The sequence below is a fragment of the Leuresthes tenuis genome, unplaced genomic scaffold, assembly GCF_036924035.1.
Source record: "Leuresthes tenuis unplaced genomic scaffold, fLeuTen1.0.hap1 SCAF_17, whole genome shotgun sequence".
Lineage (NCBI taxonomy): Eukaryota > Metazoa > Chordata > Actinopteri > Atheriniformes > Atherinopsidae > Leuresthes > Leuresthes tenuis.
In genome coordinates this window covers 10,298,175-10,575,816 of record NW_027325371.1, presented here as the reverse complement: position 1 = coordinate 10,575,816, position 277,642 = coordinate 10,298,175, and the positions used below count along the sequence as shown (strand labels likewise).

The 277,642-nt window shown below is 39.3% G+C and overlaps 22 protein-coding genes, 1 long non-coding RNA gene and 2 pseudogenes across 32 annotated transcripts; 14 read left to right on the top strand and 11 right to left on the bottom strand.

Moving 5' to 3' along the window:
- Nucleotides 1-55,597: 55,597 nt before the first annotated feature.
- Nucleotides 55,598-63,731, top strand: LOC140273824 (adhesion G protein-coupled receptor E5). Its single transcript, XM_072369492.1, has 19 exons — nucleotides 55,598-55,948; nucleotides 57,131-57,211; nucleotides 57,861-58,016; nucleotides 58,118-58,270; nucleotides 58,394-58,540; nucleotides 58,722-58,844; nucleotides 58,993-59,036; nucleotides 59,122-59,226; nucleotides 59,472-59,625; nucleotides 59,881-60,003; nucleotides 60,096-60,286; nucleotides 60,391-60,555; nucleotides 60,672-60,866; nucleotides 62,112-62,329; nucleotides 62,463-62,523; nucleotides 62,612-62,703; nucleotides 62,931-63,099; nucleotides 63,179-63,274; nucleotides 63,652-63,731. The coding sequence occupies exons 1-19, from the start codon at nucleotides 55,918-55,920 to the stop codon at nucleotides 63,691-63,693; spliced, it is 2,346 nt and encodes a 781-aa protein (XP_072225593.1). The 5' UTR covers nucleotides 55,598-55,917; the 3' UTR covers nucleotides 63,694-63,731.
- A 3,318-nt stretch (nucleotides 63,732-67,049) lies between these two features.
- ptger1c (prostaglandin E receptor 1c (subtype EP1)) lies at nucleotides 67,050-68,472 on the top strand. Its single transcript, XM_072369511.1, has 2 exons — nucleotides 67,050-67,933; nucleotides 68,085-68,472. The coding sequence occupies exons 1-2, from the start codon at nucleotides 67,058-67,060 to the stop codon at nucleotides 68,313-68,315; spliced, it is 1,107 nt and encodes a 368-aa protein (XP_072225612.1). The 5' UTR covers nucleotides 67,050-67,057; the 3' UTR covers nucleotides 68,316-68,472.
- A 152-nt stretch (nucleotides 68,473-68,624) lies between these two features.
- slc27a1a (solute carrier family 27 member 1a) lies at nucleotides 68,625-74,526 on the top strand. The gene is made up of 13 exons (XM_072369493.1): nucleotides 68,625-69,164; nucleotides 69,453-69,620; nucleotides 69,717-70,111; nucleotides 70,327-70,494; nucleotides 71,526-71,595; nucleotides 71,687-71,778; nucleotides 71,871-71,980; nucleotides 72,096-72,305; nucleotides 72,385-72,511; nucleotides 72,634-72,771; nucleotides 73,004-73,168; nucleotides 73,268-73,414; nucleotides 73,521-74,526. Exons 2-13 carry the CDS (start codon nucleotides 69,454-69,456, stop codon nucleotides 73,676-73,678), a joined length of 1,947 nt encoding a protein of 648 aa, XP_072225594.1. The 5' UTR covers nucleotides 68,625-69,164; nucleotide 69,453; the 3' UTR covers nucleotides 73,679-74,526.
- A 125-nt stretch (nucleotides 74,527-74,651) lies between these two features.
- trim35-13 (tripartite motif containing 35-13) lies at nucleotides 74,652-77,345 on the bottom strand. Its single transcript, XM_072369500.1, has 6 exons — nucleotides 76,947-77,345; nucleotides 75,995-76,090; nucleotides 75,667-75,897; nucleotides 75,548-75,570; nucleotides 75,331-75,449; nucleotides 74,652-75,241 (listed from the first exon to the last, which is right to left on the bottom strand). The coding sequence occupies exons 1-6, from the start codon at nucleotides 77,343-77,345 to the stop codon at nucleotides 74,703-74,705; spliced, it is 1,407 nt and encodes a 468-aa protein (XP_072225601.1). The 3' UTR covers nucleotides 74,652-74,702.
- A 2,872-nt stretch (nucleotides 77,346-80,217) lies between these two features.
- On the bottom strand, nucleotides 80,218-83,259 carry vac14 (vac14 homolog (S. cerevisiae)). The gene has a single exon (XM_072369491.1). The coding sequence runs from the start codon at nucleotides 83,114-83,116 to the stop codon at nucleotides 80,744-80,746; it is 2,373 nt and encodes a 790-aa protein (XP_072225592.1). The 5' UTR covers nucleotides 83,117-83,259; the 3' UTR covers nucleotides 80,218-80,743.
- Nucleotides 83,260-83,300: 41 nt separating this feature from the next.
- LOC140273831 (uncharacterized) lies at nucleotides 83,301-85,213 on the top strand. The gene is made up of 3 exons (XM_072369501.1): nucleotides 83,301-83,741; nucleotides 83,854-84,036; nucleotides 84,125-85,213. The coding sequence occupies exons 1-3, from the start codon at nucleotides 83,462-83,464 to the stop codon at nucleotides 85,006-85,008; spliced, it is 1,347 nt and encodes a 448-aa protein (XP_072225602.1). The 5' UTR covers nucleotides 83,301-83,461; the 3' UTR covers nucleotides 85,009-85,213.
- A 20-nt stretch (nucleotides 85,214-85,233) lies between these two features.
- LOC140273833 (uncharacterized) lies at nucleotides 85,234-87,918 on the bottom strand. The gene is made up of 4 exons (XM_072369503.1): nucleotides 87,568-87,918; nucleotides 87,216-87,352; nucleotides 86,997-87,099; nucleotides 85,234-86,916 (listed from the first exon to the last, which is right to left on the bottom strand). The coding sequence occupies exons 1-4, from the start codon at nucleotides 87,818-87,820 to the stop codon at nucleotides 86,219-86,221; spliced, it is 1,191 nt and encodes a 396-aa protein (XP_072225604.1). The 5' UTR covers nucleotides 87,821-87,918; the 3' UTR covers nucleotides 85,234-86,218.
- Nucleotides 87,919-89,367: 1,449 nt separating this feature from the next.
- Nucleotides 89,368-91,266, bottom strand: LOC140273835 (uncharacterized). 2 transcript variants are annotated; one of them, XM_072369505.1, is made up of 4 exons: nucleotides 90,783-91,266; nucleotides 90,589-90,682; nucleotides 90,392-90,485; nucleotides 89,368-90,096 (listed from the first exon to the last, which is right to left on the bottom strand). In XM_072369505.1, exons 1-4 carry the CDS (start codon nucleotides 91,079-91,081, stop codon nucleotides 89,408-89,410), a joined length of 1,176 nt encoding a protein of 391 aa, XP_072225606.1. In that variant the 5' UTR covers nucleotides 91,082-91,266; the 3' UTR covers nucleotides 89,368-89,407. The 2 variants fall into 2 exon arrangements, with proteins under 2 accessions (XP_072225606.1, XP_072225605.1); XM_072369504.1 differs by having other exon boundaries at nucleotides 89,369-90,096; nucleotides 90,383-90,485; nucleotides 90,783-91,263.
- A 215-nt stretch (nucleotides 91,267-91,481) lies between these two features.
- Nucleotides 91,482-93,821, top strand: pgls (6-phosphogluconolactonase). Its single transcript, XM_072369516.1, has 6 exons — nucleotides 91,482-91,571; nucleotides 91,890-92,175; nucleotides 92,277-92,384; nucleotides 92,464-92,565; nucleotides 92,908-93,048; nucleotides 93,584-93,821. The coding sequence occupies exons 2-6, from the start codon at nucleotides 91,912-91,914 to the stop codon at nucleotides 93,728-93,730; spliced, it is 762 nt and encodes a 253-aa protein (XP_072225617.1). The 5' UTR covers nucleotides 91,482-91,571; nucleotides 91,890-91,911; the 3' UTR covers nucleotides 93,731-93,821.
- A 535-nt stretch (nucleotides 93,822-94,356) lies between these two features.
- colgalt1a (collagen beta(1-O)galactosyltransferase 1a) lies at nucleotides 94,357-100,319 on the top strand. Its single transcript, XM_072369494.1, has 12 exons — nucleotides 94,357-94,736; nucleotides 97,065-97,175; nucleotides 97,271-97,388; nucleotides 97,920-98,054; nucleotides 98,157-98,361; nucleotides 98,458-98,577; nucleotides 98,755-98,831; nucleotides 98,955-99,061; nucleotides 99,168-99,300; nucleotides 99,374-99,501; nucleotides 99,592-99,798; nucleotides 99,894-100,319. Exons 1-12 carry the CDS (start codon nucleotides 94,513-94,515, stop codon nucleotides 100,159-100,161), a joined length of 1,833 nt encoding a protein of 610 aa, XP_072225595.1. The 5' UTR covers nucleotides 94,357-94,512; the 3' UTR covers nucleotides 100,162-100,319.
- Nucleotides 100,320-101,821: 1,502 nt separating this feature from the next.
- gmip (GEM interacting protein) lies at nucleotides 101,822-114,762 on the top strand. Its single transcript, XM_072369488.1, has 21 exons — nucleotides 101,822-102,106; nucleotides 103,412-103,502; nucleotides 104,023-104,119; nucleotides 104,345-104,384; nucleotides 106,372-106,497; nucleotides 107,690-107,754; nucleotides 107,905-108,012; nucleotides 108,113-108,193; nucleotides 108,539-108,700; nucleotides 108,983-109,120; nucleotides 109,566-109,756; nucleotides 110,024-110,115; nucleotides 110,208-110,270; nucleotides 110,381-110,464; nucleotides 110,577-110,719; nucleotides 110,830-111,006; nucleotides 111,090-111,227; nucleotides 111,440-111,639; nucleotides 111,773-112,097; nucleotides 112,563-112,665; nucleotides 113,500-114,762. The coding sequence occupies exons 1-21, from the start codon at nucleotides 102,064-102,066 to the stop codon at nucleotides 114,135-114,137; spliced, it is 3,105 nt and encodes a 1,034-aa protein (XP_072225589.1). The 5' UTR covers nucleotides 101,822-102,063; the 3' UTR covers nucleotides 114,138-114,762.
- A 98-nt stretch (nucleotides 114,763-114,860) lies between these two features.
- Nucleotides 114,861-130,770, top strand: lmx1al (LIM homeobox transcription factor 1, alpha-like). Its single transcript, XM_072369502.1, has 9 exons — nucleotides 114,861-115,449; nucleotides 117,139-117,227; nucleotides 118,076-118,265; nucleotides 127,323-127,555; nucleotides 128,059-128,222; nucleotides 128,379-128,456; nucleotides 128,542-128,659; nucleotides 128,928-129,083; nucleotides 129,194-130,770. Exons 1-9 carry the CDS (start codon nucleotides 115,406-115,408, stop codon nucleotides 129,349-129,351), a joined length of 1,230 nt encoding a protein of 409 aa, XP_072225603.1. The 5' UTR covers nucleotides 114,861-115,405; the 3' UTR covers nucleotides 129,352-130,770.
- Nucleotides 130,771-131,428: 658 nt separating this feature from the next.
- Nucleotides 131,429-132,894, bottom strand: LOC140273845 (coiled-coil-helix-coiled-coil-helix domain-containing protein 5). Its single transcript, XM_072369518.1, has 4 exons — nucleotides 132,534-132,894; nucleotides 132,145-132,285; nucleotides 131,893-132,044; nucleotides 131,429-131,617 (listed from the first exon to the last, which is right to left on the bottom strand). Coding segments are annotated over exons 1-4 (324 nt in total). The 5' UTR covers nucleotides 132,536-132,894; the 3' UTR covers nucleotides 131,429-131,588.
- Nucleotides 132,895-132,964: 70 nt separating this feature from the next.
- atp13a1 (ATPase 13A1) lies at nucleotides 132,965-142,599 on the top strand. The gene is made up of 25 exons (XM_072369487.1): nucleotides 132,965-133,507; nucleotides 133,956-134,045; nucleotides 134,377-134,640; nucleotides 134,726-134,881; nucleotides 135,405-135,474; nucleotides 135,566-135,672; nucleotides 135,771-135,900; nucleotides 136,010-136,065; nucleotides 136,201-136,327; nucleotides 136,471-136,608; nucleotides 136,733-136,853; nucleotides 137,007-137,164; nucleotides 137,411-137,586; nucleotides 137,667-137,777; nucleotides 137,880-138,005; nucleotides 138,094-138,202; nucleotides 138,315-138,508; nucleotides 139,046-139,142; nucleotides 139,229-139,413; nucleotides 139,572-139,686; nucleotides 139,789-139,985; nucleotides 140,107-140,249; nucleotides 140,961-141,072; nucleotides 141,158-141,301; nucleotides 141,393-142,599. Exons 1-25 carry the CDS (start codon nucleotides 133,154-133,156, stop codon nucleotides 141,501-141,503), a joined length of 3,591 nt encoding a protein of 1,196 aa, XP_072225588.1. The 5' UTR covers nucleotides 132,965-133,153; the 3' UTR covers nucleotides 141,504-142,599.
- A 2,076-nt stretch (nucleotides 142,600-144,675) lies between these two features.
- Nucleotides 144,676-148,561, top strand: LOC140273842 (kinetochore-associated protein DSN1 homolog). The gene is made up of 10 exons (XM_072369515.1): nucleotides 144,676-144,751; nucleotides 144,851-145,109; nucleotides 145,221-145,294; nucleotides 145,566-145,638; nucleotides 145,801-145,882; nucleotides 145,996-146,052; nucleotides 146,199-146,270; nucleotides 146,361-146,511; nucleotides 147,882-147,969; nucleotides 148,071-148,561. The coding sequence occupies exons 2-10, from the start codon at nucleotides 144,998-145,000 to the stop codon at nucleotides 148,151-148,153; spliced, it is 792 nt and encodes a 263-aa protein (XP_072225616.1). The 5' UTR covers nucleotides 144,676-144,751; nucleotides 144,851-144,997; the 3' UTR covers nucleotides 148,154-148,561.
- A 2,228-nt stretch (nucleotides 148,562-150,789) lies between these two features.
- pbx4 (pre-B-cell leukemia transcription factor 4) lies at nucleotides 150,790-177,853 on the top strand. Of its 5 annotated transcripts, none has more exons than XM_072369510.1 (10): nucleotides 150,790-150,885; nucleotides 151,380-151,565; nucleotides 155,112-155,185; nucleotides 167,839-168,083; nucleotides 168,712-168,902; nucleotides 169,057-169,192; nucleotides 169,392-169,548; nucleotides 170,927-171,030; nucleotides 172,635-172,721; nucleotides 174,784-177,853. In XM_072369510.1, exons 1-10 carry the CDS (start codon nucleotides 150,863-150,865, stop codon nucleotides 174,871-174,873), a joined length of 1,293 nt encoding a protein of 430 aa, XP_072225611.1. In that variant the 5' UTR covers nucleotides 150,790-150,862; the 3' UTR covers nucleotides 174,874-177,853. The 5 variants fall into 5 exon arrangements, with proteins under 5 accessions (XP_072225611.1, XP_072225607.1, XP_072225608.1 ...); XM_072369506.1 differs by lacking the exon at nucleotides 170,927-171,030 and adding an exon at nucleotides 153,548-153,661 and having other exon boundaries at nucleotides 174,784-174,875; XM_072369507.1 differs by lacking the exon at nucleotides 170,927-171,030 and adding an exon at nucleotides 153,548-153,661 and having other exon boundaries at nucleotides 150,791-150,885; nucleotides 151,329-151,565; nucleotides 174,784-174,875.
- A 203-nt stretch (nucleotides 177,854-178,056) lies between these two features.
- Nucleotides 178,057-181,906, bottom strand: lpar2a (lysophosphatidic acid receptor 2a). The gene is made up of 4 exons (XM_072369512.1): nucleotides 181,695-181,906; nucleotides 179,598-180,344; nucleotides 178,918-179,180; nucleotides 178,057-178,237 (listed from the first exon to the last, which is right to left on the bottom strand). The coding sequence occupies exons 1-4, from the start codon at nucleotides 181,699-181,701 to the stop codon at nucleotides 178,187-178,189; spliced, it is 1,068 nt and encodes a 355-aa protein (XP_072225613.1). The 5' UTR covers nucleotides 181,702-181,906; the 3' UTR covers nucleotides 178,057-178,186.
- Nucleotides 181,907-183,858: 1,952 nt separating this feature from the next.
- Nucleotides 183,859-210,856, bottom strand: brd4 (bromodomain containing 4). 4 transcript variants are annotated; one of them, XM_072369482.1, is made up of 19 exons: nucleotides 210,788-210,856; nucleotides 193,485-193,869; nucleotides 192,769-192,906; nucleotides 192,541-192,676; nucleotides 192,113-192,444; nucleotides 191,574-191,957; nucleotides 191,354-191,482; nucleotides 190,790-191,020; nucleotides 190,476-190,696; nucleotides 189,856-190,187; nucleotides 189,624-189,719; nucleotides 189,161-189,541; nucleotides 187,928-188,767; nucleotides 187,725-187,831; nucleotides 187,481-187,628; nucleotides 187,255-187,385; nucleotides 186,959-187,164; nucleotides 186,559-186,805; nucleotides 183,859-186,416 (listed from the first exon to the last, which is right to left on the bottom strand). In XM_072369482.1, exons 2-19 carry the CDS (start codon nucleotides 193,707-193,709, stop codon nucleotides 186,348-186,350), a joined length of 4,353 nt encoding a protein of 1,450 aa, XP_072225583.1. In that variant the 5' UTR covers nucleotides 193,710-193,869; nucleotides 210,788-210,856; the 3' UTR covers nucleotides 183,859-186,347. The 4 variants fall into 4 exon arrangements, with proteins under 4 accessions (XP_072225583.1, XP_072225580.1, XP_072225582.1 ...); XM_072369479.1 differs by lacking the exon at nucleotides 210,788-210,856 and adding an exon at nucleotides 203,908-204,535; XM_072369481.1 differs by lacking the exon at nucleotides 210,788-210,856 and adding an exon at nucleotides 203,908-204,535 and having other exon boundaries at nucleotides 187,261-187,385.
- A 967-nt stretch (nucleotides 210,857-211,823) lies between these two features.
- pet100 (PET100 cytochrome c oxidase chaperone) lies at nucleotides 211,824-214,141 on the top strand. The gene is made up of 4 exons (XM_072369519.1): nucleotides 211,824-211,933; nucleotides 212,116-212,202; nucleotides 212,311-212,343; nucleotides 212,892-214,141. Exons 1-4 carry the CDS (start codon nucleotides 211,907-211,909, stop codon nucleotides 212,979-212,981), a joined length of 237 nt encoding a protein of 78 aa, XP_072225620.1. The 5' UTR covers nucleotides 211,824-211,906; the 3' UTR covers nucleotides 212,982-214,141.
- Nucleotides 214,142-215,235: 1,094 nt separating this feature from the next.
- stxbp2 (syntaxin binding protein 2) lies at nucleotides 215,236-225,533 on the top strand. Of its 2 annotated transcripts, none has more exons than XM_072369496.1 (19): nucleotides 215,236-215,335; nucleotides 217,968-218,017; nucleotides 218,115-218,196; nucleotides 218,534-218,610; nucleotides 218,723-218,798; nucleotides 218,912-219,015; nucleotides 219,459-219,607; nucleotides 219,690-219,774; nucleotides 220,340-220,470; nucleotides 220,574-220,681; nucleotides 221,008-221,065; nucleotides 221,157-221,222; nucleotides 221,608-221,688; nucleotides 223,081-223,222; nucleotides 223,358-223,464; nucleotides 223,552-223,650; nucleotides 223,746-223,831; nucleotides 224,532-224,689; nucleotides 224,785-225,533. In XM_072369496.1, the coding sequence occupies exons 1-19, from the start codon at nucleotides 215,299-215,301 to the stop codon at nucleotides 224,862-224,864; spliced, it is 1,776 nt and encodes a 591-aa protein (XP_072225597.1). In that variant the 5' UTR covers nucleotides 215,236-215,298; the 3' UTR covers nucleotides 224,865-225,533. The 2 variants fall into 2 exon arrangements, with proteins under 2 accessions (XP_072225597.1, XP_072225596.1); XM_072369495.1 differs by having other exon boundaries at nucleotides 215,237-215,335; nucleotides 224,529-224,689.
- A 3,473-nt stretch (nucleotides 225,534-229,006) lies between these two features.
- LOC140273849 (uncharacterized) lies at nucleotides 229,007-230,653 on the top strand. Its single transcript, XR_011908065.1, has 4 exons — nucleotides 229,007-229,228; nucleotides 229,445-229,621; nucleotides 229,850-229,888; nucleotides 229,990-230,653. It is a non-coding gene; the product is annotated as an uncharacterized lncRNA (long non-coding RNA).
- A 368-nt stretch (nucleotides 230,654-231,021) lies between these two features.
- Nucleotides 231,022-242,111, bottom strand: LOC140273814 (myosin heavy chain, fast skeletal muscle-like). The gene is made up of 40 exons (XM_072369478.1): nucleotides 242,054-242,111; nucleotides 241,708-241,928; nucleotides 241,423-241,566; nucleotides 241,183-241,339; nucleotides 241,062-241,089; nucleotides 240,827-240,941; nucleotides 240,657-240,749; nucleotides 240,507-240,570; nucleotides 240,193-240,291; nucleotides 240,012-240,115; nucleotides 239,788-239,926; nucleotides 239,245-239,363; nucleotides 239,004-239,153; nucleotides 238,753-238,923; nucleotides 238,331-238,637; nucleotides 238,075-238,151; nucleotides 237,895-237,982; nucleotides 237,654-237,771; nucleotides 237,415-237,538; nucleotides 237,186-237,322; nucleotides 236,840-237,095; nucleotides 236,472-236,714; nucleotides 236,166-236,342; nucleotides 235,931-236,076; nucleotides 235,752-235,842; nucleotides 235,269-235,658; nucleotides 235,023-235,149; nucleotides 234,566-234,684; nucleotides 233,943-234,139; nucleotides 233,676-233,859; nucleotides 233,427-233,592; nucleotides 233,213-233,337; nucleotides 232,781-233,089; nucleotides 232,494-232,697; nucleotides 232,277-232,402; nucleotides 232,009-232,179; nucleotides 231,805-231,909; nucleotides 231,618-231,713; nucleotides 231,394-231,525; nucleotides 231,022-231,133 (listed from the first exon to the last, which is right to left on the bottom strand). Exons 2-40 carry the CDS (start codon nucleotides 241,909-241,911, stop codon nucleotides 231,113-231,115), a joined length of 5,823 nt encoding a protein of 1,940 aa, XP_072225579.1. The 5' UTR covers nucleotides 241,912-241,928; nucleotides 242,054-242,111; the 3' UTR covers nucleotides 231,022-231,112.
- A 4,888-nt stretch (nucleotides 242,112-246,999) lies between these two features.
- On the bottom strand, nucleotides 247,000-262,559 carry LOC140273900 (myosin heavy chain, fast skeletal muscle-like; annotated as a pseudogene).
- LOC140273097 (myosin heavy chain, fast skeletal muscle-like) lies at nucleotides 250,090-250,783 on the bottom strand (annotated as a pseudogene).
- A 2,710-nt stretch (nucleotides 262,560-265,269) lies between the features above and the next one.
- Nucleotides 265,270-275,365, bottom strand: LOC140273848 (myosin heavy chain, fast skeletal muscle-like). The gene is made up of 38 exons (XM_072369520.1): nucleotides 275,118-275,365; nucleotides 274,842-274,985; nucleotides 274,530-274,686; nucleotides 274,405-274,432; nucleotides 274,206-274,317; nucleotides 274,028-274,120; nucleotides 273,883-273,946; nucleotides 273,634-273,732; nucleotides 273,444-273,547; nucleotides 273,222-273,360; nucleotides 272,964-273,082; nucleotides 272,713-272,862; nucleotides 272,462-272,632; nucleotides 272,036-272,342; nucleotides 271,621-271,694; nucleotides 271,454-271,541; nucleotides 271,251-271,368; nucleotides 271,036-271,159; nucleotides 270,806-270,942; nucleotides 270,434-270,689; nucleotides 269,899-270,141; nucleotides 269,612-269,788; nucleotides 269,377-269,522; nucleotides 269,200-269,290; nucleotides 268,692-269,081; nucleotides 268,462-268,588; nucleotides 268,270-268,388; nucleotides 267,926-268,122; nucleotides 267,659-267,842; nucleotides 267,420-267,585; nucleotides 267,180-267,304; nucleotides 266,728-267,036; nucleotides 266,441-266,644; nucleotides 266,235-266,360; nucleotides 265,956-266,126; nucleotides 265,736-265,840; nucleotides 265,559-265,654; nucleotides 265,270-265,464 (listed from the first exon to the last, which is right to left on the bottom strand). The coding sequence occupies exons 1-38, from the start codon at nucleotides 275,319-275,321 to the stop codon at nucleotides 265,285-265,287; spliced, it is 5,844 nt and encodes a 1,947-aa protein (XP_072225621.1). The 5' UTR covers nucleotides 275,322-275,365; the 3' UTR covers nucleotides 265,270-265,284.
- Nucleotides 275,366-277,642: the final 2,277 nt, after the last annotated feature.

Sequence of the window (277,642 nt, the reverse complement as noted above, 5' to 3'; positions counted from 1 at the left end):
GTTGTTCTTTGCACCCCAGTTTCTTAGCAACAACAGTAGTGACTACAAATGTGCTGATTGGCCTACTAAACATGAGCATGCAACCCTTACCAATAGTGTACCCTTCTCTACTTCATCTCTTTATTCATAAATACATTGAAAGTCAAATTATTTGAAATATAAACAAACAAAAATTACTTAAAAATGAATAGTTTATAAGAATACAACTACATGTGCAGACAAACAGTATACAGTTACTTTTAGGCATAACAAACATACTCATTAAGATGTTTACAAATGCATGTTTTGCCCATGTGTTTTCAGAATGAATAAAATATTTTCCAAAGTAAAGCTCACTGTGCTCAGAAATCATTATCATCTGCCTTCCATCTTTTTGAGTATGGTTGCAAAAGCTGAAATTCTTTTAAATTACACAGTGGAAAAGACCAGCTATATCAAAAAACAGACCTTAATTTCTAGACATCACTTCATAATTACTTTCATTCTTTTACCCAAATAAAAAAAATCCAGATAAGCGGTGATAAAAGTGGGGGAGAACAGAAAATAATTAAAGTAAACTGTGTGGAGAAGTTTTCACACTGAATAGATTTATTAATACTGGAAAAAATGAAAATCTGAAAACCTCAGTTTCTGTTAATAATAATTGTATTTACTTATTTCTCTTCCATGTCTCATTTATATTCTCAATGCAGCGATGTTTTGCACGATAAGGCAAACTTCATCAACAAATCATCAGTGGTCTTGTTTATCTGAATATTTCTTTGCTTTTTTTTCTGAAAAGGAAAGTTGATTCATACAGCTGGCATATTTTAATTTGTTCAAGCTCATGTTTGATTAATGCCTTTTTTTCCTTGTCAGAGCCCATGTTTATGCAGAACCATGATTTACACCTTACACCTCACCTTAATCTATTTGTAAATAGTCCCAATTTTCAGTTATACAGCTTCTTGCTTTGCACTGATTGGTAAATTACCTCCTTTGCCATAAAACACAACACAAATATTCTTTATGCAAGACTTCTTCACATCTCACAATGTGCTGCAAACAATAATTAACAGAATGATATTAGTCTTTATAAGGCCTATGTCAAAACCTACAATGCATTATTTCAGAATATATGTGTTTCACACCAATCATTGAACTGTGTGTTTTAACACCTTACTTTCTGTCCTGCATTCACAGTGAGAGGTGTGTAGGCGTAAATATTAAACACTATTGCAGGAAAGTGAACCATGTGGCATTGAAAGGGTAGGAAACCAATGAAAGGGGTTAATGGTCCAGCAAAACCACAAAGATATCCACGTTTGGGCCTAGCAAAGCGTTGGTGTAACCCTTGTGTTTTTTTACAAGAACCTGTGACCACCATAGTGCTCTCCCCATCGCTCTCTTTCCATTGGGATGTTCGGAGTAAATGCAGCATTTCAACATTTTCAGAGGCCGCATCCATAAAGGAACCCCCTCCCAGGCTCTCTCTCTCTCGCTTCGCTTTCTCATTCTGACTCTCAATCTTGCTCTCTTTTTCTCTTTTTCAATCACTCCGTCTCCGTGTCTCTCTTTTCCTTTTGCAATATGACATAGTCCATTATCTGCTCTTAGTACTAATTGGTGTATTAACGGCATGCTGTGGGTGACACAGTGAGACATAGGAAGAGAGAGCACGCTAGAAAAACTGAACAAGAGAGGGAGAGGCAGACGCAGTATGAATATGGATGAGGCCAAAGCAGGGAGGGAGTGAGGCTCCGGGGGAGGCAGACACAGTGTAAGAGAGAATAGGAGGCCAAGGTAAATCTTTTCAGCTGCACAAGTGGTTAAGAGCAGCATAGCAAAATGACGAGTGAAGGGGAAAAAAGAATCCATCCTGTAATGGCTTGTTTTTTTTTTTTTGTTTTTTTTAGGCCTTCTCAGTATCCCTTTCTATCCGACTCTCACAGTCACCACTTTCAACCCAATTATCCACTCTGCCTGGCGCCACTGGCAGCATATGGAAATGTAAATTACAAGTGAGATGCTTTTTTCTTTCTTTCTTTCTTTTTTTTTTTGAAAGATCTGGAAGGTAAGCAGCTCTTGAGGATGGGTTGAGTAGGAGGACGAAACAGAAGAGACAAAACAAGTGAAACTAAGGACCCACCTTTACTCCCAGTAGCTTGTCTGTATTGGTACTCTATTAGGTACACAAATTCCACCCACCAGGAAAGTTTTGTCTTGGGTAGATTTATGTTTCTATCGATGAAAAAGTAAGAAGTTTCCACTGAAAATTTCATGCAGTTAGTTTTAAAGTTTAAAATTGTATTAATCATTAATAACATGATTTATGCTATGCTTTGAAAGGCTCAGAGTAAACACTGTCCATCATCAGCTAGAGTTAGCAACAAACTCCAAGATACAGTAGTGCAAGTTCAGCGTGTGACGTTGGCTTTATTCTGAGTCGTTGAAAATATGGAGGAAGAATATTTTCTGTTTTCTACAACTTTATAGTAACTATAGGTAAGTCTTTTATATGTTTGTAACTACTATGCACACAATAACACAATAAAGAACCCATTTTAATTTAGAATCAAGCATATTTTTTTACCAAGGCCTGGCAACCCAGTCTGTTGAACGGTTTTAACCTGTATAAATTAGCAGGTTTCATGAGGATATACTGTGTTTTATCTCCAGTACACCATAATGAAAACTTAAAAGTTGATAGCAACTTGGTGGAACTTCTCATACTGATTCTTCAGTGATGAACACTTCATCTCCTCACTGAACACAGTGCCTGGTCAATTGCAGCTGCGGCTTTGGTAAGATTGTGAATCCAAGTTGCACAATAAAACAAACTAACTGAGTTAGTGGTAGACCTGCAATTCCCATGTTCTGGGAGGAGAAATTAGAAGCTACTATGCCTTAATACTATCTAAATAGTAGTAGAGCAGCATGTTCAGTGACACTAATAAGGTATGAGATATGGTAAGATAAAACATTTACATATTTTACATATTGCTGAAATTCCAACAAAAAACTTGAAGGATCACATCTTCATATAATCCACCTCAAAAGACACTCAATTATCCCTTTAGAAATACAAATATTTGTAGCTGTTGTTTTAATTGTTCATTAAACGATGGCTATTGTAGATCCCTTAAACATTTTACCATATTTATGTACAGGCAATCTGTCAGTGGTATATTGCAACATAATAGCAGATTGTCACTTCTTCCAAATGCTCCTTATGTCTCAATAAAAGTTTGCTAACAGGAGAAACTATCCCATACATGACTTGAACACATGACATGAATTTAACGCATATCATTCATCTTAAGACTTTATATGACGCAATATATATATTAGAAACTCAATATATTTTAGAAACAATACATATTATAAACTATATATTATAAACTCTGTGTCTGTGTGAATGTGAGTATTCTGAAAATTGGCTCATAAACGTGATTCAAAAATGAATGCTTGGCTGAGAAGCTGGGGATACAAAAGATCAAACTGAAAAAAGATCTTGGACAAATAAATCTGTGAAAAATATTTTGGACAGACTTCACTGGGCAAGTGTTTGTTTCGTGCAACGCAGAACTTTATGAAAGGATTTCAGGGTTTTTACACATTTTAATTACACTTTTGTAATTGTAATGATACCCATGATAAATTTGGTCACTATGATCTCTTTTATTTCTAGCATTTCATACACAAAAATGCTCCATATATGGACAGAGTGTTTTTCATTCTCAGTGCTAAATCTCATATTAACTTCAAATTTAACTACTGTATATGTGTACACCCCAGCAACACAGTATGCAACACAGGAAATCTTTGTGCCTGAGGGGGTTTTCAGACTTGGGCTATGATGTATGTCCTCCAGCTGGTGAATAGGTGTTGAAGCTGAGGATACAGAGATCAAAGGTGTTCCTCTCCTCGTATCCTCATGGATGCAACACTGAGACATGCACGGGCTGATTATTCAGATAAGCAGATCCTTTGGGGTGGAGGAAAAATGGAGATGAGTGTTTGTTCATTATCATTAAGATCCAGATTTTCCTCTGTTCACCTCTCCTCTCTCTACACACTCATATTCTGCCCCCGCAGTGCTGATGAAGCCAACTTCTCAAATCTGCAATTTGCTCAATTATTTTCAATTATCCCACCATTGCCACTTCTATCATTCCCCTTAGTTCAATTTTGAACAAAAATCACATGTTGATTGACAGCAAAGGCCAATTAGAGGTGCAAGGGAAAACTCTGACCTTGACGGTGATTACTGCTGATTGGTGTCATGCAGAAATTTCACAGGTCCTCCCCACATAAGTGAAACCTTTGTATTGATGCATGTCCTTTTCTCACCCTGAAGCCATTTGTCATACCACACAAAACACTGCACCTTTAAAACGGAGTCCAGCTCAGGTTGTTTAAGTTTGCAGATATTATATAACATACTTTAAGATTTCTAAACATGCCCAAGGAAAGTAATGTTCTATGATTGCTTTCAAAGAGAGTTGAGATGAATTCTATTCTGCCAACTGCCTGTAGCACATTAACTTCAATGTAGCTATGTTTCAAGGCTTTAGAAAAACTCTTCAGCTGCAAGCATGGGAATCAATGATAAACTGCTATTGAGAATGACAAAAAGACAGACAAATTCAATATGTTGATAAATATTTTGATTTTAATAGTATACAAACTTTTAAAATTATATAATTTTAGGGATATATAGTGATTTTATGCAAGTTTAAAAAACCAAAGTTTATCAAAATGTTAATCTGGGGTTTTACATTTACAATTTTCACCAAATGTTGCTTTTATATTTTTATATATATGTTTTAATAACATATATACATGTATATATGTTTTAATAACATATATACATGTATATATGTTTTAATAACATATATACATATATATATATATTTGTATATATGTATTTGTATATATTTGTATACATATGCCACATCTTTTGCAAATGTTATATAGGAATGAACAAATGTTTAACTTTAGTTCTGCTCCTAAATGCAAGGCTAAAAGTTTGCTTTTCTCTTGTTGAACTTCCAGAAACAAAATTGGAAAAAATCCTGATTGTTCACACCTGAATCTCCTTCACTTTGTGTTGTCCCATAATGAACCATTCATGTGGTACAGAGCTATTGACTTGCACTGTTGTTTGTGACAAGTGGGCTGCCTATGCAAGCGGTGGTTACTCAAGACTCCCCTAATGATATTTTGGGCCTAATGAGTTTTAATTGGGAGAAGATCTTAACTTGCAGACCTAATTGCATCTGATTAAAGACAATATTAGTTTTACTCCCAGCAAATTGATTGGGGAGGGTGGGTGAAGGGGCTTTGGAGTGAGCAGTGGTGTCCTTGTGGAAATATTGTTACTGTCCTTAAAAAGGTGGTGAAGAGAGGGAGAGAAAGGGTAATAATATAAGGTACACAACATTTTTGTTTCCATAAAACAAATAAAGAACAAATGTAAATCTAACTGATTGTTAATGAGTAGGAAACTACTGATTTGTTACGAGAGTTTAACATTTCAGGAATGATAGGAAAATAACAAATGGTTTACCCATACTTAATGATTAACATGCAACCCAGGTCTATTCAGAAATTAATGATCAGTTACCAAAACAACATATGAACAACAATAGAGGAAATAACTAATAGCACACCATTAATAATGTTTTACTCCAACCCCAGGTGAATTAGCAAACTACCGTGGCCAATATATCATCAGTGGAGGGGACAAAAGACAGAAATTAATGTTAAAGTAATTAGTCATGAGTGAGTTATTGCTGATTTTGTGCTGTTCACCTGCTGGTTCATCTAGTCAATCCAGAACTCTCACAAAGAGTATGAGTTAGAATAAATTCATTAACTAATCAATACCTAATGATTCATTAATAAAAAATCTACTTGTCAGTTCTCTAGGAACTCTTTGATATCAACCACATAGCCTTCCTTTAGGAATTATCAGTGAAGTACTTAGTAATTATCAATAAGCTATCCTGTTGTTCCTGATTAGATACTCATTTGATTTTTGGTTATCTGACATTATTCAATCATTGGTTTCCTAATATAGCTGGATTATGAGTTAATCAAGAATTATCGTTATCTGTCAGTTATTTTGTCATTCATTCCTCATTAGTTCCCTGAAAACCAAGCTAAATTTTGTGTACCTTACTGTAAAGTGTTACAAGAGACAGAATAGGAGTAGACAAGACCAGTTGAAGAAATGTATAACAATCACTGATAGAGTGATAAGTAGATGCTGTAGAATGGAAATGAGGAAAAGTGATTAGATGGACAGGGTTATGACTCGTCAAGACCAATTCTTTGTCCCCAAAATATATTGAGTACACATTCTCAGCCTATATGAAAGGCTTGCCTTTTGATTGAGGAAACAGAAAAGATCATGGATGACTGAATTACACTATCTTGCCTTATCATTATTACTATTACATCATCTGTGTCTTCATAGCTCTAACTTTTCTTATCCGAACTGTTCCCTAGCCTCATACATCTATAATTATTTTTGTGTGTTACCTGGTCAACAGTTTATTCAGTAATGGAACACTTTGGAGCAGTCAGAATATGCCCTTGAGCAGAATTTGCAGTGAAATGCATGTAATCTTCAGTAGATAAGTAAATGTATGAATAACTGAACTGCTAGCTCTCAAACCTAAGAACAAGTGTTCCCATCTGTTTAGTCATCTATCTTCACTGATTTTAGATTCAATGCTTAAATTAGCCTTATTTCCTTTAAAGCGAACTGGCCTGATTCTAAAAATATGGTCATATCTCCACTGACTTCCATTAACCAGGGTATCTCTCTCAACTAAGTTGGCCTCTTCTGTTCTTAGACTATGCAGGACTTGGAAAAATGCTTTTTCATAGAATCAGGTAGAAAACGTTCAATACTAGAACATTTACATGAAAAATTTGTTCAGGAAGGGTATACTAGCTGCTTCAGTGGGAGAGCAAACTTACCATTTATGGAACTTGGAGAGACATTATCAAAAGTATGCATAATTTATATCCAAATACTTAATAAAAACTTGCAGTATAACTACACCAATATGATATATTAGGCAAAATTGCACTTATTTGCTTTTATATTCTACAGAAATGTATACTCATGCTCTCATGCTTATATGTTTGCAAGCACCTGGATATATTAAAGCAAATAAATACAGTGACTATTCCCTTACCAATATGCCCTGGATTGGGAGGTGATTTAAAGCCTGACACAAGAGAGAATAGAAGATTATGTGTGTATGAGGCTTCATTTCCTGCTCTTCTTAAGCACTTGCTTAATTACCATTCTCACCTGAGCAATTGTATAATTTCCTTTATTTTTTCCTCCTCTGCCCAGAATATGAGTCTATAATGAGCTGTGGGTGTCCCCCAAAGCTAAGCCTGGCACCTTGAAATAGGTTTCACTAATTTACCAATTAGTCATAAGATACAATTAGTGTGCAAGTTCCCTACGTCCACGAGTGCCCCCACCAATCGGCCCTCCCTATTTTGATTGTTCTATCTCTGCACATCATCACTCTATTACTTGGCTCATGCTCTCGTCCTGCTTTATTCAGCTTCGCAAGAAAAGCGAGGTCCCACCTGCACTTTGGATATTACTCTAACCCCATGTCCCTCAGAGGGAATCGGTGAGGGAGTAGGAGTATGTGAATGTGTCTACGTCCGCAGCTCTGGGTTTCTGTTTAAGTGCAGCTGGGACCAGTTTCACTGACCAAGAGGATGAGAGTTAAAGAGGGGAGGGGAAAGGGAGGGGAGGGAGGTGTCTGGAGACTAGAAAACTTATGAGAAGTAAGAGAAGTTACCAAGTAGCAAAGTGAAAGTTTGCTGGAGGTGCAAATCTAATTTATGGTTGGAGAATACCATGTTGTGTTTCTCTCCTTGGTTCGCTCAGCCATTAAAACTAAACCTGAGGACAAATAAGAAATATAAAACAACAATAACAAATATCTACGCCACTGTGCTTGCTGGCTGTTATTATGCTGTACGTAAGGCTCTGGGCGTACAGCAATCAATGTGCGAGAGGTCATTTGTCAGTGCCTTTTTCTATCTGAGGATATTTAATATTTTTTTCTTTCTTTTTTTTTGTTAGTGGCAAAAAGCCATCCTGTGTGTTTTTTCTAATAATTGCAGTAAATTCCCTGCTGTTTTCGTCATATCAATACAGTGAGTAGGCGGGTGCAAGGTAAAATAAAATTACTAACTAATTGCTCAGGGGAGTTAGGGTCACATAGACTGTAATGTAACAACTAAGATCTGCTGATTTATAATTATTATGTAATTATATCAGAAAAGTCTACAGCCTAAAGAAAATTTCAACTCAAACTTGATACAAAACTGCCAATTTATTAGATGTATCAAATAAAATTCTGTGTATATTTGTCTTTTTATTTCTACAAAAGTATAATTACTGAGATGAATAAAAGCATAAAATAGCAAAACAAATAGATCTGCGATTACAATATGATCCATTTGGTTTCCAGGGATTTGTACATGTTCGTAATGCTCAAGAACAAAAAACTGCACATAATACTGTGGCTGTGATTTAAATTCAACACCTTCCCAGTTATCAAAGAACGAGGCAAGAGTTTTTGTGTTGATTACTATTGGCATGTAGGGACACTTACAGTGTGATCATACTAAAGATGTTTGGAGTGCTTCATTGCAACTGTGGAGTACTTACTGAGAGCAAAAATAATATAATTCCATCTCCAAATATTTCAAATCTGTTCTGAGACAAAAAGGAAAGCTAACTACCACATAAAAAAGACGATAAACTCTGCCCTCACAGTTCTCTCAATGTGTGAACAGACGTCAGCAGATTCCTTTTGCATCTTAAACAATCAGTAATTGATTCTACAATTTAAACTGTAGCTTCAGTTAACAAACAGAAAAGAGACTAAGAGAAAAGGGAAATTAGGAAATGTGAATTCATCAAAGGAGTATTTGACTGTTTCATGGGTAGTTTAAAAGTAGAAGCCATTACATTAACACTATAGCAATGAATATTATCAGACACCATGCCCATGAAATAGATGAAAAAAAAGCTGTCACAACACCTCTGCTGAGGACTCAATCCTGAGATAACTTGAGATTGCTTATCAATTTAATTTTTCCTGCTTCCCTTGTCTCTGTGAGGGGAAGCAGACAAATCTATATCAGTGTGAAGTTCTGAAGTGAAGTTGTGCCAGAAATCTTCAATTTGCATCTGTTTAATCTGATTTAAACACACAGATGATGCCAAACTGAAAGAAAAGCCTAAATTCTTGACTCAAACAGTGAGATAATGCAGTGGCACATTTACTTGACACTATGAAAAAAGTAATTACTGTGTTAGGTTGGCCAAAACTGAACAATTAAAATGCATGTGAACATGTTAGTCCAACTAAAATCGTACACAACTGAAGCTCTCAAAGCAGGAAAGCAAACACATCCAGAAAATGTGCTTTGGGGTCAAATTGCTCTCACTCAACCAAAGAGATGTCCAGACATACTGTCAAATTCCCAATTAAGCTGCTTACATTTTTTTTTTTTGTTTCTTCAGTCAAGAAAGAAAATTGTTAACGAACAGTAGCAATGTTTCAAGTTATGGTTAAAGCCTTTCCAGACTGTCACTTAGCTTAACTGAAAGTAGAGATTTTATAAGCACAACATCTGACAAAATCACCATTCAAATAACTTTAAGAAATAGACTGTAGGGGGAATGCAGAAATATTTACATGTATGATCTTACAAAGGGAAAATGAGATGTCTTGAATATTTTCCCACACAGTCAACATGTCTGACAAACTTCAACAAATAACTCGATTGTCCCTTGCTTGTAAATTGGGAAAATCCCAGTGGTCCAGTTAAATAGCAAAGTCAAGTTGTAACCGTAATTTGAGTCAGGTGTGCACGTAACCACGGCGACTGATTCGCAGCCAGTATGGTTACATGCAGTTAAGCATCGTGGAGCATTTTGCTGACATAATTTGGGTCCACTTGTTTCTTTAGAGTGAAGGATCGTTACAAATCAAATGATGAAATGGTTATGCAACATATCTGTCCTGGTGGGAACGGTCTCTCTCAGGATGTCAACATATCTGTCCAAAGGGCAGGGAAAGGGAATAACTTTTGAAAGAATGGTGTGATATCCCTCCAATAGAGTTCCAAAGACTTGTTGAATCTGTTCTTGCTGGATGTGATTGTGTTGACGTGCAATTTCAATTTTTGATTTCACCTATTTTTTTTTACAAGAGGTTATGCCAAGACAGCCTCTCTATGATGACTTAAATCCATCTTGAAAAAGGATGGCATGGTTAACTAGACTTACGGACTCCTTTCCTGCCTATTCCACTCTTGATCAACACATTTAATCTAATTCTATCTGAAGCCCTCAACCATTGGAAGTCCCACAGCTATCTTCTTGAACTCAAACTTAAATATCCACAATTCCCACCTCATTTTGATGCAGGAAGACAGATCGGTGTTGCCAACTTTTACATGTAAAAGTCTGTGTTCCTCTACATCAATATTACTGTCTACCTGCATTTTTTGGAACACGTCCCTTAACAGGAAAGGCCTATGAGAAAGACCAAGAAGGTTTTCAGGGCTATTTCCAGTTCTAAAAATGTTTCATTATTAGTAAAAAAACATTAAATCTCTATGAAATCACATGTAATTATATTATACTTTTTTTTTTTTGTCATTTGCTGAATATCTTTCACAATACTTTATTTCAGCTTTTCTGTCTCCAACATTGTACCTTCCTCTCTCACTTCCTCTCAGAGGTTCATTCCCCTCATGCTAATGGACCCCCCTTCCCATGTCTATCTAATCAAAAATCAATTAAAAACACCTCGCCGCCAAGTCTCCAGAGCTGAGCTTTGGTCGAGGGTGGAATAGAAACGATTCCCGCACCTCTTTCTCTCCCTTTCACAATCTCTCGTCTCTCTTACTCACTTCCGCTCCCTTCCCTCCTCCACCTATGGTCTCTCAAGCTCTCTCCTAAGCTCCGCCCTCCTGTCTACTGGAAGTTGGCAACATGATTTACGAGAACGGAGAACTTAATTTATATATTTTTTTCCTCTTGCATCCTCTCATTTATTTATTAGATTTTTCTCCCAGCCGCCTCTTCCTGTCTCTGGCGTGGAGGGGAGGAGGAGGATAGAGGGAGAGAGAGGATAGGATTAGATGGAGAGTGGTCTCGAGGCAGACCAGTAGACTGGCAGGCCTGCAGACATGGAACAGATCTGTCCCACACTTAATGGCATTAGTGCCGTCCCTGAAAGGGGGAGGGGAGGCCAGCAGGGAGACAGGCTAACATATTAAAACTGCCTCTATACCAGACGCTTGTCTACTCTACTCAAACTTCAACTTCCACTCAAACTCTATTTCTTTCATTTGTGCATATATGTCAGCTTCTGTGTAAAAGCTCTTAGCTGAAACGTATTCTCTTTTCAAACAGATAAACTTCAGTTTTGTTTTTTTTTACAAATATTCTTACACTATATATACACCTCACATTTATAACACAACATCAGCATCCAGTTTCTGTACATTTGGTTTGAGACAAAAAAAATTCCCTTTGTGTTAGCTGCAAATAGGCTTCAGCTCAAAAGCTAACATGGCCCACAGTGAAAGTACCATCTATATTCTCTCTGCATGGACAAAACTGCAATCAGTCCTTTCCTCTGTCTGCAGTATCCCTTTAACTGATTTACATTTACCCTCTTCCCACCAGGATGTTACACATCTTACCAATCTGTGAGACTCAGTGTGATCAGTGAAGGATCATCATCACACCTTCAACCCAGAATCCAAGTCCTGTGGCACCCTCAGAGCTTGAAATTACCCTCTCTAACCTTCTTGGGTACCGCTCTTGTATTACACAAAACTTTTGTTGTATGACCATTGGGGAAATGCATACAGGCATTGGAAAAGACTGTAAAGGGACAAAAAACTCCAAAAAGATTGGAGTCATCAACAAAACAACAGAGACAGACTCAAGAGTTCTCCCTGTGTGAGAGACCATGGAGAGGCTAGGGAGAGGAAGTTGTGAAAGAGTGTGAGAGGACACTGACAGACAGGTGGAGCCAACATGCTGTGTCTTTTGATGGATGGAGCACGGAGTTAGTAAATATACATGGACCCCACCCTCCAGCTCTTTTAAGCTGTCTCAGCAGGGCCTGGCATGGATGAATGGGGGGACTTTTCCTTGCCTTGAAGAAAAGGTTAAGTCACAACAATATTGTTTTGGATCATGAAAATATAAAGAATACTTTCCCACCTGTCAAGCAAGTTGGATTTTTCCATCTTCCTTTGAGCCAGAGGAAGAGAAGGAGGAAAAGCAGTGACATGAGGAGATTGGCAGACATGAACAGCCTGGGGAGTGTTTTCTCTTTATCTTCGTGTCACAAAGGCCACCCATGGTACTGCAGATATGTCTGGGAAAGAGCTATTGATCCTAAGGAGTACTCCAACTGTATATAGCTGAGCTTTGCCCACATCCTTGCACCCTGAGGAAAACTACAGGAGCAGGCCGTGCTAAAGGTCACCTTCTAATCAAGATAAGGAGCTGCAAATGGCCATGCATACCTATTTAGTATCTTAACAAGCTTCCAGCATTATTATTTTTTCTGCTGATGATTGTAACACATCAGTTCTATCAAATATGTATTGTAGATTTTTGTTATCAATAGTTTTTCTCCTGTCCCTCAATGTCTCGTAAACAGAAGGAGTATTTCCTCTTATGTGTTATACAGTGTGAGCTATTCTATTCATGTCCCATGAAAAAAGATTTAATGGCATCTATGGTAATTCTGTAAGATTACTTTAAACTCAGTTTAGCATGTAAACACAAAACTTCATGAAAGCTTTATTTAGAAAAAAAAAACCTTGCAGAGTGTACAGATTTTATTTCACATTGATGACTAATGAAAATGTTTTTTTCATTGCTCCATAAAAATGCTTTAAAATTGACTGTAAAAATTGTAAGTAATTCTGTTTATCTGCATGTTTCTAAGCCATTACTTTTAACACTGGATGCTGAAATGCTTTATTGGATGCAGTGTTATGAGCAGCTGTATGTGTTTAGCCTGCAGTTAATTCTGGATGGGAGTGAATGTCCATTAAATGTAATCTTGTTTTTCAGTGCAGCGCTCAAACCGCAACTTCAGAGAATTGGCCACCGATGAAGACATCATCCATCATCCCACGGACGCGTTGCCAGAACCCTTGGAGATAAATATGTAGGCTTTTCAAGTTGTACCTGTCTTTTGAAACCACACAATCATAAACCCACATAGAGTAAGCCTATACAGTCTTGTAATGCCCATCTATTTCTGCAAATCAAAAGTGTAAAAAAAAAAGTTTTTTTGTCTTTTTATCAAGCTATGCTCACCTTGTCAGCAGTAGCTTTCATCCAGCATCATTATTTCACATACTGGCAGCAGTTGTGCGTATCTTTTTGCGTCACTGTATGCAAGTGCCTCTACCTTATGTCACCTCTTTGAAATATCTAATGTAACCCTAAATGATCCCATAAGAAATTTGAGTTCCTGGTTTAATAAAATAGTGCTTTTAGAGTTGGTCTGAGGAGTCCAATAGAACATTTATCTCAGCATCAACAGTGCTGCAGAAAAAGAGCTGCCTTAATTGGATTGCTGGACCTCTAAAAGGTTTTGTGCACATGGGTTCCTCTGCAGGCTGCTGGGCTCCAGAGCCAGACTGGGTACTGAGGCTTGACTGCCAGGCGGACTGGCTGATAAAGTCCAGAGACTCATTGGTGTCTTTGTTAGCCGCCACAAGTCTACGGGTAAGATGATACTGAGAGGCTTTGAATATGTGATTGAATCAGTAAATACAACAAGCAGAAAGATACAGAAACTCACAGATACACAACACCCACACCTCTTCCATACTAAAAAGATATAATATGCAGATATTGTGGTATCTGTGCACACACACACACACACTTTTAGACTCTGATTTGCTTTTGTTCTTCTTTTCTCAGTGTACACCTACACATAGGTCCAAGGACTCACACAAAGGATTCATCTATCAGTGGTTCAGTGTGCCCTGAAGCAAGTGAGAGCTGCAGCAGACATTGATCAAACTGACTTCTAACATGAAGAAGTTTAAAATCACACTTCAAATCCCTTTACTGCTAGCAAACTTCCACTACTGAAAAGAAAATTAGGCACACATGCACTCACATGCATATCATCACATCCAGCTAGTAAGTAAACATGCACACAAATATGCAAAGATCCCCTTGCACACATATTACTTATCTTATCTTAGTTTCCTTTTACATCCCTTAGTTCGGTCACTGAAAAAATATTCCGGTAATTGAAGAAACAAAAGAAAATTAGTATTTAATGATCGTATTCGTATATGTACAGTGTATATATATATATATATATATATATATATATGAATTTGGCCTTTGAAAAAATTAATGTTAGCAAGTGAAGCCTAAGTAGTTTAAAATTCACCCATATATGTGTGCCAGCTGGACTGAAACCTTTACTGTATGGGTCAGAAAAACTCTCAAACACTCATAAATGACAGAAACCTATGTTTCACTTCCAAACAAAGACTGTTTGGCTATTAAAAAATTCAAGGAAATGTAGCATCTTTTTGCACAGCAGCTCCAGAGATATTAGCCTTTGTTCCAACTGTTTTGCATATTCAGCCTCCCTTCCAGCCCACATAGATGTTAATGCACTCCCACACAAACAGATCGGTGTGAACAGGGCAAACATATTTTACATCTTTTTCTCTCACACATACAGTCTAAACAGTCTTTCACCACTGTTTTTTTCTAAAACTCACATCACACACTGCAAGGCACACATATGTCCACACATACAAAAAAAGTGCACAATGTCAGTTTTTTTGTGTGTTTCTGGCAACCACCTCTCAGTGTGCTGGATCAGCTGAAATAGGATCCATCCCTCAGATCCCACTGTACCTCTCGCACATACTGATGTAGTCTGATCTCCTGTCAGTGAGACGGCCTGCAGGGAGCGAGTCAGGGGCTTATTGCTCAGCCCCCAGAGACCATCTCAGCCAGATGCTCAAAGAGTTGGAGAGCAAGAAAACAACAGCCGCTGCCAAAAGCCAGGGATATTACAGGACCAGAGATGCTACACTGTATACCCGCAATGCTTTAGGCGGCTTTAAATGACATCACCACACAACTCATGTCTGGTGAGTCACTGGTGTTTTGACGTGAGACAAATGTAGTGTAGTGATATGCCTTGGGACAAGGGTAAACACTCACTAACATAAATGGACACTCATGTACTCAGTTCCCTGTGGCAAAGGTGTCACAACAGCTCAAAAAAGTTAGCTTTTATAATGAGGTTTTGACACCAGTACTACTCATAAAAAAAATTTTTACAGCAACTTTATTGATAAAATTAGGAGAGAAAGTTTCGGGAATTATGAACAGTCTAAACTTTTGACATATGCTGTGTTTGTTTGTGGATTTATATATGTAGTCTGATCATTGACATACACATAACTACAAAAAGTATGTCAATTTAAATGCAGTAATGTTAATTAGGAAAATGCTATCATCAGTACAATTTCTGGTCAGTAGAGTGAACAGACATCTTTATTGTTCAAGTGTAGTTCTAACTTTCTAACCTACATGAACTATGACATCATTTGATTTAAGCGTATTAAATTCTCTGATTTGTTTTCTTTTTTGCACATAGATACATGTCAGATCAGCACAGACTCTCCTTGTTGTGACAACGTTAAATCATTTTCCTCCTACATCACTTTTTTTTGCCCCCCCCCTCCAGGAGAGCGATATGCCTTTTTCATTGCGATTCATTCCTCTTCTTTTTCTTTCTTTTTTACTACTTACATGAAAATGTGTAAATATGGAATTATTGTGAAATTGATTGCTGCTCTTCTCTGTCCAATGTGGCCTTCCTCCCATTAATCTCTGATGCTTGCAAAAGAAGCTTAAAAATCCATCTGGGGCCATCGGTGCAGACAATTGTCTGAAAGACCCATGCCATCCAAATTGAATTAGGATCAATGTCGAGCATACACAAGCAAGAGCATCATTAGATCAAGAGATGTAAGCAAAGAGAGGGACATTGAAGGAGCAGGAGGCAAAGTGCAGCCGTTGGCTCTCCTCGTTTTCAGACCACGCGATCAAGCCTTCAAAGACGTCAGCATGACTATTTTGGTTTTTACCTACTTAAGTGTTCATCTCCACATATACATGTTTGCCTTCTTTCAGTTTTTACACATTAGCAGTTTTCCATGTGACTGTTGAGTCCCATTTTAAGCCTTCACAGCACTGATGTTTGCCCCACTTTCTCTTTGCAGAGAAGAACATTGGGGAGCAAAGTTAGAAAAGGAAGGAGGAGGAAGTGACTGAGTCGTGTGCAAAAGCACAGCTGGTGTGACTGGGCTGCCTGACTGAGAGCAAGATGGGTGACAGAGACTGAGGTGAAGATGAAAGGAAGAGGGAGGGTACAGTGGAAGAAGGAAAGGTGCTTTATAGTGAAGCTGAAAGCAGGTCAGTGACAAATGAAAGTACGAGGTGAATGCTATGCCTGTCAAACTAGTAAAAGGTAGATATATGTAGAAGAAAATAGAGTATAAAGCCTAATGAGGAGTCAGCAGAAGATAAGTTAGTTAGGGAAATTTGGTGGACAGGAGATGGAGTGAAGGAAGAAAGTTAGAAAGCTTGTTAGAAAGCTTGAATAAGAAATAAAACAACCAGGATAAGGTAGGCGGGCGGTTTAAGTAATTTTGAAACTGATACAGTTTGTGGGCAGGAGAGAGTTGTGTGAAGGAGTTGAGACAGGGAGACAGGAGATATGGTGTGAAAAAGAGATACAGAGAGTAAAATATAGGAGAGGGTGAGATAGAGATAGATAGGACAGCCTGGAGAGAGACAGAGTTATCGGCCATGATCGATCAGGCCGGTTGATGCCAAATGGGGGGTGTAATGATGGGTAATGATATGAGCCTGAAGAGGGAGCATGGTGTGTGCCTCATGTGTACGTCCTGGATCCGTGACCACACAGTGCCTCACACTTTCATTAATAGATCCAATTCATCGCACCTCGCAGAGATGGTTTAATACAAGCCCCCACAACAGTCTATAAATACTGCACATACATGTCACAACTACACTCTCAAATAATTCAAGCTTTCTCTCTATTCCTCTCCTCTCCTCTCTTAGCCAGACCATATCCTCACACCCTCTCTAGCTCTGTGTTTCTTGCCACTCTTAGAGTGCCGTCACACCCCCCCATCATCATCTGTCACTTTCTTCTCTCCCCATCATTACTTTTTCATTTCTTCCTCACCCACCATGAATCTCTGCAATTCTGCTCATCTGTTTTTCAAATCAACCCGTCAAACATGTATTGCTGCCGAATAGTGTGGCATTTCAATTGATCAAATATATAGTGTGACAAGCCACATACACACATATACAAAATGGCATGTTTATCTGTGCACCCTTGGCAGACCTACTGATTCTAAAACAGTTTCCACAGCAACGTGAAGTGGCTAAGAATAATGTATTCTGTTATGGCTGGTAATGATTAGCATTATCCTGTTCTGTTCTAACATCAATATAACACTCCTCATCTCACATTGGTTTTAAAGAACACCAGAAGTGACTGTAACCTACTCAGCAATATAATAACAGAAGTCAATGGGGTAACTACATGACTAAAATGAGCAACATATTTGCTAAAAAAAAAGGCATGCACTAATCAGCAGAATCGTCATACAAATGCATGACTATTGGCACTTTTCATTGGATGGACAAGTCTGTTGCCATTGCTATAGAAACCAAATCCAATCCAATTCCGAAATTTAGGTTAAGACCACATCTTTCAGAGCTGACCATTTTTCAGGAAGAGCATGTAACTGTACTGTCAGTCCCTCACAATCAGGCTAAATCAGTGAAACACAGAATACGAAATAGCTATTCAATTCACCAGAAAACCAACATTTGCATCCACATTCAGCACACGATTAACTTAATTTTACTCATTTGTAAAGTTAGTATATCAAAGTCACGCTTTTTTGTCATATTTATAGTAAATTTTTAAATCATTCACTTAGTTGATGGTGGAAGTGTTTTCTGCTCTCTCTTGCAAAACCTTGTTTCAGACAAAATTTGATGTTCCTTTAATCATTAGCCTACATTAAAAAATGAATTTATTGAACAATGGAAATCTACAGTATATATCTATAATATTTTAGGAATGTGAAGACTGATTTGGATCAAACACTAAAGGTGAGCCATATGAAATCTTGATTGCTCACAGATTACTTACTTACTTACTCACTGGTCGGCTAAATAAGTGAATCAGTAACTGCCAAACGCCTCAGAAATTGGGGTTACAAAATTAGCCCAATAAGGCAACTTGTCAATATGTGGTCCCTTCTAGTTTTTCCAAATATTGCTGTGTCGGACATATTTCAGTCAATAACTCGCTTCCTTTCCCATGCAACTATACTGGGACAAGGCCAGTGGTACAGTTAAAAGGCCAATGTGAGCTGTAATCATAGTTCAGCTACACTGCACATGTTAATGTGCTGAGGGATCTATTCATTTGCTCCTTAAAGAGCCAATCTTATCTTCTCTGTCCACAAAATCTTCAAATATTCTGTCAAGTATAGAGGGTACATGTCTTCATCATTGCTCCATCTAGACAACATAGACAAACACAGAGTGGTCCACATACAACATGTGAATATCATTTTCAAATAAAGGTTTCTGGTCTTGACGAGAATGTTTGTGACCTTCCAAATGTCCTTCTAATGTCAGACACCAGGAAAATTTATGAAGCAAAGCCTGAAAGACAAAAGTTTGGATGTCAGGTCATACTTCGCAGCAGGATTTGCCAGTAAATTTAAGGTAAAGAAAACCCTAATCAAAAGCAGAAATTTTTTTCATGATTTTTTTGTTGCTTTTTCCCCTAGATTTTTTTGTTGCTTTTCCCCCAAGGTTTAGCTTGTAAACTTGGTGTATATTGCACTGACATGGACTATAAATTGTATACAGGCTAAATCAGGTCTATGGTTTGTCATAATACTGTTAAATAAAGATTTCAACTCATAAATCTAACATACTGGACACAAAGTATTCACGGCAAATACACATTTTCTAGGCTTGATTCCAGTCATCTCTGAGAATGGCAAAAATCCATTTGGCTCTCTTCTTGTTACTTTTTAGAATTTGTAGAAGGAAAACCCAACTTCTTTCTTAATATGTCGGTACATTCAATTATACAACAGGTTTTTGCCATTTTAGATGTGTTTTCCATGATTTCCAGCCAAACAGTATAAAGCTTTTGAGCCAGGTGTCTTTCTGCTATCCAGTGGCTAAAGACAGCCACTGAATAAAGACAGCCAGAGAGCAAAAGTGGAAATAACCAGAGCACATTCACAAGTCTTAACATTTCAACTCGTGAATCCTGCATAGTTTTAGTTTTGTTTCAACCTTCTTTACTATGGCCATGTTTCCAAGAATTTGTCACCTTGTAGATCTGGACAATTCTGGCAAGTTGAAGCATATAAGCACCAAATCACGACAAATGTTATCTCAAGGCACTTCAAAGATAAGCCAATTATACTCCAATTCACTCATCCAATTAAAAAAAAAGCCTTGCTAAGGAAACCAATAGATTGCATCGAAATTCAAATCTTTGATTCAATCCCGCGTACTGCGCATGCACAAGGCGGCAGTGGAAGGAAAAATTCCCTTTTAACGGGAAGAAACCTCTGGCAGAGCTAGACTCAGGAAGGGTGGCTATCTGCCTCAACCATCTGGGCGATGAGAGGACAGAAAAGAGGGGACAACAAGCACCATCACACCAGGCTAGGAACCTGCTGAGAAAGAGAAACACAAGTAATGACAACAATAATGTAACATGTACATGGAGAGTAAAAGAGTGCAGAGTGAGAAATGGTGCATCATGGAAGGTTCCCCAGCAGTCTAGGCCTATAGCAGCATAGTAACATGGGATGTGTAAAGGTCACCTGAGCCATCACTTTATCATAAAGGAGGGTTTTAAGCCTAATCTTAAAGGTAGAGGGAGTGTCTGTTTCCTGAACTAAAATTGGCAGCTGGTTCCACAAGAGACGAGCCTAATATCGGAAGACTCTGCCTCCCATTCTACTTTTAGAAACTCTGGAAACCACAAGTAAACCTGCAGTCTGAGAGAAAAGTGCTCTGTTGGAAAAAAAATCAACCTATGAGATCTTTGAGGTACTATGGAGCTTGCTCTAAGAGCTTCATAAGTGAGGAGAATAATTTTAAATTCTATTCTGAATTTACCCAGGAGCCAATGAAGAGAAGCTACAACTGGATCAGCGGGAGGCTTTTCAGACAATTTTTGGGACGCATGCACAATTTTTCATAATCACTCTGAAGTGAAAGTAGGCAGTCCTAAAAATGAGAAACCCGATGAAGAAGTCGGTTTCATCCGGTTTCATAGATAAATATAACTGATTATCATCAGCCTAGCGTTGGAAATGTATGCCATGCTGTCTACGTAATAACTTTATCTAATGGAAACGTATATAATTTGACAGGAATCGGTCCAAGCACAGAACCCGGCAGAACTTCACAACTTCTTCTGGTGTGCGAGGAAGATTCTTACAAGATTTACAAGGGACAAACTGGAATCTATCAGACAAATATGACTTAAACCAGTCTAATGCAGTTCCTGTGGATCAGGAGAAAAATACCAACATCTGGATTCTGGTGCCCTCAAAAGTCTGTAAATAAACAGTAAGTACCCGTTTCTACGTCTTTTTAGGAAAATAAGACTAATATGCTTAAGATGCAAAAATATTTTGTCTGAGTGAAAGGTGGCATTGACACAGACATAATTTAAACAATTCAAGTGGAATCGGTTAGATGTCATATGACAATAACTTCAAGCTAAAAAAAGCAATATACAGTGAATCAAGAAATGGAGTAACTTGACAGTGATTTGAACAAATGTTAATAAATGTATTTTACGCTCATTCATACAATATCTCTCCAGTGATTCCTTTTAAAAGCAATAGAACTGAGTCAAACAATATATTTATAACAATATATACAACGTATTTTTCAGTGTTTTTATTGGAGTTCTTCTTGTCATGAAACCCAGACAACTTTCTCAAATCACTTGTCAAGCACTATCATTTGTTTATGGCAAAGATTTTTTTTAAACTAAACTATCTGTCAGTTTGAACAACAAAAATTTATGTTTCATTATTATTCTATTACATGATTTAATACTTTACAATTGATAATTCAAATGATGAAGACTTTCTGATGAAAGTCTGCTGAGGACTGAACACAGAGATCAGAAACCAAGCTTCGGTCCATTATCTTTTCTCTAACTCCTCATCATAACTTCACAAGCTGTTCCTTAAAAAAATCCTCATGTGGACAAACTGGCGGCAAGTGAGGACGAGGAAAATAAATGAGAGGGAAAGTATGGTTAATGAGAAATGCTATTTTTACTGCTTTGATGTCCCCATCCACATAAGCACACAGCTTAGACCAAAAACAAATTAGAGATGTTGACTGCATCCCAAAGACATTAAAAACATATTAGTACAACAACCATTTGAGACTGTCAATACACATGCACATGTGCACACGTGTAGGTGTGTGTGTGTGTTACGTTTCTATTCAGAAGTGTTCTCTGAGAACTTGTCCACACTAGTTGGCATTATGCATATCAGTGTGAGCAGTTGTTCCTTATGGCGAATAGTAGACAAAATATCAGCATAATGACACCATAGTTTTATGCACAGCAAGTTGACTCACAGGCATAGTGCCATGATTCATTTCCCCTCTGAGAACTGTATGGAATACAAATCAACTACATCTACATGGTGATTAACACAACCAGAAGGATCTTTGGCAAACTTTTGAAAGTGATTGTTTTGTTCTACCTCTTCCTCAGGTAACACCCATTCTTTATGATGCAAACGATTATGGGAGGGAAAGAGATGGGGTACCAGTAACCTGTGAGAAGACTGAAAGAACGAAACAACAAAAAGATCCATGCTCACAGAAAGTAAAAGGCTTAGAGAGTTGTCCAATTACAACTGTTTTACTTGATTCACATTTCCATAAAAATCCGACAGAGCAGCACCACCTTTGACCTTTTCTCTTGCTTTTTGCTGTATGTGTGCCGAAAGAATATTTTGTAAACTTTGCTTGTTAGAAAGTGTTGAGTAAATGAGCATCCCACCACGCTGCCTTGAAATTTGCATGACTTTGTGGCAAAATGTTTCAGTTCTGTTTTTGGTGGCAGGGGTCACACAAAAAAGGAACCCCAGAAACTTAATGTTCTCCTCCTCAGATTTTCTTCCACATCTGGTTAAGATAAAAACTTAATCTCTGTGTAAGCACCTCCAGACTAAGTTTGCCCTGTCTTAGATAAGATTATTTCTTATTCAAATTCAACTTTTACTAGTTCCACTGACATAAGGCCCTGTTATTCCACCATGCCTTGCACTAGTTTTTATAATCCCATTTAAGACAGCAGTATTTGTTCTGTAAAGTGTCCTCTAAAAGCAATTTTTGCTCTGTGAGCATAATAATATGAATACATTTTGTCATCTTAATATCATCAAGTAAAATAAGACAGTTTTGTTATACGAGTGATATGAAATCTCTTTATTAATTTCTTTATGATCTTTTAGAGGGCCCGTTAAATACATAATGTGGATCAGACACATCTGGCCAATATTAGGTCTGTTAAAAATGTTAATTTTTTCATTTCAATACCCGCTATCCTGGCTGTCAAAGAGTGAGATTTGGGATGGTAAAAACTTCTCCTTTCGGGATTAAAATATGCTATTTGTCATTGTTTTCCAAACTGACACAAGTGCTTTCTTATCTGACAAAATTGTTCATCAGTTTCATCCAAAACTCAAGACAGCAAGAACATTTTACATGATTTTTTGTGTTCTGCCACAACAGTTAGTAACTGGTTAGCGCTGGGAACAAAGTCTAGTTTATTAAAACTGGGATGGATCATGGTAACAGGACAAGGCTCTTGACATCTGGGACTAAAAAAGTACCAAAATCACTTCTATAAAGGTAAACATTTTTGTTGATTCAAATAAGCTTCTAAAACTAAACTCTTTGATGGGAACTTTACATAATACCAAATGGTCAGTTAAAAAAAAAAACTGTTTTGCGTTTTTCTGAGTAAGACAAATTCATCTGATCATTTGCAACAATATGTGTTTGATGCTAGTAACAGGTGAATCTGTACAAGACACATTTATTTGTAAGATCCTAATGAACACTGTCAAAAACACAAAGAAGTACACAGAGTGAAAAGTAGTGAAACAATAAAGAGGAAATGAAGGCATGTAGAGGATATGATATTACGAAAATGGTGAAGCAAAAAACTTGAACTGTAGTTGATGGAATAAAGGAAGAGACAGAAGAAATTGGGGAAGATTGTTTAAAATGAGGAAAACAGAATTGGCTCCAATAACTGACCCGTGACTCTAGACCACAGTCAATATATCTAAATGGATTTTTGCAGTTCCATGAAAGAAGAAAGGCTCCTACATCCCCACAATATACTCACACACACATCCCCACAAACACCCGCACACACATACACAAACCAGCACACCCACACCAAAACAAACAAACTCAGAATTGGTTTAATTCCACCGGCTGGGTTTGAATGTGAGAATAGAAAGTGACATTATACTCACACAGTGCTACAGTTTCACACCTGCCTGCAGCTTCATTGGGTAGGAGGGGGCAGCAAGGTTGCAGGCTGCAATATTAAACCATCAATCACTCCCTAAATTAGGCATTTTACATCACACAAGCACTTACAGCTCTACCTTTCTCTCTCCCACAGGTGGGGCCCAATCCAACAGAAAAGAGATTACATCACAAAAACAGTGATGGTGTAGCAAGACCCATGAATACATTACACCATCAAATATAAGCACTGCATGAGTATAAAGTACCAGCAAAAATAATACATCATAATGAATAATATCAAATCAAATATTTACTACTTAACTCTAAGGTACATGAAGTACGCAGATAGGCAGGAACTTTTTGCACAGTTCATTCTTGATGGAGGACAATTTAAAAAAAAAAAACAATAGAAAATAGGAGTCAGTGATTTGATTTACCAATTGTTCACAGTGTCTCAAATCTCATTGCACATACCCTTTTTTCTGTATCGACATTACACACATGCGGGAAACTGCTCATTTCAATCAACCATGGTGGACAAGACGGAGTCATGTCCACTCTGCTGTTAATGTTTTGATCATTAAAAAACATATGGGGTTTCAATGAGGCGGGAAGCTATTAACAAGCAAAGGGAATATGCAAAGACAGCAACAGAAGACAGAGCGAAGAGGAAAGACAAGGTTAAAGCAGAAGTGAAGGAGGAGAAAGAATATGGGAGGGGAAAAGGCAAACAGAAACAGAGGGTGAGGGTAAATGAAGCATGGAGTTGCATTTATCCCAATTAACTACTGCTGGGGTCTTGGGCGTGAAGGGAAAAAGTGTCCACCTCCATTAACAGTGTTTACTGACATGCCTGCTGATTACAGGCTGGGGAGAGAAAGTGATTGCAGAGCTGTGCTCTCTTTGCAAACATGGAAAAGATAAACACAGAGACATTCATGTGTAGCACTTCAGAAAAACAGGATTGTTTCAAACTAAGCTCCCTCCACATCCCATTTCCTTTTACCACTCTTCCTTTCTCTTGGGCTCTTTAAGTCTCTATTTCAGTATACCAGCATCTACAAGTTGAATGCAGATTTTGCATGACCCAATCCAACAGTTTCAATTAGTTTCCTTTGTTTTGCTTGTGTTGAGTGGCAGTGGTCATGGAAGCAATTACACTGGCTCCATGTCTGTTCCACAGCAAAGCAGGCTGTGGCAACATGAAGTCCGCTGCTGCTTGACCACAATCGCCAATGTCACAATAAGAAGGTGTTTGTCTGCATTTTTGAATAGACAGGGAAAAAAAAGAAAAGAAAAAAACAAATATGCAAATAATAGCTGATTGAAAGCCTCTGGATATTTTGCGCTGTAGTTTGCACTCCACGTTCATTCTGCAAGTATTTCACAAAGATCAAATATGTTATGCGGTTTCAGTGGGATTTGCTAGAATCTGGTTTTATGGCATTGCTGAGATAAGCTGCCCGTGGGCGAACATACTGTTGCACTTCTGACCCTCCAATACAAAATGATATAACCTCTGCAGCTCAGGATTGGAGTTGATACAAGGGAATAGAAGAGCAGACAATAAAGAGCATGGAGAAAATATGTTAGTTCCTTTCGAAGATGCAGAGTGACAAAGGAATAAAAACCAGAGAACAAAACACTTAAGAAGGTTAAAAAGCTGAGAAATAAATACAAAGTACAATTGAAATACATGTAAAAAAACCCTTTTTTTATTTGCTTCAGGATTTTTATTATCTGCAGAAATGTGTAGGCAACTGTTGAACATTCTGTATTTTACATCATAAATGAGTTGAGACAAATAGGTGAGAACAGAGCACCTAAATGGTTGTTCTGAGAAACAACTTATACACTTAAACAGCCAGGCACTAAGCCTTTATGGCTCCACAGGCGGCATAAGAAACAGTCTGTGTTTTTTGTCTGTGTACAAAAAAAATGGCATGAAGAGAAGCAGAAGACCTGGTAGAGCTGCCCTCGCTTCATTCATCTCTCCTTCTTCTCCTTCCTCATCTCTGGGTCTGACCTCTCTCAGCCCCTCTGTATCTCTGTCAGCTCCAAGCCAACATTTTAAACCATTTGAAGAGAGACACCTAGTGGTGCAGAAGAAACCCCAAACTACCTCTGGACATGCACTTTCAATTGTATCTAACTTTACTTCATATAATCACCATTATGCTTTCTCCTCTCCCAGGACCTCCAACAAGCCCACATTAATCAAATCAAACCACCAACTACAGCAATTATTGGTGTGATTTGCACATCACTTGCTATCAGCCACAGACGTATTTCCTAAAGGATGAGGATTTTTTTTTTCCTATTTTCCCCCTGTGAGGGATCCTTAAATTGTGCGTTGGTGTGATTGGGGGGGGTTGGTATTGAAAACAATTATAGATGAGGTGCCAGCTTTTATGATCACTTTGGTATGTGTGGTATATAGGAAAATCATATTACTGACCAACGATGATTAAATGCCCGCCTTTAGGCAGGCAGGGTAATTATAAATCAATTAAGGACAGAAGGGAAAAATTGCTTTTGGTGAAGTTTAATAATGGCAGTACTCAAAATCATACTTTATCTTTTGCTTCAAGTATACTATGTTTTTAAAAAAACATGAATTACGTCAGATTTTTCCAGGTATATAACAATTCCAGCTTCTTTATTGTGGTTTTAGACTTCCAAAGTACTTCACAGTGGAAATTGATCTATTACTCTTCTAAAACTAGCAAAGGATCTCTTGAATGGTTAATAGCACTGCTAAAATTAATGTGACGGGCTGCATACAAGATGCCATTATTCTCTCAAAGAGGTTGTAGGCATGTCAGGCATGTCAGTTTACTGTACCTTTCTCGCTTTATAGGTGTGACACTAAATCAGCAGACATGATCATCAAGACAATCCTTCCCATACTTCCCAAATCTATTGAATCACCAAACTTTTGAAAAGATGATCTGCCGTGCCAGTTCAGTGGACTTCTCTGATAAAGCCAGACAAGGTGGTATTACACCAGCAAAACCCAATCGTAATGGCTGCAGTCAATCTATCATGGTGTTATCTGCGGGGAAGGGGTATATTACCTGGGGCCAAGACAGCCCTGAGCATGCGTGGATGTACAGGGCCGATAGAAGAGTTGGCTGTCATCCCTCTGGGCTGATTAATGAGGAGCTCGGCCCAGTGTTTAATGTGTTTAATATGGGCCGCTGACGAGGCCGTCACACTGACGGAACCCACTCATCTCTCTGACTGATGAAGTAACACGCAGTTCTCCTTCGGCTTTCTTTCACAGATACAGTAAAACAGCAGCACACACACATTAATTCATGCCATGTTTGCTATCCTATGTTTATCAACTTACATGTCATATTTTATGAGCATTGGACTGTCACTGAGTTGTGTGTCCTTATTCAGTTTAATTTACAATGCTTTACAAAGGGTTGCATTCAAAGCTTTTTTTTTTTCTTCAAAATACACCGATGTAAACGTGTTAAATTCACAGCAAGTGAACCCACACAGACTGGTAAGATTACTCACCGCTGTGCAGTGACCCTGCTTTCATACTGAATGGGAGGGAAAATTGGGGCCAAACAGAGAGTTCAATTCTTGGGGTATTTTGGGAATCTGCAACACTCTAATTGAAGATACTTAAACCTTTCTGGGTGGAAAGATTGAAGCTCTCTTGCTCTGTGTAATGAAACAGCTAACATTATTTTGCCTTCTTTTCCTGTCCTCTCCTGTCTCCTGCTCCATGATTTGTCTATTACTTTCAATCTGCCTTACTGTATTTCTTTATTTCAGCCCCCAACTCCCACCTGCTAATTTTCACTTATTTTCTGCCTTTCTCTCACTATCTTTTGCCTTCCCACTCCTTCCCAGCACATCTCTATCTCTTTTTTCATCTATCACCTCCTCTGCAATGTTCTCATTTAATCATCCCCTCAAGAAATATATTCAGTTGCGAACCACGGAGCTCCTATTAGATCACATAGTCTGTTGTTACAGCTGTTATCATGGCCTATCCAATGCTCTCGGGGTGGCCAGGGGCTGCCATGTACAGTCCCCCCTAACAGTCCCCTTCAGGAAATGCACACAAAGAGAATCAAAGATGAATTTCACAGGAAGGCTATCCATGGAAACAAGAGGGCAGCTTAGCATAGGGCACCCAAAGCAGAACTGGATGTGTTTATATCTTCATGATAACAACATCCTGTCTATTTGCCTATGCACTATGTGCTATTTCCATGCCTTGTTCTCAGCTCACATTTATCTTCTTTCTCTTGTGAATTCAGGCCTGATAGCAATAAAAGCTGGCCAGCATCAGATTGATTTTTATCATTTTCTAAATTTACCTACAAAACGCTAACATTTAATCTTACATGTTCATAGGTGTAACATCTGCAGGATTAAAGTGCTTGTTGAATCACCTGGATTGGACTGGAAATGTAATTTACCAGTCACGTTCAAATGGGCTTAGCTCCCAATCTGTCTTCTGACATTCTATATGAAGCAGGTACAGATGAAGTTAAAGAGCTAAGAAGGTGGGGTGGGATGAAGGTGGAGGGGAGGGGTGGGAGCACACTCATTCCCTTAAGATGGCAGTAATGAAATATCAGCTTTCTTGAGAGGATTGTCCTACCTTGAGGGTGGTGAGCTAGCTCACTTTAGCTATACAACATGGACAGAATCCTAATGATCCCCAACTCAGTTCTCCTGTGTGAGTCACAGTATTTTAAATATATATGGATCTTCTTTTTTTAATTACCTTCATGTCATTGTTACACTTTCTTTGCACCGTCTGCGAAAAGAAAGACAGGCGAAGTGTGGCTGTTACTCCCACTGCAGCCTTCCCTGCTCTAGCCACCAGAATCCCATCTGTGTACTTCTTCACACATGCCCAAATTACACACAAAGCACACATAAGCAGCAGAATAAGCAACAAATGCACACTTTCATGAGAACACGCAACTCTACACAACTGCATATGCAAAGAGAACCAATATTTAATGTTGTTTATGCATGGACAAAAACCTGATGAGGGTGTGACACATCAGTCAAGTGCTGGGAATATGAATGACAGCAAATTCAAAATAGAGAAAGGGAAGAGAGTAGCAAGATTAAAATATGGTAGCAAATATTGTCATTGTGATAATTCCACTATATGTGACCAAAGTGTAATAGTTTATAGTGGTGCAAAGAATGTTTTCAGCTCTCAGTTCCCAAGTGATGTATCATAACAATAATCACTGTCAGGCCCAGAATAAAGGTGTTTCTTTCAGAGGAGGATGAAGGCAGAACTCTGGTAATTATGCAGCTGTAATGGAGTCAGTGCCTAGTGAGAGCCTAATGAGCTTACTGAAGTCTACCACTGAGAATTGATTCTTGGGAAGAGGAAAAAAGTGAAGAAAAAAAACAGCTTACTCGCAACAGAAGGCCAGTGGAGGTGAGCTTGTCTTCGTTGTTATGCCCTTAATTGACAGGGAACCAACATGTACGCAAAGTCTTCAAGAGCAATTAATAATAATGAAAGGCACATAAATCTTTATATGTAGAATATAATGGTCTAAACCTTTCATTGTACTGTCACCTGCCAAAAAGAAGGTGTCTGATCATATTTTTAATGTGTGTCTGTGTGTGTCTTGTGTGTGTGTGTGTCAGTGTAGCCCACTCTCTATGCTCTGACTTAATGTACAAAATAAGATAAAACTGCTCATATCTGCAGAGGGAGCCTAGCTTGACACAGCAGCTGTCACAGCTGCTGCAGAAGAGGATGAAAAGCACTTAACCCTGAGAGCAATGAAAATTAGTCTGACCTCTTTTGCTGCCCAAAGAACTGGTAAGTAGACACATGTGTGCACATACTGTGTGTGGGTGTGCTGCTCTTACAAACTTATGTATGGGTTCATGTCAGTGTGTTGGCAGCAAGGACAATAATATCATATGTGACAGAACATACTGTAAAAAGACACTCTTCTCGCAACTGTATATCTTTGCATATATATATATATATATATATATATATATGCATATAATTTTTTCACTTTCCCAAAAAATCTGACTACTCTATCATTATAGTGAACAAGCCTCCCTTTCAACTTCACTGCCAGCCACAAAGCTTTCAGACTCAATTTTTACACATACTTCACTCACTAAGTGCTCTCGCAGCTTTTTAGTTTTCCTTTTTCCTCTCACTTGTCCTGTCTCATCTTCATCACACTACTAATGTTTATCCAATTTACTTACAATTAGAGCACAAGAAATGAAAATATTTATTTTAATTAAAAAAACTAAGCAATGAAGGGATTGATTCTGGGTGGCAGTGACCATATGGACTCTAATAATGCTATTCTGCCAAGTACGCTGATAACAGATGCCAAAGACCAGTTTATTTCCCCTGGAAGACAAGATTTTGAAGAAAACTTGTTCTATTCTTGTAAGGAATTTGCTTAATTTTGAGAGACAATATTCTATCAGAAAAAAATATTACACTTTTGTAAGCAAAACTTGTATCATTGGGTTTTCTCATACTATTTTCATGAGGGATGACACATTTTCATCACTTTATCCATAATATATCCACAATGATGTTTATAAATGGTTTCTGATCAATACAAATGACTCAAAGATTATCCCCCTTGGTGCTTTGATCTCTGGCTTGTGAGCATTACTCAGCCCATGACCAGCACACATCCTCTCTTGAAACATAAGCACCTGTTTTTCTCTCATCTACTCACATCCTCAACTCTAAAATGATGGAGAATGCTACTACAGGCAAGCAACCAGAATTTTAGCATTTCCTTTAACATTTCAGCTACAAAGGCTGAGAGGCCCTATACTCAAGCCAAAAAAGTAAATGACACAGCACTATTATTATTGCATAGTTTTGTATTTTGCTTGGTGATTCATTACCTTTGTACAAGTTACTTCTGTTAGATCTCTCGACCAATTATCCACCTTATTCATCATACTAGTGGATATGCTGTATGGTTTCATTGTTTGTTTCATTTACAGACTGTGGATCGAAGGACTTGGAACAGTTGGGGGAGGGAAGCATGTTGGCTGTGTAGGAGAAGATGTGTTCTAATAATGTTGTGGTTGCCAATAAGGTTCATAGTTTACTTATCAGACCTTTAAATCAGCTCTCTGTTGCCTGAGGGGAAATCAATTACCATATTACTGTAGAGTTATTTTGTTTACTTGTTTTTAGTGAGTTTTTTCAAAATAGTTCCTACTGTAAATGCACACAAAGAAAGAAGTTAATGGACATAAGAAAAAACATTTTAAAATTAACTCTTGTATAAACACAGAGTCAGAATAAAGTGACAATGCTGCAGCAGCAAGCACAATGGAATGGAGTGTTATTTCTGATAAGAAGTGTGGGAACACTTGAGGATGGTGGCCATCAGAAAGCATGGAGAGCCGAGTTCGCACATTGAAGCGTGGCGCCACAGAGGCGTGTTGCTATAGAAGCAAGGGCAGGTTTTAAAAAGGGACATTACACACCTACACACTAAAGAACTGTTCACTTAATGTGGTCCCGAGGGACTGGTTCACTGCTGCACACTCTATTCACCCCTTCCCTCTCTGCCTTTCAATCATCACCTCCCTCTTTCTTTCTTTTTCTTTTTTCTTTTTTTCAGGCAGCTCATGTCTAATTCTGTGTAATAAAGCTGCCTGTAGTCTTAACTGTTGAATATTTTACAGCTTTTGATTTTTTGTGTGCACTTCAAGAAATTTTTACAACGTCCTTCTCTTTTTTAATCCTGATCTGCCTTTATTTATCCCTATTCAACAGCTGTGCACTCTTACAGTGAGATTTTGAGCAAAAATATACAAACTGTACTTACATTGAATATTGTGGTCAAACAACAACACAGCTTTCCTCAACCTTCAAAATGAATTCCTTAAGTTGCTGAACTAGGGACTGATAGCATAAACCGCAACATACTTAAATCACATTTTTTTTATTTAGATTGAGGTCATTTAACAGTTTGTTTTCAGATGACAGGCTGTTGAGGTTTTTTACGTGTCGATGTGCCAGGGCAAAACATTCATAATAGCCAGATTGATTTAAAGAGAAGAGACAGTGGTGAATACTAATTAGAAGAGACACAGGATGGAACAGCATTTTACAATCTACACCCATGCTGCTTCAAGAAAACGAAAATATACCAGTCAAATGAAAGGCCTTTTTGAAAAAGCAATTAAACAGGGGCCAAAACTTAATTAGGCTGCCTCTAGATACCAATGGATTTCATTAAGCATTTCAATGAATCTCTCCTACATTGTCAGTTTGACCATGACCACGTGAAAACAGGACGTTTAACCCATATGCTTTGTCCGTAAGTTAAAATGCTATCCATGAGCCATTTCACCTCTCCATTTATAGAAAAGCTTTGCCTCCTCAGGTATATTACAGTCGAGCTCTTGGCTTCAATACCATTCTCCTACTTCCATTAAGCAATGCAGGGGGAGGAGGGAAGGGACAGCAAGGAAAGGAAAGAAGGATGAGGTCTGGGCAGTTCATACCCCTGTTGAGTCACACTGGCCCAAACATATCCAGGCATGCATCATCGCATCCTACGGGACCACTGTGATTAAAATCTGAACAAGACGGAGGGGTCATGGGTTGCAGTCAATCTTTTACAGGTCTCTAGGTCATTCATTGCTCATTGATTGGCCTGCTGGAACTGTAGCACCATTCTGCAAAGTGCAGTGTATAATTACACTACAAAAAGTAATACTTCCAACAAACACAAAATCATAAATATGCTCATACACCCACAGGCAACATCTGGACCCTGGAGATTTTCTGAGTAAGCGTAGAGACAAAAAACAGTTACGTTTTCAAATTCTGAGCAGAAATGGTGTAGTCATCTGTCATACCAATGTAATGCTTTTTGTGGGGAGGTTGTGTGTGTTGGGGTTGTTCTGATAGTGGTTATACCTTCTAAGAACCAACAAGAAGATTATCACTTAGAGTGATAATCCAGTGTAGTTGTTTTGTGTTTGAGGGAAACACTAATTAATTTCTCATTAGAAGATAATCAGGATAAACCAGGCATTTAGCCTAAATCGAGCTCTGATGGAGATACATCCAACACTTTAAGCATAAAATTACCATAATTAATACAGTCAATACTAGCCTTTGGTGTGACTTTGCTTTATTTTATTTGAAATGGTGCAAAGTCATACCATATTGACATAAGAGAAAATATAACAAGAAAGTCATGCTTTGGTGGGTTTAATAATTGACATGTTATTTCATTTTAATGTGCTTAAATCAACAGTGAATGTTTCTCACTTTGCAGTTTATTAGGTTTTTAAAAGGTGACGCATATCCATCATTTATGATTAGCCTCAACAGCTACAATACATCACATGTGTCCTTAACTTGGTTAATTGTGCACACATGGTCGGCAGGAAAAATGAAATCACTGTGCTTGCATTGCTTCATACTAATTACCTCAGTAAGCCAGGTGCTAATTAGTCTGATTACCACCCATGTGATTAGTTTTAATTCATTACACAACTGGCAAATTTATGGTGATCAAATTCAACATGATGAGAAGATACATTTTAAGAGCAACAACTGTTTTTGGCAACCGAAAGTGGATACAGACAAGCACATTTAGAAGACCAAAAACAACACTTCTGATTCATTACAATTAAATTAGACCTTGGTCAAAACAACAGTTTTCCTGTGTAGCACCATGAGGTGAAAGAAATTAGACAGACCTAGACAGCAATCTTTAAGAGCACATAACCCGCGGAGATAGAGTTCAGCCATGTTAACTGGATCCTTGGAGAGAAGAACTGATCTATACCCCACAGGCAAGCTGCAAGACCACCAGCTGTGACAGCAGTCGAGAAGTACAGCAGACACCACAGGAACAGACAACAGATGTCATAGCCTACATGTTTAGCACTAGTGGGGCGGCTTGCCTCAGCTGGTATAGTGGTTATCTTCCAACTGTAAGGTTGGTGGTTCAATTCCCAGCATGTACATGTGTCAAAGCATCCTTAGGCAAGACACTAAACATCACATTACTCCAAATATGTTCACTGTTGTGCAATTGACAAAAGCACTTTATACAGTTTGTAGAGTGCACTTTTTATTAAGAAGCGCTGTATGAGAGTATATGTGAATGGATGAAGGAAAAGCACAAGTGAAGCACTTTATAGAATCTAGTCTAGGTTAACAGGCTACTATAGGTGTGGAACAACCGTTTTTTATGCACTCTGGTACTTCCTGAGCGGTGAATGGTGAAGGGTGGTCAACAGCAACATTCGTCCAAATGGCGCTTTTTTGAACACTCAAAGACGCTTTACAAATAACGTTCCAAAAAAATAAAATACTAAAGGAAAACCAGTTTATACAGGTGGGTTTTGAGGAGTGATTTGAAATTCTGTAATGAGACCAAGTTTCTGATGAGTTGTGGAAGTAAGTTTCCGGGGGGGGGGGGGGGGGGGGGCAGCAACTGCAAAAAGCTTAATCATATTGGGTCAGTAAATTAAGAAGAGACATAATGTTGTTTCTACTTCAGCAACGAGTACAACGATCAAATCCACGATTTTTTAACTACATACACCTGAAGCTTGAACATCAATATGTTTCAATATGTTATTTTTCAAATCTTAGCATAGATACTGTGGTGTAATTACGCTCTTGTCAGGCACAGTTGCTCTTCCTATGTGTGTCGTAATCCCTGCTAATATTTTCTTAGTTGTGGCAGCTGGTCCGGTCGTGCTTGTTCCTGACAGTACTGGCATTACTAATTGAGCAAACTTCCAGATTTTCATCCATTGAATAAATTCTGTTTGCCAACTACAAAGTAACCTATAAGGAAACGATTGAAACCAGACTTTTCTGTTGACTTTAAAACAACAATTTTTTATATAACTGTCTGGATTAGAAAAATTATAGATGTGCGCATTTACAGACATGTGAGGAGCTACACAGCAACACCCCCAAAGCAGATTGCACAATGGAAAATGGGAAAAAGTGGCATACCAAAACAAAAGAAGACTTTAGAAGACAGCTATATAGGGGTTAAGCACTACCAGATAAATCTAATAGATGTAATAGATGACTTTGCATAGCAGAGGAGAGCATCTGTAAAGTTGAACTTTTGTTTTGACATCAACACAAACTACTGCATGCTAACCTCACCTGTGTCATGTGTTGTCACTAAGCCTGATTCTCAGATGGGGCTTCCACACCAGATTTGGTTACACTACTGCTGGTCTGTTTTCTGTAAGTTTTTTGTAAGCCCACAACATGTTGTTTGATGTTTTGAAAGTTACCTTATGTTAGTGTAGTTGTATATAGCACAAACGGTGTGCTCAGATTATTAGAAACGTAATTTCTGTACTCCATCCTATGCTCACAGAGCAACCCGTTTACTATAACTATGGGGCATTAACCAAATACAGCAGCAGTAAACAACATGAGATGTTTCTATAAAAGGTGTTTTCTTTCTAACAATTATTTTATCTATACACCACAAGTATGATGTTAACTATTAGATGGTAGTGTTTTTAAAAATGTGAGACATGAGTATGATCTAGATCATTTTGTGATTGGGAATTTAGTTGAGAATTTCAAATTGTGAACTATAAACATGAACTAGTTCAGCTAAATCTGAATGAACTGAATTCTGAACTTGTTCTTATGAATTATGAACTGTACGATATTGTGTGTATTACACTTAGATGAATAAATTATGAAACAAATAATGTAATCTTCAACCTATGTAATATACTGTGTAATAACACGTCATTTTCTTAACAACAGAGGGGACTATAGAAACAGGATTCTACATAACACACATACACTGGTAGGATGTCAAAATATAAGGACTTCTTGTATTCTGTTTCTGACCTTGTGACTGATCTGTGTCCTTTATGGTTGTGAAATAAAAACAAGTTTTAAAAAGAAAGAAAGACAAACTTCGATGGTCTACACAACAGAATCCTAAGCACAACTCAAAAGCTACAATGGACCACCTCAAGAGGGACCTTATACACAAAGAAGAAAAAAAAGCTCTTCGGTCTTTGGTGAATTTAATCATAATATAATGATATTACGAAACTTTGATTTACAATATTGAGCATGAAAAAAATGTACTTCAGCCAGTTCTAAAAATCCCATCTGTAACGGATGTATCTGGGGCTTATAAAATCTGAAATCAATTTAAACTGGCCCCTGCTTAGGGATTAAATGCAATAAATTAAAACAAAAAAACTGGATTTTTGGCAGACAAAAATAATGACAATGGAAGATTGAAGCCAGGCAATATTTATTATTCTGTGGACTTAATAGTGGGTTAAAATAAACAAAGCCAAATTGCTAGTGAAAGCTGACAGTTGTGCAAGAAGTTTGCCTTGTATGAGTCAAAAAGAAAAAGAAAGAAAACGGTAGATAAGGCATGTACATTGTATGCATGTGTGAAGAAAAAAAAAGTCATTTCTATAGCTTAAGTGTGGTCTCCAGTAATGTAAAATGGAAAAATAGAAACATATTTTCCTGTCGACGGAGCTGAATACCTGTCACAATGTTCATAATGCAAAGTTCACAACAGGCCTGGATGAATAAGCATTCCAAATTACAATACACCCACAAACCAGCAAAAAAAATCACTTTAGTAAATGGACTGTACTTGTATAGCGCTTTTCTAGTCAATCTGACCACTCAAAGTGCTTGTCACATTCCCCCATTCACTCACACACTCATACAACACGCTACACAGTGCTGTGGTAATACAAAATATAATACAAAAGATAAATCTTGACAATTAAACTGCTTTAAAATCAGGCCACATCGCATGCAAGATGGCCCATACTTTTGCTTCAGGCCCTTTTATAGTTTTATTTTAAAATCTGAAAGTGATTTTTGATAACATATATATATCTTAAATATATATATAATATATATTAAATATCAATGAAAAACCGTTGCTAAATTTTTCCCTTTGGGAAATCAGGTCATTATTTACTCCACTCTTGAGAGAGGTGGTGAAATGTTTGCAGGGGGGTAAGTACCCGCTGCGTCGATACAATATGTTTTGTAACTATTGGGACTCCATTTCACAGTGAAGAGGCTGATTGGGGTAACTCAGATTTCAATCAGACATTATATAACTTATTATGGGTGTCCAATATTTTCTGAGCCAATTCATACCTCAAGGGAGTATTTAATCATATACTTTTAATACTTTGGATATGTTGGGCTCGATGGAAGCAGTTATTTAAACTATACAACATGGTGCACAACCCTAACATTAATCATTAGTTTGTAAGTACTAGATTCACTCAACTATGTTCTGACACCGGCTTAACAATCAGAAATCCTTGCTATTTGAGGAAATTCACCAATTTGGGTTTGCTAGGATTGCTTTTGACAAAAAAATAAATAATTGTAATATTCTTTTTGAGAAGTAGGTATTCCAGCTCCAAACCAGTTACTGTATTTTTAGTACAAATATTCAAGGTCATTCAGATTAGAAACCTGGCATTCATAATGAAAACTGAATGTTACAGTAACATTTAGCAGTTAAGACTGATGTCATGGATATAAATAAGATAATTTAACTAGGTCACTAGTATGTTAACAGTTATTTTGTATTGCATTGATTTATTCTTTAATGATCTGTTCCACAACCCATCCTCGACAAAAGAAGGCATAAAAAGTACATTTTTGTGTAATTATTTAGGTGTTACGAATGAAATTCGATCCCCTAATTTAATATGAAAAACCAAAATGATGACATAAGCTCAGTTAAAATTGTAATGCCTGTGAGTAAAATGAAATAAAGCTCCTCCATGCAAATCCAACTTTACTCATGAGGGAGGACAAGGAAAAGTAAAACAGAATGAAAGTTTGACCATCCTGGACTTTGGGACTAAAGCATAGCCCCTGCAAAAATCAGGCCAAATTAGGCTTTAGATGGTGGAATCAAGATGGCTCTGAGGGGCCCTGCTCTTCTGCTTTGGTTCATTTCCCTGTCTGAGCCTCAGCTCTGAAGAACAGGACTCTAATTAACGCAATGCAGATTCCTCCACAATCCACCCAGAGAGCAGGGCAGGACATCAGGGATACATAAGTAAGGAGCCCCAGTAATTACTGGGTTTCAGTATGTAGTCACGAGGACGAGATAATGTGAAAGACATTGATCATGTGTGCTATCCAATGTTAGACAAGAATAGACATTGATTCCTGTCTTCATTCATTTAAACTGTACTTGTCATTCTTGAATCATTTCTGTTTCTAATCTTTTTTTCTGCAACAAATATACATATGTGACAGGTACCTATACCAAAACTATTCTGAAATTGTATCACTCTGTGAAACTCAGACAACATAAGATATGCCTAATGGTAAGCATTCAGGGTCCTGCTGTGTCACAGTGGCAGTGTATTCATTTTTTTTTTCTTATGAAGTCATAGGAGTGTAAAAGTAGCTGCTTTTCCAGGGTTTAAGGTGCCTGTTAATCCCCTGCCTGTGTGGTTACGGAAGTAAAACACATTTCCGTGCTCAAGGTCTGTAGCAGACTGCAATGGTGTGTAGCTTAAGCTCTGAGCAACAGGGAAGGGAAGATTCAGCCATTTTTTCTTTGAGAGTAATTTTTTTCTTTTCCAGTGTCGTGCTGTTGGATGCGTGTATTTTAGGGATTAGTGACTTAATCGACCCTGTAATGGGGAGATCAGAGTGGCATGCAGGCATGGAGAGAAGTGCACACACACATGCTGATACACGCATCTATTGGATTCTCTCATGTAGTGTCATATTCAGGCAAACATACTTAAGCGCAAAAATCTGTGCACCCTTACTTTATTAAAAGCACACATCCATCATGACACGCTGTCCTTTATTTCATAGGCCACTGCACCAATGAAAACCAAATTCAACATTTTCCTCTCATAGTGAAATATGCACCACACACACACACACATACAAACCCACTAATAACCTCATGCTTCTTCCCAATATCTACAAAATGTACACTTACTCCATATAGTATACGATAGCACAGTGGATGCCTTATCACTGTTTCCACCCACTGCTCCCTCTGTTAATATGCTGTGGCTGTGCGGGTACATTGTACAGCAGACTGAGGGCTCTCCGGGGGGTCAGTGTATTGTCTCAGTGAACAATGAGCACTCTGGCTAACGCTTCTGTGGACTCCAGAGGTCAGCCCTGTGAGTCACTCTCTCCGTCTATGAATTTCGTACAGTGCATGTCCACCTCTCTCTCTTCCTCTATTCCCCAGAGGATTTGTTTGCCCTCTTTCTCGCTGGTATGGTGGTTGAAGTTTGGGGCCGGAGGACCAGAGGTATGGGAGTAATCTGTGTTATCTCATATCAGCGGCAGACATGGAATCCAGTGCAGCACAGCTGATAAGATGAACAAACAGTTGGGATCATTAGAGCGAAGACATTGTGTAATCACCACTTTAATCTCACTCTAATCTCAACATCTCCAACCAGCCAGGAGCCCCAAAGCACACAGGCCCATACAACAGTCCAAAAGCCAGGACTACACACACAAATACTCACTGCACTGCACAAACCCATACATACACAAGTGATGCCACTGAGGCAACATGAACTCTCACATGGAGGAAATGCAAGCAAATAGTGTAGATGGCCAACTAGCACACACACACACACAAGCACACCATTCCATTTTTTGTTTCTAAACTAATAACAGGCTGTGCGCACATGGCCAACCCAGAGGAAAAAATCAATACTCTCTCAGACAAAATCAAGATTTCTTTTATCCTACTATTTTTTTCCTTTTGCTCTCTCCCATCACTCTGTTTCCTCTCTCCCTCCAACTCTCCCAAATCAACATCAACAGCTTCTTGATCTCTGTGGAAGTCCTTGGAGCGCCAGGCAGTAGATACTCCACAGGCAGATCTTAGTTACTCACCCTCTGAGGTTGATCGATTAAAATAATACGATATTTTCCCAGGATGCTCATCTCGTCTCTGTGACCCACACCTCTGCCCTGGCCCAGTCATTTCCTAGTTCATCTGTGTGTAACAAAGCTGATCCTCACAACAGCAGGTCAAGCCTCTCCTCTATGTGTGTTTCATAAGAGCTCCTGGATCATCTTCAGCTATCTGTGTCACCCAAGGACAAAGAATACCACAACAAATGATGAACTGGGACTGATGCCCGCAGAAGGTGGGAAAATATCCAGACCTGCTACCGTGCACAACATACACGTGTACATGCATCCACTGGACAAACAGAGAAAATAGGAGGAGGGTCAGTGGGAGAAAAACGGACAAAGAGGGTGTGGGGTAGATACCAAAACCCCAATCTATCCATGTTGGAATATATTCATCTCCAATGAGTCGGACAAATAGGATCTTTCCGTTTCAGGGCTCTTACAGATGGACAATAATATATCCAAGCGATCTTCTGTTTCTTCTGGCTGTGGAAGATGGGCAAGAAGGAAGGAATGTTTTCTCCTGGCTGCAGTGATAGCACCCTGGCATGGAAAGAGTGAGGATACACTAAGGCTGGGAAGCAAAGAAAACAAGCTGATATAATCCAGCATGTTATTTTTTCGTTTCGTCTCAAGCTTTGGCACCATCACAATGCCTCAGTGATGCCAAAAGCCTGTTTGAAATTAAGTGAATTGACAGAGGTAGTCAGTGAGACCAACATAGGAAAGAGTGTCAGAAAGGTGTCAGAACAGGGAAAAGGGAAACTCATTACAACAGTTTTTTGTATCATATATAGATCCCTAAATTTGCTTCTGCTGTTTGTTTTATTTATTTGAAGTTAGAGAATTAATGAGATCCCAGTGGTACTCCAATAGCTAAACATGAGGAAGAAACCACAAGGTGGGAGGGAGGGACGGAGGGAGGGAGGGATGCAGGCAAGCAAATAAAATGGGTAGAAGAAGAGCAATTGATAAGAACATTAGAGGTGGTGGGATACTGACAAAAGACAGGAATATTTTTACAATAATGCACAGCTCACTGTAAAGTGCATTACTGGATCATCGGTTTTTCTTTGATCTGTGCTCCTTCTGTTAGATATACATCAAGAATTTGAAAAGGACAAACGTATGCTCAGCCAGGCAGGTGAAAGCTCAAAATAAGGCCCAATGCTGATTGCATACCTCAACCCTGGCTGAGAGAGATTGGCCACAAAGGCAAGGCACCCAGCCAACTCTTTGTGCCGAGCAGAGGAATGGAAAACAGTTGCAACATAAAATGCCCTGGCATGAGGGCTGTGTATTGATGTATTTGCTGTATTCTCTCTCTCTCTAAACAATGCTGTATTACTTAGTTAAATATGCTGTATGGCTGTGTGAGCACACACTTTGGTTAAAGAGAATGAGCGTGTGTGCTCTTGCTTTGATGTGTATCTAAGCTTCTTTGTCAACATGCAACAGCTCCACCCCAAAATTGTGCAGAATTGTTGACAACAAGTTTTAAGTGTGTGTGATCAAACTGCACACACATTGTTTTTAAAGATTTGAAAGCAGATATTTCCCATTGCAATCTTTAAAAGGGATAATGCTTCTCTTTTACTTGGCAACTACTTATTATCTGGAGTGCAAGAAAAGGGAGAGGTGCCCATGAGAGAAACAAGATCAACATTCTACAGAGCTCTAAGTGAGACCTGGCGTGATTCATAGGCACTATCTGTCTGCATATTTTAGTACACTTTTAGCTCTAATCCACAACCATTTTCCAATCAAGTTCAATTGTAGAACTATGTGACATTTCATCCTTTTCAAGAGAATCTGTGGCACTTTGCAGTGGGGTTTTTTTTCAGTCAGTAACTGCCTTACACTTGGCTCTTAGATGATGTCCTCTTTCTTATCGCCTGCCTCCAGTCACATACTCTCCTCTATCCACTCGACATACATTCATTCCCTTCACCATCACCATGGTTCATAGCTGTCGCATAAATGTCAAGTTCTTTTCTATAGGGTACTGCTTGATTCCCCCTACTTCATGCTGTTCACAAGTCTCTGTGAGTGAAGGAAGTTGTAGAGATATTTTTTTCTGTTTTTTGGCAGGGGAGCGAGGGGGCAGAAGGGGTAATGAAAAGGTATGTGTGACGAATTGAGGCTAAGGGCGAGGAGGCAAACTGTGTGTCGATGAAGAGAAGAGAGAAGATGAGGGCACAGCAGAGGGGGAAAACTCTGTGGAAAAAAATGCAGAGTTGAAGGGTTTGGAAGAGCGGAGTCAGCACTTATGCAAACACTGAGGAGTTTGCCACACAAACTGGCATACACACACACTCACACACCTGTACACAGCCATCCAACGGGTTTCGCTGTAGCACAGTTATGAATACCTTCCATATCAGGATGTCATACTGGGCAGAGTTGGCTCTTGGAACAGCGACTCCCTGTTGCGCTGTGAGGCTATTACATGGTCTACCGGAGCTCGACTAATAACATGGACCGGATCAGCCACTTCCCACTTCCTCCTCAGATCATCACGTATCACAGAAGCTGGGGCATTTTACCACCCGCTCATGCCAGAGACCTTTCTCAACCCTAATCCTGCACACATGCACAAGAGTACAAGTCTGTTCCATGTACAAACACCCCAACTTTCTATAAAATATATTTCCATATTATTTCATATTTTTTTAAGTAAAATCAACTGTTGCCATCAGTCAGTTGGCTACCATCCACTGTCAGCGTTTCATAGTGCTTTGTTTGGCTGTTTATTTCTGTTAATCTATTTGAATAGATGTGGGGTTCTTTCCAAAAGTGCTTACTGCTGAATTTACTGTCTTGGTGGCTGAGCACACATCTGTCTTTTCGTCAAACAGAGTTCACACCCAAATTCACAGTCCAAAATCATTTGGGCATTAAACACCTTTCTACTCCAATCCCTAAGTCTTTGTTTAGTGATTGTGTGGGCATGCATGTTTGTGTGAAGCTGGGTCTGAGCTGTTTGCTGTCACCGACAATTGTGTTTGCTGTTGAAGGGGTGATTTCCTTTTTTCAGTTGTGTTTTGTGATGTGCTACAGTGAATCAATTCTATTGATTGACCTGGGCGATAAAGAGAGATGACACGTGAAAATGATTGCATGAAGCAGTAAGAGCTTATTGAGTCTCATAATGTTGCAATCGTATCTCATTGAAATGTCTCTTTCATTAGATTTTGGATCACACATACAGTTACTATCGCTTTTTAACGGGTTCTTTAAGGTTTGCTTAAGTGCTTTCAGCAGCAAAAATGAACATGTGTCAACAGAGCTGTGAATGAAGAGGGGATTTTTTTTTACAAACAGATCTCTGTCCTTCTTCAAAAATCAGATAAAGGTGGTCCTTTTCCAGTTGTCTGCCAGTTAAATATAAAAATCCCTATCAGAGTTGAATAAGTATGCTACATTTTTTTAAGTGAAAACATTAGTGCCAGACAAAACACTTGGCTTCAGGGACAGTAGAAACTGACTACAGACTGCATTTATATACTGAAAGAGTACCTTTGGGACAATGTAATGGCATACCATTAGAGGTGTCACAAGCACCAAGCTGTATGGCTTTATTGCAAACGGTGGCACACTTACTGCCAAGTGCATTTTCACTGGAATGGAGCATTTAACTGGAGACACACCCGTAGGCATGATGTCTGTCGCTCTGCCTGTGTGCCTGTCTCTCTCCCTATCTCGCATACCAAGACATCCGTGCACGCACATGCCCCTGTCAAGCCCCTCCCTTGCCTCAGTCCTCCTTTTTTTTTCCCTCCATCAATTCAGTGACACCCAGCAGTGGGCCATGACATTACAGAAAAACCAAGCTAGGGAAGGAGACAGACTTGGGAAAGATGGAGGATGAATTGAAGGAAATAAAAGGAGGGAACACTGCAAAAAGAGAATGAAAAGGCAAGAGGGAAAAATTCAAAGTCTGGGTTAAGAGGGCAGGGGTTTGAAAAAAGATTGAGTGGAACAAGTGGTGGAGTGAGAGAGAAGTATGTGAGGGACATGTGAGTGATTTCCTCAATGTCATGAGGCAACATGAGGGCTGCTGCCGCCTCGGGTGAAGGAGCGGTGAAGCAAACTTGATGGCCTACACATCTGATGAGGGGAACTGGTCCCCTCGAAAGAAAGAACTCAATAATTCAAAGGAAGGTGAAAAAAAAAGATGGAGTGCAGGGAAAGTAGGTGACAGAAACGGAGCAGCTGGTAGAAGGGTATTTAGAATGTATTGTATAAAGAGCATGTGTGGGTGGGGGTTGAATGTTGATTGCCCACAGGTTTGAAATTATCAATCATCACCAGCACCACTTGTGTGCATATGGTTTTCAGACTTGCCAGAAAACACTATGCAGGTGTGCCAGTGCTTGTGGTCCAGAGGCAGAATATCTGGCCCAATTACAGTGCAATGAAATCTGTCGGGCTTTGTTCCCTGTCGGGCTTTGCTTTTTGCAGGACATCACTTTGGAACAATTCATTCACACTGGCAGCCACGCAGTATAGTCACAATCAAAGCTGCCACCAGCCTGCGGTGAAAACTCAAACTGAAGAATTATACTCTCACAAAAACTATATGGGGGTGGGGGGGGGCATTCAGAGTCGACCTTTCAAAGCACATCTCCACTCTGGGCAGAAAACATTGGGTATTTTTTCACAGCCAGCACAGTTTAGAATAAAGGTAAAGAACTTCCATTTGGCTTGTAAGAGGTTAAGATACACAGAGCTTACACAGCATGTAATGAGGGTGACATAGTACGAAAAGGGAATGAGGGAACATTAATTCCTTCATTTTGCTCTTAGCTAAATTAATGTTGAGCAGGATGAGAATTATAAAGAGGTCACTGTAGCTGGGGCTGTGACAAGAGGACAGAGATAAGAAATTTTCATAGTTCAGTGGTTTTAAATTTATTTCTGGGGGCCAAATTGTATTCTTACAATCTTGAAAAGTTTTAGAAATCATGAATTGTTCCTAAGTTGGATGATAATAGCAGGGCTAATGAGAAGATGGCTTCAATTAAGTATTAAGCAACAAGATAATCTCAGCTATTTCTTCAACCTCTAATTTGAGTGCAGATATTAATTTATAGAAAAAATGGTATTAATTTTCCCACATACATAACTATTCATCTCGTACTCACTGAAATGGTGCGTTACAGCTGAAAGTTTTCCTGACACAAAGCTGGTGCATGATTGGGTTGTAGTGCATCCTGCTGGTTGAGCATAAACACAACAAGCCTCATGCTTTCTCCTGACACACGAGGCCAGTTGACCAACTTGTTTTTATTTGCACCCAGAACTCTCTTTAAATTGAGCCATGATTGAAGCTAAACTGAAATGTACCACCTGAATTTGAGCAGCATCTCAAAAACTCTGAAGCTATTTAAAAACTTTCCAACTCAGTGACTGAATTTGGTCTATGACTTGATTCAAAACATGTTAGTTGCTATCGCACGACCAAAGTGCCACTGCACTTTTATCAAATAAAAAACAGTGAGGCTCAGCTATTGTTGTTCTTGAAAAAAGTCCAAATGACATCCGTTGACAAGACTTGATGTTGAATGAATAATTCTCTATTAATTGTCAGCAGACAAATACAGTTGGGGCACGCTGAGACAAATGTACAAAGCATAAGAGCATAAACAAATCTTCATGTCTCAGATGAGACATCAAAGGAATTTTAAAACGCTTACACTAACAGCTTGCAAATGCGACTTCAAAACAGAGATCTGGGGTTCAGGACTGCAAGTAGTGTCTGCTTGCACTAATTAGTAGTCCTTTACTGTGCATACTAAGTAGAAAGCAAGTTTTTAGAACAAAACAATATTTTAAAGAGAAATAGACACACATTTGCACTGACTGAAATAAGAAATGTAATAATGAGGTCATACATTTTTGGCAGTTAGTTTTGTGTCGTTACATATTTTCACACTATTGTTATTTAAACTTCTGACTTGGCTACATTTGCAGCTTACTTACATTTTTACATTATATGCAGAAAAATCAAGCCGAAGAGCTCTTGTGGGTTTTACACGTTTGCATTCATGACTCCTTAAATTACTTAAGAGTGCAACTCTGTGATATTCTCTTTACACATGAATACTTTGGCCTTGATGGTATGAAGTTCTGAACAGAAGTGAAGATAATGCTACACAGTTAGCTCAGGTTATTACATTAATACCTAGAATATCACATTATCTCTGGAGCCACCCTGCAGCTTTTTGTTTTCATTCTCTTTGAGAAGAGAAATCCGTTTACATTTGTGGTGTAAACATTTGCAATCAAGCGATCAAATCAGCTTCAAATGTGCTTCATGCAATATGAAGCACATCCATCTATGATTATTAACTTAGTTTAGATGGGCTCTATTTAAGACAAATGGGCAGTACTTGGCTTGGTACTGGCAGCCGTAAATACTTAATTTCACATTAGCTACACACATCAGTCCTCTGTAGTGTGCAAATGCTAAGCTGCTGGTGGTTTGTGGCTTCAGACAGAATACTTATTGGGATAAACCCCAGTAATATGACCATAAAATTATATTATTCACATTAGGATAATTTGTGATAATTTATTTCATACTCTACCCAGAATGTTGCAACTCCAAACAATTATTTCTTCAAAGGCTACACCATCTACTGAAAACCACCACTTTACAAATATGGATTAGTAACAGTATTCAGTAGGCTTATTAAGACCAAAAATATTCTGATTATCAACCATTAAAAAGCCATAAACTACAATCCTTCAGCAACTCTGGATCAAATGGGCCTGATAAAGCACACATTTCCCCAAGTTAATCTGGTTAATAGCCTTTCCAACTTTGGAAAATAACACTGCATGAATTATATTCAGAATTATAATGTAATACAAGAAGCTACTCATATACACATTTTTACCAGCTTGTACCTGTGTCCCTCTGTTCATAGTCGTAGGGAGGTTGGAGCTTATCCCAGCTGCCATTGGGTGAGAGGTAGGACACTCCCTCGGCAGATAGCCCATCTGTCACAGCGCAAACAGCCATACATATTCATACATGATCCTTTTGTCAATTTAGAATTTACAATTGACACTTGGGAAAAACCACATGCAAACTCCACATAGAGAGATCCCAAACAGGATTTGTACCAGGAACCTTCTTGGTGTGAGGCAATTAGGCTAACCATCAACAGCAAATGCATACCTGTCTGTAATACAAGATTCTCATTGAAAGGCTTCAAGCCACCAGTTTGTAACGAATCAAGAAAATTGACAGGACCACTACTTATTTTGAATTATAAAATGCTTTATCCCTAACATTACTAAGCATTGCTCCAGATAAGCATTTTTAAATATTCTCCTCCTATCAGTACAAATTTGTTCAGTAATTCTTGCCATAATGCTGTCTTGTGTACTTATTGCTATTCATTGGACATCCTTTAGGATAGATGTGTTGTTGTAAGGCTCCTGTTCTATCTCCTGTAAAGAACACCCTCAATCATAGTTGCTGGCAAGAACTCATAAGCAAGTAATAGAAGGACACTTTTTCTAAGCCACATTTTCTATTGAAGACCTTAGCACCTCAAGCACAGAGTGTGACCTCTGAAACCTGTGAAGGCTTCTTGTAATGAACTGTACAGTACATTAGTTCAGTACATGAGGTATGTACAACCAGGTGAATTTTGCAGACAGGCTTGTCACTATGAACACATTTAAATGGGAGACTTGGCTGTTTTTAGTTTAAATATGGATACAAATTCTAATATTTGCTTTTCAAGTGCTGAATTTACATATGTTCCAGAATATATGACTCTATTGAGGGAGAAAACACTATTTTTACTCTATTATCATCCCCAACACGACACAGGACAAAATTATGTGTCACATCTCAAATTGGTAGAAAAAACCACACTGTATCATAGGATCAGATCAGATTAAATCTAACCAGATCTGTTTTGCAAAAGTCCAAGGCTTAAGATCCATTTTCTTAGACATTGCCACACTGCTGAAATTGCAAAAATGAAAACTAAACAATGATAAATAACCTAAAATCCTTTATATATAAATGGGCTCAACTAAAGTGAAAATAGTTTATATGCACTTAGTTAAATATTAGTGCATTTTTATATGATTACATTAAATGTTAATGTACATGCCTAGATAAATTATTCAGGTCGTCTTTGTAAAATTAATCAGAAAAAAGGTTAAACTTGCTAAACTCAAAAATGCGAACCTGCAATAGGTGAAAAAATGTAAGCATGTGCTTTTGTTCTCACCTGTACGAATGGTCCTCTGTGATGTGCTCCACAGCCCACCTCATGTTTAACTTCAACTGGTTCTTTTTTGTTGCATATTGTAGGTATAACCAATCCATGAAACCTCCTGCTGCTTCACCTTGCTCCTCAAATTGAAAGAGTTCATCTGAATGAGCTTGGTTTGGTTGCCTCAGAAGCAAGCCAGCAAAGGGACCGTGCAAAAAAGAAAAATCTAAGAAATAAAATGGTGAACTCTGTGAATTCTGTACTGGATTTGTTCATGAACTCAGCATGCATCTGCCTGTCGTAACAGTGTGTTTATTGTGAAACATATTTCCACCAGAGCCCCACATATGATGCAAATGGTTTTGCAAAGTAACTTATGGCCTAATTCGTTAGTTTCACAAATGTATTCAGTTTTTACCAATGTGTGTTGCCATGGCGACATACCCCTTTATAAAACCAACTATCAGCTACCAGCTATAGTAATGCATATTTGTTACATACCTAGCAAACACTTCTCTTTATTGAATCATAAATTGAATCAACAATAGCAGGAACCCCTTCTGACACTTTCTGTAACATAGGTAAGCATCTTCTTGAGAGTTATCTGTTATTTTAGATTAATTTGAAAACAGAGTTCCCTTTTTTATGTTTGTTTTTGAGAAGGAGGATTCTGCTGTGGCAAGATGACACGTAGCCCTGGAAAGAGCAAGGCATCACACTGGCTTGAATGATCAGGGAAACAGGATGCATTTTATTTTCAAATATCCAAGAAAATCAGCAGCCTCCAAAAATGGCAAAATAGTGTGGAGAAAGATATTCTGTACATTAATCCTTCCAACATAGAGCTGTGCTTCCTCCAAGCAGACCAACCCTATTGTTTGGCAGTACACACATATACATATATATATATATATATATATATATATATATATATATATATAGTTCAAACTGAGTTCAAACTGGCCATTCAAGATTAAACCAAATGAACTGTCAAAATTGTTGGCAAATACATTACATTGATAGATTTTCAATTCCATTTCCTTAGCTCATAAATCCATACACTCATTATCCAATCAAAGCTGAGAATACACTAACTTCCTATAAAAAAGCTGCTGCTGAGACATGCTTCCTTTTAAAACAGAAGCACAAGATGGCCTCCTCAAGGAACACTCTGAAAGGTGAAGTATTACAAAAAATGCTTTTAACTGATCAAGCAACTTTTCCTTTCAGAAAGAATCCACACTGAATTAAAGTTAAATTTAAAAAAAAAGGGGGGGGACTGAATGTGTGAGTGTTTTTGATATCTAACTTTCTACGCAAAGCTTGAGATCATGTCGAAAACATTATCTCTGAAACTGCAGCATGCAGAAACACTGATGGCTGATGATCTATGTATTTATTTTTCTTATTGAAATAACTACTGAGGGCTGCGTGGTGGTGTAGTGGTTAGCACCTTCGCCAGCGAGAGGGTTCCAGGTTCAACTCACTGTTGGGGTCTTTCTGTGTGGAGTTTGCATGTTCTCCCGGGTGCGTGGGTTCTCTCCGGATACTCTGGCCTCCTCCAACCGCCCAAAAACATGCATGTTAGGTTAATTGTTTGTCTCGTTTGTGTCTGTGTGGCCTTGTGATGGACAGGAGACCTGTCCAGGGTGTTCCCCGCCCCTCGTCCGATGACTGCTGGAATAGGCTCCAGCGCCCCGCCCCTGACGGATTAAGCGGGTATAGAAAATGGATGGATGGGTGAAATAATCATTGAAGATGTGTGTAGTTTTCTTATATATTACCGTAATCGCCAACTTTTTAAACAATTTTAACAAGTTTAAACAAGTTTTTTGTGTACATGCATTTCTTCAAACAGCCAACTGATAGAAAATTTGGAAAATTATTAAAATCACTACGGAATTAGAATTTTTTTTTTAACCTTTTCTTGCCTGGATAGCACAGAATATGCACTTCGACATACCGACAAGTTTGATTTGATGACGTGCTTGTTCTTTATCTGGATTAACAGATCGTTTAGAACACCCAGAGTTGCATCTCAAAAGAGTAATGAGATGTGTTACTTTAAAGATACTTAATAATAGCCTGTTAGGAAGCAGGAGTTAATATTATCAACACGCTGCCTGACATCTAAATATCTCCACCAGTGTGATGAAACATAACACAATCTGAAATATTTTATTTCAAACTTGGGAGGAGATGTTGCAGTGCAAGTATTTTTCTGTTAACGTAAAACATGTTTGATCATTTGCCCAACAGCAGCCCTCTGGCTTTGGTGCTGTTCATGTACACCAGCATCATGTTCAAACAGCCGAAATCAGCATCTTCAAGAGTTTCTCTCAAACTTGCTGAATTTGCTGACATGGTGGTTCCACCTTAATTTCCAAGAGGTAATTTGTTTTTCCACATTGCAACTAATAGGACTAATCCTCAGCACTGGAAAATACCTTACATGAAATATGATGTGCATACACAAACTGGCTGCCCTAATCTGCATCAATAGTAAGAAGTTTTGTATTTTCATTAGACAAACATAAGCAGCTCTCTGCGTCACAGATGTGTCATTGCAAGTACATCAATAGGTTGTGTGTGTCCAATGGTACAGAAAAGATATACACCTATAATTTAAATGCAACAGCAAAAAAAGAAAAAAAATTGTGACATCAATTGAACATCAAGCATCTTTAACATTATCCGTTTAAGCTAAAAGAAAACTTCACTGTGTTATGTGTAATACCCTCCTTTATCCACTAGGCTATGCAATTTTACCACTGATTTTTACACTGGGCAAAATTCCTCATAGAGGAACTGTATTGCCGAAACACAGACTTCGAGCCTTCTTTGGAAATTCACGTGGTTTTTGCTTTGTAAGAGAAGAATGTAGCGAAATTTAAACATGCTGTTTAAAGACAGTAAATGTTTCACATGTGGACGAGGCTGTTCCTCAGTGTCAGTCAGTAAGCTTGTTGGTGGTTGGTGTGTTATACTTGCAGATCAAACACGTTTTTCCACCTGATATTGAAGACAAGGGGATAACTTTGGATAACCTTTGGATAACTTGCATCCACATTTTTTTCAGACTGAACACTCATTGACCTTTTCACCCTTTGTTGGTAGTTTAACAAAGATTTTTTATTTCATAACATATTTATATATATCACACCAAAAGACAAAGGTCATAAAACATAAGAAACACACAGACACACACAATAACATGTGGCACCACTCCTTTAAAAAAGTTGAAGGTGTTAGGCAGCGTAGACCAATGACGACAGTTTCCCTTTCTGCTCAAGTGCTATTTTTCACAGCTATATAAAGGAAATGTCATTTTGCACATCATGTACCAATGCTCAACACAGTCACACAGGATGTTGAACACCATCCTCATAAGCTCATAAGCCAAATTACATTCAACATTCTTTCACGTCATTCAAAATGTTTTAAGATTAACTGGAAAAATTTCAGACTAAAGATAAGAACTTGCTTTATATGTGAATACACTTCTGCAAGTGTAAAAAAACACTCAAAAATGCACAAGCTTCCTTTATCAAATGTCATAAGTTTGTATCCGCTTCAATAACAGCGACCAAACAACCCTAAAATCAACTGAAGTAGTAATTGTTGAGACCCTGATTATTTAATGTCCTCTTTTGCCTTTGTCTTCTACTGTGAGAAGACTAGCCATGTTTGTCTGAAATGTTAGTTTTAGGCTGATGGGAGGTAGTTCCTTCTGGTCTGGACTACTTGTAAAAGTAATAAGTCTGAGAGAAAAAGATGAAGTGGAAATTTAACATTAAAACCATTTTAGTTCTTATGTACACTGATATTTTACAGGTGAAAAGTCACCAATTTAGTGTATCTTAATCTTTCTCATTAAATTTAAACAAGACCTGCATTGCGGGTTGGTGGAATCTTACTGCTCTGTCTGCAGTCACCCCAACCCCCTAATAAACTAAAAGAGAAGCAGTTTGGTTAACCACAAGCCTGCACCTGAACAGCAAATGTTTCACATCTGGTGTGGTAGAACATCACAGCATGTGTCACCCAGCCATTTCCAAAACCAGCTCAAACAAGTTTCAAGTGCTGAGAAGGCCATAAATACTGGTGTAAATGTATAAATTGGTTTAAATATAAGATAAGGTAGTCATTATTACATATGTTTACCAGCCATGTAAAGCTTTTTGTCTATACAACAGCAGATAAAAAGGTAACATCTTTAAATGCAGCCCTGAAAATATACAGTGATTCATCTCAGACAGCAGAAAATAAAAATTACGGTCATCCTCAGACACGGCAGTTAGACCAGACTCTGTTCTGACCTTTTCATTCAGGGTTTGACAGGAAGTTGTTGAGACATCTGGACTACACAGAGTTCGCTCCTCATTGTTTGAGAATTCTGTAAGAAACTAAAAAGAAAACAAATCTTGGTCCTGTCAGGAAGAAAGTCATGACATAACAGGATAGGCTCTGGATACTTGCCATGATGACACTGGAAGTCACACAAATATCGAATCAGTTTATATCTCATAGGAGATAAAAATGATACAACAATAGAAAAGAGAATCCAACCGACCTACAGTAAAACAATGAGGAGGTTGTATCATCCCGTGGGCCTGCTTTGCTGCCTCTGGTACAGGAGACACTTAAAGCACAAAACAAAAATGAAGTCCAAAGATTATCAAGAAGTTATGTTTTACCTACTATCAGACATACTTGATTAGAAAAAATACATCAAGTAAGACACAAATGGCTTGAATAAAAGGATTAAGCGTTTTAGACAGACACACGTAAAACACTTGGTTTTTCAGTCTTTTCTTCTCTGTTTTGGGATTTTCTCTCGGCTCGAACTGTTCTAGAGAAGAGAACATTTAAAATCACTGTTAAATTTGCATAATAAACATGGGACAGTAAGTTTATATGTTTTAGTAAAGGTGGGTCAGCCACAGTTTCTCAATTTTTTGTGTAATTCAAAAACACAAACTGTTTTTATAATAGTGGTTCTTGCTGTTCTATAATGATAAAGTTACAGCGTCATTTGTGTTGTTATTTAAAGCCACCCTTTAAAACAGCTCAGGTTTCCTGTCATCTTCTTATGACAGAATATGTTTAGTTCTGATTTCATTATATAAGGTCATGTGTAGCATGACTGCATACATGGCAACCAAATGTTGTCTTATAAATACATCATGACAGATTGAAAAGCTTTTTGAAATCACTGCAGTTTGACTTTAAACTGTTTAATTATCCCAGTAACATCTCATCCTGCACTTTGTTAGTCCATGTCCATTGTGTGCTTAATATAGATGAAGTGTGATGTTGAAATCTGCTGTTAACTTGTGCTGGACAAACAAATTAATGATTTATTATAGCAAGAGATTCAGCTCAAACAAATGTAGAGACAGAGTTTTTTTTATATATATAAACTGTATATAGGTCAAGCTCATGTCATTATATTTTCAGTCCTCTCTGAAAGTATGCTGTTTGTTTCACCACCAGTCCCTACAGCCCTGCTATCTGTCATCTTCATTTTCCCAGACTCACAAAGCTCGAAACCCACATCATTGTTTATAAACTGAGACATTGCGCTATATTCAATCTGTCAATCAATGATCCTTTGGGCGATGCATTCCGGTCCTGAAATTGACCTAGCAACTGTGTGTTGGAAAAAAGGAAATGTGCTGAAAGTTTAACAATATGTTCTTATTCATTAGGTTTGTTCTCAGAAATGCCTATAGCACGTCACCATTTCCTTTGTGCTTCTGCTAAATCACACAGATTCACATAAAACCAGCCAGCTTCAGCATTTTGAGATACAGATGTAGATTACATCAAAGACGTGTGAAGAAGAAAATAAAATTTCACATGTTGTATTTATTTGAAAATCCCTTTTTTAAAGTCTTGCTAAACACCATGATTTATAGCAATTGGTACATTTTTGGCTGGGCGAAGCCACGCAATCCAGGAATGTGTCAATGATGTCTCTTACTGACTAGGTCTTTAATTTGTGTTGAAATTTCCCAACTGGTTTCCCTTTCAAAATGTTTTAGTGCTCTTTCCTGAAAGCTTGCATTTCAATTCAAAGTATGGTAGTAGTTTTTGTCATCTGAACTATTTTCAGGAAGCCAGGTTTGTCTGTATTTTTGCAGCAGTGTAAGGACCCAATATTGCTTTGACAAAACATTCTGCTAATGCATGAAAAAATAATGTTTCTCCTATCTGTCACGGCTGAGCGATAGTAGATAAACATAGAAAATTGCACTGTATGAGTAACTATAGCTACAGTGTATATCCTAAGTGATAACAATTCCCTTCAGTGCTCTTACTGGGTTTTAGCTTAATCCAATTCAGGGCTAGAACCTATCTCAGCTGCCACGAGAGAGAGGGTGACAGGCAGGGTAGTACCTAGATGGGTCGCCAGTCCATCACAGGGCCACAAAGAGACAAAAAAAAACATACACACTCATTCACTCCTAGGGTCAATTTAGAATAACCAATAACCTAACACATGTTTTTGGATGGTGGGAGGAAGCCAGGATACCTAGAGAGAACCTATGCATGAACACGGAGAGTAAGCAAACTCCATGCAGAAAGGCAAAAATAGATTCAAACCAGAATCCCTCTTGCTGTGAGGTGGCAGTACTAACCACTGCACCAACGTGCAGGCCTCAGTTGAATGTATTGTACTACATTTGATTTGTTACGTCTTATGAATAAAATTTGTGATACTCTGACCGTTGGACTGAATCTGAATTTTCAGATTAATTGAAGAACATTCCCAACTGAAAATCGTTCAATTACATTTCAGTTTATAAAAGAAGATAATAAGAGCTGAGAAATAAAGCAAGTTGATTTCTGACCTTGATTTTCTCAGTTTTTCTCAGATAAAAGTCCCTTTACTATACCAGACTGATAAATAATATTGGCAAGAGTAGTTATACTGATTTCTGTATATCACAAGGATCCCTCAGCGCTAAGCCAAATAAAGCATTATCACATTATAAATACTGACTATCATTTAAAATTGGCGTTACTATAACATAACTGACAGGCATATATTCGCTCTTCATCCAGACTTGTTTGTTTTCTTTAGTGAACATTGGCCTGTGGTTAATTTGCTTTGTCTGGCTCGTTGCTGATATAAATACAGCTTTTGGTACTGTTGAGGAAACAATGCATCATTTCTTTGTAAAGTTCTTTCTAAATGAAGCTCAACATTGTTGCTCTTGTTGCATTGTCTCAAACACTGGCAGTCAGAGGCAAAAGGCATATATATGTCATCGTCATTGTCAGCAGGCTGTGTGCATTTGGGAGGGTCCACCAGACTGTAAGTATCTGTACAACAATGTGAAAGTCTAAAGTACTCACAGCCATGTCTGTCCCCAAATCAAAGTCCACAAGAGGAGAAAGATGGGAGATGGACAAACACAAAGAGATAACCATTACCATAACCATTTTTCATAGAATCAAATTAGTTTTGTCATCTGACTGTCACCCCACCCTAACAAGAACATTAGTTCCTTAAAAGTTAGAGCTAGTAGTGTGAACTTCAGTGTCAGAGGAGTGATCTAGAGAGAGAGAGAGAGAGGGAGAGAGAGAGAAAGGCCCCTCCCTAAAAGTTCTTGTCATCCTAGTATGTCAACTCAGCAATGAGAGCAGATTAACATTCAAAGGCAAAAGGGAGACACAGCCAGGGGGAGAGGGAAAAAGAACAGATCATTCTATTTGATGGGAGATGCGCAACATCTCAGAAATGTCTTTAATTTGCGGGATTGGTATAAGATGTTTCTAATTTTTCCATATTCATTGCCTTGCCTTGCGTGCTAAGACTTATTTTTTCCTACTCCAATTTGAGTCACCAAGGGAGACTTTGAAAAAGCTGAACAGCCGAGAAGAGATTTGCACCATTTGAATGTTCATCATTTTTAGATTGTTTTAACTTTACTTTCAAAGATCTGGACATTATTTACACGATCACTATGGCAGGCAACTGGATCCTCCTGATTCTGGGTGAGTCACATCCATTATCTATTTGCATTGTAGCTGGAATGGAAAATCAGCTGTTTTGAGAAAGTAAAAAAAATGTTCTGTGGTGTTAGACAGGAAACCAAATAGTTACGGCAGCCTAGAAACCTTCAAAAATAGGTATTCACTGTTTATGTTTCCAGGATATGTTCAGTTTTAGGATGATATAATCTTAGTCAACTAGAAGTGAACAGAGGTCTGGTAATCGTCAAATGGCTTTGAATTTATTCTAAATTCCCTGCTTTATTACTTTGCTTAGTGTCAGCAATTTCAGCAACAGTATTACTGGTACATATGATGTTACAATTCACAATTCTGTTACAGTTCTGAATTTAAGCCCACTGCAGTGTCCACGGTCTGTAGCTTGTGTGTGGGGAAAAGAGCTCAAATGAAATAGAAAGGAAGAAGAAAGAAAGGAAGGGTGAACACTAGAGCTTTTCTTGTCTGCTATCCGGGTGCTAATGAACAAAAGCTCTCAGTTTATTTGCTTTTAAAAGTGATATTCATACACCATGAGCTCATCCCACAGCACCCTCATAACTTTCTGCCTTAAAGTGCCAACATTTACCACTCAGCTTCCCTCAGAGGAAGAACTCTGTGTTTCCATGCCATTAAGTAACAACACTCAAAGATTCCAACTTCTGAAAGCAACTAAAAAAGCAAATGACTACGGACTGTAACTAAAAAATAGACTGAACATGAATGAAAGACCTTTGTTCCTTTTTTTATTTGTTGCGCATCACACCCATCTGGTGACACTCAGGAAACAAGAACTGACTCTGCACTCTCACAGCCTTCACATATGTCTTGTTATATTGTGTTGTATCTTGCCATCTGATGTTTCTACACACATAGGAAGTAAGTTCTCCAGACACCCATGAGCAGATCATTTTGATTTACAGTGCACATGGTGTTGAAACAATCTGAGGAAGTGAAGACAAAAAATATGGGAATTGGCCTTTTCTGCATGGCCTATTTAAAACTCCTAACATTTCTGTCATCAATAATGCAGCGAAATGAATACTTTACTAATATAGTGAAATGAATAGATTAATTATCTGCAACACAAGCATATCTCCTTATGGTTAAAGAATGCTTAGATTAGATTACATGGTCGAGAAGAAACTGACTGTACTAAAATGTGACACTTCCCTGCTTGCTTTTCAGCTTTGATCCTTTCACTTGTCATGGTCAAAATGCAACAACCCTGTCCCCTGGGATTTGAGCGTACAGAAGAAGGTTGTAACGGTATGGAGAAAAAACATTAACAGTCATTGGAAAACCAACCCAATTTCACTCTAGAGCATAAAAAGTAGCAGTTTCACAATGAAGGTTAAACAAGTCTAAGATTACTGAACTCTCTAGGCTCCAAACTTGCCAATGTCTGCCTTTTAAAATTGCAACATGCCTAAATTTTGCAATTAAGAGACTAAAAAAGTTAGATGTAGCACCCCCACAACATGTTCAAAAACTGTCACAGATTCCTGTGAGACTGGACCAGGGCTCTCAAGTTACAGTCGCGCTTTTCTGTCTATTGTAATGCACTCCCGCCACATGTCATATTTCTCACATTGAAAAAAATTATAATATAAATTTTTCTGGCACGCCGCCATCGCTATGGAAACCGCAGGAAACAAGCATGTCTTCCATGAGTCTGAGCAGAGCAGTTATTGATAACAACAACACTAATAACACTGTTATTAATGAAAGACCCCCATTCCCAACGGGGGAGAGGGGAGAATGCCTGCATTCAAAACTTGAGGGCCCTGGACTGGACTGTGTTTGCCAAACTTTACAAGACTTTATTTTTCTCTACAGATCAATACGAGACACATATTTATTTAAATACCTATTTGTGTTTTGTTGTTCTTTTCACATTCCTCTTTAATCAATTAAGATCTTGACGAGTGTAAAGATGTGGCCGAACCAACATGTGGACCAAATACGAAATGTTTTAACACGAATGGGAGCTTCTACTGCCAGTGTATAACTGGTTTTCAATCATCAACACGGAAAGTGAATTTTACAGTTGAATCATTTGCAGAATGTAAAGGTAAGTGACCTTGAATCAGTGATGGCAGAGATCTGTGATGCCATCCTGCTGCCATTATTTAATGATTTAATGATTGTTTTGTCCTTTTCTCTTGCTTTAAGATATCAATGAATGTTTTGAAATCAGAGGCATCTGTGGACCTAATACCGAATGTTCCAACACAATTTCACATTATAACTGCAGATGTAAACATGGATTCAAGTCTTCCACTGGTGTGGAAGTATTTCATCGTAATGACAATGTTACATGTGGAGGTAACAGTGACAATCGTTTTCTGTGCAGTAGTTTTTGTGTGATTGCTTTCACATTCAAGGTGATGAATTAGTGTTGGTTTCCATCCCAAATGTTTTTGGGATATAATCTTTCTGCTCATGTAGACATTGACGAATGTCAAGAAGGAAATGCGTGTGGTCTGACTGCATCATGTATCAACACACAAGGCAGTTATTACTGTGTCTGCAATGCTGGCTTTACACTGAAATCTGGAAAATCGAACTTCACTGGGGGTTTGGAGCATTGCGAAGGTGAGGGTTATGACAGCCCAAATCCCTTTAAATGTACAAAAATTAAAAAAATATAATTAAACCAATTTCAGAATTTTGAATATGACATTCCTGTCCACCAGAATATTTATCATTAGGATGGCATTAATAGAAACACACAAAGTCTGATTGTTTTCCTGTCCCTGATTTGTTTCCATTTTAGACATATGTATGATTGATAAGACAATATGTGGAAATGGAACATGCCACCATGGAGCCAGTGGCTATTACTGTGCATGTCATGCAGGGTTCACTAACTATGGCAATGAGAAGTTAAGCTGTACTGGTGAGAACACAACTGCACTCACGTCTTGTCAGCAGCCAATACAAACCTAGCATTTGTTCAATAACAAATAGAGAATTTTAGATTTGTGTATTCAACAGCAAGCCCAATTAATGAGTCAAACCTTCTTTTTTCTTTTTTTCTTTCTCAGAACTGAACTGTGGTGTTTTTAAAGATGTAAATAATTTGAAAGAGGTAAATTCACAACAGATGTACAGATTTTTTTGTAATATGTATTGTTGATAACATTTATTTCATCTTCCTTGGATCCCCCTTTCAGAAACTACCCATTGTGCAGGCTCACATAATGCAGCTGAATAAAAGCTGTCTGGAGCTCACAAAGAGCGGGTATCCAAAAAAGCTGGATGGAGAGGACTTACTGGAGGTACTGATGACTTATAGCAATAACGTCTTACCATGCAAATAAAAGTTTCCTCAAGCTAGAACAAAAACAAGTTCTACCTCCTCAAGCTCTGTCAGATGGTGTTCTGATGTCTGTGCAACACAGCCTTGTAGGCTGTTTATGCAGCCGTGTGCAGCCTGAAAGTCTGGTCTCAGGCTGACTGCATTTCTTGTTTTCCTTACACACACTTATGTGGCTCCTTTTCCCTTCCTCTCTTATGGCTGCAGCGGCTTTTGTCTATGATCGACAAACTCTTGTCCAGTGGACTCCTTGATGAGAACAGGAAAGTCTCCACCTTTCTGGATTTGGTGGAGTTCACTCTGGGGTTCATATGCCCTTTCATTACGACCACAGAGACAAAAAGATCTTCCCCTCAAACAGGTACAATGGAAATTAGCATACATTTAATAATATCTTTATCTACACACAAACATTTGCATGACTCAGACTTAGCTTTTTGCTAATCATTAGAAGATTTGGCATCTTCTTAGTCAAATAGTATCTATATTTTTTCCTGTAGCTGGTAGATTTTTCTTTTACTCACTAATCTGTGGATTTAGTACAAGTGATCTTAATATTTGGTCCTTTTCCCCTTTGAATCCTATATCTCCTTATCTTTATGTCTGGTGGATACAGAGGTGGAGTGGCTGGTATATAAAGGGTTGGTCTTACCAAAAGGAACAAGGACTTTGTCATCTAAGTATGCTCAACTAAACATTGATTTGGAGGTTGCTGCAGGAGATCCCTCATTATACCCTGGTAATGATCAAGCATCTATACAAACACAATTCTAAATGCCTGAATTTAATAATTATTATAGCATTCTCTGTTATCTGCTGTCAATACAATAGGCTTTACAGCAGTGTCCTTGCTCAGTTATTCAAACCTGGAAGAATATGCAGATGGCTTCTTTAGTGGGATGAAACCAGATGAGGGCCAGCGCTTTACGATAAACTCCAAAGTGGTGACTGTTACTGTCAGTAACAGAAACACAAGCCACCTCAAAGAGCCAATCACATTAACATTGTACCACATTAAACAGGTAAAGAAGAAAGATTATTTATTTCATGGTTTAGATTAGCCACCTCTTTAAGACAAATATAAAAATCATGGCTTTTATTTCTGATCTATTCATCTGTTTTGCAGACAAATGAAACTCCTCACACCTGTGTATTCTGGGATTCTTCAGAGGAAGGGGGGGCTTGGTCACCTCACGGCTGCAGTGTGGTACACTCTAACCTGGAATACACCGTTTGTTCTTGTAACCACCTGAGCAGCTTTGCAGTGCTCATGGCCCTCTATGAGATTGAGGTTAAAACTATTACATATCTGATGATTTGAAACCATATACGTATAGAGTAAAGTGCAAAAATTAAACTTCAGTCCATCTCTGTATTTTTTAACATAATTATACTTTCTCCCAAAAGGACAAGTTTGAGTTGCAGCTGATTACCTGGGTGGGCCTATCCCTTTCACTGGTTTGTCTGTTTATCTGCATCCTGACATTCTCAATGATTCGCTCCATCCAAACTCCAAGAACCACCATCCATTTGCATCTTTGCATCAGCCTCTTCATTGCCGTCCTTATATTTCTTACAGGCATCTCTCGGACAGAGAACAGGGTAAATACTTTGACAGCTTCTTGTCCACAAGAGCATTAAAAGTGTCTGCCACCAACAAAAACAACTGGGGAATAGATATCAAGAGATATATTATGTCCTTTCTCATCCCTTGACACAATTTATTGAGGTCCTAATTAACTGTGACATGCTTTGGTCAAAATAACATAAAACTACACTAAAGCAGCTCATTTTTCACTCATCAATTTATACTTTTGTTACTGTTACTGTTAGTAACAGAAATATTATTAATGTGACCCATTCAACCCTACTCCACCCCTTTCATCCTTGGGGTCTACCTCTTTTGAGATCCATAGAACTTCATAGCCCTTGAAGCACACTATTATGGTATGAGAGAGCATATTGAAGAAAGCCTGCATGCTCAGACCACACACCCAAACTGAAATCTAACAGAAATAGATGACAGCCGATTTTATTACCGAATACTTATATTTCCCTCATTTGCATTTGGTCCATTGGCAGCTGGTAGGTTGCTGATCCCACTTTTAGACACAGTCTTGTCTGGAATCATGTGTTGAACTTTCCCAAGTTGTTAAAACACGCACCAGAGAATGTAATTGCTGCTGGCTGGTTCCTTTATGTTTTGTTTAGGTTTATAGTTACTGACATCAAGAAATGTTGCTTATATAGCCCACATTTCACCAATATTTCACCAGCTGTTACATCCGCTGTACTGATGGTGCATTCATAGACAAATGGAAAAAAAAATTCAAACTTCCAAAATGGGAGTTTTAAGGCTCATTTCCCTGTCAGGATATAAACCACTGAACAAAGTACTGGTAGAGAATAATCAGTCGATAGAAGTAAGTGAACTATATCATTAATGATGAGATTTGATGTTTTTAGCAAAGCAAAAAGTTAAACGGAGACAATGAGAATAGTGGCTAGATAACTTTGTAAAGTGACATAAAATACCCCAGCAAATCTAAATCAATGAATGAGACATTTTCAGACATATGGGGTTGAGACACAATGCCACGGTTGTGGTTTTCTGGGATTTTGAGTTGGTTGTAACTTTAGGCACCTACATGTATACTATCAAGCTCATAAAATGTGCTACTTTCCTAATATATCAACTTTAGGTCAAAGTACTGTGACAGAGTAATTAATGGAATTGGCAGAGATTAACTCATAAAGTTGATCTCTCTTTCTTCTATCTTTCTTTTCATCATGTCTGGTCTCTTTTTCATTGCTGCCAAGCTAATATTCATTTCTCTCCCCCATTAGGTTGGCTGTGCAGTGGTAGCAGGGATGCTCCACTTCTTCTACCTGGCAGCATTTTGCTGGATGTGTCTAGAGGGCATACAGCTCTTCAGGATGGTAGTGTTGGTCTTTAACACCCAATTCAAAACCCTCTACATGATGGCAGGTGGCTATGGAGTCCCGGCTGTTATTGTCGCTATCTCTGCATTTATTAACTCCAAAGGATATGGCAGTGAAAAGCAGTAAGTTTTCCACATTGATTAATTTCATATACATCCATATTCATTTGTTTTTGGTTTTTTTTGCCATTTATATTTGAATCTCAGATTATGCCATTATATAGTCTGCTCAGTAAATTTTCAATATGCATTTCAGTTGCTGGTTAAACTTGGATTTTATTTGGGCTTTCTTTGGTCCGGCCTGTGTCATCATCATAGTAAGACTGGAAGAAAATGATTATCTATCAAAAAATATCCCTGAATGGACTTGAATTACTTTTAAACCTTTTTGCTCTTGTCTTTCAGGTGAACATTTTTTTCTTTCTGATCACCGTGTGGAAGTTGGCACAGAAGTTTTCGAGTTTAAACCCAGACCTGGACAACTTGCAGAAAATAAAGTAAGTTACCTCTCACTCACAAGCTGTCTGCAACAACCTGGAACATACCAAACACTGCCATATTTAAAAAGTGAGTCATAGTTTCCATGCCGAAAATCAACTCATTTACTGTGTCACATAAAGGAAGAAAAAAAATGCAAACAACACCCCCTCTGAAACGTAGGTTAAGTAAAGATTAGTGTTAAAGTTAAGGTGTGACATGTGTATATCTTTGCTGCCTCCCGCAGGGCATTCATCATCACTGCAGTGGCTCAGCTGTGTATTCTCGGCACCATGTGGATCTTTGGATGCTTCCAGTTTGAGAAGGGAACTATTGCCATGACTTATCTCTTCACAATTTTTGCCAGCTTTCAGGGGGTTATGCTCTTTGTCATGCACTGTCTCTTTTCCAAACAGGTTGGTCAACCTCACTAGAATAGAAAAATACAGAGAAAAAGAAAAAAGGAGCAAAACTAAGTTTGTAATCCGCTTTTAGGTGAGGGACGAGTACAAAAACATCCTGTCTCGATTCTGTGTAACTCGGAAGAAGAGATACACCGAGTTCAATTACTCCAACTCCAGCAAAGCAAATGTAAGTCGTTATTTCACTTTCAAAGGAATGTTTTTTTGCGGAATAAGTAATATGTGCATTGTGAACCAGTAAAACACAGTACATTTAAATAAAAAAGTATGTTTAAATCAAACTAGTATAAGTACACAGACAACAGAGTTTAACATTTCACCTGTAACGGGAGTTCTAGAAATAAAATGGAAGTAATTCCCTGTTGAAAACACAGGGAGCATTTCTCTTAAGGGTTTGGTGATGATAAGAAATTATAGGCGGTGTTAAAAGAGAAATGCGTTGTGTCTTTAGTGACAGATTAAAGTAAATGTCCTGATTATGGAAGCACTCTTCCATTTGAGTTTTTCATCACTGGCTAAACTGTCTCTCCCTTTTGCCATCCTCAGGCATCCAAAAGTACCCAGGACACAGGAGAGTCTCATATTTGATGAGGTCAACCATAACTTTAACCAAACCATAAGGTTTGACTGGCTAAAGGCAATATTTCAGACAAGCAGTTGACTACAGCCTTTTTTTGTAGCCAATGCACCATTTTTCTGCACAGCAACATTTTGTTGTGAGTGAGTCTATGTATTTGAAGGTATTGGCTTTTCTATTGGAATTCAGTCATTTTACAAATACATGAGCTTATTCAAAAATCATTTGGATGTCATTTTCTGTATTCATTGTGCAAATTGTAGTTTTAAAAAAGCAAATATTGCTATTTAAGCAAATAAGTTAAGATGACACGTGGTGAATGTGTTTTAATTTCATGTCAACACTTTTTATTGACGTTTGTAAAATGATAATTTATTTCAGAAAATAGATATGCGGAAAATGATTTTAGACCAAAATTCTGATTATATCTTGGAACCTGTTTTATCAGGTACATTTAATAATGCTTGTTGTGTCCAGGTACTTCATTCTACCAACAAAAGCAATCCAAGAGATATTTGGGATGCAAGCACTTTCTATTCACCACAGTCATAAAGTTGTTGATTGTTAAAAATTACCCAAAATATGAAAACTTATATTTTGAATGTATGTTTATGTATATATTGCTTTTATCACACATGCAAATTGAACTATAATCCTATTTCATATACAATCTCTAACTATTTTTCTAAAAGAAGAGTTTATTTACCAGGTTCAGAGGTTATTTTTGTCATCTGGAATATTTGTACTGCTGTTAGAAAATGGTTTTCCGCACATCGGGACTTTCAGATGAATATTGCTGATTTAACAATTCACGTCTTTACTTGTTTGAACTGCAATTTTTTTTATCATTATTGTTACTTATGCAAATAAATCTCAGAATGTGCCTCGTAAGATCTCTGTGTAATGGTTTCAAAGGTATTTTCTTACTCTTGTATTTAGTGCAAAAAGGAAACAATTAGACTTAGAGGGGAAATGAGAGATTATTTTATAATCCTTCCTGTTTATATGAAATGAAAGGCACTGTGGTCTCAAGAACAACTTAAAAGTCTCAGAACTGGCTCCTCCATTTTAAAGAGCAAAGGAACCATTTTTAATCATGAATGTTGTTATATCGAGAATCATGTCAATTTTGATGTTCAGCATATGCCAGTGTAGCCTTAAGGTAGCTATTCAACTCTTGATTTTGTTTTTGTGACTTGGATACTAATCGTCTAAGGTGAGTAATCCAGGAATCCATTTTTGGTTTGAGAAAATGTAAACCATTATTGTTAAAATGAGAAGGAAAACATAGATGATGGCTCACTTTGACTGACCATTTAGCTTGCACTGGATCAATACTACAAACCTGAAATATGATGGTGGATATCCACTTTACTCCAAAGGGTAAGCAGAAGCAATCGATAAATGGAAGGAAAACATCCAGCAGGGAGGGTGGGTGGAAAATGCAGATCCAGAAGGTAGATAAAATAGCCCTCCCCAGAGTGAAGTGGAAGAAGGACTACACAGAAAGGGAAAATGTTAGAGAGGCAGGAAAAAAATGAAGGGAGGGGAAGAGCAGCAAATGAATGCTGGAAATAGTTACAACTAAATTAGGGAGACAGGACAGCTCTGCTGATAAGACGCACATTTGTTTTTTCGCGTGTATTCCACCCTATCCCAAACATCCAGCTAAGGTAAGTTTTACTCCTAATTCATAATGTTTTACTGGTTATTGACTTTATGAATGACATACTTAGTACAGTCTTCTCTGCTTATATAAGAGTTAAACTGAAATATACATATAAAGCGCAATCTTGTGCATGTCAAAACAGGCCGATCTGTCGGAAAACAACTATTTCCTGTGGTATACAAGAACCTGAAGAGCGCTTCAGATTTCCTGATTTCCTGATTATGTAACAATATCACATATGAATGTTCAAAGCCTTCACTTTTGGGAGAGATGTATGGTATTCAGAATCTGTTTAAATGATTTCTAAGGTAAACTGAATCTTTATCAACAATATCCTCATATCCTCCCAGTCTTGAAACCCTGGATTCAGCTTATCTGTGATTCAGAAGAAACTGCTTCTCTGTATAGGAATACCAGCAGCTGAGAAAGGGAGTTTATTGTGAAGACACAATTTTAATAACTTTAATGAATTCCTTGGTCTTCTATTCTTCTTTTATTCCTTGATCTACTTTTTTTTTCTTTTTTTAATAACTTTTAATGGTCTAAATAAAAAAAACATGTTTCAGAGACTCAAAACATTTTGTTAGTCTATTTTGTGATAAAATCTAAATGGACTAGTTCAAATCGCAGTTCGCAACCCAATTATCCCCTTAAAAGCATTTCAGTCCTCGGAATCTTTGCTATTGAAAGGCTCTTTTTCTACCACTTGTTCAAACACCTTATACTGTCTTTCAATCATTGCTTTGAAGCACCTCTTTTAAAAGGTGGAGATTAAAAGCATTATGAAGTGGAAGTGCATCAACATGTAATAAATATCAAGCGTAGTGTTTCTGTATGGATAATGATTTGCTGATATGATATGCATGACATCAATGATATAACTTTGCTTGTAGAAATTGTCCCAATGCTTGTTTAATTTTAATAACATCAAACGTCAAGAGGCAAAATAAAGAAATTCTACTATAATATTATGATTGAGTATAGTTTCACATTGTTTAAAGTCACACAAAGTCAGGCCTCACGAGTTCAGCAAAACCAACATTCTCATGAAAATAAAAATAAAATTTTAAAAAAGCATTAGAAACGTTGACATTAGAAGCTGTTGAGCAGATAAGATTGTGGGCAGTAAAAAATATGGCATTTTTTTAAATAGATATACTCCATTTCTGGTCTTAGAACCTGTTGTGAAAACAGCTAAAAATAAAAGAAGCAAAATGTCACAAGTTCCTGTATTTCCAAACAGGAATTATGTTGCCACAGTTTGGTAATACTGTCCTGAGTGTATCAGGTTGAGCATTGCACTGACCTTTCAAGTAATCTTCTAGAACATCTTTATTTGTTAGGATACACATTCATGCATGCCAATCAAACGTCTATGCCGGCTTTAAATTTTTAAATGTCCTCCACTGAAGTCTCATCAACTCCTCTTGATCACTGCCTGCTGTAGAGGCTCAATCAATTCCAGTTTAAATCACAAGTGTCACTGGAAGACCACTTGTTATTAGCCTTTGAGCTGCTCACATATATCATGGAATTCATAAGGACACAGTTTTGCTAAGACTTGTCTCACTCTGTGATTTAGTTAAAAAAAAACTATTACTGGGCAGAACAAGCTGACATAAAAACATTAGTGAAAATTGATCACTCAATATATTTGTACTAATGCACATATTCAAACTTGTACTTTTCTGTAGATCACTCTGAAGATGAAGACAGCTTCTTTTTCAACAGCTTCATTTCCTACTCCTTCAACACCATCCATCCTCCATCAGATCCTGAACATCAACACCTCCGGTCAGCGCTCGTTGAACATGAGCAGATCATATCCCATCCATGCTTTAGGGATCTCCTGCTTCACGATGATACTTGGCATTATCTCCAACCTCACTGCTCTGGGCATCCTGTTTAATTCTCGTGCCAGATTCCGCCGACAATCCAAAGCAACATTTTTACAACTAACAGTGACTTTACTTTTGGTTGACTTGGGAGGTCATCTGATTCTTGGTACCTTTGCATTGTATCAGACATATGGAAACCCCCCCGACCAATTCTGTAATATCTTTGGAGCAAATATGGTGTTTTTTGGCTTGTGTCCTTTGCTGTTGGGCTTTACTATGGCAGTAGAGCGCTATGTGGCAATCACCAGACCCTTTCTCCATCTTTCCATGATTACAGTGGCTTATGTGAAGGGAGCAGCGTTACTTTTGTCCACCCTTGCACTTTTGCTCGCTGTTTTACCTTTATTTACTGTGGGGACTTATAAAAAGCAATTTCCAGGCACATGGTGTTTTTTGCCAATTCATGATCCACAATCTAAAGCTGACACAAATTTAGTTGTGACCTTCTCATGTCTGGGCCTCACCGCTCTTACTCTTTCCTGGCTCTGCAACATCCTGAGTGGTCTGGCATTGCTGCAGGCCAGAATTAAGTCCAGCAACAGTGATATAAAACCTACAGCTCACTTTGCTCGCCGTGTATCATCTGCATCCTCTGGCTCCATGTTTCACTCTTTGGATGTGGAGATGATGGTGCAACTAGCAGCAATCACCGTGGTGTCCTGTGTCTGCTGGGGCCCTTTTCTCGTGTGTATTACTCTTTTAATTTGACAGATTTGTTTCCACAGCTATATAAGTGATCAGATGTGTTTGTAGAATTAGAGATTGTATATGATTAGTCAATAATTAAGTTGGTAAACCCTGAGAGTGATATCTGTATCTTTGTCCAACATTTTAGATCCACATTCTCGTGGTGCAGCTCAATCAAAGTCCCAAAGCCCTAGGTCAATTCACTCTTCTGGGATTACGCATGGCCTCCTGGAATCAGATCTTGGACCCCTGGGTTTACATCTTACTCAGAAGAACGGTGCTTTCAAAAGTTTGCTGTTGTCTTGATCCTAAGACACCCACAGTGACAGCAAAAAGCCCCTTTGCAGATACTCGCCGAGAGGCCTTTTATCTGCAATAGCAAAGTTTCCTTGAAGATTTATTGTTTGGACAGTTGTAATTTATTTTTTCATTCATTTATTTTTCTTACCTTTTTCTCTACTTTTTTTTTTTTTTCAAAATATATCGTGAGAAATTTGAGAATAGAAATTTCAACATTTCAGTTTATCATTTGGAGTTGGAGAAGTCTATATTTGGCATGATATGAGCCATTACGGCATCATGGGAATAAGTGATGGAGTGTACTTAAACTACACGTCACAAAATTTAGTTAGTAGTCTGTGCCGGTGTTCTTACGGTTTGTTCCACATTCAGTAGCAGCCGTTTACAAATTGGGTGGTTGGGCTATTGGTATGGGTCAATTTCGTCCAATCGGAGCTTAGAAAAGCTTGACAAGCTCCGCATTTGACAAATAGCTGAACTGGTACAGAAGGTTTCCACCCATGGTAGGCGGTGCTTTAATGGCAGTCGCTCTCTTCAATATGGAGTACAGAAAATAGCCTGATTCACTCCGCATCTCACTGTTCTCATGCGAGTTGTTATTCATTTTTTCCTCTCAGGTTCTAGTTATCCCCGTAGGTGCCAGCAGAAAGGAGGTCGCTAACTAACATTTTCCAAAGAAAATTTGACGGTAGTAAACTGCTAACTACTAAACAGTTAACAGTGCTGATAGCGGTCAAACTGCTATAACACTAAAAGAACAACTCGGTTTCGCAACATTGTGGATACTTTCGGCGCTTTCCTCAGCGGGAGGACGGTTTGAAAGCTTCATAGTCTCCGCGAAGTAAAAAAAAAAAAAAAGTAGTAAGTTTTGTCGAACAACGGGGTTATCGGGTGAAAGGTGACATCACGTCAGTCTGTTGGCTCATAGGTAAGTTGTATCCTGATTTTACATTGTTGTGATAGTTTGTGCGATCAGGCGTGACATCTGTTTATGTTCACAGTTTAATTACGAGCTGGATTCTTTGTTACACTATATCTTGCTTTTTATATCGTGCTTTTTTTTTCTGAGCTACCAAAAAAACAACTTTTCTGTGTGTGCTTGTGTGTACCAGCCTGCACTACAGCATTTCAGCCCCATGAATGCAACCCATGTAGGCTTTAGCTTAAGCCCGTTATTGTGTAAAAGCCCATCTTTCTTCTTTTACTCCGTGACAAGAATGCACAATGCAGCGTGTGTATCAGCCTCTCTGGGGTCCTTGGGACTGTTGCGTCTCGTTGGGGTGTCCTGGTCCTGGAGTTTAGCAGCAGGCCTTGGGGTGTATCTGGGCACAAGAAGCTGGAAATACTTCTACATTGCAGCACGAACTGCCAAGAGAGACCTAAAGTAAGTTAAATGTGTCTAACTACAGTTCTGATGCTTGTGCGTCTGCATCTTTGTACACTGAGGGCTGTTCTTCCATTCTCTTCTCATGTTTATCAGTGGCCTGTATGTGCTGTTGAGAGTGAAGCTGGCCTTATGGCGTTACATGCACAGTGGAAGCAATATTCCTTCCATTTTCGCCCAGACAGTAAAACGCCACCCGAATAAACCAGCACTTATCTATGAGGCCACAGGAGAAACATGGACCTTCTCCCAGCTAGACGAAATCTCTAATGCGGTTGCCCATTGGGCAAGAGGTCAAGGATGGGTCTCTGGGGATGTGGTGGCCCTCTTCTTGGAAAGCAGGCCATTACAGGTGGCACTTTGGCTGGGCTTGGCCAAAGTTGGGGTGGAAGCTGCGCTCATTAACTTCAGCCTCCGCTGCGATCCTCTTCTGCACTGCATTGGGGTATCAGGCTCACGGGCAATAGTGTTTGGAGCTGAGCTTGCTGATGGTAAGAATGTGTTAAACAATGTACAGACAACTGCACCATTTTTCTGCACAGCAACTTTTTATTATAATTCTGTTCTTGTTGCACCAATAATTGGATTTTAACAAAGTATTACATTTAGATTTACAGTACTTCTGATACAGTCTAGAGAGCTTGAACTGATCTGACTGGCGTTCTCTCTTTCCATTCAACTCTTGTTCCTCTTCCTGAATGGTCAGCCATGTTGGAGATCAATTCTGCCGACAGCCAGCCCATGGTACGGTTTTGTACAGGAGACCTCAGTGCAGATCAACTGGCTTCCCTGGGTGCTCAGCCCCTGGACCCACTTTTAGCCACTGCATCTAGACATCCCCCTTCACCATGTGTTCCCCCCAAAGGCATGAATGGTGAGTAGGGGTCGACCGGGTTATAATTTCTCAGGGCTTATACAAACACAGCTTCTTTGTAAACAAAGGTAACAATACGCGATTTGTCAACCACAGCTTATTCCAGCATTTTCACCATCACTGGGAAACTGCTAGTCATTGTTGAAATGTATGATAAGTTTGTGGTGTTCATTGAACCTTGGTCAATATCTGCTATCATACCATCAAAGAGCTGCTCCAGAGTATGAATTTGCTCCTCAGTGGCTCTTAAACTCATGATGTGTTGTGAGCAAGTAACTATTTGTGAGATCACAGACCGGTGGTCACAGGCAGAGAGGAGCAGATGGATCAGAGTAAAGATAGAACATTTTTAATGTTTAAAAAAAAACTTAATAAGGAATAAAATGCATATACTGGTAATGGGACAGTGCTGCATATCAGATGCCATTATCTCTCAGGTCTGTAACTGGTCGACCCCTAATGGTGAGTACCCAACCCCCCCCCCCACCCCCTGAACGCGTTCTATTTTAAATACCCCGTAGTTCTGCTTGTAAATTAGTTTTCTGGGAAGTTCTGAAATCGAACACATTTTGAACAGTATTTCATTTTCTTCAATCCACTGTCTATTTTCTGAGCTAAAATTGCCTTCCAGTAATGATGTAACTCCAGCCTTAAAGGGTAGATGTGAATGGCATAATGAGATTTGTGCTGTAAAAATGTTTTTAAAAAAAAACTCAATAAGGAATAAAATGCATATACTGGTAATGGTATAAATGGGATAAATTACATCCCAGATCAGAGGTCAAACTGTCTTAGATGAATAGACAGAACTCAGCATTTAAAATCTGAGCTTGATGTTTATAACAAGCTAGATCTTTGGTCTGAGCAGAAAAGCATGAAATGGATTGAAGACAGGGATTAGATTTTCTTTCTAGCATTTTGCCCTGGCATTCTGTTAGAGGTTCATTTTAGCATTTAATTAAATATTAAGATGACACGCATCTTCAAATTACAGTATGCAATTATAATCTCTACTGTATTGCCTTCTGCAGACCGCCTGTTTTATATTTATACCTCCGGGACCACAGGACTGCCCAAGGCTGCCATCGTGGTACACAGTCGGTATGTTTTCATGAACGACCACAAACAAAAAGGAATCGTTACAGTTGCTGTGCAGCTAATGACAAAATCTCTCACCGTTTTCTCGTGACAGCTACTACAGAATTGCTGCTTTTGGGTATTTTGCCTTTCGCATGCGTCCTGATGACATTATGTATGACTGCCTGCCTCTCTATCACTCAGCAGGTATGTGATGCTCATCTCCATCTTCTGATGAGTACAATTTCACCTCCTGGGGTTGAGTTGATTAACCCACACAAACTTTCTCTTCTCACCAGGTAATATTATTGGAGTTGGTCAGTGTCTGATCCATGGCCTAACTGTGGTAGTGAAGAGGAAATTTTCTGCCAGCCGCTTCTGGGATGACTGCATTAAGTACAACTGCACTGTAAGAATTAAGCTCGAGACATATTCAGAAATGCCATATTTGAAGAAATCAGTGACTCCAACAGTACATGTGAAGCAAATACTGACGGAATAAAACGTTTTCTTTCTACTTACAGGTGGTGCAGTATATTGGGGAGATATGCCGCTACCTCTTATCTCAGCCGGTCCGACCATCTGAGAAGTGTCACAAAGTTCGTCTGGCAGTGGGGAATGGATTGCGCCCCAGCGTGTGGGAAGCCTTCACAGAGCGTTTTGGCGTGGCGCAGATCGGCGAGTTCTATGGAGCAACTGAGTGCAACTGCAGCATTGCCAACATGGATGGCAAGGTTAGAAATCACTATGCTGCTTTTCTCTTCACTTATAACTGTACAGTTGATCTGAATTTATCTGGCTTTGTTCTGCCAGGTTGGAGCTTGTGGATTCAACAGTCGCATTCTCCCAAACGTGTACCCGATCCGTTTAGTGAGTGTTAATGAGGACACCATGGAACTCGTTCGAGACAGCCGGGGCCTGTGTATCCCTTGCCGCCCTGGTAGTGAACATCTCTATTACGATTATGAGTTAATTTGATGTAAAATGTTACTCTTTATGCTATATCTTATATCAGTCTTTCAAAAGCACACAGTGATACTCACACACAGCTTTGCTTTTCAGGAGAGCCGGGCCTTTTGGTAGGTCGCATCAACCAAAAAGACCCTTTAAGGCGTTTTGATGGATATGCCAACCAGGATGCAACCAAGAAGAAGATCGCTCGTGATGTGTTCAAGAAAAATGATTCTGCATATTTATCAGGTTGCCAATGCCTTTTCCCCAAATCCACATTTACGTTTCCTCAGTAAAGTTTGCAGCTCTCATTTGAAGATTTTGGTGTTCTAGATCATTCATTTTTCCTAAAAAATTAAAGAGAAAGGCTGTGTTGGATTGCAAACATTTTCCTTTCTCAGAGTTTGGTGGTCATACTCAGACCTGACATGGAGGTTTTTGGCCTAAAGCTGGCAGCTAATTAGACTTTTGTTTACTCAAGGTGACGTGCTGGTAATGGATGAACTGGGCTACATGTACTTCCGTGATCGCAGTGGGGACACTTTCCGCTGGCGAGGGGAAAATGTCTCTACAACTGAGGTGGAAGGCATACTCAGCAACCTTCTGGATCAAACTGATGTTGCTGTGTACGGTGTGGCAGTGCCAGGTGATGGTTCTCATTTAGACTCTCGTGCCTTTAACGTCATGCTGGAGGCATTTCTGCCATGGATTTTCCTTAAATACTTATCACCGTATTTTGTTCCAGGTGTGGAAGGTAAAGCAGGCATGGCTGCCATTGCAGATGCTACAGGAGGCTTTGACTGCAACAGTTTCTTGCAGAATATCCAGCGAGTGCTTCCCTCCTACGCTCGGCCCATATTCCTCCGAATCTCCCCACAAGTTGACACGACAGGTAAACTGGCCCAGCATCCCACCCAAATTAAGAAATATCTATCATCACTATGATTTCATTTTAACAAATTATAATGTACTTTTATCTATCTCTACATCCTGTGTAGGTACATTTAAAATCCAGAAAACCAGGCTGCAGAGGGAGGGATTTGACCCGCGTGTCACAACTGACCACATCTACTTTCTGAACAGTAGAGCCGAAAGATACGAGGCCATAGATGAGGAGCTCTACAATGCTATAGTGGAGGGAAGAATGTCTCTATGACATGGCCATGGCTGGGCAGTCAGTGCCTCGGTTAAACAGGCTGCGCAGGTGCTGCTGAGAAAGAAAAAGGCATTCATACAGCAACATCTGTCAGTCTTGGCAGGAGTTTTACCGTTCAGGGAACAGAGTTGAGAGGACTACTAACACTGATGAAGTACTGTTACAGTTGATGTTTTAACACTGTATGAATAACTCACCAGGACATGATGTGAGGGCATTTTTTTTTTTTTTTTTAATGAACACCTCATAAAGCCTTGGAGCATCACCGCACATAGAGTGGACATCTTCCACAACCAGTTTGATATAGGATACATGTTACATTAATGTTTTTAGAACAGTAAGGATTGTATCATGTAAAACTTTATTACAGGGTATATTCCCATTTTTAAAAAAATGCTGTATGCTGCAAGGTTATTCCTGTTTTGGTTTAAATATTATATTGTGTTCCTGCTGTGTCTTTGAATGAGGCTGAGACTGGACTTCAGTCTGGGTATGAGTGGCTACTACTTCAAATACTAACCATAGAATCTTTACGGTTTTTAATGACATGGAAAACTAATCTCATGTGCCAGGTTTCAACCTCTGAACAACATTGGCATGGGTTTGCAAATACATACATTATTACTGTATGTGCCTGTTAGGAACCTCCTTATCTGTTTAATATAATAATGCTTCCGTGGAACGAGCTGAGATGAATGTGGATACCACAGAGGTGATTTTGTGTCATAATAAGCTGAGTCGCACAGTATGACTTATTTTATGTAACAAATCTTAGCAGTGTAGTAATGTATAGGTGTTAAGAATATTGATTTACAATCTCAGATCACCTCGAGTACATTTGTTGTAACTCAGATTAAATATTTAAAAAAGCATTTCTGTCACGTCATTTATTAAAACCTCTTTGTAAGTTGCGTGGAAATTGGGGTTGTAATTTGACCGTGATTTCCCATAATAATCTGCTGCAAAGAAAAAAAAAATCCTCAATTCTTCACTGGGCAGCTCTGTCTAACTGTGTCTGGGTGAATTAATGCTCCTTTGACAAGTTTATCCATGTTGGTAGGATTTTCAGTGGATGCTCTTTACAAGCTGTGCAAAAGTAGGGGAAGACTGTTAATGTGATGATGTTTGTGAATGTGTACAGAGGCGTTCTCTCTCCAGGATCATAAAACGTCACTGTACCACGGTCCATGTCCAAAACCACCCTGATCACTTCTGGCTTCTTAGTCATGTTGAGCGGCTCCCATGGCGCTGTACAGGCTTTATGCTCTCCATTACGATATCTTATTGTCCAGAATCCCTCCGCTGGTGTCAGCACATGTTTACCTTTCCTGTTGATGGAATCGCTGGCTACCCCTATCACCCAGTAAGTATTGTTGCTGACCTCCACATCCCAGCTATGGAGTCCAGAGGAATAACCCTTAGCAGCAAACATCTCAGCACTAACATCAAAGCGCTCCGGGTTGTCTGGCAGCTTGAAGATCTGAGTAGAGTTTTGCACAACTGTGAGATCCTCAGAGAGGATGAAGCAGCTGGCTGCTGTATTGGGATCCAGAATCACTGGAGCTTGAAGGAAAAAGAAGGTAGAGGTTACCAAAGTGAGAGGAAGAGCGTGGACCAGTAAAACACGACTAATTATCTCATGAGAAACTTACTATATTTAACTATTTTCTTCATCTTCTCCCATATTTGATATTTTAGCGAGCCCAGGTGCTTGGCCACATCAATCAGAGCACCGGGCATCATTTGTGGAACAAGGGGACTTTGCCAGGTTCTGAAAAGATACTGCAGAGGTTAATTTTTGGAGAATTCTGACTTTAAAGCTGTATCATATTATAAACAAAGATTGGATACTAGCTGTAAAACATTTACCTTCTTATTGTTTCCTTGTAATTCTGAAAACAGTTCGAAAGGACAACTCATGTAAATATGCACATATAAATGCACAGCAAATTCCACATGCAATCAGGTTACGCTATTATCTTATCTACCTTAAGAAATGGTATGTCTTGACTACTCATTTCCTGTTCAACCACTCTGATGGTGTTAGAAAGAGCTGCCATTTCATGGCTCATCTGCTCAATTCGCTGGTTAATCATCAGATTCTTTTGATCCTCCTCGGCCTTTAAAGCAGAAAGCCTGGCAGTCTCCTGCTCTTTCAGGAAGTGGTGAAGGGTTTCAAATTCCTCTTTGATTTGTGTTTCAGTGTGTTCAGCTTGGTTCTGGAAAGAAATATGACAGACAGGTAATCACTGCCCCTACACCTTGGCTCCTACATTTGTTCAAGATAATATTTGGCAATGATTGGACTGAGAGTACCTTGATATGTTCTGCCATTTCCTCACAAGCCCCTTTTGCGTTTTTGTACAGCTGTAATTTCTCTTTCAAGGGCAGAAGGGCACTCTTTAGTTCCTCCTGAAATGTCAGTGACAGGGGATCAACTCTTCAAAACATGGCCAATCTGTCAGCAAGGTGTGGGGCTTTCAGCTGCCACATACTTTTCCTTGGCAGCGTTCAATGTACATCTAAAGTCACGCAATACAGTAGAATCAAAGGAAAAATTCTATGGAAAAATAACAATTTCCCCAGTTACATTAGCAAAAGTGAGCTAATGCTTAAGAGTGCAGTCAGGGACACAATATGGCAGCCAACAGCTTTATTTCATAGTAATGTTGAATGCTTCCTGGTCTCTTGAGGAGGCTGAGGAGAGCAGAAACCTTGTGGGAGTCAAGTTTCAGCTCTTTCGAGTCCCCAAGAGCAACAGGATACCAAATATATAAATCTATTATTAGAATGTAAATCAACACTGTGAAAAAGCCTTCACACATCACCAGCATATCAGACTCAATGGTGGTATATCAGTGGTACCAAAGAGGTTGGAAAATGTGAACAAAAAACAATATAAAACAACAAATACTTTCAAAATTATGGCAAGCTCCAAACAATAAATCAACAATAATGGTCAGCTACAAGATGACTGTTTATGAAATTATGAATAGTATCTAAATTCCAAAGATTTTCTACCATTGGGTCCTTATGTCTATCAAAATATAACACGTGTCCTTAGAGGTAACTCATTCAAAGACTGTACCAGATGTTTTAACAAACATTTTGTCATCATGCCTTCCAGCTGCTGTCACTGTCAGAAAAACAGTGGAAAACATTTTGGGTAACGCAATATATTTTAAGCAACTCGTGTAGTTAAAACCGTGGCACTGTCTTCTCATGAGAAACAGTAATGTGCCCACTCTTGTAACATGAATGTGCTTACCTTACAGTCATGAGCACCTTCCCAAATGGGATAGAGTCTGTGCCCCCTGTGTGGAGCAGCTTTGCCACACATATCACAGATTGGCTGTAGGTCTTCCAAACAAAAGACTGTGAGCTTTTTTCCATGCTCTTTACAAGCCTCGGGGTCATTCTTGCTGTCTTCTTTGAAAGATTCGCAGGCCTTCTCCAGAAAAGTGTTCACTACTATCTGATCCATGGAGGAGCGGCGCCAACATAGAGGACAAAAGTGGGAATTCTCACTGCCTTGTGTGTCCCAACTGTCTTCTAGGCAGGATTTACAGAATCTGTGTCTGCAAGTGAGGACCACTGGCTGACTGAGAATATTTCCACAAATTGGGCAGGAAAGGTCATCTTCAGAATGAGTGCGTCTGGTAGCCATTCTTTGTCACAGTGGCTCTAAGTCTGGCTCTAAAGTCCCTCCCACATCTCTGGTAGGCTACCGCTTAACCTCAGAAATAAGTGTTAATACTTCGGCTCTCGAAGGCATATCCCATGCTATGTTATGTTGTGTCAGGCGTTCACATTGCGCATTCTCAAATAAACACCACTCAGAATAAAACTAATCTCAGCTTACATTTGAGAGATTGGATCTCTGCAGATCCGTGCAAATATTATAAGCTCCAAAATAACAGAAAAGCAATGCTGGAATGTTAGCTCACAAGATGGTCTTTGGGTTATAGCTAAATTAGGATGACCTCTGGTTATTTGAGTTGTTTTTAAAACAACCAGTCACAGAGTAATGAAAGAAGGGAAACATTCCAAAATAAGACTGAGGCTGAGTGTATAAATAGAACGACATGGTGCCCACTGGAACATTTCTTCACTGATGGTTGAGCTTTGAGTTTTTTTTTTTGCTTGTTTTGTTTTCTTACTCTATCTACAGTACCATCTATTTTAAGATAAGAAACATTTCATCTAAAAGTTAATGTTAGACTGAAGCAAGGTGCACACGCGGTAGCTTGTCAGTGTTAAAGAGATTTGTTTGTGAATGTAATTATCTAACAGTTAGCTGACCTCGTTTGTATTGTGATCCAGTGTTCTGTTGAACAAGTTAGTTTATCTGAATGAATGTAGCACAAAAATAAATATACTTTTTAACACTGTGCTTCCTCAACTCTTGTATGTTTATGTGCGATTACCATGGAGTCTGTCAAATACTATGTTAAAGTAATGTGTGAATAAGTGAAAAAGGTTATTTTCCATTAATGTTTCCTTTCAAACTTACTGTCTGCCTTATGCCAAGTGGGACAGCCGAAAGATTATTAATGACTTGATTATTGAATTACCCTGTATTCAGTAGGTGCATTAAAACATGGAGTAATATTCCACATTTCTCAAAAAGACTCCTACTACATTACAACGAACAGTGACTACGTCAGCTGGACAAAACTGACAGATGAAGTATCATATATGGCAAGTTATAACCTCTAAGCACTTGCTACAAGGAATCCCTGTCCAAATAAGTCAAAGCAGACATGATCTCTTGTTGACATGCCAAAGAGAAAATTGAATTAGTGTGTATGCCAGTTACAGGGCAGCAGTTCAAAAATAATTGATAGTATCAGCCAGCTGACATGAGTATATGGACCTTCATCAGGGTCATTACCCTGATCAAAGCCACAAGCCGAAACATGCTGCCATATAATAAAGTTGAGTGTACTACTACTTCAGTGTACTTGCTTGATTTCAGACCCCTTTTAATTTCCAATATTTAGTTTATAATGCTTACAACAGCAGAATATGAGGAAAACCATAGCAAAAAGATCCTCTAAAATACACCCTCCATTAAGCAGGCCTTCTCTAACTGCATGGACTTAACTTGTAACTAAAAAGTAATCAAAAGTTTTTTAAAGTAACGCTAAAGATAAGATACATAAAAACACAGGATTAACCCATTTGCAGCAGAGCTTACTATGATTACTATTTTTACTCTGCTTACCTTACATTCTGTAAATGCCTCCTTTATGGGGTACACTCTGTGCTTCACATGTAGGCCTGAGCTCCTGCAAATGGCACAGACAGGCTCCAAGTCTGCCACGCAGAGGAGGTACATTCTCTCACCGTGTGCTTCACATGATCTGTATGGAAGTCCAAGACTCTCGTTGAAGCAGAGAGGACACTCTTTAGCACCAAACTGTGTCCAAAACTGCTCCAAACAACAATTGCAGAAGCTCTGAGAGCAGCCTATGCAGGATAGAACCACAGGAGCCAGGAAGGTTTCTTGACACACAGCGCAACATGACTCGCCAACAACCTGGCATGAGTCGTCATCCTCCATCTGCGAGATTCAGTGCTGGACTGGTGAGCCGTTTTCTCCAAGCATGTAACCTGGGTGTCCAGTTATGGATAGCCTTGCAGCAGAGGAGAGAGAATGACCAAGCTACTCTGGTTTCACCATAAATCATGTACATATAAGGAAGGTTTTCAGTGACAAGAACAAACAGAAAAGAGCATTCATTCATTCAGTGAAAAGTTTCACTTCAAATTAAATAGATGGAATGAGATATACTGGCTTTTTGTTCAGCCCTAAATGTTTCTTTCATATGAAGGCATGAAATCTCATGCTGGAACCTAATACTTAAATGTTTTAAATGAGTCCACACAGGAGGTTTATTGCTTTAAATCAGATATCTTTGTTTTCTGATTAGACAAAAAACATAAAGTCAACAGTGAAAATTTTTTTGCACTTATTTGCTTTATAAACTAATAGGCATTTAAACGCATACCCAAGACACTTTAACACAGCCATCTAAAATAAACTAATTTAAAAAAAAAAACATACCTTGAAAGCTTTGTTATACTTCCTTCTGTATATAGCTACATTCCAAGCTCATAATCACTGTGTGAAGCTTAAAAGGATAAAAGGAATTCATTCACACAATTTGAAGTGAAATTTTAACCATTTTAAGTCTGATGTATAATGAGCTTAATTGTTACAAAATAATAGGTTAATACAAGAAAAATATTCAAAACTATGCAGGGTGTAACACCAAAAGAAAGTGACAAATTGTGTCAAATGCATTGTAATGACCTGGGTGTTGTTTAAGGTATAACCATGGGGGGGGGGAAGCTTTTTAATCACATGGTCTACTTTATTCATTTTCAGGCAGGAATGACAGAAGTGAAAAATAAACAAGCATAATAAAGAATGCAAGAGCTGTACAAACATATATATATATATATATATATATATATATATGGAGAGAGAGAGAGAGAGAGAACAAGAAATTAGAGAAACATAACTGAAAGCTGATGTTGTCTAAAGTAAAACTCAGAATTTACATGATCCACATCTTAAAATTTCAATTGAGCTCAGTCAACACGCAACATGTGAGATTTCTTTTCTATCAGACATAAGATTAAGGCAAACCTGAACACATGCTTACAAGCACTGCTGCTTAAGAGGATACACCCTGAAAACGGCTGGCATGGAAAGGAAAGGAAAAGGGAAGTATTTCTTTACATATACATTTTCCATATCAGATTTACATGATGAGGGGAAGATATTAACCTGCCTCCTAACAGTGAAGATTAATAAATGTTGTTTTTTTTCCTTAACAAGTTCAATGTTACACATCACAAGTGAGGCATTGACAATATACAACCCAGTATTCTTCTGACACAAGTAATCATATGTACGTAATACTTTTTGGCATCAATAACATTTAATTATTCTATCAGTACAAGTATATTAATATTCCCATCCTTCACTTGTCTCTTAACTCACCTCGCACTGTCTTTAATTAACAGACGTCACTGTGGAACAATACATCAACGTCACAATAGCTTTCTGTCAGGGTGATCAGAAGCACGTCCAGAGCGCTGGTGTCGCACCTCCAGATGTTTGCTCTGCACACGGTCAAAATGCTGGAGCAGCTCGTTGTAATCCATGTGAGTGTGAGAAGCCCGCTTGGAGGCCACTTGCTGTTTAGAGTCCATGTACTTCGATTCATCCACAGTCCTCATAAGCTCTGGGTTGGGGACACACCTCAAGCGATGGGAGAGCAGCTGGAAGGCCTGGCTCTGTGGCAGCAGCATCAGCAGACCATACAGAGCCTTAATCAGGTACGGGTTGTTCTCTACATCTAGGAGCTGCAGACGCAGGTAGGTGAAAATAGGGCTTTCAATGAGCTGCACAAGCTTGTCGACCTCCATCAGAAAGTCGACTGTGACCTCCAGATTCCCAAACTTCTGGATGAGATCATAGGCGTGCTTGTAGTTCTGTGTGAGGAAACAGAGGGACACAGTCGCCACAGGGTTGTGGCACCAGGAACGATACAGGCAGCAAAACAAAGCACAGCTTTCCTGAGTATGCAGGTCTTTTAGCTGGTTGCGCAACTGGAAAAGCTCAGCGGAAGTAAGTAAGATGGTGTTTAGGGTCTGAACCATAGTGGAGGCAAATTTAAGGTCCTCTTCCTTCAGCAAGATGTCAGCCATAGAGTGAAATATGTTCTCTGCATGAAGCAACAGACACAGCTGTCTGATGATGAAAGCTCCTCTGTTCTCCAGGAGTTTCCTCTCCAGGCTGAAACGCTTCAGCAAATTAATCATGAACTTGTAGAAGTACGAGTTCATACTGGGAGTGGAGGGGGAGGCGTCCACAGCTTTGGAGCCCGTGCTGGGTTGCTGACCTGGCTTGGGAGCCTCTGGCACCCTGAGCACCAATTTGTTGTCAGCGTTGTCGCAAGAAGATGCTTGGTCCGTTTGGCCGGCAGGAGATGATGCTATCTCAGCTAACACCTCTAGGTCTTTCAGAATCACCTCATCAGACTCATCAGAGAGTGTTTTAAGCAGAATGGGGAAAAGGCGGTCTGTGTGGCGGAACATTTTGCGTGGCGTCTTGATATAGAGGTGATAAAGCCATTTGAGCACAGCTATGCGGGTCATCATTCCAGTGGAGGAATCATGGAGGTGCCGGTCAAGCACTTGAACAATACCGTCCAGATCTAGATTCACCTGAGGCCTATCAGCACTCGCTGGAGTGAAGAAACTGATATTGCTGAAGCCAACAGATTCTTGCGATGCATTCAGCATATCATTTCCGTCTCCCTCTGTTTTGGGCTGGCCCTCTCCTGCGGACGGTGACCCTGTGCTTCCACTTCTTTCCTCCTCATTTTCTTCATCATCCTCAGGAGTCACCAGTTTCATCAGACTGTGATTACAGGCACTTGCAGCTTCTTTTGTGTTCTTCTTTCTGTCGTCGTAAGAAAGGCAAGGCAGCACTGCAGTCAGGATGCCAGAGGAATAGGGGAGCACCACTCTGCCTGCAAGCTGGATGAACTCCCTCATCCACGTCATAGCTGTCAGTTGGATCAGATCATTTGTGAGTTTGGTTTCATCTGCAACTTGGCAGTGGATGACCAGGATGTTGGCCATCTCAGCAAATTTCACACTGGAGGGTATCTTCTTAATCTCCTTCAGAAACTCTCCCAGCACCACCTCACACGTCCTACGGATCTCCTTGCTGTTGTCACCCAGAATCTGGAAGAGCCCATCCAGAAACTCTGGGAGATAGTCTAACAAGTTAATGTCTGGTACAGACTCCAGAACATGAATCCAAGAAATTATAAACTGCCTGGCATACTGATTATTTGAGTAGATTCTCTCCCTCAGCAGAGGAACAAATGCCACCAAGTCAAACTTGTTGCTTTCTGTAACTATGTCTTTCAGCAGTCTGTCCAGTAGTTCAGATCCACTTTTCACATTAGGGTCTGGATCTGCTGCAAGCTTACTGAGACCATCAAAAAGCAGGTTGAAGTGGGGCAGCACAGCTCCCCGGGCCACTTTCACGATGTTATAGAGGGCCTCACAAGCATAATAGCGCAAACGGCTGTCTGAGTCATTGAAGCACGTGAGTACGGGCTCAATAAGTTCCTTCAGATACAGACCCGAGTCCTTTCCGAGGGCGATGGAGCAAGCTGCCAGTCCAATGAGACCCCCCTTCCGACTGTGGGGGTGTTGGGAGAGTGCAAACTCCGAGGCCAAGATCTGGATCACATGTCGGATTTGAGTAGAGTTGTTCTGAGCAACAAACTCCCGCACCAGCTTCTCTATTTCCAGAGCTGCGACTTTTCTCTTCTCATACAGTTTATCATTCAGAGCCCTGACAATGTTGGGCGTCAGAGGCGAAAAGTCTTTCTCGGTGTTCATATTCGCGGTTGTCCCGGTTCAGGTCTTCTGAAATCTGATGTGATGCGCGAGAAAGCGGTTTGCATTTATATCGATGTACTGGAGAAAAGACGCCAATTTCTGCTCTCATTTGCTAACTAGGAAGCTCTCTGATACAACTCAGCTGACCAACTACATCCGCCGGAAATACGTCATCCTTGCAACTTTTATTTGGGTCCCACTTTACGAGCACCGCTACCTCAAATTAGCTCCATTAGCTGTCTGTTCCGCAACTGAATGTTTTCAATTTACAGTAGCTAACAATTTCTCTTTTGAATTTTTGTTTCTCAGGGTTGGTGAGAAGCCTTGCTGTTGTCATTGTCAGCGATGGCGACCCGTGTTTCTTTTCACTCGCAGCTCTCGTCTATCATGGAGACGATGGCCAAGTCTGCCCTGTCTCAGGTCTGCAAACTGGTGGATGAGGACTCTGCTGAGCTGCGACTGGAGCTCTCCCGGCTTCTGTTTGTGAACTCAGCCCTGGCAGAAAAAGTAAATAGCCTCGAGTGTGAGCTGACGATCACAAGAAACGACGCCCCCAATTTGTGTAAATGTTATCGCAGCGTAGGTGTACAAACTGTCTGCTACAGAGACGAGGACGCTCTCGATGGTACCTCAGTTTCACAGTAACAGCAGCTTGGATGTTGTGAACAGATATGAGCAGACTTGCCTCTGCATTTACTGTATTTGTCTTAAATGTTTTTTTTATATATTTGTGTCAGTGGCTAGGCCTCCCATCATTGACGGGATTTTTGGAAAAGACTGGTGTATGAATCTGTGGAAAGACAGGGATCCATACAGTCTGCAGAGATGCCCAGACTTAGCGCAGTCACCAGATAAGGTGATTGCAAGTTACACACGGGATGCTGCCACTTGCAGCCAACAGGAAGCACTCAGCACTGAAGGTAAGGGATGGGAGAAGAACTGGCATGGTGCAGGTTTACCATCCTTAGCTGTTTTCTGAGTATTTGACCCCCTGTCTTTGTACACCAGAACACGAGGAAGGTGCTGCTGAGGAACAGGAGCAGCTATCAGCGGATTACTCCATTGATGACAGCACTTGCAGCCTGTCATTTAATCAGACTGAAGAGCAGGTTGTGTCTGCAGACAGCATTGAAGATCCAGCTGTGCAGCTGATGTCTGTCGGTGTTGCAGAAGAGGCCTTCAGCACTCATATAATTCCAATTGAAGAGGATGAGGAGGATGATGATGATGTCCAGTTTGTTCAAGCAAGCCAGCAGGAGCCTGCTATGAATGTTGCAGTTGGGCTCAGTCTTGACAAGCAGCTGAATGTACCCATAGACAGCACCTTAAACTCCAGTACTGATAAAGATTCACATGATGACTTAAATATGCTTAATATAGAAACTTCCAGAGTTCCAAACACGGGCAAGTTTACTTGTCAAATATGTAACAGGACATTCTTTCACAAGGGTACTCTGACACATCACATGAAATCACACAAGTCAAACTTCTGCAACATTTGTAAGCAACATTTCCCTCACAGGAAGAAGCTAAACTCTCACACTTGTGTGCCTCCAGTTCTCACTCGGAGAATCAGCAAGTCATGCGAGTTATGCGGGAAGACCTTTGCTAACCCGTCAGCTCTAAGGATTCACTATGTTGTCCACACAGGAGAGAAACCGTACAGGTGCACCTTATGTGGAAAGGGGTTTACCCAGAAAGGCAATCTGAAATGTCACTTGCGCATTCATACTGGCCACAGACCTTTCCACTGTGTTAAATGTGGGAAAACTTTTACGCAAAAGGTGAACCTCAACCATCATTTAATGGCACACTTAAACCGCGAGGTTGTTGGAGAAAAAACGTTAAGTCGGAAACAGCTTAAAAACTTGACAGCAAAGACTGGTCAGTGATCAGTTGTAGTGGATGATCAGGAGCTTCCTTTTATTCAGGGTGTATCATTTTCCACTTCTAACTTTATTGTGAAGGTAGTTCATGTTATGTTTTTAATTATTTCAAGTCAGTAGTATTGTGCTCAAAAAGTCTGAAGTGTGAAACAAGAATGTTTTTGTCTCGTTTTTATTTTGGCACTTGAATGTTTTTCAGTGTTCCGTCTTTGCAATAAACAGTCGTGAATGTTCATGTTGGGATTTGAATTTTATTTGATATTTCTCCTTTTATTGTATGGACACTCCTTATGTCTAATGAAATTCAAGGTGCAAGAATCCTACCCACAGTCTTTAGGTATTCATCTTGAACCGTTTGAACAAAGCACATCTGACAGCAGAGAAGCATCCACAGCAAAGATCTCTGCCCTAAACAGGAATAATTCACTCAGCTGCTCTGTTCAGGATAATCATCACAGGCTAATTTTTAACTAATTCATACATATTAAACAGTACATGGCAAGAAAAAAAATTGATTTTAAAAGATAAATTAGACGTACCGCATGTTGAAAACACAAACTTTCTATATACAACAATGATGCAGCCATAAAATATATTTATTCAAAAGGTAGCATCAGACAACAACGGTTTCTGGACACGTCAACATAACAGTTATATTCTTCAAGGCCTCCACACTCAGTTTAATGCCATTTAAAGAAATGAGGCATGGCATATGAGGAATGGAAAGCAGTGGTGATACCTGGGCAATAAAGCAAACAGAGTTGTTTTCACTTTGTTGCAAAGAGGTAGTTTCAAAGATGTATGATACAAACGTGCAAACCATGGAGCAGCTGCCCAGAGTAATTATTTTGGCATTTTTCTGGGACAGTCTTCTATGGCTTGAGACATGACGTATATACACATGCACGAATGACACGGAGGTTAAGTTTTCATGTTTTCCCCACAGTTATACATTAGTATTTATATCTATTGTAAGCTGAGGGCATGGTCAAATTTGCATGAAAAGCCTAATCAAGTCAACTGAATCCTACTTGATCAAATAAACTATTTAAAAAAAAAAAACATATTCACTAATGTCTTTTGGCTGCTGCGACATGTCTCTGCGATGAAGCCAAAAACATATACAGCAACACAATCAACCACATGGACGACACAATTTGCTTGTTTTTGCCAATAGTTGAGCACTTTAAATCAATTTTTTTCATCCGGTAAAGGCTTACATAGACATACTGGCGCATGTCGGGCCACTCTGAACAGTACTGACTGCAGCACTATCAAACACTTCTGGTTTGACCAGCCAGTTGAAACACTGATGGTGATTTAAACCATACTTATATGCATAACATTTACCACAATCCACACAGCTGTAAGGTTTTTCACCAGTGTGTGTTCGAAGATGTATGTTCAGAGAGCTTTTCTGGGAAAAGCTTTTGCCACAGTCTTGACAGCTGTATGGCTTTTCCCCTGAGTGCACCCGCTGGTGTAATTTCAGATATGTCTTTTGTGCAAAACGCTTCCCACACACAGAACAGCTGAACGGCTTTTCACCAGAGTGTCGCCTTATGTGGACTTTTAAACTGCTCAAATAGTTGAATGTTTTCCCACAGAATAAACACTCGAACCTCTTTGTTGGCTTCATGGTTTTTGGTTGCTGGATGCTGAGTTCTTTGGTTGCATTAGTGTGAATGCTGTTGGTGTAGTCCAAGTGCTCCACGGAGGCTGACGGAGGGTTTGTGTTTTCAGCCAGAGTGCTCATTGTTGCGTCATCTATAAACCTGTCCATAATTGTTGGCTGTGTGCGTTGTTGTATTTGACTTTCAGACGTCATGGGGAAGTTATTTAGGTCCCCTGAGTGAAGCTGCAGATCATCGACAGATCTATGAAGCATACTGTCCTCCTCAAACATCCCAACAACTGTACAATGAGAAGAATGCAGTTCAATCACAGAGCATTGGGATTACAAAGATCTGGGTTTGTTTTTATTCCTGACTTACTTTTTCTATCATCAGTGTGCCTCATGTGTTGACCAATAGGATCATCATATGTCTCCTCCTTGACAAAGATGAGATCAGGGTCCCTTCCAATCATGTCTATTGCCTATAAACAAAACAAGATAATGTAATGTAAAAATGTAAAAAAAAACCTGTGAAGTGATTATTCAGTCAGCCCTTTTTATAGTGGAACTGGAATAGCAACATCTCCATACAGCTGACCTGGACACCTATATTGTTCATGACTGGAGTCTCAGCCAATTCTCCACTTTGAGGGGGCAGCTTGTCTTCTCTCCACAGATCCATGCACCAGTCCTTTCCAAATACTCCGTCAATGGCTGGTGCAGAATGGTGCTCATCTGAAAGAGAAAGATGATGCATACCTGGGCCCTTTTACATATTCTTAGCAGTAAACATATCTGAAGCATAATTTAAACCTGCCATTAAGACAAGAAATAACTGAGTTGAGGTGGTTGTAGACTCTTCAACCAGCCTTCAAATGAACCCGTTACATTATGCTGTAAAAACGCCTTTGGGGGTGGTATCTTGAGGACCCCCAGTCCAGCTTTCTGACCTGCGGGTTGCCTGCGGCTGACATGTGCAGGGTAGCTCTGTGCCTCCCTCGCTGCTCTCAGTTGGACCTCCAAAGAGTAACACCTCTTCTTTAACGCTTCATTCTCCGTTTTGTGCAGCGATATCTCGGTGTGAAGGACGGAGGAGCATTCATCAGCAAGGTTTCCGATTTCAACCAAAGCCACCTTTGTTAGTTTCTCCAGGATCGCGGCCAACTGTGTCCGAAAACTCCGGTTTGCGGTGTCGCACATCATATTGTCAGAGAAGCTCAATATTTCGTAATTTTGGCACGATTTCCACCGTAGCAACGTTGCTCCTTAAATAAAATGTGTGATACAGCTGTGCCGCAAGGGGTTATGGGAAAACTGTATGCTCGCGCACCACCGTTTATGACGAGCACATAAGGGCCACAGAATGTATGATTAGATCATGACTTCTCAACCAGTGAACACTTGAAAATTTCTCCTTCCTTATAGAATGATATATGGGGACAAAATGCAAAGTTTAATATTATATTTACATCAATAAAACGTTTCAAGTAACTTCGTGTATTATATTCAGCTAGCCTCTACCTAATTAGTTGGGAACAAATAAAGAAGGCACAATATTAAGAAAATACATAAATCTGTTTTTACAATTTTGTCTCAGTTAAAAAGCATGTAATTTGGTGAAATAAACAGAACTGTTAGACTAGTTTGTTCCTCACACGCTATTGGCAGGTTATTTTTTCTTAATAATCAGTAGGAAGAAATAAGTCATAGTATGACGATTGCAAAAATAACGATAATGATCGTAAAAAGATATTAAAAAAAATTCATATCACAAAGTAGATGGCATGTAGAATTACTGATATCTAGTGGTAATCCCGGGGGACTACAGTTAATTTCGAGAAGCGGTATGTATACAAAATCTTTGTATACTTGTGTATATTTACATGTATACAGTTGGGTTTTTTTTATATTGCCAGATAATATATTTAGGTTATGAATATATATTGGTATGGGGGCCAAATCATTTTTCTGTAAACCCCAAATATAATGCGTTAAAACACAAGTAACCCAAGTCAAGAATGGCTTGTCCACAGACAGCAGACTCCCAAACCCTGTATATATAGCCCATAATTTCAGTTTAGATTACAATATTTAATTTGTATAGATAAGCAAAGCCATTAAAAAGAAAGAAAAATTTGCATGGAAAAAAAACCTTTTGAAATAAATCTCACCTTACAATAAAAGCAAAACTGAAAAAAAAAAACAGGTGGGAATTACACAGTATACGGTTTTGCATTGGATGGAAGTGCATGACGATCCAAATTCTGAGAACATTAAGCATTATTTGTTCCATAACAAATTTGTGAGCTGCATATGCCATATGCACTGTTGTGCCCCCATACCGAAATGGATGCTGGATTTTGAACAGGGAGCTGATGACAACCCAAACGGCCTTTCTGTATTTTGGCTTGTTCTTTTCTTTAGCATTGCATAACTTCCTCGTCTCCTTCCCATCCAATTTTTTTTTTTTTAAAAGAGGATGTTATAATGATTAGCTGCTATTTAGTCCTCACAGTAAGGTAAAAAGAAGCACTATTTTGCAACTCTATGAAAGAAGCGTATATTTGTGAATATAGTATGTCAGTTTGTTGGGAAATGGCTGAAACTTTGACATAATAAAGATGTGCAGTGAGGAACAGATGCACTATCAGATATTTTCTTTGTATTTTGGGCATCTAAACAGTAAAAGCAGGTGACACACACTCAGATCTGGAGCAAAGATATCTTTATTTTCCACAAAACATTTGAACCAAACAGTGGGAAAAGTAAAATTTGGTAATCGTTGGTGTTTTAGGAGGTGCCATTTATGAATGTTCCACTAAATGCTGGTGCAGTGGGTTCACCACCGTAAATGTTCAAACTAGGATCTAGATGTACTGCGAGGTGCTTTTTCAGATTACAGTTCTTTGTAAAACCTTTTCCACAGTTAATACAAACAAAAGGTTTTTCTCCTGTGTGTGTGCGCTGATGCATATCGAGGGTGCATTTCTGAATAAAGCCCTTGCCACAAATAGGACAACGATATGGCTTTTCCCCAGTGTGTGTGCGCTGGTGTGTGTACAGATGCCCTTTTTGGGCATATCGCTTTCCACAAAGCGTGCATCTGAACGGCTTCTCTCCTGTGTGACTTCTCTGGTGTATTTCAAGCTGACTAAAGCATCTGAAACTCTTGCCGCACTGCAAACAGCCAAACCTCTTTGCAGCTGAGTTCCTAAAATTGTGAAGCTTCATATTCCTGAGTACGTGTAAGCTTTGGGAGGCAACATTTTGAGCTACACTTTTCCCATCTTCTAGATTTGTGTGTGCAGGTGCTACTTGTGGATTCCAGAGTGCTTCCCCCCTCCCCGGTTCAGCAAGAGACTGCTGGGTGCTCAGAGTCACAAAGTTATCAGCGAAGAGGGGTTGCTGGTGTTCTGCAATTGGTTTGGGATGCTGCATCAAATCTGGACTCTTCTGGGTGTCTGTGATTGCTTCCCGCCCTGTTAACAGCAGATAAGCTTGTTAAAATTAGGGAAAATATTTGGTCCCAATTATCCTGATCAAGGCCACAAGGGACATTTATAAGTAACTGGAGTTTTGATACTTACAGAAGCATTATTTAAAAAGTACAATTCTGATAAATATGGAGGTAATGTAGCATAAAATAAAGAAAAATACACTTCTGGACACACAAGAATTTGATGATACTGAAACAGTATTGTGACTCTTAAAGCTTTGTAAATAAGTTTAGCTAAGCCAAACTTAATCACAAACTACAACACTCACTGTTTTCACCTGTCCTGTCTTGTCCAGTGTCTTCATTGATCATCTCTGATGGCTCCTCCTTCACCACAACCAGTTCGGATTGATTTTCACGTGGATTTAGGAGCTGGTGAGGTGGGGGGGACATATCAGCTGCACTTGTTACAAATGTATGACACAGTATATAATAATGTCATTATTACAAAACTATTTGATGACTAGAGATTTACGTCAGTTGCAGAGTGGTTTTCCGCTTGAGGTAAACTGCTTATCTCAGTAGAAGAACTAATGCTTTCCCAGAGGGTTTCACAAGGATGCTGAGCACTTAGGGAGGGTGAAGACAACAAAAGTCATGATGGAGACAAGAAAATTATGCCAGTACATAACAGAAATCACATCTACGCACAAGAGTCATCATGCCTACCTTTTTATGACAGGTCTTGTCCTGTCAGGCGCCAAAAACACTTCGTTTTCTGCAGAGTCCCTCCTTACAGAGCATACTGCTGCTGCGTTCTGCCTACCCCCTTGTGCCATATACAGCAACTTCTCCATCAGCTTCAGTTTCTCTGTGAGGGAAACTATTTCATTTCGTCCCCTAGTTATCTCTATTTTCAGCATCTTCGATTCAATTTCGACCAGTTTACTTATTTCCATCACAGCTGTTTTGGATAACGCGTCCATTATGGAGACGAGCTGAGTCTGGAAACAAAAGCCTGTCGTCATATTTCTTTGGCCTATGACACACGAGATGCACACAGACAAGCTGTCACAGCCAGGGGGGCTTTCTAATAGTAACTGTGAAATATAGTTACCCTGAAATGTACGAGACGGGATGTGTGTGCATACCTACGAAATACGCGTGAACGTCTCTACTAAACTCACTTGGTTGAAGTAGGAACAGTATCGCCATCTACCGGCGGGGCGGAAACATAGCAATAGCACAAAAGTTAAAACCATAAACAGGGAACTGTATTTTTCACGTATATTCTTCTCTCGACATCAGCAGAAATCGATGTTGCGTGGCAGTCGCCTAACCTCTGTAATTGTCGCTACTGTATTCAGGGACTGCATTTACCACAATGCAGCGAGGCAGTGCACACATTGTGATTGGTTGGTGAAACGCCGTCTCAGGAAGTGGTGCGTCGAATTAAATGTGCCCATTTTCCGACTGAAAGTCTGCATGATTATCTGCTGTTGAGATTCACTCTACAAGGTAAAGGGACTTCGTTATTTTCCCAAATTAAGTATAAAGTCCAACATAGCAGTTCAAAATATTAAGAGACACCTTTCCTCCCCCTGAGATGCTGTTGCGGTTAGCACTCTCCAGTCCCCTTGTTTTTATTTCAAAGAACCTGTCTGATAACACGAGGAGTCTGTAAAGTTGAATCAAAATTGTGAAATAACAGATTTAAATGGTTTGGTTTATTAGAAGACTTAACGAGGAGCGGTTGCAAGCACATCATGACTTGCAATACTGTTCTGTGACCAACTTCCTTACATTTTGAAATTCTCTTGTCTTCTTCCTCGTCAGTCCCTGTCATAACACTGCTCTCATGGCTGGAAGAAGAGTCGTGGTTTTTCCCTCTTCGGCAGAGCTGGGTCCGGTGTTGGCCCAGTTAGTAACCTCACGAGCTCAGAAGGCCATCTCCTCTCACGGCAGGTTCACACTGGGCCTCTCTGGAGGAAGTCTTGTTTCTATGCTCAGCAAAGAGCTGCTGGTCCTGCCAGAACTGGACTGCAGCAAGTGGGTGGTTGGCTTCTGCGACGAGAGACTGGTTTCCTTTGATGATCCAGAGAGCACCTATGGACTCTATAAGGTACCACATGCACTGGTGTTTATCTGTTTGCATTGTGCATACATACATGCAGATATTCTGTTATATTTGGATGAAATGCAACAGTCTTCCCTCTTTTCCAGAATCAGTTGTTTTCCAAGATAAACGTTCCTGAAAATGGGATCTTAACTATTGACTCCTCTTTGCCAGTGGACGAGTGTGCTGAGGATTATAGCCACAAACTGAAAGAGGTGCGTCTCAATTGCAAGCTTTTAGATTTATCTATGTGCAGGTTCATATTGTATTAAATTGCTACTTTTAAAATCACAGGCATTCCCTGGTGACGAATTCCCCATATTTGACCTGTTACTGCTGGGTATGGGACCTGATGGACACACCTGTTCCCTTTTTCCAGACCACCCTCTCCTGGAAGTGAGGATTACCCCTTAGTACATTTGTCTGTTCCACAATTGTATGTCCTCATGTTGGTCTATTGAATACTTCTGAAAAGCAATGAGTGCTAACACAGCGTTAGAGCTTTGATGAGAACAGATGTTTCACATTTTTACACAAAGTATCAAAGCATGCTTAGTAATTTATAAATGTCTCTTAATTCGCCACTGGAAGTTAACTTGGAGGGTTTGGAAGTGAAGCATTCTGCAACTCTGCTCATCTGTCTTGTGTTGTAGAATATAATTGAGAGTTTTTGGTAATGGTTCTCATATTGACACTTTTTTTGCAATGCGATAAAAGATTTGTTTTCCACAAATACAGGAAACTCAGAAGATCGTGGCACCTATCAGGGATTCCCCCAAACCGCCACCACAGCGTGTAACGATGACTTTTCCAGTGGTAAACTCAGCACGCTGTGTGACTTTTGTATCAACAGGAGGAAGCAAAGCCCCTGTTTTGAAGGTAATACTAGAAAGTTGTTATCAAGCATGCACATTTCAAAGCCATATTTTTCAAACTGAACATTGTGTTTTTCCCTAAGACCAGATGAAACATTTATTAGGACCATAAACTCATTAGAAACATGTTGAGAAGGTCCTTTCCTTATGGACTTCAATGCAGACTTCTTTTTGCAGCAAGAGTCGCCTCCTGCTGGAAATCAAATAATAATGCAAGTTTAAGGCACTTGTGCAATGTCCTCATTTTGCACTGGGAGACAACATCTAATTTTTATATGCATGCATTACAAAATACATTCTATTTCCCCAAGACTATAGTCAGTTAAGACATAATAAAGGAACAAAGGAAATATTCCAACAATTTGAGGAAAACCTAATAAATTTTGTGCATAATTCTTGTTTTAGTTAGAGGACTGAGAACTATGTGAAGACATATGAACCATGATTTTTTTGGCCAGTAGCATATCGGAAATGCAGCTCACACTACCGAGTTGTGTAGTAATGCTGCTGTATTGTAACATAGTGCCACTGTTTTGCAGGAAGTGCTGGAGGGTAGAGAAGGTACAGGGTTTCCTGCAGCTCGTGTAGCACCAACCAAGGGTGAACTGTTCTGGCTCATAGATGACCCCGCAGCAGCTTCTTTGACTATCCAGGTGGAGAGGCCAGGGCCAGGGGCCAAACTGTAGGGCTATGACTGTAATAAAGGCAGAAAGTCAACACTGTACGGTGCAGAACATTCCTACATGGGGGATATCATGAATTGGGACACGTAGAAGAGCTAAACATCATACTTTTGTATTGTAGCACTTCCTGGATGTCTGAGTGAGTATGCTGTGCGTGGGGAATGGGCTGTGAGTTCAAAGGTAATATTTAATGATGTGATCTGTTAATTTTTCTCTACTTAACTGTGCAGATAAATAAAACATTAGAAGGTAATCATTATTCAATTGTGCAAGTCGCTAAATGTGTAAACTATAGATGTGCAAAATCTCAATGAATAAAGTTTTTAGTGAAGTGGGAAGTATGGTCTATTGTTCTTATTTTATTTTTTTCAGACAAAACATAAATTTCGCATTATATGGCAGCCTAAAGTAGTTGCTGAAAGTCGTGTATGTTCCCCGGTTTTCATTTGAGTGTTTGCACATGTTTGAAGTAAAGTTACTTACCTTTGATAGGGAAAATCACCTTTACTTTGGAATTTGGGTGTCGAAATTAAACTAAAGAACTAAAGAATTTAGTCAATTGCGCATTTATTTTTCTGTGGTGGCGCCCAATGGCCCATCCCCTTTAAGAACTAAAGCACATCCCACCCCCTTTAAGCTCAACTTCGTACTGCCACACCAGGAGCTTCAGCTGCACATACTTTCCGTATCTGTTATGGCCACAAAAAGTAAAAAGACAACATTTCTATAGCTCATAGGAGCTTCAGTAACCGCAAATTATTTTTATAGCATAATCTATAGTAGCAATGCTTGGGCTCACCGGTCTCCCCGCTGCTCTGCTCCTCTTGCTCATGTCCTCCTGCAATCCTGCTCGGGGATATTTTGCGGAGGAGCGCTGGAGCCCCGAGTCTCCTCTTCTTGCTCCTCGGGTCCTTGTCGCCCTCATTTGCAGAAACTCCGAGCACTCTTTGCCATATTTCTTAGGTACTATTGAGCGACTCAACTATCCCAAGGACCGTATGGCTCTCTGGTAAGTTGTTACTGGGAAGTGATTTTCTTTTTTTTTTTCTTTTGGAGCTGTCAAGCTGTACGTCAGGAGAAAATTATTTCACATTTAGGACATGTTTTATTCTAAAACTAAGAATTTGCACACATCGCTGATTTTTGACCGACTATAATATTAAAGGTGGACCATTGGAGATTGACTGTGTGTCAAAATGGCTCTGGAAACAACGCCAAATAGTGTCGCGCTTTTGTTCTGGGTTAAAGAAGATTTTTACGCACACTAAGTCTGAACTACACTGTCTGTGTCTGATCACTGGTGCAAAAGCTTCCCCGAAGAAAGAGACGAGCACATCTGGACATTAATTAGATTAATAGTGCGTTGCATCGATCTGTATACGTGGAGGGGGGGGGAGAGGGGGGCGGGGGTGGGGGGGCATGGGACTGGTTTGGCCACAAGGGGAGCTGTGAGTTTCAACGATGTATTCCAAACGATGTGAAAAAGTGTTGAGTCTCTGCTATCCACTCCCATATACATTGTTTTAGGCTTCGCCCAAACTTTATGTCCTCCAAGTTTAAACCGTATTATACAGGGTTTCCTCCACATTTAGGCCGTGAGTCAAACCAGTGAGCGCTGTTCATGTTACTGCATAAACTTAGGATAGTCCAAAAATGTCAATCTGGAAAGGCTTTAGTAACAGAGAACTCCAACTTGTGAAGAGCTTTGATGTCGTTAATGGATAAAATGATTCATTATTATGTCTGTTATTCAGAATACAGCATTCATATTTAATACAATGGGGTGCTGAAAAAAAGTGTTTAAATCTGAGAAGAATGAAATGTTTTCTCATTCTAAATCTTTTTAACTCAGTGGTATTATGCAGGTTTAAGTCTCACTTAGCTTTTCCAGAACCACAGCACATCTGCATCATATCAGTTGTTTGTAATAAACCTAAATGTCTAAGCAATTAGTGGTTGTGCAAATGTACATTATGATCATTTTAAACATCTGCCTGCCATGTCCAACAGGGCAAAAGTTCAAGCAAGTGAAAAGGCGGCGTTTCTCACATGATAATCAAACATGCTCCAACAGCCCACCCACGTTTGTAACCTCAAGAGGTGTGCTTATCAGTCTCAATGTGATTAAGTAACTTCCTGCCAGGTTAAAGTATTAATCTATTTTCTGTTTTGTTTTTTACAAATATATTTAGTTAGGGTATGCTCTTGTTTAAGTCTTCTGTTGATGGGTTTGTGGAGAAAACCGTTTAGTTTGGCATGTCCTGCCAACACGGAAAGTCACATGTGGAAAATGCAAACAACTGTGTGATATTGTAAACACTTCATGTTGTATGCATTTTTACTGGATTCTCTTGCAGCTGTTTATAGACAAACCAAAGCCCCTAAATCAGAACTAAGCTAACCATCATTTAAATCTTTGGTGTCTGCAATTAGGCATGTGTTTCTGTTCCACTACAGTAAAAATAGACTCTATGAAGAGAGTTGCACCTCTTACAGTTAGGCTATATGTTCAGAGAACAAGTACTACATAGGAAGTAAGCTTTTTATAAATCAGTTTGATGTGAGCATGAACAGGAAAACCCAGTGTGAGTCTAAGTTTTAGGAAAGATTGGGCTTGAGCAAGAAGCTGCTGTGCTCTCACAGATCCAAGAGAGATCTTCCAAGAAAATCTGTTTTGGCTTTCATCCACGGGAGTAAAATACAAACCCAGCTGACCGTTGTGCAGATGTTGTTTTGCAGCAAAGATTGTTGACCTTCTTGATCACAAATTGAAGGCTGTGGGTGTTTTGTTGTTGGATGATTTCTCACATTTTTGACAGGCATATGTGCAGATGGTTTGATCTCTGGTATGATGTCATTTTTCTGCAGAATTAGATCAATCATGCAGGCTGTCTAACATGGATTCATTTGTTTCACATGTTGAGTCAGTCAGTTTAAATGATTTCCTTCCGTTCCAAGCAATCACAGACAGACGTTTCACTTCTGTAATGTCATTTCCTTTCCTCTTAACATTTCCCTTACAAAATTCTCCTTAGAAATGGCAACCTAAAATGAACTCGCTGTGTTTTTACTATGTAATGATGATATCATTAACACTTGTGCCAGTTCCCACAGCAGCAGACAATAAGACTATAAAAGGTGAGCACAGGAGTGTTGTTATTTGAGTCAAGATGGTTTTGTCTTTCAGCACTGGTCGCAATTTGAACTCAGACTGTCTTCAGTGCTTCAGTGCAGTGTTTACCTGTTACCTTTTCCTTTTTTGTCTAAGTTGTTGATCATGTTAAAGCCCACCTATGTTGAATGCAGTACATTTTGATTATATAATTTGTATTGACAGGGTAGCAACTGATCACAATGAGGATAACACCACAGTCATTCTGCGTGACTGGCTTGTCAAAGTGCAGAAGCTCTACCATTATGTGGAATGGAGGCCAAAAGAGGAACCCAGGTTAGTTGCAGAAGAATTTCAGGTGATTTTTTTGTGACAGGCTTGCAGAGCTGAAAAAAAAACGCTTCTCATTAATATCAAATTGTCTTTTTAAGACATTATGTGGATGAGGACGGTCCAAAGCACTGGACAGATCTCCGTTATGAACACGTTATGAAGCTTCGACAAGCAGCACTTGAAGCCGCTCGTGAAATGTGGGCAGACTACTTCATGGTAGGTAAATTAAGTGCTTCAGAGTTACAAAAGAGAGTACAGTAAGACAGATGCAATAAGCTGTCTGCTGAACTCGTGCTATTTTTGTCATTGAATAATGACAGCTGAAGGAAAAATACAGGATCAAGGCCAAAGCGCTACCGCAAGTGTAATTTAAGAGGAGTACAGGGTGTTCAAAAATGAACCAGTCCTGCTTTGTCTTTCAGTGTATATTTTACGGTCTAGTTCCCTGAATGTAGCACCGTGGAGATTTCTGTTTGGATTTCTCTCCAATCTTACATTCTTTGTGTGTGGGGTAAAATTTTGAGGTGATGGGCATTAAGAATTAACAAAATCTCTCTTACCGTAACTTTCTCTCTTTAAAAAAAAATGTATTCTAATGTTTTCACCAGTTAGTTACCACTTAGATTTAGTGCCTGTTTTAAACCACATGTTCACCACTTCTTTTTAAAACTTGATGCTAGGCTTCATATGGCCTTCCTTGACTCTTCATAAGCATATTTCACCGTCTTTTCTCTCCCATTTGTGTAGCTGGTGGATTGCGATAATCTCCTCACCAATGACAATGTTCTCTGGAAGCTCATGAAAGAGAATAAGACTATTATTGCTCCAATGCTGGAATCTCGCGCGGCCTATTCAAACTTCTGGTGTGGAATGACCTCCCAGGTACTGCCACAATAACTGTTTATCTGCTTGTGTGTATCCCTTGTGGATGAATTATGTGAATTTCTTTATGAACCCAAATGTTAATCAACATCCCTTTGTCAGGGTTATTATAAGCGAACCCCTGCCTACATACCTATCAGGAAGCAGGTTCGGAAAGGCTGTTTTGCTGTTCCCATGGTGCACTCTACACTCCTGATAGACCTCAGGAAAGAGGCATCAAGGCAGCTAGCCTTTCATCCGCCACATCCAGAATACAGCTGGGCTTTTGATGACATCATTGTGTTTGCATTCTCTGCTCGGATGGCAGGTATTTTACCATTTAGTGCTTAGGTCTTAAATCTATAGCTGTTGCTCATCTGAATGTCACTTTTAGCTTGACATATACATCCTCTGCTCTGTACAGATGTTCAAATGTTTGTATGTAACAAGGAGCCCTATGGTTACTTCCCTGTACCACTACGCTCCCACAATACTTTGCAGGATGAGTCTGACAGCTTCTTGCACTCCCTTTTGGAAATAAGTGGTGAGTGTTTCGCATTTAGAAGCTGCCTTACTTTTGCAACCAACTCTCTCTTTTCTGCTGTCTTTAAGTCTTTATTCTATTTATTGCTGCTCCGTCTAATGACAGCTTTCAGCATGGGTCTCTATATACTGTATCATTTATACCATTTCTGCATCCATCTTCCTTCTCACTGTGTAGTGCGAAATTCCCCAGTGGTGCCTTCCCAGTATATAAGTGCTCCTAGAAAACAACCCGATAAAATGGGCTTTGATGAGGTGAGTAAGGAGTGATGTGAAGATGGAATATGCAAAAATGGCCTGTTATCTATTTCTTTGCTGAAAGCCTCCCCCTGCTGATGAAATCTACAATTACACTGACCAGCTTCATTGTATGCGCAGGTGCTCATGATAAACCTGCAGAGGCGAACTGACCGTAGAGAACGTATGCTGAAGGCCCTTTATGAGCAGGAGATTGCATGTAAGGTTGTTGCAGCTGTAGATGGAAAGTAAGTTTGCTCTGACTAATTATTATGCTTTCCAGTGCTTCAGTCACTACTGAATGCCTTTTCTTAGGGCTGTTTTGTCACATTGCCTTTTCTCTCTTCATTTCAGAGCAATGAATATCAGTGAAATTCATGCTATGGGCATCCATATGCTCCCTGGATATAGTGACCCTTACCATGGTCGACCATTGACAAAGGGAGAGCTAGGCTGTTTTCTTTCCCACTATAACATCTGGAAAGAGGTGACCTGCAGTAGCTAAGCCTTTAGATTATTAACTAGTTTAATGGGGGATATACTGATGAATCTGTTTTCAGATTGCTGAGCGGCGTCTTCGAACGTCTCTGGTAATTGAAGATGACCTGCGCTTTGAGGTCTTCTTCAAACGTCGCTTGATGAACTTGATGAGAGAGATTGAGGAGGAAGGATTGGACTGGGATCTCATGTGAGTCTGCTCTTATAATAGTTCATTTTATCCCAGCTCTCCCAAGTTTGAAGTTTCCTCTCACCTCTCGTCTCTGTTGCTTTCTTATAGTTATATTGGCCGGAAGAGAATGCAAGTGGATCACCCAGAGAAAGCAGTGCCAAATGTGCACAATTTAGTGGAAGCAGACTATTCTTATTGGACATTAGGCTATATGATATCTTTACAAGGTGCTGAGAAACTTTTGAAAGCAGAACCACTAAAGAGGATTTTGCCTGTGGATGAATTTCTTCCTATCATGTACAATAAACACCCCGTGTAAGTAGTAAAAGTACACACACACAGAGCAACATAAACTGTTGCTATAGAGTTTAGCTGTTAAACTTGTGTTGACCTTGCCTTCTTTTTCACAGGTCTGATTACATGGAACAGTTTGAAACTAGGAACCTGAAGGCATTTTCTGCAGAGCCTCTCCTTGTGTATCCAACACACTATACGGGCGACCCAGGCTACATTAGCGACACTGAGACCTCCACTGTGTGGGATAACGACAAGGTCCGTACAGACTGGGACAGAGCACGCTCAGGAAAAACTGGAGAGCAGGCTAAGATCAGCAGTGAGGCCCAAAACTCAGATGTGCTCCAGTCCCCTTTGGACAGTACTGCACGGGACGAGTTATGAGCGGATTTGAGTGAGAGCCATAAGTGTAAATGTGCAAAGGACAAACCTCCATAGTTTTTAATCATCTGTCATCCTCGATCAGTTTGATTTTGCATCGCAGCAGGAATGTGATATCAAAGAGTCTCGAAAGATTGAATTAGTCAGCTATGAAAAGTTAAAAAAGTTGTATGTTTATGTTTTACACCAAAGGCACTAGACTTGCTGTTTTGAATGGCATTTGCAGTACCCAACATCTATCTGTCGTACAGAAATTAACAGACGCATTAACAAAGAATGACACAGGACTGACACAGCGCAGTCATTTCAATTAATCTGATTTTACATTATACTGTGAAATATTTTTTGCATGTTTGTTTGTTTTCTTTATTTTTCTTTTTCTTTTTCTTTATTCTATTATTATTTTCCAAGACTACAGATGAATTAGGCAACAATCTCTTTATTTCTAAAAATCAAGACTTAAAGCAGGCATTCAGGTCTTAAGTCTACTTTTTTACTTATTGTTCAGACTAAAGTAAAAGATCTCTATAACTTCTTCTTTTAGTATTTTCTAATTTAAAGTTTCATATTTCTGTATTAGATTAATTTTCCAGTTCTCTATTAGCTTGTAGGAAAACTATATCAAAGTACCAAAACACACAAACTACAGTTTCTATTAACTTATAAGAAACAGATTTCAAGTAATACTTAAGTGGGTATGCCAATACTAACAGTGCACTTGTTTTGGGGTTTTTTGTGTTCTCTCTGTTGGGTCTTTTTTATGTTTATGTTTATCTTTATTGCCCCCATTAAACAGTTTTTTTTGCTGTATAATGAAACAAACCACCTTAAATGCCATAAGTACTGTGGTATGAGAGGCACATTGGTTACATGTTCCCTTTAAGAAGCCTAAAGAAAAAGGCCCACATCCAAATACACAGCGGCATCTATACGTCATAGTACTTCTCAGATGGGTTCAGTCTGAATTTGAACCTTTCGGTGTAGGTTTTATAGACGTACATGAAATAAAATATAATGTCTGAATGGCATTTTTCACTGATTACAAAGATTTCATTTTTCTGCCAGATCATGTGGTCACAAGGATGATTTCTATAGAGCTTTGATGTAATTCACTCATTTAGTCGTTGTGAACAAAATAATCTGTGGTGGATTGTGCCAACAAAAAATAAAATGCTTTGTTTTCACTAGGTGTATATTTTTGTGATTATTGTCATAATATAAATACTTTTGCTGACGTGATCAATTTTCTCTGTTCATGTGTGCATATTTAACTGGGCATTGAACAGCTGGTAATTTTGGTGGTATAATATTGTTGGATGTTTCTGACACATTCATGTTTTGTATTTGCTCTTCTAGTGCACTGGATACGCTAGTCACTGGCAGTTCTGTAGACATTAGCTCATTATCTCATTTGTTCTATCAGTAAACAACCAGATTTACTGAGAAAACATGTATTTTCTTAAGCATAGATGTAGTATCATCTGTCAGGTCACAACAGTTAGAAAGTTTAAATCATATATCTGTCAAGAGGTCAGAAATCTTTCTTACTTAGAAAATACAAACTTAACAGTGGCACCTTCTCAGTATATATGGTGAGATAGTGTGGGTGGGGCCTACTGTGACACAAAGATACACTTCCTCTTCCCTTGATGGTAAAAAAAACATTGGCCAACCTACACTCTACCAGAGGAAGATCATTTTAAGGGGGTTAAACGGTAGCAAGCTCAGAGCTGCATGCTGATAATTTACTACATGTGTATCACTGCGTGTACACACCGAAGTGGAGATTTTCTACCACTTCAACTGTACTGTTTTATATGGGGTATCACCGAGTAACGCAGGTACAGGGGATGTATGAGTGCTGTCGTTAGGGTCTGACTGTCTGTAGAGTGAAAGGAAAGGGAAATGGAAGAATTAGAGCCAAACAAGGTTTCATCTCAAGCCACAGGTGAGCACAAAGAATGTAACTTTTAGGGATAAGTTTGAGCAAGTGATGCTTTATGCTCTGCATTTCTGATTGCCTATGATGGAGTTTAAATCTTTTTCCTTTTTACTGTTAATTTGTTTCAAACATACAGCAATTTATAGTTTAAAATGGCTTTAAAGTAGCTAAAATGATCTTGTTGTCGATTGTTAATTTGCTGACATTGCAGCAGAGTCATAATGAAACGGGTACTGCATGTGCGTGCTTGCACACTGTTTGCAGAATGGGCCCTGTTACTGTGTCTGCTAGAGAGTTAGTGATACTGTGAAGCATCCTATTAGTCAAAAGAGGGTTGGTGAACTTCCTGAACTCTGTATTCATTTTGACACATTCTTCTGTTTTTGCTTGACTTCTCCATTTGCAGTGAACAGGATGTAACCACACTTTTTGTAAAAGCCAACCCTACACATTTTTTTTAAGCTAGCACTGAAAAATGCCACTAAGTTTCAGAAATGTTTCACAACGTGACCTTAACTTATCGATGTAGAATTGCTTGCAGCCATTATAAATGTTGGATTTCTTTGTTGAAGAGCACTGTGACTTGAAAACAGAATTCTTGTTTTGCTGAAATATCTTTCTTACTCTCAGTTCTTGTTCTCTTACTGAAACACTGCTGGTGTGAAAAACAAGGACTCAATGTGCATTTTGGGACGTGACACAAATTGCTAGCAGGATGTGGTTGACCAAGATGGAGGCGTCTCTGAGAAAGGGAGATCTATTTTTCTCATTTGCTTTATCTGGCGTACTTAGTGGGTTAAACTCTTAGGTGTGTTAGAGGGTGAGACAGCAGTTAAATTGTACAAACACAGTTTGAACTTTCATTGTAAAAATGCACCATGTAATTCTGCACTGTATTTTAGTTAATAATCAATTAGCTATGTTTGTCAGAGATATTAAGGAAATATTCGAAAAGCAGAATTAAGTTGGAATACTATAATATTGATTATCATCAGTGCACTGTTCATATTCTTATGTGTTTATCTAATGATGTGTCTCAATTATCACATCACTGATGTGACGACAGAAGTTCGAAGGCTTATCCATCATTCTGTCTTTCATGTGGTGCCAAATAGAGCATAATTTGGGGATTGTATATAAAAACTTCACAGATGTAAAGATTGGTTTGTCTTCATGTTTGTTTTGTTACAATAAATTGCATTTCTGTGTAGACTGTTCGCAAGTCAGGATTAAAACGTAGTTCTTTGTGATGAATATAGGAAGACCATCTCGTTCTTTTGTGCATCTTAACTTTTCTATTTCTCATTTCAGTTTTGAGGAAGGTGCCAAATAAGTCCGAAACCAAACGATATAGCGAGATCTTCAGAGAGTTCGATAATCTTGATCTTTCTTTCATCTCTTCGTAAGTATTATATAGTTACAAGTGGTGCCACCGTGTGTTTGTCTTGTACCCTTATAAATCTGCTTGTTCAGTTTGATTCTAAATACTGTGACAGAAGACCAGAGTGGTTAGTGAGATGTTGTTAAAAAGATATGTATAAATGTTTAATCTATGCCTTTTTCGGGACATCATGTCTCACTTAATCTTATTTCACTCACACTGTATGTTACTAACTCTGTGGAGATGATTGGTAATCACACAACACAGCAGCATTTTTATTCACGTTTGGTAAGAGTGGCACTGATCAGACATGATGTTTGAACATTGTAGAGTAGAAGAATTAAATTTACAAAAAAATCATAAACTTGTGAGTAAAACCTAAAAACTGTTCTAAAAGCATCATTTTGTGATACTTATATGCCTAAGAATACATGGTGTTACTTTGTTTCCTACATCAGTGCATATTTAAAGTTTTTATACACATTGTTAGAAAAAATTAAACTTTGATTTTGTGTTTTCCAAATGCATTTTTCGTGTATAGTGACGGAGAGGATCTGCTGGCAGACACTGACTTCCTGCCAATTTCAGAATCCATCTCTGCAGAGGGTGCAGACATCACAGAGCAAAATGACGTACCTGTTATATACCTTATATACCTTGACATTAATGAAAGACAAACGTATTTTTGTTTTATTATACTGTTTTTTTTAAAAAAAGATCATCATTTTTATGTCACTGTTGTCAGAAAAAGTATTTTTTTTCTAACATACTTCCAGAACACTGTAGGTGTGTTTTATTTGAAGAAGTTGTGCTTTTTTGAAGATGATATTTTCCAACAATATGATAATGCACTTTGTCCACAGGCTCGTGCTGAGGCCAATGAAGTCGATGGAAGCCAAACAGGTATGATTTCTCTGTGCGTGTGAGAGAGAAAAATATACAAAAGAGGATGTGGTAGAATACAACTTGGACTCTGATGTGTGTCTGTGTATGTCTGGCTCACATGAATTGTCATGACTTGATTGCAGGCAGTGGATGAGGTTCCTGTACATCACCACCTTTTGAATGTTTGTTGTTGTGTTTTAGATCACTGGATTTGTAACTCACTTGCCCTAGAATAGGCCATCCTGTGACTAATATCAGATTATCAGAAGCAGCAAGAGCTGTGGTAACTGGCTCTTAGAGTATCTATTTTAGTCTTTAGTTATTTTCTTATACTTAGCCCAGAGTTGTAACTGACCTGTTGTAATAAGATTAGGACAAGGGGACAGGATTTAAGCAGCACTCAGCTGCTTTAATTTGACACGTTACACATGAGGGGAAGAAATAGACTAAAGGGAGAGGAGATGTCAGCGTTACAGAGCATGACATAAATGATTAAAGAAATTAAATCAAATGGAAAAAATACTTTTTTACGTGAATAACATATATACTGTATATTATTCATTATAAGCAAATGAATGTAGAGTAAATTCCGACAAAAGTTTGCACTTACTCATGGTGTTAGAGGTGTTGCCAGTTGCACCGGCCACACTTTGACCAAAACTATGTGTCACCCACGAGAGAGAGGTAGTGTGTAGACGACTCAAATAGTAGAGTAGAAATAATACATTTAGAATCGTTCTACAAGAACTCCACCCCACACGACCTCACACTAAGTCACACACCAGGAGGTAAACCTCAGTCAATGCTCCTTTAAAGTCTGTCACTGTGCAATCTGGACCTGACTTGGATAATCCTCAATCCAAGTCCCTGAGACTGCGTTCATGGGGGAGTTTCAGAATTGTCATGGGGCTGAGAGTGCGTAAAGTGCTCATCAGTCCAAAATCCAGGCAGGAATCGCGAACAGATGAACTGTGGTCACAGTTTCATTATTCTTCTACAATTGCCTTTTTTGGACTATGCTTTAATACAGGGAAGGAAATATCACACTTGTTGTTTTGGAGTCAGTGGAGTCAGTGTTTTGGAGTTGCTACACTCTTTCTGCCAGTGACAGCTCGCTTATTAGGAAATTCCGCTCAGTGTGGACTGTAGAGAGAAGTGAAAATGTTTGAATGCTTTGTCTTCACTAGAAAAATGTGACGTTCCTTTTTAAAATTGGTGCTGAATATCAAATACAAAGGAAATAGGGAAAATAAAAAGAGGTGCGGGGAGCTTTTGAAAAACCATGTGATTGTCACATATACATCATCTTTCCTGTGTTGGTGTGAGTCACAGAGGAAGAAGGGTTGTTTGGATATCAACACCCTGCCAGCCTGATCGCTGTAGAGCTGTGACATGGTGGTGTCTGATACTGCCCTGCCAACTGGCTCTTAGTGTTCTATCTGCTCTTGTCGCGTGACTTGTGTCTTTGTAGTTGACCAGGAGTGAACAGGTGTGAGAGGGAGGAGCCAGGGACAGAGAGGAAGAGGGAAGGAGGGGGAAGTTATCTAGCTAGAGCTGTTTGTCTTTGGTCCATAAAAAACTCTTCTCTCTCAGATCATATCCCTATTTGTTTACTGGGAGAGTTTGGACAGATTTAAAAGTTTTTTGGCGGCAGGCTACAGTATAGATGAATTCTGTTTACATACAATGTGCTGAGACCTTCTGGAAACCCCTGGATCTTTACTCTGAGGAGTAGCAATGGCTTTTCACATGCAATCAATGTTTCCTGCTTTGGGTCTGTGTACCTTCTTAAGTGTTATTTGATTTTTTTGGTTTACTTATCTTGTCTGAATAAGTGTGGAAGCTTAGAGTTCTTATTTGGAATAGATTGTGTTTGACTCAGAGATCTAGTTGAGTCTTCCAGTAGAGACAAGCTGTTGGGTGTAGCCCAGTGGACTCAGTGTCATCCTTGGATACAGCTCTAAGTGTGCAGAGCCTAAAATGATGCTGGTGTACTCCCTCACAGCCCAGGAAGCAGACTTGGCCCTCTGGCGCTGTGAGGATGGAGTGGAGACTGCGCTGCAGTACGCCAAGATGTGGTGCCGCTATGCCAAAGATCTTCTTGCCTGGATGGAGAAGAGAATCGGTTTGGGTGAGTACACATGTAGCCGAGTAAGGGGAATAGTAGAAAACAGGCAAATTATTATGACATCATAGAGATGGCATGTTTAGATATATTAACTGCACACAGAGGTAGGGTTCTTTAAAAATTCCAAATGAACTGTTGTACAATGGGCAAGAACTAGTTTTAGAAATTACCACTATAAATTTGTACAAAGTTCTGTCATGTTTTATAAGTTCGTACATAAGAAGGACACAGAGCAGAGCCTTGTGTTAAATCAGCATGTGTAAAAAGATTATATTAATTCAGAAACGTTTGAGTGTTGACCACCGTGGCATTGCACCATTTCATATTCAAGACCAGTTTTCTTTATCTTACTTACTGAGGCTGTTTGATGGTGGTGCAGTCACCCCATGCTGCTCATGCAGAGAGAAAGGATTAAAGATTAGCCGGCAAAAGGAGGGGAATGAAGAAGAGGGGGTTCACTTGGACTACACAGACAGTGATTAGTCTTGTATCAGCCTGAACAGGTGCCAGTGTCCAGAGAGGGATATAAAGATTACACGTCTTTTGATTGCAGTTAAAATACAGAGCCACCCAGCTTAGATGTGTAAGGAGGAGTACAAAGCAAAAGAAACTGATTTGCTGGGTGGAGTTTGGTTTAACTCTAGGTGGAGTTCAACCAAAGCTACTGACTACACACAGAAGCAGACTTCCTTATTGTCTCTTCTTTTTTCTTTTTTTTTTTACAAAAAGAAAAGATTATGAATCTTTGTCAGAATAGTGCTCGTATCAGTTTATGACCTGTACTGATACATCAGGTTATACACAGTCAATTTGACATTCTCGGGCATAAACACTTAAAATGGTTCATTTCTTATTGTTGTTCATTTTGTGCAAACCATAGACCTTCAGCTGTTTTAATCAAATCAAGTTCACTGATCAAAACAGATGAAGGTCAGATTAGAGCTCAAGAGGGATTTATTAACTTTTCAGTGAAGGTCAGATTTATCTGATGGGCTTTAAAGGCTAGATGATTTCATCACGTTTCCCCAAAACAAAGCCCTCACCATCAAACTGTGACTAAATACTTATCAATAATCAATATCCTCTGGTGGTTCCATTTCTATAAATGGGCCCCTTCCACTTTTCCTGTCTTGGTGTCAAGTATCATGTGATTAACATAAACTGATGGAAACTTACAGGGGTTTTTTGTTGACAGAACAAGAATTTACAAAAAATGTGATGAAGACAGCTGAGGGTGCAAAAGCCAACGTGACACAGCAGGTATGGCTTACTTAACTAGATTTATGCCAAATAACCTTCTTTAGAGAGCACCACAATGTGTTAGAATGAGTTATAGTTACACAAGTTACAGTTAGCAGAATTAGCTCTATCTATAATAAGAGCTATATAACTACTCTCTCGCCTGGACAGGAAATGATGCCACTACAGTACATATATGTCATGGCTCTGGAGCAAGACATCAAGAACAGCTTGACCTCCAGAAGGACGTCTGAACAGCTGCAAAGCCGCTGTTACCAGGTGAAAAACTTGCCCCAAACATATAAAAAGTGTGAGTTTGAATACGTCTTCTTTGTATTTAAGAGGCTTTTATATTTAATCATTTATCTCTGTCATTAAGGCTTTGGCTGCCAAGAAGAATGAGATTGATAAGTGGCGCAGGGAGTTTAAAGAACAGTGGGCAAGGGAACAAAGGAGGATGGTAAGTGAATTAAGATTCACTTAATAATTTAATATCGTCAAGCTGAAGTGAAGCTTGGGTTATTGCGAATTTATTTATTGTAAAAATATGGGTAAATTATGACCATGCTGGTGCCTACACAAGGTAGACTCTGCTTGGCACACAGCAAATTGTGCAATTGATTAATCTTGATATACTTGTTCATGCTCTTCATGCTCTATTCCAACTCACCTGTGTCTGTGTGTAAAAATGTACCAGTATTTCTGTATTGATGTAATGTATGTGTTTTTTAATTATGTTTCAATCTTTGTGAACTGAAAAAGATTTGTTTTTTCTCCCCTGTGTACCACTACTGCATGTTTTCAGAACGAAGCAGTGAGTGCACTTAAAAAGGCCAGACATCAGTACTTCCAGCGCTGTGATGAGTTAGAAAAGGCTAAGGCAGTCTCAGCTAAAGCCTTGGATGACACAGCTGGAATCAAAACAATGGACAAGAGGAGGAAGTCCAAAGATGAAGCCCAAACTAAGGTTCATGCTTTGTTTATACATAGAAGCAGTAAAATCTGATGAAATATTGTTCTAATACGATTTATCTTAAGAAAAAGAAGCTCCATATTATCATGTTACACATAGTGTGTGTTTTTTTAAATTATGTTTCACTTTACAATATAAGACTTTAGAATGATGTAATGACAATGACTTTAGAAGATGTACAACATTTTGTCCATCGGGAAAATGAAGACACCTTTGATCCTTGATCAGACACGTGACTGCATAGCAATTCTCAGGTCCTCACTGTGTCTCTTTCAGGTTGGAGAGGCAGAACTTCTATACAAACAGTGTGTGAGTGAGGCTAAGATTCACCAAGATAACTTAGGGAAGGTCAAAGAAAAGATTATTTCTCACATTCGAAAGCTCATCTGTCAGGGAGACACTGTGCTAAAAGAGGTAGGTATGAAATTAAGGAACCCAAACATCCCTCTTCCTGTCAGTATGTGTCTCCACATGTTTTGGTATGAATATAGGATTTCATGTAGTGTTTAGAATTTCAGCTTCTTTGTGTACCACAGTATACATAGATGTAAAGTACAATCCTTTCTAATATATATGTATGTACTGTATAACACTAACACATGAATGCATGTCATCGCTTGAAAATATTTAACTACAAAATCTGAATTTGAAGAAATGAGTTGTGCAAAATGTAAGCATATATGTCGTGTTTCACTGCATTCAAAAATTCATTTCTGTTTTGAATTTCATTTAAACAAGCATTGATTTCACACAAGCATTGATGGTGACATGAAAACAAAATCTGTAAGGAGACCAACACCGTTAGTTTGCTGTTATAATGACTGCTTTGCCCTCACATCATATTTTCTCTTCATGTCAGGTCACAGTCAACATGTTCTACTTCCAGCGGCAGCAAACAGAGCCTGTCCCCCTTGGCTATCACAACCTGGAGTTGACTTGCAGATCCCTGGAGCCTGGAGAGCCTTATCTGCTTTACATCCTCAGCAGACGTCGCCCCGAGCAAACTCTCGAAACCTTTGTCTTCCAAGAGTATTTTCCTCAAGGCAAAAAGTACGGTAATCTGATCAATGGCTGTTTCTGCTGTTATTTTGGCTGTGATGCCTATTGTGGATATAAAATATACAGCTTTTGGAACGATATTAACAATAATATTTGTTCAAATCTGTTGTGTTCTGAATATGTAGCCTATGTGGGCTCACAATCAATAATAAAGATTAAGGCAAAATAATATCTACTGAATATATATCTCATACATCATTTGCTTTTACTGGCATTTTACTTAACAAAATTATTGTTTTGATCCTTTTTAATTGAAAGCAATAAACGAAAAACCAGCGGCACCCTCAGCTCAATGCAGGATTCATCACTCATGACCGATGATATTGCTTGTAGACGACCCATTGATGGCAGTAAGGACTAAAAAATATTACACCATTGACTGTTTTAACAAACAATTCCTTTGTCTTCTAATCTGTCCAATTTGTCTTTTGGTTCACTTTAGAGAAAGTAGGGTACAGTGACAGTGAGAGTATTGGAGGCAGTTTGGAATCTCTGTCCAGTCCTGGTAAGTTTGCATCTTATTTAAGTATTTTTTTTGTCAAACAAATCAAAACATTGCAGAGGCTTACATTTTCTCTTTTCTGTTTTCTGCTCAATGGGAATTAATTATTGAAGCTCACAGGAGGTTGCCCAAAACAGCATCTAGTCTGACAGTGTCATCGGATGATCTAGATGACCGGGATGTAGGGTCAGAATCAGGTTTGTTACCTCATTTCCATGCCTTCAGAAACAGCATACATCACATGAGTTCTTTTGCTGTACCAGCATTGACATTAAACTTAATAAACCTCTCCTCTTCCTGTCCCTGCAGAATACATTGATGGCCAATCTGTAAAAGCCCGAATGTTTTCTCGAGCTGCATTAACACACCGACTCAAGAAAATGAAGAGCAAGATGGTCAAGTGCAAGCAGTGCGAAAACTATATTGTTGTCAGTGGGGTTGAATGTGAGGAGGTAAGAGATATGCATAAAGAGGAACTGCAGTTCAAGATTTACACGGACAGAAGAAGAACTGTTTCTAAAACATTCTTTATGTCATATGTTCTTTCCTGTCACATATTTAGTGTGGGCTGGCTTTGCACAGGAAATGCATGGAAGTGTGTCAGCTTGAGTGTGAGCACAAGAAAGGTACAGTGTTCGGAGTGGAGCTATCAGTGCTGTCACAAGACAGGCCAGATGAGGTGCCATTTGTGGTGCAGCGCTGCACATCTGAGATTGAGAGTCGTGCTCTCTCTGTCCAGGTATTATTTACCATCACAAACCCTGTCACTTGATAGGTTTGAATCGCTGTCCTTATAGCTGTCTTTTGATTTTGTTTTATGAGGGGGTGTATCGCGTGAGTGGATCCAAACCTCGCATTCAGAAGCTCTGTCAGGCATTTGAGATGCAAAAGGAGCAGGTGGACCTCTCTGACCTCTCACCACATGATATCACTTCTATCCTTAAGCACTTCTTCAAGGAGGTACAGGAGTTATTGCAAAATTAACTTCATTGCATTCATTTGGCTATTATAAGAGTTTGTGTTAATTACCTCATACAGAGTTTTGTGCAAACGTTAAAGGCGCCAAAGAAAAAGGGAAGAAGCAAAAAGAGACCTCCAGTTTCTTTAAGTGCCCTGAATATGGACATATTTTATCATAGTTCTCTGTATAATCTCAATGATTTGTCTTCCAGCTACCAGAGCCTTTACTGACCTTTGACCTGTACAATGATTTCATCGCGGTGGGAAAGATCATTCAGCACATGAGTGAAAGGGAAACATCACCAGATCCTGCTGAAATAGCAGACATCATCCACAGCCTGCAAAAGCTTCTACAGAAGCTTCCCTCATATTGCTTCATCACTTTGCAGCACCTAATGTCTCACCTGCAAAAGTGAGTATGCAGTTGGGTGTCACATTTTTAATACCACTTGACCTTGTGCTTTTCATAGGATGTTTTATGGATTGCTGACTGCAACATGATTGTCCTGTTGGAGTTTATTTTTGTCTGTTGTCGGTTTTTACAGAGTTTCTGAGAACTATGAGAACAAGATGTCCTCTAGTAATCTGGGTATTGTGTTTGGGCCAACATTATTGCGCCCTCTAGTGTCTATGGACATGTCAATGATTGCCCTTTTGGAGACCAGCTACCAGGCTTTACTTGTAGAGTTCCTCATCACACACCATGCCAAGATTTTTGGCATGGAAAAGCGACCCAGCTCGCCCCCTCCTCCAGTCCCAACTGCACCTCTGCCAGACACTCCTTCCAGATCTTCCTGCCCTATAGATGGAGTAGATCATGCTCAATTGGAGCATGGCACTTCCTCCAAAGAACGGCCACGCTCACTAGAAGTAAGTACCTCAGTTTAAAAAGGATAAGTAACAGTTGCCCGCCTCACTTCAGGTAAAGAGAGGTTGCACTTACCTGTTATTTTAAAAGCCTTAGCACCTTAACCTTCTTACTCCATGAGGATTAACAAGGTGGACAGCTGCTGTTCTGCTTTTCACTGAACTCCTTCCTGCATTTCTTCCTTTCGAGCTTTGCATTGGCACTGCTATTGCATATAAACAGAATAATTGCACGCCCCCTGTATGGATTTGAAATGACTGTATGAAATGACTGTATGAAATGACGCAGAATCTTTTAGGACCAGGGTGAAGATAGTACTTAGTCTGACGGCTCAAAGGTTTGCATTTGTACGTGGTGCAGTCATAGCCTCAATAAAAATCACTGTCTCAGACTGTGGTTCTGCTGGACTAAACAAGGTTTTTAAACACTTATAGCGCGCTACTGCTCAACTTGTGTCATTCCAACAGAGCCACACTATCAAGAGAGACTCAAGCGAGGGTTATATATCTGACAAGTCTTCTTCCAATGAGGCAGTGGACCAGCTCAGCCCAGACGCCAATGAGAGAGCAGGTAGGCTGATGTGGCGATAAAGCAGCTATTCCTAATAGAATACAGTGTTGATATTTTATATGATGCTAGTTTAGAGATGGTGGAGTTTGCCAATACAACGAATTATAGCTTGCTTCATCATCTTGCATTTCTGCTGCTTGAGTACAAGTTTTAATTAAACTAATCCTATCAGACATCTTGAAGGTATTATATATTGCTCCCAAGTTGTTTACTTAATTTCTAACAGGTTGTTGGTTCTAGATTAGAGTTACTCTGTATCTTTTTAAACACCAGATTCTGCGGGTGTAGAGTGCCACAAAGTCTTTTGTCATTCTTTTTTTTAGCTCTGTACATGCTTCCTCCAGTTATTTTTAGAGACTTCCTCTTTGCGATGGATAGTTCTGTAAAACGAATTTAGATTGCTTAGCTTTTATAAAGATGAACGTTAAAGAAACAAGCAGTTGATTAAATGGGGAAATTCAATCTCAATTCTAATAATGTGGTCATTTGGGGTTGTAAATCTTCCTTTTACTTCTAAGGCTTGCTTGAAACTTTGAAAAGAAACTAAGTTGTTTTGTTTTTTTTTGCTGCATGGAGCGCTCCTACTCTTCTTTGCTTGCTTTTCTCTGACTGAGTGTCTCTCCTCTTTGGCTTCATCAGCAGTCACAACAAAATTATCAACTTTAAATCCAGAATTGTTTAATTATTTTATCACTTTCAAGTCGGAGTTCAAGTTCTGCCTTAAGTTCTGAAAACAGTGTGTCAAAAATAAGATTTAGTGGTAATGCTCAATAACTTGTGTTTGCACTGCTTTGCTTTGGGAATCACATGCTTGTCCTCCCTCTTCTGTCCCAGTCCTGGCTATGAGATCTGCGTCTAGAGATCGTCAGGGTGAGTCGGTTGTGGACCCTGCCTCTGATTCAGGGATCCAAACGCACTATCGCTTCACAAGACAGCCTGTGAAGTATTACAGGCATCATAATGCAGGAACCCGACTCTCTAACCCCAGCTGTGCAACAAGACAGTCAGCAGCTCTAACAAGCCTTCATCAAGGAAGTGCAGACAGCAGCCGCAGCTCATCTCCAGAGCCAGGGTCACAGAGACTTTCCCAAAACCTAGATTCCCACTTTGAGAACACTCAGCAGCTCCAACAGGTGACCACTATCGCAGAGAGTAAAGTGGATGTCCCATTGAGCCCTCGCAAGGTTGCGCAGTACATGCTGGGACTGAACTCAACATTTACATCACCTGCAGCTGCGACATCATCTGGGACAACACTTAGGTCAACTCAAGAGGTGGCAACAGAGTGTCAAGCTGATCAGAATGTAAATCTTAACAAAAACCGACAGGGCGCTGGACAATGTCACGTTCTTTGTCAATCGCCAAAGACTGTTCCTGTAGAGCACAAACTCACTTCTCCAGCCCAAAGGATCCTGTCTGGTCTGAAGCTGAGACGCAGCTCCTCAGGGAAGGACGAGCAACTCTTTGTTTGAGTATAGATGAAAATTTCTAAAAACTGGAATACATTCACAAACACTGGAGGACTGCAGTCATAACACTGCTATTGTGTGTAATGACAATTACTACATTCATGTAGTTGTTATAGAAAAACTGTCTCGTGTTTCAGGCACAACTATCAAGATGTTTCAAACTTGCAGTCTTGATGCTTACTTTGATAAGCTTAACGTCACTTCTTCTTTGTTCTGACAACCTTCGAGCTGTGTAAAGTGCAGAACAGATGAGACAGGTGCATGCGTTACTCACCTGCATGGGTTAGGGTTGCATGAATGTAACTAGCAGATGGCTGAAGAGTGGAGGTGAAGAGATGTAAACTAGCACAGAGCATCAAAATTTTGTCTTGTAAGAAATAGTAATGAAAATCTGCTACATTTATCTGCTATGGAAACTTTCTTTGTTTTTTTTAAATCGTGCTTTTTGATATTTTAGTCTCCACAGGGAAATATTTTATGCAAACAAAGCTATGCCTTCATCGGTGTCATAGTTTAGGATTTTGACTGTTGCGCCTTTCATGTTCTGACACAAGGGGGCGGTATTTCAGTGTGAGAGAAGAACATGTCAGAAACAATAGTAGAGGGGCAATAAACCATTAAGTTCTAACTGCAGTGCTGTGTTTTAAGATAACACTTTTCCTTGTGCCGCAAAAGCCTCTCCTCCTCATCTGGATCAGTTTAGAGCAAAATGTAAAGTAAGGCGAGATTTTCTTGTCTCTATAAGGAGTTTTGGTCGTATGCAAGTGCTGTCATCCTTATTTGCCTTTGTTCTTTTGATATTCTTCCCCAGATACAGGAGGTATAATAATATTATTCATTATTAAAGCCATAACTGATTTCCTTTTTGCATAGAGGGAAATCAATAAGTCAGCCCAAGTTATTTAACTTTTTCAGATGCACCCTCGTCAAGTCCTCGTGCAAAACTGAAGATAAATTCAAGGGATCCTCTCCATCCGAGTTATCAAAAGGCTGCATTATTGCTCATCTTCCCTCATCATCTTCCGCACCTTCTCCCTCCCTCCTTCCTTGTCTGTCCATCTCCTCCCTCTGCCCCTTTTTTACGCACAAAACAGTCAGAGCGCACACACGGCTGCCGAAGAAAACAGGAGAGACAATAGATCGTACTTTTGGCCATCATGCTGTTTGGATTATCACCGTAAGCAACATGCACGCCGAACTGTAAGGTACAGGTGGACAATCTGTAATCGCGTGTGCTCATTCATACAAGCTGAAAGTTTCACCAGTTTTTAATGTTACCAACCGAGATTTCAGGAGGAGTGTGTTTCACCTCAAGGTAGGACTCAGGCAACTATAAGGAACAGGTTGCAAGCAGCCGTTTGAGATGCGAATAAATGTGTTGCGATCTGATGTCTCTCATTCTTAGCTCCAGCAATTGTTTAGATGTGCAGGTATTTGCTGTTTTCAAGGATGCGGCATGAAAAGTAGTACATCACAATGACTCTACTGTCTGATAAGAATAATTTCTCATTTCTCAAAGATCATTTGAAAATAAACCTGTTCTGTTTGGTTTTTTGGTTCATTATCAGATGTGTTGCTTTGCAGACTGCACGCTCGTGAATAACTGTCATTATAATGAATTATTTTGTTAGTTAACGGTAGTTTTAGGTGAGCCACAATCAGATCGAAGAGTTGGACGGAAACAGACGTAATGCACAACTGCTTTTATTTCTGTTTGTTGTTTTTAACTAATCCATTCTTTGATTTTTGTTTTTACTTTTAAGCAAGAGGGAAACATTTATTTTATCAGCTTTTACATGTTATCAGCATACCTAACTAACTGCTCTAATGAGTTTTGACGTCACCTATTAAACATGCACCTTTTACGGCAACAAATTAAAGATTATGTGGCTATTGTGATTGATTCAATGACTCCGTGAAACCTGCAGAAAGTTCGACAGAAAATTTTATTTAAAAAAAGTTATTTCCTTGATTTTATCTTCTTTTTTTAATCATCCTTTATTATTTTGATTATCAGAATATCCAGTTAGACAACTGATTAGTGGTCCAAGGCACAAATACATCAATTTATTCATCCCACTTAGGAAAAATGCCAAATCAGATTAGCTATATTTACATAATTCGTTGTGTTTACTTTGATTACATTAGTTCATGAAGAAATATTTTTTTCAATCAATATTTCACGGACCAAACATGAGGAATGCGCGAAGCAGTTTTTATTAAAATAACAGTCAAATATCATATTAAGGCATTAGCTGTTATCCAGTTGGAATTCATCGTCTTATTTAGGATTTCAATATACACAAACTAAACTAAATAGGCCAAATGAATGTGTCTGTACAGTCATTTCCGTCATTGTTCCACAATATGATTTACTCTGGATGTGTTTTCTAAGTCATTTTGAAGGATAAAAATAAACATTTTAATGCTTAACCAAGCTATATTAAATCATCCGTTTTGCTTTAACGACGGAGTTTCACAAAATATGATCAGTTATCTGGGATGGATCAAATTCAGGTATTTAATGTATATTTTTGATCAAGCTTTTTGTAATTTCAACACGTTATTTCTACATTATTATTTTTTTCAAAGCTCAGAAAGCAAATATATAGTATATAGTATATATACTATATATTTGCAGCTTATAAGAAAAGGAAAAGGAAAAGCCGCACGCAGTTTCTGGTATGTTCACAATCTTATAATGTGTTATTTTTTTCCCAAACAGTAATATAATGGTTTAAATCTAAATATATATACACATACATATATAGCGAGTATTATATAAGAAGGTGGTATTGACTTTTTGACGTGTTTTTGTATACTGTCAAATTTCCAGTGTCCATTTTGTCGACACAATATATTTAACATTTTTTTAAAATTGAGCTGGTTTTCATAGTCTGCCTAAGTTGGCCTGCATTTTCAATGATCGATTTGTTTATTTCCAGGTAGATGTACTGGAGTCGTTTTGGTCATATCTAAGATAACGGTCCGTTTTTGTGTCTAGCGATCACACTGAGGGAAGGATAGAAGGGATGAAAACAGAGGAGAACCAGCAGTCCTGTCTGCAGCAGACTCCGTCCTCAACGCCCTTTGGTGAGTGTTGGCTCATCATTTGTTGCGTGGGACCCAGACGTGTTGAACTCCTGTTAACCACACTTCACGTTTGTGTCGACATATGCAGACATTGTATCTGGATACAAAGTTTCTGTGATTAACTTGTACATTTCAAATATTACAAAGACGAGAAGAATAAACAAAGACTAAATGCTCTGCCACTCATCATTACATACCAACTGGGTAACTTTCTGTAAAAATACAGAAAATACTGTGCTTGCAAGCTTTATTATGGGTATATGTCACTTAAATTGTGACAAAATACAAAGTGTCTACCTCACTACCACAGCTGAAATATTACGAGAATACTAAAATGCATGAGAGGGAGGAAAAAACGTGCTCTTTATATTCACTTGAATAAATGCAGCCTGTCATAATGGCTCATGATTTTAGTTATAGGTTAAAAACAATTAAAAAAAAACATTTGTGCAAGACGAATTTAGAGACAAAAATACAACAAAAAAAATCCCATTCTCAGCGTTCAAGCCCAGTGTGACAGAAAAAAAAACAGTGACTATGTTTCAGGTTACACAAATTAATATCCATGCGTCAAAATGCGATGAACACAAAAAGTTTCATCTCTTAAGTGGCATTTGATTGTTTTTCTTTATACTCAACGGGCTATTGTTTTGTTCCAGATGCTACAAACTTATTATTTTTTGAGACATCATTGCACTATTGTTCTTGTACTGCATTACAGATGACCATGGTGCAGGGAAATTTCAGGAGTCAAGTTAGTGTCAATTTGTCGATATGTGGTTCGTGACCTCAGGTGGCTTTGGCCTTCTCACTCCCTCCATATCCACGCACTGGTATGCTCTCACCAGGTCCAGATTACAGAGGAGGGGGAGAGGTGTGTGCTGGCTGCGAGTCTCCCATCGCCGATCGCTTCCTGCTGCGCGTGAACGAGCGTTCCTGGCACGAGACCTGCGTCAAGTGTGCAGTGTGTTTGAGCGCGCTCACCGGGACGTGCTATTGCAGGGACCGCCTGCTGTACTGCAAGCACGACTATGAAAAGTAAGAACAAAGCCAACACATGTCTAAAGAAATTAGGATACAATTAATATCATTTTCAATGTGAGACAGAAACTGACTTTGACACAAAAAATCCTTTAAAAAAAAAGAAAGAAAGTGTGTGTGCGTGAGAAAAAGAAAAATATTTATACACTAAAGCCTCATCAAAATGAAAACATTAAAGTTATATCTAGTTGTTGGAATTTTTCTTAAAGTGACTTTATTCAGCTTTCTGTTTTCAAGCAAGACATTTTCTTTAATAAGACTGAAAAATATTTTACAAACATTTCTAACATCTGTCCTCCTGCCAAGATTGAAATTAACATTCAGTCCCTAAGCTTTACACACCTATATGTTTACATGTCAAGAGACATAACAGTTTGTGTCTCTTCCAAACGTAATATTCTATATAACACAAATCATCTAATTTAAAAGTGAAAATGTACAGATAGTTTACTGAGGCAAATGTGTCCAAAATTATGACTCATACCGCTCATCTTATTAGCAGTGTTCTGCTGGGAAAACCTGAATCCTGATGTTCACATGGCGTTTGCTTTGACACTCACCAACCTAAACATTTTGCAGAGCAATCACATCCCCCACAAATGGAATCTGCACTCCCCTAGCAGCCTCCCCCGGCACGACAGCAATGGCTCCTGCAAAAACTACTTAGAAAGGGTTCGAAGAGCACGACAAAGAGTCTAAGGTGTTCACCCGGCAAACTACCCAGGCATTTATTTAATGGGACCTGATGGGGGAAGCAAGCCCGGTCCACAAAGACCCCATCCCACAACTCACAAGGCCAAAAGGATCTACTGCGAGATCATTCAAGGACACCCTCAGAAGTTCTTTGTAGAAGACCCGATTTAGCATATACATGTTTTGGCAATATGAAGAGTACTTACGGTACTCAATATAAGGCAGGTAGTCATATTGTTCTAGTTTATCGGTGTAATGACATTATTATAGCTGTTAAGTGTTATTGGTTAAGACAGTATGTCTCCTCAAAGCTCAGACTCATGCTTTCGGATTTATAGGATCATAAAGATCGTGTTAATATTAACAATGTTTTTTTTAATTAACAAAATTTTACATGCAGTTTAGCAATGCATCTGGATATAGAAACAGAATTTACTGCAGTACAAAATGACAACATGCAAAATAATCACCAAACAAAAATAAAATTGTTGTTTGGTGATTCAGCTTTATGCACATTTTTGTGGCAAAGGCGTGTTTTTTCTTTGGTAGTTTGGTGTACGCTGTGGTCAGTGGATGTGCATGCAGTGGGAGCTCTTGGGATGAACAGCTTAAGGACAAGGCTGCAGCTTGTTATCGTTGTTTTGAAAAGTGTCAGACGGCATCCAGCAGCACAGACTCTCCCACTGTACCTGACATCTGGAGGAGAGAGAGTGCGAAAGAAGGAGATGAAAGCCCCATTGTGTGACGTTCATATGAAAAAATGAGTGGGAAAAGTGGAGCCAAAACCATAGCATCAATGAAACACTGGCTTCATTTTCAGTGATGGAACGAAAAAGCATATTTGCTCTCCCTGCGAAACGATTGTAATTGCAGATCCAAATCAACAGCGAGCTGGTTCAGTCACTATGCTGTTTATTTAGCCTCCTATACATTGCATATGCCTTGTTGCCTTGTTGTGTGAGCTGGTGCCAGACTTGGCACACAGCAATGCCTGTGACCTTCAGCGGATCAGCAACAATGTCTCCTTGTTTTCCCCGCAGTCTGTCCATCAGCGCCTTACACTACACACTCCCCCAGTTACAGCAGGTGTGTGGACTGTAACAGATAAGCTTGTCCAGGAATTTGGAACATGTATAAGAATTTTAGGGGAATTATTAGCACAGATCTTAATTTCTTTCAACATTTTAGCTGATGCTTGGTTTCATTATAGCTCTCTTTGCCTCAAAGAAACAAATGCAGATAACTTACCTGATGTCAATACAAACTCTGACGAGCCGCATGCGTGTGTTTGGAATTGAAGGAAGTGAATTAACAGAGGATGTGTGGATGAAACACATTCCTGTTAAGGCAGCATCTTGAAGGTTTTTCAGCTCATACACAGATTTTTGGTCATACTTGGATACTTAATTTCCCTTAATCAGTATTTCTGGCTTGTCCAAATATTTTCTTTGATTTCATCCCTTTTACCATGTTATCTAGCATAAAGATGTGCAGACCTCTCCTCCCAGACTCTTTGACACTCATGTTCATTAAGGTTACTCTGATCATCGGTTACCATTTGCTTATTTTCTCTTTGGGAGGGGTGTGTAAGGGTGACTGAGGCCTATATTTAGAGTAAATCTGTTTGGTTTGGTGGAAACCAACAATTAAAATGAGTAAAAAACAATGTAAGTTTGAAATATGATCCATCCCCCACTTGTTTCATTTGGAATAAACAACCCGCAAGACAAAAGTTAATTCAACATTTGCATGTTTAATATTTTTGAAGAATACATTTCTTCTAGAATTATTCCAAATTGGTTCCCCAGAAACACAAAAACCCAATGTCAGGTTTCAGCATGTCAGTGGAATTTTTTTGAATTAGCTTGATTATTAAGTCTTATTGTTTAAACACATTGTAAAACATTGTCAACATGTTTATTAGATTGGGAGTTCTTATTCCCTGAAGCCTGCTGCATGAATGAGCTCCCCTTTGTCATTCATAAGGAGATTAATAATAAAACAAAATAAAATAGAAACCTAATGAAAGTATACCTTTTCAGTACTGCCAGTTGTAAGTTTAGTTGATCTCAAACTGCTGAGGAAATTTGGGGATTAAGATACACAAAAGAACATATAGATTTATTATTTGTTGTGAAACCCTGAAATATTCTTTGAAACTTCACACTGTCATGAACCAGATGCTCAGCACGAGGCACTCTAAGCCTTTTCTACAAAGAAAAATTCCCTTAAGGATTCTACACAGGTCCAATGCATTCATTTTTACTGGGGAAAAAAATGGGCACTGTTGTACAAATCTGACTTAAGAAAATATTCAATACATCACAGACATTAATTCTTGATATTGATGACCGACACTTCTCTCAAGGTCTTAACGAGAATGGAGACTCAGGATTTTCAGACAAAAAACAATCAAAAGGCACTTTATTGCACTTTGCATTAAATTAAAACTGTTTTTGTTTCAATTCCATTCTAATTAAAGGACAATTGTTGACCTCATCAGCTCAGCTGTTAAGTTGATGGACATGCAGCAACAATATGGACCCTCTGTATCCTTTACTTTCTAAGTGCTATCATGGTTCATTGTAAAATTGACCAATCTAGAACCAGTGTTCCCTGCTTAATGATCCTGAGCCCTGTAAGAATAAAGGGTAGTCTGGCTGTGTGGAGCCAAGAAAACTCCCTTGTAAGCCCATAAAGGCAGCTTTAGCCCCGTGAAAAACAGGCCACCAGGGTGAATATTCACTAAACCTTGGGTTTTATACCTCACACCGCGGGGTTGAGGGCACACAGACAACAACAAAGTTTAAAAACCCTCTCACTGAGAGAAAGGGAGACCCCACTGCCACATTTGTGGAATCATCTTCTACTAACTGGAGTTATACCGTATACAAGTCTAAAACAAACGACCTGAAAGGACTGTCTTCCCAGGGTGTGAACTTCTAAGTCTGAGGATAGAAAATGTATTTTCTCTCCCTTCTCCCTTGTATACCTGCACCCCACCAACCATTTCTCTCCCTGTCTCTCGATCCATTACCTCATTCATCACTGTCTGCTTTGTAATAATATTTCTCTATACAAAACCTCATTTCCTTCTTGTTGAGATTGATAGCAGTGATGACACCAAACAGTTTATCTCCCCGTTTATCCCTTGTTTTCTCTTAATCGCCTCCCCACCCGCACCCTCCTCAGTGCCCCTTTGTGTCTCAGGAGGAAAATGAGAGGAGGTGGTGGGAAGGCTGATTGGGTGCAGTGCTAATTGCCGAACTCTCTGACTATCCTGAGATGACAGATCTGACACTGTGATGCTGGTAAATGTATATATCAAATGGATGAAATCAGCCTCCAGCCTAACTCTTTTGCATAGGACTCATGCATGTTTTTAATGCGTAATAACGTAAATATGTTTCGATCCAATTTAAAAAAAAACAAAAAACATCTTTATGTCTTTATTTATCATTTCCATTGATCTTTAATCGTGAAAATACTTTTGAAAATACTATTTAAAGTAAAATCTTCATTTGCCATTAAGATACAAAATTGTTTTAGAAAATAACAGAGAATTTCTGCCCATAATAATGCAGCTGAAAGTTAAAAGTCAGATACTGGCATTATTAATGTGTATTTCAGTTTGCTTTTAGGCGAGTCACGGCTACATTTGACAGGTCAGGATAGCCATAACTAAAAATAAATCTGTCAGACTATACATACAGTATTAGACATGCATGACATGCATTTTCTAAGCAGTACCATACTCAAGGGCACACCTTAACTACACCTGCAGCTCAACAGATGGCAGTCAGAGGTACATCAGATGAAAACAAAGTGGAGATTGTGCAGCTTTCTTTGTTTTGATTGTCTTTGACATTCAAAAACATGTGAATTGCTGATATTAGTGAAAGAACAGAAGAGAGAGCTCTCATTGATGAAAAGTGGGTCCAAAATTAGATAAAAAAAAATTTAAAACAAGGTGTCTGACAGGTTTAGGGAGGGGACAGCCAAAAGGAGGGACTGGTTCTCATTGAGGTATATCACTGTTTATGTGAGTGTGTGTGTGTGTTGGTGTGTGTGTGGTGAGTGGGGGGCATATTGCCACTGTTTTTGCATAATGTGTGATGAGACCCCATCATCTTTCCTCCCCCACAACAATTTTATAACAGACAGCTAATAAATGTTTCATGGCAGAACAAGCTGCTCGCCTCGGCTTTATTAAATCTGAGATAATAAAGGAAGAGAGGGAGAGGGAAAAAAGTGAGAATAGGGGGTCGCACAAGAGAGAGAGAGAGAGAGATAGGGAGATCGGTGTAGACTTTTCTCAAACCAACCGGCTGTATCTCCTGTTTCTGAGGCAACGGGCTCCGCTGTCCCTCCGCCACCCCCTCCCCGCTGCTTCCCGCTCCGCCAGAGTCAGACAGGAAATGAGAAACGGGCAGACAGGATATTGCGTTCTGGTGGCCTGGGGATTAACTGTTTTATCTAAACTAACACACACCCACTCACTCACACTCATAAACACACATCTATATTGTGACACATAGCATTCATTCTTGGTACCATCAGGTGTAGATCACACACACACACATCATTCAGACCATGCACATCTTGCAAGTCTTTGCTTGCTACTTTACACAGGGCAGGACTTAAGTATTTTAAGCATTGGCACTGCTCTCCTGGTGAGCTGGTTATTATTTCCAGTAGGAACAATTTACAATGAAAATCACAACATGTAACTGTATAACTGTGAGACTGGCTGAGTGGAGTGTCTCATCAGAGATGCCTTTAAAGCCATATTCAATATACTACCAGCCCTTGTAGCCATTAGATAGCAACTTTTAAACATTTAGGAAGATACTCATTAAGCAAGCAAACTACTGATGTCACGGGTGGATATGGTGCACAAATGATAGCATCTGTCAGTGTTTTATTGATGTTTGTACCAGGGCACCTTATCTATGTTTGCACTAACTGTGCATATTTGTGTTTTTGAGTGCACGTGACAGTATATACATCGGTGTGTATGCTCGCATGACTGTACTATATATACATATATCTATATATATATATTTATATAAGTGTGTATTTCTGTGTGAGTGAGTGGTGGCAGGGTAGCAAGTATCGTGGGGAATGCTGGGAGATTTTAATAACACAGAAGCAGTGCAGGGAGATTTAATAAAAGGAGATGATGTGATTACTGAACCCTGGCTCTGAGCCATTTTGCTTCACAGAGCAATATCCGCCAAAAGTGTGCACACACATTTACACGCATAAACACACATACATTTCTAAGAAATACTTAACAGAATACAACTTTAAAGTAAGACTGATGCATATCATTTGTCCTTTTTGCATCCATCTTCTGTAGCGTTGGTTGTACCTTAATTTTTAGGGAGCACCATTTGTATGACATAGACTGTGGTCAAAACTCAGTTTGAATCAAAGATAGTGCATCAATACTTCAGTGCATCTCACATAGAGAACAAGAAATATATTTAAAACTTTCTGAGTGAATGACAGTGGTGATTATTTTACGTGCCACAGTTTCAAAGTAGCTATGATCTTCTGTGGTAATATTAGGACAAACCCAAAGCTACAGTAGTGCAATTGAAGGAACTCTCTAACCCCAGAGTTAGCATAACTGAACCAGTACCTGTATTAATATTCATCATGACTATGCAGAGATGCACAACACTGTAATTGCTCTGAGACACATACATATTTATGGAATGATTGTATTCCAGTCCAGACAGTGTCAAACTTGTCAGAGCTCACAGGCAAAACAATGCCACATGATACAGCTTAGGGAGATGGCAAAGATTCTGTTATTCTGTTTGTATGCCTGGGATCTACAATAATGCAAAAAGAAAATACATGATTGCAGCAACACTATACTGTGCAGCATCTCTCTCTGCCTCTCTAAATTTGATCTCTTAATCAGTGAGCTTGTATCTAGTCATACCCTCTAACCTCTCCTAAATCCATGGCAATGAACATGAAAAGGTCTGCTGCCAATCAGGTTTTGTACATTACACATTTCTAAAAGTTGATCTGCACTTGCATCTCTGATCATTGCGGTAATTTATATGTAACATACCACAAATAATATAATTTCATCAAAGGAAAGCCCTCTAACTGCAAAGTCTTTCGTCGTAAACTAATTCACAGGTGGTTTTAATACCCCTGAGCCAAGTTGTAATTTTCCACTTTTCAGGTTTATGATACATATTTCTTTGAATCTCCATAAAAGCAGTTTCACAGCAGGCTACAAAACAGTTTGAGTGAACAAATCAATATCAATTTAAATACTCCAGTAGCTAATGTATATTAGCTGAGTATAAGTGGAAATTAATTTTTTGGGCGTATTTGATCAGATTTTATCAATTGGTACAGCTAAATTAAAACTTCTTCAAATGTATTGTTGTCCTCTATCCGTCATGTCCATAGTGATTTTTAGAAGATGCAGTCTGGATAGGACCATGTGTGAATGATACTTCTATTAGGGGGATTAGACTGATCTACTTACAGACCCCCCTCTGTGGCAGTTGCCCCAAGTTGCCTTCATTTGCCATGTTGAGTAAATTCCTACTGGGCTGCGTACACCCCGATTAGGGAGTGCGGGACTTAACCACCAATATTATCAGTCTTATGTCAAGCAGCCCTGACGATTCTTTTCTGTTGAGTAATGTTCACAGTGAAAAGAGGTATTTAAGATGCTGAAGTGTGTATTCAGATGGAGAGTGAGACTACATAGAGCAGTGTTATTGATTGTTCCTCTTTTGTGGCACACACGTATTTTCACTTTTACAGTGAAAGCGTCCCTGTAGAATGAGTTATGATGCTTCTATAAGAAGGTAAGATGAGTAACATTTTGTTAAACACAAGACCCTCTCACAACTGGTCTGTGTAGGGTTGCTTATTGTGGTACTTACGTTTGCTTTCTGATATTAAATTAGCGACACTGTCATTTGGGGAATTTGGAGAGCGTTTGGCAGATGGATTGAGAAAGATTAGCTGTAGCAGCTGCGTTTGGGACAGAATCACAGATTAGAAGCTCTAATGTGCAGACCTGGCTCCTTCTTTACACTCCAGATTTGGGCAGCAACACCTTCCTATCACTCAGTCAGGGAGCGTCAACACTTCGGCCTTCATCCCCTCCTCCCCCGTTACTTCCCCCTTGAGTCTCCCTCCCTTCTTACCAAGGTCTGTACTTTGTTGTGGTGCTATTTCCGTATCTTTGTATCTTTACTCATTTTACACCAATGTACCATCAGGTAACTCTACCTTTTAAGCTGATTTAAGGAGGATTCAGTGTTCCAAAAGCTTTTTCAAACTGCAGATGTATCACACAACCAATATGATGCTGAGTGATGGTACGATGAATATAAGTAAAGCCTATATCAAACTAGGTATAGTTAGTTAAACTTAGCTGGTGCATGTGTAAATGTCTGAGTTGATGTCCATGCGTGTGCACATATGTGTGTGTGTGAGTACCTATGTTTGTGTGTGTGTGTGTTTTGTGTGCATAAGTGAGAGGATAGAGATTAACCCCATGCTATCCCCAATCCCTGGTTATGAGTTTACAGCGTCTGTCTGGCCATCTCACTGTTTAAACAACAATCTAATTAATCCTGTCTTTATTAGTTTCAGTGAACTGGGGAGGCAGGCTGGGAGGGCGTGAGGGAAAACTGGGAATGCTGGCAGAATATACTGAAAGAGGGGGAGGAAACCAAGTGCAAGAACAGGGATTTGAGAGGAATTTAAAGGAAGAGACTTAGGCACTACGAATGGAAATAGGGATGTGAAGAGACTGTGAGGCAGGATAGAAATACTATCACACAGAGGGAGAACTAGCGGGACAAAGGAAGATGGGATCACAGGGAAGCAATGGGCCTAAGAAAGATAGTTTTAAGCTTTATTCATAGAGTTAAATAAGTACCTAAAGATTGTCGGTAGTATACGGATAGGCTGGAGTTAGCCAGTTCTTAACATTTAAGGATACAGACAAAAAATACAACAGGCAGCCTCCTTATCATTGGCTAACTACTGCCATCTACTGTCATAGGAAGGAAAACAAAATACAATATAAAATGGAGACACTGTAACTCATCTTAACAGATGTTCACCTTGTTGCACTGTGAATTGGGTAATGCTTATACAACCTTTAATTAAGAGACAGCTAATCTACAGAATAATTGGAGCTGAGGGTAAATGTGTCAAAGCGCTTTCTTTGTGTCTCCATCTTTAATTACCTCACGTCTTATTCTGCTTGTCTAGATTCTCATCATGCATCCTCCTCACTCTATGGTTAACATAGATACATCTAAATATACAAGCCCATGTGTTTGTGTTTCTTTGTACTTCCAGGCTCTTTGTAAGGAAGTGTAGTGCCTGCCTGCAGGTCATTGGACGCTCTGAGTTGATAATGCGTGTGCTGGGCCAGGTGTACCACCTGGGCTGCTTTAGCTGCTGTGAGTGTGAACGTCGGCTCCAGAGAGGTGATGAGTTTGTGCTGAAAGAAGGCCAGTTGCTCTGCCGCATGGACTATGAAAAGGAGAGGGAGATGCTCGCAGCTATTAGTCCCACACCAACTGAATCAGGTAAAGTGTGCAACAAAAGTGCTTACGCTGAACTATGCATAATACAGGTTGACAAAAAAAGGAGTTTCCCAAAGAATATTCTCCTTCTTTCATGTAATCTTTTCCCCTCCTTCAGATCATTAAGCAGCACCTTAGGAAAATTGAGGGTTCAAATCTTAGACTTGTCTCCAGGGTCACTAGGTATCAAATATGTAGACAGTGTATAGAAAACTTAATTCTAGGCTCTAAGTAGATTATTGAGCATTTAGGCACTGTCATTGACGCACAACACAGTTGTTAGGCAGAGCAGCGTCGTCACTGCTTGACAAGTATGTACCAACAATTACAAAAGTTATATTTGGTGTGTCATCCTTGCCATTAAGATTCTATGTGTAGAACTGTGTGTTTCTTATTTGTAAAGACTGTGTTCAAATGTGCTCACCGCTTTTTACATTAGAACTTATTTACAGTATGTGGCGCATGAGTTGCTGATCTGATGGTGTCGTTGTCTTCTTTTTTGCCAGTAAAAAGTGAGGATGAAGATGGTGGAGGAGGCTCAGGCGGTGGGAAAGGTGGTGATGAAGGCAAGGAGCACAAGCGTTCAAAACGACCACGCACCATCTTAACCACACAGCAGCGGCGAGCTTTCAAGGCCTCCTTTGAAGTGTCAGCTAAGCCATGCCGAAAGGTGGGTGGGTCAGCATCTTATCAGTGGAAATGCATGCCACAAAAATACTTCTTCAATTTCCTTCCAACCTTTATTGTTTGGGAGTCCAGTCGTCACTTTGTAAAACAGTAAATCAAGTTTGTATTTCAATAGCAATGCAAAACTCTTAACTTGTAGGTGAGGGAGACACTGGCTGCCGAGACTGGGCTGACAGTGCGTGTTGTGCAGGTGTGGTTTCAAAACCAGAGAGCAAAGGTTAGATTTGATATATTTCTTGAAGACATGCTCTCTCTCACAAATCACATTGAAAATTCATAAACTATCTGATTTTGTGCCATAGATGAAAAAAATAGCTCGCCGACAGCAGCAACAGCAGCAGCAGCAGGAACAAGAGCAATTGGGAGGAACCAGGAGAGGACCGAGCAGAGGGGGCCGCCAAAGCAATGATGACAGCGAGGGTAAGTAAGAAAGAAAGAAGGAAAGAAAGAAAGAAAGAAAGAAAGAAAGAAAGAAAGAAAGAAAGAAAGAAAGAAAGACTGAAAAAAGAAAGAAAGAAAGAAAGAAAAAAGAAAGAAAGAAAGAAAGAAAAAGAAAGAAAGAAAGAAAGAAAGAAAGAAAGAAAGAAAGAAAGAAAGAAAGAAAGAAAGAAAGAAAGAAAGAAAGAAAGAAAGAAAGAAAGGAAGGTAGTAAAAACTACAATGGTTAAGGAGATTTTCACCTTCACAGACGGTTCTAGTACCCATGGTATGGATGGGATGCTTGGATATCCATCTCTGCCACGTCAACAGCTACTTGCTCTGGACCCCAACATATATGGTGGAGAGCACTTTCGACATGGGCTTACACCTCCTCAGCTGAATAGTGAGCAGCTCCACTCCTACGGTAAGACAGAAGGTCAAAGCTAAAAGAGTTTCTCTATGTTATATTCTTGCTGTTAACTAAGGCAAGTCCACTCCAGATGTTCATACTCTCATTCTTTTGTTTTACTGTAGACTCAGAGACAGTCTTCCATGATTTGGACAGCGATGGAAGCCTTGGTCACCTTGGTGACTGTCTCTTAGCAACAGGGGAAGGTGGTCTCCTGTCAGGGCGAGTGGGAAACCCCATTGACCGTCTCTACTCCATGCAGAACTCCTACTTCACCTCCTGACCCTTATGAACTATCACCCATGCCCTTCCTGTTCCACCTTTCACCTCAAAGATGCAGCTAATTGAGTCTGTCCATCAACATGCCTGTGGGACCATTCCTCATTAAACAGGCTGAACCCAAACGCATTGATGTGCTTTTATTACAGGCTAACATCATCCCAATAATTAGTCATGTCATAATTAGCATACTGTACCCACATGAGAATCACATGCTGGATATACAGACGCTGTAAATGTCCAGGATGATAGACTTCAGATTCTCTTGTTGTATTTATGTCATATTCAATTAAATATGTTTTATGGCACTTTTTATCAGAAGAAAAAAAGGATGACATTTATACCTATCAACATGTATATCATGAATTACAGAAAAGTGATAAAGGAAGTGAATTCATCAACCGTGTATTTAGGACTCTTGGCCGGTTTTAGCACATGTGAAGGTCTCAATTACATTAGTTTATTACATAACTTCCTCTGTTTTGCCAGGACTAGTTTTACTGATTGTGTGTGAATGACTGCAGTATGAATAATACTGATTATGGATTGGACTACAGTTTTGCTCTCAGGTTAGTGTATATGTATATGTCACCTGAGCGTCAACTCAGGATAGGCCTATTGGGCTGAATAGGATGATAATTTAATTCTACCTTTTACTTCAAGAATGTGAATTGCAAAGCAGAGTTAATCCGTGTATAACTATCATTTCAAACTTTAGCATTTGTTTTTAGGTAATGCATAACAGCTATAATACGGACCAAAACAAATTGATTTTATTTTTTTTAGCAGTTAAAATATGGATGACAGAACAGGGTCTTTCGAAGAGCCTTTTGCGGAAACAGGGTTGTATAAATAATAATTGCTTTAGTTTTTCCTCTTATTTTTATAATGTAATTGTTAAGAAACATTGCATTGAATTACAACCAAAAGATCCAAAATGCCCCAAATTTAGGATACTGGGTACATGACAATGTGCTCCAAATATAAATGTTAGTATGACTGTGTTACAATTAATTGTTGTAATAACTTTCTGTAATAATTTTCTTTTCAACAATCATATTAGAAAATGTGAGTAGATATTTTGTACCTTCTGTGATAATCAACAAATATTTAAACAGTAGCATGATATTTATGTGCCAAAAAGTAGGTCTAAAGAACTAGCCTCTAAAATTTAAGTTGGATAGCAAGTGTTGCTAAAAGCATCCGAATAGACTTATAATGTGGTGCGAAATAAAGTAGGATTAGGGTGCTACTTGTTTTGTTTAGATGCTAGTGATTGGCTACAACCTGTGATATTCTTTTATGACATTATGTTTAACTCTGATAATTGATTAATGGTGTTTTCAAAGTAATATTATTGTGAATGTAACTTATTTGTGCAGAATTAGAGTTCTTATTTTACTCTTTTGTTTAGTGACTGCAAGGTGATGTGTATTGATTGTAATGTTGCTGTATATTCAATACAATCTGCGGTTTTATCTTTGAAGCACACTTGCCTTATTTGTCCTAACTACAATAAGTGATTGTACACTGACGCATTGCTCACACTGCATATACCAGTGACACACTTTAAAAGAAGGGAACCTGTTTCTGCTCAATCACTCCCCCAAAAGCTTTAATAATTGAACCAGAAAATATCTGTTCTCCTCAGTGGTCACAGCGTTCATAACTCAACATCCTCCCTCTGTCTCTCTCAGTAGTCCTGCTGATTAGAGGTGGAAAGTCTCCTCCTGATCCTTTCTTCCCAGACTCCCAATTTCTCAGTCATTGTATAGTAAGGAGTGTTTGTGTGGGAGCAATACATTCCAGTTTAATATTTGACTATGACTCAGACCTAAAGAAGGCAATGGTGGGAAGGAACAAAATCAACCGAAAACAGAGGATGATGACACCAGATGAGTAATCATAGTCTAAATGGTTCAATAAAAAAAAAAAAGCACAAACCATACTTTCTTATATAGAGGCAAGTATAAATGTTATGTTCACATTTACTTGAGAAATCAAATAATGATAAAGTAAGAAAATGTTCCACAAGTTCTGCTAACAGAGCTGTAGCATTGCAACACTTTATTAGTTTAATTCTTTTTTTACAAATAGTCACATTAACTCACAGTCAAGAGAAAAGGGATTTCAAGAGTCTCTATAATTCCAGTATAAATTTTGGGGGGGGGGTGACACATGTCTATCACACCCCTGCTCCTGAACACACAGGTGTGATCCCATGGTGGAAAATACTGAATCCTACTTTGGCTGGGGTACTGGTTCTGTTGCTGTTGAAAAAAGAAAGACATTTTTATGTTTTCTATAATAAAAATCTCTCTAAAAGATGGTGCAGGGTTTGATTAATTTTACTAACATATCAATTATATTTATCAATACTGAGCTTTAGTATCAGAAACTCTCAATATGTCCGGTGCAAGAATGCAAAACCAATATAAACAGACCAGTGTGATATGAAAGGCACTTCACTTTCTTAAAAAGAAATGATGAAAGGTGATACACATTAATAATACAGACGTTTTTACTGTTTTAATTAAGCACTTACCCACTCCACTGAGGTTCACTGTTTCTGCACAGCCCAGAAAGCGGGCCACGTGTGCTGAGCAAGAGGTAGGTGTATCCTGGTTTTCTTTCAGGCACTGCTCAAATTTCACAAACTCACTGGAACAGTCCTGCCTGATCTTCTGGATCACTGGACTATAAACGTTTATGGATTAAGAATTAAAAAATGTTTTTAAATTACTACGTAGGCCAGAATCATATGTCTTAGAGAGAGTAAATAGATAAGTTGCCTTACTGTGAAGATGTGCATTGTGAAACCTTCATCTTTAGGTCATGACACTTTTGCTGCCATGTCGATGGGTTGGAGGACACACATGACCCATATGACTCCATTTCTTTCTGGCAGTATCTTGCCGTTATTTCCATAGCAGCTTGCCTAAAAGGTGACAGATATATACAAATCGTAATTTTAGACAGGTCCATTGAATCAGCCATCTATAATCAACCTAATAAACGTGCTGTGGCACATAACAAGCACAATAATAAACAGCAAAGCGTCACGAGGTACATTAGTTATATTGGCAAAAATATATATATATATTTTTACATGTATAGAGCTCTTCTGTCTACAATATAAATAATTATTCAATTAGGCGTGATATTATCCAGATTTGCAGTTCTTACATGTTGCTATGAAGAGCTGTACCGAACGAAGAAACTGCTCACAAAGGTTATACCCCCACTGTTTCTGCATGTGGATCCATGTTTGTGAGTCCAGGAACTGCAACAAGCACACTCAGATCTGATTGGACGAAAATAAAACATTGTGCTGAAGTTCTTTGATTTTATTGGTTTAGGTCTGCATTGGTCATTACTTTTGGCCACACCCCCATACCTACGATAATTTCTTTAAAGGGGTAGTTTATTCTTCGGACAATTTAAGCATGAACGAGTGGTTGATATTTTGCCAAATAAAGGATTTTTTTAAATTTGAGATTAGGCTTGCCGAAATATTAAATTTCAACGGTGTAGAAGAAAAAAAAGTGGGTTTTTTTCAGGTTATTTCGGGATGAGTTATCCTGTGTCGTCTGTCTCCTTCTATAAGGCTCTTGTTAGCGCTATACATTACGTGTACTTGCGTGTTTACGTATGCGGAAGCTACGGTCGGAGAACGGGCGATTCAGTAAACGGGTTCTTAAAGCAGGACAGCACACCGCATCGCGTGTAAAATCCAATTTTTACTAGCTACAGCACGACGGGGTGGTGGTGGATGATAGAGGGGGCCAAAGGGTGAGCAGAGTACAATGAACGACGCCAAGAAAGATGGGAGTATGGCTACAGACGGAATACGAGAACCGGGTGAGCTGCAAATAGCCCCCTCTGTTAACCACAACCAGCATGACAGCAGCACCGGCGACGAGCTGGTGAGCTCGGTGACGCTGTATAGGCGAAGGCCCAGACTGCTACATGGCACCGTCCTTCCGTTTCTGGCTGTACTCTACCCGTGCTGGCTTTATGTGTGGTTGGGAGTGTATGGTGCCTCCGAGTACCCGGAGGCAGGCCTCCTTGCGTTAGCCGCAATCGGGATCGCGCACGTTCTTACAGCACTCTCAGGTTATTGGTCAGTGCATGCGCACTGTTGGCTCACTTGTTCCAAGGTAAACATAAGCAACAGCAATTATTGTGTGGATATTCCAATGTAGATCTGTTTTCTTATATGCTTTTTTCCCCATACCATTTATATAGAGGTTAAAGGTCAGAGACAGAATAGACCCAGATGTAGAAATACCAAGTACTGGGACCTAGGAAGGCATTTAGACTAATATATTGGCTGAAATGCAATGAACTATATGGTCAGTATAGTAGAACTACATTAATGATCTAAAATGAGTAAACCAAACACTCCCTATAGAGTGGGTATCTTGTGTTTTTTGTGGCTACAATATTTTGGAGTAGGTGGGGGGTATTTAGTTGAACATTAAGACCTTTAAGTATGGGTTTTAACAGTGTGCCAGACATTTACATACAAAAAATGCCTGTATGTTGCACCATGTCAGTGTTTCTTCAATATGTGTGAATCTGTCATCTGTTCATTTTTAAATACAGGAGCCAGACCCAAATAAGGCTACACTGGCAAAGGTCATTCCCACCCCCAACAATGGTTCTGCTGAGCTTGTTGCACTACAGAGGGACAAGGTTAGTTCATATTTTATTGCTTCATGTTCTCTCTATTAGAAATATGTTATTTCTAATAGATGTAATTCTATAGCTGTATGTACTTCTTACATTTTGTACCTACAAAGCTCAAGGTTTTGAAATCACTTATTTACCAGTTGTGTCAAAGCTGTGATCACCTGTCAGATATCATTAATTCTTTGCATTGTCTATTAGCCACTGTTTAAGGGGAAGTGATTCTGTTAGGGTTTGGGATTTTTTTTCTTCTTGTTGTCACTGCAGACCTTTACGTTTTTACATTTCCTTAATGCTGTAATTGTAACTTTTTTCTGTCCCTTCTTCTGATCAAAAGGACGACGATGGGGAAAGGATTTTGTCCTTTGAGTTTCAAAAGATACGCTACATCTTTGACTACAAAGAGAAGAAATGTTTCTTTACAATAGCATTTCCCATCAACAACCCAATGGGTTACTTTCAGTCATGGCGTGGATACCAGGAAGAGACTGAGCTCAGAGCTGCAGAAAAACGATACGGCACTAATCGCGCTGAGATGATGGTGCCAGACTTTCTGGAGCTCTTCAAAGAGAGGGCTACGGCTCCCTTTTTTGTTTTCCAGGTACGTTTGTGTTTGTGCTCAAATTCTGACTGGTTTTGTAGTGGATGTTTTAAAAATGTTTTATTTACCCTGTACCATTCATCAGGTGTTCTGTGTGGGACTGTGGTGTCTGGATGAGTACTGGTACTACAGTGTTTTCACACTGTTCATGCTGGTGGCATTCGAGGCCTCCCTGGTCCAGCAGCAAATGAGGAATATGTCAGAGATCCGTCGTATGGGAAACAAGCCCTACATGATTCAGGTAAGCTTGGTCAAATTAAGAATTCATTGCATGACTTATTTGTTGCTATTGTATTAAAGTTTTAATTAAAAAATATAGTGTAGTATTAGGTCTCAAAGTATTCACAAATGAGCATAAACGTGTGTCAATTGATGAGAGTAATATTTGGTTATCTTATGAAAACTTGTTGAGGTGTAGAGTATATTAGTTGTAACCGTTTTAAAGACCTAAGAGGCTTTTACGTGGGATAGATGATAAGAACTTACTGGCAGTGATCCAGGGATGATCAAGGAGGAAATATGTTCAAGCTTGAATTGAAACTTCTGACTTACAAGTGAAGTATCTATGGATAACATCTTGTTGTCATATGAAACAGGACACCTTCAGAGCTAGGAGATGCCTTGTGTCAGAGGATCAAAGCTGCTTTAGTAGCAGACAAAGGACCAATTGAATATTGGGCATTGGTTGTCTTAATTTCTGGCTCATCAGTTTATTTCCCATTTGTTTTAAGTATAACAAATTAAATGGCTGTACTTGATGACAGGTATATCGCAACAGGAAGTGGAGACCCATTTCTAGTGATGAACTTGTCCCTGGAGACATCGTCTCGATAGGTAAGTGTCCAGTGGAAGTTTTCAATTCTTCTTACCCTAAACATCAACTTCACTTTGTGTAAGTTTAAAATGTTTATTCTCTAACTTGTAGGACGTTCGCCCCAGGACAACCTGGTACCTTGTGATGTGCTGCTTCTCAGGGGTCGCTGTATTGTGGATGAGGCCATGCTGACTGGAGAGTCTGTGCCACAAATGAAGGTTAGAAACAAGCATAATGTACAGATGATGATACAACATATAGTTTAAACACATATTATAAAACTGTCACACTAATACCGACATTATATTGTATGCAGGAGCCAGTGGAAGACTTAGACCCCGAGCGAATTCTGGATCTTCAGTTAGACTCTCGTCTCCATGTCATCTCTGGTGGGACAAAAGTGGTCCAGCATAGCCCACCCTTAAAGGCCAGTGCTGGACTGAAGCGTAAGTTATTATCCCGTTATTCAGTTATCTGTTTATAGGGATGCATATTACTTGTCAAAATAAGTTTAACACGAGTTGTGTGCTCTTAAACCTTTTCCATTATGTTTAGCTGTAGACAACGGCTGTGTCGCCTACGTACTCAGAACAGGATTCTATACCTCTCAGGTAAAGGCTGCATAATGATTCTAGACTGATATGTTCCTTTTTATAATTTGGTGTTTTGGTTTTTAACTCTTGAAAACATTGTGAATGGGTTGTTAAGTCATACAAAATAATGTGGGTTGACAAACTTGCTTCCAGGGTAAACTGTTGAGGACCATTCTCTTTGGTGTGAAGAGAGTGACTGCTAACAACCTGGAGACTTTCATCTTCATCCTCTTCCTGCTTGTGTTTGCGATAGCTGCTGCTGTATATGTGTGGGTAGAAGGTGAGGTGCACAGAATCAGCTCATTAAGATGGGATTTTTATTAATTATGCAAATCATTACAGTCGAAGTCACTGCTAATAAGTAGGGATGAGAGATGAAGTTGATTCCAAAAAGGATGTTTGTGTTTTTTATCCCCCCCTCAGGGACCAAGGATCTCAGCCGGAATCGCTACAAGCTGTTTCTGGAGTGTACTCTTATCCTCACTTCAGTGGTTCCACCAGAACTCCCCATAGAGCTTTCTCTGGCAGTTAACACGTCTCTTATTGCGCTTGCTAAACTTTGTACGTATGTTTATTTCTCTTTCTGGCTTGATTATAGAATATTTATCACAGGAACTTATGACGCAGCTTCTAGTATTAAGTTTGTAAAGCAAGTGTTTCATTTGAGTCTTCTTCTTCTGCTCAGATGTGTTCTGCACAGAGCCCTTCAGAATACCATTTGCAGGGAAAGTAGAGGTTTGCTGTTTTGATAAAACAGGAACACTGACCAGTGACAGTCTGGTTGTACGAGGGGTAGCCGGCCTCAGGTAAAACCTGTTTACTATTATCACAGTTTAGTTTAAACAAAAAAAAAAAGTAAATTACAAACGCATTGCATTGTATTATAGTTTTGGTTTGTTAAAGTCGACATGTATTTGCATTATAAGGGTGTTATCAATTCATTTTTATGTTAATGACAGGGAAGGAAAGGAGGTGATGCCTGTCTCTGAGATACCAGTTGAGACACATCGGGTAGTGGCCACCTGTCACTCACTGGTTACTCTGGATGATGGACAACTGGTGGGAGATCCACTGGAGAAAGCCATGCTTACTGCTGCTGACTGGACTCTTACTAAAGGTACCCACGAAATGCACAGTGTTGTCAAGAGGTCATGTACAATTTATTATTTACAATTTTAAGTGCTACAATTTTAAGTGCTAAGCATCAATTATCAAACTTGGTCCTGTAATTTGAAAAGTGCATCTTAAAATAGTGCAGTTTATCAGATCTCCTTTAAGTATAAGTGCTAGTATTTGGGTACATTTGTTCTTAAAGACACAAAGCTAAATTAGGTGCATTAGTGACTCTTATCTCTCAAATCAGATGAAAAGGTGTTCCCACGAGGCATCAAAAGCCAGGGACTAAAAATCCACCAGCGTTTCCATTTTGCTAGTGCTCTGAAGAGGATGTCAGTGCTAGCCTCCTATGAGAAGCCAGGATCAACTGAGCTCTGCTACATCTCAACTGTCAAGGGTGCTCCAGAAACGCTTAGAGGAATGGTACATACTGACACCATCTTTTAACCATACTCTCCCATCATCCAGCTCAGTTGAGTAAAACCTAACATGACTGGCTGCAGTTTTCAGAATGTCCGGCAAGTTATGACGAAGTCCACAGAGAAATGTCACGGGAAGGCGCTAGAGTGCTGGCCCTGGGCTACAAGGAGATTGGACACCTGAGTCATCAACAGGTTCATATTTAGTCTTTGTCCAAAAATTCATCGACTGTGTGATATGTCATGTCTGAGAACAGATCTGTTAGAAACTGAGCTGAATCTTTTTGGGTCACGTAGGTTCGGGAGATGAGTCGAGATGCTCTGGAATGTGATCTTCATTTTGTTGGGTTCATGGTTGTATCTTGTCCACTCAAGACTGACAGCAAGGCTGTCATCAGGGAGATCCAAGAAGCTTCTCATCATGTAAATAAGTTGTAAATGCAAAACTGCAGACACACATTCAAATAAACAGGGTTTTATGATGGGCAATTTTACTCACATCTTCTTTCAGGTGGTTATGATCACAGGAGATAATCCTCTCACTGCATGCCATGTCGCAAGAGAGCTTCACTTTATTCAGAAAGAGCACACACTTATATTGCAGCCAAGCCCCAATCAGGGTAAGACGGGTATCTCTATACAATAACATATGCTACCAGAGTACTGCAGTGGTTGTTTTAAATAGACTGAACAGAATTCTGCATCAATGTTTTTTTTTTTTCCCTTTTCCAGGTGAGTGGCAGTGGGAATCCATTGATGGCAGTGTATCTGTATCACTGCCACCTCCCTCTGTTTCTTCGTTTGTGCGCCAGTTTGACCTATGTGTAACAGGGGAAGGGCTGGCCAGATTGAGCTGTGAACCCCGGTTACTCCACAGCCTACTGCCACATATACAAGTCTTTGCCCGTGTCAGCCCAAAGCAGAAGGTAGGTCTTAAAAAAAAAAACACATTTTAAAAACCAACAATTATAACAGACCCTTATTTCTGTATCCCATTCAGTGTGTCATGACCTTCTTTCTGTTTATTTTTCCCAAATTGCAATAGTAGCTGTAGAAACATCAGCAACGTGAAATTATGTTATGGAAAATAAGCAACAGCTACAATGAAATTAGACCACAAAATAAATTGACCTCCTTCAACCTCCTCCTCTGTGGTCAATATGAGATGTTGTGGTTTTTGTCAAAGAGCAGACTTTCTAAAGCAGTGACATCTATGACAGACAGAGCGAGACAGAAACAGACAGTAGTCTGAGTAAGGTGCCTTTACAATGCAGCCAACAGGAACACATTTTAATTAGAGAACGCTTCTCATTTTATTTGATAGATAATTGGATCACACATGGGTAGAAATCTCTTGGGCTCACTGAGATGCAGTTTGAAAAATACAAGCAGACGGTACAATTGTGTATGGGATGTGGATATGACTGTATGTAACTGTGGTTTATTCACCTGATGTATTTTAGGAGTTTGTGATCACCAGTCTAAAGGGGCTTGGTTATGTGACATTGATGTGCGGTGACGGCACAAATGATGTGGGAGCTCTTAAACATGCTCACATAGGTAAGATTTCTCAGTCATCATTAAACTCTCAGTTGCTGTAAATCTCCTCAGCATTGAGAAGTGATGATAGTTTGGCTTTTCCACAGGTGTTGCTCTGTTAGCCAATGCCCCTGAACGCATGCCTGAAAAAAAGAAGAGGACAAGAGAAAAGGAGGCATCCACATCAGAATCCAGACCTTTACCGCCTGTCAGTTCAGGAGCCAAACTGAGCTCCAGGGCAGCCAGACAGCGAGTGATGGCCCAGAGAGAAGAGCAGCTCGCAGCACAAAAGGTCATCACTTTTTTTCCAGAAACTACAAATGCCTTCTTCTTGAAACTTGTTTTCATGGCTCTGTGCTGATGAGCCATCCTATTTTACTCTACAAAATAATGACTGCTCTAAACTTAAATTTGTATTCTGCTCTAAATGTCAATATTTTTCTCTGACAGGAGAGGATCAGTCAAGTCCTACGAGAACTTGAAGAAGATCAGGTACAAGTAGTGAAACTAGGTGATGCCTCCATTGCTGCCCCCTTCACCTCAAAGCTCTCCTCCATACAGTGCAGTAAGTAGCTCATTGTTGGTCATTTCAGCTCGAATCATAGTTAGAGAAAAGATGCAGACATGAAACTGCTTCCTGCTGCTGAAGAATATTTTTAATCCCCAGTCTGCCATGTAATAAAGCAAGGCCGTTGCACTCTGGTGACAACACTCCAGATGTTCAAGATCCTCGCTCTCAATGCTCTAGTACTGGCCTACAGTCAGTCTGTCCTCTACCTCGAGGGAGTCAAGTTCAGTGATTTCCAGGCAACTCTGCAAGGCCTGCTCTTGGCCGGATGTTTCCTCTTCATCTCGAGATCAAAGGTGAAAATTCAAGTTTAAATAAGTATAAGTAATAAATAAGTTTCCATCACTTTAAAATCTAACACATCTCTGCTATTTTTGAAAACAACCTAAATAAGAACTTTTCCCCCTGTTTATGCAGCCCCTGAAAACATTGTCACGAGAGCGGCCCTTACCAAACATCTTCAATCTGTACACAGTGTTGACGGTGCTGCTACAGTTCGCCGTTCACTTCTGTAGTCTTGTGTACCTTTACAAAGAGGCGCAAACCAGAAGCCCACCCAGGTAAGACAAAGTAGGACAGAGCAGTAAAAAAAACCCAAAAAAAACAGCAGTTCTGTCAGATTACATTCAGGTGTGTGTTCTGATTACGCTCACAAATTCTAGCAGTGGGCTCATTAGTATTCGGCCTAGTTGATAACATTTGACATCAGCCTAAAATATAACGTAAATGTGAATACCACTTTTCTGAAACCTATTCCAGTCAGGACAAAAGTTCCTCATATAAACTCTTCAGTCAGACCAGACGGGTCCAATCCGGCTCAATAAAAATGAAATTTTAATGTTTGAGTTTGAGAAGGGTACAGTTTGTCAACCTTTTGATTATGCGACTACTGGGAAATTGTTTTTTTTTTCTGAATAAAAAGTTGATCTCTCTCTGATTTGAATAAATATGTTCTTTCTGAACATGCTGAAGCCAGTTGCAAGTAAGATGTCTGGCAGACACATGATGTGAGGAAAAGTTCTGCACATGCTCATACCACCTGAACTTGATGAGAGTGCTCATTCTAAAACACATTTTACTGTTGAGCAAATGCTTACATTTCTGTTGTTATTCACTCAATTGTCATATCTAATTTAATTTAATTTTTTTCCTAATCTTGTTTTTTTATTTTATTTTTTAATTTTTTAATTATTGTTAAAACTCTTTGTAGTCTTGCTCATTGGGAACATTTTATAAATACATTCTAACATTTAACATATCCTTTCTTGCAGAGTGGAGCAGTTTGTAGATCTTTATAAAGAGTTTGAACCCAGTCTAATTAACAGCACCGTGTACATAATGTCAATGGCCATGCAGATGGCCACCTTTGCCATCAACTACAAGGTACTTATTCTAAATGATTCTAGCAGTTGTTATTTCTTCTTTATGTATATCATTGTTCTACTCAAAGCCTCTCTGTTCTTGACAGGGGCACCCATTCATGGAATCTTTAAGTGAGAATCGGCCACTTTTGTGGAGTATCGCCCTGTCAGGTTTAGCTATTGTGGGGCTTCTTACTGGTTCCTCACCGGAATTTAACGAACAGTTTGCTCTCGTAGATATACCAACTGAGGTAAGCTAACGGTATCTTTCCCATGTGTGCTTTGTAATAATGTTACACTTCATGAGCTACTGTAACCTGCTTACCGTTTACTTTGTTGCAGTTCAAATTAATCATAGCCCAAGTTCTGCTGGTGGACTTTGTCGCCGCTCTGCTGGTGGACCGTGTCCTGCAGTTTCTGCTTGGCAAAGGAACTCTCAGGCTGCCTTCTTGAACTCAGTGCCAACAGCAAACGCTGCCCTTATCAACCAAACTGTAAAGGGAGAGAAGACTTTGAAGGGGAAAGAGAATTACAGCTGTTGTGACATACACAAAACAGCTGAAACAGTCATGGCATGTAGTACTGTTCGCTCTGTTTATCCCTTCCTTCGTACTGCTTTGCTCCTCCCTAACCCTCTTTGTATCTAATTTTTATTGGCTCTGTTTCAAATCATTTTTTTTTTTCTCATAACTTGTTTTTTTCTACGTTTCTTCCTCTTCGTCTGTCCCTCCCAACTGCTACAAAAGGCCATGAAGACAGCAGTATTGACTGGAGTGTGAAATTGTGCCAGCCAGAGTGAAACCTTCAGGCACAAAAAAGGGGCATTCTCCAAGAGAATTGCAATAGTGTTTTGGATTTTTTTTTTTTTTTTTTTTTCCTCCTTGATTTTGTAAAAAGTGAAAAAGATCTTTAACAAACTTATAAAAACTTATACAAATTAAGAAGTCTGCGAAGTGTTTCATCGAGTACTGATGGAAAAGCTAAATGTGTCCGATTTGTCATGAGTTATCCTGTTTCCAGGAATTGGTAAGTAAAAAATGATCAAGGTTTAACAATACAGTTGAACTGTACATGGGTTTATGATTTTTCAAATCTTTTATATCCTGAGATATATGAGCCTGGCTGAAACAAAAGTGCCATTACATTAAGCGTCAGCTGATCAAAAATAACTATAAATTTGCAAACTTTGTGTTTACCTGCCAGCTCATCTACAAGACATGCAGATACCAAAGTGATTGGCTAACTGCCATTTATCTTTCATATGTACTTTTTCAAAAAATGTTTGTATAAATATGAGAATGAAAAGCAAGCAGAAGAACTTACAAGCAAGAGTAATTTATATAAACACTGTTACACTGATTTAAGAGCTGTTCTACGCATAGGGTGGGCCATCGAGTCCAAATGGTTCCCACAAACGAAATTGATGCAGTCATGAATATACAGCCTGAAGGCTGTCGCATCAGTCATTTTCTGAGAAAATGCTTGTACCCCCTTATTAATTGCTGTGTTTTTATTGATAAAAGAGACTGACATACACTTAGATAAAAGATGACGCGTGGTATTTTTCTCATGGCTCACGTTGTACTGTGATGAATATTTTATAATGATCACCTGTTCTGGCATTTCAGAATTAACCATGAGATTTTTCATACTAATCGGTGTAAGTAAAATCATTGATCAGAGTTGGCCTTTTCTTTCGTGATCTATCCAATAACCAACGCCTCGTCTTTGTTTTAAAGAAATTGTGGAAATTGGTATATTTGACCCTGCTGAGACAGAATTTATACTCGATTACACCATCTTTAAAAATCAGCATGAAGAGATTTCAGATGGTTTATTTTTCATTTTAATGTTAGACTTTTCTCATACTCTTGTGCATTTGCAGGCAGTTTGTATTCATCAGATGGCTGCACTTAGTGATTATAGGTCTTGATGCAATTTTGAACTCATCTCAGCAAGGACAAAAAATAATTGAATTTTCCTTGTCAAGCACTTGAAAATTGGACAGCCGCTATGTTTTACAAGCAACAGGATGGAAGAATAAGAACTTACTCACTATGGTGCCTGTCAGGGGAGTTCTCGTGCCATAATGATGGTGATTAAGAGATGTGCAGAAGTAAGCACTGCAACCTGATGATAGCTGTGAAACTCCATAGAATAGATCAAAACTGCCAACCAGTAGCCCTGTACAATTGGAGTTTGTATAGAGATAGTAAATAATGTAATGTAGAGCTAAATTGTCTTATATCTTCTGGGCAAAGCTTCACAATTTTATAGATGGACAGATTTGATAGATAAACTGTTTGCAGTAAATTTTTCAATGTAAAAAGTATTGCATACTGAACTTTAAAAAAAGGCCTTTGAGCAAGAATACTCAGGCAACAAGATTTCAATGAATGATGAAAAACACCAGAACTATCTAACAGAGACAGGAACTTTCCTGTATTGTGTACGAGAAAATATGTTAGCAAAACCATGGTTAAAGCTGTGAAGTTGCTGAGCCAGTTATTCTCTTGACTTTTTTGGGACAAATATCAAATGTGTCTGAGGATTGAATTACATCAAGTTTTGATGTTTGCCTGGACCGAGCCTGCCTTTGCTGACATGGGATGAGAAGCAGGCGATGAGCTGTACAGGTCGTCAGCCCAGCACAAGGCAAATAACAAAGAGACAAAAAGAAATATGCTGCAAAGAGAGAACTTTTTTTCTAATTTACATTTCATTTTAGCTTTTATTTGCCATGTGTTTGTGCCATAAGTAATTTTCTGATATCTTTACTAAGCTTTTGAAAGTTTCTAAACATTGAGATCCTAAAAAGAAAATAAATTTGAAAATGTCATTAAAAAAAAAAAAAAAGAAGGGAAAAATCAAGACGTCCAACCTGTTTTCAATACGGTCTCTACTGTGTGAAATCGGTTGGAGCTTACCTTCAGAACAAATATGTACTTGCTCCTGAGTTGATACAGAGGGACCTCAATCGATATACTAGACTTTAATTCTTATATCACTATGGCCGACTCTTCAAACTACTCTGTGATCACAGTCTGCAATTGATTTTCCATTAAGTTGTATTACTAAATTATATAGTTTCTAATTGAGGTGGTTGGAAAGAATGGTGAGAAAAAAAATATACAACCCTTTTTATATGCTTTTTTTCACACTGTGGTGGATTACACACATTCTAGTGGATTTTTTAAATGAACATAATATACAACTTGTTATAGCACAATTCTTACAAAGTAAGCGTTTTGTAAATAATAAATAACTGCTCTGTGTTCCTCACCCTCAATCCCCCTCAGTACACTACATTTCCCATGATGCTTAGCCGCATTGAGCTTGGTTTGTTGAGCGCGCAGAGGGGAAATCTATTTGAAATTAAAATGGCGGAAAAGAAGAAAAAAGGGCAAGTATCCTATTTTTAAGCTTGTGCTACTAGCAATTCATCTTTAATAATCGTGTTGTCCTGACAAAATGTCGTAAAAACATTTAAAGAAATTGGACTTTAGTCTTAGTTGTCCAAGTTTTGTCGATGGCATATTGTTTTAGTTTGCAGGGCTTTCTAATGTAAACATGTCGGCTAAATAACTTAATTATTCTGTTTGAATATGTTTTGCTAACATTTTTTTGTAACCGTTGTCGGTTTATTCAATACATATTCTTAAAGATGCGGAGGTGTCACCTCTCCTGAAGTCTCGAATGAAGTAAGAAGTTTAAGCTGAAAACATTTAAGTTTGCATCATCTCAGCAGTTCATGGATTTAATTAACTGAGTCATTGGCTCTTGTTCTGCTGCACACCAAGGTCAACCCAGTGACACAGACAACGAAAAGATGCTCCTCCGCTAGTCCAAGCTTAGTTCCCCCAACCAAGTCTCCGCGTACCGACTCCATCTCACCCACAGCACAGAGGTCAGACGCAGGAGAACAATTAGAGACGGACAAACCTCAAATGCAGACCGGAAACTCGGAGGACCCCGTCAGCCCTACCGTACGGAGAAAATCCTGGAGGAGAGCCACCATAACCCGACGTTCCCTCCCTGCCCTTCCTAACCCATATCAGGGTGAGATATGGGACTTTTTTTGTTTGGTTTTTGTTAATTTTAATCACCAAAGTATGATCATGGAGTGTTTGTTTCCCACAGAATAAATACATATTTATACATCTACTCTAGCTTTGTGTAGGAGCATAAGTACATCCTTGTCACAGCAGGAGAGGCTTGAGAAACTTTCGGAGGCTTCAATGATGGTAAGTGGAGCCACAAATTTTTCACTAAATGTAATGTGTCAAACTCAAATGTCGGTGTGAAAAATAAAATGTCCAGTCTTAGTAGTTTTCACTTAAACCCATTAAGACGTAAAGTCTTTAGGTGTCAAATGATATTCCAATGATGCTGCTGCTGTAAATGAGTGCAAAGAGTGTAAGGGTCTTGGTTGTGTTGGGTTATTGGCTCATGAAGTTATTGTTGTTATATATTACTTGTGTACTCTTTGTCTGATCACGTCTGTTTTGTTTCTAGCTGGCAGTGGAAAGAACTCAAAATACACTTCAGTCTGTGCCAAAAATCTCACTTGAGTCTTTTCAAAAACAAGGTTCGTGCTTCATTGAGTATATATTCAGTAGAGCTAAATTATTCAGCCCCTACTGTATGTGGAATCCAATGCAATGAGCTTGAGTCATGCTGCTGGTGACTGTGATTTACTGATACTCGATTATTGGTTTGCATTTATGTTTGGATTTTTTGTTTGATGTAGTTGAGCACATCCAGGCAGAATGGGGTTCCCTCACCAAAAACAGAAACAAAGAACCACCTCAACTTCCTTCAAGTTCAGCTAGGTACCATAAAAGTTTCTTTTTGTAGTCAGTTCTCATTGTGAATGATACAGATTTAATTATTTTTTTTTTTCCCACAATATAACATTGAATGTTTGGCTGTAATTGTCTTACAGTTCCAGTGGACCTGCTGTGAAAAGAGCAATGGAAAATGTCCAGAGCGCCATCGACAGGTATGATGTTCTTTGTAATCTTTTATCCGGAGGTTACTATTTATTCTTATTCATAAAAAATAATGCTTACCAAGCTATCACAGAACTCCTACTTTCATATGTAAGGAGGAGGGGAGGCATGACCTACAACTTGTGATGTGTTTTAGGCTCCAGGCTGAAAGTGAGTCTTGGGAGGCACTGTTGAACAAACACAAGAGTAAAGCAGAGGAACTGGAAAGGTGAACACATTTACTATCGTTTAGGAATCCCATACCATTACTATTACTAGTGTTATATTGTCTTTTCAAATTTGAAATTATTCATTGCAGGAAGGTTGAGATGGGGCAGGAGACAGGAAGCATATCCTTAAACTCTACATCCATGGCCCAGTCCTCACAGTACCTTGTCATACAGAGTAAACCCGACTACCACAGCCTTCTCTGTAGGCAGCGACCCGTCCTGCATACAATGGCAATGATTGTATGTTTGAAAGTAGATTTTTTTTATTCATTATTATTGAAATATTTGAAATGCTTAGTTCCAGTTGGAAGTGTAGATGCACCCAGCAAAACAAGAATATCAGTAGTGACATGGCAACAGTGTGCTTGCAACAATTTGCGGTTTTAGATCTTCCTTCTCTCGGGCAGAATGATCGTACAAAATTACATATTTGATAGGAAAAGGATACAGTGCAAAGATTTATATTAAGTGTGTTTTTTTTTCTTTAGTCAGCACAGAGTCAGAAATAAACATAGGTTAAAAAAATCTAAATTTATCTCAAAATACATCATCAAATTATTTATACTGCTGAAAAGTAGGATCTTTGACAGGAACTAGCAAAGAACTAGTTTTATGAAACTCAGCCAGTTCTACCAAGAAGAGTGGTCAAATATCCAACCTTCTGCCTGAAGCTGCGGTATAGTTACCTGCTCCAGCACACCTGATTCAAATGAATGGGTCAGGTCTTTAAGCTTTGCAGAAGGCTGAGGATGACGTATTCATTTGAAAAGCATCTTGTTCAGTTCAACCTGCCGAGGTACATTCATCCACATCATGTATGTTCTTAATATCAATTTGAAACCTCTGCCATTTTCATAAAATATAATAACTTAAATTTTTTTGCTCTAGTAAAGATTTCAGCTTTAAATTGTACAGTCACTGCCCCTGTAAAAGATCAATTCAAATAAATAATCGCAAGCCTAACATTGCCATGCCATTTACATAAGTAAATCTCTGACTAGATGTTTATAATTTGTAGAAATTATTATTTTAGCAGTTTAAATCGGGATTATTATTATTTTTAATGGCATATTGTTCTTACCACCTTGGCGGTGTGTTTGGTAAAATACTGCAATAGAAGAAGCACACTTTGGCTGTGAGTGATGAAACACACAGCAGATGTTATGATGATATTAACTGAGCTGATTTAGTTGGCTATGGTTTACATAGCCAAGTCATAATGGAGCAAATGTAACTTGTAGCTTTTGAGTGATTGGCTTTTTATGAATGGTAATGTTACTCTTCCAAGCTGAATCTGATAATCCAGGGGGGCTGGATAGTGTAGTGCTATGATTGCAACCTTTCATGTGGGAGACCAGGGTTTAAATCCCCTGCATGAAAGGTACTACCTCCAGTAGGGGTCCCTAGGCAAGACCCCCTCACCCTATCTGCCTACCTGTAAGTCACCTTGGGTAAAAGCATCTGCCAAATGAATAAACATAGTTATAAGTACATTTTATAATTAGTTTGTAAGTTAAGTATGCTAATGACATCTTCTCAGCTATGTAGATTATCTGTACTGAATTTATTATGATCTGTGTGTACATTTTTAAAAATCCTTTGCCTTATAGATGGACACTCAGTGCAAAATGATAAGAGAGCTTCTTTCCATCAAGGACCAATCGCAATTATTGGTGAAAGAGACCAGTGGCCGATTGGGTAATAATTTTGTTTGACTTTTGTCTTGTTTTTTGTTATTTTTGCAAATTCAGCGATGGTTAAGCAAATTAACTTTTAAACTCATCACTGTCTCCTACCAGCTGAAGAGGCAGGATTCCAGGATCTTTCTTCAGACCTCCTCAGGAATCTCATGTCGGCACCTTTATCAACTCCAACAGCATAAGTATCCTGGTGTCTGTACAGGAACAGGCCTTTGCAGGACTTAAAGCTGAAGCTTTTATGTTTAACTTTGTGATTCCTGGATATTTTTGTTTTGTATTTCTTTGTGCTGTGCTTCTTTGATTTGTTTTTATGAATAACTGCACTATGCTTTGTGTCAAGTCAGCAGAAAGTAATACATGCGTTTGGCCAGCAGGTGGCAGAGGTTGGCCATGCACAACATTTTGAAGAGTTTGTTGAATGGCCTGTGTGGATTTTCTGTTAAGCCTTAATTAAGTGCATTCTCATTGGTAAATCCTGAAACTATTTAGACTGCTTGCTGTTAAGAAACAGGCAAATGTCTCTGAAATGTTACCAATATTTTGCAAGGCAAGACTATAGGTTGTTCCTAAAATAAACACTGAAAAAGGAATTCTCCATCTCTTGGAATTAATGGTTAACAGTGGTGATTGACATCAGAAACCAGAACTGATTTTGTCCAAATATAAATGGATGAAATACATGTTTGGATGTATTTGAGATGGGAGTTGTAATATTGACAGGTGCTCTCTTCAGTATTCTCAACTGTGGTGCAAAAAGCAGGGCGAAGAACAAATGTGTGGTATCAATTTGAAATAAAGTTTTACTAAATCTTTGTTGACATTTCACAGTTTTCGTGGTGAAATTGGCTTGTTCAACAGGAAAAAGCATGAGATCAAGGATTTTTATTTTACTCAGGTTTTAATTTATGTGCAGTTCTTAGAGGATCATCCACATTTACTCTCTTTTAGTGCTGTTTATATTTCACTTTATCAGTGTCCCCTGACCATTCAGGAGGAGGCCCCTCCCCCATAGCGACTCACCCCTGTGTCTTGCTTGGCTTGGTCACTGATGCAGAACGAAGCTCTGACATTGTACCAGTCAGTCAAAGCTCTGGTAGCTATCACATATCTCTCAATCCCATTCACTCATTAAAGTTCATACTTAATTCATACTTTTGATTATTACGGTGCCAAGATTACCCCTTTTCCCTGGAAATACTGCAGTAGATGACTTTCCGTGCAGTTATGATCCCCAATGTGAAGTAGGGTGGATTTCCCTTATGGTTGTAGTCAAGGAGAGTAAGTGGAGAGCAAAAGGACAAGCACAGAGAAGACAAGTGGGGTTGTGACCGTGAGAGTTGTGAGTAAGGGAGGATGGCACACAGCAGGAGAGATCGATTCTTATTTAGATGAAAATGAGGCTTGATGCTTGTGGGGTGAGAGAAGGGCAGCCTTAGCATCCAAATGAGTAGAGGTTTCACAGAAATGGTCCTTAAATGAATCGCCAACAAGAAGACAAAAAAGTTTAGCCGACAGTTCTCTTACATTTAAGGAAGATTGGTCTTGACCGTGATGGAAAATTGCTTTCTGATCTACCTAAAATTCATGATCAAGTTGCTTTAACAATTATTTGAATATGTAATATGTTGAGAGTTAAAACATTGAGTTGTCTCTTATCTCCACATGTTATTGTATTATATATATAGTAACACAGTCATGCTATGTATTTACATATTTAGATTTGTGGGATCTTGCTGTAGCAGTGATAACTTGTACAGGGGTAATATGCACCAGATATTTTGAATAACCATCTAGAAGCCCAAACTGTGACTTGTGCTATATGCACTTACATAGAACAATTACTGTTTATGTTTAGTGTGTTCTCTTTTTGTTGTCTCTAACTTTAGATTGATTAGTTACAGATTGTAGTAGATGGATCATTGGAGAGTCAGCATAAACCACTGCCAGTGTTGGTCGTACTCCCTGATGCACACCCATCATCTCTTCTCAGTATAGCAAAGCTGGCTACTGCTCTCCTCCACATCCATTCAGTCATCCATTCGTCTTGGAAAGCTGTCTCTGTGATCTGAGTGATAAACAACAACAGAATTGCCCAGTTTGCAAAAAACAAGGACACTTATTTTCAGTCTGCTGTCAACATTTTCATACTGAAAACTGATGGGATGTTTCATTCATCTGGGGTTGAAGACAGAATGATATTCTGAGCCTGGAATGTCAAGCTTTGGGATTGAATTCCGCACTGGAAATGGCTCACTCTGCCCATACATTAGCATATCAGTAACTTTTTTTTTTCAAAGGCACAACTTGCAGCATTTGACCTGACTAAACAAATCTGTTCCAACTTGTTTTTTTATTATAATTTTCTAGACATACGTGTGTGCATGGCTGTACCTGTGAAGAAGAACAAGCAATGCTTACACAAAGAAATCCTTGTGTTGCATCTGTATTAGGAGCGTATTAGAGGCTTGTTTATGTCATATCCCTCGTCCTTTAAATGTTTATAGGAACATTTAAGGTTTTGTTTGGAAAAATCTGTTGAGTGAATCATTTCACCTTTATAAGGGAAAAAATGCTGTAACCAATTTTGACAGGAAAAGCACTGCTGATGACGTAAGGGGGTATCCATTTGCACACCCACGAGGAGCTCTTTGCCATTCTGGAGGAAAAATGCAATAATATCGAAAACCCCAATAAACTTCATGTTGTCGTACTGTTTCTAACATTTCCCAAAGATAAAAATCCGTCTATCTTTGGCGGCTGGTCTTTCTATAGTAGTTTGCTCGCACCCTCCCACCAGCTCGCGCTCTGTGGTGCTATGAATTTAATGGTCAAGGCGACGCACACCGCTCGCGCAGAAGAACATCCCACATACTCGCGCGACATCAACAACAATGGCAAACCGTTTTCTGTTTTGGTAAGAGATTTTTCATCGGAGGTATACGGTCCGCAGTTGTATATAGTTATGTCTATTTTCCTTCTTAAATAGGCACGTTTAATTTTAAGACGTGCGTGTTCGCTTGTGCTTATATTTTTCGTTTTGCATTTTTTTTGTTCCGAAAATGTGCGAGGCGCTGTTGGCAAGCTCACACAGTCTGTGCATGTGTGTCCCTGCTGCTTTTCTGCTCTGCTACTGCTACTAACCTAGCTGCTCTTCGCTCGGTGGTTAGCCAGCATTAGCCTGGCCGCGTTCATTGACTTTAGTAAAAAGAAGAAGCACGCGCGAATGTAAAGCATATATGTGCGATCTGATTAATTAAAACAGTTACAAACTAATCGCTAATTGTCGCTGTCGGGTAAGGTAAGACGTGTTGTATGATTTATCGTGGAAAATACTTTGCTTGCTAGCTAATAGGCTAGCTATTTGTGTGTATTCTTCGACTGAGGAAAACGGCGAGTTTTCTTTGAAAGTATGGATGATCAGACCAGGATGTTGACGGGTCTTACCGGACTCGGTGGACTACCACAGGCCGATGTCGGTGACCCAGACTCGGTCAGGAAACAGCAATCCCTCGGTCAACCGCAACAAGACATTGGGGATATTCTACAGCAAATAATGGCCATCACCGACGAAAGCCTGGACGAAGCACAGGCCAGGTAAGACATACGAATAGCCATTTGCCACACTTGATAGCTGTTATATATTTAGGTTCAGGTGTTTGCGTGAGACGTTCAAATAAGGAGATGCATGATTACAGCATTAATGTAACTTGTATGAAATGTAATTTGCAGCCAAATACATTACGGTAATTTCCATTTTGTTCTCTGTAATGTCCATGGAATCCACATTACTGTTATAGTTTGTAACGAGATATACGTATATCTACTACAAATTTCGCTTCCTTTTTCTATTGCAGTCTGTAAACATACTCACTTGGTGGTAATTACGTTATGGCGCCACGTTCCTCTTAATTGGTTTATTAGTAAAGTGTCTAATTAAAAAGTTTACGCTGCGAATCGGGAGGCTCCAAAATGATCTCTGTAACACTATAACAACCAAACAAAAAGAAAAGAAAGAATCTTTTTCTTAAGCATAATGTTTAAAGTAACATTTTGTCTGACTACTTTCAGCACTTTTGATTTTTTTATGGATTCCCTCCGTTACAGCAATGATGAAAACGATCGAGAAGTAGCCTATCAGTTTTCAAGAAGTTGCTCAACTTGCGTCAGTCAAAACAATTTGTATAGAAATATAAAAATAGTCTTTTCATATTGTTAAAGTTTTCAGTTATTACCAAAAGGCTCTCCAGTTTTTTTTCCTTCAATTTCTAACATTGTTTGATTCTGATAATATTTGTGTAATCAACGTTTGCAAATAAGTGGAAAATCTAAGGGAAGGTTGGGAATCACTCAGTCCTGAATATCAGCCAAGTGCTGTATGTGGTGACAGCAATTATTCATTCATGACTCTTCATATATTGTTGTATTAGAGGTATTTTAACATGTCATTGTTGTCAGCATGCAGTGCACAGAGTAACTGACTCACACTCATTTGCCATGTGGCTCAAGGAGCATAAGGTCATTTTCAAATGAAGCATCAGTATTTCAACAAAAGACAACGGTCCACAGCAAGACTGTGGCCACAGTGTGATGTGTCATTAGCTAGTGATTTTCCACCCAACATTTGACCACCTGGTTCTCTTAATTAATTCACTCCTCTTTCACTCCCTCCCTCCCTGGTGTTCATCCTTTTCATTGTGTGCTGGGTGCAATCAATTCTCCTATAATGTGTACGCGAGTGCAGCTGTCCGCAAATCGAGTTTCTATTAATGAGATGGTGGTGAGGGGGAAGGATGATGGTATACTGGCAGCCTATGAACATTGGAATATTACCTTTTCTTCAGTACAAGTCTGAAGACTTAATCAGACTTCATTTCATGGTGCAATTATTTTTGCTTGAGAATATGTCTTGTTAATGTTCATTATTTATTTATTTATTTTTTCCTCCTTTAACTTTCAGCTGACATTTTACAAGGGTTGAACTGCGATGAACCGGTTGATATAAATTAGATTTATTTGGAATTAAAAGGCCAATTACAGTGTAGATATTAGCAGTAACGGAGGTAATGTTGTCATATGTTTATATGGAACTAAATTCCCACTTAAATGATATCCTTCTCATTCTACATGCCCTAAGAGATATTTTGGCATGTTCTTTATACACACGTCACATGTGTGACGCGCTAACTTGAAATAAGTTTGCTTTTGTTTGGCTGTTTGCTAATTTACTTTTCCTGTTTGATTTAGTTCAATTCCAAGACTTAAGCAGATTCAGGAGTACACAGGAGTTGTTGATATGCATCGGTGTGTTAATAAATCGCATTTGGCATGACTTGAATTTAACAGTCTTTGTCATCATCTTAACTGTAACCATGTTTGACATCCATGCATCAGTCCTTCGTTTGCCATAACAATCTACAAATTAATGTGTGAGGTGGCTAGCACTGTAGCATGATGAAGTCCCTGTTATGCAGGGTGGCAGTGTGTTGGGATGGGGAGTGGTCAGGGCAGCACAAGAACTTGGTGTTGCAGAGTACACCATCCGCCCTCATCCTCTCACCCTGTCGCCATATGTTCAGATGCTGGCCAGAGGATTCGCCGGCGCATTGGGGTGGATCAGACGACCCCACAGAGGGAGGGAGAGCAGGGGGGGGCATGGCAGGGGGTGGCCTGCCACTCAACTTCCAGCACAGGTCAGTACAGGACCGCATGCGCTCCCCCTTCTCCCCCTCCTGCTCATAACCTCCATACTGAAGGCAGCCCTCCCCCAACTCAAATCCAGCAGTGACAGAATTGGTGGATAAAATTCACATTTAGTGCTAGACACTCAATTCAAACTGCCTCAATACTTTAACAGAGAGGCGTTGTTTTTGGCCGTGTACTGTTTGCTGGTCCCCTCATTAATATTGCAGTGGACATTCACAACTGGAATTTGTGTTGAGGTCAGGTGTAGCCAAATCATCTTCATTTGTGGTTGTTTTGAGTTTGCTCTCGATCATACTTCTTATGTATGTTTATTAAAAAGCTTTATTGTAGGAGGACTTTAGGCTTGTTTTGTTCGTTTGATTTTTCTAATTCATGTTCACCAGTAACAGAGGCCTTATGTTAATTTTGTTGTTTTTTTTTCTTTCACCTAAACTTTCTGTTGCACGCTTCTGTTATTGCTGTTTTTTTTTTCATCTAAAAACAGAACCGTGGGTAATTATTAAAGTTATTGTTTTCTTAATTAATTGGGCTTTTAATTTGAAATACAATGTAATTGAACCTTACAACAGCACCATAAACAGTTGAAAAACAGAGTTAACAATGCCTCCGTGACAATAAACAATAGTGTAATATGAGTTATGGGGGGTATGTGTTGCATGTTTAATGACACATATTTTTTGTTTATTGTGAATGAAATGTGCATTCTTGCTGTACTATGTCTGCTCAACTACTTACACACTCTCCAGCATTGATGTCAATCGTGTAATTGATGAACATCATCATGCAATATAATATTAGAGGCAAGAGTGGGATCAGGGCTTTCCCTCAACATTCAACTCGTACATTCTTTATCTTTTAAGTAGCTGTATGAGTGTGTGTTGGTGCATGGAAATGTTTCGGGAAGAAATCTTGCTGAGGTCTTCAGATCTGATTCCGGTGAGGTTAAAAAGTTTTGCCTGTTCTCCTTTGATTGCTGTTGGGGTGTTGGGATATGATTAAATTGAAATTGTTCCCGAATCCAATGTTCTCTCTCAGTCATCATCTACTTTCAATGAATTGAGTACTTCTCTAAGAGGTAGAAATGAGATATAGTGTAATAACTATGAAATCTGGTGCTCAGTAATGATGACCTTGAGGTTTGGAATCGTCACCTGTCCCACAGTGCAAAGCATTCAAATGACTTCATTACTCTTGCTAGTTCAGTTGATACATTAGAGAAGCTTCTGCACTGACAAAGGTATTTGGTCATTTGAAATATCTTTAAAATGATGGTTCTATTCTTTTTTGTTGCACTACACTCTGTAGATACTAAAGCTGTAATACACACAGCTCAACTACCATTGTTTTTTTCCTAGGGTGAGGAAATAAAACACCGAGGTCTTTTCATCATCATCTTCCTTGCTCTCTCCCTCTCTCATCCCCTTTTCTCTCTTACAGGAAGCATGCCCTGAACTGTCACAGAATGAAACCAGCCCTCTTCAGCGTTCTCTGTGAGATCAAAGAGAAGACGGGTGAGTTTTCTACTTCGCTCTGACTGTGTGACTGAGTGCTCCAGTGTGCTCGGGTCGTAATGTAGTGTAGAGATGTTGTCTCTTTGCTTCAGGTTCCCTAACACTTAGCTGCTTTTTAATGTCATCTCAGAAAACGACATTGATTGACTAATCGTTGCATTTGATGCTTCTGCATGTGTATGCTTTCATTCAAGATAATTCTAAATGTGCACCCGTTTGTTGCTTTGATCTAGTATTTACAGATACTCTACCTATTTTTGGCTACTGTCCAGACTTCACACTGACCAGCTGAAACTAATCTTAGTGGATCAGTGCCTTTGAAACTTGAGTCGAACCGCAGAACTTACAAACAACTCTTAAGTTCACTCGCTATTACATGACAATGCAGTTTGGTTTCCATTTTGAGATGCTGCACCTGAATGCAAAATTGTGCTGCTTGGTATAAATTTTTGCATTTTTGTAATCTCTATTCTCAAGTGATGAACAGTACTTTGACAAAATGTATGAACCAGCAAGTATTTGCAAATGGATGACTATCAGCAGTATTTGTTTTATAAAGACGGGGGGGAGGGGTACGTATTGCAGCACTTCCACAAACTATTCTAGCTAAATTATCAGAATAAAAAAATGTAACATGATGCAGACAGAAAGTGTGCACAGTCAGTTTACAGAAGGTAGACATGACAAACTCCACAGGCTTTATTGCTTTACAGCTAAACTGTAAAGCTACTTCAGTACAGATTGATTTAATTTTCTCAACTGGTTATAAAACAGCCATAGCACACAAGGTAATTGTGTATTGAAAATACATTGTTATGCATGTCTGTGCTCCTGCCTCATCCAGGCACAAATCATAGCATTTAATACTGAATTGTAGTACAGACAATCTCTTCTGAATAATGACCTTTCTAGATATCTGTGTTCCCTTTAGATGCTCAATCTCATCTTGTTGCTGTTTGAGTCGACTATCAGACTGATTTTAGTGTTGAGGCCAGGGATGGATGGCAGATTGATGGTTATGGTAGGGTAAATGGGGGTGGGTTTTGAAACCTTTCCCTCTGCCAACTTCTTCGTCTTCTTGTGTTCTACGTCCTTTTCTCTCACTGTCCTTGTGCATCTTTTAACAGTATGGCTCTGTTGTTCAAATACAATTTGAAAATGCAGCACTGCTGCCTGTTGTGGCCCTCTGTCAATAATGTATTATTGCTCTCCAGTGATTGGAGAAAAGTAAAGGCTAGGCTTGAGTGAGTGGGGCAGGGTACACTGTTTCCCAGGCAACCAGTGGTCTTATTTACCCTAATGCCATTCACTTTGATTTTCACATTTAGTCTCCCAGCAAACTAGAGAGAGGATCTGGGGAGTACTGTACAGTAAGCTCAGCAGAAATGCAAGTTAAGAATTGGGGATAGGTTTATTGGTGAATTCATACATGAGGTGGCTATGCTAACTTTGAAATATATAGGTCTTTGACTCTGCTGGCCATATGCCAGGTAGTGCGCTAACTGCACATTGTACCTGCTTTGGTATTTCACTGCCACTCAGACCCCCTGTAGGCCCCATTGTCTGCCTCTGGAATGTGAAATGACTTCTCCTCATCGCAGCTTGTGGAAGACCGACTCACTAGTCCTTCAGTATCTCCAGAGATTTTCTGCCGTATATTCTCACTAACAAATGTGCACTTGTGTTGGTAATAACCACATACACAATATGTCTCCCTTGCACACATACACGTACACCAAAACAAGATAAAAGCTAACTCTGTCTTGGGTCTACTCCTACTGCCTCGGTCTTGTCCTCTCCCCCTCCCTTCCTCTGCCTCGCTCCCATTCTTGAAAGAGAAGACTTGCTCTGAACTCGGGGCTTTGATATGGTAATGTAATGGTGGTGGTGGTGGTGGAGGAGGAGGGGAGGTGGGGCATGGGGGAGGGGAGGTGAATTCCTTTGAGTGCTGCAGTTGGTTAGATTGTTTTCATTGTAAAGGAAATGTTCTGCGCAAATGCCAGTATCACCACCACCCCCCTGTGCCACCACCCCAATACACCCCATGTTCTAACACTGCCTGTTCTGTCCTGAGCTTACACATTAAACATGACCTCTATCAGCATGAAATTTGATTCCTGCCCATACTTTATTGAGGATACACTTTAAAAAAAGCACTTGAAGACAGCCTAGAAATGATCAAAGTTGAGAGCCCATGGCTTTGCTTCAACTCTCTTCTGTTCTCCCTCGCTCTCATGGGTATTTGTTGTAAAAATAGCTCTTGGTGCAATGGGACAGCTTATGCCAAAATCTCTCACAAGCCTCTGCAGTTCATTCTCACAAGTTTTTCATTTACTTTGGGCATGTTCATTCTTACTTTCGCTGCCTTTGCTTTTCACATGCTAGCAGTAAATCTGTCACTCACTCTCTTCTGCCACCCTCACCAAGTCCAGTTTTTTTTCAACCCGGAACAGTTGTTTATTTTTGGAAATGTTCTGTAAAAATAGTTTTCTTAGCATTGTTTTCGAGCCATACAGGGTTTTTTTTCTTCTTTTCAAACATGGACTAATTCTCCTCCCTGTCTCTTTGAGAATACCCCAGTACACCAGTCATCTTGATAAGCTGTCTGATAAACAGCTATTGGATAATGCCTCAAGTTGGCTTAGTAGAAGCACTGGAAAACTGACCAACATCGTACCCATCTGAAACAGAAACATCTTTGGTTTGAGTCTAGCTTATCTATCTATCTATATATATATTGTCTAACTTTCACAGCAGTTGCAATACCTAAATCCATATATAATCGGTTACAATTTTGGTTAAAAATGTAGAATTAACCTTTTATGTTTGTTCATTGTTATCCTCTTCATACATTGAATCGAAGCTTGTGGCTGGTTGACAGTCCATCATAACATCCTGTAGATGTTTTGACAAGCTGTTTTTAATGTTTGGGATTAAGCGACCATGGTGAACTCACACTCTGGTTTATGAGTTTGTCAATGCTATTTCAGCTTACCCTTTGCAGAAAACGTTCTCCTGTTTTAGCTATGATTCAGTGAAAACAAAGGGGGGAATTTAGTTTTAACATTGAATTAAAAAAAAGTCCAGATTAAATCTGTATTAATTATTGATCAATGTGGTCTGAGAAATGATGTGTTGATTGTCTTGGAAATTGAAAAACGGTTGAATCGGTTCAACTGTTACCTGTAATTTGCAGCTATGCACTCTCAACAGTGCGGTGTTGTTACATAGCTTTGGGAAGTAAAGTGTACCTTGATTGACCTTGTTTTCTTTTAACCTCAGAGCTTTCGCACATCCGTTTCAGATAGTAGTTGCATTATGTATACTGTATCCACTGCAATATCATTTCATGTGACAGAACATGTGACTGTACTTAGTGATATACAGTTGAGTGACAAAAAGACTTTAATGACCACGGACTGTTTTACAGACTCGATGACGCTTCCAAAATGGGGGAAAAACTGTTGTGTAATTGTTGGTACCGATTCAGAAAGAAGTCTTAGTTAGCCCTTTACAAACTTCTAAAAAGCAAAGAGCATATGTTAGATGTCCGGTAGACACTACAGTTTTACAACCACATGAACAGGTGTGCTCTGAACTAATAACTGAAACAGAAATTAACTTGACATTAAAAGTTTGCTTCACATATTTAGGATTACCGTAGATTTATTGTTGTTGTCCAGCCTGCCTTTGCTGGTTCATAAGACACAGAAAAGCTAATTAGCAACCACGAAAAAGTGGCGGGGGGTGGGAAGGTAAAGGTTAAAAAAAACTGTCTGTATTAACCTGTACAACCAGAATGTTGACTGTGGTCTTGGTCACCTTAATTTCGCTATCAGGGGACCTGATTTCAAGCCAGGTGTTAATGTCTGTGGTCTGCAAATTTTTATCGATAGTCCATCCAGATCCAGATTGGGTTAGAAACCATGAACCTTTTAATTTGCAGTGATATTCACATGTATTACCATTCCTATGACAAATGGCAGCATATATGTAGGATATTTTTGCTGTCTGTTGGGTGTGGGTATGTCTTATGTTGCCTTAATGGAGCAGTGACGTAGGTGCATACCCTCTATTACATGTTAATTGAATTCAATTACAAGTTTGTAGTTGTGAAAACACCAAAGAAAAACACACATTTGCCTTGTATTTATTCACAGCTAGGATACACACTTGGCTTTTTATAACCCTATAGGTAAAACTAACGTTATCCTTTAACTCAGATGTTATCTTTTTTTAAAGGCAATGTGTGAAATTTGACAACAAAACTACAGAACAGGGGGAGGGGGGGTACACTCAGGATCACATGCATGTGTTTAGACTTTGGCTGAGATCAGCACATGAAGTCTTGTGAATCACTTGCCTCATTAATGCAACTTATTTATTATTAGTTTTCAAAGAGCCCAATTTGGAACAGAGCCATAAAACTTTATGAGTTGTTAAGAGCCTGTGGGGAAGTATTTCATTATATTTAATCAGGGGGAAGCATACAATTAATTTTAAGCCAAAAGTTATTGGTAAGATATGAATTGCCTCTTTATCAGTGCAGTCTACATTCAAGTCAAACACCTGCACTTTCAGTTTTACTACTATTTAAAGAGGTCATCCACTTGTGTAAAATAACCACCTCTCATTTAGTCAAATCCTTTGGATTTCTATAACAGTTTGATATAAACACTTAGTATACAGCGGTGCCAGTTTATCTTTGATTTTCATCATGAATAAGTGGTTTGCTGTGTTACGCCACTCTGTTTTTTATCCCCCTGCTCCTCTGCAGAAGAGGATGGATAAATAGAGAAATAGAAAAGTGTGTTGAGGGGGGTGCAGGAGCGATACAGAGAGATTGATGAGGCAGTAAGAGCAGGAGTAATTACTCGGTGTCCATTCCCCAAGCCAGATTGGCAGACGGCTAATATCACACAGACCCCTGGACCTGACAGACCCCCACCCACCCAACCACACACACACACACACACACTGACTTAAAATGGGGAACCAACGCACCCCAACCCTCAGTGTCGGCCTAATGGTGTGTGGGCCAACTGATTTTCCCTGTGTGTTGTTATTCCTGAAGGACCTGGGCCTCTGTATATTGTCAAGGGATGTTTCACCAAGGACACTGATTTTTGCTGTGCAGTAATAGTACCTAAAAGTGTTTTGTTACGTGTGGCTGGATATTTGAAAACTTTGGTCTTTCTGTTGAAATTAATTAATTTATTTTTTTGTTCCAATTTGGTTGAACAGTGTTTACATTTAATGCAAGAACAGCAGGTTCATGGGAAGAGTTTAGAGACTGGACAACAGCGGAACTTATGAGTATTGTTGTAAATTCCATTTTTCTTTATTAAAAAAATGTATAGGAGAAAAAAAAGAAAAGAGTCAGATAAAATCAAACTAAAAGACATTTTATATGACTTGCTATGTTTAGGGCTCTTTTCTAACTTGCATTAGAGCCCATGTTTTGCACACTTGCAGTTTAGAGGTGAGTGATTTAGCTGTATGTGTCGAATATTAACTACAAAGCAAACTATTACCTCTTATCTGCCCCCATCTTGTATGTCTAATTCTCAAACCTGCTTTTAGACCCTTTCCTTAAAGGAAGTTGGCATCTCCTTAATTAAAGATATGTAAATGAAGTCTCAGCTGGATTGCTCTAGTTTGGGGGCGGTGGGGTGGGAGAGTCTCTGAGCCCAGCTCTTAATCCTGACTAATTAAGGATTAATTACAATTGATGGGTGTCTTCCACCCCTTAGCAGTAATGCACAATGCTGTCCCAGGCAATATGTTTGTCTAAATCACACCATGTCATAAATGCAGGGGAGAAATGGAAACATCAGGGCTGGTAGAGGGAGGGGAATACTGATACCCCATATTATTAAGTGTAAAAATTAAGATGGGATGCTCCTCATTAGTGCACGTTTAGGACTGATGTTGTAGCACTGTTGACTTATTTAGGTTAAGGCCATATTAGGAGTAATATCAATGTGTTTCAATATCAGTTTGTTGATGTGTTTAATTTGTGTTTATTAATGGACCCAATATTGTCTTCTTAAACCAAAGCATTGGTACATTTTTGCTCACTGTGGTCATACATACTTTTGTCACATTTCAGTTTTTTTATTCCTCTCTGAGCTTGTACACTGGAGCTGTGCAGACTAAACATGCAGCCTCAGTTCACTCTGGTACCATCTGACTATGTCATAATGCTTGTTCACTTGTTATAAATGGGCACTGCTCTTCTGATCTATCGCTTAATTGCCACCTAATTTGCATAACAGTGCAAATTAACGACCTCTCAAATGAGCGTTCATTTTTCACAAAGTCTTTAGGAGCTCCTTAAGAGTCTGTGCTAATGAGCACAGGAGGCAGCTGGCCTGATGAGAGTTGACTGGGGGAAGATCCTAGCAGTGCTGTAACAAGCCTCCTGCTTAGGTGTTCTTTGTCATCCTTCTCATCCTCCAATGAAATTTCAAATTCTTTCTTCGTTTATCAGTGTGCAGACTGTACTGCACTTGGAATAACATGTTGGAGATTTTGGCACAGGTGCTCAACAAGGCTCAATATATCCTCTTTTTTTTTGTTTTAGAACTTGTGATATAGACATTTGAATATTTTGCATAAAGGACTTAGTCTCGTAACATATGCTGACGTGTGATTGGTGCTAGGCAGCCTGTCAGTTTGCTTCACGCTGACTCACTCAGACCTTAATCAAATGACAGTTGAACATGAGCTGTGAGCAAGTAGCAGTTTTACAGTCTATAACTCCTTTCAGACATGCACCGATGCCCATTGATCTGGTTACAACTCAACTTTTTGTTGCATTTGAACAGGCACTGGGTGTTTTTCCATAACATTTTGTGAGGGCAGTCTGACTCGGTCGAGCTTCATAACAGACATGTTTCCCTTTCAACACAACATGCTGCAGGTTTAAATCGAGTTGTTCAGAGGAATCTGACAGACTGTGTTTTTCAGTAAATAAATACCGGCACTGTCCAAGCTTTATACTTCTGTGCTTTTACCTTTGATAATTAGCTACAGTACCGGGTTGTTCTTTATCAGTGCGTCTCTGCCAAGTGATTGATAGAAAGTTGTGCTTGAAAGCATTTAAGCTGCAGCTGAAAGTTTTGCTCCAACAATATATTATTTTCAACCACTCTTTTCTGCAGCCATTTTGTTTAACGTAATCTCGTGTGCTTGTTAACTTGCGTGAGTTTTTATTGAAAAATGACATTGATTAATTTTTTTCGAAGCGTCCTCACACAAAGTATTTTTGTGTTGATTGCTGCTACGTTATTACAGGAGCGCATTTAAATCTGACTTTTCAGTTAGCTGAAGCATTATTTTCAGCTGCCTTATCCACCAGGACTGTGTTTTACACAACTGGTGTACACTTGGGTTAATGTAAATTGTTTTAGGGATATGACATGTTCTGAGAAAACTGTGACTGAAGACTTAAGAACTATACCGTAAGTGATTTATTGCCCAACATTGTGTGTATGGCAAATATCGTGTACGCATCGTGGAGCTCTCTGTCACTTTCACAGTCATGTATGAGCGTGGAATGAGACACATTAACGGAACAGTGGCCTGTGTCTGAATGACTTGAATGCTGTTGTTTTAACGGCTTGATGAAGCCATAAATGTCTCATGTCTGAATGGTTGTACACAATCCCAATGAGACTGAAAGTCAAAGGTGGACTAAATGGCGTTTAATTTTTCTCCAACATTAGATGACTTCACAATATAAGAGCATAGTGAACTATGATGAGAAATGATTAGTAAACATGACTGATAAACTGAGAAACCACTTCAGCTGGTCAGCATCTCCACACTTTGTCTGCAGCTGAGTGGTTAGTTTAGTTAGTTTTTAGTAAGAGTTGATCATAATCGTATTAACCTACCCGCTTTTATGGAGATGGGAAGTAGTATTCTTTGAATTCATTTAATTTCAATGATTCTGAAGTTATTAACCAACTTTTCCATCTACATGATGCAGTGAAAAGACGAAGCCTAAATCTTGTTTTGGCTGACATTTGTATAAATATTGCAACAACACAATAGGTATTTACATATATTCCCTTCCTGTTTGTGTGTTGTTATCATTGCTTAAGTGTCCAAGCCCCTCCTTTTAGTTAATTAAGGGCTGATTAATGATGTGCTGGACTGGAGTGTTGTGCTTGCCTAAGGTGTGAATTCTCCAACTCACACCTTAGTGAGACCACACAGTGTTTACTCTGAATGCCTTCCTCTCAGCTTGTTTGTTTGTGTCAGAGTGGGGTGGGGGGGTGGAGGGGGGAGTGCAACAAGACTCTGGTGAACTACCCAAACAGATGCTGATTAGCGTGAGCTGCTTAAAGTAGGAATGGACATATGGATTGGGCTTATTAAGTTGACTGTACTCAACAAAAAAGGCCTTTTAAATGAATAGATGCACATTGTTGAAAAGTGTGATTTTTTTTTTTTCCCTCTTTTTTAAAAAAAAAAAAAGCAGGAATGTGATGCTTTTTTTTCCACAGTTTCTCAACCCTCTTAGGGAAATAATTCATTTTTAAAGCTGTTTTTCAGTTTTAATACTGTATTCCACAATCTGCCTAAGGCAGATTTTTATTGACCCAAGCATTATTAACCAACCCATATTCTAAGGAAATAGCCTGGTAGATCAAAATGCCACGAGGATGAAAGTTGGCATTAATCAGTCGATTCACGATATGGTTTATAATGAAACTGCTTGGACTCAAATGGTCTCAGAAAACTGGTTTTGATTTTAACACACGGATTAAAAGTCACACATTGAAACTTATTTTATTCATATTTTTTTCATTTAAATATAATGTAAGTATGCCACCATGTCACACCTAAAACCAGGCTTGTAAGTTTTCAACAGCTGTCTGAAGTCATGCACGATTCGGGGCAAACTTTCTATTTCTCTTTGGGAAGGGGGGGTGGATATGTATGGTAGGACTGTGGAAGTAGTTTGGCCTTATTTTCCATCACTGTATGAGTATTGGCCAGATGTCATTTCATCACTTTCAGTCACGAAGCGCAGGTTTATCTGTCCGACTGCCAAGCTGTGTTTGAGATTTCTTGCATTTTTGTACGGTAAATTTGCATATTCACATAGCATATTTTCATTGTTGGTAAAGAAAAAAAAATAACTGAGTATTGTTTGTTTGTAATGAAATGGGAAAACTGATGTTTTCACAATCTTTTCTTTCCTTCTTGCTCTCTGGCACATCTGGATTCTGTGTATTTCCGTAGCCCCTCTCTGTCTCTGTCCCTTTCTTTTTGCACACATATCTTCTCCTGTGACTTCTTTTTTTTTTCAATTCTCCTTGGCTCTCCTTCTACCCTCTCTCTCTCTTCTTACCCCCCCCTCTCTCTTTTTTTTTCCTTCTCCCTCTCCCGCTCTCTTGCTCTCTCCCAGTGAAAGGCTGAGAATACCCAAGGGAGCTGATGCAATTAAAATGCTAATCCTGTCTGTCTACAGAGAGAGGGAGAGGGGGGGCTGACAGCATGAGGGATTGCGGCTCACATGGAGAACTCGACTGAAATGGAGAACAGGGGGTGGGGTGGAGGGGGGCACTGGGGGAGATGTGAGGAGGGGGGATGCGCTGAAAGGGAGAAGGGGGAGGGGATATGTGTTGGGGGAGACAGAGTGAAAAAGGGGATGCTAGTGAGAGAAAAGACAGACAAGGATAAAGCTTGTGCTCTGAGCTGAGCAATGATATACTGACTGCGTTTAAGCCTTATCTATGCCTATGTGTGGAAGGTATTACAGTTAATGTACATCACTACACTATTGCTTGGGTTGTTCACCCCTTACCTGAGCCACTTCATATATTTTGTGTTACGCCTGCACACCACAACGTTTCCACGTTAGCTGTGCAGAAATGAGAATGATTATGTATGCAGTGAGAGCCCAGCTGGATACTCTGAATATTTCATAGTATGTGTTGCTCGCTTAGTTTCTCAATGCCACACCGCCCAGCTAGGTTTGTAATGTATGCATAATAGTGATTTCCAAAAGCTATAGATGGTTTGCTGTGGGCCTGGAACTGTCCTAACATTCCTGATAACCCAGTAATGTTCCATCAGCAATGTTAGGGGGAAGTTGATCAAATGGAAGCACTGTTTAGATTGTGGAGCAAAGCACTGACAGTTGTTTGAACTGCTTTGGTTAGGAGCTTCTGGTATTTTCAAGTTTTTGAGAATATTAAGGTTACTTTCTGAGTGGCTTGCTGTGTTCCTTTGATAGTAATATGATCCTTTTCTCTAGTCTACAGTATTTTAACTCATCTCTGCTGCTGCTATAGTATCACTGGGCCACTAGCCTGTGCATGAGTGCAATTCTGGGTAATCACAGCTTAATTGGAGTAATTAGGGGAATGTAGGGGCATTAGGCTACAGCTGGGGGCCATAATGAGTCCCAGCAAAAGGGAGGGGGCCGAGGTGAGAAGCTTCAAGAGTCACAGTCGCCCTCTTCACAGTAGGTCAGTTGTACGTGTCTGTAAATGGACAATATAGATTAAAACGTAACTACATTAAAAGCAGAACCATCTGCAGCAGATGGGCCCACACTTTGTTTTTTCACTTAAAGTTAAGATGAACATCACAACGTGTACAGTGTTTAGTAGAAACAAAACTGTAACTTTGGTTTTTAAGCAATTAAAAACCCAATGGTTATTTGGGGAAAAAAAAGTTTAGCAACTGTTTTTGAATTTTTTGAAAGGAGAGAAAGAGGAGTGAAAGAGATGGGCAAATCAGGGTCATTAGTTCAGGCGGCTGGGTCTGCTGCATTCCTGAGCCCTGAGATGGGGGAGCAGCAGAGCAGGAATGTGCCTTGGAGAGAAGAAACTTAAGCAGAGGGAAAGAAAAAGGCAAGAAGGAACAAGAAAAAAATGGAGAGGAAAGAGGGAAAGTTGGACTCTCTACTTAATGTGCATGTACAGATGCATTTAAGGCTTGATACAATGGTTGAACACACTCATTTATCTTATAATTAACTTAGACTCTGTTACACCGCAGTACAGCCCTACACATTTGTTAGTTCTGATTGCTTCAGTTTTGCTTCACTTTTCATTCTTACTCACCTTAAAGAAACTTTACCAGCTGAGCAGCTCAATGTACTGTAACTCTGTGTAACAGCAGAGAACACGCACAACATTCAAAGATGAAAACATTCACACATCCATACACTTTGGTGATGAGCCTTGACAAACTAGTATCGACCATAATGAGGACAAGTGCCTAACGCCACCCAGTTTCCACAGGGATTAATCTTGTCATCCAGATTGTTAGCATCTGTCTCCTTCAGGATCTTGAAGGGTTTCCTACTGTAAAAATGGGCTTTTTCCTATTTAGCGTCCAGTTAAAAAAGATCAACACAAGTGTGAACACGGCAGGATATTAATTTGTGACTCTGAATCAGTATTTTCATTCACATAGCAAATATATTCATCTTGGTATTGAACAGAAACTTAAGCCGTTTAGATATGTCAGTCGCTGGTTAACTGACATATCAATTACTATGATCCAGTTAATTAATTCAATAATTGTAGTTTTACTAAATGAAGTGGAAAAATGTTTGTCAGATCATTTAGACCCCCAGCTCACAACAGTCAAGACATTTGCCTAACAGTGATGTAAAACATAGGATCAGAGAGTCGAAATATTTCAAAAACAGCAAACACTAAATATTCACACAAATGTTAACATTGAATCTGTTCTGAAAATAGTTTAAATTTTCTGTCACCCATTAGCTGCAAATTTGGATTTACCCTAATGCTCCTAAATATCACTTCATGATGGGTGCAGTTAAAATACATTTGACCCTTTTAACAACTTTAATTTCTACACGACACACGTTTAATTCCTCATGATTGTGATTGTGAACAAACTCTCAATACTTTGGTCAAATAATGAATTGTGTTGCAGCCACATTTCTGCTCTTTCTGACGTTAAATAATTGAGCAGCAAAGAGAGCAAAAGAAACTGAGCTCACTGCAGGCCCTAAGAAGAAAAACAATGTCTGAAGTTTAAACTTTTCCGCAACAGAGTGGTGTCTGTAAGGGTGGGTGTGTATGTGTGTGTATGGAGTGCATGTGTGAAAGAGAGAGAGATGAGAGCAAGGCTGCAGGCTGACAGAGGTCCTGGTATAATACAGTGGTGGAGAGCAGCGACTGATAACTATACTTATGGCCACTGGGTCTCATAGTGACAGCACATGCACTTCCATTACTGGTCCCATGCCTCATGCCCTTATCTCTGGCAGACTGCCACAGAGGCACCACACTGCCCTCTGCTGTTGATTTAAAGGAAGATCAGGCTCATTGAAAATTCAGTCAGGTGCTCGTAGCAATGACTCAGGGGACAAACTTGACTGGGTTTTGACAGGGCTGCAGCTCTATGAATTTTAGTAGCATCTTCATCTACACCCTCGAAGCCACAACATTAACACTCACTTTTTCAAGTGTGGTTTTGTCAGCTTTTTTAAGAAAAAAAAAGAAATTTTAACAGTAGGTTTTCTCAATAAGATAAATGCATTCTTGTGTGAATAGACGAATAAAAACTAGGATTTTTTTTATTTTTTTCCCATAATCGGATACATTTAAGCTTCACTTGTCTAACTGCTGTGTGTTTTCTCTTCTGTCCAGTGCTGAGTATACGTGGTGTGCAGGAGGAAGACCCCCCAGATCCCCAGATCATGCGTTTGGACAACATGCTGCTAGCAGAGGGTGTTTCAGGACCAGAGAAAGGTGGAGGATCGGCTGCAGCGGCTGCAGCTGCAGCAGCAGCAGGGGGCTCACCCACCGACAGCAGCATCGAACACTCTGACTACAGAGCCAAGCTTGCCCAGATCCGTCAGATATATCATTCTGAGCTGGAGAAATATGAGCAGGTTTGTGCTGGACTGACCTAAATGCTTTATCTTTGTTTTTGTTATTGAGCTCTGTTGGGAATGTTTGTATGTTTGGCTGAATAGCACATGAGAGTAAAAACAACCATTGAAGTGTTCAACTGCTTGTAAAGAATGGGGCCAAGGTTGCAGAGGTGTAATGCATAATATGTACGGTGCACAAAACGACTTCATGCATACAGTTTATATTCTGTCTGAAAGTTCCGTTCAAAGAGAAAATATTATGTAATTTCAATATTATCCTGTCAGTATTTAATCTTCACAAAAACCCAACTTTAGATTGTTTTACAAGATAAACCACAACAGAAAATAAATGTAATCAAATGCACAAAAACCCCTGATGGTGCTTGATAGTTGGAATTTACCTGCCTTCGATAATAGGTGATATTTATCAAGAGTATCATAGCTGTAAATGGTAATTTATGGCTTAAATGCAACACGCAAACCAAATTTCCTCTCATAACCTTTGTTTTTCACATCACGATGAAGCTGTCTGATCAGCAGAGGAATCAGCCAGCTGAAGCAGCAACAAAACTGCACTGAACAGAACCTGTGCTTTGTCCCCTCTCTTGACAATGGCATTTAAGCTCTTTATCTCTCTTTGCTCCAGGCCTGCAGTGAGTTCACCAACCATGTAATGAACCTTCTGAGAGAGCAGTCTCGCACACGGCCCATCTCTCCCAAGGAGATTGAGCGCATGGTGGCCATAATCCACCGCAAATTCAGCTCCATTCAAATGCAGCTCAAGCAGAGCACCTGTGAGGCTGTCATGATTTTGCGCTCACGCTTCCTTGATGCCAGGTTGGTCTGAGTGTGTCTGGCTTTGTATTTGTATTGAAGATGGTTGTTTGACCTTTTTTCTTTTTGGGTATAGTAATCTGGGAGCTCTGACTGTGTTTTGTCAGATATGTACCTGCCAAACAAGTTGTTTATTATCTCTTCTCTGGATGTGTAGACGTAAGAGGCGCAACTTCAACAAACAAGCTACAGAAGTGCTGAACGAGTATTTCTACTCCCACCTGTCTAACCCTTACCCCAGTGAGGAAGCAAAGGAGGAACTGGCCAAAAAATGTGGGATCACTGTGTCTCAGGTGAACTGCTTACACAGACAGAATATAGACATTGAATGATCATTAGTGATAATAAATCGGCTACAAAAGTTGAGAAAAACTAAAGTTCTACTTTCTTTTCCCCTCTCTCTCTCTTTTAAATTTGAGTGAATCAAATATTGAGCTTAGAGGGGACATCAGCTAAAATATTTAAACAAAATCACTCCACTCTGTCCTGCAGGTCTCTAATTGGTTTGGCAACAAGAGAATACGCTACAAGAAGAACATCGGTAAGTTCCAGGAGGAAGCGAACCTGTACGCAGTTAAAACGGCGGTGGATGCTGCCAATGTGTCGGCACAGGCTAGCCAGGCTAACTCTCCAGCAACGCCCAACTCAGGTATCAGTCAACACAAGCTTTTCTCATGTGGTACTCTGGTACTGGAAAGAAGCCAGTTTTGGAATCTCAGTGAACAAAGAAAAATGTCATATTCAGAAAGAATTGGACAGTTAATATGTGGGATTGTCCTGGGATTTTGAATTACGAGCACTTGGTTTGCTTTTTGTACTATTTCACCATATCTTTCTGAAAGTCCTTTTTTATTTATTTTTTATTTAGATTCTTTTTTTTTTTTTGTGCAGCTCTTTGAAATCGCTGCTTATTTGTTTGTGAACTGTGAGGCCCTTTTGCTTTCATCCCATGCTACATTTTGCTTTTCCAATGCTTTTCTAACATTACTTATTTTTTTTAAGTACTTTCTTTCCATCTTTCATACCGTTTTACTTATTTATTTTGGCTAATGATCCTCATTATTAATTCAGTTCCAGTTTAAATAGCTTTTGCTGTGACTTAACTAAATCTTTGCTGGCACTTATGTGGTATACTGTCTGACTTTTAAGTGCTATTATTCATTTGTCAGTTCCCCTTCTTATAGCTCAGAATATATGTTGACCAACTGGGATGTTTAAGAATTTTAGAGTGATGAAACTCTAAGCTGTGACAAGAAATTGGACATGCACCATTTTGCGTTTTCCCACCAATTTAAATGTATGCTGTGCAAAAAGGCATAGTAATTGCAGATGGACATGTCTATAGGCTGAGCCAATGGGGGGAGCAGTAAAAAGTCTGCAAGCAATGAATCCAGGAGTAAGAAGGGGGAGGGGCAGCATTATTCACCAGCCATTAATTTCTGCACAGTTCACATCTTGACAGTTTGGTATGTGTAACGCAAGCCAAAATAGTGTTTAAGCTTTCTGCCATGAGTTTCTCAATATTGGAAATGATTCAAATGCTGTAAAATGCTGTTGCAGAGCATAACACAAGCAGTGCAACTTTCTGTCACTAACAGGTTTACTGAGCAGCAGTTTATTTGAAACATACTTTAACCTTTATACAGCCACAAAGTGAAAAGCCTCACATCCTCCACTGCAGTCAACAGTTCCTCGCCTGACCTCACTGGGTGATGACAAGCAGAACAATCAGCTCCTGGGGAGCAAACCAGCCAAGAACACCAGATTTACTTTTAGCAAAACTTTCACAACTGCCGTAGGCGTCTGCAAACATTGCAGCTAATCGGACCTCGTAGAAGAGAAATAAGTTACTTATTCAGAATCAGCTGGCTGACAACGGTGACCCGTGCATTGCGGTTGTTTATTAGATGAGATTTTACCCTTCCTACGCACTGTCCCTGACCAGAGGCTAACTTGTAACCGTGTTACCTTGAAGTGAGGTGGATTATATATATATATATTTATATACACACACATACTGCCTGCAGGGTCACCGGGGTCATACAGCTTATCTCACACAGGTGACACCTACCTTGGCCTGCGTTCCCTCAACGGTGAGGGTCTCAACATCGCCCCCTCTCTACAGCCTCAGGTATGCAATGAGGACAGCTAAAGAGTTGATAAAGTTGACCTCAGTGGTGTTAACCCCGTCATTAAGCATCCCCTTAGACCCTCCTGTAGTCTAGCTCCTTCTGACCTCTCCTCAGATCCTGTCCTGACTGTACCTTCATTACCAACAATCCTGCCCCGCACAAACTGACCATTTTTTGAGAGCCTTGAGAAGCATATGGCTTCTGCCATGTGGAACACTATTGGTTTGTTTGTGACTACTTAAGTTTGTGCTCTCGCATATCTTTTGGTAGTTACATGCACACATTTTCCTTTTATATACCCTTTTCAGATTGCACAGGGATCAGACTTGCTTTCGGGCTTTAGGGTTCTTCATAAAAACTCTTGCACTGGTCGGCATACATTGGAATCATCCCACTCATCAGAGCTGGGAACTGAACTTGTAATCTCTGATTAATGGTCAGTTTCTTTGCCTATAGGTTGTCTTGCTCCTCCAGCATTATCACAGCATCCTGCCTTTGTTCGTCCTTGTTTCCCCAGACTTATCCAAACATCCTTTTTTTACCACATGTCCACCCCTTTGTCTGTGCTGTCCATGAAGAAATTCTTCAGTGTTGTTCTTATAATATTGTTTGTTGATGTTGATGTATTTGCCCTGTGCTGGATGAATCCACAGATTTATGCTGTTTAGCCCGGGACTGTCATTTATCTTATTCGGAGCATTGAATTGATGGTTTGGGCACAAAGTTTAGATCTGTTTTACTTGAAACAGATTTGCAAAAAGATACTTATGCGTAAAGCCAAGTTTAGGCCACAAGATTTTTTTTTTAACCAGATTTTCACATCACAGATAGATGTTGGATATCACGGAAAAATGCCCCAGATCTGAAGCAAATCTTTGTTGGATCACCCGGTCATCAATTGCTATGTTTGATCACCTCAAAGATTTAAGAGGTCTGCGGACTCGTCTGATGTTCTGGGGAAGTTGACGGGGGAGGGGTTGATAAGTGCTACAGCCAATGTGACGGGTTCAGGGGCCACAACATGAACCTAAACCAGGAAACGGAAACTAACAAAGAAAAATGACAGCATGGTGAAAAAGCTACTCAGGAAATTAAGCAGACGGGTTAAATGTCAACTAGAGCACTCGTGTGCCTTTGATGTTTCCAGCATGACAGACTTCAGAGAAAGGGAGAGGAGAATCTGTGGAAGGAAACTGCCACTTTTCTTTTTTTTTTTCAACAAGGTGAGCAGAACAGATGAAGTCACTCTGAGCTGATTGTATCAAAGTGCAATGTTGATTATGAGAGGGACTTGTCTGTGCGAGCGCTTGGCAAAGATCGGACAAGCTCAGCGTTAAGTCTGGCCCTCCACCACAGATTACTTGTATCGTGTGAATGCAACATGACTTTAAAACTCCCGATTGCAAGAAAAACATGCTGCGAATTGTTAACAATACATTGATCTGGCACTGGAAATCTTGCAGTCTGAGCTTGGCTTAATGCAGATGTGTCTTCATGCATTCTGTTTGGGTTTGTTGATGCTGTCAACCTTTCATTGTGCAGTTAAAGCAGTTGAACATCCAGATGTGCTAAATTTGTGATGAAATGTCTTTGTCTGTGATAGGTGGATACCCTGCACCGTGCTACACACCTGACGGGCGGCTATGAGGAGTTGTCAGGTAGTGGCCTCTTCACCCCTCATCGCCTGGATGTGAGTATCAACTTACCGCCCCTGCTGTGATGTTGTTGTTCCAGTAGCTGGAATCTGGCATTTTAAGAAGTTTCAGTTAAATCTCTTTGAGCATTTGCTTAAAAATTGCAGTTTGTGATGTGAAACAGATGCTAATTTCTACTTCCAGTAAAGTGGAATCTTTCTCAAACAGAGTAATAATAATTGACGTAAGGCTTAAAAAATCCCTTCATTACATGCATTCAGTCAGCTCTGGTACCATCTCTCTAGCACCCGTTTATCAAGGTGTTGGTGTTTTTCTGGCACTTATCACACTTCTGGCAAGCAGAGTATCAGTTGAAAGAGATATTTTCAAATAATGGTGCATCTAATCCAGAACCCATGCTGCCTTCAGATCTTAGTGCAGTTTTAAATGCATTTACAATTGCAATCATTTAATCACATTATCTGTCTATTTTTGGAGACAGTCTGACTCATTTATTTTATTTTTTTAACTCTTGGCACCTTGCAAACATGCCTCTATATTATTTCATGTCATTTATCACGCAGAACACTATGAAGCAGGAACTGTGGTGTGTACAGGGTGGTATGAGTGTAAGGAGTGGAGAGCTGAGACAAGGCCCTCTTTATCACAACAGCAGGGTGGGAATGCTACAGAGCAGGGTGTGCCAGTCTTGCTCCGTGCGTCTTTCAGTCATTGGATACTTTTCACATACAGGGTTTAAAAAAAACAACAAAAAAAAAGGTTGAAAGGGCGAAACAAAACTTAAGATATTCTTTGTCGTTACAGATCAGAAAGGAATAAACAGTATTTATTTATTTAGTTAGTTATTTCTGTTCTATATGTTGAGATGGTTTAAAAAAGGCATTTCGAGGCCATTTTACTGCACTGAGTAAACAAGAGAATTCCTTTGCACTTTATAGTTGCTTTATGTGCAAGAAACGGAGTCTGCAGAGGGCAGGAAGCCACCTCTTAATAAGGCTCCTCTGAAAACATGATTTGTGGAAGGTACTGTAAATATTGACAGTGTGCTTTTTTTAGAAATTAAAATGCTTTTTTTTCCTGTATCATTGATCCTACCTAAAATCAGTGAGCTCTAATAAACAGCCCCCCCCCCCTCTGTCACACTCACACACCGCTATGTTTGTATGTCTTACTTTGCGATTTATGCAAGGAAAGGAGCTGAATCTCTAAATATTGATTCTATGCTGCTCTGCCAACTGATTTCCATGTTTCATGGCTCTTGAAACGTACAAAATCTCCAAACAGCATTAACATTAGATGAAGATGGTTAAAGACTGCAGTGCATAGCATGCTTTTTGATTCCAGGGGAAGAAAACTGCCTGGGTTAGAGAAGAAGTTGTGTCTCCGCCAGACTTTTTAGCAAATAAACACAAGAACGAGTGCCGTGAGGCACAAGACGGAGAGAGCGCAGTGCAGCCAAGTGACACATGGAGAAATGTAAACAAAATTATATAAGTGCCAGTTTCTTTTTCTTTTTTTTCTTTCAAATCAAATTGCTGTTTCCAAAAAGAAAATCCAGCTACCAAAACAAAACACATCCCTTGTTGGTTTGCGGGTGTTCTCCCCTTTAGTACAGAAACGGCCCAATAATGCATTTGATTACCTGATTTTTCCTGGAAACTGGCTCATTTAAAATTAGAAAACTAAATCAGGAATCTGTTCTCATAAGAATGAATATTATATATATTAATATATGTTTGGAAGCTCATCTTAATATGGTTCGTCCGCACAAATGAAACTGTTTTGAATGGCAAAAGGTGAACTTATACTGATTTGGATGACGTGCATGTAGTTCTATTCGTACCACTCTCACAGCTATGCAAGCATTTAATCAGTGCCCTGCATTCTGAATGAAGCAGTGGATAAAGATGATTTCCCTGCAGTCTCTCCTAAAGAGAAGCATCCGTGTTGTGTGTTGTTCTTCTGCTTCTCTATCTAGACCCTTGGGACTGATGGTGAAATGTAGTTCAAGCAGCCTTTGACCAAAGGCACATACAGAAGCGTTTTCTCTCTAAAACGTATTCTTCACGCTGAACTCTCTCTAATGTCTGTTTGCAGGCTAACAGCTGGCAGGACACCACCAACCTTTCCTCTGTTACCTCCCCTCCTGGTCCTCCTGGCAGTGTTCACTCCGACACCTCCAACTGATTTGGTGGCTCTCCCTGCCTTCACTTCATTCCCGTACCGGTCTGCTCTGACTGCCATCTTCTATCCTTTTTTTTTTTTTTTTTCACTTCTCCTTGTCAACTAGCCACACGGGGCTGTACTCACATTTCACACGCACATGCTGTGCTGGAACACAGGACAGCTGTACACTAGTTAGGAGGAATTCTCCCTTCAGCATCTCTCCAATGCTCAAGTCTTCGTAAGTCAGAATTTAAAGGGGAATGGAGCTCACACATAACTAAGAAAACATCCTAACTGTCAAGGACCTTTTTGAAAACCACTGACCCAGCTGTGTAGATGATTGTGATGTCTGTACATTATGTATATGCACGCTAACTTTACACAGTACTCTCACAGCTTGTTCATGTGTTGTTGACCTCTACACTCACTTTGCTTTGGGAACTGTGTGATTGCCCGCCTCTCTTGAAGCCTTGGCATCTGACTGCCAAACTGTGGATGCGGATCACGAGGGAGCTCTGCTCCCCTTTGCTTGTACCAAAGTGCTACCCCAGTGTTCCTCTAAGAGCACCCTCTGCCAACTCAACAAAAGACACCGTCGCATCTTCTTGTCCTTATAGCTCGATGTTTCATTCTGTTGAGATTTCAAAGTGAATAACTGAAATATGCACAGTGGTGCATGCAAATAACCCCATAACACACACCTCGCGAATTCTCAGCCGTTTTCACAGCGAGCTGACATAAAAGGTGTGTCAAGCACAAATGTTAGCATCCTCGTTATGGGCTTAAGGAGATCACCGTTCTAAACCAGGCAGGACAAGCGATAATAGGGCTGGTGAGAAGAGGAGAAAAGGGCAGAGAGAGGATAACTTTGGTTGAGTGGATGTAACTAATAGCCCTTTTTGTTGCTAACCAATAGAGGGTGTTGGTAGATGGCTTGTAGACTTTACTTCTTGCTTTCTGTCCACTAGTTTATTTGATTGTAGGCTTTTTTCTAATGCTGTTTCACCAAGAATGCACCAGCCACCACCAAAAATTTGCTCAATAAAGCATCTAAATGATGACAAAAGAAGGGTGGAATGATTGTGGGGCATCAATGTGTTATATGGGACAAACGTGACATGAATTTAGAAACGTGACTGTCTTCCATGCATGTAGGACTTCTAGGTGTAATATTGTTTTCATTTAACCTTCCAAGTTTTTAGATTAATTTTTATTAACAAAAAAAAACAAAAAAACAAAGGGTATAATTCTTACAGTCAGACCAAAAACGAAAAAGTTGCTATGATGTGTGTGACTCTGTGTGGGAGTGTGTACAGTGTTCTTGGGATGTCTTCGTCTAACTGGCTGGTGCCTGTGTGAACTTTAAGCATTATTAAGACTAGGTGCTTCCACCAGCCAGTGACACACAAGGTGGGGGTTCAACTGAGATTCCTTCCCCATCTTTAAACATTTAAGCTTGTGAGCCCAAGGCAACACGCTACAACCTACTGTTGTACCAAAACCAAAAATACAAAGTTCCGAAATGTAATGCTACTCTGTCTTTCTCTAAAGTTGGTGCGCAGCCATCTTTGAAGTCTGAGGAGAGGAGGGAGTTATATTTGTATCTGTGTCTCTCTTTGTGGTGTCGTCTGGCCTCAAGTTGGTTTGATTTTTCAGGAGTTTTGTTATGGGGCTTCATAAGGGGGGTGGGTGGAGTGAACACTGTCATCACATCTGTAGTTTGATTATGAATATGGAAGCAATGCTCTCCCCTTTACCCATCCTTTAATACCTCCTGGTAAAAAAAACAACACAGTTTTGCTTTTAATTCTATGGCCAATTGGGCAAGGGCTTCTCTCTCCTCTGTTACCAAAAAAGAGGCAGCACTGGGTGTAGTAAAACTATTAACTCATGTTAAAAAAAACTATAAAAAAAAAGAAAAAAAGACTGCAACATTTTGGGGATTTTCATTCTTTGGAACCATTTTATACATTAACTGTTATGTGAATAACAAAAGCATTTTGATAGTAGGGTAAAGCCTTATTAAGATTGAATTGTCATGTCCAACTTTATTGAAATATGTTACAGAACAAAACCTGAGCTTAAAATCTGGTCACGTCCCACGTTTGATTTTCTCGTTTTGTTGCTCCTTACAGTTGACACGACTGTATCCTCATCGATGTTAACGCCACACCAAATTATCACGCCCGCCCCTTTTTTCTACCTGTTGTAATGGATGTCATTGTACAGTTTGTGTAATGTTTCCGTATTTTGTTTTCTTTTATAAACTTTGATGTTTGGTTGAGTTGCCAGTTTTTATTTTTGGCCTCTTCAGGATCAACAATAACTCTGTATCAGTTTTGAATATTATTTAGGTCTTTTGTTACATAACCAGGTTGCAATGTAGAGTTTACGGTTGTAACATTTGGTGCTGTGAAACTGTATCATTTTGACTGATTTTACTGATTTATAGACGCCGTTTGAGTCTGATTTCCCATTCATTTCAACACGGCTACAAACGTCTCTTTTTTTTTTTTTTCTTTTTCTTCTTTTATTTTAAGACACCTAAATTGAAAGTGTCCCTTTGTCTATCACTCAGTGATCATTTGCCACATCACCTCAAACTAGGACAGGAAAAAATCCATGCCTAAATACTCAAATGTGAATATATAGACTTTGTGGCCCCTTGTAGTTTTGTAACTCTAAAATATAGAAATTGTAAACGTTCTGCGAGTCACTTAATGACTTTCACAGCACCAAATGGCTTTGTAAACCTTTTTGATCTTTGTTTTTATTATTAGTATATTTGTATCTCCCCTCTTTTCCTTGTATTTACCCCTCTCTCTACCTCTGTCTTTCCATTTCTCTTGTATATATTCCCACTGTTTTCAGACTTGTGAGTCTGTATGAACTCCTTTTATACCTCAACTTTAGAATTGTTCTAGAAAGAGTAAAACAAAAAGGAAGAATATGACAAATTGTAGTGTTCTTATTAGAAAATTAATAAAAAAGGATTTAGTGTGTTTTTTTTTTTTCTTCAGTATTTGATTTTCAGATATTAGCAGTGTTTCATTTTATAATTTGTCACAAATGCTCTTGTGATAGTCAAATGTAATAAAAGGAGAAATTGCACCATCTGATGATGAACATGTGAATCTATTAGCTGCATGAAGACTGAGGATAACACCATACTGACAATGACTTTCTTCTTTTTGTCTCCCGTTTATTTCGATTACAAAAAAGCAAACAGCAGAAGTTGTCTGCCAACAAAAAGCCCAAATTTAACAAAATAATGGGCTTTGGATGACAGCATCTTTGGCCTTGGTCGTACTGCAGACACGGTCCATTTGTCGTCTTAATGCCTCCACAGGGCCTGGTCCTCTGACTTCTCACAGTTGAGAGTGAGCTGCAGGAGAAAAAAAAAGATCATTTGAATGATGAATCTCAAGAAATCATTTTTCACAATCCCAGTTTGTTACAATAACTCCAGAAGAAGAAAAATGATTTAAATGCAACATCAGTTTTACCTCGAGATTTGAACCCTAACTCTTAGCTGACTTCCTCTCCGTGATGTTTGCAGGTAGTTCACCTGTTACCTGCTCACTCTGACATCCAAGTTGTTGCCAAGCTACAAAAACAGCCCTGTTCATTTATGTAGCTGTGGATGAAGATTCCTGCCACACTCCCAACTTTCTGAATGTCTGCCTGCTGATCCTTTCAAATTATTATCTAGAACAAAGGCATATCTTTAATAATAATGATGATGATAATTCATACTGCAGCAGTACCATTTCCCTTCCAGGATTAATAAAGTAGTATCTATATTATTGAATTTGAACTAAGACTCCTTGTTCCATACCCAGACCGGTAACACTGAACATGTTGTACTGGCAAAGAGTTCATGTGGGAAGTGAAGCCTGAATGTCTCACTGATGGGAAAAGCCAAAAATGTGAGAACAGGAACCAGAAAGTGGAACTTTGCCTCTGAAGTGCTGCGAGAGTGTTTAGTTAGTTGGACTGTGTTCTGCTCTGCCTGGTTAACCTCATCAGCCCTGTTACCAGCAGAGTGATTGAACTGAGGCATACCTCCTGCAGGGGAGAGTCCATCTTGATAGTTGATGGCTCCCTCTGCGGCGCTGCACCCCCCCGACACAGACCGCACAAGATCCACTTGAACGTCCTCCGCATCTCGGCGTCCCGCAGAGAATAAATGATGGGATTGACCAAAGAATTGCACTCTGCGATCACCAAACAGAACTTCTCATACTTGTTGGCATTGCTGTCTTTACCCAACAGTCCGTCTAGTAAGAGAGTTATGAGGCCAGGCGTCCAGCAGATTACAAAAGAACCTGCAGAGATGTGAACAAGAGACCAACAACAATAAATTTAGTCTCACTCACGCAGTAATTTCATGTTCAAAGTCCTCTCAGGTCATGCTGCACCTTAAGTTTAAAAGACATTAAATCGAGCAGACTTGAACAAAACATGCACTTATGATAATGATAGGAAGTGCAAACATTCTTTGAACATAAAACCCGGAGCAATGAGACACGTACTGACAGTTAAAAGCTGCAAAACTGGTTTGTGCATTACAGGAAATCATGTAGCAATCATCACAGCGTAGTTCTGCTCTAAGAGCTAAAGCAGGCAAACTATTCTGATGCCATTAAACACAGAGCAGTCCAGTTTCTTTCTCCCTACAGAGCTTAGGTAAAAGCTTTCAAAGTTTCCACAGAAAGCACAACGAAGAAAATGCCTCCTCTCACCCAGAACCATGGCGATGGTTTTCATCAGGTTGATGATCGTCTGATTGCGTTGCATTTCTCTGGCCTGCTCAGACGTGTAGCGACTCTGGCACTTCACGTAAATGAAGATGTGGGTGTACATGGCCACCATAATGAAAAAGGTGATTAGGTTGAAAACTGCCCAAAAAATAAGGAAGCGGCGGCTATAGAGGGGGGCAACAGTAGAGCAGTCATCGAGATCACATTCGCAGTTCCAAAATATCGAGGGAACCAGACCCATGAAGATGCCAGCTGCCCAGATGCAGACGATGAGCAGCAACACACGCCGCTTTGTCATGTTGCTGTGCAGCTGCATGCTGATAACAGTCTGGTGGCGCTCCACAGCCACGGCAAGGAGGTTTGCTACAGAGGCAGTCAAACTGATGTCAATCAAAGCCCCGCGGATGTACCACTGCTCCTTAGTTAGTGTTCTGGTCCAGGGGCCTGTGTTCAACATCAGATTAGCGTAGGCAACACCTGCAAACAAGTCTGCTGCAGCCATGTTGGCCAGGAGATAGTAGATGGGGTAGTGGAAACGGCGGTTCTTGAGAATGGCTACCATCACCATCAGGTTCGCCATGACTACAATAACACATACTGTCAAGCCCAGTCCGATGACCACAATGTCCCGCGTACTCCACTTTTGGCTGATCACCTTACCCACATGGTTGTAGAAGAAGGTGACGTTGTGGCTGTAGTTGCAGGTATTCAACACACCTCTCTCAGTGACTGCAGACAGACAGACAGACAGACAGACCAGTGTAAGACTTCATTTATTGCACGATCACCTGCTCTAAGCTGGCTGTAATAACAGCTTCAAACCTTATCTTTGAATATATTACAGTGGAAACACGAATAGGAATACAAAGCATTTCCTGGCTCAAAGTTTCTCTGTAATGCAAATTATTTATGTCACTCCATCATCACACAAAACAGAGGCTATTATAGGATGGAAGACAACACACACAGCAACGGAAAAGTTGAGCTTTTTGTTTTTTTTCCAGGGGCAACACATCTACTCTGGTAAGATATTCAACCACTGTTTGGCATCAGTATTTAAAACAGTTGTTGCTTCCATGGCATGGACCGACATAAGCACAGTCTACTTACTTTTGACAGCTGAGGTCAGGGTTCTGGGGAGTCTTGATGTTAACTTGTTATACCCATTTAGCAACAATTTTGTTTTGAGTTTGAATTCACTGTCCTGTTGTACAATCCAACTGAGTTTCAGTTCAGCTTTCAACTGAAGGTTGTGATTTGAACTTATACTGAGGAGTCCTGAGTAAGTCTACCTTCCTTATTATTCCTTTCACTGTGTGTAATGTAGCTGATCTACCAACAGCACAATAGTCCCAGAGCATCACGCTTCTGCACCTTGATCAACAGTTCGTACAGTGTTCTTCTTGGGTTGATTGTCTTTGTAGCCAAACAACTCATCTGATGATAAAACCTTCCTCCAAAAGGCTTTTTCCTGTGTTTTTTTTTAAGTTCACGTGATTAACTGCAAACTTAAGTTAACCGTAAAAGTATCCATACTGGAGCAGATCAATACCAGCTCCACTTATTGGTCGACATGAGATTAGTGGTTTCAGGGTTGTTCCAGACCATCCGAACAGTTTTTCTTTGAGATGATGGTGATAATTTGGGTTGTCTTTAGGCTTTACTGCACTGCCAAAAACATAAAGGTATAAACAACTTGAATCTGCTGCTGTTTAGAAATGGCTCCAGGACAACTTTCTAACTTGTGTAAAGCTATCATTTATATATTCATATGTAAAACATTAATGATAAAAAAAATCAATGTTGTTAATTGATCCTGCCTCTGAAGAACTATTCAAAGAAATAACTGAAAAGCCAATACTGCAATGTATTTGATGTCCAGGATAAGTAAATGTACCCCGAACACTACCCTGACTAATATGACTAATGTGAAAGTGATTCGGAAACGCTGCCAAGGTAATGATCAGAATTGCGTAATTTCAGCAGAAGTCGACAGTTACAGTTAGGCGACATTAAGGATATATTTGAGAATTGCCAACGAAGTTTAACTTAAAGTTATAGCGTTTACATGAGACTTACCACCCATTTTAGAGGCTCCTCCATTCAGATATGTCCTTGATGAAACCAGAGTCAAGCTGCCCTCAGTAGAAACAGAAACCTCTTCCCTTCAACGCTGAGCGACCATCTCGCATTACCATCTCATGCCGGCGCCACAGTGAATCATCCTCACTCGTATCAGCTGCACCTCAGTGACAGGTAGAGGTGTTGCCTCCAGGTACTTCCCGGAAAGTCGTTAAAAACACACACAGACAATAGGCCCGTGTCTTTTTGCGCCTCACAAGTGAAAATGCTGCATTAAATGGCACTGTTTACAAAGCCATTGATATTTCCAACTGATGATAAAATTATACGAAAGGAACTGAACAATGAAAACTCATTAAGTACATTTCAAGTGGTAATAAACATACTGAAAGTATATTCATAGTACATTTAAGTGGTCAAAGAGTTCTTGAGCAGTGGACTGAATGACTAACTTTAAGTTATTTTATTCTGTGTTCCTTACAGTGCTTTCTATTGTGTTGTATTATTATTATTTTTGTTTTGTTTTTACGTGGCTCAAGAGGGAGCTGGAAACCAGACAGAGACCTGTACCAAGATCCCAGAGCCAAGAAATAGCATCAATTATAAGACACATGACATCATCTATGTGAGAAGCGAGGACACCTCTGCAAACTGCAAGATTAAAAATGAACACAAAAAAACTCTTATAGCGGCTGTAGAATAGCGCCCTCATGTGGGTGGGTGGTGAAAGAATCATATCGAGAAGCCTATTCGCCATCTGTAGAGGGTTGACTGAAGTAAGCTCTCTTGCCCCAGCCCCATGCAGTCAAATACATGTAAAAATAGTGAGCAGTCATTGCTTTAATTGTGTGATTATACCATTTACAGAAGATACTTTCCCCCTTTTACTTTGAAATCAATAACAAGAAATGCGACTATGTTTTATACATACATACATTGACGTAATTTAGACTAATTTTAATGCATTGTAGCTTCTCACAATGTCCACAAGAGGGCGCCACATGTTAACGATTCCAGGGAACGTGTTGACGAAGATTCTCATGGTTATCATAAGAGCTTGAGTCAGGGCAACTGGACGAAGAAGAAGTCTTGTTTTGATTCTAGGGGGACGTCAATTACAATGTAAATTCAAAAGAAAACTGCTATTTTAGAGCAGATTTGTTCCAAGGTATTTCTAGCACAGTAGTTTTTTTCGTTGGAGCCATCTAGGAACTTGGTGAAGAGTGCTTTTCTTTTTTTAAAAGAACTATTTAAAGATTGAACTTATTTACTTTATTTACTTACTTTATTTATGAATAAAGCTGGAATAAGTGTTTTTCTAATAAAACGTTAAAATGGTCTTCTTTACGTTCACGATGTCAAATCTGTAGTGGTTTGCATAAATAGAGCACCTTATACACACAGCTAACCAAAGATAAGTGTTTTGCACGTTTATTCTTAAGTCTGTAGACGTTATCATTATAAAGAATCCCAGCAGTCATCGGGCGAAAGGCAGGGGACAGGACACCCTGGACAGGTCGCCAGTCCATCACAGGAGCCGCAGCCACTCCTGCTCTTTTGCGTGAAATGTACATGCATGACGCGCACATGCAGTTCACCACTATGACCACAAGGGGGCGAGAAAACCTAGAATGTTCTCCGGTCGCCATTTTCTAGCATGAAGCCATAAACAATGCATAAACTACACTACTTCCGGGTAATACCTTCAGAAACAGAATCTAACTTATATATATATATATATCTTATACATACGTTAGATTTTATGCATAAATATCATCTCTCTCTCTATATATATATATAAATATATATATAATGTATATGTATATGCACCCTACCTTATACATACGTTAGAATATATTTATTTATATCTATCTATCTATCTGTGTATAAAAACATAGACATTGAATAAACTAACTTGAATACATTTGCAATAATTAATACCACTTCTAAGACAGTTTGCAAGACAATTCAAATACAAAACTAGAAAAAGAAATTGGTGATTCATGATCAGCCAGCAAGCTGTATTTCTTCTATATATTACTATGAGTGTAATTTTAAAGATAATGGCAAGGAAGCTAATTGCTACCTCAGTGGCTTCTGCTGGGACTCTGCAAGGCAAAACTTAAGGACAGGTTTAAGAAAAGAAGTACATCAAACAGAATTTCATTTATTTTTTTATTTTCTATAAAAGAGATGAGTTTATTCAATGATCATAACAGACTTAATCAGAGACCTCGAGAGACCACTCGCATACAAAAAAAAAAAAAGAAAAGTAAAAAGGAGGAAAATGTTTGAACAAAATCCCCAAAACAGGACAAATGTAACACAAAGATAAAATACCTGAATAAAGCAAACTCTGGGCTGAGCTGCGGATCAGCACATTCTCTGTAGAACTCATGGCACATTATGTTCAACAATTATTGTGAGAAGGAAAAAAGGCTAAAGAGGAATGACGGACTGTTTTTGTTGTTGTTGTTGTTTTTCCAACCCTTTCAAAACCAGTCAAATAATACAAATCATAAATTCATACAAGGTGGACTTAATAAAAAGATGAATTAAGCACTAAACGAGTTCTCCTGAAGTACTGCTCGTCTTTTCAGTCTCCTCATCAACGGAACGATTATCTACATTGGGGAACATGCCTCCCTGCACCACACACTGAAAAAAAAAAATTAACAAAATCAAACACACAGTCGCACAGCCGTTCAAATTTACAGTCACACTCACAGACCAGACTCAAACGCTAGTGAGGCAATACCAAAACATATCTATCTAAAATCTGCTGATAAAACAAAATGAGAAATTAGTTGTCAGGTGTGTACACGCACAGAAATCCAGCTAAAACTAAATTTAAAACCCGAATATTGACAACGGGTAAAATATAAAATGCTGTCTTTTCCTTTTTTTAAAATTTTTTTTTTCCTTTAAACACAAACTCTTTCAAAAAAAAAAGGAAAAAAATCCCCCACCCCGTTCAAATATTACACTGCCCGTTCGTGACGTGCCCTCCCCTTTCCAAATCCCCTCAAAGTGTAATATAAGCCAACAAGAATTGCAATACGATACAGGCACTGGAGAAAAAAAACAAAAACAAAACAAAACAAACAAAAAAAAAAACACTATAAGGGACAAGTGGAGAGGACGAGATGCGTTCGGCCCGTCTCCGCTGCAACAAGGTCTCCAAGAAGAGAATTAGAAGTCACATCCACTATTATCAAACAAGAACAAAGATATCAATGAAAACTGTTTTTTTTCTTTTCAGTATTTTCCGTTCAGACTTTTGTGATCTCGTCTTTTTATTTTGTACTGTCAGCAGTGCCCCCCCCCTTGTGAATGAAGCTGATTGGATGCAAAAAAACTACGTGGGAGCTCCGTCTGGTCCCACCGACTACGGTTTCTAACCTGATTCAAGTATCAGCTACAAAAAGGTGTTAAGTGTTTGTGTTATTCATACGACTGCTCTCTCCCCGCCTCGAGCTCATGCTCGCTGTCGTCGGATCAAATCCTTTAGCTGGGATCAAGGAGCACTCGAAGGGGAGCATCAAGAGGCTTAACTGATCCAGTAGTGTGACCGCTGTGAGCAAGCCGATGATATGAGCTTTTCAACATTAAGTCTAAAAGTGTAATACAAATAATGATGCAACACTTGTAGTGAAATCCAACTAAAGCTAAGAAACGACTGGCCCTTTTCTTCTGGGTGTAGTTTTAGATGACTAAGAAAAGGCAATATGAAAAGTGATTCCGTCTTTGATAAATACTCACTTGATAATGCATATATTCAGTGCCCCCCCCCCCTCCCACTATCTACCTACAATGTTTTAGGGCAAGTAATTTAGCATAAAAGATATCTAGCTGTTTGGCATAGGTGTGTCAGAGGCGGAGTGTGTTGCTGTGAAGATTCAAGGAGCTCACGAGGAAAGAAGAAAGATCCAAAATAAACAAGTTATTGTAGAATAAGAAAATACTTCTTTACAGTAGATACTAGATGATGAAAAAAGGTCTGCACGGCTTCTGGTCCTGTCTGTAAATGTTATTGGTTTGTACATGTGTGCAGGCCATAGAACATACTTGTCTGTTTAGGAAAGAGGTGTAAGGCAAACTGTACCTTCTCAGCTGAGAAATATACATGATATACAGTATGGAAGTTCCCTCCCAAAGGAAAAAAAAATGTGTTCACTTAAAACTAACAAAACCGAACATAAAAAGACAGTTTTCTTCACCATCTCAGACATCTGGCAGTTTGAAAATGCATCCGCGCAGTCTGTCAGTACATCAGAGCATTCTCAGCATCACTGGGATGTCTTTACTCCTGGAGTTATCGTGTCCATGCACAGTGTGAGAATCAAGCGAGACAAAGGCAACGGGGGTCCTCTTTCTCCCATTTTAACGCATCAGGCAAGCAAGGCTCAATTCCCAGGAAATGACATCCAAAACAATGAAACGATCCCCACATGTTGAGTGTGTTCAGTCCATGAGGCCGATGAGAGCCATGAGCGCCTGTCTCAACAGGGTTCGTCACATGTGCAGACAGTCTGTGGCCCTCCGTGGTGCATGGTCACCACACCTCACTGAAGAGGACGTTTACGTCATCCGTTCTTTTTTTTTCCGTTTTCTTTTTTAGTTGCAGTTACATTTCAGTTGCTCCTCTCCTCAAAACAGGTTCTCCTCAAAGATAGCCATTAAGTCACTTTGGAAATTCATGTCAATAGTCGCTGCCATCTGAAGAAGGAAGAGGACAAAGCATTAAAAAAAGAAAACTTATGGGAGATTTTTTTTGGTGCTAAAGTTGTACAAATCTCCACCTTTTGTGTCAAACTGGTAATATTAGACTTTACAGGGAAGTTTAAGACAATGATCTCACCGCTTCCCGCCTCCTCCTCTCCTGCTCTCGTTGCCGTGCGAGCTCCCGCTGCTTGTCCAGTTGGTTTTGTGTGGTGGGCTGAGGCGGCGTGGGCGGTTGAGGAGGCTGCTGGATGGCGGTCGGCTGGGGCTCCTGCTGCACCTGCTGCTGTTGTGAAGGGGCTTGAACGTGCTGCTGTTCAACACGTCTGCGAGGCTCTTCATGCACCCTTCTGCTAGGCTCCGTGACTTCTTCTTCATCCCGACCTCTGAAAAATAATCAACCGGACCAATAATTTATACCCACTTTATGCACAGAATGTAGTGACAAAGAGGAGAGAAAAAAAGATAAATATAAAGAGTTTGTATCTCTTCATGAAGTAAACGCGCAGCTTGTTTGGTCTTTGCCTTGAGGACCTCACCGTAGTTTGTCCTGCTCCCTACGTAGCCTGTCTTTCTCCGCCTGCTCGGCCTGGGCCTTCAGGGCTTTCTCCCTCTCCTCCTTTTCCCGAGCAGCACGACGAAACTGCTCAAAACTGTCACTGGAGGATTTCACAGCCGATGATGGCGTAGATGTGGATTTCTGTGCCAGGCTGGCCCAGGAGCCCATATTCTTCAGTTTCACGTCCTGAGGAGACGCACAGAGTTACAATAGAGTACTCTGACACACGATAAAATACTTACAGATGAAAGTGTAAAACCTGTTTCTTGCACCCACCTGTACCTTTTTGGGAGCTATGGGGGTCTTGGGCTCCTGTTTGAACTTATCCTTGTCCTGCAGGGGAGGGGGTGGCCCACTGGGCTCAGAAGAACGGATGACGGGTCGTGAGCTGTCTATGGACTTCACATCTGCTTACAAACAAAACCCCACACACAAGCTTAGTCAGTGTGTTCTGCTTAAGCATGTAGATCAGAGGAAAATCACACATTCGAGGAGTTCTCACTCTGTTGGCTGTGGCCTGCTTGACTGGGCTTGTTTTCAGGATGTTTGTGATGGTCGGGCCTCATTGCAGGATTAAACTGTTCTCTCATCACTGGTGATGGGGGAAGTTTCTCCTCTTTTATAACACCTTGACTTATAGGGACTCTCTGCTGATTGGTAAGCAAACAGAATCAGTCACACAATGCTCTGCCCTTGCACTCCATCCCCCTTTCCAAACACTGCTCACATCTGTGCAGATTTTTTACCTTTTTGGGTTGCATATTGTGCGGTGGAGACTGGTGAGACACAGGTGGATATTGGGGAAGTTGTGGGGAATGCATCATAAGAGGGGATGGGTTATCCCTCATGTGACCTGTTAAGCGAAGGCTCGGAGTTAAATTTATGCCTACACAACCTTTAACAGCAGCAGTGTTTGATTCTTCAGTTAACAACATCTTCTCAGACGTACCTGCGTTGTAAGGGTCAGCTTTGGTTGGGCGAGGGGAGGGCTGCTCTTGCTGCTGCTGCTGCTGCTGGATGATCTGCTGTGCTTTGTTGGGGGGCATGGATACCTTGTGTTGAGACCCCTGGGACTGACCAGAGAGTCCAGGACCCTGCTGGTAGTTCACTTGCTGCTGTTGCGGTTGCTGTTGCTGCTGCTGAGTGTGTTGCAAGTGGCGGGCTTGGTGAGGGGCTATCTGTGGGGGCAGGGCCTGAAGTGATGGGGTGGGCTGAGCCTGGGGTTGTATAGGGAGTTGGGGAGCAGGCAACGGAGTCTGACTGGAGAGCTGAGATTGTCCTTGGCCAGACTGCAGGAGAAGAGTCTGTCCTTGCAGTTGTTGTTGTTGTGACTGCTGCAGCTGCTGCTGCTGCTGCTGCCGAACCTGTGCCTGGAGCGACTGCATGGCCTGCTGGGGCTGACGAGATTGCTGGAACTGCTGTAGGTATAACTGCATTTGGTTCATAGGCGTTGTAGAACCTGGCTCTTCATCGTCCTCCAACAGTAACTGGGGAGGCTGGGAAGACAACAAGCCTTGAGGTGTGAGTGTCGGGGGGGACATGGGTCGCTGGGGCAGGGTTTGAGAAGCGTGGAGGATCTGAGAAGACAGCTGGTGCTGTGGTGGGGGGGCTGACTGGGGTTGGAGCTGCTGCTGCTGTTGCTGCTGCTGTTGCTGCTGCTGCTGCAAAGCTGGCTGCTGCTGCTGCTGCTGCTGAGATGGTGCTTGTTGCTGCTGAGGGAGTTTGGGATGAAGAGGTGCTGCCTTATGACTGGGCCGAGAAGGTTGCTGAGGCATGGAAATGTGTAGAGCTGAGGTTGCACAGAGAGAAAAAAAATATATGAAAAAAAACGTAAGAAACCAATATGACATCAATTCATTTTAGGAGAAACAGTAAACAAAAATGAAAACTAAAAAACGATTACAAAATTACACTAATGAACACCAAAATACTGACTAATAAATGAAGTGTGTTACAGTGTGCAACAGTAAAATACCAATAAATGTTTGATGTGACATAGTTTATTCATGAAATGAAGTGCAATGTGTGAGGCTAAATGAACTGAAAGTAAAGTGTAGGGTCATGTTAGCACAGGCAGTCCATGATAATGTCTGAAAGTGCAGAACAGATCACAGGAACAGATCCATACGTGTAGAAGAGACTGCAGACTTCTCAAAACCTGAGCACCTGCGTGCACCCTTACCTGGAGATGGAAGGACGGGATGCTGATTGAGGAAGGGGTGTGTCTCAGGAGACACCGGCCCAGCAGAATGAGCGTTTAAATGTGGAGGCACAGGCGATGTGGAGTTGCCTGTGTGGTGGGACATGTGCATGAGAGGCTGGCCAAAAGGTGGCAGGGACTCAAAGCTCGTCTCTAGTAACTGGGAGGATTCCAGCGCAGCAACAGGGGGAGGAGCCATGAAGCCTGCAGAGGATGGCTGATGCTGCTTGATCTGACTGCTGGACTGAGGGCCAACAGCTTGGGACTGAATTCCAGCCTGAGCAGGGCCCGTCTGAATGTGCGGATGCGCCTTCTTGCCCTCCTTCACAGGCTGGCTCTTCTTTTTCTGCGGTTTTATTATTCCTGAAAAAAGAAAATAAAGATTAGATACAATTAAGTTATTTGGATGATAGGAAGTTGAACAGTAAATGTCGCTATGACTCACCTGTCCCTTCTGTTTCACTGTCTGAACTAGAGCCACTACTCTCTGAAGAAGATCCAGCCTTTTTGGAAGTAGTCATGGACTCTACGCTCTTTTCAACTACAAATACAACAATACGTCAGTAAATCTCCAGATGAAAAACCAAAATAACAACTTATTTACCCAAAGTAATTTGACATTTCATTAACTAGCAAATAGCACATGATCCTCCCTTCTGATTCATCCGGTGCGTTACCTGGAAGCTTTTTCTTCTTACGGAGGCAGGAAGAAACGTATCTTTCCAGTTCGCGCAGAGTGGAGGGCTTCAGCGTCTCAAAGTCAATCTCAATCTCATCAGGGTTAGAGTTTTTTAGAGAGGGCTCCCTGGACTGAATAATATGCACGACACGGCCAAGCTTATCACCAGGAAGCTTGTTAATGTCCAGGCTCAGCTGCCTCTTCTCTTCGTAAGTCATAGGCTTGCACTTTTCTCCCGTCACTGACGAGCCAGGGGCTCCGAGATCATCCTCCAGGCTGGGAAGTGGCTGCAGGCTCGAGGGGTGATTGCTTTTCATTCCCTCTTTTTTACTAAGCAAAAACACAAAATGAGAAAACGTTCATTCATTAATATCCAACACTAATCAGACTGTGTTTTTCAGTAACTTTTTAGAAATTGCATTCAAACTGTCACAATGAAAAACAACAAAAGGTGTTTGCAGAATATCCCTAAAAGCACTAAATGAATCACTCTCAATCACGTCTGCTCACTCCCTGGATGTGGGATACAAAATTAAGTCAAGCAGGCAATAATTAATCCCCTGCTGATGACCAATACCAAGGTTTTGCTCAACTGCCAGCAGAAAGTTTAATACCCACCTTGGTTTCTTCTTGGTAATGATCTCTTTGTTGTTATTGTTCATGGTCTTTGTTTTCTTGGAAACAGGTGTGGCGTCCTGGATCTCATCTACCAGGCCAGGCATGGCGCCTTTCTTCTTATGCTTCTCTTTTTTCTTCTCTTTCTTTTCCTTCTCTTTTCTCTTTGGTTTGCTGGCTTGTGGTTGCGACAGGGCAGCCAGCTGCTCATGGACAGCCTTTAGCTGTTTGGAGAGAGTAGACCAGCTCTCAATAAAGTTTTCACAAGAACCGGACAAAAACGGTGCCATCACGTTGAATCTCCTTTGATCACTGACCTGCTCCTGGAGCTCTGCCAGCCTCTGAGCTCGCTCCTCTTCAGAGTCATCTGTGGAAGACTCAGACTCAGAGGAGGAGTCACTGGAGCTGTCTGAAGACGAGGCGATGTGAGCCAAAGGGGGCTGAGGCTTAACAGGGGCAGGATGGTGAAGTGTAGGAGCAGGGGCTGAAACCATGGGCTTGCTCTCGGGCTCATCTGGCATCTTAGCAAAGCGCATCTCAAAGACATCCTGACAAATTAAATGGATCGAGTAAGTTATCACAACGTTCATTTATGTTTGTGAGAACAAACTAAAAGCAAAACAATAACGAATACTGAGAGAAACTTCAAATATATAATCGACTAATCCTTCCAACAATGAAATGTGGTTAAAGAAGTTAAAACAATGAAGAACGCATTTCACCTCTGAGTATGAAGCAGCATTATGGCAAAAGGATCTAGTGTTGTGGTATAAAAATAATATTTGAGATATTCTCTTAAATTTTATGAAGAATCCAACTCCACACAGATAATCTCCCAGCCCCACTTTTTTTTTTAAACCACCAAAGCCCTGACTGTGTACCTGTAGTTTGCGTGCCATTGCTACCACTTCATGGTCTGGTGGATTATATTTGTAGCAGTTTGAAAACATTAACCGTACGTCAGCAGCAAACTCCTGGGGGTCTCGGTATTGCCTGTTCTCCAACTTGACCTACAAAGCAAATCAAAGAAATCAATCATCCGCCATGTCACCAGCGCACCTTCATAAATACCGTCGATAAACTGCAGATTTTAGGACACACCTTGATGGTGCTGAGGTCCATTGGATGCTTGATAATGTCGTGATAATCATGCAGTCCCAGTGCATCGACGTCAACAGGTTTGTAGAATGGCCAGGCATAAGCAGCGTGTTTCTTGGAGAGCATATCCCTAACCAGACCAGCACAGTAACCCATCTGATCCTGTGGTTTGGGGCTTAGATCTCCACTTGGTCCACCAAGTCCTGCCCCGATGCCTATGTGATGCTGAGAGTCTGGAGCTTCCTTTTTCATAAGTTTGGTGGGCCGGGTACTCTCTCGCCGGGGTAGCGTCTTCCCAGACTTGGATTCTGCTGGTGAAGACTCGCTCAGCTGGTCATTTGCAGTGGGCGTCGTAGTGTCTGCTTTCCTTTTTTGGCTCTTTCTTTGCTGGATAGCAGTTAATATAACCAAAGCAGAGAAATGAAGGAGGGAGGAGGAAATAAGTGATTAGAGTGAGATACTCAAATCTAAATAGCACACATTTCTAATACGCCATAGCGTGGTTTAAAACGTATCAACGTGTCTTAATGTATTTCACTCACTTTGGTCATGGTCTGCAGCATGGGGGCAGTGCTCTGGATGGATACTGGGGGAAGAGGGGTCTGAACAAGGAGAGGCACAGAAGTCATAATAGGAACTTGAGGAGCACAGTCTGATTGACCCAGGGGGTATGAAGGTCCAAGTTGTGGAGCATGGCTGGGTAACGTTGGGGGCACATGGGAGGGCAGGGCCTGCATTGAAGGCTGGGGAGGTAGTAAAGGTGGGCCCTGCGCTGGTCCTCGAGGCTGCGGTGCTGCCGAGAGGTTTGACAGACCACGTCTTTGAGGAGTCATGGATGAGGAGTCAATGATGGCCCCTGGTTTCAAGTTTAGCCCTTGATTACAGAACAAAACACTTCGATTAATATCCTGTCTCACATAAACTAGATTTACGAAAATACGGTGACAGCAAAAGTAAGCAAATCACACACCTCCATCTCTCCGGCCCCGACCACGTCCCTTTCCCGTCATGACAACAATCTCAGTTTCTTCCTGAGGCATTTCCGTAACCTTTTGGAGGAAAACTTTCTCTAGAGCCTCAGCCATTAAGACTATGTCATCTCCAGGCTGCAGAGGGAGACAAAGCGCTGTTAGCAAAATGAAAAGTGTGTCTGGAACAGACATGTTACGGCACCAAGGGCTCTGGTGAACTATGTTACCTTGTTGTATATGTAGCAGTTAGTAAACATCGTGTTGAAGTCTTGGATACATTCTTGGGCATTCCAGTAGTAACTGTTCTCAAGCCTTTTCTTGATTGTTCCCATGTCCATAGGAATTTTGATTATTGAGTAGTAGTCCTGAAATGAGTTCAGAAATATGTCAAGAAACAGCAACCAGTCTGTCACTTTCTTTACAACTACACTAGAGCGGATGTAATATAATCAAAAGATAGTTTCAAAACAATAAGAAAAAGAAAATAAACTATTAAATGGATCAAATACATCACTTTGAATTTCCCTTATTCTGTATTGCACACTATGTGTAAACATTTTTTTTTTACACTAGCCAGCGTTCAAACAGATAGCGAAAACAAAAGTTCATAATCCAAAAGTTTGGAACATTTCACAGTCCAAAGAGAAGTCTATCAATGCACAACCTGACAGAATATTCCTCTAATCAAAAACATGGTGCAAGAATCAATGCAACTGTAGGAAGTCACTTCTAACATATTTAAACAAATATGTATCAATTACGGAAATGACAAGGGTTGGCTGTTTTGCATACAAAAACAAAACCAAACAAATGAACACATAAGAACATTCAAGCATGCATTAGGATTATGTAGATGCTTTAAACCTTGTAGTAGCTTGCGTGAAACGCCTGACGTAACTATGACAGTTTTGGAGTATGTGGCATTTAGCACACTGGTACTCACAGGCAGGTTAAGTTTAACTGCATCCACGGGTGCATGAAAGGGCCAGGCAAACTGGTGCTTCCACAGGGATTTCACCACGACCTTGAGTAGGTACTGCAGCTGGTTGGTCTGGCGTTTTGGCCTGCTGGGGTTGATGCACTCTGGGGGTAGGGGATTGCCCGATTGCTGGGCCTGCCCCTGGCTACTGCTACCCGACATCTGTGCTGTATCCAGGCCGTCCCCCATCCTGACAGGGCGGGGTGTGGGCTCGGGCCCCGAAGAGGGAGCTGGAGCTGGAGCAGGGGCAGGGGTAGTGGTGTTGGCAGGACACCAGTTCAGTCTTGGCCCCGGCACAGACTCCACTGACAGAGGACCGCTGATCCCATTGCACTCCTCACTGGACTCTCTAGAGAGACACAACAGTAAACAGCCATTAACATGATCAGAAACACATCTTAAACTAACTACAAAATATGATGTAATCTAATATTTAATATTAATCAGATATTTTCACACTGTTTCAGATAGAGGAATCATTTTAAAGTGCTTGCAACTCTTAAGAAGACGGTAGATAAAAGACTAAGATATAATCTTAAACCAATGCAGTGAGAAGCAGAGACATCAGGATGCACTGACAGATTCAGATCTGATCTCGCAGACCACACTCGCCAAATGTATCCTGAGCCACTTGCCAACCTGACACGACTTCAACCAAGTAGTACAGTTACTGCTAAACTGTTTTCTGCTCTTTCGTTTTCCACAAAGAGAAATACCCTGTTTAAAAAGCAGCGTTCAAACTCGCAGGTTGTAAAAAAACTTCCTGCTCGTCGTTTGTGTTCATTTCTGCAGCGACAGTGAACCAATCAGCTATGAGCGCAAAGCTTCAGCTCCAGATCTGCCCTGGAGGTTCTGGTCACTGGTTAATGTACAGTTGCACAGTTTGAGGTGTTCACAGCAGTAACACTGCTGTTAAGTGTGGGCATATATTGTTGTTGTGACACCAGTTTAGAATAAAAAACTGCAGAGTTTAAGAACTTCAGTTTGTGTCTTTGTTCAGCAAAGGTGTGCTGTCAATGAGCAATGCAACTGCAATATGATAAATCCATTATCTTAATCTCCATTTACTTCTCTAATATTGCATCTGTTTCATGACTGAGTTTATTGACATATTTGTAAAAAAAAAAAGAAATCTGTACATTCTGTATTCTCTAGCCAAAACCCATCATTTCATCTCTTTGTCCTCCTGCTCTGTTCCTGGATTTGGGTTGCGTTTAGAGACGTCGGTGGACATGGGTGAGAGTGTATGTTAGAGTCATGTAGCAGTCGAGGAACACTTTGTGCTCCGTCCTACCTAAGGACTTCTTTCATGCAGTCAGGGACATTACTTTAAGAGAAAGGCTGTTAAGTCAACAAAAAGGCCACATAATCGAGAAACACCAGACTAAAAATAGACTAACAGTGCTGTAGAAAAATGCACTGGCACATTGTTTTCCTGTCTTTCTTTTTAACTAAGCTTCTGTGAAATACCAGTTTGTCTACCAGTCATGTACCTCCAGGACATGGACATGAATAATCTCATCCTTGATGAGTCACCGTCTGAAAAGACATAAGTCAGTGCTAATCACTCTAAACCATCAGTGTTCACAAAGGCTGCACTATGAGAGAGGGGAAATACACACAGGGGCACCACTTTAAGGTTAGCTAATGCAGTGTAGGACCATAATCAATAATAATAGTATTGTCATACTTCATGTCACTTGCAAAAAACAGACATAAATCGAAAAGTTGATATTTAATTCTGTCCAACTACTGCTTGGTTTGTGCAAAAAGATCAAAATGGATGCCACAACAGCTGATGTTCTGGGTGCTTTCCTGAAGTTTTGGCCAGTCATGCACCTCTTGACTTCTGTAACCTGGTGCACTTCAGCACGAGGGGCGCGTTTGACTGCAGGCAAAACTGCCGGTAAAAGTGTGCACGCAAGAAAGGTGCAACTATTGTAACTGTTACAAAATCCTTTCACCTAAAAGAAACAGAGAAGTCAGGAGTGTGTAAGTGCGTTTGTTTATGCATACTGTACTTCCTGAAGGACTTCTAAAACTTGCCGGTGTGTCGGGTCTCCACTTTCTCAGTACTGACGCCTAACGTTTAGAAAACACCTGCAGTGAGTACAGTGCGCTTAAAGCGCAGGTGGAAACAGTTATGGTGCTGTGCTGATGTCACAAATCGCTCATGCAATCACACCAACCAATCATAGTGGCTGATCAACCAATTTCTGCCTGTTGAACATCCAGGAAAAAACATATCAGACACAGCTATACCTAAGCTATACAATCAAGTGTCATACTTAGTGGCACTACATGGCTTTAAAGATATTAATAACAATAAGCTAACTCCATTTGTTTTATATGTGTACATTTTCATTGAATGAGTGGAAAAGGATAAAGGCGGCACGGCAGCAGACACGATGATGAATATGTACGAGTAAGTCAGAGAAAATGAAGGCATTATTTCATCGTTTACCACGTCAACAATAAAACCAAATGTAGAAATACTTGACATAATGACATCATATAATAAGTCCACACATGACAGGCAGAGGTAGCACAGGTTATACGCCACTATCAACCTCATAATAAGACAAACTGATTATGATTCATTTTCCAAACCAATGAATCAGATAATTGTCAGTGTTGTTGTTTTTTTTCTATTTGCATGGTACAACAATCTCTATTCTTCTTCACTGGGATTTCCACTGCACTCCGCTGGCCCTTACTGTGGGCGGTATCAGCTGTTTATTATAAATGCAAACTACTGAACTGCAGTTACACAGACGCACTAGGCACAAACACAATGCGTGTGAACTTCCTCATGTGAGCAGAGTGACGTTTACACTGTATGACTTTGCAAAGCGCTCAGAGTTCAAAGGTGCTTTGCTCATATTTACAGTGAGCATAACTGTGCGCTATAAAGCTCACTATAAAGACTAATAATGATAGTATGTGTAAAACTATGTATTGTGCTCACTGATTTATATTTCAAGCACATTGCCATGCCATCCTTGTGTGGAGAAGGGATATCCATGCAAACAATTCATATACACAGATTTTAGTGAGTTAAGTGTGCTGTTGTAGACTTCAGCGCCGCTGCACAGATTCTGCCGTTACACCCACAGATATGGATTCTCTGACCAATCAGTGTTGTGCCGTGTTTCCACACCACAGATTAGTGGCGATACCTCAGCTAAAAGCATGACAAAACCAAACAGAAAATAAAAAATAAAACAAGGGGACTCTAGTAGAATCACACCATGTAACGGAAAAAGGCCACAACTGATACAACAGACAAAAATAAGTTGAACCAATGAATCGATCAATTAAGCAACCAGAGCAATCATAGTTTAAGATAGACAGTGAGATAGAAACAACAATCCAATCTCAGCAAAAGCGGAATTTTAAAATGCATGTAAAACATTTTAATCCATCCAAAATCAAACTAAATCTAGCTTCCAAAACCAGGATAATATTGAATGTATACATTCAGTTAGACTCGAATGGGCCTAGGGGCTCAGCATGTGCTCAGAAACTCCATCTTTTGGCAGTACGTGTGTGTGTGTGTGTGTGTGTGTGTGTGTGTGTGTGTGTGTGTGCCTCTGAGCCTGCAGGGGACATACTGACAGATGCAAAATGGTCTATGTGTTTAAGGACAAACCAGCATCGCGAAAAGCACCACCCACACCAATAAAACAGTCATCAATCAACTGAATCAATCAACTGATTCTGCAAAGCCAGCTTGATATGTTTAAGAACACACCAATGTTGGGATGAGCTGCCTGTGTCTGACATGTATGAGTTACAAAAAAGAACCAGCGACAGGTTAACGAGGACATCTTTTTTTGTGTCGGTAAGGCACAACCAATATATAAAGAATGCGACAGCAACAAGTCAGTTCAGTTCACCTGCTACACCAGCTGACAGAATGTAACCCTCAGTTCCAAGTACTTACATCCTGCATTCAGGTTTTCCCCACCAAAAGTTCAGCTTAAGGAAATAGCTTTGACAGTAAAAGAAAAAGGATAATTATGAAGGGGGAAAAAAAGCGGTTCCCTCTGACAAGGACCTGGCTGATGGATGGAGGCTCAATAAACAATGGAGATTTTTATTGTCAGTTTGTCATAGATTTTATATCTAAATGGTTTCAGAAATACCGCTGGCTACTTTATGAGTATGTATTTACAACCACCAAAGAGCTGCTTTAAAATAATACAAGCATGGTGACAAGTGTGCCCACATCTGTCCTACAAGCTCTATGTCACTGAAGATTTATACACTTAGCTGACACACTGCTCCGTTCAGCCTTCAATGAATGCCTGCATTACCAAAATGACAGATGAACAAATACATTTACAGCTAAACTGACTGCTCCAACAGAGAACGTTCTCACTGGATAATAAACACCAGTGGAAAGAGCTTAGGTGAAAGTAAAAAAAGTGTCCAATACAATCCAGTGACAGAGCGGGAAACAAATTAGCGCCCACTTGAAGCACGAAGGTTGAGAACCAAGTTAGTCCTTAAAAACAAAATGATTTATACTTTCTTGAGAGGGTTTATCATTGTATTGCTGGCTGACAATACAAAAAATCCTTTTCAGGATTAATTGTCAAGCTTTTATCAGAAATATGTGCAGATATAGACTGCTAGGCACACAATACGGATACACATGTCCACATGTCTTCAAGGACAACATAAAAAAAAAAAAAAAGGCAGCCACAATCTAAGCCGGCTCCAACTGGTTTCTGGTGCTGCATGGAGCAAGGTCAAATCATCTTTACACATGGATACTCACAGATCGTCCTCGCCAAAACATCAGCGACAAAGATGGTCCCAGTGAAAACCGCTGACATTAAAACACTAGCAAAAACAACATCAGTGTAAACAAATCTCTAGTAGTGACAAATCTTGTTGGTTAAGGATCAAGGACACATCTACGCAGTGTATCAAAATGTTTTGTCGAGACAATTTAAGGTATAAATGTTATTCAAGATCTTTCTCCCAAGAAGTCCCGGAAAGCTTCATCTTTACACTTTTAACTAGTTGAAGCAAAGTTTCTTCATTTGTTTTGATTCTCACAATCATTACGGAGTACGTTTAAGAATAACAGTGATGTGGTTTAGAAAACCTTTCATTTTCAGCTTGCTAGGAAAGAACCCAACAATCATGCACATCTTAACATTTCTCTATCATTCAAAAACTACAACTGATTTTACAAACTTTGTAAAGGGAACCTGCTGAGCCTTTGTCTTTCAGTTCTTTTTCTGTTTTAAGGTACTTTCACACAAGGACAGTCCGAGGAACTCGGTTCGATTGGTTAGGGAACGCCGAAAAATTTCACACCTTCATTTGATTTGGTTTACTTTCACACTGCCCTTCTGAAAGCAGACCAAACTGCCTGGACAACACCACCCAGTAACAACAGCTGCTTGTTTGGGGTGCCGAAAATGAACACTGAACAATAAGGGAAAAGCATGAGGAAGAAGAAAAACCGGCTCATTGATTGGCTAGGACTGAAAGCGGAAAACTCCACCTCCTTCAGCCGCCTTGTTCATTTGCAAGTGAACCAAAGACCACGTTTCGACCAGAGTTTGCTTGTTTGGTCATCACCAGAGTTCCAATGAGCTTTCACACCTGCCCCAAGCAGCGGAAGATCCGAGGAAACGGACTCTGGTCCGGACCAAACAGCGTTAGTGTGAAAGCACCTATAGATAACTTACCTATTCAGATTTGATGCAACATTTAATTAAATCAAACTTCAGTTATACAGCACCAAATCAAGCTCCTTAAAATCCAAATTAGTCCAATTCCTTGAAAGATTCCTAGCTAAGGAAACCAATGGACCACTTCAAATGTTTGCTTAGATTCAATCCCTCACCCTGCACACTATGTGACAGTGGAGAGAAAAACTTCCTTTTAACAAGAAGAAACCTTCAGCACAACCAGACTCAGGGGATTAAAGTTGGGTTTTAAATAATGATAATAACAACAATGAAGACTTATCATAGATTTGTAAAACCCCAAAGTCTAAAATGTATCCCTTTTGCTGTGTGTAAAGCTTTGCCTGTTAACGTCTCAGTAGCAAGATGAGATGAGATTTACCAGACCTCAGTTAAATCAACATGGTGAGAGCAACACAACGTTTAAAGGCAGATGTCAGAGTTCCTTTCAGATTCTAAAATTCACAAGAAAGTGAAGAAATGTTGCCGAAAAACATCCCAAACCCACTTGATGTGACAGCACCCAGATATGCTATCTGCTAAAACAAGACTGGGAACGGTCATCCAATGCTTCTTAAACACCATGACTTTGCTGTAGTGGAAAGAAAAAAAGCTGCCCTGACTTGTGATAATGAGACATACAGCGCAACAGATTCATACCGGGCAACTGCTTCTAACTATATCAACAAAGACTGTAGACGTGTGTCTCAGGTTTCCTATCGGATCAAAATGTAAACCAGGCACACAGCCAGTGATATTCCTAAATACTCTCCAAAGGCATTACAAGAGTGTGAGTTTACAAAGACCAAGTCACTGTAAAAAACAATGCTACGACCATAGCCCGCACTGTGACAGTGATGGAGGGGCTGCACCCTGGCAATTTTGTCCTCAACTTCACCCCTCAAGATGCTCACAAAATCCCTGCGAGAGGCTGCTTTCTTGTTCATTAAATGTTTCTTTGTAATCATAGTACTATGACAAGCCAGAAACTCAGAGAGGAGCAACTAAGGCATAGATTATTTAGACGTTAACTCAAGGAACACTGGGGATGCTTTAAAGGTTTGCAGAGAAGGAACTAGCAACGTCTGCACCTCTGACTCAGGAAGTGCAGAGGAATGGGAGCCATCACTGCATTCTAACATAATTTGATATAACATACAGGAAGATGTGGTGGAAGCTCTCAAGCCACTAAATACAGCTAGATTGGTAATGTGAAGGCAGTTCACATCAATATTCTTCATTGCAACTGAGCATGCACAGCCACTGGAAGAGATGAGAAGTATTTATCATTACTCCCAGAGGGCCGTATAAAACTTGAACTCTAAAGTATGCTTACCTAACCTGTGTGTGGGAGACTTGAGTTAAACAGGCATAAACAAATATGTCAACTTTCTTTATAAAATACAAGAGACATAGAAAGGTTTTCTTGCAAAAGTTACTACTGACACTTATTTGCTTGTGTATTTACTAAATATTCAAATGTATAAGAGGGTACAACCAAAACTATTACTGCAACTGAAATCAGTACCGAAGTCATCAAATCCAATCAGGGCCTAGTGAATCATTTAGGTAATCAATGGAAATTTACTTTCTTTTCAACCTAGACCAACGTCGTCTCTTTGAATACTACTTTTATTGTCAATTTGATTATAATACTCAATCAGTCTATAAAGGTATATTATTTTCAACCAGACTGAATGACCTGCTGTCCAAGAATAGCAGCATGTTGGAATGTGAGACTAATGAAGACTGCAGACGCCCACAGCACAGGTCCATGAAAAAGGTTCACTTCCTGCTACTGCATGGCCTACATCCCGCTCAGCTCTGGAATAACAGTTGACCTTTGACCTGAACATACATCATCGTAGACTGCCGTGAAACATTCTCTGGGTAGCAGGAAGTGGCTCTAGTCACTAAAGGTGGGGGTGCAAATCTCACACCAAGAACTCTGGTCTTACACGTGAGTTCACAATGGCTGTCCCGCTTGAAAATGTGGACACAACCATAATAAGCAAGCTATTAATCATTCATATAAAGGGGTTGGGGGTCGATTTCAGACGGCATTGTAGATATGCAGATTCCAGCTGAGGCCCTCACTAAGTGTCAGAATGATGGTGTATGTTTGCCTAAAAGCAAAGAAATAAATAATTAATGGGGCTAACGTGACACAGCCACAAACAGCACCCCCTGCTTATTTACTAGCCTTTTTATTTTTTCATAAACTCACCTTCAACCTTTCTTAAGGGTGCAGCTCCTCTCAGATTCTTACAATTACCGCAGCGGGAATGCACGGTGTCATCTGACTAAGCCACTAAGTGGCAAAAAGACAGCCGACGCACTGACCGTGGACTAAAATGGGTAAGAGCTGCTGTGCAATCTACTCTACCTAAAGATACAGCAAGAAACCGGTGTCATCTGTGTTCAGACCTTTACAAAGTAAAGACAGCTGAATGAATCGCTGCAATTCACAGAGACAACTGGAATCAAGGCTTGAAAACGTGTATATGGAGACACCCACACTGTGTCTGGTAAGTTAGATTTTAGAGTAAATATCATTATTGTACAATAATTTGACACTATTTATCTTTTACTTTGTGGTCAGAAAGTTTTCGTCGGTCTCATTTATCATCAGAAGTGCTCGAACCCTGATGTAAGCAGTTCTTAAATCTAGAACTGCAAATTGTTGATGCTCCTATGAAATCTGTTGTCCTAGCCTAGCTAAGAACCAGTTGTAAAACAGTCGAAATGAAGCGGTTTAAGAGTTGGGGCAGGCTCTGAACCAGCACTCACACCACCCCAGCCCCAGTAAGGGGAAAAGGCAGCTGTGTTTTGCTCTCTCTATATAAACTCATCACGCCAGTTACAGAATGCGTGGCAACTGGTTGATAAACTTTTAAAGTGCATTTCCATATATGTCACAGGATTTAAGACTTTGAATGAATGTTTGTACAACTGTAAACGGTTCGTATCTAACACCATCTTTACGCTTGGCATGGGGCAAGTTTAGGTGATTTACTAAAATTTTCAATCTGGATGAGGTGTTGGATCCAGCTATTTTCTATTCATAACTGCGGAGGTTTGTGGTGTTGGACTGCCACAGTTTTAGTTTCCCTGCCAGGAGACAGAAATACGTGTCTGCCAACGTTAAACATCATAACAAGAAGAAAACTGATGATTCTCGGTAACATGTACAGACAATCAAGTTTTCCTGCACTGAAAGATCCTTGAACGCATGCCTCTGACATTTTTTTCTTTCTTCTAAGTTTTAAAAGAACATCATTCTTCAGTGCTGACAAGTGTGGCTTGTTGTGCAGTTGTGTAGAAATATAGGCACTTACATTACACACACAAAATAGGTAGATCTGGTTACATATCTGGAAACGTGGGTGAAACTAAGGTGTCTATGGAGTCAAGCTTCTCCCTTTTCTTTTCTCATCTCTTCTGAACAGATTTTTCCCTTTCTGTTCTATGGCATTGCTTTGGTTTGTGGCTTTGCACTTTGTTGGCACCAACTCTAAAGCACCACAGTTACCCAGCTCTATTAACCAAAACATTCCAACAGTTAGCCTGTGTGTGTTTGTGGCGTCACATGCATGACTCGAACCAGTAAAACATGTGAAATTAGTAGCTTATCTGCATGGATACTTGCTTTCTGCGATTTCTATGGACAATCTCCTGCTATACGTACATTTAGGCACAATCTGACATTATATGCACGCAGTGCGTTACAGAGCTGGTGAGATTCAGTCCCCAAAATATCATGCGAGGCCGACTTAGTTAGTTAGTTATTACTTTGCCTTGTATTATGTGCGATTCGTCACCTCATTTGTTTTTCTTCCAACAGTTTCAAAGATGCCTTGAAGGCAAACAAATGTTGCCAATGTCTCTATGGTAACGCTCAAACACTTCTTTATCATCACACGGTATTTCTATTCTCAAAGGTTCCAAATGCTAGTTTTGGATACTTACCAGTTCAATAGTAGCCACCAAGGACCTGTGCTACTTCAACTTGGTCATTATTTGCATCTACCCTATGTTTCTTTCAACCATTAATCATTCTATCTAATAGGATTTGTTGTTTTTAAATACCTCCCCCCCTCCCCGCTCCCCCCGTAAGATCCCAAACTTTAAGAAGTTCCCCTCTAAGTTGGCTAGAAGGTCTTCCAATGTGCGTCAGTGCATGAGCTCACAAGCTGACTCAAATAGACTAAACATGAGTCAGGCACATAACAGGAAAAGACAAGAAACATGTCAGCTCTTTATAGTTAAACCTCCAGCTGGTTGGGATAAGCAAGTCAAACCCTCACAGGAATCAGGACATGTTTCTACTATGGCCCCACACGCACAATCCCACTCTTTCTCAGACAAACCCCCTCCAACCACCAAAACTCTCCCCAGGAGGTAGGTTTGTGGCTTCTCGCTGATTTCTAGATAACTTCATTCAAGAAACAAAGCTGAAGACGTACTTATAAACTGGATCACAGTTAAACAAGAGACTGTGCTAACCACATGATAGTCTCGAGAACCATAACTCCAGGCAGTCTCTTTTTTTCCCTCTTCAGTTTATTGACCAACTCTTCTATGATGTGAAGCTATATGTGAAGCTAAAGACCTCAGTGAATCCATTATATATCTGAAAACTTAGCAGGACAGGCTACCATACAACAAAACATTACCTTTTCACAGAGACTGAATGTGCAATTTTTTCCAGAAGGGCATCCAATTTTTGAAAATCCAGCAAATCATTTGACTTGGCATGCATCTTGTAATCCATTTATGAACTCCACCAAAAAGAAAGAGAAACCAAAATCCAGCGAATGGCCCGTGAGAATTACACAGAAGTTATTTTTTTTCCCCTTTTCTGTCCTCCAAAACAGAGCGAGTAATCCTTTATGTAGTCCGAGCAGAGTTTGAGGGTGGCTGTTCCAGGAAAAAAAAAAGGCCCCAGTCTGGAAATGGTGTTTCCCGGCAGGGAGGAGAGGCTGTTGGAAACCTACAGCCAGCAGGCTGTGTTAGCTGTGTGAACCGGTCCTCTCTCTACCCCATCCCCCTCTCAACAGCAGAACGGCCCAGTTGCCACAGGCTCTTCGCTCCATTGTGTGTCCTCTCTAGGGCCTCCCCAAATTAAGTGGACACAAGCAGAAAACAAGAAATGTACAGAAATGAGAGGGTAAGGTGAGGGAGGGGAGAGAGCGCCGATAAGATCCAGGAAGAGCACTTTATTCCTCTTGCTCGCTCTCACTCTGTCTCTAGCACAGGCAGACCAGCATGCAGTTACTCAACAGTAAAAAATGGCTCTGCCGCTTCCTCATTCAGCAAGCCTCTGCCCACACACTCCTCCCGCCCTCTCTCCTACGCTCTTGCTCATTCCACCCCTCCCCTCTTTCCCCATCAATAGCTTGATGTTCTTGCTCTCTCTCTCTGTGTATTACACCTTTAACACCCCACCCCCCTCCTGTCTTTTTCTCAGTTTCAGTCCATTTCATTATGCCCCACCCCCACCGACTCTCCAGTGATCTTGCATATGTCTTCCCCCACCAATTTAAGGATTCCCTTATCTGCACTCCAGCCTCCTCTCATCTTCCACTCACATTAATGTTGTGTCCACTCCAGAACAAAAACGTGTTATCTATGCACACTGTTGCAAAGAAAGAAAAAGACAAACTGAGTTAATCAAATTCAATTACAGTGGATAATTCAATCAGGATTATCACAGTAATCACCTCTTCAAAAATGTTGCATTCATTGACAAATATACCTGTGTGGGCTAAAATAATGGCCAATACAATTTGTTGCAGTGCAACAGTGATTCCGCAAATTAAGAAATTTGTATAACCTAAATTAGATTAAAAATGAGTTTTCCCCCAACAGTTTTGGAAAAAGTGGAAAGGAACTTGAAAAGTCTATCCTTTGCCATTTAGGCCTAATGTTTTTAGAAAGTTATCCAGATCAGCTACAATATGTAACGGGTTCTTTCTTTGCTCAAGCTCAGAGCTTATTTTCACCACTAATGTTGATCAAAATGCCCCCCCCCCCCCCCCAAAAAAAAAAAAAAAATCTGTTGTCACCAACAACTCCAAATGAGGGTAAAAACTGCACAATGTTGAGCTCAAGACTGGAGGTTAACATACCTCTGCTAGGGGTTAAAAACACTTAACATTTAGGGGAGGTGAAGATATATTCTTATTTTATTAGTTTAAAAAAACTAATATGCATTACACGAAACAACTGAGCTTCTCAAAACTGGACAAGCAAATAATGCAATTTGGGGTCATATAGGCTACGTTCACAAATTAAGTGAACTCAGATCAGTCTACGCAGCACAAATCTACATTTTTCAGCCCCAACCCAGATTACTGTCATATGTGTCCATATGTGGTACTAAATCGGATACATATCTGATGTTTTTTGCAGCGACCTTAGTCTGAAGGGTCATGTCACATTTCATCCGACTACATGTTAAATGTGGCCCAAATCTGATTTATTTTGCTCATATCTGATCATGATGCGTTTGTTGTTTTTAGCACATGCTGGTTGCTTTAGTATGGTGAACCGTTAACAGTGAAATCTGATATTGGCCACATTAAAAAGACTAACAACAACAACAAAACAAAAAACAGATCTGAGCAGTAAATTGGAGTTGAGCATTACGGCTGACAGTGTAAACGTAGCTTTCTGTCAGACGGCCAAAAAACGTCAAACTGTGATTAAACCGTTGCCTTTTCAGACAACTCACAAATGCTTAAAGCATTTCCAGACTGCGCTTGCTTTTTTCACACTCTCCATGCTCACATAAATCGTTGTCACAACTGAATGTCATAGATATTCTGATTAAGCAGAATGGCAGCTGAGACATGTAGCAGCAGGAGAGAGACCTTCCAGTACTTAGGATGTTTGACCTTAAAGTTGCTTAATTTGTTGCAAGTTGCTTTTTTGGAGGAGAAGAAAAAAAAAAGGTGCAGATGAGATTCCTGAAAAGAAGTCAGCGATTTTCAGGGAATGAATTGCTTATGTTGGCACAATGACGCCAAATCTTATTTGCATGTTGCACAGCAGCATCGTTTGGCTGATTGACTGAACACGTCTTGAGTTATGAAATGAAAAAACAAAAAACAAAACTGCATCCGTCTTTAATCTTAATATGTCGTTTTCATACGATTTAAATGATTTGCTTATAACAGTGCCAAACATAAAAAAAAAAAAGTATCTGTCTGAGTGATGACACAAGAATTAAGCAACATATAGCAGACATAGCTGCCAGGCGGGAATTGTGCTTGAATTCCTGACGATGAAGATGTCAAGGGTCAAATGTGACGAACAGAGACTCGGTTTACTCTGCTCCAACCCGCCTGACAATGCCATCTCATTATCATGGTAAAGTAACACTTAACTTTAACCTCCTCTTCAATACTCAAAGGAAGACGCCATACACAATATACAAATACAAGGGAAAAGAAATGACAGTGAGTGCTTATTCTTGACACTTTATGACCCTATGTTGACCACTACAACACAAAATAATCAGGCAAATGTATCTAATGTTATAACACTTCATTAATAATCATATAAATGTACTAATGTAATTTTCTTTTATGATTAATAAAGTATTTCTCAGTTCAATTAAAGCAGAACAGCCACCCTGTGCAATACCCGTCAGGTGACTGGTGGCTACAATACACAATGTCTGTTTTCTCAAATGAAACCAGCATCAGCACTTTGGTGCAGCAGCTAGACACCGATCGTGTCTTTAAATACCCACTTGTCTGTCCATGTGCCATATGCACCATTCCAGGAGACAGAATGCAAAGAAGGAGATGCACATAGGTACATGGGATGGAAGAGGCAGAAAACAGCGTCCACAGAGACTCCACGAGAAAGTCGGAGAACACTCCTATTAATCATGAACGTACAAGAGCAGACAAAATCTATGGGACGCAAAGCAGAGAAAACAGAACAGGGAATTTGCTAACTTGACACAGTATACCAAGCACTTGGGGATAAATAGGTAGAAATAAAGTGGTGAAAGAAATAGCAATGAACTGAAATCTTTTGTTACTACAAAATAATCACGCAGTGCCTCTACAGTTAAATGCTGCTTTTTAAAAGGTGCTCAGATCAGGATTTTGTAGCAATTACAGACACATGGAAGCAGATACCAATCACAAGCCCTATTCTAAGCCGTTCATTTATCATGTAACATTACTCTGCACCACCGCAGTGGCAGAACATAACCATGGGTTTGCAGCCTACACAATATTATTGTCTACTTTTGTTAAATGATGATTTTCAAGGCTTGACAATAAAATAAAGTTGCCAAGTATGCTGTTGCATTATGTAGCCATCTTGTTTTGATCTGTGGGTGTAATGATGGTTTTACCTTGGGCAATAAGGCATTGGAAGGCAGAAGGCTGTGTGTAAAATCTGCATGATGAAAATGTAATACTTTCGCACACATATTTCAGGACTGACTTTAACAACATTGGTCTGCATGTGCAGCTGCTGTTGTTCAGTAATAATAATTATACGCTATTAATAACAATTATAACAATCATTCAAATAACTTCACAGAAATTGAAAATCTATAGTTCCTTTCAGGTAGTGGTTACATCTTTTTGCTTTGTCGCCCTTCTTTTCTTTAAGCCGTACTTATGCAATATAAGGTCAGTCTTAACGCTCTCACAAAGTTATCAAAAGCCACAGCAGGTAGAAATTATAAATCCCACAAAAAAGTAAGTAAATAATGCATTTACATCAGCCAGATGCACAGAGAAACAGAGACAGAATGCTAAATGTTTTAATTGGCAGTTGCTTGAAAACAAATTTGCCATTTCAACTAAAAAGACAAAACCATATCCATGTTTGTTTCCAAGATAAATGAAGCAGCACATGTTTATAACACCTCTGCTTCAAATTTGCTCGCCCTTTTTCTATCATTCTCTGGAGAAAAGGTTATTGTGTCATAAGAAACCTTGACACCAGCATCATTTGTGTAGGTAACACCAATTTCCATGTTGAATTAGGTTCTACCAGTCCGTGATAATATGAAACAGTGGAATCACAGAGGACACACAAGCACACAACTACTTTTAATGCGGACATTATTTGGGAGCTTAGCAATTGTCGATGATCAAATGTCATCACAAATACAGTACACTGATCCAGAAAGACAAGCTTTCAAAGACAAAAGTTACGTGTAATACGTAGCACTATGGCTATTCCTCTCTTGAGCCTGATTCTATAAGATAGTTGGTCGCTAGACATGTGAGAGAATGAAAGGGTCTCGGGCCACCACTACAGGAAAAAGGAAACAGGCTGTGCACAGTGCAGAGACTTGGCTCCATCATAACTTGATGTGCAGATCGTGTTCTGTGGTGACGGGGGAGAACTCTGTTAACATCTGAGATGCTTGGTCCTCAAATTCAGACAGAGTTGATGGCCAGTGTTTGCCAAATATATACATATATATATTTTGTTGCTGATGGTATGGGAATACCATAGTAGCTGGTTGCTGCTGTTTAAATTAGCCTAAAAACAAATAAAAAATGCACTACAGGAAGTGCATGGCATCATCTGCAGTCACGACTGAAGAAACTATGAACAATTTTACCTTATTTTTGCCAGCATAGCGTAAACCACCTAACATCCAGCATTTCCCTCAAGCTACAACATGTAGTCAAATGTTAAACAAATAATGTTGACTTTGTGTAAGTATCTCTGTTCAATGACATGAGGGACTACATCTGTAATTTTATTAGTCAGTCTTCTGTTATGTTATGATGAACGCATTCAATTAAGAGTTGATCAATATAGCCTCGCAAGCACATCATTATCAATAGTGTTATATATCAAAATTAAACATGTACTGGCTGACACAAAAGTACACAAAAATATCTTGTCCAAACACCCCAGTTTGAATATAAAACACTGATTTAATAATCCCTGAAAAAAGCAAACAAACATAACAATATTATTATTGTAGTAAAACAATGACACATCTACCAATTACTCTGATGTGACAAAGTATTTACAATAAACACATCGCAACACATTTTGATTGTCCGCTCATTCGTTCCCTACAACAGTTTCTCCTTTTCATCCAGGGGTCATTCACAACTAGGCCAAGGATGGTGTTACCATAGCAACTAAACCTGAGAGAGAAGCTCCGAAAAAGAAACACAAGAAAGAGAAAAAGAAAAAAAAAATGGATGTCTTTGATATACTGTCGACCACAGGTCAAGCAGTTTAATCAAATCTGTATTTAGAAATTTGGTCTGGGCTTGTCTGACTTACTTATTGCCAAGTAGCACATGCTCTTTTACTCAAATCATCTATTTTACTTCCAAACTATAAAGTTTCAACTTCTTTTGAAGCTGTTCAGTGGCAAGTTAATCATATGACTCACCCGTGTTCTTTGAATAGATTTCTAATCAAATAATTGTCCGAGTAACATACTAGTAAGATATTTCCAAAGGAATATATCAGGTGGCTAGTGGCAAGTTACTACCAAGTCAAAGCTTTGAGCTTCAAACCGCTCCAGTCTCTGTGTACCTCCAGGCAAAAGAGGTCATGAGAGTCTGCACAAAAAAGTATGTGCCTTTGGGTGAGCTACTAAATGTTTTACGATACAGTTGCATGGTTATACACATCGGAATTCCAAATGCTATACAAATGGTAAACCTTATAAAGCACGAACACAATCTATAAGACACTACAACCGGGATTTCTCATGGGAGGAAAACAGGAGGGACAGTAACGGGCCTCAGGAAGAGTATTGACACCAGTCGGATGAATGTCACTGCTTTGTGTCCATAATACCCAGTGATGTTAGTGACATAAGTACAACAGACTCAAACATTTTGTCTGGAATAGGGACTATAACTGAATGTGGTGAATAAATCGATAAACTGCAAGGTAATGACTGCTGGTGAGCTGCTCGTCGAGAAGCCAAGACCCTAACGTTAGGCCACAGGACATAGACTACTGCCTGGGTTTCGTAATAGCCATCAATGCCATGTATTACAGGACAGAAAGAGAATAATGACTCTTTGATTCGAACATCAATGAATTAAGCCATGGCAAACAACGTTAGATGCCTACTTTAGATAAACAGCACAATTGACTGAATTCTTAGCCAACGGGCTCAGTCTGAGTGTGCGCCATCATCACCGTGACGGCGTCACCGTCTCCCACAACACAAGACAGTCGACGAGCAAACAAGCATTAGGTGTTCATTATAGTAGCCATGCTATCATTTGTTTAACGATTTGTAGTGTAATTGTGACTATCAATAGACGAGACAGGTAACTAGTGTCAGACAGAAATACACTGTCTGTGCGGGTATTGTGTCTTTTGATAGACAACTGCAATCTAGCTTTAGCTAGCAAGCTAGCTACCAAGAACAGGCCGCCGTGCAGGAGAACGGTCTCAGTGGGCGCCGGGCATCTGTGCTACAGTCGAGGCGGTTACATCACTGCTACCGCGTGTCTTTCTCTCTAACCCATCAGTTTACTAAGGCAACATTACTGGCAGAATAATGTTGGAAACAACGGCGTTTACCTGGATATATCAGGTTGCCAGGGCGCGCGGGATCTTTCTATCCGAGGATCCTGAACACCTCTCGTTGTATATGACGTCACGCGTAGGCCCTCACTCGGGGACGTAAAGAGCGTGTCACGAACCACGATTTTGAGAAAAAGAAATTCTCCGAAAGTAAATACATTACATGATTTTACCAGTATTAGATATAATGTTGACTGAGGCCAAAATAATTACCCTGAACAACTGATTTAACATAAACATACTGCAAATGACAGTGAAAAAGTCAGATCAACAATCCCAGGTATAGTTGTTGGTCAGGCAGAATATATATTGAGCTTTATGCTCATATAAATCATTAGAATGTATATCTTCACTTTGATCATTTTAATCAATGTTAATTCAAAATTAAAACTATTCCAAAAATAGCAACAACAATCAAGCCAGCTGGCACTGAAAAATATCAGTCTCCACATTTGACCCCTTTCACCTCTAGAGGTGGAATTAAATATATTAAGAAATGGATCTTCTAACAAGCAATTACCTAAATACACACACAAAAAAAACAATAAACATACCAAAACATCAATAAGACAAGCACTATAGTTCTCATCGTGCTGATTTAATCTCGTTTTTTTTTATTCAATTTGCAATTATTCACAGCACTTGAATGAACTGAGTCAATAATTATTGATGTTTTATTACAATAATCTGTTTACAGGTTGATGCAATTGACGTTCACTGAAACTTTATTTGCTTAGAATTATAACAAAAACAGGTATCTGGACAAAGTCAGTTGCTTGGAGCCCCCCTGTGGACACCCGTGGTTCAAAATGCTTTTCTGAAAACAAATGGCAATCCAAAAGAAAGCTTTAGAGTATAAAATCAAATAAAGTATTGCATAAAATAAATACACTTATCACGAATGTTGAAAAAATATGGAAATAACAAAACAATGATTGGATTTTTTGTGCATTTTAACTTTAAAAATATCTATTTCCGACTACATCAACGCATGCGTAAAAGCTTTCAAATGATTGGACGTTTGGGAAAAAAAACCCGGAAGAAGAAGGCTGAAGGTCTTTGGTTATGAGAGTTTAGGTAACGCTTTACCACTTCAGACCAGTGTTTAATGTGAAAATGGGAGTTAAAATAGAGATGTTTAGAGTAAGTATTTCCAGTTATTGCTATTGAACGTTGATACGTGTCATTTTGATATCTAGAAATTGCTGATGTGTTCTCTTCCTTGGTTTTACCTAAGATCTAGCTAGCCATTATCTGCACCTTTACATGCACGCAGATGTTTATTGTAAGTAACTAGGCGATCTATTTGGTTTTATAATGAGCAGATGATGCTGTATCTGTCCTTTCCTGTGGCTATGTTTTGGATCTCAAACCAGGCAGAGTACTTTGAGGAGTACATAGTAAAAAGAAAGGTCAGTAAGGCTTTTTACATAGTTTTTAATCATGCTGCCTATGTGGGCTTTTATTCTTGTGATAACATATCTCTCTTTTCTTGTGCTTTGGTCATGTATGTCGTCCAGAGGGAAATCTTCCCCCCTGACGAAAACACACAAGTAAGTAGTACTCAGAGTTCATGTCTCTTAAGACCTTTTTATCATATAATAGTTTAATGATAAAATTGATTAGTAAATAAATAAATATGACACATGATTTTGACAGCACAAACGATTCCACAAACACATGCTTTAATTTTCTGAAAGTCACAAAAATACATATACATTTGTGCATACTATGCTTGTACCTAATACTCCTTGTACCTAATACAAAGCCGTAATTTTTACCTTTTTTCTTATCTTATTATTTTTAAATGAGCAAATGAATGGCACAAAACACTCACATACAAACATGGAGCTTTGCATATATATCACAGATCAAAACTGAACCGATTTTACACTCAACTGATTGTTTTTGAGAGTTTGTCTGTAATTATTATGACTATTTCCTTTCTTCTTTTGTCTTGGATGATTTTCAGCTGATACGCCTGATTTTTTTTATTTTTTATTTTTTTCTCTTAAAACTGTTTTTGAATTAAGTCTGTTTGAACACACTGATGGACTCTACCATATTTAATGGTAATCATTTTTCTGTAATATTTCTTTAGAGAAAGGAGTTGGAAGACTTCAAAGAGCGAATGCGTGCTCGAAAGGAGCAGCGAATAGCAAAGAATTTTTCTGTGGACTCTGAGAATTGAGGATGACGTGTTGAAGAGCTGCATGGATTCTCAGCACCACTGGTATACTACTCTCTGGCAATATTTGCTGGATATAAGAAAACTGCTTCATCTTGAGTAAGACCACATTGCACTGGTAATATCTGGATAGTACACACCTCTCAAGTGTGTGCAATTTCCAAGAAGGAATTGTGCCCGGTGTGCCTGACCTTGTTTCATTTATTTATGAGACTTTTGTTCATGCAAACTTCTCAGATGTTGGAATTCTTCTATTTGATGTACTGTGACTGGTAACTCCAGTTGTATCTAATGTAACCATGCTTATTTTGTAAGGTTGATTGTGTTAGCATCACCTGAATTTTTTTCTTTTTCTTTAATTTTTAGTGTTTTACAACCTACCACTGGCTATGTTTGCAATAAAGCATCTTTGTACCAATCAACAGAAATAAATACTTCAGCATAAAACATATTTGCATAAATGTGTTTACATTAAGCATAAGAATAAAACACAAATAATATTTGTAAACTGAAGGATTCAACCTTTTCTAAACAAGATTCATAAGCAGAACCTGCGGCAGCAATTGGTGCCTTGACTGAGAAATGGTACGATAGTTTTAGCATTATGGTCAAGTTATCGATAGGAAGATTAATTTCTATCGAGTTGCAGTTCAGTTACAGATCACAGCAGAATTTTTATGTGATGTTGCAGTATTTCACCTTATGATGGGAATGCTATCTTTCTGGTGATGATTGTTTTCTATTACACATCAAAAGTTGCGGTATTGCTCATATGTTAAGGCAAAAATCAGCTCACAAATTCAGCTGTGTTAATAGAAGCTATCTTTAGATCGGGTTTGATTATTATTTTGTGGAAGTGTTGTCTGTGACTTCATTTTGCATTTTGAATGTAGAGGTGTCTTTAGATTTGTTCTATCTTTGCAACTCGTACTTTTATCAGAATGTGAAAAACTGTTTTTTGTTTTTACTTGCTAAGTTCTAGAGTAATTAAGAATGAATGAATTAACCTTAATTTGCTTTGTCTTGTTTTTTTTTTAACAAAAGGTATAAACATCAGTACCAAAGTAAATTCAAAACATTCTGTGTGATTGAATTGAATAATGAATAACTCACATGGCAGGGGACATAAGAGCAAATCAAATAAAGAATGACAGCATTTAGAATTTAGTCAGTGAGATGCAGCTTTGAGTAGTGGTACATTCTCAGTAAGAGTTTCTGTTTACTTCTGCTTCATGCCAGAAGACTCTTGTGGGAACTTTTGATTCTATTGTATACTTTGAAGCTGTTGCTCATGTTCTTGTATTAAAACAGAAGCTGAATAAGGTTCTATAAAGGTGTTCAGTAAATGCATTTCCAATTTACTCACATTTTTAACCTTGTGTTGATTAGACCATAGTGTTACCGCATAATGCTGATATTGAAGGGAGTATCTACAGAACCTGGAAAATGCTTTTGTAAAAAGCCACAGTATGAATGACTAACTTACTTCTCTTTCAGCAGTTTGATATTCATGACAAGCCCCAACAATGGAATGTCTCTTATTAGATGATCCATGTACTGCATATCTCCTGGTTGCATTTTGTTTTAAGAGGTAACAGTCGTTGTCACGTTTTTGAGAATAGAGTTCGTAAATAATATGGCACCTCACATAGAAAATGACACCGCGACCTACTTCATATCAGCACAGTAATCCAATCAGTGTGAATACATCTGAAAGGACTGTGCTTGCCTTGTTCAAATGCCTTTAAATATTGGACATGTCCTTACAATAACCAATCGTCTGAGCCATCTCTGAACATTTCATTACGATGATGTGCTGAAATGTGTTTCCCACAGCTCTTCAGATGACACCTTCAATGTATTTGGCTTAGAGTTGCCGTTGAGGAGCCAGTTGAATGTCTGTCCATTACTCGCTGGAAACAAGAGTGTATTTCTTTCTTGCAGCTGTTCTTTTTCACATTTATCATTAATACAGAAAGTCAGACCTAAACTACACTATTTAATTTTTCTTTTAAATAACATGTGATAAAATAGTACATACCACCCCCCTTGAGTATTTAATTTACACCCCAACCATAGTTATTAGTTAGTTATAGTGCGTCCCATTAGCCTATTGTTGAGATCATGACAACTAATTGTTGTATTTTTATATTCACTATATATTTGTTATTCAGTCGATGATTTACGACTCAAAAAATGTAAAAACCCATGTATTTTCTTCAATACCAATAGCTGACAATAGGGGGCGATATTGCACTTACAAAAGCTGTTTGGTTGAACCATGAGGAAGTGACTGACTTTCTAGCAAACTCCTGTCAAGATGGCACCGAGTGGGCTAAAGGCGGTTGTCGGAGAAAGTAAGTGACAAATTTATCGAAATTGATCAGGTTTCATTAGTTTATTGCTGATTGAATACATAAGCAATTTGTTGGGGTTAATTTTGTTGCAAATTTACAAACTGACGCTCAACTTCCAACACAAAAGCCGTGTTGTGATCGTTGGTGGACCAACTGTTTCTTCCTGCTTCACTCCTGATTAAAATGCTAACGTAACAGAATGAAATAATGTTTTTCACGAAACACGAAAAAACCCAAAATGTAATATCGTCTAATCGCATCTGTTTGTATCTGCTGAACAGAATTGTGGTTTGTTTTTGTGACTCTTTACAGACTTGTAAATAAATTTAAAAAACGACGTCACTGGGAGAAAATGTTGTGACAGCTCAGGTTGAAGGCTAATGCTGGTTAGCTTATGTAAAAGGAAGTTCAGCAACTTTGCAAGAGATGGACATGATCAGCTAACACATTGAAGCTGTTAAATATAAGCGTTAACAAAGTGTCACCCTTTGTTACTCAGCCTTTTAACTTAAGTGGCTCGCATCTTTTATTAAGTTACCATGGTATCACTGAGTTACATTAGTGTGGATGATCTCTGGTTAGAAATGCCAATATTTGCAATTCAAAAAATCTCGAGAGAGAGGAAGCATGTTGTTCAGTAGGACGTCTATTCAATCATTGGTATTCCACAATATGATAGAAATGAATTGTTTCAACTCTCAACAAAACAAAGTTGAAGTCAGCACATAGATTACATCTTTTCCGTGTATCATGGGTTGAGAGATGGATGAGATTGCTAACAATTGTTTTTTGTACAGTGAAGCGTGACTATACCTTTTTATAAATTAGATCCAAACTCTATCCATGTAATTACTTTTATTTGTGTGAGGGCTTCGGACATGGGGGGTTCACTTTTTAGAAAAAAAATCCAACTCTAAACTGTGTGTCTAAACTTTATATGAGAGGGCTTGAGGAGTCCTAAAAGAGAGAAGTTGTGGAAACATGGCCTTGTATTATGGTTTGTAAGGTGATGCTTGCAAACACTCTTCTTCTTAAAAGTCAATACACACACATACATACACGCATTTGTCTTCTTCGTTCTTAAAATCTATTTATTTTTAAGTTTTCTTTCTCTCAATCATCATGAATCAGAATGTCCATCATATAGTCAGTAATGATACCAGCATCAAGTAGTATTTTAAGAGTTCATTATCTAGTGATTGAAGTACAAGTTAACAAGAGCACAAGAATACCATCCTATGGTTTCTGTGACATTCTGATAACCAGATAATTTTCATGTCAATTAGCACTTTAATTTATACTAATATAAGCTTTGTATCAGTCATGATAGTGTGTTGCTGATTAGGTTAAACATCGAAGTAGAGTACGGAACCTCACCTTGTCTCTGTGTAAGTTCTTATTTCTTTCGTCTCTTCCCACACTCCTTTCTTCTGTGAATTTTAAAAAGACACTGACAGTTCAGCTGTAGACAACTTGCATTTCAGGGTTTTCACAAGGAAACTGTTTAGCTGATGCATCCTCAACAATAGTAAGTCTGAATTTAATGACTTTTGCTGTGCAGGTTATGGCATACTCTGAAGGTTTGTTAGATTTTTGTTAAGACATTTTAGACAAGGTGGACCCTTTTCACTAAACCGTGGCAGTGTGCAAGGGACGTACTATAACCATGGGCCTTTTTGAAGTTTGCTTTTCTCTGAGCTTTGTGCACTTTATCTCTCTAGAGCATAAAACAAGGAAGTTGCACTCTGTCGGGTTTGTAAATGCAAATGCTAAATATGTCTTTCTCTCTGAAAAGTTCTGGTTGTCTGATTCAGAAAGTTCACATGTAACTTTTTATCATTACATTTTCTACACTTCATTTGATATTTCTCTCACCCTTTATCTCCTTACAGTAATTCAAACGAAAAAAACTTTAAATCTGTCAGATCTATCTGTCTGCAGTCACTTTCTGCCTGCATAGTCTTAAAACTTAGGTGTTAGTTTCAGTGAGAAAAAGAATTTAGTCTTCTTGACACTCCTGTTCCTCATCAGTGCGCCAAGCTCGTACCTTTTATCTGCCAGTAATCTCACACTTCCCATTACGATCAGGGGAAATAATGGTGTAAACTCTTCCTTTTTCTCCGTTTTGTTTCTGCTCTGCACCCAAGACATCTTCTCTTTGACTCATTTGGATTTGAGGTCTTATTCCAGGCATTGGTTTGGTTTGGTTTGGTAAAGCTCACCCAGATTTTTTTTAAAATCTGTATTTTCACAGAAGAAAGCTCAGTAGAAACATTTTTAATGACTTTTGCTGTCTTACTTTTCAGATGAGCTATACCCGTAAAACCTTTTGTACTTTTTCCTCAAAACAAATAAGGAGGTTGTGCTTATTTGAAGTTTATCACCCTAATTTATATCTTTCACAGCATACACAATCATAACGTAAATAAGTTCCGACTGAACACCTAAAGTGGGAATCATACACGTATCACATGAAATATTACTACTTGGTTACTTTTGTCTTGCAAACAGCATTGCTCTGGAGTCAGTGGTAAAATTCTCCCTGTATTTATCCAACTTTCCAATGTTTCCTCAGAGATTAAAAATATATATTTAACCATATATACATTTTTTTTTTCCTTTACTTTTACAGAAATTCTCAATGGGGTCATAAAGAGTGTGAAGAAGGATGGCGAATGGAAGGTAATAGTTGTCCAGTAACAACTGAGAAATAATTTTTTGGTTTGATTTTTACATTGATTCCATTCATGACCGCAGTTTATCTTGTATCTTTCTTTAGGTTTTAATTGTGGATCACATGAGCATGCGCATTCTCTCCTCTTGCTGCAAGATGTCTGACATTTTGGCAGAGGGGGTCACGAGTAAGTCTGCAGATGATCTTGTCATGTGGAGCATGAGATAAGAACTTAAACTCAACTTTTATGGTATAAACTCAACATTTATAGTATATGCTGAGAGCGGGATTTTAGTAGCTGGAAATGAACAGCAGTGTTGTCCCGGACACACAGAATACTCCTCCATGTTCTTTTCTGTGTTTATGGATAGGTGAACCACCTTAACGGTTGCAGAGCTGCAGTATCTGCAGTCAGTGACCTAATATCAAAATAAAGATGCTGTATATTCAAAGCAAATAGTTGTTAACCTAGTTTTTTTTTGTTTGTTTGTTCATTTGTAATTCTTTTCTTTTCTGTTTTCTAGTTGTGGAGGACATCAATAAACGCAGGGAGCCCATCTCCAGCTTGGAGGCCATTTATTTGATCACGCCGATAGAGAAGGTTAACTCTTTCCTTTTTCCCACGGCTGCGTCTGTCTCTGTTGGGATTATATGTGTTAAATGAGATTGTTCTTATATTCCAAATATTTTAAACAAAATGTTTTCAATTACAGTCAGTTAGTGCTCTCATAAAGGACTTCAAGGATGCAGCTTTCACTTACAAAGCAGCACACATCTTCTTCACTGACAGTAAGATGGAAACATTTATTGATATCGGAAAAATATGAAACTATTTTTGGATACACAGAAGTTACAAAATATAGAGAAAAAGTAAGAAAAGCTATGATTCTTTCGTTCTATAGCCTGTCCTGATGCTCTCTTTACTGAGATTGGGAGATCCAGAGTGGCCAAGGTTGTCAAGACTTTAAAAGAGATCAATGTTGCTTTCCTGCCGTACGAATCTCAGGTGGGAACTTTGTCTTTTGGTCTGATTGGTTTTTCTGTTTCTTAAGTTTCCAACTCCTCCTCAGAAAAGTCTCTGCCTATATTTGCCAGTTATATTAGCCAGTAATTTAGTTTTTTGTTTTTTTTAGTTGTTGCAAGGCAGATATCCCAGAGAGAGGATACCCAGTTCTTTTAATTTTCACCACTGTTTCCCAAGGTAGCAAACAAAGCTGATGAGATCACTAATATTACATCAAAATGTTCCAAGTAGTGGTGATGATTTTTTAAAAAATGGAGCTGAAAGATAATTGTCTTTTCAGCTGAGATGAATTATAGTTATCCTTATTTAAAGGTTTATCACTTTAAATGACGCCTTTCACAATACACTCAGTTCTTAGTGGGTTTTATTATTGTTAAGGTCATTTTTCAAACAGAAGTAAAGCTCAGTCCGTCTCTTCCCTGCAGGTATTCTCCCTGGATGACCCAACATCCTTGACCTCATTCTACAGTTCGAAGCCTTCTCAAGGTCGAGATAAAATGATGGAAAATCTGGCAGAGCAGATTGCGACACTGTGTGACACACTTAAGGAGTACCCTGCAGTTCGATACCGCAAGTATGGAAGCCTTACTTTAAAGTGCTTTTAAACAAGCTGGCCACTGAAATCAGTCAAAGTTATATAACACTTTGTTTCTAAGGGGGCCTGAGGAAAATGCCAGACTGGCTGAAGAGGTCTACCAGCGCCTTACTGCTCACAAAGCTGACAACCCAAGCATGGGAGAGGTTAGGAACTGCTACCCACACCAAGTCTTACGCTCTGCTCTGTCACTACACGTGTTTATCAGAAATGCTGAAGTGAATTCTCATTCTGCATTTTTCTGCTAAAACAACTTTTCCATGTAAGAGAAATAAAGGTAGATTGGGATTCTACAGCTCCTCGTCTTCACAGGTTGTGGATATTTCTTTGGTTTCTGGGGTTTACTTCTGGATTATTTTTCTCATCCTTTGCTGGAACTTTCCCCTTTTCCTTTTTTTCTTCTCTGTCTTTCTTAGCTGACACTTTCCTTGCTTCCGAGATGGGTCTTAACAGGCATGTATTACTGTTCCCTTTTTGCCCCCACATATCTCGAGTGCATTAACATGTCGTCCCATCTTAGCATTATCTGTATTTGTTTTTACTGAACTAAGCAGTGATACTGAACCTTTAAACTTTTACTGCACGACGCTGAATGGCTGTATAATAGTCGTGTTCGGTGAACTAGGTCACATGTTTTATATATAATTGAATCAAATCGGATGTTTCACTAGTTTTAGATGATAGCCTGAATGTGCTTTCCTTTTGTCTCAGGGTCCAGATAAGGCTCGATCTCAGCTGCTGATTGTTGATCGTGGGTTTGATCCCATCTCTCCTATTCTGCATGAGCTGACCTTCCAAGCAATGGCTTATGACTTGCTTGATATCAAACAGGACATCTATACGTGAGTAGACATCTTACTTTATGTGTGTTGATACTTATTTGCTTTGCCGTGTTTGTGTGCTGTTCTTCGTGTAAAGTTTCTGTTTGTGACTGTTAACATTAAGTTACCAGACAACTGGCATTGGAAATTCAAAAGAGAGAGAAGTGTTATTGGATGAAGATGACGAGCTCTGGGTTCAGCTCAGGCATATGCACATTGCAGATGTAACAAAGTAAGTTTATTTTTGCTTCCGCATCTCTTGCATCGTGCTCTCAACTTTTAGTCAGTAGTTTTTCCCTCGTTCTGAGTTTCTCAGTTTGTTTGTGCCATCGAAGTTAGACATGACACATCATTTTTTTTGGATGTTATGAAAGCAGCTTGTTCTAATCACAATGTTGCTCTTTATCAGATTGTTGTAAGAAAGTTGCTACAGAGATGCTGTAAATGTTTTTTTCTTCTTCCTAATGAAATATAGTCACCACCACACGGTGCACAGTGTTGTTATTTAACATTTTCCTATGTAAGATAACTACTTCTTTTCTAAATCCTTCGTTGCAGGAAAGTGACTGAGCTCCTTCGCAGCTTTTGTGAGAGCAAGAGAATGTGCACTGACAATGTAAGTGTCATTTCAGTAACCCACATTTTTTCAGTTAGTACAGATTTCCATGTGGATTGTTATTTTATGATAAAAACATTTTGAATTTCAGGCCAACATAAAGGATCTCTCTCAGATGTTAAAGAAGATGCCGCAGTATCAGAAGGAGCTGAGTTTGGTGAGTGAGAATGAGACAGCTTCCATTTGGATATATTTATTTAGTGATTATGATTATGGTTTTTCATTTGTAGAACATATTTTTGTTCAGATTTTAAGCAGGTTTTATAAGGATGCTTCTCTGATGATATCTTATTGATATATGGGACATCAATTCAGATAATTGGACATTGACAAAGACCCAGCATGTTTCCTTTTGCTTAGCTTAGTCTGAGATGCTGTGAAGCCATTCCAGTTAATATTTGTGTATACTGTTGAGTTTTTCTCTGTCATATCGCTGTTGTCATTCTTGTCTCTACGTTTGTGAATGATATTGTTTAGAAGGATTTGTATGATACCATGATTTTGTTGTTCTTTAACAGTGAATCTATGCAATTTCTTTACAGTACTCTACTCATTTGCACCTTGCAGAGGCTTGTATGAAGAAATTCAAGGCCTCTCTTGATAAACTTTGTGAAGTGGAGCAGGTCAGTATTGAGTGTATGATGGAAATGAGGCAGTTTGTGACAGTTCTTTCAGAAGGTTGTTCCAGTGCTGTTTCGGTTAAACAACACGATCATGGAGAGGAACGTCTCTTGTAGATAAACAGACTTCAATAACACGGTTTCTCTAACTCTGTGGAAGCTCACTTGTACTGTTGGCTGTCAATACCTACATCTGTAGTTCAAGATAAACAGAAATATACTTTTTGAATCTTTCACTTTATGCATTCTTAGCAAAATAACCCATCAATTTGTAGCTTCTATATGGTAAAGGATCAGCTATAATGTCAAGCTGTTATAATGACACTAAGTATCTTAGAGAGAATTTCTCATTTCCATGCACTGTGACCTCGACTTGACATTGTATTGCCCCTTAGAGGTATACTCAGATGCCAACAGTGCTGTCTGTTGCTTTTTTAATGGAAAATCATAATCAAAATATTACGTAAGAAGCTTGCAAACAGATATAAACATCCAGCTATCATGCCATTACTGAGAGTGTAATGATGTTTTATATGCATGCACCACATGCTATTGTATAAACCCCTCCACCAGCAAGTGTCTGGGATAAAGCCACAGTCCAAACCAGTGCCAAACACAATTTAGCTGTTTGTGTGTGCCAGACATGTTCCTAGAGGTGATGTATTTGGACTCATTTAGTCTGGTGGGAGATGAGTCAGAAGCACACAGGAAATTATGAGCTATGCATGCTTGAAGCATTATGAGGTACAAGTGTTAATGGAGTCTTTTTGTATGAGTAAATCACTCAGCTACACTAATGGATTGTCAGAATGGCTGAAAGCTACCACTTTAATCCAGTGGGCATGTTTTGGCTCTAAGATGGACAGTGTGATCCAAACAGCAACAGTTCTTTAAGCTCCCATTTGTTGAAGTGTTCATAGTACAAACAGCCAAGGATGGATTTATGCATGCCATGTTGCATCTCTCAGTTGCTCTCAAAAGGGGTGCTGTTGATTGGCCCCAGTGAGGCTTAGTTCAAAGTCTACATTAAGCTAAGCTGAAGTTTTTAGGGAGATAACTTACCACCCAGGATTGCATGAAGAGGAAATTCCAAGGCAATATTTTCAGCGTAGAAGCCCAAGTGGCCCATATTTCTAACTATCTTGACAGTTCATAGACTACAAATGTTACTCTGGGGGTTTGTTTTCCAGTCTGGTGCACTTTTGTTTTTAAAAGTGTTACATACATCTGTTTGACCTGTTAACAGGCATAGCATGGTCAAAAAGAAGAGGATGTAGATAAATGAATGGATTAAAGTATAGAAGCAAGTTGTCTTCCTGTTGGCTGTCAGCTGATGTCAGTTGATGATTGATATTTCAGTAGCAGGCATTATTCAACCATGGGTGTCTTCCACAGGACCTGGCAATGGGAGCAAATGCAGTAGGGGAGCCTTTGAAAGATGCCATGAAGAGCATTGTTCCTGTACTCCTCAACAATGACATCAACCCCTATGACAAAATCCGTATCATACTGCTGTACATTTTCCACAAGAAAAAAGGTCTGCTCTTGTTGCTCAGTGTTTTAGCTTTCAATTCTATTCATTTGATAAAATGTGTTTTTTGTGTGATCATGAATAGCAGCTTGCAAAATGTCATTCAACCTGTAAGCATGTTTACATGCTTTACATACATAGGCATTGCGGAGGAGAACCTTGCCAAGCTCATCCAGCATGCTAATATACAGGACTGCAGCAACATTATCACCAACCTGCAGAACCTGGGCTGCAACATCATAGCTGGGGTGAATTCCTTGAATGGGTTAAAGTCTCAGATTTATGCTAAAACTACTATTGTGCATATTTGTTAAATGCATAATTATTTTTTTTAGGGTCGCAATGCTGGGAAAACACTGCCAGATCGTAAGGAGCGACTGGAGAGTACGTACCAACTCTCTAGATGGACACCCATCATCAAGGACGTCATGGAGGTATTAAGGCCTACGTGAGATTTCAGATGTTGTTGGGCTGACCTGCTCAGTTTTGCATTTCGTGTTTTTAAACCATTTGGGTTTCTATTTTGCAGAATGCCATTGATGACAAGCTGGACAGGAAACAGTGGCCATTCATCTCTGACCCAGTGCCAATCAACACAACTCAGACCGCAGTCAGGTGGGTCCTGGAAACCAGTTTAGAAACACACATTATTGACTTATCAGTGTTTGTATGTGTATGAAGAAAAAGTTACTAATGGACATATTTGTGGAGATTTTATCCCCCTTTTTTTTTTTTTTTTCTCAAACCATTTTTAGCTTTTTTGTTGTGGGAAAAAAAAAACTAAGATAAGTGGCACAGCAGGGGAGTAATGTTTTCCAGTGAAAGCTTTTATCCCTGAAACTGAGTTTGGGCCAAGCCAAGTGAGCTGGAGCTGAAAAGGTGACACTCAGTGAGCTTTACTTAGAAAGCCCTACAGTCCCCATGTAATGATGCTTCTTCTACAAACCATGGACCTTTCTCTCATAATCTGCATTTGTCTGCTTCTGTTGATGTCATGTGTGGAATTAAAGAGAGCAGTTAATAATAGCCACGGCATTAAATATTGCTATATTTGGTGCATTACTGGATTGCTGTGTAAAACCAGACGTGACATGAATCCTGCCTAATTTGACCTGTTGACCTTTATGAAACGGATTAGCATTACAAAAAAGTATACATTATGCAACATGACGTTTTTAATCAGAGTGGAAAACCAGACTGTTTTTAGTAGTGATGGGTAATTACTGAATGGCAAAACTGACTCCTCACAAGCAGCCCTAATTTAGGTCATTGTTACTTGTTGCTCAATGATTATTATATTACCTTTTTTCAGCAGTGCACGATTTGGACACTGGCACAAGAATAAATCTCCAACAGAATATCGCTCTGGCCCTCGGCTTATCATTTTTGTGATTGGTGGGCTGTCGCACTCAGAGATGCGTTCTGCTTACGAAGTCACTCGAGACACCGATGGGAAATGGGAGGTTCTTATTGGTAAGCAGCTGCTGTCGAGGAAGTCCTAATTGAATCTGTCTTTAAAAAAAAAAAAAAAGTTACTTTTCTCATTTAAGTACTTTTTCTTCTAATAGGGTCCTCTCACATCCTGACGCCGACAGCCTTCCTTGACGATTTAAAGACTCTGGGCCCAGATCCTAGTTCTGAATCTTAGTCCCTTTGCGGGGAAGAGCACACAGGAATAAGGATAGTCTTTCATTTGGTTGGTAGCTTGAATCCTATACTGCATGTCTGACATATGAAGTAAATTATTAAGACAAATCTTAGATGTATTCATGGAAGGAAATGTTTGATTCTTTATTTTATTGTAGAATGTCCCTTTTATTGTTTTCTCTGAATTAGGTTCTGAATTCTGCTAATTTTAAATGGTACAGAAATGTTGAAGTAGATATGGTAGTCTTTGATTATTCAACAGTTTTCATCCAAATTCTTATTTTTGTTACTATGTATGTGATTTTGCCTAATTATGCACTCAGAAAAACATGATCATCTCACACCAAATGTATGATGAAAATATAGTGTAGTGGGTTGCACATACATACACACATACACACACACACACACACACACATACACACACACGCACACACACACACATTTTAGTCAAAAGTAGTATGTAGAAAGAGTTTTTCTTTATGTGTATTTTTCCACCTCTGGGAAAGCTTATTCTAGAGTCTTAACTGCTGTCATGATGAAATATTATTATTTGAAATATTTAATACTGCACATTACCATGTACTTTATTATATTATTGAGAGCTTGTGTGGTGGGTGTTTTTGTTTCTTAAATGGTTAAACAATAAAATAAACATTTGTTTCAAAAAGTGTTTTGTGTCTGTGTTCTGGAGAATCTTCAAATGTTTGGAATTTATTTATGGTAAACTAACATTTTAATCGGCTTCTATTGGAGTTTATGCTGAAAATTGTTTTAAAGCTCTGCGATATTTTAATAGCTTGCTCAACCACTCTCACATGCTTTCCTGTTCGCCACCATCTAAGACCAAAATTCATATTTAATGTTTATGCTGGGCATCAATTACTGAGTTGGAAATCTAGACAAAGACAAAAATCTTTTACATTGTACTGGTATATGTATGTCTGTATATATGTATCAGTGGCAGCTTTTGCTGATCTTGTACACTTGCACCATGATGATGATGATGTAGGGGCTTCTAAATGAACAAACGTGAGCTTTTAAGTAAAGTATTAGGTCAGGAGGAAGACCGTGGATGCCTACCAGTTACAGAGATCATCCCTCTGAATGCTAAGGATTATGTTTTCATCTGGGATTACAGATGGTCATATTAGGAACAGGGCAGTGGCTTGGGTCTTAATAGCAGTATGTTAATACTCTATTTAAAACCCCTTCTCTGTGTCATATTAAGCACACATTTGGAGTAGCATCACTTGGAATCATTTCCATTTTACATACAGCAATTCAGCTGAAAAGTGTTTAATGGAGTCTCCTACAGTCACGTGAAAATCTATTTGTAGTAGTCTTCTGCTTATCTAATGTTCAGTTAGGGTCCTGTTGGGTAGTTTTGTATGATGGCATCTGCTGCAGTGGACCCAAAGTCAGAAGCTGCTGATGTACAGGTAAGATGTTTGCAGCATTACAGTTTTACTAGATTCCATTGTGTCGTACTCCTTTAAATGGCTTTTTGAACAGTTTTATGTGTTTATGCTTCTCTATGTGCTGCTAATAACCACTTACTTGGCTTTATCTACTTAACAAGTTAAAAACTATTTCAACTTGATTTTATTCTGATGTTAGATTGATGTTTTACTTTGATCCTCATCTTTGGCTCTGGGACTTTATCTGTGATATGCAGATCCTGAGCATAATTAGTTTCTTGGAGGATAAATGAATGATTGAATTCTATGCGCCTTGTTTGCCTCAGGGTCCGGCTCCTCCGATCTCTGTGACCCAAAGTACTCCAGAGGGGGACATGAAGCAGCAGTTGGTACCAATAGATCTGCTGCAGGTTCCCTCACAGCGGATCCGTTCTAATTCTTTAAAGGTCTGTTCTGTCCCTTGTGTCATTCTGTTGACTATAAATTTCCAGTATTTGCCAGTACTGGTTAATTATAGGTAGTTAAATGTTTTTAATCTTATCTTGGTTAAATCTTTATCACAATATTTTCCCTAAAAAGGCAGAATCACCTGAGGAACAACAGCAGTTCATGAATATGATCTCCCATGGCCAGCGTGGACGTATAGACGACCAGTGCTGCATCTTAGATCCTAGTAGAAGTGCTCCCTGTTCACCCAAACGCACAGACAAAAACCCAGCTGCAAGTAAGTTAACTACCACGACTATGAATGTTATTGATTTTTTTTTTTTTATTATTTCTTTCTGGTAGATCCAGGTTCAAGTCGAGCTCCATTTTGATTATTACATTTTGCTTCAGATCCTGAAATGTTCTTCAACCTTTTGGCCAACACAAGTCAACGTCTTGATGACCAACGAGTATCTCTCCCATTACCAGGACAGCAGAATGAGAAAAAAAGCATTTCTGCTGGAGACTCAAGCTACATGTGTTACATGGTATCTAAAGTCCAGGTTGGTGCATTTTGGTTTTACAGAAAAAAACATTTTCATTGCCATTAAAAAGCAGGAAAAATAAAAAACATGAAAAAAACACGATATATGCATTTAGAATGTGGGTATTATGAGCTATATTTATGGAAATGCCATGTGAAGAAAGTTTACATAGAATTAGTTTTTTTTATATGTTTTGAAATTGTTAATAGAAAAATTCACACCAACTGACTATGTATAGCCAAAACGCTCAACATTTAGGTTCTGTTATGTAACGTAATGCATTTTCAGGGTTCCAGAATGGACGACCAAAGGTGTTCCCTTTCTCAAATTCGAACCCCAGAGACGCAATGTTCGGCAATGAATGAAAAGTCCGCTCCTGGTTCCGGACCTGCACGTTCAGCCTCCTTCAGCCCAAGCTCAGATATAGGATGGTCGAAGAGTAAAGATCAAAAATCTCCAAAACAGGTTCGTGATAAAGCAGAAATTTCAACCCCAGGAAGTCCTTTGGATAGACAACATCTATATTTAAAACACAGTGAGGCTTCAGTTCTCCTCCCATCTGTGTTTACATGTCATAGAAGTTTCTAAACATTGATTTGCTTCTGAGTCTATGACACTGACTTTTTCTTAACTAGGCTTTGACTCCAGCTGAACTTGATGGTTTTATGACATTATTGAGTCATTCCCAGCATAGTCGAATGGACGAACAGCGTTGTGTGTTGAATGTTGGTCCCCAAACCACACCCAAACACCAGTTCAGTCAGAATCCACCACCCCAAGGTTAGAATTGTGTTTGACCCTTTTAATGTTTTTTTTGTGCTTTTGTTGCATTAACTTTATTGATCTGACATGTTGATAGTATAATAGTGTACAAATTTGATCACAAAGCTTACATTTCTTTTTTTTTTTTCACTATCTTATGCCCAGATTCTGAAAAGCTCTTTAGCTTGCTGGCAAACTTTCAGGGCCAACGGCTTGATGACCAACGAATGTCTCTTCCTTCATTACCAGGAATACAGAATGGAGGTAGCACATCCACATTAACTCCTGCAGAAAAGGATGCAAGCCGCTTGTGTTACATGGTTTCAAGAGTCCAGGTTGGGCCCATAAGTAGCATGTTCTGTTCATTTCACCATTTTGAAATATTGTTGCCTTTTTTTCCCCTCTTTTTTTCCAAAAATGATCTATTAGTCTACAGAACAAGCATCACAACAATCTATTTTCCCCTCCACAGGGTTCAAGGATGGATGAACAGAGATGTTCTGCACCCCAAATCCTCCAGAATCTGAGTACGCCCTCTGCTCAGCGCAAAGACCTAATGTCTCACACATCTGAAAAGCCTCCCCAGACGTCAGCCTCCATCAAAACTGACCAACCTTGTCAGGTCAGTTGTAATTCTATCCATTACACTGCTGCCGGTTTTACCCATACTTATCCTACTCCATATAATACTTTTTTAAGCCTTTAAAATCCTTTCAGCAATGACAAGATAGACTTATCTCTATTTTAATGCGGATGTTTTATTATGTCGCAATGATTTTAAGTGACAGTGGCAAATTCTTTTATTTCTTTAATTAGAAGGAAGTGTCTCTAACTGAGCAGGACCGGTTCATAACAATGATGAGACGTGCACAAAGTGGACGTATGGAAGAGCAACGCTGCTCTTTACAACCCAGCCGAAGTACCCCTGCCACACCAACACACCATGGAAAGGCTTTAAATAACGTACCCATAGGTCAGAAAAAGGGACGAAAGGTCAAACATGTGTTTATTGTCTCTTGAGTGTTAAAAATAACTAACTATACTCTCCTGTCTCTTCAGCAGGTGCAAAAGCTGATTCATTTGTCAAGATTGCCACCTCTACAAAGGCACAGCCACCAGATGACCTACATATTGCACTTCCCAATCAACCAGGCATAAGTAGAAAACCTGAAGAAATGGAAAACAGTAGAAATACAAAGACTTACATTCCAGTAAGTTGCACATTTATTTTGAACTATTGGTGGCCCTCATTTACTTTGTCCCTTTAAAAAAGAAAATAATTATACGATACATGTTTTTTATAAAGAGTGTTTGTCACTTGACACTAAAATGAACTTCCTGTAATTAATTGTGATTAATACACTGCCACCCTGATAGATAATTCCTTCACAGCTCAACAACTCATTGTTGGATTTTTACTTTCCAAGGCCTCTCCACCACACATCATAGTGGATGAAGGTACGCCAGTCACATCTAGGAGCTACTATTCCAGGAGTTGCTCTCAACCGCAAATAACTTGTGCAGACTCTGCCTTGGCCCTACCAAAATCTGCTTCTTTTACCTCAGAAACAGAATTTGAGAAAGATCTAAATTCCCCAGCAAAGGTAAGCAAAACTTTGTTTTGATTTTATCAGAAGAGTGCCATGACGAACCTTTTTTAAAACCATAAAAAACATCAGTGTATTGTATCATCTGTAATGACTGGCACAAAATGCACCAAAGTAAAGTGATTTTGCACATGTAAGTCAAGCTATTGCCTTTTCCTGTTTTGATTGAAAATTGCTGTCACAGGAAAAAAAAAAAAGTAAGAATAAAATTTTTCTGTTTTGCAGTTGACAGTGAAGGTGTCCATGAGCATCACACCACAGCCAGTAAGTGCTTTGAAAGCATACTGAAATTTTGATCTTTTCCAAAGTAATTCTTAATAAAAAGGTCCTTTAACACTTTTTTTTTGTGTGTGTGTCTGTTAAAGGGACCGAAGCAGGATTATCAGATTCCAGAAGTCTTTCTAACTCTTGGTGCTCCAGGAGAAAATGTTGTAATACCTCTGAGTCCAGTATTTGGCCAACCCTTATCCTTAGATTGGAATCTTGTCCCAAAAAAAGAAGCTAAATCCAGGCACTTCTTCTCAAGCCATGCAAGTCCCAGGAAACCCCGTTCACGGCCATCATCTCCCTACCGTGGTACAAATAATAAAGCGCATCCTATAACTCCATGCCCAAATGCACAGGGGAAACTTGTGACCAGCCCAATAAGTCCAGATGAAGACTGCTTCTCTCTGATTGAGAAGATACACACAGCCCAACTGCAAAAAGGAATGGGTCAAGGGAAATGCAAAGGGGATCCTGGAAAGGAAAAGGGAGAGCAAGGAAAGGGAAAAGGGGTTGGAAAGAAGGAAAAGAAGAATGGTGATAATAAATAATTGTGACATTGTATTTAATCTGCTGTGGGAAATAATTGAAAAAAAAGTGAAATGTCAGTATTGGCTTGTAAAATAATTAGTCACTTAAAAGTGTTTTTGTTTTCTACTGCCGACACACATTTAGAGGCTCCTGCCTAGAGTTAAGTAATCGTTTCATGCTAGAGTTTGGTAGTTAAATGATTTATTTACTGTATGTAGTGGGCGTTGTTTTGTTGGTGAGAATTAATTGCTTTTCTCTGTCAAATTTAAATGTAGCATATACAAATGTTTTAATAATCTGATATCAAAACTGTTAATGTATGACAAAAACACACTGAGGAAGCCACAATAAAATTCAAACTACCAAAACATTTTTTGGATTTAATTTGGTTTGACTTTTAGTTAAATGTGGAATCTTGCTCCCCTTGGGCCACAGCTTGAAAACGGAGTGACCTCTGATCCTAACAAAAGTTATAATAACGTAATTCTTTTGGTCTGTCGTGTTAATACTTAGCTTTCATGTCATTGTTATCCTGACTAACTGGTTGATGAAAAAATGTAACTTTTCGAATTACATGGAGTCAAAAGAAAACGTAACACCAGGAATTTTCAGATGTTTATTGAAGATTTAGAGAAGAAGATTTCCGGGTTCATATTTTATGAACTCTTCAATGCCTCAATTGGATGTCGTTTGTTATTCAGCTGAGTCACTTCCCTAAAAGGAAGAAAAAGAAATATGTTTAAGCGAGAATACAATCAAATTCATTGCATACTGAATTCCATAAAAAGTAAAGTAGTATTTTAATAATGTAATGCCAATGCTTGATTTATTGTCAGAAAATTGCCAAAGGTTATGGAACAGTGCAGTATCCTGAAGAATGGTTGAACATTTTTGAGTACTTTTAACAATATAATCCATAAAGAATACAAAGTTGATGCATATGGTTCATACTGACAAAGGGAGTAAAACATTACCTTTCCAGCCTCGCGGCTCTTGGCTCTGAGCTTGTTGACCTGAGACTCAGCGATGTCAGCGCGCTCCTGAGCTTCTTCCAGCTCATGCTGAACCTTTCTGTGCCTGGACATGTGAGTGTTTGCCTGTTCCTCCTGGGAAGGGAATGATATTTTAAACGTTACTTACAACAGTTATTGCTGGTGTTATTTGTTCAGAACCATTCAGCCATAAATATTTCACTTACAGCCTCCTCAGCCTGTCTCTTGTAAGCCTTGACTTTGAGCTGCAGTTTGTCCACCAGATCCTGAAGTCTGATGATATTCTTCTTGTCTTCCTCAGTCTACACAGAGAAAATATTGTTGTTTATAAATTGCTAAAAGCAGAATGAAGGGGGAAATCAGTTAATTATTAGTAATATAACATTTTTATACCTGATAAGTCAGCTCCTTCACTCTCCTCTCATATTTGCGGACTCCTTTAATAGCATCAGCTCCACGTCTCTGTTCACCCTCGACTTCAGTCTCCAACTCACGCACCTGTTACAAGATGATAAATGATGAAAGATTTTAGTATTTAAAAAAACTGCATCCTCAAATTCATATCTCATGAGCATTCACAGTATATAAAGTTCATACCCTGGACTCCAGTTTCTGGAGCTGCTTCTTGCCACCCTTCATGGCGAGGTTCTCAGCCTCATCCAGACGATGCTGCAGGTCCTTGACTGTGACCTCCAGGTTCTTCTTCATCCTCTCCAGGTGAGCGCTGGTGTCCTGCTCCTTCTTCAGCTCCTCAGCCATCATGGCGGCCTAAAATGACAGGCAGTTTCAAGATCTTATTATTTGTCTTGTCAAATATAAATAAGTATTATGTGAAGTATCAATTCAAATAGAACAGCAGGCTCACGTCAGTGATAGCCTTTTTGGCTTTCTCCTCAGCATTTCTTGCTTCTTGAACTGCATCATCCACCTCACCCTGAACCTGGACGAAGTCAGTCTCCAGCTTCTTCTTGGTGTTTAGAAGGCTGGTGTTCTGAAAGTTTAAGAAATATCATAATATAGACACAAATTCAATACTGTATGTATTTTCAAAAACAATTTATTCTGAATATGAAAAAACCAACCTGAGAGTGAAGCAGTCCAACACGCTCACTAGCATCAACCAACTCCTGCTCAGCCACTTTGCGTGCTCTCTCTGTCTGTTCCAGAGCGGCTCTCAGCTCCTCAATCTCAGCCAACATCAGACCATTTCTGCGCTCCACCATGGCAACCTGCTCCTTCATGTCTTCCTGTCCTCTGAGAGCATCATCAAGGTGCAGTTGGGCATCCTAACAATGAAAATATGAGTTAGTCTTTACTATCCTTTCTCTGAAATGATTTTGTTTGATTTCTACACTAAAACCAAACTTGCCTTGAGCTGTCCCTGGACGTTCCTCAGATGTTTCTGGGCCTCAGCAGCCTGCCTGTTGGCATGGCTCAGCTGAATTTCCATCTCATTCAGGTCTCCCTCCATCTTCTTCTTGACTCTCAGGGCATCATTCCTGCTCCTGACCTCAGCATCAAGAGTGCTCTGCATGGAGTCAATCACCCTCTGACTGTTTCTCTTGATCTGCTCCATTTCTTCATCCTTCTCTGCCAGCTTCCTGTCAATCTCACTTTTGACCTGGTTGAGCTCCAGCTGAACACGGAGAATCTTTGCCTCTTCATGTTCTAGTGTACCCTGCAAGAAAAGCCAAGCAAGAGAATAAATGACTGTCATGACAGAAAATCACATCTGAACTTATGTTATAATACACAAATCAACCGATGCAGCAACAATCAAATAAAATACAAAATATGATACCTCTGCTTCCTCTAGGGCTGTTTGAAGTTCAACTTTTTCCCCTTCTACAGTCTTCTTGGATTTCTCCAGCTCATGGATGCTCTTTCCAGTCTCACCAATCTGTTCAGTTAGATCTGAGATCTCCTCTGCAGAGTTAAGACAAGAAAGATGAGCAAAGTTTTACGAGCCACAACTGACTATTTATTATTGTCTTGAATTCAGATAGTTAACATACGCTGCAAGTTCTTGTTCTCTCTCTTCATGGTCTCCAGCTGATCCAGAGCCTCCTCATAGGAGTTCTTCATCTTGAACAGCTCAGTGCTGAGAGAGCGAGCCTCCTTTTGGGCTCCTTCCAGCTCTGACTGACTCTCCTCATACTTCTGTTTCCACTCTGCCAAGACCTAGAAATGTATAATGAGAACATCTTGTGTAAAATTGGTCAAGTCTCGTATTTAGCTTGATTTTTTCCACTGTAACCTTTTACCTTGTCAAAGTTCCTCTGTTTCTTGTCAAGGTTGGCAGCCAAAGCATTAGCCCTCTCTACATCTGTCATGAGGTCCTCCACCTCACCCTGCAGCCTCTGCTTGGTCTTCTCCAAAGAAGCACACTTGGAGTTCACAGCCTCAATGGATTCCTCAGCATCCTGAAGGCGCTGGGCAAGCTTCTTCCTGCATTGAACACGCATTTTAATGTTTAAAAGTGCATAGTTGAATTTGAACACATTTCAAATTATCAAACTGTAGTGACTCACTTTGCCTCCTCCAGCTCCTCAGTGCGCTGGATAGCATCTGTCTCATATTTGCTTCTCCACTGAGCAACCTCACTGTTGGCCTTGGACATTCCTCTCTGCAACTCAGCCTTTGCCTCCTGCTCCTCCTCAAACTGCTCTCTGAGCAGATCACAGTCATGGCGGGCTGACTGAACAGCATGGGCCAGGGCGTTCTTTGCCTAAAATGTATGAAAATAAGTATTAATTGACTGATTCCTTTTGCAATACAACTATATGACAAATACAACCTATTCTATATACTGTATAGTCTACTAGTGGGCTGGGGAATCTGTAAATGTGATTTATTTTTGGAAATGCAGCTAGGAAGAAAAATTAAATGTTGAACTCTATTCTATTATGAATTTTATTCAGGGTTTGGACCAGTGCTATCTGACATATACAAATTGGTATTTTATAACTATTTGGCAATTTTCCACTTAGTCTGTAATTTCATTAATTTATTTACTTTTCATTCCCATTCAGAGATATACCAGCCATATGATTGAAATACAAATTATGAAAACCATATACTTTGGCAAATCCTATATTCAAGATAAGTACATCCATGATTATCAAGTAGAGAATGCAAATATGACATTTGGTACCTTCACTTCCTCCTCGATGTGTCTCTTAAGCTCCTCAATTTGCTGAGTGAAAGCCTGTTTGCCTCTGGTCAACTGGGAAATAAGAGCCTCCTTCTCCTCAAGCTGACGAGAAAACTCACCTTAAATAATGAAAATGAAAATGATTTTATTGGCTTCTTTGAAATGACTGAAAAATAAGCAGGTAAGAGAAAAGACAAATGATGATATTAACCTTCTTTAAACACATATGAAGCAACAGTTGGTTGCATAGCATTTCAAAATGTAAAGTGTGACATCTGTGATATTATTTACATATCTTAAACAATAATTAGGTTGATCATTTTACCTGTGTACTTGACTATGTGTAAGTTTAAAAACAAATGAATCAGCCAACTTATTGAAATGTTGCAATGAATGGTACTTTTTCTTAAACACAAATGAATAACGATATGCACATTTCACATTTTTGGATACAAACCATTCTCTGTTTGCAGTCTTGCTCTCTGTGCACTCAAGTCATTCAGTTGACGAACATTCTCATCATTTTTGGACTTGAGTTCACTTAACTGGTCTTCAAGAGTTCGACTCATTTTCTCGAGATTGGCCTGCAATTGGCATATAATTGCATGACTCAAATCCAGTAATAATCTAAATGATTTTGTAGTCACTCTTATAATTTGATAAATTGTGTTGTATGTTTTTCTTTCTGAAACATTCAGCTTACCTTTGCTTTGGCAAAAGACTCCATATTGCTGGAGAGGTCATCAATCTCCATCTTGTACTCGCTCTTTTCCTTCTCCAGCTTCTGTTTGACTCGCTGGAGGTTGTCGATCTGCTCTCCCAGCTCTGCAACACTGTCAGCCTGCTTCTTGCGGAGAGCTGCTGAAGTAGCTTCATGCTGCAGGGTAGATTCTTCAAGGTCCCGACGCAGCTTCTGGAACTCAGCCTCACGCTTCTTGTTCATCTCAATCTGAGCAGCTGTTGCTCCACCAGCTTCCTCAAGCCTCTCACTGATCTCCTCAAGCTCCCTGGAGAGGTCAGCTCTCTGCTTCTCTACTTTAGCCCGAGCAGCCCTCTCAGCCTCAATCTCCTCTTCCAGCTCCTCAATACGAGCCTAGATTTGATGATTGTAACATAAAGGAGATATCGTGAGTCATCCATGTTGTTTTCAATTTACTGATTTTATGACTTCTACATAACACATTACCTGAAGTTCCTTGATCTTCTTCTGAAGCTGAGCACCAAGAGACTGTTCATCCTCAATCTTGCTGAGAAGCTGGCTGATTTCAAAGTCCTTCCTTATTGTGAAAAGCAATAATTAATGTTAGTTCATTATTATATGGTTTACAGAGGGTACACATGTCCTGACTAAATTGTACCACTTACTTCTTGATTTTCTCATCAGATTGCTGCTTGTCATTCTCCAGATCCATTATGGATTCCTGGGCCAGTTTCAGATCTCCCTCAAGCTTCCTCTTGGCTCTCTCAAGGTCCATACGGAGCTTCTTCTCTTGCTCCAATGAGCCCTCAAGCTATAAAATGAATGAATGGTAATTCTTGATTGTAAGCTTCGGATCCAAGATTAATTGTTCAATCAAAATCAAAGCAATTATTTTCTTACATCATCAACTTGCTGTTCCAGCTTTGTCTTGGCCTTGGTCAGAGTGTTGACTTTGTCTTCCTCTGCCTGGAGATCATCCAGTGTTTGCTGGTGGGCCTCTTGGAGGGCTTTCTTCTCCTTGGTTAACTTGGCAATGGACTCATCTTGAGATGCCATCTCCTCTGTCAGGTTTTTCACCTGAAGTTGGAAAAAACAAATACAATTTTTTGAAAATGTATTCAATGTAGAATGTATAGTTTATAAAGATTTGTAATTTATTCATATTTTTGTGAAGTGCTGTGAGTCAGGGGTGAAAATGAACTGAACCTTGTTTTCTGTGGCATGTTTCTCCTTCTCCACTTTAGCCAAGGTGAGCTCCAAGTCATCAATGTCTTTCTTCAGCTCAGAGCATTCATCCTCCAGCTTCCTCTTCTTGGCAGTCAGCTCAGCATTGATTTCCTCTTCATCCTCCAGTCTCTCAGTTGTCTCTTTGAGTTTGGCCTCAAGCTGGATCTTGCTCTTAATGAGCCCCTCACACCTTTCCTCAGCATCCGAGAGATTTTCACTTTCCTATAGTTTGTACAATAATTGTAGCAAGTTGATAGTTTACAATCAGGAAAATGTTTGAAATAATCAGAATAATAGAATATATTAAAAACTGGCTGATAACCTGTGTCTAACTTTATTCTACTTACAGATGCCACTTGGAGTTGCAGGTCATTCTTCTCCTGAAGCAGCGAAACCATCTTCTCCTCAAGTTCCTTCTTTTTGGCCAGAGCAGTTGTCAGATCATTTTGCATCTTCCCATAGTTTTCCTTCATCTGAACCAACTCTTTTTCAGTTTCAGCACTCTTCAGAAGAGGTTTGATCTTGAAGTACAGATGCATCCATGGCCAGTTCTTCACATTCATGAATGAGCGGACATTGTATTGAATGGTGAAGATGGCATCTCTATAAAAGTAACACAAATTAGTTTGCAAATGTTTATTCTTGAACATCAGATTTTAACTTAATGTATAAGCTACTGTATGAGAGTCATACCTCCTCTCCATCATCTTGACAAACTCCTTCCTCATAAGGTAACCTCTACAGAGGGCCTGAGTCATTGTCACCAGCTCAGCCAGTTTCTCATCTCTCATCTCCTCAAGGGTACCCAGCAGACCAGCTTTGAAGAACACCTATTTTTACAAGTAAAAAGAAGAACCCATCAATAAAGATGACTGCACAGTGTACTTGTGCCCAGGTTTCGTATTATCCTACTGAATCGTACCTTTGTGTGTCCAAACTTGTACTGAGTATGGTCTACATCGATGGAGCCCAGCAGCTTCTCAGCAGCTTTCTTGTTGTCAATAAACTGTCCCTCAGGGATGACACTAGCATTCAACACTTTGTATCTGCAAGTTAGATTTTAATGTTTCATATTAACACCTTGGCCATTCCAGTGACAACACTCTTCTCTTCTCTGTACAAACTGTAACATGGCTTTCGTATCTAAACAAATTCAGCTACCTCTGCTTGAAGTCACCGTAGAGGATCCTGCTGGGGAAGCCCTTTCTGCAGATTCTGATGCCTTCCAGCACACCGTTACACCTCAGCTGATGGATGACCAAGTGATTCTCCATAAGACCTGCACACAGTACAAAATAAGTAAATTTGAAACTTTTCTGGAGGTTTTCATTGATGACTTTTAATTGTAAGAAAATAGCCATGCCATCACACAAAAACAACGAGACAAAAGACTATACTAGACCTGGGGTCTTTGATTCATTGGGAATCAGGCAACGCACAAAATGAGGATGAGTACTCCTTAAGTTGGTCATCAGTTTGCCCAAGTTCTCCTAGTAAATGAAATATTTACAGTTTTTAACAGGTCATTTTCAAAATTACAACTTGTTGGTTTCGATTGATTCTTGACTTTTGTTGACAGTACCCTGAAAAGCGCAGATACGGTCTGGAAGGAACCACCCTTCTTCTTTCCACCACCTTTTTTGCCTCCACCAGCGGCGTCTGTTTTCCGAAATATAAGATTTTATTATCAGGACTGGAATAGTGGAATGCTTGCCTTCCAACATCTGCTTTTTTAAATATTATAAAGTGTCTTCAAACTCTTTAATGATTTTACAGGTCTTTTTCCAAAAGGTAAACACATTTAGTGTCATTCAGGAATCATGTTATTAGACCCCTACCGTCAGCTGAAGCATGGGATGCATAAAGGAAGGCCAGCAGTTTATTGGAAGACTTCTGGTAGAGCTGAACAACTGAGTCGTTCAGTGGGTCCTTGTTCTTATCCAGCCAGCCAGTGATATTGTAGTCCACAGTACCAGCATAATGAACCAGGGAGAAGTGAGCCTCAGCCTTGCCCTTTGCAGGTTTTGGCTTCTCAAAGGCCTTGGTCTTGCCAAGATGCTGATCGTACAGCTTGTTCTTGAAAGAAACGTCTGTAGCCTTGGGGAACATGCACTCCTCTTCAAGGATGGAGAAGATTCCCATTGGCTGAGAAGAATTGAGATTTCAAATAAGAAGTCTAATGTAACAGTTTATTAATACATATTTACACCAACATTTGCACAAAAATCCTGATTTCTTTTCCATATTAACAGTGACTCACCTTCTCAATTAGCTCAATGCAGGCAGCCAAGTCCATACCGAAGTCAATGAACTCCCAGTCAATGCCTTCTTTCTTGTACTCCTCTTGCTCCAGGACGAACATGTGGTGGTTAAAGAACTGTTGCAGTTTCTCATTGGTGAAGTTGATGCAGAGCTGCTCCAAGCTGTTGTACTATAATCACACAGAGGGGTTTTAATTCTTGGCAAAATAGGGTTGATGTTAAAACTATTTTAGACGTTTTTCCAACTCACATCAAAGATCTCAAAACCAGCAATATCCAACACTCCAATGAAGAACTGTCTTGGCTGCTTTGTGTCCAGCATCTCATTGATGCGGAGGACCATCCACAAGAACATTTTCTCATAGACAGACTTGCACAGAGCACTGACAGCATTGTTGACCTAGAAGAAAAGATTTTAGCACTATGCCCCTCTTCCTGATCAACTTTTTAAAAGATGAATATTTTTAACAAAGTGTTTTTCATTCAATTACCTGTGGGACGGTCTGACCTTTGGTGACCATCTCATTTCCGACCTTGACTCTTGGGTAGCACAGAGCTTTCAACATATCAGCTGAGTTCAGTCCCATGAGGTAGGCAATTTTATCAGCCTCTGATTGAAATAGCATAAAAGTTTCAGGATCAAATTAATCTATATAAAAAGTATAGAGTTAGATACAGAAGACGTGTCTTTGAATGCATGTCGTATTTTATATAAAATATTGGTTGGCAGTTCCAGGGAATCCCCTGTGCCACTTTGAATATGCATGTTTGTTTCTTTCGGTTGGCTCCTTACTTTTAGCTGTGTTTCTTTGTCATGATATTGACATTGCAGCTTTGACTCTTATTGCATGTTGCTGCTCATGCCACCAGTTGGTATGTTGCATTACATTATTGCTGTATTCTTTAGAGATAAGCAGAAACACCTGCCTCTACGGTAATTCTGTTTTCAATCTCCCTTCTGAAAAGCTCTTGATGTAATATGATGAAATGTGACATGATATAATGGTGAATTTTTTAAAAATCAGTTTAATTACCCTCAGTGCCATCTGGTTCCCCCTGCTCCTCACGCTGCTTCTGCTTGAATTTCATGTTACCATGATGCATCACAGCACCAGTCAGCTTGTAGATGCCCATTTTCTCCTCACCAGTGAAGCCCAAGATGTCAATAGCAGTCTGCAATGCACGCAAAGCAAATCATTCAATTAAATCAGTTATTTTTTACATTCTGACAACTTATTCTAGATTACAATCAATTTACATCTGTTGCAATGAACTCCTCCACATCATTGATACTTTTGACTGTGATTTCACCCTGACTGATCATATGATAGTCATAGGGGTTGGTGGTGATCAGAAGAGCCTCTGAAAAATAGAAGAGGAAATGCATAAGAGAGTGCATATTGTAACATGGACAAATATTAATTCATTATCTAACATACCCAGGAGCTCAGGCTTGTGACCTGTCATCAATTGATAGAAGATATGGTAGCTCCTCTCAGCAGACAACTGGAAGGTGACACGGGACTTCTCCAGCAGATCTATGAATATTTGTTGGATGGAATGATGATAAAATTACGCAAGACACTAAATTTGTACACTATTAGTTACCACAACTGACTCTTACTCTCTTGCCGTTATAATTCACTCTATGCTGATACAATATTTGAAGAACAACCCAACTTAAGCACTTTTGCGGTGCCTCAAAACTGGATTAAATGTTTATTATAAGAATAGAAATACAATTAAAACTTACATGTTTCAATATCAGCTGAGGCTAGCTTGCTTGAAGCGCCAAAGTGGATTCTGATAAATTTACCCTAAAGATTTACCAGAAAATGTTAGATAGAGTGTGGGTAGCAATGTTTTGAAGAAAGTTGTGAAGATCAGCTGCATGATTGCTTACAAAACGTGAAGAGTTGTCATTCCTCACAGTCTTGGCATTACCATAGGCCTCCAGCAGAGGGTTAGCTGCAATGATTTGATCTTCCAGTGAACCCTACAAAGAGACACCATGAAGCAACATAAAAACAACAACAATCAGTTGTGATGAACATGTTCGGCGGTCGTCTTTACCTGTATTTTTCCTGATGATGTTGGCTCTGCCTTCTTTGATCCAGCCACAGCAATTGTTGCAAAGTACTGGATGACACGCTTGGTGTTGACAGTCTTTCCTGCACCGGATTCTCCACTGGGTTGCAAAAGATACATTTTCAATGCTTTGCTTCATTATCATAGAGTTTTGAAATATTTAGTCGTATAATCTTTACTTTGCAAGCATCGTCTTTTAAATTTGATGTGTTATGCTTACGTAATTAGAATAGACTGGTTTTCACGATCTAGAATACAAACATAAACACTTGTAAGTTAAACCTGACGTTCACATTCTTTGTCCCATTCTCATCCTAAATTCTGGAAGAACTTCATCTTACCAGTGAGCATGAACTGATAGGCATTGTCAGAGATGGAGAAGATGTGGGGTGGAGCCTCAATTCTCTTCTTGCCTCTGTATGCTACAACAACCTGAGCATCGTACACTGGAAGCCACTTGTAGGGGTTCACGACGACACAGAACAGGCCAGAGTAAGTCTGCAGTAGAAAACAGAGAGATTATATCAGATCTAACTCTTAGGATAGATAAAAACACAGTGTAGTATAAGACTGAAGCTTACGTAGATCATCCATGATGCAAAACGCTCTTTGAGGTTAAACAGCACAGCAGGCTCATTCAGGTGGGTCATCATGGCCATGTCCTCAATTTTATCATACTTTGGAGGGTTCATGGGACAAATTCCATCTTCTTTCACGGTGACAGTCTTTGTAGAAAAACGATGAAAATAAAACACAAAACTTAAAATAAACATGACTGTGTTAGTATATTATGTTATAGCTTAATAAAACTAATGCTTGTTCTCTGAGTATGTTGCAGAGTTTCATTAAAACAACTATTCACCTACCTTTCCTGTAATTGTATCCACTGTGGCTTTGCCACCCTCTCTTTTGACAAGTTTACCCTTGATATACATCTCCTCAGGATCAGTCACAAAGACTGCTGATTTGGCATCAAAAGGAGCAGTCTGGGCCTCAATCCTCTCCTTTTCTGGCTTCCGGAGGTAAATGGCTGCAGGGCCAAAAACCTCCATCTCTGCGTCTGTGCTCATGATGGCACTTTAAGTGGCTAAAAAATAAGATGGGATACAAGCTCCATTTATCTTGAGTCTCTCTTAAGAAATACTAACATCCTGATGGTACACCTATTAAGCGCAAAGTTTTTTGAAATTGTGACTAAAATAATCTGTGTACCTGCTTTGCTTCTGGAAGATGATGGACAAGAGTCAGATTTGTTTCATCGACCCTATTGATAAATTGTCAACCATTAGGTTAAACAAAGATTTGATTTCAAATTATAATTTCTAAAAAAAATAAAAAGTCCTTTGTCACATTTCTATGGAGAATTCCCTGAGGATCACAAATGAACCATTGACAATAGCATGATTGAATTACACAATTAAACAGTTATGTTGTTATGCACATTGACAATAAATTAGTGTTTCATTACTTTAACACACTGAAGTTAAACTCACTAACCTGAGATGAAAGCCCCTGCAGTTATTGTCAGAGGCTTAAGCGGCCTCTTTTATAGAGGGAGGACTATTTCCTCAGTAGGTGTGCCCTGCTCAATTTGGTCATGTATTCTTGTCATGTTGTCACTAATCTTGTGACATTGACATTTACGGTGATTAGATTGCTCTGTAAGCACATTTGTAGCTGAAGATCTTTTTTTCCTAATACACGAACAAAATTATCAAAGGATGATAAATGTGTAGAAATTAACTGATGAATTGCATAAACAATTGCCTTTTAAGATATTGTTACATGTCTTTGAATTTTTTTTCGTTTATTTGATTAAGAAGCTTTTACATTTTACATTTGTTCATCCATTCTCATTTAGGACAGATTATAAAATAATTTTTGACAGAGCACTATTATAGTTCTTGGTATTAATGAATATGAGCTCTTATAGGGTATGCATTATTGGTAATTGTTTGGTACTGAAATTAAACACAAGTTTTAAAATGAGGATATATTCAATTTATGTATAAGGTATATTAGGATTTCTAGTATTATTATCATTCTTGTTGTTGTTATTGTTATTAGTTTCGCTTTCGTTCATTTTTTATCAGGCTTTGGGAAAGTACTGAAATGTCACTGATGTATGTATGCAGTTCACATGTGTTCCATATACAATAGATATACAAGGATTGTTTTATCTTAAGACAAAAGGTTATATATTTATTGGTTCATTTTTTGTTTTTTGTCATAAAATACTTTTTTCTGTTATCTTCAGCACTTTTGTTTGGTATGTTAAAAGCTCAGAGTTCAAGAATTTTGTTTACTGGAAAAATTATTTTAACATGTTTAAGTAATTGCATTAACATGCATATCTGTCATCCACTGATTTCAATAATGAGTCTAACTTTCTTAATCATCTTCAGTGCAAGCAATGAAAAACTTGTAGAAATATACGATTACAGAGACAGTGACTTTGGAGGAGCCTGTAAATGTCACTGGTATACAGTTGCAGAGTAGGCGTATATCTCAGCTGTCTCAAATAAAACAGAGGCTGAGTACCATTCCATGAACGCTGAAGAGGGGTGACATATCATCTTGGAATGGAGTGGATGAACAGTTGCCACCTAGGTTGGGATGAGACCCAAAATAAGTCCTATGTTCGTAAGCAAGATGTTAGAGATGCCAGAATTATATCAGTGCCATAAATGAAAACTGCACTCGGGATTTGTGTCATCAAAAAGATAATGTATAAGAATGCAAAAAGGTACTCTTTTACTCTTACTTTGATGCATATTTAGAACTGTATGATGATGTTTCCAATTCACTTAATCTTCTTTGTTCAAAAGAAATGACCTTGAAAAATGTCCCTCATGTGAACTCAGAAGGTTGGTGAGCTATTCAAGTAAGGTCAAAAGTTTAGATTTTTAAAGTCAACCTGAATAGCACATCCAGAATGACATTTTCAAAGCTTGTCAGGTTAAAGGTCTTTTCTCTTGTTTAAAACAGCTTTTTTGAGTGAACACTCAGTGTCCTTGAATAAATTATATAGCACAGCAAACACAAGGATATTGTGTTCATACTCAGTCTACTCATATACTAATCGGATCTTTCATTTATTTATCAGAATTATCATTGTTATTATGTTATTTTTGATTTTCTAAAGCTGAATGCTTGCTACAAATGGCATGCAGACTATGTGCTTGGCTTCCTTGTATACACAAAGGTCTTTGTGTCTCATCTCAGGTAACAAAAATGCAACAGCTGTTTCAGATTGTGTTAACTTACTTTGGCACTGAAATCCCAAGTTGAATTTGTCTTAACAGTTGTTGCTTAGAAAGGAAAAAGATGAATTAATTATGTTGTGCTTGATGATGATAGAGAGCAATATTGAATCCTCAAGGAAAAAGGGGCACAACGTGATCATTAAAAATATTTTCCCTTTGAAGACTGTCTTAAGTTACATCAGAGTGACTGTCACAAATGCTGAAAGAATGACTTTGTCCTAATTATAACCACAGCATTCTTGTGCTACATTCTTGTTCTTTTGTTGTAGTTTTATTGTTAACTTCACTGGCTACTTCCAAGTGATTTGTTGGCAGATTTTGTGATGCAGATTATAAATTGTGCAGTGATTTTTTTTTTTCCTAAACGCAACCGATTAGATTCAGATGCAGTGTTTGAAGTGTAATTGTGAGCATTAGAATGTTTATACTTTTGACAATTACACTTTGACCTGAATTGAATTTTCATTATTTCATATAGTGCTTTTGTTAGTTTATCTTATCAATTCTAAATCCAGCCATAATGCAAGTCTATGAAGAAGCTTTTTTGAAGGTGAAGATTCGGCCACGTGTTGGCTGATGGTCTTGAATAGCCCTCTCCTTTAATGGCTTTGAATCTGTAGATGTTTATAGATTAGCCTTGCACTATGCCCTTGAATTGAAGAAGAGCATGTAAAACATGTCTTATGAGGAGGAGCCAGAGAAGGTTTAAAAGGGTGTTAACTTTCTTCAGGACTGAGTAGTAGCAGTGAAAGAAGCAAGGGTGTTGGTGCCCCTCTAGTGTTTCTTTGTTTGCCCTAATCATTGTTTTTTTTTTTTATGAATTGTACTGTTTTGATTTATGCTTTTGAAATATCTCATATTATTTGTTATGAATGCACAGAAGAGCAGTGCTTACTATGTAAACAAAGTTGTTGTTTGTGTATAGCAGGAATGTCCAAAGTCGCTCCTCGGGGGCCGCTGTCCTGCAAGTTTTAGATGTTTCCCTGCTTCAACACACCTGATTCAGATCAATGCATCATTAGTAGACTTGTGCAGAACTTAACAATATTTTGAAGAGATCCACTTCATCTGAAGCAGGTGTGTTGAAGCAGGGAACCATCTAAAACCTGCAGGACAGCGGCCCTTGAGGACTGACTTTGGACATCCGTTTCTGGTGTATGGCATCTATTGAATTAGCTGAAAGCAAAATGATCCAACATTTATTCTATGAAAGGAAATAACATTGCTTATCAAGCATACGATTTCAGCATGCCGAGTCAGTCAGTGACTGAAAACACGCAGAAGGCTGTGTTGAAAGGAGGGGCAATTGCTTAAGTCTGTTATATGATACTGTCTTTCTTTCTAAACAAGGGAAACTACCTTTGTATCAAATATCTTGAAGGCCAACCCCCCCCCCCCCCCTGCAGTTGTCTATGCACACAACAGTGTCCAAGCCAATTCCTAAAAATATCTCTGCAGACAGATGGACAGCCTGAAGTATGCACTGTTCATATATAATGGATCTTCCTATTATTCTAGAAACACTTGTGTCTCTCGTGGGGCCGCAAACAAAAGAGCACCTTAAACTGCTGTTGATTCATTCTTCCTGACTGATATAGTCTATGCTATTAACAGGCTATAGTTTCACCCACGTCCTTCACATCGTGATTTTTAGGAAAATATTTCTTACTGTTGTAGTAGTCTTATGTGCACCAGATAAGTAAATGAACACATGGTCAGGCATTTGTTTGTATATGCAATGAAAGCACTAAATTATTTTCTAGTCCATACAATTAACTTTAAACTGACATATTTGAATTAAAAAAAAGAAAAGAAAGAGAAAAGGAAAGAGAGAAGAAGAAGAAAAAAGTCCAAAGTGCTTTCAAGAAAATATTAAATCGATATGTACATGTCACAACAGATGATTCACATTTTATGATCTTTGTTGTGTGGTCCATCAGATGTTTTTGTCTACTCAGCAGAATCAGACTGAAATACAGAAAATACAAAGAATGACTACTGGTATTCGTTAAATAGCAATATTCATACCAGTTTCCACTTGAGTTACTACAATTGAAAACCTTTGTTATGAGCCTGCTTTCTTTTCAAATAAACCAGTCAACACTGTGTTTACAAGTGGGTGCTGTTGGCAACAAGAAGTGGTCATAAATTTATAGTGCTATTGGGACTGCCATTGGATTTCATTGGGTGTCACATTGCTGAACTCTCAAAGCATTGAGTACTTGAGCCAAAAATTAGTCATAAGGCAGTGCTCGAGTTCCTGTGATGGTTATTTGATTGTAATAAGCCAATTGTCGTTCCATAACAGTGAGAGTCTCAGTATGTCAAGTATCACTGGCTCACTTGTAAGACCAAACATAATGTAACATGCCAGAGGTTAGTGGCTGCAGTTAGATTAAGAACATTAATAGACTGTTAATAAAAGTTATATTTATGATTGTACTCATAATTAAAACTTATAGTAAAAAAATGTTAGAATGCAAATGAAAACCAAAAGTCTGTTTATTTAACTGTGTTGCTCCAAAGGTCAGTTTTTGTTAATCAGGTCAGAGAAGTAGCAGAATGGGAATTTCAATAATATGTCATCAGCTTAAAAAAATGTCTGTATGGGACTGAATGAAAAGTTACATTTCCAGCATCACAGCTCTTGGCTCTGAGCTTGTTGACCTGAGACTCAGCAATGGCAGTGTGAGTCTCCTAAGCTCCCTCCATCTCATGCTGGACCTTCCTGAGCCTGGACATGTGAGTGTCTCCTCCTGTAAAGGAAAAACAAATTTAAGGCCACCAGATCCTGAAGTCGGGTTACATTCTTCCTGTCTTCCTCAGTCTACACTGATAAAACATTGTCTAAAGCATATATGTGGGGTAGTTATGTAAATTATTTAAGATACACTCTCCTCTCATATTTGCAGACACCTAACAGCATCAGCTCCACTTCTCTGCCCACCCTCAACTTTATCCTCCAGCTCACATAACTGTCTCAAGATGATACATTTTTAAAGATTTTAGTGTTTAGAAAACTGCATCCTCAAATTCATATATCATGAGCATTCACAGTATATAAAGTTCATACCCTGGACTCCAGTTTCTGGAGCTGCTTCTTGCTATCCTTCGGGGCGAGGTTCTCAGCCTCATCCAGACGATGCTGCAGGTCCTTGACTGTGACCTCCAGGTTCTTCTTCATCCTCTCCAGGTGAGCGCTGGTGTCCTGCTCCTTCTTCAGTTCCTCAGACCTCATGGCGGCCTAAAATGATAAATGGCCAATAATTGCAGCAAGCTGATAGTTTATAATCAGGAAAATGTTTGAAATAATCTGAATAATAGAATATATTAAAAACTGGATGATAACCTGTGTCTAACTTTATTCTACTTACAGATGCCACTTGGAGTTGCAGGTCATTCTTCTCCTGAAGCAGCGAAACCATCTTCTCCTCAAGTTCCTTCTTTTTGGCCAGAGCAGTTGTCAGATCATTTTGCATCTTCCCATAGTTTTCCTTCATCTGAACCAACTCTTTTTCAGTTTCAGCACTCTTCAGGAGAGGTTTGATCTTGAAGTACAGATGCATCCATGGCCAGTTCTTCACATTCATGAATGAGCGGACATTGTATTGGACGGTGAAGATGGCATCTCTATAAAAGTAACACAAATTAGTTTGCAAATGTTTATTCTTGAACATCAGATTTTAACTTAATGTATAAGCTACTGTATGAGAGTCATACCTCCTCTCCATCATCTTGACAAACTCCTTCCTCATAAGGTAACCTCTACAGAGGGCCTGAGTCATTGTCACCAGCTCAGCCAGTTTCTCATCTCTCATCTCCTCAAGGGTACCCAGCAGACCAGCTTTGAAGAACACCTATTTTTACAAGTAAAAAGAAGAACCCATCAATAAAGATGACTGCACAGTGTACTTGTGCCCAGGTTTCGTATTATCCTACTGAATCGTACCTTTGTGTGTCCAAACTTGTACTGAGTATGGTCTACATCGATGGAGCCCAGCAGCTTCTCAGCAGCTTTCTTGTTGTCAATAAACTGTCCCTCAGGGATGACACTAGCATTCAACACTTTGTATCTGCAAGTTAGATTTTAATGTTTCATATTAACACCGTGGCCATTCCAGTGACACCACTCTTCTCTAAAGGTGAAGGTCTTTGATTCATTGGCGATCAGGCAACGCACAAAGTAGGGATGAGTACTCCTCCAGTTGGTCATCAGCTTGGCCAAGTTCTCCTGTAGATCAGCAAAATGATAGGTAATTACTTTTTCAAAAAAAGCTATTATCCATTATTTTACTCTTCAGAAAATTTAACTATACATACCCTGAAAAGAGCATATACAGTCTGGAAGGAACCGCTCCTCTTCTTACTGCCCTACTTGCCACCACCACCACTTGCCTCTGTTTTTGGGAGAGAACAAATTTTACCCAAGACTCAGGACTTCTTATTCCACTATAGAGCAACATATTATGCCATATCCAAATGAAACACATTGTTTCCTATTATTGATGAAAAATGCAGTCAAATCCGCATAACTACACACAAAACTGAAATCCCGCTGCACACTTTTACCAAGCTGCACACTTTATAAAACCATGAAAAGTACAGAATGGCTTAGTTAGTTTTTATTTCTTACCATCAGCTGAAGCATGGGATGCATAAAGGAAGCCCAGCAGTTTGTCGGCAGACTTCTGGTAGAGCTGAATGACTGAATTCAAGACTGAGTTCGACTGTTGTTCTTATCGAGTCAGCCACTGATATTGTACTCCACAGTACCAGCATAGTGAATCAGGGAGAAGTGAGCCTCAGCCTTGCCCTTTGCAGGTTTTGGCTTCTCAAAGGCCCTGGTCTTGCCAAGATGCTGATCGTACAGCTTGTTCTTGAAAGAAACGTCTGTAGCCTTGGGGAACATGCACTCCTCTTCAAGGATGGATAAGATTTCCAATGACTGAGAAGAATTGATATTTCACATGAGAAATGTAACAAATGATCATATTAATCCATATGCACAAAAACTTGCACATGAGTTAAAAAATCCTGAATTGTTTTGTACACTAGGAGCAACTCACCTTCTCAATAAGCTCAATACAGGCAGCCAAGTCCATACCAAAGTCAATGAACTCCCATTTAATGCCTTCTCTCTTGTACTTGTACTGTGGGACAGACTGACCTTTAGTGACCATCTCATTTCTAACTTTTGACTCTTGGGTAGCTCAGAGCTTTCAGCATATCAGCTGAACAAATTACATGCAAGTATATATAAGTTTGTATAAGTATAAGTATTATACAAGTATATTATACAAGTTTTTTTTTATCATTTACCCCCTCAGTGCCATCAGGCTCAGCCTGCTCCTCACGCAGCTTCTGCTTGAATTTCATGTTACCATGATGCATCACAGCACTAGTTCGCTTGTAGATGTTAATTTTCTCATCAGCAGTAAAACCCAAGATAGAAATAAAGCTTTAATCACACATTTCTTGTATCATATATAAAAATACACAAAACACTAACGTGTCAATGTTGCAATGAACTCCCCCACATCATTGATGCTCATGACACTGATTTCACCCTGACTGATCATTGGGAAGTCATAGGGGTTGGTAGTGATCAGAAGAACCTCTGGAAAAGCAAAAATAAAGATACTAGAACTCTTCCTCTGATATTAAATGTATTTTCGAATTACTATTTCAAGTTGTCCAGTCTCATACCCAGGAGCTCAGGCTTGTGGCCTGTCATCAGCTAGATAGAAGATGTGGTAGCTCCTTTCAGCAGACAGCTGGAAGGTGACATGGGACTTCTCCAGCAGATCTGAGAACAATAAGATCAACTAAAGATTGTAGGATTAATTGAGGGATTACATATTAAAGGGATAAAAGTTTAGAAATATTTAGCATGCAGACTTTGTCTAATACTCACAAAATCAGATGAAATCTATTTTCAGTGTTCCTTAAATAAGTCATTTTTTAAAACTGTAACTCTTATTTTCAGATCTTACCTGTGAACATGAACCGATAGGCATTGTCAGAGATGGAAAAGATGTGAGGTGGAGCCTCAGCTCTCTTCTTGCCTCTGTATGCAGCCACACCAACAGCATCATACACAGGCAGCCACTTGTAGGGGTTCATGACCAAGCAGAATAGTAGAATACATAAACACTTTTGTAATAATATGCATATACAGACATAAATGCTTTAATTAAATGACCCTTTGTAAAGTAAAGACTCATCCATGATGCAAAACACTCTTTGAGGTTATACAACACACAAAGCTCATTGAGGTGGGTCATCATGGCCATGTCCTCAATTTTAGATGGTATGTCTTTCACAGGGACAGTCTAAATAGAAAACGTGCTCTTCTAATTATCAAAACCAAGTTATTTTACATAAAGATATGCTGGTTTATGAAGGGTATGGAGCTTAATAAGGACAGGATAACAAAAGTAAAAACGTTAAAATCACACAAAATTTAATTTACTTTTCCTTCATCTGTTTCAAAAGTTGCTTTGTCACCATCCTTCTCGGTGAGTTTACCCCTGACATACAGCTCATCAGGATCAGTCACAAAGACAGCTGTTTTGGCATCAAACAGGGCAGTTTGAGCCTCGATTCTCTCCTTTTCTGGCTTCCGGAGGTAAATGGCCGCTGGGCCATACTACCCCATTTCTGCGTCCATGCTCATGGTTGCACTTCAGTGTAGTAAAAAAAACACTTATTCAGTTCAACTGTTATATTTAGATAAATAATTTTTCTTGATGCTTTTGTCTGAAGAGAACATTTTGTTGTAAGGAACCTACTTTACAAAGTCCCAATCAAAAATGCAGATATCTTGTGTATAACCCAAGATGCTACTAAAAGAATGAAATGACCACATTTGAAAAGCTTTCCTATAATGTAAGTATTTCATTTCAGGATGGAACATAGACTTAGCTTTTTGATTCAAGCAGGACAAAGTAGCTTTAATGTTCAAAAAACACTATAATAGAATAGAATATATGTGCAAACAACGATAAAAAGATTATTGTACATATATGACGGCACTCACCTGTGTCAGATGCCTGGCAGTTGGAGTGGACATCAACAGCTACTGAATATATAAGCTGAGGTAAGCCAAACTTAGCACAAGTGTGCTCCTCAATTTTGTAAAGAGCAGAATTCTTGTAACCTCCCTGCTTGACAGGGATGTGCTTATTTTGTATGACGTGATGATTATGATGATTATTAAGTGATGCAACATTCTTTTTTATGTATCAATTTAACATGAATGTAGAAAATATTCAGCAAGTTTCCAGTTGGATGAAACTAAATAAATACATGCAACAAATATACCTGGCAGTTCATGCAATACATTTAAAATACAGACATGTTCATCCAAAACTATAAATTTGTAAGTATCTTAAACATTTTTTTCTTTTGTCACAATGGATGTATAAATGGTAGTGAGTTAAGCTTTTAATGCTTTGAGACAATATTAATTTTAATGAAAATACTATTGAATCACTAATGCATAAGTGGTTAACAGTTTTTTTTAATCATGAATCGTGGATGCTTAATTTGTTGATAGATATTTACTATGTCTGTTGTGTTCACACTTTATTTGATACAACATGGTATTACATTGTTTGTCAAGCATTTGTTCCATTAAGTACAAAGATTTATTTAATGGTTAAATTTCATCAGTCATGTCCAGTTGATTTTAATATCACAACCAGCTCTGGGTCTTAAAGTTGGACAAGTGTTAGAATGTCCCTGGTGTAAAGTTCACATGCCTCAGATAGATGAAGCTAACTTCCCAGGCTGCTCTTTCCATTGGTGGTGGAGGGGTAGCATATGCCTCCTGGAACTGAAACAGAAGAGAAGTTGCCAACTCAAATACGTCCATAAATAACAGACATTAAAAAACAAGCGTATATTTTTCTTTTTGTTTTAGATCATTTATAAAAGTTACATCGTATGGTATGTAGGAGTATTAAAACGACCAGCTTTGAGGCCAAAATATAACACAACAAAGTGAGGATAAAGTTTTAAATCATTCCCAAAATCGACTTTGATTAAACAGCAGTTGACAGGAGGGGCTTATGATACACCATCTTAACTGCAGATCACATGCTAGTTTTACTTTCCACAAAGTTGGAGATAGATATTTCCATTAGTCATATATTTATATATGCTGACGAGTCATAACGGGGCAAAAGATATATAGAAAACTGAAATTCAGCTTACAGAAATGACCACGGTCAAGGTCTTTTATTGGGGATAAAATAGTAAATATAAACAGATTTGTTTCACCGCTGTGATATTTGACCTTTTAGAATGGTTTTGTGCTTATTTGTCATTTCAGAGGGCAAAAACACTTATACATTAATTTCCCTGTGATGACATGTGACTGCAGTGTGCCATTGAAATAATATGTTTTCAATGATAAAAAAGATAAATTAATTAAAAAATTCTGAATCAAACGAGAGGATGTGATTCCTACATCTGGATTTTTTAATGAAAGTAATTTGTAGTTATTTGGTAGCAGATTCACACAATGATATTATCCTCTGAGACATCCAGTACATTATGACAGGTTATTGTATTGGCAAGATTTTATTGAAGCAAAGAGAAAACACGTAGACATTAAAGATTTTCTTCAGTCTGATATTTACCTGGTTTTCCATTTGCTTAACCACCCCGAGTACAGATGTTTGGAAATCTTTGGATACATGGATTTTTTTAACTATGATTTTGATTTCAGGTTTTAGCCAGTGTTATTTTGGCTATATTAATACAAATGAACCAAATTCTGAGACCCAATGAAGGTAGATATATAGATGCATGGCTGAGCATGTGCAATGAAAGAATATAAGATTTTAAAATTAGCGAAGGGAAATAATCTGTTGACCTCATATGTTTTCCAGAAGTGTAAAGTGACATGGTCTTAACAAAAGTGGAAGGGCATTCACACGTCTGGGCTCATGTATCAGAATTAATCCACATCAGAGACTATTGGAGTTTCTGGTATTTTCTCCTGCAAGATGTTTGATGTCTCACATGCTGTTTAACTTGATCTAAATCTTAATTTATTTTCTAACTTCTTAACGGTGTTGTTATGTGTGAATCCACTGACTTAGATAGCGTATTCTCTGTCAATAGGGTATTGAGATAATATGTGAGAAACATATTTGGATCGCAATTGTGAGTAAAACCACAGATACACCACAAAAAGCTATTTTGGCATCAAAAGGCGCCATCTTGGCCAGCTCCTTGGTGTCCGTTGTAGGCCAAGATGCTGTAACTATCAGCTAATGCAATTAAAGTGTTTCACTGTTCTTGAAAACTCTACAAGTTGCAATACTCTACCAAATGTGATGCTTAAGAAACATTATGTATATCATATGTAGAGTATGGGAGCTTCTTATTCATCTGCGCTCTCATATTTACCATCAGCTCCGGCATGGGCCGCATACAGGAAGCCCAGCAGTTTGTAAGCAGACTTCTGGTAGAGCTGGACAACTGAGTAGTTCAGTGGGTCTTTGTGGGGAACATGCACTCCACTTCAAGGATGGAGAAGATTCGCATTGGCTGAGAAGAATTGATATTTCACATGAGAAATCAAATTAAAAAAAATATTAATACACACTGAAATGAACATTTGCACAAGAACATAGAAATTTGTTCTACAAGAGCAGCAACTCACCTTCTGAATAAGGTCAATGTAGTCAGTCAAGTCCATACCGAAGTCAATGAACTCCTATTCAGAGCTGCTCCAAGCCGTTGAACTGTGACTACACAGACGGATTTAATTTCCTGGAAAAATAGTGTTGATCTTCAATACTAATACCTGTCTTGGCTGCTTTGTGTCCAGCATCTCATTGATACGGATGACCATCCACGAGAACATTTTCTCATATATAGACTTGCACAGAGCACTGACAGCATTGTTGACCTAGGAGAAGAGATTTTATCATTATAGTTTTAGTTTTGAAAATATAAGTATTTTATAATAAAGTGTTTCTTTCAATTACCTCTGGAACGATCTGACCTTTGGTGACCATCATATTTCCGACTTTGACTCTTGGGTAGCACAGAGCTTTCAGCATATCAGCTGAGTTCAGTCCCATGAGGTAAGCGATTTTATCTGCCACTGATGGAAGGAAGTACAACATATGTTTGACATAAATCAATTTCAAATTGATTTTTCACACTTGGAAACATGGACATGGGAACAGCTGTATTTTATTATTTACCCTCAGTGCCATCTGGTTCCCCCTGCTCCTCACGCTGCTTCTGCTTGAATTTCATGTTACCATGATGCATCACAGCACCAGTCAGCTTGTAGATGCCATTTTCTCCTCACCAGTGAAGCCCAAGATGTCAATAGCAGTTTGCACAGGAAACAAAGCTTTAATTACTCATTTCTTTAGTATGAAGAAACCCACAAAACACTAAAATGTCATATTACATCTGTTGCGATGAACACCTCCGATGCTCTTGACAGTTATTTCATTCTGACTGATCACCACCAGATCATTGTGGTGATCAGAAGAGCCTCTAGAAAAGCAAAAACAAAAATGCCTGAATGTTTTTCTCACATTGTCAATTTTCTTTTTAAGTTACATTTTCAAGTTGTCCAGTTCCTTCCTTCCATCCTTCCTGTCTGAGTGCATGCTGGGAGTTAGTCTGGAGAGCGCATGATGAGTTCGGTGAGAGTTTGAGAGCTTTTTCTAACTGTTTTCTCTTTTTTTGGTGTGCTTGTGATGCGAGTATTTGTGGTTTTTGTCTGGGTAGTTAAGTGTAGGTTTTCTTTTTTTTTTTGCTGTGTTTTGGTGGAGGGTTAGCCGTGCAGAGGAGGTCCAGACAGGAGCAAAGAAAGTGCAGACAGGAGTAGAGGAGGTGCAGACAGCAGCAGAGGAGGTCAGTGAGGGACACAGCGGTGGTGGACAGGTACCAGAGTCTGACCAAAGTCAGGCCGCCGGTGCAGAGGTGAGGAGGGGGAGGCAGGTGTGACTGTGGGTGAGGAGGAAGATGAGATGGAGTGTGACCTTTGGGCAATCTGTAAAAGTTACCGATTTTTTTCCAGATCCGGACAAATTCATAAACTCTGTCAAAACTTTACAGAAGATGGTCGGTCTCGACATCTTTGATGAAAAAAAACGTTATAGATGAAGTCTCTTTATTTTTGGCCAAAGGTATTGTGCCAAACAGAAGTCTGTACACCAACTGATCAATTTTGTTTCAGGGACAGCAAAGTTGGCCATTTGGAAAACCAGAAAGAACAGGGTCAGAGGTCAGGGGTCAGAAGACATGGTGGCCATGGTGACTACACTGATGGCAGCTCGGCTCAAAATAGATTTCAGTTTTTATAAAATGACTGGAAAAACACAGGTATTTGTAAATATATGGGGAGTGCTCTGTTAGAGAACACTCCTGAACTTTTAAAATCATTTTTTTGTCTGGTTTTTATTTTCATTTTTTAGCTTTGGTTTTGGGTTTGTGAATAAAGGTTGTTTCAAAATAAAAAAAAATCTTTCTTTCTAAACACAGCCATTAAGATTATTTTAAATGCAGCGAGGTATCAAAACACCAGTGGTGTATAGTTACAGGACATGCAAATCTCAGACATCTGAAATCAAATTCTGGTTAATGGACTTTCCATTTGCATGGTATGAGAGTTGCATAGCTCTTGGGAATACAATTTAAGTATGACTGCCAGCTCAGATTATTTAACAAGAAAAATGTTATGTGACTGACAAATAATTTAATGAATGGATGATATTTGATTATATCCAGGATCAACTTTCACTCCCAAGTTTGTATGGGGCCTGGCTCATAGTTTGGCTTCTTGCAATAAATGATGATGGTATTACCATGGTCAAAAATAAATACAGCTTAGGCAAAGAGTGATTTGTGTTTGGGATAGAGAGAAGGATATAATTCTAGGAGACATTAAGATAAATTGTTTAAACTGTCATCATTGGTGTGCAACACTACAATTTTATGGGTGTTATGGTAATGCAGTGCTGCACTGTGGCCCTGTGGTTATTATAATTGCTCCCAGTCAAGATTTTTTTAGAGGAATTTGCAAGTTCTCTCTGTGCCTTTCATTCCTCAGTTCAAATACAGGCCTAATTCCAAAAAGTTGGTTCTCCATGTAAAATGTACAATGTAAAATCTGAACTAAACTAAGTCCTTAGTCATAACAGAACACCAAAAAAAATGTATCTATATTGAAAGGGAAACGTTTTACTATCTCATTAAAAGTATTAGCTAATCTTGAATATGATGGCAGTAACACATCTAAAAAGATTTTAGGATAGGACCATGTTTACCACCATGTAACTGTCCGTAACAAATGTATGGGATCTAAGGAGACCTTTGGAAGAAGAATGTTGTCCCATTCTTGTCTGATATAGGGTTCTACCTGCTCAACAAGCCTGGTCTGAAGTGCTGGACTTCAGAAGCCATGTTGCTATAATAGATATAGTATGTGCTTTAGTTTGATCTGAAATATGAAATGCCTTCCAAGAAAAATATATTGTCAGTGCCTTTCCAGATGTGCAAGTTGCCAGCTCCATTGGAACTAATGCATTCACATACCATCAGAGATGCAGGCTTTTTAAGGGAGCGCCATTAACAAGCCAAATACATAATAGTATATATAAAACCTAATAAACATAATAGCTTTCCACTTTGTCTCAATCCAGTTTGAATTTGCTTTGCTCTTGGAGCAGAGAACATGACAGCATTTGTGGATTATGTAGACACATGGCTTCTTTTCTGCATGAGAGAGCTTTATTTGTGAATAGCTGGAACTATGTTCAAAGACACTGATTTCTGAGAGAGTTCCTTAGCCCATGCATTACCAAATCATGACTGCTTTTAAAGCAGTGCCACTTGAAAATAACAGGCATCCAATATTCATTTTCAGCTGTGTCTCTAGATTCTCTGAATCTTTTAATGATCGAATTTAGTGTAGATAATAAATTATTTGATGTCACACTGAGGAACATCATTCTGAAAATGCTCTTCAATTTTTTGACAATTTCTTTTTTTTTTTACTTCCGATCAACTCTTCCCCTTAAAGTTTCTCTTTTTATACGCAATTATTTTGCCGACCTATTGGAAGTCAACCCAATCTGTTACTTTTTATCACCAGTTCACAGTTCAATGATTTATTTTTTTATTATATCATCAGATCTTTGACCTTAAGTCTTGAACACTTGGGTGAAGAGGAGAGCTGAGCAGGTAACGGATCCCCACCTTGTGTTGAGTGTCATCAAAGTGGATGCTGGATGGGCTTGTTGCACCCAAGCATCCTGTTAGTGTGTGCTGGTTAAATTTGTTAGACGCTCCAGTCCAGAAGATCTTCAACTCCCATCTTTAGCAGAGCATTCTGAGGGAAGTCGCACTGGGCCTTGAGAGTAGATGCAACAAAACAGAGCTGCTAGTTACTAGTTGTGGTGGCAGTCCTCAAATCTGGTGATGAACACCTGGGGGGAAGGGAGCCATCAGGCTGGGACAGCTGTTCTATAGAGCATGGTTAACTTTTGGGATCCCAGATGTGGCTGACAGGTAGCAGAAGGTAAATAAGAATGTGGCTTGGGCAGTTACAGAAGCTATAACTCACGGTTTGGAGGAGTTTGGTGAGGTTATGGAACATTACTTTCAGGCAGCCCTAAAATAGATTCTGCTGTCAGGTGCTTAAGGAGGGGGAAGTATTGCTTCATCAACACTAAAAATGTTGGTAAAAATGTAAAGTGCTGCTGGTGATATAACTGGGGATATAGTCCAGTGGTGGATGGGATACTTTGAAGATAATCTTATCTCAAACTTCTACACTTACACATCTAAAAAGATTTTAGGATAGGACCATGTTTACCACCATGTAACTGTCCGTAACAAATATATGGGATCTAAGGAGACCTTTGGAAGAAGAATGTTGTCCCATTCTTGTCTGATATAGGGTTCTACCTGCTCAACAAGCCTGGTCTGAAGTGGTCTGAAGAGACTAAGCAGTGTGGAGGATTCGCCAATCACTGGGGCTAAGGTCACTAAAAAAGATAAACAGATGCATGATGGCAAGGTCCTTGGGTTGAATGAGGCTGTCCCCGAGTTTCTTACAGCATTAATTGTTGTTGGGTTGTCTTGGTTTACATGTCTTTACAACAGCTACATATCTGAACAGATCTCAATGGACTTGTATTGAATGTGATAACTTTCTTTTTAAAATACACTGAGAATTACTTTTGATATGAATTGGAGTTGTATAAATCAAAGTTGATAAATATGAATGGAACCTAACATCACATGAAGGTTAGGGACAGCATCTCTGGACTGGCCGATCTGGGTAGTTTGTTGCAACTATAAAAGAATCACAATTCTTAGCCTCCCTGATAAAGCCCACGCTAGGTTAGTGGGCAAAAGAGCATGGCTGATTCTGACCTGAGATACAAGAGGAACAATGCAGCTTTCATCCTAGTTGTGAGGAACTGAAAATGCTCTGTAACCTTGCAAGTTTGACCAACCACTATCTTTGTGTTTTGTCGACATGGAGAATGCTTGTGCTTCAGAAGTATCGGATATTTGACCTTTTTTAAGGGCAATTCAGTCTCTAAACAAGCAGATTGAGAGTTTGTATTGCCAGCAGTTAGTGAGGCATCTTTATCTGGGGGATGTTGGACTCCACCTGGGCTGCACTTTGTCACAGATTCTGTTCATAACTTTTATGGACAGAATTTTGGTGGTATAAACTAGGGTTAGGAGGGTTTCTACTTTGGTCAACTCCATCTTTTTTCAGATTAGATGTTGAAATTCAACCTGACTAAATAAAATGTTGTTGAGTTCATGACTTTCTGATATTAAATTACTGTCTAGCTTTTATAAAAATAGAAACCATCCACTTCTAAATCTCCTTATGGGAATGAGGATTACTGTGGAGGAGATATCAAGTTTTATAAGCTGCCTGACTAATTTATTTGATGACTGCCCACATTTTCAGATTGTGTAAGGTCACACAGCATGATCAAAAATAGGGCGGCATTTGTGAGTGGGACTCTTCTGTGTCAGAGAACATAAAAAGATGACAGTGGCTTCTGGAGCACTTTAAAGGTGGTTTGTATGCCTGTACAGTTATCCGATTTCATTATTACCGTGTGGCCTCTAAACCACAGCTTTGTGCCTCTTTAACTACATTGCTGTAGCGGAGATAGATGTAGCCAATGCATTTAGAATGTATTGCTCATACTGTAAGATTTTGAAGAGAACTTTGAACAATGTGAAAATGTTTTTCTTTTTGTTCTCTGCAACGAATCTTGCTGTACAGCTTGTGCTTGCTGATAGCTGTGATAAAGCATTGCTTCATAGGAGAAGTATTAATTTACAAAGATTGTAAGAGCACGATCAAATTAATTTTTAACATTGATTAAGCTAAGCTGATTGTTTTCATGCTTTTACTTTTTCCCCTTTGTAGACTACAGCAACATGATTATCAGCATCTTGCTTGATGGCAACTCTGATGCTGACATCTATGAGCACTGCTTAAAAAAATCCATATGAAAATGTATAAATCCAGATTACTAAACCAAAACCACTAACTTATTTCAAAGCACATTCACTCTAGAATTCAACATGTCATAAGACAATACTCATGGTCTAATTTAAAAACTATCACTGTCTAGAAGGTTGAGTAGAAGGCTGAAATAGCTTTGATTTCTAATTGAAAAATGCTTATGATCATAATTATTTTTGGGCAACTCTCCCTATAGTTGGGTAAAATAGGTCAGCCTCACTGAATTACGTTGAAGACAGAAGTTAAAATATGACCTTTAAAGATAATCAAGAGAGGGAAAAATAAAAAATAAAAAAGATTAAGTAATGATTGAACAGTTTATTGAATCAATACATTGAAAGACAACAATTCAACAGCTTGTTCATATTTTATGAACTCTGTCAAAAGGTTCCAAATGGATGTGGTTTCTTATTCAGCACTGTCAGACTGGAAAGAAAACAAGAAAATAAAGTTATTCAGCACATGGGAGCATAATTTAAGCTAAGCTAATTTAAGTGGTTTGGCAAGTCTTTTTAAAATTTGCCGTATAACATATAAAAATGTTCTACTTTCAAAGTAGTATAAATGTAGAATGACATGCCTGGTCAAAGGACTTTACTGACCTTACATAAAGTTTTTGCAAAATGTGATCAAATACCTTTCCAGCATCGCGGCTCTTGGCTCTGAGCTTGTTGACCTGAGACTCAGCGATGTCAGCGCGCTCACATCATCGATGCTCTTGACAGTGATTTCACCCTGACTGATCATATGATAGTCATAGGGGTTGGTGGTGATCAGAAGAGCCTCTAAAAGAGTACAACAGGTATTGATTATATTGTTTGGATGATCTGTATCTTTCACATTTCAATATCATATTGAAGTAGTTACATACCCAGGAGCTCAGGCTTGTGGCCTGTCATCAACTGATAAAAGATATGGTAGCTCCTCTCAGCAGACAACTGGAAGGTGACACGGGACTTATCCAGCAGATCTAACAGAAATTGATTCAAATTTACAATATGATATGTCTTATCACAGGACCGTATTGTTGCAGTTTTATTTTTAATAACTCCACTGACTCCACATCTGCTGAAATGATCCCCTTTTACTTCATAAAGCTGTGGGGAACTGGACTATTTCCACACATTGCCCTTCAACATGTGAGGAATCACAGTTAGACCACTGCACGCTTTAGCATATCTTCTTGCAAAAATAATTCAGAGGCTGAAACTTACATGTTTCAATATCAGCTGAAGACAACTTGCCAGATGCACCAAAGTGGATCCTAATGAATTTACCCTAGACAGCAAGATTATTGTTAGCATTAGTTTTTGTATAACAAACAAGAGCAATCAGTAAATATCATGTGATCACTTACGAAACGGGATGAGTTATCATTCCTCACAGTCTTGGCATTACCATAGGCCTCCAGCAGAGGGTTGGCAGCAACAATTTGGTCCTCAAGGGAGCCCTACAAGAGATAGTTTGAGGTAAATGAGCTATACTTTAATGTATAATTTCTTAAGACAAACACTTTTCTTCAACATTTACCTGCATTTTACCAGGGGTCTGATCCTTTTTGCCACCAAGAGCTGCAATTGTTGCAAAGTACTGGATGACACGCTTGGTGTTGACAGTCTTTCCTGCACCAGATTCTCCACTGGGTTACAAAATACACATTTTTAATACTTTGCTTCATGATCATAAAGCTTCGAAATATTTAGGATGCAGACTTCGTCAAATACTCACGTAATCAGGACAGACTGGTTTTCACGGTCTGAAATGTGACAATGCCAGCTTGATATGAATTCCAGTGTAATTGTTTCTATATTAAACCTATATTTGCATGGTAAATCATTGCTTAGAAAAAACTTAAACACATTTTAGATGATAACATTCATCTTACCTGTGAGCATGAACTGATAGGCATTGTCAGAGATGGAGAAGATGTGAGGTGGAGCCTCAATCCTCTTCTTGCCTCTGTATGCACCCACAACAACAGCGTCATACACAGGAAGCCACTTGTAGGGGTTCACGACCACGCAGAACAACCCAGAGTAGGTCTGTTATAGTAGAGGGAATAAACATAGTATTTACTGTTACATACAATTTTGATTTATATATGAATTGTGTTATAATTTGAGATTGTGAAGTAATGAAAACAGGAATCTTTGCATTTATAATTTCCCTTTGGAATAAATAAATTATTTTTTCATTTAATTTGATATTGTATCTTCCAGTTGTTTGCAGTTGAATCAGGTGCCTCTCAGCTGATCGACAACAAACATTCAAAAAATGGAATAGGACTACAACTGTCCTTTGTTCTTTGAGATTGTAAAGTATAGCGGCCACTCACATAGATCATCCATGATGCATAACGCTCTTTGAGGTTATACAACACACAAGGCTCATTGAGGTGGGTCATCATGGCCATGTCCTCAATTTTGTCATACTTTGGAGGATTCCTGGGATTGATGTCATCTTCTTTCACGGTGACAGTCTTTGTAGAAAATAGAGACATACAGCAGTTTCAAATCAGGCAAACATTTTCAAAGGGCTGTCTTTGTTGTTTACAGTATTTCAAATCACCATACTGAATTGATAAACATGCAATTCAATGCATTACTATGATATCATTTCTTAAAAATTATTTTACATAATGTATACTTTCATAGAAAGGGTTAAAACAGACCACATACACACATACCTTTCCCCCCTCCGTTTCAACAGTGGCTTTGCCTCCCTCTTTATTCACCAGTTTACCCTTGACATACATCTCATCAGTATCAGTCACAAAGACTGCTGTTTTTGCATCAAAAGGAGCAGCCTGGGCCTCAATCCTCTCCTTCTCTGTTTTCCGGAGATAAATGGCCGCCGGGCCATACTGCTGCATCTCCGCATCTGTGCTCATGATGGCACTTTAGTCGAAACTAAAAGATGACAGTACAAGTAAGTCTACAATAGTGTTAAAATATAATCATTCTCTATTGTAATTTATCACATACAGTTTATGTATATCTTACCTTAGTTCGTTTGAAAAAAAATAGTCTCTGTTGGAGTCCGAAGATGCTATGGAATTAACAGACCATGGTACAGTTATTCAGTTTACCAGAAATTTCTTTGACTCTGACAAGACACTGGCAGAATAGCTGCTGAAAATTTGACTGATGAATCTTAACTATTTTCTGTAGAATAATTGATTTTTGTGCAAATATGAAGCAGGAAGTGTATGGGGAAAAAAAAGTCTTTATGTTGATTTTAGAGAAAATCTCTAAATGTATACTTGTAGCTTATAGTTAAGTGATGTTTGATTTTATCCATGAAAGTTGAATCCCTTATTAATAGCTTTTACATCATATTAATGTTTTCATGGGCTGAGTCACATGCATACCCAGAGCTTGGTCTTGGAGAAGCCCCCATATTTTTGTGGTCTTTAGTTACAAGATGATGGGCCATCTCATATTCCTGTAATAAAATTAAATATTAAGTCTTACCCATAAAAGTTCAATCACACATTTTATATCTCCTTAAACGGAGGAGGAAACTGTTGGCAATTTGCCTGAGATGAAGCTCAAAATAAGCTCTACAGCTGGTGAAACTAGCTTTACTCAGCTGCTACATCAAATGTGACACCTGCTGAAAAAGCACAATTTCAGGGCCCCAGCAAATCCTACATTCTTAAGTATATCAAAACATTTTTTTGTCAAGCAAGCCAAATGCAGATGCCAAAAACAGGTTGTCTATAACAATGGGATGGTTGAGTATTTTGTTGGCGAGTTTACTGTTTTGGGGCAAATGCTGTAAAACTCAAGACAGTTACAAGTATTTTCTATCTGCCCTTATAGTATCTTTGCTGATGATATGAGTTATGTAAGGTAATTTAAATGAAGTTAATTAAGGATAGGAGTGATCAAGATGTGCTATCATTATTGCTGCATTGATTTGTTTGTGTGTGTCAGTGTGTACATGAGAGAGCAACAAAGTTGATATTTATTATAATGATAGCAAGTCCATATGCTGTGTTGCTAGTCTGATGTTATCTCAGTTCAACTGGAATGCTCACGTGTGAATATTATTTGACAGAAAAGCTAGATATCTTGTTCCTCTGACGCATTATGCATTCTGATTGAGAGAGACATAAACATTGATGTGATGGTTGTGTGGATTTCTTTTTCTGCCTGTTTTACATGGACATATTTTCGTATCACCATATAGTCCCTTTAGGAGGATACAAAAGTGGTTTGAAATCCAAGTAGCCCCCCAAGTAAACACCCTCTGGACGAGAAGATGGAGGGTCATTTTAAGCTTGGGTGGAGTCCTTGTTCTGCTCCAAGATTCCAAGTAAAGCTTTAGTTTCTTTCTGGAAAACACTGACGAACATTAATTGGCAACACAAAAGTTTGTTTCTTTTGACATCCCAAATAGAACACTGCATGAATGCAGGTTAGGCTTGAGCCATTTCTTGTGTACTAAGCAGAATTTGATATTATTCATAAGAAATATTCATAAGAAAGAAAAAAAAAACTGCCTTATTTTTTCATTTTTGTTCTTCTTAGTTTTGCTTAAATACTTTCCAAAATCCTAAATATTTTTTTAATCAATCTTTATGAGGGATTTATTATTCAAATCAGATGTAATGGAATAATAAAGCAACAATATGCAAAAAAGGTGAAGACAAATGTTGACAAGATGATCTTTGTGTCTGACCTGTATGAGTTCTTATGGATATGCCCATGTCATTTAAGCCATTACTGGATGAGTGTTAAAACTGTGAACTTTTTCATCTTGCCCTTCCTCCCGTGTCAAGCGTCTCATTGTCTTCTCTGATTCCCAAGTGTTTCCACCTGTTCCCCTTGGTCCCTCATGTGTTCAAATAGTCTGCGTTTCCCTGGTCTTGTGCCAGTATGTTGTCTCCTCTCATGAGCCTCATTACCAGTCTTACCTTGACCCATAGTTTTCACGAGCCTGCAGTGAAGCGATCTTCCTGTAGCGCTATCTTGTTTTGTAATGTATTCTTGTTCATAGTCTTAGTTTATTCATTCAATACAGTAAGTTTCATAACCTTGTTTGTTCCTCCATTTTCAAGGAGAGATTTTTCGTTGCAACCTTTTATAGTCGCCTCTGTTAAAGGAGAGCTTTAAGTTTATAGTTAAAGTTTCATAGTGCCTCGGTTTTTCGAGTGCCTCTTTTGTTTAAATCCGCCTTTTTTGGTAGAGCGTGTCTTTGTTTTGTGAAATTGTTCATAGCGTTTCTGTTTTCCTCCTGAATTAGAGCGTTTTATGATGTTTATGTTTTATGATTTTCATAGCCCGTTACTTTGCTCTGCTTATATCCTTTCCTTTCCTAGAGATCCTTTCCTGCTTTGCTGTGCTCTGTTTGTTTAAATAATAAACATCTCTTTGAATCCGAACTGACCCTGCATCTGTGTCCTGAGTCCCGAGGTCCCTGACAAAAACAAAAGAGATTCAGAACAATCATCATATTAATTATCTTTATTGTTGCATCAAGGGGCCCCAAGCTGCTAGTTCATATTTTATGAACTATGCTGAGAAACACCAAGTAAATGACGTCTCACTCTGCAGTATCCGACTAGAAAAACAAGAAGCGGAAATTAGTAGAGAACCATAAGAATGTACTGACTTTCAATGTTATCATAGCTGATCATGCAAAACACATTTAAATACATTAAACACTGTTACCCTTCCAGCCTCGCGGCTCTTGGCTCTGAGCTTGTTGACCTGAGACTCAGCGATGTCAGCGCGCTCCTGAGATTCCTCCATCTCATGCTGGACTTTTCTGAGCCTGGACATGTGAGTGTTGGCCTGCTCCTCCTGGGAATGATTTGAGGTTGTATTGAAATAGTTATGAGACAGATAACAATTGTTACTGAATTGGATAACATGCAACATCAAGTCTTTCACTTACAGCCTCCTCAGCCTGTCTCTTGTAAGACTTGACTTTGAGCTGCAGTTTGTCCACCAGATCCTGAAGTCGGGTTACATTCTTCTTGTCTTCCTCAGTCTACAAACATAAAGTGTTCCATTTTGAGAGGTTATTAGAGAATCAAGATAATGTCAATGGCTTTTTTTCCCCAGATATTACCTGATAAGTCAGCTCCTTCACTCTCCTCTCATATTTGCGGACTCCTTTAATAGCATCAGCTCCACGTCTCTGTTCAGCTTCAACTTCAGTCTCCAGCTCACGCACCTTCAAAGATATTCAATGATAAAGAGCGTATTAGTGTTGCTTAGAAACATTTTTGCAAAAGTACATTTTTTACGAGCATGAAAATTCAAAATTGTGACTTTCTCACAGTTCATACCCTGGACTCCAGTTTCTGGAGCTGCTTCTTGCCACCCTTCATGGCGAGGTTCTCAGCCTCATCCAGACGATGCTGCAGGTCCTTGACTGTGACCTCCAGGTTCTTCTTCATCCTCTCCAGGTGAGCGCTGGTGTCCTGCTCCTTCTTCAGTTCCTCAGCCATCATGGCGGCCTAAAATGATAGGCAGTTTCAAGATAAATTCTTTTTGTCTTGTCAAATATAAACAAATATTTTGTGAAGATTTTATTTTTATCCATTTAAATAGAACAGCAGACTCACATCAGTGATAGCCTTTTTGGCTTTCTCCTCAGCATTTCTTGCTTCTTGAACTGCATCATCCACCTCACCCTGAACCTGGACGAAGTCAGCCTCCAGCTTCTTCTTGGTGTTTATAAGGCTGGTGTTCTGGAAATTGATCAAAATAAGACTTTAATTATACGTGTCTTACATCTTTTATGGCAATAAGTTACTTATTACAATCCAACCTGAGAGTGAAGCAGTCCAACACGCTCACTAGCATCAACCAACTCCTGCTCAGCCACTTTGCGTGCTCTCTCTGTCTGTTCCAGAGCGGCTCTCAGCTCCTCAATCTCAGCCAACATCAGACCATTTCTGCGCTCCACCATGGCAACCTGCTCCTTCATGTCTTCCTGTCCTCTGAGAGCATCATCAAGGTGCAGTTGGGCATCCTAACAATGAAAATATGAGTTAGTCTTTACTATCCTTTCTCTGAAATGATTTTGTTTGATTTCTGCACTAAAACCAAACTTGCCTTGAGCTGTCCCTGGATGTTCCTCAGATGTTTCTGGGCCTCAGCAGCCTGCCTGTTGGCATGGCTCAGCTGAATTTCCATCTCATTCAGGTCTCCCTCCATCTTCTTCTTGACTCTCAGGGCATCATTCCTGCTCCTGACCTCAGCATCAAGAGTGCTCTGCATGGAGTCAATCACCCTCTGACTGTTTCTCTTGATCTGCTCCATTTCTTCATCCTTCTCTGCCAGCTTCCTGTCAATCTCACCTTTGACCTGGTTGAGCTCCAGCTGAACACGGAGAATCTTGGCCTCCTCATGCTCCAGAGTGCCCTTGGTTTAATTTCAATAGAAAAATGATAAGTTAAAAACTCAAATTGCAGTTCCTCTAAATATAGATTTGATTAGCCAAAATTAAGGACTTGCTTTCATCTGGATGGTGTAAATAACTCTCTATCAACCCAATGTTTTTGTACCTCGGCTTCCTCCAATGCTGTCTGAATTTCAGATTTCTCAGTCTCCACAGTCTTCTTGGATTTCTCCAGCTCATGGATGGTCTTTCCAGTCTCACCAATCTGTTCAGTCAGATCTGAGATCTCCTCTTCAGGTAAAATGACAGAAAAAAAAATTACACCTCTGGAAAATGGTATAACACTAGAAGCTTATAAGGTGTGGTATGTTGTTCATATCTAGATATAGTTTAAAAGTTAACATACGCTGGAGGTTCTTGTTCTCTCTCTTAATGGTCTCCAGCTGATCCAGAGCCTCCTCATAGGAGTTCTTCATCTTGAACAGCTCGGTGCTGAGAGAGCGAGCCTCCTTTTGGGCTCCTTCCAGCTCTGCCTGACTCTCCTCATACTTCTGTTTCCACTCTGCCAATACCTATTTTTAGAATTAGTAAAAATTATTATGTGCATTTGAACAATCATAATTTGTGATTTTTAATTTTTTTTACCTTATCAAAGTTCCTCTGTTTCTTGTCAAGGTTGGCAGCTAAAGCATTAGCTCTCTCCACATCAATCATGAGGTCCTCCACCTCACCCTGCAGCCTCTGCTTGGTCTTCTCCAACGAAGCACACTTGGAGTTCACAGCCTCAATGGATTCCTCAGCATCCTGAAGGCGCTGGGCAAGCTTCTTCCTGCATTGAACACACATTTTAATGTTTAAAAGTGCATAGTTGAAATTAAACACATTTCAAATTATCAAACTGTAGTGACTCACTTTGACTCCTCCAGCTCCTCGGTGCGCTGGATAGCATCTGTCTCATATTTGCTTCTCCACTGAGCAACCTCACTGTTGGCCTTGGACATTCCTCTCTGCAGCTCAGCCTTTGCCTCCTGCTCCTCCTCAAACTGCTCTCTGAGCAGATCACAGTCATGGCGTGCTGACTGAACAGCATGGGCCAGGGCGTTCTTGGCCTGTCAAAAACACATTGAGTGTCAGACAGATATTTTCATTGACCTATTGTTACATAAATGCTGGATGGATAGTATAGAAACTTGTTTTTATACTTTTTAAGATTTAATCTTTAACTAATGATATGAAGTGATATAAACTTTTCATGCCTTCACTTCCTCCTCAACGTGTCTCTTGAGCTCCTCAATCTGCTGAGTGAAAGCTTGTTTGCCCCGAGTCAGCTGAGAAACAAGAGCTTCCTTCTCCTCAAGCTGCCGGGAAAACTCACCTGCAGGATGATGAATAAGTGTAAGAAAATTATAAACCAGAAACGGGCCAGTTTCTTATCACAAGTGACTCACCATTCTCTGTCTGAAGTCTTGCCCTCTGAGCATTAATATCATTCAACTGGCGAACGTTCTCATCATTTTTAGCTTTGAGCTCGCTCAGCTGGTCCTCAAGAGATCTGCACATTTTCTCCAAGTTGCCCTGAAATCACAATATATGAAATATATTGTTACTTTCTACATGTTTAAAACAAGTTGATTATTCATTAGTTACACTCAAACTGATGAGCAAACCAAGTACTGACCTTTGCTTTGGCAACATTCTCCATATTGCTGGAGAGGTCATCAATCTCCATTTTGTACTCGCTCTTTTCCTTCTCCAGCTTCTGTTTGACTCGCTGGAGGTTGTCGATCTGCTCTCCCAGCTCTGCAACACTGTCAGCCTGCTTCTTGCGGAGAGCTGCTGAAGTAGCTTCATGCTGCAGGGTAGATTCTTCAAGGTCCCGACGCAGCTTCTGGAACTCAGCCTCGCGCTTCTTGTTCATCTCAATCTGAGCAGCTGTTGCTCCACCAGCTTCCTCAAGCCTCTCACTGATCTCCTCAAGCTCCCTGGAGAGGTCAGCTCTCTGCTTCTCTACTTTAGCCCGAGCAGCCCTCTCAGCCTCAATCTCCTCTTCCAGCTCCTCAATACGAGCCTAGATTTGAGTTTAAGAAAGTAAAAACAAGAGGGTTCAGTAACTGGATTCAGCATTGAAGCATATATTTGAAAATGATAAATAGTAATAAACTGGAATTAATTTGATGCAATCTTACCTGAAGTTCCTTGATCTTCTTCTGAAGCTGAGCACCAAGAGACTGTTCATCCTCAACCTTGCTGAGAAGCTGGCTGATTTCAAAGTCCTTCCTTATTGTGAAAAGCATAAATAAATGTTAGTTCATTAATATATGTGAACTCAGGAAGATATTCCCTGACTAAATTGTACCACTTACTTCTTGATTTTCTCATCAGATTGCTGCTTGTCATTCTCCAGATCCATTATGGATTCCTGGGCCAGTTTCAGATCTCCCTCAAGCTTCCTCTTGGCTCTCTCAAGGTCCATACGGAGCTTCTTCTCTTGCTCCAATGAGCCCTCAAGCTATAAAATGAATGAATGATAATTCTTGATTGTAAGCTTCGGATCCAAGATTAATTGTTAAATCAAAGTCAAAGCAATTCTTTTCTTACATCATCAACTTGCTGTTCCAGCTTTGTCTTGGCCTTGGTCAGAGTGTTGACTTTGTCTTCCTCTGCCTGGAGATCATCCAGTGTTTGCTGGTGGGCCTCTTGGAGGGCTTTCTTCTCCTTGGTTAACTTGGCAATGGACTCATCTTGAGATGCCATCTCCTCTGTCAGGTTTTTCACCTATGAGTTGCATGAAACACATTTAAATGTCATCATAACAGCTACATATCTGAAAAATAAATGGCCACATTTTAATCAGATTGCTGTCGATATGTCTAACTGATAATAACCTTGTTTTCTGTGGCATGTTTCTCCTTCTCCACTTTAGCCAAGGTGAGCTCCAAGTCATCAATGTCTTTCTTCAGCTCAGAGCATTCATCCTCCAGCTTTCTCTTCTTGGCAGTCAGCTCAGCATTGATTTCCTCTTCATCCTCCAGTCTCTCAGATGTCTCCTTGAGTTTGGCCTCAAGCTGGATCTTGCTCTTAATGAGCCCCTCACACCTTTCCTCAGCATCCGAGAGACTCTCAATTTCCTATGGTTAGTGGTGAATAGACAAGAATTTGGGATCATTGTTTTCCTAAGGCTTATTATATCTTTGGAATTCTATATCTATGCAGTATACAAGTTTACAAGTTCTGACTAATAATAAAGAATATATTAAATATATATATATAGATAGCAACAGTATATTTTCTTTATATCTAAAACATTTATGCGGAAGTATCACTTCACTGTGGAAGTATCACTTCACTAAGACAGGCAGCTGTCTTAGTTATTGAAGTATAGATGTTAAGTGGTCACACTTGCTGGTGTTTCTTACTTACTCCAGCAACTTGGAGTTGCAGGTCATTCTTCTCCTGCAGCAGAGAAACCATCTTTTCCTCCAGCTCCTTCTTCTTGGCCAGAGCAGTAGCCAGATCTGTTTTCATCTTGTCATAGTTTTCCTTCATCTGGCTCAGCTCCTTCTCAGTCTCAGCACTCTTCAGAAGAGGCTTGATCTTGAAGTACAGGTTCATCCATGGCCAGTTCTTCACATTCATAAATGAACGAATGTTGTACTGGATGCTGTAGATAGACTCTCTAAAAAAACAAACAAGCAAAAAAAAATCAAAACAAGATGTTACTTTTTTCTGCACTTACAGCTTGTTATAAGAGGGCAATAAAACACCATTTGTTGTATGTCATAATTTTACCACCTCCTCTCCATCATCTTGGTGAACTCCTTCCTCATGACATATCCTCTGGCGAGAGCCTGAGTCATTGTCACCAGCTCAGCCAGTTTCTCATCTCTCATCTCCTCAAGGGTACCCAGCAGACCAGCTTTGAAGAACACCTATTTTTACAAGTGAAAAGAAGAACCCATCAATGAAGATGACTGCACAGTGTATTTGTGCCCAGAGTTTCGTATTATCCTACTGAATCGTACCTTTGTGTGTCCAAACTTGTACTGACTTTGGTCCACATCAATGGAGCCCAGAAGCTTCTCAGAAGCTTTCTTGTTGTCAATAAACTGTCCCTCAGGGATGACACTAGCATTCAACACTTTGTATCTGAAATAAAAAGTAATGATGTTCATGTTTTCTTCCAATTTTGACCTAAAAAAAATAATTTTTACTTGCTTATAGTGTCAACTGCTTTCACCTCTGCTTGAAGTCACCGTAGAGGATCCTGCTGGGGAAGCCCTTTCTGCAGATTCTGATGCCTTCCAGCACACCGTTACACCTCAGCTGATGGATGACCAAGAAGTTCTCCATAAGACCTGGGTATTAGAAATAATTGTTGTGAATGTTTTCTGTATAAATGTTCAATGTTTAGTTCAAAATTTACAACTGGAGGCTTTTTACCTTGAGTCTTTGATTCATTGGGAATTAGGCAACGCACAAAGTGAGGGTGAGTACTCCTCAAGTTGGTCATCAGCTTGCCCAAGTTCTCCTATAGATCAGCAAGATCGTTGGTGTTTATGAGGCATTTATCTATGATTTTGCCCTCAAGAAAATCTAACTATACTTACCCTGAAAAGAGCAGACACAGTCTGGAAGGAACCGCCCTTCTTCTTACCGCCCTTCTTGCCGCCACCACTGGCCTCTGTTTAAAAAAATCACTAAATTTAATTTATGTCACTAACTAGCTATAGTATGAAAAATGGAATTTGATTCTATTAGTCAACTGGAATTTTAGTAAGCTTTTTACTATGACTTCGTGTTTCATCATGAAGAGCATATCCTGCTTGACATAAGTTATGAAATAGAAATATCATACCATGTTGCGCTCCATCTCGTACCGTAAATAAAAGTTCCAGTTAAGAGATAGCTTTCTGATACATTTTGGGTATGTGTTTGCAATATAACAACAGCGGTTTGACTATAATTATATATACCATATGCCAGACATTGTATTTTCTCATTAATCTGTTCCCTTATGTTTACCATCTGTTCCAGCATGAGTTGCATACAGGAGGGCCAGCAGTTTGTTGGCAGACTTCTGGTAGAGCTGAACAACTGAGTCGTTCAGTGGGTCCTTGTTCTTATCCAGCCAGCCACCGATATTGTACTCCACAGTACCAGCATAATGAACTAATGCGAAGTGAGCCTCAGCCTTGCCCTTTGCAGGTTTTGGCTTCTCAAAGCCCCTGGTCTTGCCAAGATGCTGATCGTGCAGCTTGTTCTTGAAAGTTGTGTCAGAGGCTTTTGGGAACATGCACTCCTCTTCAAGGATGGAGAAGATTCCCATTGGCTGAGAAGAATTGATATTTCAAATTAGAAGTCAAATGTAACTTTATGTTTATTAATACATATTTACATAAACATTTGCACAAAAATCCTGATTTCTTTTCCATATTAACAGTGACTCACCTTCTCAATTAGCTCAATGCAGGCAGCCAAGTCCATACCGAAGTCAATGAACTCCCAGTCAATGCCTTCTTTCTTGTACTCCTCTTGCTCCAGGACGAACATGTGGTGGTTAAAGAACTGTTGCAGTTTCTCATTGGTGAAGTTGATGCAGAGCTGCTCCAAGCTGTTGAACTGTGATCAAACAGAGGGGTTTAAATTCTTTGCAAAATAGGGTTGATGTTAAAACTATTTTAGATGTTTTTCCAACTCACATCAAAGATCTCAAATCCAGCAATATCCAACACTCCAATGAAGAACTGTCTTGGCTGCTTTGTGTCCAGCATCTCATTGATACGGATGACCATCCACAAGAACATTTTCTCATAGACAGACTTGCACAGAGCCATGACAGAATTGTTGACCTAGAAGAAAAGGTTTGAGCATTTACATTTTTTTTAATATGCTCTCTTTCAAAACACAAATATGGAGTAAAAGAAATTCCAGTAAACCTGATCTCAGTTACCTGTGGGACGGTCTGACCTTTGGTGACCATCTCATTTCCAACCTTGACTCTTGGGTAGCACAGAGCTTTCAGCATATCAGCTGAGTTCAGTCCCAAGAGGTAAGCGATTTTATCTGCCTCTGATGGAAAGAAAGAGATCTTTAGCTGCCAGAGCACAGGGATGTGTTTAGTTAAACTGCAGATAAACAGGTACACTTTAACCCCTGATGAACTATACATTATTTTTAAATAAATTTGAAGTAAATTTTAAAAGTTTACCCTCATTGCCATCAGGCTCTGCCTGCTCCTCACGCTGCTTCTGCTTGAATTTCATGTTACCATGATGCATCACAGCACCAGTCAGCTTGTAGATGCCCATTTTCTCCTCAGCATTGAAGCCCAAGATGTCAATAGCAGTCTGCAAGGGTGATAAAGCTTTTGTAACATTTCTGCCTGGTATCAAGTTTAAACAACACACAAATTAACATAATGTTGTCTTACATCTGTTGCGATGAACTCCTCCACATCATCGATGCTCTTGACAGTGATTTCACCCTGACTGATCATATGATAGTCATAGGGGTTGGTGGTGATCAGCAGAGCCTCTAAAAGAGTACAACAGGTATTGATTATATTGTTTGGATGATCTGTATCTTTCACATTTCAGTATCATATTGAAGTAGTTACATACCCAGGAGCTCAGGCTTGTGGCCTGTCATCAACTGATAAAAGATATGGTAGCTCCTCTCAGCAGACAACTGGAAGGTGACACGGGACTTCTCCAGCAGATCTAAATTCAGCAAATCAGTGTCAGAAATGTGTACATTGCCTGCATGTCATCACACAGTGGCATCAAATGTTTCTTGAAGTTTTCCAGTCTCTCGTAATCAATTCAAGCATAAATTCAAACACAAGTGACTAAATAACATGCGTGACTTACATGTTTCAATATCTGCTGAGGCCAGTTTTCCACTGGTTGCAAAATGAATTCTGATGAATTTACCCTAAACATATCACATTTAAGTCAATGAGATTCTTGAAATACAGCTCAAAGAACTGTTAGTTTCAGTCCCTTCAACACTTACAAAACGAGAGGAGTTGTCATTCCTCACAGTCTTGGCATTACCATAGGCCTCCAGCAGAGGGTTGGCTGCAATGATTTGATCTTCCAGTGAACCCTAAAAAATACAGTGACATTTACTTATATTGCGTATATTTTTTAAAACAGACATTAATCATTTTTCTCATAACAGTCAAGCACACCTGCATCTTGCCAGGTGCTGCATCTGCCTTCTTTGATCCAGCCACAGCAATTGTTGCAAAGTACTGGATGACACGCTTGGTGTTGACAGTCTTTCCTGCACCGGATTCTCCCCTAAGAGCCGGAGATAGAGAGATATATCTTGAGTTTGCTTTTATATGTCTACAAATGTACTGAAAACATACTCATTCCATTTCTTACGTGATAAGGATAGACTGGTTCTCACGATCTGAAATAAACAAAAATAAACAAATACTTCATTTGATGCAATATTTGGTCAAAATACATGAAAATCATATTTGTTCAAATTTACATGCTTTTCTTACCAGTGAGCATGAACTGATAGGCATTGTCAGAGATGGAGAAGATGTGAGGTGGAGCCTCAATCCTCTTCTTGCCTCTGTATGCGCCAACAACCTGAGCATCGTACACTGGAAGCCACTTGTAGGGGTTCACGACGACACAGAACAGGCCAGAGTAAGTCTGTGAAGAGAGGGAAGATCACACCAAAGATGACCATCTACATTTGACATATATCATTTCTATTTGTGCTTCAGTCTGTTGAGAAAAGGCAGCACTGTGTTTATTTATTGTTTGTGTTGTATCATTCCCATCTGAATGATAAGTTGAAACCTTACGTAGATCATCCATGATGCAAAACGCTCTTTGAGGTTATACAACACGCAAGGCTCGTTGAGGTGGGTCATCATGGCCATGTCCTCAATTTTATCATACTTTGGAGGGTTCCTGGGAAGGACGTCATCCTCTTTCACAGTAACACTCTGCACAAAAATTGTGTTTTTAATACTAATGAATGAATTATTTATATAGAATATGAGTATGCATCTTAATAAGAACAGGATAACAAAAGCTAGATACAGTAAAATAAAATCAAAACAGCAAGTTGTACCTACCTTCCCATCATCCGTCTCAACTGTGGCTTTTCCACCCTCTTTCTTGACGAGTTTTCCCTTGACATACATTTCATCAGGAACTGCCACAAATACTGCTGTTTTAGCATCAAATGGCATGTTCTGAGCCTCAATCCTCTCTCTTTCTGGCTTGCGGAGGTATATGGCCGAAGGGCCATACTGCGCCATCTCTGCGTCCGTGCTCATTTTGGCACTTTAGTCAGGCTGACAAAAGAAGTTTAAATTACTGTGAGCATGTTTCACTGATATATAGTTTGAGTAGACTTTGAAAATACTTCTAATCATTATGAAATTAAGTCATTGCAGGCACATCCTACCTCAGTTTACCCCAAGTGAATGGCCCAGATGTGTTGATGTCTAAAGATGCTGTGTATATAAACATTGAAAGGAGCAAAAACTTAACAAAAATCTACTGCAACTAAAGCAGAAACAGCAGTAAACATTTTGCCTATTTTAGCTAACTTACATGGTCATGTAATTCCTTACAGTCTCAAACAATAATTTATTTACAAATACAACAATAAAGACTGTTTCCAAAGTCTCTCAAGTTAATCTAAAACGTTTCAATCTTTAAAAAATTAATCAATTACAAATTCAGTGTAAACTATTTCTAAAGTATCAATATATTACCAAAATGAAATCATAACACCATAAGAATACAAGTAAAACTGATCATTTCAAATAAAGCTAACTGATTTCACATCAACATGCAAAGCACTAACCTGTGTGTGATGCCTGTCAGTTCTCAGAAGAGCTGGAGGCTGCTGCTTTTATAGAGGCTAGGACTGCCTGGTCAGCAGCAATGTGCCACTCGATTTAGTCACACATCCCTGTCATCGTAAGACCAATCGTGAGACATTACAAGTTACGTCAGCTATTTTTTTCATATAACATTTATCATCTGTTCAAAAAAAGTAATAACACAAGGAAGATGGAACATGCCTAATGAATAAAGCAAACTGGAACCAAAATTTTAGTATGAAAATGCATGTTTAAATAAAACATATTCAAACTGCAATATGGCAAGGGACCTTGTAATATGATCAAATTTTTAGAATGAAAAATTCTAATAGTCTATTAAAGGAATTATCTCATGACCTCCCATTTTGATTCCAACATTAATTTAACTTTACTAAACTAAACTCAGAAGGCTTCTGTCGTCAGTGTCAGAGCTTGTCCACATTTCAACATTGGCAGTAAAACTTTGCATAAAGGCCCTTTCTTTTACAAAATACCACAAATTCGTTTTAACAACTTAATATTGTAACTAAAAAGGCCACAAAACATGTATTAGTTTGAAGAGTATGCAATTTATTATCAGTAATATCATGCAACTATCGGACTTGCTCGTAAAACAAGTGATGGCAATGTTCAAAGTATGTCCAAAAATAGATGCTGTGCAAAGCATCAGAGATTTTAAACTTTTAATTTCCGACAGTAAATGATTCACACCGACAAATGTAAATTCTTACTTACATGTGAGAGATTTTTTGTGGATTTTTCATTTTCAAATGAGAAGTTGTCTCTTCTTACAAATGCATTTCTTATAAGCACAATCAAACATGGTCATAGCCAAGAATGGAAATTTGTTTTGGAGAAGCCCCCAAGTGCTGCTGGTATATGGTTGCAGAGCACTGGCACATCTCATGATCCTCTAATAAAACTGAATGTAAGGCCCTTTCCATAAAGTTCAAGTGCTATCACACCTTGCCTTAAAAGGACAAGAAACAATTTGCCAACCAGGCTGAGATAAGACCTATAATAAGTCCCACTCAGATATCACAGGTCTTTATCCTCCTGCTACATTTGATTCTGATGATGTTGACGCTGCTAAGGGCACTTAGTGTCCTTGCAAACTTTGTAAGTATAGTTTTGAGACATTGCAGGCACAGCTCCAAAACAAAAAAGAAATTTGAATATATGTCTAATTCTTACCTAAATGCCTTTCAGAAGGATTAACAATGATTTGCACATTTGTGATTTATATTCTGGGTAATCTCTTTCCTAAAGCTGTGAGACTGCTGAATTCAACCCTTAAACTCCACAATATTTTTCTGTCTAAATTTCTTAACCTTGGATAACAATTTAAAACATTTTATAAGTTTACATAAAGTGGAGTAGAGTATAATGTTGCAACAATCATCTTGTGTTTTTAGACACTGTCTGGAGGATAATATTTATCTTTATTCATTTTCCTCAAATCTGTGCCTAAAAGCCATAAGTCATGTCAGGGTTTGCTGCAGCCCACTTTCACAGAGCACAGCTTGATTAATAAAATGACAAGAAATGTATGTCCGTGATGTAGATTAGCATTTCAGCCTAAAACACGAGGATTAAATTTACATGCACATTTATTTCCAAATAAGCCCTCCAATAAATATGATTTGCCTGCTGTTTTAAAGGTTTGTTAGGGCTTCTTTGAATAAGGGATCAAAATTGGCACCATTCAACAGGCAATGCCATGTATGACTTGAGAGTCACTAAAAAAAATTGTCTCTCAATTTGGA

What these genes read in the sequence shown, in the direction of transcription:
- LOC140273824 (XM_072369492.1), top strand. Translation starts at nt 55,918, where the DNA reads ATGGCAGGCAACTGGATCCTCCTGATTCTGG. An exon ending in AAGATCTTCCCCTCAAACAG is followed by an intron (nt 59,626 to 59,880) that starts GTACAATGGAAA and finishes TGGTGGATACAG; the next exon opens with AGGTGGAGTGGCTGGTATAT. An exon ending in ACTGTCTCTTTTCCAAACAG is followed by an intron (nt 63,100 to 63,178) that starts GTTGGTCAACCT and finishes ATCCGCTTTTAG; the next exon opens with GTGAGGGACGAGTACAAAAA.
- ptger1c (XM_072369511.1), top strand. Translation starts at nt 67,058, where the DNA reads ATGAAGACAGCTTCTTTTTCAACAGCTTCATTTCCTACTCCTTCAACA. An exon ending in TCTGCTGGGGCCCTTTTCTC is followed by an intron (nt 67,934 to 68,084) that starts GTGTGTATTACT and finishes CCAACATTTTAG; the next exon opens with ATCCACATTCTCGTGGTGCA.
- slc27a1a (XM_072369493.1), top strand. Translation starts at nt 69,454, where the DNA reads ATGCACAATGCAGCGTGTGTATCAGCCTCTCTGGGGTCCTTGGGACTG. An exon ending in GTGTATCCCTTGCCGCCCTG is followed by an intron (nt 72,512 to 72,633) that starts GTAGTGAACATC and finishes TTTGCTTTTCAG; the next exon opens with GAGAGCCGGGCCTTTTGGTA. An exon ending in TGATTCTGCATATTTATCAG is followed by an intron (nt 72,772 to 73,003) that starts GTTGCCAATGCC and finishes TGTTTACTCAAG; the next exon opens with GTGACGTGCTGGTAATGGAT.
- trim35-13 (XM_072369500.1), bottom strand. Translation starts at nt 77,345, where the DNA reads ATGGCTACCAGACGCACTCATTCTGAAGATGACCTTTCCTGCCCAATT. An exon ending in AAATGGCAGAACATATCAAG is followed by an intron (nt 75,898 to 75,994) that starts GTACTCTCAGTC and finishes ATTTCTTTCCAG; the next exon opens with AACCAAGCTGAACACACTGA. An exon ending in TACAAGGAAACAATAAGAAG is followed by an intron (nt 75,450 to 75,547) that starts GTAAATGTTTTA and finishes GTATCTTTTCAG; the next exon opens with AACCTGGCAAAGTCCCCTTG.
- vac14 (XM_072369491.1), bottom strand. Translation starts at nt 83,116, where the DNA reads ATGAACACCGAGAAAGACTTTTCGCCTCTGACGCCCAACATTGTCAGG.
- LOC140273831 (XM_072369501.1), top strand. Translation starts at nt 83,462, where the DNA reads ATGGCGACCCGTGTTTCTTTTCACTCGCAGCTCTCGTCTATCATGGAG. An exon ending in AGACGAGGACGCTCTCGATG is followed by an intron (nt 83,742 to 83,853) that starts GTACCTCAGTTT and finishes TATTTGTGTCAG; the next exon opens with TGGCTAGGCCTCCCATCATT. An exon ending in GGAAGCACTCAGCACTGAAG is followed by an intron (nt 84,037 to 84,124) that starts GTAAGGGATGGG and finishes TTTGTACACCAG; the next exon opens with AACACGAGGAAGGTGCTGCT.
- LOC140273833 (XM_072369503.1), bottom strand. Translation starts at nt 87,820, where the DNA reads ATGATGTGCGACACCGCAAACCGGAGTTTTCGGACACAGTTGGCCGCG. An exon ending in CAGCCGCAGGCAACCCGCAG is followed by an intron (nt 87,353 to 87,567) that starts GTCAGAAAGCTG and finishes TTTCTCTTTCAG; the next exon opens with ATGAGCACCATTCTGCACCA. An exon ending in TGAACAATATAGGTGTCCAG is followed by an intron (nt 87,100 to 87,215) that starts GTCAGCTGTATG and finishes TTTTGTTTATAG; the next exon opens with GCAATAGACATGATTGGAAG.
- LOC140273835 (XM_072369504.1), bottom strand. Translation starts at nt 91,081, where the DNA reads ATGACGACAGGCTTTTGTTTCCAGACTCAGCTCGTCTCCATAATGGAC. An exon ending in ACAAGACCTGTCATAAAAAG is followed by an intron (nt 90,683 to 90,782) that starts GTAGGCATGATG and finishes ACCCTCCCTAAG; the next exon opens with TGCTCAGCATCCTTGTGAAA. An exon ending in AAAACCACTCTGCAACTGAC is followed by an intron (nt 90,486 to 90,588) that starts GTAAATCTCTAG and finishes CCACCTCACCAG; the next exon opens with CTCCTAAATCCACGTGAAAA.
- pgls (XM_072369516.1), top strand. Translation starts at nt 91,912, where the DNA reads ATGGCTGGAAGAAGAGTCGTGGTTTTTCCCTCTTCGGCAGAGCTGGGT. An exon ending in GCACCTATGGACTCTATAAG is followed by an intron (nt 92,176 to 92,276) that starts GTACCACATGCA and finishes CCTCTTTTCCAG; the next exon opens with AATCAGTTGTTTTCCAAGAT. An exon ending in ATAGCCACAAACTGAAAGAG is followed by an intron (nt 92,385 to 92,463) that starts GTGCGTCTCAAT and finishes TTAAAATCACAG; the next exon opens with GCATTCCCTGGTGACGAATT.
- colgalt1a (XM_072369494.1), top strand. Translation starts at nt 94,513, where the DNA reads ATGCTTGGGCTCACCGGTCTCCCCGCTGCTCTGCTCCTCTTGCTCATG. An exon ending in ATAAAATGGGCTTTGATGAG is followed by an intron (nt 98,832 to 98,954) that starts GTGAGTAAGGAG and finishes TTGTATGCGCAG; the next exon opens with GTGCTCATGATAAACCTGCA. An exon ending in ACTATAACATCTGGAAAGAG is followed by an intron (nt 99,301 to 99,373) that starts GTGACCTGCAGT and finishes ATCTGTTTTCAG; the next exon opens with ATTGCTGAGCGGCGTCTTCG.
- gmip (XM_072369488.1), top strand. Translation starts at nt 102,064, where the DNA reads ATGGAAGAATTAGAGCCAAACAAGGTTTCATCTCAAGCCACAG. An exon ending in GAGACACTGTGCTAAAAGAG is followed by an intron (nt 109,121 to 109,565) that starts GTAGGTATGAAA and finishes TCTTCATGTCAG; the next exon opens with GTCACAGTCAACATGTTCTA. An exon ending in AACGGCCACGCTCACTAGAA is followed by an intron (nt 112,098 to 112,562) that starts GTAAGTACCTCA and finishes TCATTCCAACAG; the next exon opens with AGCCACACTATCAAGAGAGA.
- lmx1al (XM_072369502.1), top strand. Translation starts at nt 115,406, where the DNA reads ATGTTACCAACCGAGATTTCAGGAGGAGTGTGTTTCACCTCAAG. An exon ending in AAGCAATGATGACAGCGAGG is followed by an intron (nt 128,660 to 128,927) that starts GTAAGTAAGAAA and finishes TCACCTTCACAG; the next exon opens with ACGGTTCTAGTACCCATGGT. An exon ending in TGAGCAGCTCCACTCCTACG is followed by an intron (nt 129,084 to 129,193) that starts GTAAGACAGAAG and finishes GTTTTACTGTAG; the next exon opens with ACTCAGAGACAGTCTTCCAT.
- LOC140273845 (XM_072369518.1), bottom strand. An exon ending in TCACAATGCACATCTTCACA is followed by an intron (nt 132,045 to 132,144) that starts GTAAGGCAACTT and finishes AAACGTTTATAG; the next exon opens with TCCAGTGATCCAGAAGATCA. An exon ending in AGTGAACCTCAGTGGAGTGG is followed by an intron (nt 131,618 to 131,892) that starts GTAAGTGCTTAA and finishes TTTTTTCAACAG; the next exon opens with CAACAGAACCAGTACCCCAG.
- atp13a1 (XM_072369487.1), top strand. Translation starts at nt 133,154, where the DNA reads ATGAACGACGCCAAGAAAGATGGGAGTATGGCTACAGACGGAATACGA. An exon ending in TTGCACTACAGAGGGACAAG is followed by an intron (nt 134,046 to 134,376) that starts GTTAGTTCATAT and finishes TCTGATCAAAAG; the next exon opens with GACGACGATGGGGAAAGGAT. An exon ending in GGCCAGTGCTGGACTGAAGC is followed by an intron (nt 135,901 to 136,009) that starts GTAAGTTATTAT and finishes CATTATGTTTAG; the next exon opens with CTGTAGACAACGGCTGTGTC.
- LOC140273842 (XM_072369515.1), top strand. Translation starts at nt 144,998, where the DNA reads ATGCAGACCGGAAACTCGGAGGACCCCGTCAGCCCTACCGTACGGAGA. An exon ending in CCTTCCTAACCCATATCAGG is followed by an intron (nt 145,110 to 145,220) that starts GTGAGATATGGG and finishes CATCTACTCTAG; the next exon opens with CTTTGTGTAGGAGCATAAGT. An exon ending in AGAGACCAGTGGCCGATTGG is followed by an intron (nt 147,970 to 148,070) that starts GTAATAATTTTG and finishes GTCTCCTACCAG; the next exon opens with CTGAAGAGGCAGGATTCCAG.
- pbx4 (XM_072369510.1), top strand. Translation starts at nt 150,863, where the DNA reads ATGGCAAACCGTTTTCTGTTTTG. An exon ending in TGAGATCAAAGAGAAGACGG is followed by an intron (nt 155,186 to 167,838) that starts GTGAGTTTTCTA and finishes TCTTCTGTCCAG; the next exon opens with TGCTGAGTATACGTGGTGTG. An exon ending in TCACGCTTCCTTGATGCCAG is followed by an intron (nt 168,903 to 169,056) that starts GTTGGTCTGAGT and finishes CTGGATGTGTAG; the next exon opens with ACGTAAGAGGCGCAACTTCA.
- lpar2a (XM_072369512.1), bottom strand. An exon ending in AACCATCGCCATGGTTCTGG is followed by an intron (nt 179,181 to 179,597) that starts GTGAGAGGAGGC and finishes ACATCTCTGCAG; the next exon opens with GTTCTTTTGTAATCTGCTGG. An exon ending in TGGACTCTCCCCTGCAGGAG is followed by an intron (nt 178,238 to 178,917) that starts GTATGCCTCAGT and finishes TTTCTCCTGCAG; the next exon opens with CTCACTCTCAACTGTGAGAA.
- brd4 (XM_072369479.1), bottom strand. Translation starts at nt 204,005, where the DNA reads ATGGATTACAAGATGCATGCCAAGTCAAATGATTTGCTGGATTTTCAA. An exon ending in ATTACCAAGAAGAAACCAAG is followed by an intron (nt 190,188 to 190,475) that starts GTGGGTATTAAA and finishes GTTTTTGCTTAG; the next exon opens with TAAAAAAGAGGGAATGAAAA. An exon ending in CAGTGAAACAGAAGGGACAG is followed by an intron (nt 189,542 to 189,623) that starts GTGAGTCATAGC and finishes TTCTTTTTTCAG; the next exon opens with GAATAATAAAACCGCAGAAA.
- pet100 (XM_072369519.1), top strand. Translation starts at nt 211,907, where the DNA reads ATGGGAGTTAAAATAGAGATGTTTAGA. An exon ending in AGTACATAGTAAAAAGAAAG is followed by an intron (nt 212,203 to 212,310) that starts GTCAGTAAGGCT and finishes TATGTCGTCCAG; the next exon opens with AGGGAAATCTTCCCCCCTGA. An exon ending in CCCCTGACGAAAACACACAA is followed by an intron (nt 212,344 to 212,891) that starts GTAAGTAGTACT and finishes ATATTTCTTTAG; the next exon opens with AGAAAGGAGTTGGAAGACTT.
- stxbp2 (XM_072369495.1), top strand. Translation starts at nt 215,299, where the DNA reads ATGGCACCGAGTGGGCTAAAGGCGGTTGTCGGAGAAA. An exon ending in TGATCACGCCGATAGAGAAG is followed by an intron (nt 218,611 to 218,722) that starts GTTAACTCTTTC and finishes TTTCAATTACAG; the next exon opens with TCAGTTAGTGCTCTCATAAA. An exon ending in ACAACCCAAGCATGGGAGAG is followed by an intron (nt 219,775 to 220,339) that starts GTTAGGAACTGC and finishes CTTTTGTCTCAG; the next exon opens with GGTCCAGATAAGGCTCGATC.
- LOC140273814 (XM_072369478.1), bottom strand. Translation starts at nt 241,911, where the DNA reads ATGAGCACAGACGCAGAGATGGAGGTTTTTGGCCCTGCAGCCATTTAC. An exon ending in AACCAGTCTATTCTAATTAC is followed by an intron (nt 240,942 to 241,061) that starts GTAAGCATAACA and finishes TTTGCAACCCAG; the next exon opens with TGGAGAATCCGGTGCAGGAA. An exon ending in AACATGCCACAGAAAACAAG is followed by an intron (nt 236,343 to 236,471) that starts GTTCAGTTCATT and finishes TTCCAACTTCAG; the next exon opens with GTGAAAAACCTGACAGAGGA.
- LOC140273848 (XM_072369520.1), bottom strand. Translation starts at nt 275,321, where the DNA reads ATGAGCACGGACGCAGAGATGGCGCAGTATGGCCCTTCGGCCATATAC. An exon ending in AACCAGTCTATCCTTATCAC is followed by an intron (nt 274,318 to 274,404) that starts GTAAGAAATGGA and finishes TCCGGCTCTTAG; the next exon opens with GGGAGAATCCGGTGCAGGAA. An exon ending in CAATGAATCAAAGACTCAAG is followed by an intron (nt 271,369 to 271,453) that starts GTAAAAAGCCTC and finishes TCTAATACCCAG; the next exon opens with GTCTTATGGAGAACTTCTTG.